Source organism: Monodon monoceros, unplaced genomic scaffold (assembly GCF_005190385.1).
Source record: "Monodon monoceros isolate NGI ecotype Baffin Bay Population unplaced genomic scaffold, NGI_Narwhal_1 Super_Scaffold_15, whole genome shotgun sequence".
Lineage (NCBI taxonomy): Eukaryota > Metazoa > Chordata > Mammalia > Artiodactyla > Monodontidae > Monodon > Monodon monoceros.
In genome coordinates this window covers 21,814,435-22,062,530 of record NW_021703771.1, presented here as the reverse complement: position 1 = coordinate 22,062,530, position 248,096 = coordinate 21,814,435, and the positions used below count along the sequence as shown (strand labels likewise).

Here is a 248,096-nt window from a genome sequence, read left to right as displayed (position 1 = left end):
TTCGGCGCCCGCCCCGCCGCGCCCCGCCCCGCCCCGCCGCGCCCGCGCTCCTAGGCTGGGGCCGCAGCGCCCCGCAGCGGCCGGTCAGGGCACGGCAGCGGCCCGAGGGGAGGTGGGGCCCCCAGGGCTCTCGGGCTGGCCGTGGCCTGCGGCCAGCTCCCTGCTGGGCCGCTGCCGCTTCCGCGCCCCCCTGAGAGCCATCCTTATAAAGAGGGAGAGAAGCGGCGGATGCAGTTGGGTGAGGTTTTCCAGGCAGGGGTTGCCAGGAGGTTTGTAGGAGGGAGAGGGGATTCGGGTGGAGAAACCATCCCTCAACCTGTGGCCAAGTGTGCATTTCAATATGTTTGTAGTTCACTTTACCAGGATGTCTCAGAAGCTGAACAACAATGATGAATGATCCAGGCTCATTAGAAAGCTGGAGAAAAGAAAGGAAGCCTTTATTCCAAAAAGCTTGTCTGCTAATAGCTTGTCGGAAGCATCCCATACGAAACGGGCAAAAGCATTGAACGTTCCTGCCTCCTATATTCAAATCACACTTTACATACCATTAACTCGGTCTGGTTTTGTCTGTTTTTCACAGTCACTACATCAGTATCTAGAAGAGTTCCCTGAACATAGCGAACACTCAGAAAGTTATTGTTGAATGAATGTATGAATGAGTAGGACCTCATTCAACCTTTTGAAGAAACGCGACAGGTATCTGCTCTCTGAACACAGAGAGCTGGAGAGGGAGGTGGGGAAACCTAGAATGGAGTTTCGGTCTTCCCTGAGCTTATTTTGAACCGAATTTTTCTTATCCCCTCTGAAATAGGCCTGGTTTCCAGGGAGAAAGGAACATGATGATCTCCTACTTTTTCTTAAGATATTTGTCTCCCTCTCTCCTTCAGGGAACATTAGGCAGGAGAAATCCAAACAGCCCTATGCATACCAGGAAAGGGTAAGTGCTTGATTTTCCTCCACTACTTCTGAACTTCCCCCAACCCCAAAGGCATAGCTAGGGTTTTACATGGTAGATTGTGAAACCTCTCTTCCGAGTATCCTTTGGCTTTCTTCAGATTTGCCCCCATCCCTGTCGCTCCCCATCTAAAGCTGTTAGAACACATTTTCTTTCCGTGCTCATCAGCTCTGGATTTCTCTCCAGGCAGGTCACTGCTGAGTTCTAGGTGAACCCCCAAGGTCAAGGTAAGCACCCATTACCTTTCAACCTGATCATTTCCTTCTTATACTTTTCCAGATTAAAGACTTTTCCTAGCTATAGTCCCTTGAATAAACAACCAAAGCTAGAGTGCTGCATTCCTCCGGGAGGCTTTTATGACATCACCACAAGGTCGAGATGAGATGGAGTTTGAAGTTACATTCATGGGCAGTCAGAGCAATTGCACATTAATCCTGCTGAAAGGAACAGAAGCCAGCCTGTATGACATGTGAATGCTCCTGGGAACTGACTGGTCTGCAGTTGTTCCCGGACCTTAGTTAATGGCAATTCCTGGCAAAGGGCCTCATGAGAGCCAAAGCAGTCAGTGGGTGAGCTGCTTGGAGATCACGCTTGCTTGTCTCCAAGTGGGCACACAGTGTTTGGACACCTAATGAAAGGAGAATCCTAAAGCTCCCTGTATATGAGGGAGGCTCCCAGCCTTCAGTTCCGTTCTGCCTCTCTGTCCAGCTCCATCACAGCCAGCCTCATACATCCACCCCACTACTTTCTCCTTCTGCCTCATGAGAAAAAAGTTCTACTCTACCAATGACAGCTTTCACTGTTCTATGAGAATATAATCTGCTCTTATTTCCAGCAACATTTCTTTAACGAGTTGACTGCGCTAGCTGTCTTTTGCGACATTAGCGGCAGTTGGTCCTTCAGCCCACCATTCTGACTTCCATCCCTTGCTAAGTCTTCCACTCACGAAACCTTACATGTGCCCCTCCATGATCATACCCTCCTTGTCCTCCAGAGGAAACCACAGTCTGTAATTTTATGTTAATAATTCTCCTATTGAGGGCTTCCCTGGTGGCGCAGTGGTGAAGAATCCGCCTGCCAGTGCAGGAGACACGGGTTCGAGCCCTGGTCTGATTAGATCCCACATGCTGTGGAGCAACTAAGCCTGTGCACCACAACTACTGAGCCTGCACTCTAGAGCCCACGAGCCACAACTACTGAAATCCGCATGCCTAGAGGCCGTGCTCCGCAACAAGAGAAGCCACCACAATGAGAAGCCCGTGCACCATAAGGAAGAGTAGACCCTGCTCGCCACAACCAGAGAAAAAGCCCGCACGCAGCAATGAAGACCCAACGCAGCCAAAAATAAAATAAATAAATAAAATAATTTAAAAAATAATAATTCTCATCACAAACATATGTAGCCCTAAATACTATATTGTTCAGTTTTGCCTGGTTTTGAACTTTTCTGTAAGTGGAATCATTCTGCATGATTCCTATGCAACTTGCTTTTTTCACTTAGCATCCTGTTTCTGAGATTCGACTATTCAGTTCCTCTGTCTTTTTTTTTTTTTTTTTTTTTCTGCGGTACACGGGCCTCTCACTGTTGTGGCCTCTCCCGTTGCGGAGCACAGGCTCCGGACGCGCAGGCTCAGCGGCCATGGCTCACGGGCCCAGCCACTGCGCGGCACGTGGGATCTTCCCGGACCGTGGCACGAACCCGTGTCCCCTGCATCGGCAGGCGGACTCTCAACCACTGCGCCACCAGGGAAGCCCTGTCTTTTTTCCTATCTTATTATGCAATCAAAGACTAACAGTACACTGTGGAATAGGAGTGATGGTAGTGGGCCGCCTTCTCAGTTCCTGATCTTAAGCTACTGATTATCTGATCTGTCTCCCTCACTCACTTTCAGTTATAAAGATAAAGGGGCCATGTTTATCAGTTAAAATGTGTTTGGCTGCTGGAAAGAGTGTGCTTGACTAGAGTGGTTTAAACACATAAAAAATTATGTAATAAAAATATCTGGGTCTAGGCTCTATTATTCTACTGTACCACCTCAGTACTGGCTTTTGTCTTTGGCTTGACATCTAGGCAGGAGAAAGGGGCAGGCCTTCTCACTGTGTTTATTTTAATTTGAGAACAAATTCTTCACAGCTGCCCCTTAAATCTATTTTTCCTTTCATGTCATTGATCACAACTGGGTCACAAAGGTGAGGGGCTGGTTATCATACCCAGTGTAAACCAATCATGATTCAACCCCACTGAGCCTGGGCTTCCTTCCTCGAGTATGTTGATACTCAAGAACAGTTAAGGATATCAAACTAAGGACAAAGTGGGGGGGGGATTATGACACCAGCAATCTCTGCCTGACTTTGTTTGACTTTGTATTCCCCGTGCCTGGCCACATGAGGCACATGGTAGATATATTTGGAAGTTTCTATTCAGCTTTTCCCCCTTTTGTTCAGAGCTGTCTCCCCACTCATGAGGATAGACCTTTGCAGCCACAAGCTGCACCCCCAGCCATAGTGGACTGGGCCATTAATTCAGCATACTTATTGGCACTGGACCACCGTCAAGCTGCCATATTGCACATAAAATACAACGTAAATGGTGCACCCTAGAATTGTGCTTCATAGAGGCTCTGACCACCGTGTTAGGCACTGAGAACAAAACAATGAGCGCAAGCAATGGTCCTAGAGTCTAGTGGTGAAAACAGTCCTCAGTCAAATACTAAATAATAGCTGAGGTACATGTGCTAAAGGAGTAGCAGTATATGGTCTTATGTAAAATATGATTGGGGCATTAGGAATGGATTACTGGCCTAAACTCAACTAATCAGATTTTCTTGCCTAGGAATCAAAAATAATAATAGCTAAAACTTATATTGTGCTCACCTTGAAAAATGATTTTACATAGTTTAATGGATTTAATTCTTTCTACAACCCTATTGAGGTATATAACATTATAAACAGTTGAGAGATGAGGAAATCAAGGCACAGAGAGGTTAAGTTTCTTTGTCTAGGTCACACAGCTAGTTAGGCTACCCAGGTAGCCTAGTTCCGGAAACTGAGCCCACTATCACTGGGCCTGGAAAGGTGGAGCAGCCATCTCCTGCCATCTGGTGGGGGAAGCACAGAAAGCCAGTTTTCATGCAGAGAGAGAAGAAGGAAGTGAGAAGCACAGAGAGAAGCAAAACCAAGTTCCCTTTCTAATGAAGCTGTGATTATCTCCTGATATATCCTGAGACACATTTCCTAGGACCCTCTGAATATGACATAACTTCTGAATTCACTGATAGGTATATGATCACATTTCATCCATCTATCCCTCCTTCCCTCCCTCCACTTATAAAGGTTATATGTTGTATCAGTTAGGATATGTTTTACTGCAAAGTTCAGAAAACCCCACCTTCAGTGGTTTATGTAGAACTTCCCAACTGGTTTGCCACCACTACTTGTGTGCCATAAATGGGTTACTGATATGGCCAAGTTATTGATCCCCCTCAGCCTTTGGGACAGCTGGGCAGGGCCTGAGGCGGCCAAAGTCTCTGGGCCAGTCACCTCTGGCTGCAAGCAGCCTGTCCGTTTAGGTCAGTGTGCCATATAAATATGTGTGCCATGACTGGTCAAGGTAGGGAAGCACTGACTTAAGGAATGGACTTTTAATTTTCTCATGAAATAAGAAGTTTGGGGGGTAGGCTTTTACAGGTTTGAGTACAATAATTCAGCAAGGTCATCCAGGGTCTTCCTTCTTTCTATTCTGCCATTTCCAGGACAGGCTTTTAGTCTTAAGGCCTGTTACCTCAAGGCTGCAAGATGGCTTTCCTAACTCCAAGTACCATGTTCTCACACAACTGTGTTCAGAGCAGGAAAGGGTGAGGGAGTGGGGTCAGGGGGCTCTTCTGATACCCTGACATCTTTTATTAGGAAGCAAACCCTTTCCTAGAAGTTCCCCAGCAGGATTCCCCCTATCTTCTTACTGACAAGACGTGAAGGAGTCTCAGAGTTTGAGTACTATCTGACTTTCCCCATTGCTAGTTTGGGAAACAGGAGAAGAGAAGGGGTTTGGGGATGGATGGTAAGTAGCTGACTGACAGCACCTGCCATGTTTTTAGGTAACATTAAGTGGTATGTACAAGTGACAGTTCCTAGATTTCATTCTTGTAGATTTTTCTTATGGTTTTAAGTATTCTTTATTGAGGTATAGCTGATTTATAATATTATATTAGTTTCAGGCATACAACATAGTGATTCAAAATTTTTATAGATCATACTCCATTTAAAGTTATTATAAAATATTGGCTATGTTCCCTGTGCCATACAGTATATCCTTGTAGCTTATTTATTTTATACATAGTAGTTTGTACCTCTTAATCCCCTACCTCTACTTGCCCCTCCCCCCTTTCCTTTCCCCACTGGTAACCACTAGTTTGTTCTCTATATCTGTGAGTCTTTTTCTGTTTTGTTATATTCATTTGTTTTATTTGTTTACTTGTTTCATTTGTTTTATTTGTTTGCTTGTTTTATTTTTTCAGATTCCACATATAAATGATATATAGTATTTGTCTCTGGGTTGATCCTGTTTGGGACTCTCTGTTATTCCTGGACTTGGATGTCTATCTCCCTTCCCAGGTTAGGGAAGTTTTTAGCTCTTTGTATTCAAATATGTTCTCCCTCCTTTCTCTCTCTCGCCTCCTTCTGGGACCCCTGTAATGCGAATGTTAGTACACTTGATATTGTCCCAGAAGTCTCTTAAATTGTCCTCATTTCTTTTTATTCTTTTTTCTTTTTTCTGTTCGGCTTCAATGATTTCCATTACTCTATCTTCCAGCTCACTGATCTGTTCCTCTGTATCATCTAAACTACTGTTGATTCCTTCTAATGTATTTTTCATTTCAGTTATTGTATATTTTGTCTCTGTTTGGTTCTTCTTTATATTTTCTAACTCTTTGTTAAGAAATTTCTAACTTCTCACTCCGTTCATCCATTCTCCTCCCAAGTTCTTTGATCATCTTTATCATCATTACCTTGAACTCTTTCTCAGGTAGATTGCCCATCTCCACTTCACTTAGTTCTTCTCCTGGGGTTTTAGCTTATTCCTTCATTTGGAACACATTCCTCTGTTACCTCATTTTGCCTAGTTTGCTCTTTTTATTTCTATGTATCTGCTAGGTTGATTTTATTTCCTGACCTTGGAGAATTGGCCTTTTGAGGAGGTGTCCCATGCGCCCTGGCAGTGCACTCCCCTCTGGCCACCAGAGCTATATGCTCTAGGGATGCCCCCATGTGGGCAACATGCGTCCTTCTGTTGTGGTAAGCTGGTTACTATGGGCAGCCTGGTAGGCGTGGCTGGGCCTCAGTCTGCTTGGTTGCCAGACCCTGCCTTGTGCAGAGGCTGCCGGCCACTGGTTGGTGGGGCTGGGTCATGAGGTGGCTGGTGGCGCAACCCTAGTGGGTCTTGGGTCTAGTGCTGGCTCATTGGTGGGTTCTGGGGTGGGTGCTTGTGGAGCTGAAATTTCTGAATTTAGTGTTGGCCTTCTGGTGGGTAGGGCCCGTTCCTGACACAGCTGGCTGCAGGTGCTGGGCTTTCCCAAAGTTGGTACTGGCCCACCAGTAAGTGGGCCTGGATCCTGGAGTAGCTGGCTAAGGAGTCCAAGGTATCTCAGAGCCGGTATTGGCCTGATGGTGGGTGAGCCCAGGGCCCTGGGGGCCCCAGGGCTAGTGCAAGCTCACTGTTGGGCGGAACCAGTTCCCAGGTATTCTGGCTGCAGAGCCCTGGGGGTCCCAAAGCTGGTGTCAGCCCACTGGTGGGTGGTGCTAGATCCCAGGGCCACTGGCTGAGGGCCCCAAGGTGAGCGAGAGTTGGAGTTGGGCTGGTGGTGTGCAAGGCTTGAGCCTTGGTATCCTGGAGCTGGTGCTGGCCTGCTGGTGTGTTGGTTGAGTCCTGACAAGGCAGGCTGTGGGACTGTGGGACTGGGGCTGATGTCCACACATTAGTGGATGGGTTTGGGGTCCAGGAGATCCCAGGGCTGGTTCCCACCTACTGGTGGGTGAAGCTGGGTCCTGGGACTAGTGCCAGCCCACTGGTGGGCAGAGCCAGGTCCTGGGGTCTCTACCTGCAGGGTTCAGGGGTCCCAGAGCTGGTGTCAGACTGCTGGTAGGCTGAGCTGGGGCCTAACAGGTCCTAGGGCTGGTGCTCTCCTGCTGGTGGGTTGGCTGGGTCCTGCCATGGCAAGTTACAGGGCTCTGGTGGTCCTGGGGCTTGTGTCTGTCCACCAGTGGGGGAAGCTGGGTCTCGGAATCTCTGGCTGCAGGGCCCTGAGAGTCCCAGGCCTAGTGCCTGTGCCCTGGTGGGTAGGGCCAAGTCCTGGGTCCTCTGTTGGACACGGCCATGTCCAAGGGCAGCTGTGGGCTCAGGGGCTCTTAAGGAAGCCTGCCTGCTGGTAGGTGGGGCTGTATCCCAGGTAGTTGCTGGGCCTAAGGCATCCCAATACTGATGCCTACGGTCTAGTGGATGGGGGTAGGGCTGGGTCCCAAGGCTAATAAACTAGAGGGAGGATTCTAAAATTTTTTGCTAGCACCAGCATCCATGTGGTAGAATGAGCTCCTAAAAATGGCTGCCGCCAGTGTGTGTTTCCAGGGTGAGCTCCAATTGCCTCCTGCCTCTCTGGGAGACTCTCCAAGATCAGCAGGTGGGTCTGACCCAAGCTCCTTTCAGATTACTGCTTCTGCCCTGGGTCCCAGAGCAGGTGAGATTTTATGTGCGCCCTTTGAGAGTGGAGTCTCTATTTCCCACAGCCCTCTGGGTCTCCCGAAAGTAAGCACCACTGGGGACTTCCCTGGCAGTTCAGTGGTTAAGACTCTGCACTTCCAATGCAGGGGGCACGGGTTCAATCCCTGGTCGGGGAACTAAGATCCCACATAGCATGTTGTGCAGCCAAAAAAAAAATTTTTTTAAAGTAAGCACCCCTAGCCTTCAAAGCCAAACTTTCTGGGGGCTCAACTTCCCTGTGCAGGACTCTCGGGCTGGGGAGCCTGATGTGGGGTTCATACCCCTCACTCCTTGAGGAGAACCTCTGCAATTGTAATGATTCTTCCGTTTGTGGGTTGCCCACCCAGGGATATGGGTCCTGACTGTGCTGCAACTCCTCTCCTCCTACCTGTCTTGTTGTGGTTCCTTCTTTATATCTTTAGTTATAGAAGGTCTTTTCTGGTAGGTTCTGGTCTTTCTCAGCAACAGTATCTCTGTGAATAGTTGTAATTTTGGTGTGCCCGTGAGAGCAGGTGAGCTCAGGGCCTTCCTACTCTACCATCTTGGGAACTATCTCATTCTTGTGGATTTTTTTTTTTTTTTTTTTGCGGTACGTGGGCCTTTTACTGCTGTGGCCTCTCCCGTTGCGGAGCACAGGCTCCGGACGAGCAGGCTCAGCGGCCATGGCTCACGGGCCTAGCTCCTTCGCGGCATGTGGGATCTTCCCGGACCGGAGCACGAACCCGTGTCCCCTGCATCGGCAGGTGGACTCTCAACCACTGCGCCACCAGGGAAGCCCTTGTGGATTTTTAATAAGGTCATTTGTCTTGGAGAATCTGCTTTTTTGTATCACTGAAGTTAGTATAACCCTCCCAGCCAAGGCAGGGGTTGCCAAGTCCAAACTGATCTACAGATGTGGAGCTGTTAGTACCTCTGTTTGGCCGACTCTACAGTCAAGACATTTCTGCTCTCATGTTACGGCACCATTTATGTCAGAAGCTTGTCTTTAAAAATCCATGTGAATAAAAAGTTAACTTTTTATGGAAGTCCATATGTAGCAATTCCATCTCACTAGTTTGGAACTTTTACAAGTGTCATCTTCAGCTCATTCATGACTTGTAGTTGGAAAAATTCATTATTTATACCAAAGACAACATGATAGACATCTAAGAAACAGCCAAAATCACAGGATTAAGGTAGCTTGCCTTGTGGCCATATACAGTAAGTAGAATGTTAGAAATCAAGGACCTTGATTCACCTCCCATCCCCCAATCCTGTTCCTATCTGGGTCTTAACTTACTTTAATAAATGGCATTACCATACGTCTAGTTGCTCAAATCAACTGTCTGGTATGAGTCCTTTCCCTGACCATCCATGTTAATTAAGCTATCAATAAATCTGATCTAGTCTACCTCCAAAATTTATATCACATCTATCCACTTCTCTCAGTTTCCACTGCCTCCATTCATTTCACTTATGGACTACTAAAGTGATCTCCTGTTCTTCCAACCTGAAATCTACAATCCATTTTCCCCACATCAGCCAGAATATGTTCATCAGCTACCAGCTGCTATGTAACAAACCACCCCATATCTTAATGGTTTAAAAAAAACAGCTATTTTATTTGTTCATGATTCTGTGGGTTGGCTGGCAGGGCTCAGCTGTAACAGCAAGTCTGTGTTTCATGCAGAGTGGGCTGGACTTGCTCATGTGGTTGCAATTTGGGCTGGAGGATCCAAGTTGTTGTCACTCTCATGCCTGGCCCCTCAGATGGATGGCTGGAATTCTGGGGCCTCTATGTTCCTGTGCTCTGGAACATATCAGGGCCTCTGTATCCATGGGGCCTCTCCAGTAAGCTAGCCCAGACTTCTTTTCATGGTGGCTAAAGGCACCAAGAAAGTGAAAAAGGAAGTAGCAAGGTCTTTTATGACCCTATCTCAGACTTTGCACAGTGTCACTGTCACTTCTGCTGCATTTTGTTAGTTAAAGCAAGTCACAGAGCCTGCCCACATTTAAGAGGAGGAAAAATAAGAGGAGGGAGTGGCAAAGTCACATTTGCAGAGGGGCACGTGGGATGGCATGATTGTTGAGGCCATCTTTGGAAACAATGTAGCAGCGTAAGCTTTTAGAAATGTAAACCACACATTTCACCTCCCTTTTTAAAACTCTTCAGTGCCTCAGTGGCACTTGGAATAAAATCCAAACTTTTTATACTGGTGGAGAAGACTACCTGTTTCTCATTACTACCACCGTCCCCCTCTCCCATCACACTGATATATTGTTCCTCCAACACCAAGTCCTTTCACTTCTCCTTGATTTTTCCAACTGTGGAGATACCTTCCAGGGGAACATGCTCCACCCTGACTCACTTTGCTGTCTGTCTCTGTCTCACGGTCAACTCAAATGTCACCTTCTTTGAAAGGTCTTCTCTGGTGACCCCATCTAAATCAGGCTCCTTCTCTCATCCCTGGTTTCTCTCTCGTCTCTATTTCCTTCAAAGTAGAGCCCTAAAAATCTAATTGTCTTCACGTTCATTAAAAAAAAAATTTGTAGGCTATTAAAGAGATAAAGTTATCAAATATATCTATATATCTATATCTATAAAGGCTATATATATATTATATATATATATATATAAAGGCTACAAATATGTTTGCACATTTAAAGCAGAATATTTCCCTCTGTGGAGGGAAACCAGGAGACTGTAGGGCCGGTGAGGGGGGCAGGTTGGGGGAAGACACTAACATTTCATTGGATATTCTTTTATGCTGTTTGACTATTTACCACATGCATGTTCTTAAAATATCAAAACATTATTTTAATAAAATATATTTAATGATGGTTTGTCTCAGTGGAAATGATTTAATGATTTCATCAGGGCATCAACTGTCTTAGGAGAACCGGAGACTGAGCTGCCCTCTTGAAAAATTTGGCTTTCCTGGATTAGCAGGAGTGCGGCAAGATTCTGTAGAAGGCTCTTTCTTTTGTTTGCTTCATCAAGAGAGAATTAATGGCTTTAAATACATATTTAAAAAGAAAGCCTTAAAGGCTTTCAACATGTGAATCGCAGGAACCAGGTGCAATGCCATCAGATGCCTCAAAATACCCCAAGATGCAGGGCTGCAGTCTGTATTTAATTGCCTGTCCTATTCAGGACAGCAATTATTCTGCCTGTACAGGTCTCTTTTTTTTTTTTTTTTTTTTGCGGTACACGGGCCTCTCACTGTTGTGGCCTCTCCCGTTACGGAGCACAGGCTCCGGATGCGCAGGCTCAGCGGCCATGGCTCGCGGGCCCAACCGCTCCACGGCATGTGGGATCTTCCCGGACCGGGGCACGTACCCGTGTCCCCTGCATTGGCAGGTGGACTCTCAACCACTGCGCCACCAGGGAAGCCCTACAGGTCTCTTTTAAATAGCTCTCATGTTCCTTGTCACAAAGCATCTAATTGGTAACAACAAAATATTCACTAAAATAAGGGCACAAACTTTTGGCCTTTAAAATTCAAATTTTAAACAAAAATACACTTAGATGTTATAGTTTAGCTAAGCATGTAGTACAATAGAGCCATGTTAGTCAGAAAGGGAACTAAATCACATGCTTTTTTTAATGATCAGGTTTACTTTTTAAAAAATTTTTTTGGCTGCGTTGGGTCTTTGTTGCTGCGTGGGCTTTCTCTAGTTGTGGCGAGCGGGGGCTACTCTCCGTTGTGGAGTGCGGGCTCCTCATTGTGGGGGCTTCTCTTGTTGTAGAGCGCGGTCTCTAGGCATGCTGGCTTCAGTAGTTACAGCACGTGGGCTCAGTATTTGCGGTGTGTGGGCTCAGTAGCTGTGGTGCATGGGCTTAGTTGCTCCGTGGCATGTGGGATCTTCCTGGACCAGGGCTCGAACCCGTGTCCCCTGCATTGGCAGGTGGATTCTTAACCACTGTGCCATCAGGGAAGTCCCTCACTTGCTATTTGTGTTCCTAATAAAAGGAGTGATGGTGATCAACAATTTTATTATGACAAGTAGTTTTCTAACTTCTGTTCATTAGGAAGCTTTTCAATCTTCCTTCTTTTCCCTCCTTTCAGTGAATCCTGTAAATTAGTGGCCTGAGACAACAGACCCATTTTTTAGTGTCTATGTATGTTTTGGTTCTTTACCTAGGAGATTGGGAGCCAGCTTTTCCCTTCCCCTTCTCCCTTTTCAGTTTCAGGCCATAATGTAATTGACTTTAGCTTTAATGCCATTAAATAGGAATAGGTCTAGTGTCCAGCCGAGTTCCAAAGTAGTTTCACCATCTGGTACCTTCCATGTGGTACCTTGGGTGAATATTTCTTATCTGTAAATTAAGGACAATAATATTACTTAATGGGAATATTTTGAAGGTCATATTATTTGGGAAGAGCTCCTTCCTTATTCATGTCTTTTTTACCCAATATTAGTTGGAAAATTTTGGCAAAAGACAAATCTCATATTTCATGATGCTACAAAATATCTCTGAACGTTAAGAGTCTTTTTAGAAAGGAAGGTTTAGCAAAAATAGAATAAGCATTCCATAGTCATTATACTGTAATTCCTTCCAGTCTTCAGGCAGTCCTGAAGGGAGGAAGGCCTGAGAGTCATCATCTCTTGCACGTCAACTCATTCTGGTTGCACTCTTGTACAGCATAGTTCATATTTACGTCACTGTGGCATTTCCCAGGGTTTAGAGTCAGTAGAAAATTTGGCTTCCGTTATTTTTTTGTTTTTTTTTTTTGCGGTACGCGGGCCTCTCACTGCTGTGGCCTCTCCCGCTGCGGAGCACAGGCTCCAGATGCGCAGGCCCAGCAGCCATGGCTCACGGGCCCAGCCGCTCCGCGGCACGCGGGATTCTCCCGGACCGGGGCACAAACCCGCGTCGCCTGGATCGGCAGGCGGACTCCCAACCACTGCGCCACCAGGGAAGCCCCTGGCTTCTGTTTTTTCCTGAAATTTCTCTCAAAAATATGCCTGGCCATGTACTGTATAACTTCCTCCCTTTTTTCTTTCATTCATTTCATAAACTTCAGCACCTATCATGTATGTGGCAACCTGCCATGGTTACATACAACAGCAAAAACCAAGAGTAGCCCAGAGACAAATCCTCACATTCTTGAGAACGCCCTCCTAGGGAGAAGTCACAGAGCCTGAGCTCCAGGCCAGAGTGATCAAGGCGGTAGCTAATTCACCGAGTAGATCCTATACCGAGTGTCTCAAAGGCTTTCAGTGTTTAGTGTCTTTCTATTTTTATTTAATTTCTGAAAGGATCCACACACACGACTTTCAATTTTTATTTATTTTTTTTTTTTGCGGTACGCAGGCCTCTCACTGTTGTGGTCCCTCCCGTTGTGGAGCACAGGCTCCAGACGCGCAGGCTCAGCGGCCATGGCTCACGGGCCCAGCCGCTCCGCGGCATGTGGGATCTTCCCGGACCAGGGCACGAACCCATGTCACCTGCATCGGCAGGTGGACTCTCAACCACTGCGCCACCAGGGAAGCCCACGACTTTTAAAATTTAAAAATTTCTAAGATATTTTTCAACATATTCTTTATTTGAAAGCTGACAGTATTGAAATGATAACAGAAAAAAAGAGAAGCAATAAAGATTTTTCCTGTTCTGTTCAATCAAACTTTATCAATACTGTACATTTCTGAAATGACAGTGAATTTGAATCTCTTAAACCTGTACATGACTCTTATCTACCTTGGGGTGGAGCATAATTGAGGATTTGGCTTTCATTGATTTTGTGTGTGTGTGGATTTGTTCCTTTTTTTCTCAAGAATGGTCAAATTCTCAAATATCCTAGGGTATGCTCCAATCTCCTGCTGGTGTTCCCCCCCTCAGGATCTCTCTTTTGCGGGGGGAAGGCAGAGAACCATCAGGTATCTCCGTTTTTTCTTGATCTCAGGCACAGAGGGGCCTTTGGCTTAGCGACGGTACTGCCTGAACCCCTGGATCCCCAAGGCATACACAGTCAGCAGACAGCCCAAAGGATGTCCTGATGGTCTGGGCTGACCTTGGGACTGGCTTCTAGGGCCCCATATATAGCCCTCTGCACTTTGAATCAGGCCAGCTCAACACTTCCCCAGGCTGGTGGTTTGTTCTGGGATAACTGAAAGTCTGAAAACCACTCTAAAAGAGCCTACCTCCCAGGTACTTCTTTCCTTAAACAGAATGGATGAAGATGGACTAGGAAAATTACTCCTAGAAAAATTTCCTCTGATAAGAGCGAGTAGAGCCTGCTTGTGTTGGATATACTGTTTGCCCCTACCCCTGCCCCTGGAACCCACTGCCCTCCCTACCCAGTATCTGAGTCCTGGACTAGGTTGCAGTCTCCCTAGCCCTTTGGCGTCCAGTTGGATTTGGCCAAGGGGAACCTCTTTCAGGAGAAAGAAGGGACTTCCCTGGCGGTCTAGTGGTTAGGACTCTGTGCTTCCACTGCAGGGGGCCTGGGTTCAATCCCTGGTGGGGGAACTAAGATCCTGGAAGCCAGGAAGCACGGCCAAAAAGAGAAGAATGGAGGGTGGGAGGCAAGAGAGGTCAGTGTGTTCCTTCCCACTGCTGTCTCCTGGACAGGAGGTGGCCCTGGCAGTGGCTGTCACCAGCTATAGCTCCTGTTTTGAGCCCCCTGTCCAGGACTCTATTTCCCTTCCTTTACACCAACTAGTTTAGGGGAGATAACCTCTTCCCACTGTTGTTAATCCCTGTGTCGATCCCCAAACTCTGCCCACATCCTAGTAAATTGTCCCTTTTACTTTATAAAGCCTTTTGAATTAAAATCTTTGCATGTGCCATCTATTTTTCTCCTGGGAAGGACCTTGACTGATACAGCCATACATGTTGTACTGCCTCCACCTGGAAAATCCCAAAACCTTTCCGAGATTAGAAGCAGCCACCTCCTAGGATGTGTCCGCATCCACCTTCAACACCTACAGCTACTACAAAATCCAGGACCGGAGTCATGATTTGCTAGGCTGGGATTTCTTCCAGGGCATGAACACTGTTCTGAGCCTACGTGGAGGCCCGCACCCTCACCCCCTTAGCCCAGCTCCCTGGCATAGGGTAGGTTCTCCATCCAAATTCCCTATCTAGGCAGCACCCTGGGGCCCCAAGAGCCTCCAGCCTGAGCTGCTTTCCTCCCCTTCTCCTCCCCCATACCACCTGCGGAGCTGCTGGCACCTGTAGAATCTGGATTATCCTGCTGGCCAGCTGGTTTATTTCTCATTGTGCTTGACAGAAGGAAGTTCATCCACGTGATTTTTTGCAGTATCCAGAAAGGGCGGGTACGGTATGTCCTGTGGTGAAAAGCTTGTGGAGGAATGCCGGTTTTAATCTCACCCTCACACTGCCGCTAGCCCTGTCTCCCCGTCCACCGCCCCTCTCTCCCCCCCAAGAGCCTTGAAACGTTTTATTTTGAGATGTGGGATTTGGGATTACAGTCTGTTCAACAGTGAGACAGGAGGAGGTGGCTATGAATAGCCCCTTGGTGTGTTACACACCTGAGACCTTTGCCCAAACGCCGCAGAGGAATTATTATTCAGGCTAGGCAGCCACGAGGCATGTTATTTTTTCAGGAACATTTACAGCTGGGTAGGCCTGATTAGCGAATGCGTCTGTTTTCTTGGTGGGAAGCACTTTGAACCACAAACGCGCACTAAAAGGCAATTGCTATGGAGACTGCGCTGCCTCTGCGGCGCATTTCTCTAGAGTTTTCTTCTCGGGGCGCTTCAGCATCCACGGGGTGTTCTAGGCACGCCGCTCGGAGAGGGGGCCTGGGCGCAGCAGTGTCCGGGGCGGGGGCAGCCCACTTGGGACTGGAACCCTCGGCCGGGACCGAAAGCTGGAGAAGGCCGCCCTAGGTAGTGTGTGTGTGTCGTGGGAGGGCGGGGAGAGGTTTTCCGGGTGCGCGGTACCGCAGCTCGCCCGCCTGTGCGGGGACCACGTGCAGGAGGGGTGCTTGGGGGCCCAGGGCGAGCAGCCGCGGTGGGTGAGTGCGCCGCGTCCCGGGTCCCCGGGTACCGGGCGAGTGTCTGTGTGCGCTTCTGGGTGGATGGAGGGGCCCGCGCCGGCCTGCTCCCGGTTGAGTGTGTGTGCGCGGCCGCGGCCCAGCGCCCCAGCGCCCCAGCGAGCGGTGCTCCCGGGAAAGCGCGCGCGCGCCCGTGCGGTGTGTGTGTGTGTGTGTGTGTGTGTGTGTGTGTGTGAGAGAGAGAGAGAGAGAGTGTATGACAGTGTGTGTCAGGTGACTTGGGTCACGCAGTCTCTCTCTCCCTCCTCTGGGGAGGAACTGCCGCGCTCTGGCTGACTCCTCCGCCGGCGGGCGGGCGGGCGGGCGGGCGGGGCTGAGGGGGCTCCGGGCGCGCTGCGAACGGCGGGACCCAGACCTGGACGCCGACCGCTGAGAGGGACGCGCGGCCCCCGCCTCAGCCCGCGAACCTCGGGACAAAACCCCAATTCAGAAATAGGTTGCGAGCGGCAGGCCGGGAGGTTTGGCGCCCCCCACCAGAGACCCCCGTCGCCCCGGGGACGGCCGGCCGTGGGAGCGATGAGCCAGGTGCTGGGGAAGCCTCAGCCGGAGGAGGAGGACGACGACGAGGAGGATGAGCTGGTGGGGCTAGCGGGCTACGGGGACGGGCCCGACTCCTCGGACGCCGAGCCGGACAGCGGGACGGAGGAGGGAGGTGAGCACCGGCTCCCCCGCTCGGCCCCGCGCCCCGAGCGTCCTCGGCCCGCACCCCCGCCGGGCCCGGGGCCCGGCGCGCGGGCAGCTGACTTGGAGGGGATCCAGGCAAGCGGAGTTGGGGGGTGGGAGTGGGGAGGGGCGCCAGAGGAGCCGCGGCGAGATGCAAAATGGGGGAGCCCGGGTGCAGGCAGCGCTGAGCTGGGGCCGGGATCGGTGGAGAGGGCGGAGAGGAAGCGTCTGGGCAGGAGGAACGCGCGCTCTCTGCCAGTTCCAGGGCCAGTACCTCCCCCACGCCTCACCCCGAGCTCTCCGCAGGGTCCGGGGGTTTGGGAGGGGAGGGGACCGCCCGGCGCGCCCTGGGATCTCTCCCTGCATGCTGCTGTCGGATCCGGGGTCAGATGTCGTGGCTAAAAAAGGCAGCCGGCGGCAGCGTGACTGGCAGGGTCGTCGGCAGCTGCGGGTGTCAGTCTTGCCCCGTGTCGCCGCGGGAGGGGTCCCGGGGCCGCCCAGGTCGGCGGAGGGATGCACCCAGGTGATAAAGGAGTCGCCGTGTGGCCGCGGGTATCCAGAGATCCAGGCAAATAAGGTTGTTAGGACACCTTATCTCTGCTCAGCGTCACCACCTGGGCATGGCAGCGCCTGCCCTGGAGTGAGCGCGGGGCGGGGGAATACGGAGCCACTCAGAAGCAAACTCTGTTTCCTGTTCAAGAAGCAGGATTTAGCAATTGTTCAGCCAGCGGGGGCTTCCTGCGTTTAATTCTTAAGGACTAAAGGAGTTGAGAGCTTTTTAGGATTCCAGAAAGGTTCATCTTTTTTGTTTCCCTCCAAATCGAGGAAAAAGTCCTTTATTGTAAGGTCTTTTGGAAAGGTCAAGTAGAATGAGGCTGGTAAACATAACATCTAGGTGGAACTGTCAGCATCCTAAAGAAGGAACTAACTTTTAAAATGTTCACTTGGCAGAAATTGCATGAGGGATAAAAAGTACTTTCGTGACTGTTGATTTTGAAGAACTTTTATTGAAAATTCACTGGACTTGTTTTAAATTCTCCATACAAACAAAGCCTTTTTCGGGGGGGGGTGAGTTTTCATTATTTTACGTATGGTGAATGCTACTTTCAATTAATCAGAAGGGGAAGATTGTTAACTAAACCTTGAGCCTGATAGATGAGAAAGGAGCTTTCCAAGTCGCCCTTTTTCATAGTGTCTGGTCCCCAGGGAGCATTTGTACTAATTCCCTATTTGCTTAAACTCGTGTGTGCATCTGTGCGCCTCTCTCTTCTGCACTCCCCATAACTGGTCCCACAGTCGAGCAGGTGGCCACATTTTTGTAGATGAAGGCTTTCAACCCTTTTGTTGGAGTCTCTAGGGCTACCTTTGGTGGTTAAATTGTTCAGTCGCTTCATTATTATTCAAATTGCGTTTGTTAGCCCCTCCTAGATTCTTCGGAGGCTCCGGAGAGATTCAGAATGGGGATGTATTTGCAAGGTATTTGAAACGGAAGACACACAACAGGGTGCAATTGTGATCCTCTTTGAAAAAAAGGAAAAGAAATAAGAGACCATACATGGGAAGAAAAACCCTGTAATTTGATATTGTCCTGGGGGCCAGAGACTGGGTTCCAGGAAAAGCACGGGACCTGTTTGTTTATTCTGCAGTTCTTTAAGGGGGCACTTTAAAATTTTGATTTGGGGCCTTGAAGTGAAATTAACGCTTTGGCTGAGGGGCGGGGATTTCCTGAACAAAGGGCTTCCCCAGATCTGGGTGTAGGATGCTCCCCAGTGCTCCTAACCCTGGGCAAACCCGCCTGTAACTGATGCTTATGATTACTTTAGTAATAAAACCCTCCCTCGTGAGTTCTTGTTATCAAACTGAAATCTTGCTATAAAAGCCCTGCGTATATTTGTGTGGTAAGAAGAGCAAACATTACTGAAGCCTGGCGTTTCTCCACCTGGGCCTGCTGTGGATACGGCCTATTCTCTGAAGATTTCCTCCATTATCTTGGGCTGCTGTTCTTTCCATGTGTTGCTGGCTTTGATTTTGGGGTTTAGGCCTGAATGTAGAATCTCTATAAGAACATTCGCTTTCTAGAGTAGCAGATAGGCCCCTCAGTCAGCAGTTCTAGCAAGGACTGTCCCTGACACCTGTCATGCCAGCTGATATGGTCCTGGGGAGTCAGGATGGGGGTGGAGGCTGGGAGTTGTGACTTCTGTTCCTGTGGCCTTCTGTTCCTGAGACAGCAAGGTGCCACCAAATGGTCATCCCGATTTCTAATGGGCCCTGGGCATGTGTTGCCTTATAACCCTGTGTTATTTGGGGTAAATTTTACATTTACCTACTCTCAAACTCAAGACGTGGAAAGTAGCGGGTGGGGAGGACTTATTTCCTCTGAGAAGAGATGTATATGGTGCACTTTGAACCATGAGCAAAGCATTTCTCTAATGAATTCCAAACCATCCTAATGGACTTGGTTTAGTGCCTGAGCTTCTCGGAGACCTGGGGCTTTTTCCATGAGGTTCAGAAATCTACCCTGGTGGGTGGGATGCAGGCCTGACCAGCATTGCTGTGCAAAAGAATGCGATTGAAGGTGGGTAGTGTGATTTTTACTTCCCATAGTCTTACAAGGATCCTCTGATCTTATTTTTAAACCGAGTGCCTTGTACCTTTTACCACATTGTGTTAAGGTTGAAAATGTAGTGCAGCTAAGGTGAGCCTTAAACTGCACTTCTTTGGCTTACGTTCCAAATTTTATTCATGAATAGCAGGCGTGTTCTTGAGCACTTTAGTTCTGTTAAGGACAGATTTGGGCACTTCTCAACCCCCCCTTTCAGGGTCGTTAATCAGAGATAAGATGAATCTCATCTTCAACCCCCATGGTCCAGATAAAACTCCAGAGAGAGGAGACAATAATTAAACCATTAAAAACAATTGCACCGAAAATATTGATTATTTTTAGACACATGGACTTTTAAGTCTTTATTAAATTACAGTTCTTTAAAAACTGTAATAACAAGGAAACCAATGAAAAGATCATATTTAGTCAGAAAGTGAAATTATTTTTTCCTGAAGTCCCTCCCAATTTTTAAAAAGTTTTTAAATTAATTAATTAATTAATTTTGGGCTGCATTGGGTCTTTGTTGCTGCACGCGGACTTTCTCTAGTTGCCACGAGCGGGGACTACTCTTCCTTGTGGTGCACGGGCTTCTCATTGTGGTGGCTTCTCCTGTTGCGGAGCACGAGCTCTAGGCGCGCGGGCTTCAGTAGTTGTGGCACGTGGGCTCTAGAGAGCAGACTCTGTAGTTGTGGTGCACGGGCTTAGTTGCTCCGCAGCATGTGGGATCTTCCCGGACCAGGGCTCAAACCCATGTCCCCTGCATTGGCAGGCAGATGCTTAAGCACTGCGCCACCAGGGAAGCCCCCCCACCCCACTCCCTGCCAATTTTTAAGGGAAATTTGGCTAAGACAGCTGCTCTGCCACAGTCCAGCTAAGTGCGGTCTTGTTTGCGTAGCAGCCTGTGCACTCTCTCAGGGTCTGAGGAAGTGACAGTTAGGTGGTCCCTGGAGGCACAGAAAATCCAGGGTCAGCAGGTGATCCTTCCCTGGTGGCTGTAAAGGCAGTGAATCTGGCGATTCACTTCTAATCATTAGTGTCAGCTTTTTTTTCTTAAAATAATTTTTAAAATTATTAGTGAAGTTACCTTCTCATTGTTTCTTGAGGGTAAGTAGAGAGAATTGTTCTTCTGATATCGAATCTGTGGCTCAGAGATGCCAGGGGATTTTCCTGCAGCCACAACATGGGCTAGAACTGAGCAAGGTTTAGGAGAGGGTCAAGTACATGGAAATGTAAGCTCCTTCCCTTGTAACTGTGCCTTGTCCAAAAGGAGTTGGGTTGACTGCAACCCTAGCTATAGCCAATCTCTTGGGTTTCCTTCTGGTCCTGAAAATACAGAGATATATGTGTTGGAATAGATGGAAACACAGAATAGTTAAAAATGATGTGACCAAGGTCACGCCTGAGGCCCAAAGCTTATTCAGATACATATGGTTAGAGAGCATATTTTTATATCAGATGTTTGTAAACATGTTTCAGTGATTCCTGCTATCATAGAATCTTGATTCTCTACTTCTATAAGAAATATCTCCCATTTTAATATTAGAACAGACCTGGGGTAGTCTAATGGAACAAAGAGGCAGAATCAGCAGGTTCTGGTGTTCTGGATAAGGTGCTGTGCCTGAGAGTTCACCTGCTTTGTTCAGTCCCCCCAGCTCGCATCACTGTTGGTGGTATGATTTTACTTCCTATCACAATCACTTCTGTCCTGCTCATTTTTCTTACTTCTCTACTTCCTTTATTCTTGTATTCCTTACCTTTTTTTAAAGGCAACTTTTCAATTCTCTTTTAAAGAGGGCTTTAAAGCTGTCCTGCGACAGTGGCTTTCCCTGGTTCTGCTGTAATGTGCAAGACAGATGGGTTTTTCACTCCTGGCCTAACACGCCCGGAGAGCTGGTGAACTTTCTTCTCTTGAGGATCTCTGGGGAAGACTCCAGCTCTGTTTCTCAGTGTGTAAAATCAAGGGCGACATAGAACCAACCTTGATCACACTCAGAGTGATCGTTTGGAGGAAAAAAAAAAAAGCTCACAAGAACACTTTTCCCTTCTTGCAGAAACAAATCAGAACACATTAGAAACGTGGTTTTTTTTTTTTTTTTTTTTTGGCTGTGCCACACGTCTTATGGGATCTTAGTTCCCAGACCAGGGATTGAACCTGGGCCACAGCAGTGACAGTGCTGGGTCCTAACCACTGGACTGCCGGGGAATTCCCAGAAATGTTATTGGATGCTTATGTAAAGGAAATATTCACATATAGAATCATGGTTTTTAGTTACCTGCCAGTGTGATGTGAGAGGAGTTCATAGAAAAAGATTAGGTCTTCACATATAAATAAAAATCATCTTCAAAAACCTTTGTGCCGGGCTTCTCTGGTGGCTAATTGGTTGAGAGTCCGCCTGCCTATGCAGGCGACGTGGGTTCGTGCCCCGGTCCGGGAAGATCCCACGTGCCGTGGAGCGGCTGGGCCCGTGAGCCATGGCCGCTGAGCCTGCGCGTCCGGAGCCTGTGCTCCGCAACGGTAGAGGCCACAACAGTGAGAGGCCCGCGTACCACACACACACGAAAACCCTTTGTGCCTTTGAAAATACACGTTCTGATTGCATTAAATTTTCCTTTCTAAGTAGTTCGTTAATCAAACGGACAGTGAATCTTCATGATTTTTGCATATTCTCTTATTAACAGTATTAGTATTCATATATTTAATTGCCACTTGGGTTGGAATTTCTTACTGGACTCCTGGCTCTTGAATGTGTAAGTAGTTCCATTGATCAGAAATGTAAAGGGCTACAGATAATGATGCAAATAGAACCAAACCAGGGGCCTCTTCCTGAAACCGTAAGTATGTAGAACCTTATGCCTTTGTGGACCCCACAGAATACTAATAGCAAAGACATTCTAACTTTCCCTTAAGGCTGAGTGAGCCTCTCACTGTGGTCACATTCCAAAAAAGACCTTCTCGTTACCTAGGCTTGGGCTGGGGAAAAAAAGAAAAAAAGAAGCAGGGTGTGTGTGTGTGTGTGTGTGTGTGTGTGTGTGTGTGTGTGTGTGTGTGTGTGTACACGCTGGGCATTTACACAGCTGGTAAGTGGCCAAGCTGGGATTTGAACCCCAGCCTGGCACTAACACAGTACTTTTTCAACCATTCCATTTGCTACCACATTATCCTAATTCTTTTGTTAAATCTTTGTTTTATTTTCCAGTTTGGGATCTGTTCAAAGGCGTCTCATCTCTTGGAGAACTTTCCTAAATTATAATAGCTCTCAATTGTCTGATACATCAGAATTGATGAAATGCATTTCATACAATACCTTGCTCTCCCCAGGAAGCCAGGGCCAAGCCTGTCAGAACTGCAATTCCCCTTTTCCTGATTTCTGTTTCCTTCTTTGTTGTGAACATTCCCAGCCCACAGATCAGTCAGGTGTGGCCCCCAGGCAGCCCTGTCCCCAAGTCACGGATCCATCTCTCTCCCTTCCTTCTGTCGTTTTTGACAGGGCTCTGCCATTTCTGGGTTAAGTCATTAGCCTGCAGGTGTTAAAGGCTGACAACAGTGGCTCAGTTAAGTAACCCCTCCCCATGATCCTGCTCCTTGGGTGACTGAGTTTCCCTGGGCTTCCTGGCAGTCTAGTTACAAAACTGAGCTATCTGGGAAATTTGGGTACGAACAGGATCCAGTGGAAGATATAGGTAAGGTGTGTTCAGTGCCCTGACCACAGTGGATAAGCTTCACCTGGGCATAAAGCTTATCCTCTTGATACCTAAATGCTGGGCTGGGCCAAAGTCAGGTGTGGAGTTTCTTTTTTAAATCTTCAGCTAATGTAACTTCACATTCTGCTCAATCACTTTCATTTAATCATCCCAACCAGCGAACATCTATTGAGTGTTTATCGTGGTAAACACCGAGGCCTCAGTTTTCACATCTGTGCAGGATAAATGTTATCAATTTGGGGATTAGAGATGACACTGTGTGCTATGCAGGTGCTTAGTAAATGGTAACGGCTGGTGATAAGCGGTTGGAGCGGGTTGGTTTGAGCCATTTCTTGGTGGCCGAGGCCAAAACATCTCCAGCGTGCCCTCACCCTCAGCCAACAAGATCAGGGGGAAAAAGGACCAATGGGGCACGGACTGCCTCAGCAAACTGCATTGCCGCTTCGTATTCATATTGCCCTCTGAGGCCCCAGATCTTTTCCTCACCTGAGCCAAGGCCGACAGGCACCCCAGACTCAACAGCTTCAAATCTGTGTTCAGCCTTTTTACCTTTGTGAACTTCACGAACAGGTCCTTATTCACTTGATCTTCCAGGTCAGGAACTTGGGGTTTCTTTCTCCTTTGTCCCCTATGTTCAGAGGATCACCAAGTACTACTGAGTGGATTTGAGCTTCTCGTGAATCCATTCCATCTGCCCATTTCCACATGCTTCTCATATGTGTTTCTAGAACAACCTAATTATTGTCAGGGAGGAAGAACTCTTAGGTTCTGAGTTGGAGTCCTGCAAATTAAACTGACAAATGACATGAACAAGGGAAAAGTAGGTTTAATTAAGTACTAATGCATGAGAGTTCACAAAAAATTCGACTTAAGGAGGCAGTTAGAATTTGGGGCTTATATACCATTTTAACAGAGGATGAGGAGGGGTAGAGGGGCACTTCTGGGAGAAAAAAATGACTTCAAAGGGAATGCGGGAAGGGGCACTTATGGAAAAACAAATCACTGGAAAGATAAATGGGCCCATAGGAGAAAAGGTGGGAGATAACGATAGTTTGATGACAGTGTCTGTTTGGGTGTAGGGCTGACTTCTCTGTCTCCAAGAAGAGAATACGAGAGTTGCTCCTGGGGAGAACATTTTTGACAACTGAGTTCTTTCGCGAGGGTCTGCTCTAGGCAAATAAGGGACTTCAGGAACTCCAGTGCCTTTAGCTCAAAAAAATTTTTATTCCATAGTGGCTTATTGGTGTCTGTACACTGACCCCCTCTAAGGAAGTCTGTTTCTGGAGTGAGCTTCCTGATCATGTTAGTCTCCCCTTAAAATCCTTAGTGATTTCCTCATGGCTTGCAGAGTAAAATCCAAACTTGCATCTCATTCATGAGCTAGCCTGTTATCTATCAATTAATTTATTCAATGATATTTATTGGGTTCACACCACATGCTACAATGTATTTTGTTTTTGTTTTTGTTTTTTTTGCGGTACGCGGGCCTCTCACTGTTGTGGCCTCTCCCGTTGCAGAGCACAGGCTCCGGTCGTGCAGGCTCAGCGCCCATGGCTCACGGGCCCAGCCGCTCCGCGGCATGTGGGGTCTTCCCGGTCCAGGGCACGAATCTGTGTCCCCTGCATCAGCAGGTGGACTCTCAACCACTGCGCCACCAGGGAAGCCCGCTACAATGTATTTTGCCTGTGTATATGTGAGAGACAATAAACAAGTAAACAAGATAAACAATATAAAGTAAAAAGATAATTTTGTATAGTGAAGTACTATGAAGAAGACACAGGGATATTAGGAAGTGACGGGACCCCAATGAGGTGAGAGGAGGTAAAATTGCCCCTGGGCTGAGTGGGAGGAGGAGCCAGGGGAGGCCTGGGAAAAGCTTGCTGGACAGAGGGAGGAGCGAGTCGCAGGGAGGAGCGAGTCGCAGGGAGGAGGGAGGAGCGAGTTGAGGCCCTAAGGTGAGGAGGCAAAAGGCTAGTGTGGCTGCGGGGTAGGGAAGTGGTGGGGAGGGTGAACCAGGCATGGGATGAGAGGGTAGCCCACTTAGGGCCTTTTGGGCTAAGAAGGTATTTGGATTTTATTCAAAATGCTGTGGGAAGCCGCTGGAGAGTGTGCAGGCTTTTCTTGTCTTTAAACTATGTTCCCTAAACTCCAGGAAGGCCACATCTCTTCCTGGCACGACCTTTCCCTCATCTCTTTTATGCCTCCTCTCCTTTAAGACTCAGATGCTATTTCTCCCGGGAACCTTCTCGCTGAACCCATAACACCTAGATAGCAGTGCATTGTAGTTGTCAGTTCCTCTTGTCTGTTTTCCCCCCTAATCGCTAAGGAATGAAGCTTTTCTTTGTGTCTGCAGCCTCTGGCGCAGCCCTGTCGAACAGAACGAACACTTGGCAGACGTTCAGGGAACCTTTATGAAACAGGAACAAACTGCCCTCTTGTAAATTTCACCTCTCTCTGGCAACTTCCTCCAAACCCCCGCGGACACTTTTAAAGAGCCCTCTTTGGGGTCCCATGTCTAGTCCCAGATTCTCCTGTAGTTCCTTTCTGACTTGCCTTTAAAAAAAAAGTACTAGCCCTTTTATTGCCCCTTTCAAAGCAGCTCTCATCCTTCATCCTCTTTAACGCTTTCATTTTTCTCAGGTGGTTCTTACCAAGCTTGAGCAAGCGCAGTGATACTCAGGGAAATGTCATGGCGGGGTGGGATGAGGCAGCCCTCTGCAGGAGGTTCGGAGGCTGGGATGTTTCCTTTTCTGATAGAAGCTCCTTGCTACCACTCCTCCAGTGGAAGGAGATCCTCTGAGAAACCCCACGAGGTTTCAGAAGTAGAGATATTTGAGAGAGTGAGAGAGAATTAGAAGGAAGATTTTTGCCAGTAGGCTTATCTGATGTAAGAAACCTCCCCTATTCAACAGCAGTGGCCTACAAACATTTTTGGCTGTGAGTCCACAATAAAAAATACGTTTATATTGGGAACCAGCACCCACCTACATATAAGTTAATGTAAAAGAGTTTCACTAGCAGTATTTACTCTTCTTATGCAGAAGGCACTCTCATATTTCTGGTCTCTTCTTTTGTCCTTGTTGCAGTTTTAGTACAGTGCCAGCTGATTGGTGGCTAAGGCCCTGGGTAAGGGCTCTAGCACATACCTGTCCTGCATCCTTGGGCAGGTTCCTTCTCCCAAGTTCCTCAGGTGTAAAGCAGACTTGTACCTCCTCATTGCGTGGGTAAACTTTGTAGAGATGTCTATGTCTAGCGAGGTCCCTGGCACACAGTATATTTCTGTACATGCTAGTTAAATATGACAAAATACATCTGCATGGGTGGAAGGGATCTCTACAGAGTTGATGGTACTCTTGCTGATCTGACTCACTATTTCCCAGCTGTTTACATTTGGTGGCTCATGCCTCCAGCTGTGTGTATATATTATAGCTGTATGTGTATTTCACTTCCCAGCCACTCAGTGTATGTAAACACACAGACACACTCCCTCCCCTTTCCACAGTGGTCTCCATCACCTCCCCACTCTCCCAGGAGGAGGAGATCCAACCTCCAGGGCACCAGTGTCAATGATCATGCCACATAGAGACTTGCAGACCCTGCTGAAGAGAAGTTACAGTCTGCATCCACATCCAACAGTATAAATTGGGAAGAAATAAAGACATTTTTATGCACTTAAATATTTTTGTAGTTGTACACAATTAAATGTGGTACACCTATTTTATATTTTCTACTAGTTTGAGATACTTATCCTTATATTTTAAAAAATTGATACATACCTGGGCTTTTCTAACAAGGACCGTAGCATTCTCTTACTTACCTTTTGCCTACCTCTCCCTCACCAGTCTCCCATGTCTACATTGTCTGGAATTTTAGTTTCTGATTTTTATTCCAAAATTTAAAATCAGGGACTTGCTGGGTGGCTCAGTGGTTAAGAATCCACCTGCCAATACAGGGGACATGGGTTCGATCCCTGGTCTGGGAAGATTCCGCATGCTGCGGAGCAGCTAAGCCTGTGCACCACAACTACTGAGCCTGTGCTCTAGAGCCCGCGAGCCACAACTACTGAGCCCGTGTGCCACAACTGCTGAAGCCCACACGCCTAGAGCCTGTGCTTCACAACAAGAGAAGCCACTGCAATGAGAAGTCCACATGCCGCAATGAAGAGTAGCCCCTGCTCGCTGCAACTAGAGAAAGCCTGCGTGCAGCAATGAAGACCCAATGCAGCAAAAATAAATAAATAAATAAAATCAATACTTATTTCAATTCAATAGGTTTCAGTAAAATTTGTCTTCTATTGCTTGTTGCATTCCACTATATTTGAGTGTATTTTCTTCCAGGAGTGCATCCTTTTTTAAAAAAATAAATTTATTTATTTTCATATTGATGATAAAATTTATTTTATCATCTGTGTTTATTCTGCTTTTCAATCCATATATCCTCCCCGCCCAACAGTTGTGTTTTTATTTCTAAGATCCATAAGGCCCTTTTTCATAACTGCTCTTATTCTGAAACTGTCTATTCTTGTTTCATGAATGCCATATTTTCTCTGATCTCTGAGTATTTTAATTATACCTGAAAGTTTACTCTGACTCCTGTATAACTCTGCTTCTTCAGGTATACATTCTTCCGTTTGTTGAGTCTGTATTCTCTTCTATAATCTTGTCTTTCCTCAAATATTTGGCATTTGAGGAAATGTCTAGAGGGAGGATGGTGCTGCTTCCACCTCTTGAACTCCACGCATATTGCAGTGAGGAAGGTCAGAGTACTTGGAGGGGGTACTGTGGGTGCTTCCTGTTCCTTCTGGGCATCAGTGCCTCTAGGGCACTGCCCCCCCTCTCATACCTACATTCCTACATTCAGTGCTTCCACTTGGAGGATAGTCTAGTGTGTAGTCTAGTGTGTATGTAGGTGCAGAGTTTATCTGCTTGGCTCTTCTCACTATGATTCTCCAAATAACAACCCTGTTGGTTGTTTTCATGTCCTTTGCTGTTTGAGCTTCCAGTTCTACCTTTTCCAGCAGAACCCTCCCATTCATAATCAAGGGTTGCAGGTTCCCCCTTCCATCTGATCTTTGTGTTTCTTAGGGATTTCTCAGTCATTTGTCAATGTTGAGTTCTCTCTTTGGTCTCAAGCTCAGCTATCCGTGTTTATTTGTTCATCTATTTATTTATGGTTCATACCTTTTCTAGTGTGCTTAGGGATTCAGTAGGGGAAGGGGAGACTGTGACATGTTCTTAGTCTGATATTTTTGCAACTGGAAGTCCTGTTTTCTTTTTCAGTTCATGTCCTGCTTTTGCTAAGATTGACTTATAATGACAGTACTGCAAGTATAGCATATAATCCCTGATGAAGAAGAAGAAAGCTGGTGATCTTTTGGGTGGTTTAATTCCACATCACTCTGTCTAGGGCATAGCATCTGCAATTTGTTGAATTGGGTTAAGCTGAATGGGGAAGTGTGTGTGGGTAGGATGGGGGTAAAATATTGCTTAGAGTGGAATAGTGTCTGTGTACATCTACAGCTACTTACTTTTTCTTTATTCATTTACTGCTTTACCTGAAATTTATGTATTTCCCTGCACCTATTGCAAAGTGAAACATCAAAATATTATATATAGTAAATGAAATTTCCTAAGATTCTATCAGGTAGTAACCTGTGTTTTAGATAATTGTAGAACTTCAGGAAAAATTCTTAGTTGCAATAGGGAAATAAAGGATTACTTTCCAGTCTGTATTGGATTATGCTTAGATCAGGACCAGGGTCTGAGAAAGACATAACGAGGTGTAGCTCAGAAGGAAACAAAAAAGGAATGTAGAAAAATAATATACGTATATTTATTTTCCTATATGCTGCCTTTTTTCTTAAAATGTTGGTTTCTTTTCTTGATCTTTTTCCAAGTTTCATACTGGGTCTTTTATTTTTCTTTACTTATATTTTTGGGTCAGTCATGAAGCCTTAATTCCAGAACATTTTTATCACCCCAAAGAAAACACATACCCATTAAGAGTCACTTCCAATTTCCCCCTCCCTCTAGCCCCTGGCAGCCACTAAGTACTTTCTGTCTTTATGAACTTGTCTATTGTGAACATTTCATGTAAATGGAATCAAACAATATGTGACCTTTTGTGTCTGTCTGCTTTCATTTAGCATAACATTTTTGATGTTCATCCATGTTGTGGCATGAATCAGTACTTCATTCCTTTTCAATGGCTGAATAATATTCCATTATATGAATATACAACATTTTGTTAATCCATTTATCAGTTGATGGCCATTGGACTGTATCTACTTTTTGGCTATTATGAATTGTGCTGCTGTGAACATTCATGTACAAGTTTTTGCTTGGACATATGTTATTTCTTTATTCCTAGGAATAGAATTGCTGGGTCATGTGGTGACTCAAATGTTCAACCTTTTGAGGACCTGCCAAACTGTTTTCAAAGCACACCATTTTACATTATCACCAACAGTTTAAGAGGGTTCCCATTTCTCTACATCCTCACTGACACTTGTTATTGTCTGTCTTTTTTATTTTAGCCATCCTAGTGGGTATGAAGTGGCATCTCATTGTGGTTTTCATATGCATTTCCTTATGGACTAATGATGCCGAGCATCTTTTCATGTGGTTATTGGCCATTTGTGTATCTTTGGAGAAATGTCTATTTAAATCCTTTACACATTTTTTATTGGCTTATCTTTTTATTGTTGAATTGTAAGAGTTCTTTATATATTCTGGATACTAGACCGTTATCACGTATATTATTTGCAAATGTTTTCTCCCATTCTTTGGGTTGTCTTCACTTTTTTGATAAGTGTCCTTTGAAGCACAAAAGTTTTAAATTTTGATGAAGTCCAAAATTGTTTCTTTGAGGCGTAACTCAAACAAGCATCTCTTTAGTGCAGAGACTGATGATCTGGGCAAAGAAGGACCTTGCTCTGGAATGCTAAGACTGGATTCTCTCCCCCCATAGTCTGCTCCAGGAAACCTCTGCGCTTCACACTCCAGAGTCCCTGCTCGTGATGGGGAATATCCCAGGTTTTCTGGCCCTCAGAAATTGTGTGAGAGGTGGTGATACAGCATTTTTCAGGGTTTTGCACTTTCTAAAAGCTGGCCCCTCCATGAGCAGGGTGATGGAGTTAGTGCTCTCTGTATCTGGAAACGTAGCATTGTCTGTGGATCATAAATCTCATCTGAGGCGGAAGTGAAACTCATCTCATTAACCGCTGTGACAGCATCTCACCCTCATTCTTGTTTTGTGGTTTCTCCAGTTCTGGACTTTAGCGACCCCTTCAGCACGGAGGTGAAGCCGAGGATCCTGCTCATGGGCCTGAGAAGGAGTGGCAAGTCATCCATCCAGAAAGTTGTCTTTCATAAAATGTCTCCCAACGAAACCCTGTTCTTGGAAAGTACGAACAAGATCTGCCGGGAAGACGTTTCCAACAGCTCCTTTGTTAATTTTCAGATTTGGGACTTCCCAGGGCAGATTGACTTTTTTGACCCTACCTTTGACTATGAGATGATCTTCCGGGGGACAGGAGCACTGATATTTGTCATAGACTCCCAGGTAAGGCTCAGTCTCGGGGTATGGTGGGACTGTAGCCCCCTGCCCCAGGCAGCCCCTTCTTGCAAACAAGTTCCTTTGCAATCATTTTGGTTTGGTTTTTAGAGTCAGGAATAGGACTTTTTACCTGACTGGCATTTCTGAGTTGGGGCTCTCAGGCTTTGCAAAGGGGAAAAGGCTCCCTTCATGCAGCCCTGACCAACATGCGATGTTCGGGAACTGTGTGCTCTCAGCAAACCCTAGAGGAAACCTCACAGACGGGGAGCAGCGGGGACCACCGTGCAGGCCAGTGACACCAACGATGTGTCGCCCCCCCTCTGGTACTCTTGGCAGACATCTATAAAAGATCACAAGTTCTCTATAACAAAAATACATATATATCTACATTTCAAAATGTTTACTATTTCCTTTGAAGATAAAGTTCTAAGTGTGAACATTTTTCTTCTGAATCATTATTGTAATTACTACTAGTACACAATTACAGCAGCATGACTAGTATGTATTTTATAGGTAACTAAATATAAAATGTAAAATTTGAGATACATATATATTTTTTTCCACTTAATTCATGTATCTGTGCTTGACTAAGACAGGATTTGGCATCAATTCTTTTTTTGTTTGTATAGCTGTAAGTACTGAGAAACCTTGTTCACATAAGGTGGGTATGGGGTGAGTTTTGTTCTAGCATTTGCTCAATTGTTTAACTCCTTCTAAGTTATATCCCCTAAATTACCCAATTTTCTATCACAAAAAAATTATTTTTTCATAGTTTATCAGTAGACATCCTGATTGTGTCCTCCTTTAACTTTGCTGAAAGCAAAGAATTGGGAGCCCCTTGACTGGTGAAGAACCTTATCACCCAGGCATTGCTCACTTTATTGGTATTCAGATCAGCCTTCTGAATGGTCTCTTCCGCACCCTGGGTTTTTAAGACCCTGGGCCTTTCTCCTGTGAAGTATGGGCAGAGCTGGTGGTTTAAGGGGAGGAGGGGAAGGGAAGCAGCAGGACCACAGATGCCTCTCCGGCAGGTCAGTCTTAGCAAAGAGCACAGGTAGCAGGACTGGGACATTGACATTGACGTTCTTCAAACTCTCCATGTGCAGGGACTCTTAGAAAGTGTCCCCAGTGGGTGGCCCAGCCCGAAGGCCCTCCTGAGGGCTCTCTTTTGTAGCTGTGGGGGGATAAAAGGCAACAAGTCCTGCAGGAATGCCCTAAGCCAACTCTAAGCTCAGGTCTCAACGTTTCCCTGCAACTGTGGACCTACAATCAGACAGGTAGGGCCAAGCACTCCCAGCCCTTCAGGAGCCCAGTGGTGTTAGGGAGGAAGGGCTGTGAAGACCCTTAGTAATAATGGTTCTGAGCCCACTCTTAGAAAACCATTCTCGGACAAGACTACCTGAGAGTATCATAAATTCATTCACGGAACGAGGTGGCTGTTTAATATAAAAATGAAATTTTCAACTCAGCCTTTTAGTTCCAAGCGACTGCATGGTGAACTTGTGGAGCTGTAGTAGCCCTACCCGTGGGTAAGTAGATTCCAACCCTGACTCATCACTTAAAGACAATGGCTTAGGAAGTACTTCCTTCAATACAATATTGTGCGTACATAGCAATTTACATTTATGGAATTTGAATTTCCAGTGCACCTCTGTCTCAGGTGTTTGTAATATGGCTAAAATAGGCATACTTGCCTGTTTATTTTTCATTGTTTGGGGTAATTTTATTGCTTCAAAGTGATCCCCTTTTTATGGTTGGTTTGTTTTATTGAAGTATAGTTGATTTACAATATCGTGTTAGTTTCAGGTGTACAGCACAGTGATTCAGTTATATATATACATATATTATATATATATATATATATATTTATATTCTTTTTCGGATTCTTTTCCCTTATAGGTTATTACCAAATATTGAGTGTAGTTCCTTGTGCTATACAGTAGGTCCTCGTTGGTCATCTATTTTATACATAGAAGTGTGTATATGTTAATCCCAAACTCCTAATTTATCCCTCCCCCTCCCACTTGCCTATTTTTATTTTTTATTTATTTATTTAGCCTATTTTTAAATTGGAACTGTAATTTGGTTTTAATTTTACCTGAGCTTGAAAAGTGGACCTTCGATTGTGATTGGTAAATGTGTTCTTTGTTTTAGTTTGTTTCTCGGTTTGCTGGGTTTTGTTTTGGCCGTAGGGCGGACAAAGGTATAAGAATGAGAAATACATCTTTTTAAATGACACTTTTTAAAAGGTAGAAAAAAACATTGTTGAGAGTTGTCATTTACTAAAAATAAGGAATCGTTAAATAAGCCGTTTCCAGTGTTTGCCTAATAGGCTTTTCTACTGGAAGCAGCGATAACAATCACATTTGGGGGAATCTTTACTTGATGCGACTGCAAGCACTAAACAAAACCAAACTTGAGGGAAGTGTCTCGGCAACTCTTGAATGTCACTGCCTTCATTTCTAAGCAGTGCTACGTTCGTCTGACACCTCATATTTTTTTATTTTTTGCTTGCGAATTCCTCACAATCACAGGATTGCCAGATAAATATATCACCAAGGAGAAAGTGTGTCCTCACAGAATGTTGTAAAATAAAAGAGAATGAAAGCATCAAGAGTAATTTCCCGTGAGCTCCCCGTGTGACACTGCCAGCCCCCTGGCATGGCCCACAGAAAGGACCTCATCTCCAGGGCCACCCTCGGCCCCCGGGAGCCATTTCACATGTGCCTGGGATCCAAACTAGAGTGTCGCCTTGACCCACGTTGGTGATTGTGACCTGCCTCTAATTCCTAGATCTAATTTTGGAATAGAAACCAGGCAGCGTATTTTTCCTTGTAGAATATAATAACAAACACAGTAGAAAAAAAATCATTCACAATCCCTCTGCTCTAATAAATCAAGTCTTTTGTTTCTTTTCATGTAATTTTTAGCCCTTATAGATCTGTACCACTTCATCAGTTTGTTGGTAATCAGACCATTTTATATGCTTGGCAGGGAGGTTAGAGGAGTGATTTCTACTCTTTTGAGACTGTGATAACACTCTTGACTTTGGCTAGTGTTCTCACAGACATGTGCCCTGAACTCCTCTCTTCAGTTAAAGACATAAGGAATAACATTTTTTGAAGTGTAATTTACATGCAATAAATTGCACTCATTTTAAATACACAGTTCAGCAATTTTGACAAATACGCCTCTAACCACCTCACGATCAAGATACAGAATGTTTCCCCCACCCTGAAATCTTCTTTGTGTCCTTTCTCAGATGGCCCCCAAGACCCCAGCCCCAGGCAACTGCTGATATGTGCTTCTTTTCTCTATAGACTAGTTTGCCTTTTCTAGAATTTCTGTATGTGGAATTGTACAGTATGTGGACTTTAGTTTTTATTTGAGATATTGTAAGGTATTAAAAAAGTGCTGCAAATTATTAATCTAGAATTTTTCCAAGATGCTTAATCTGCTATCCCAGTGTCCAATATTTGTTTTTCATTTTAAACAACTCTTTAAGAGTACAAAGGATGAGGACTCCGCTTGATCTTTGTCTCTCTTCATAGTTTCCTATTAGTATCTTTAATATTTTGATTTATCTAAAAACTAGGGATACATTTTTATTAATTTAATTTGGGGAATACAAGAATGCCTAAAAACATCCCCTGTTTTATTGGCTTTTCTGTATTTGTCCAGGTTTGGAGTCAAAATTGGCAGGGGGCGGTGAAAAGTCCTTTAAATTCTGTCCTGAAGATCCCTTTCTTCAGGATCTTAGTTCCCCCCCAGGGATTGAACCCGGGCCCATGGCAGTGAAAGCGCCCCCATGGCAGTGAAAGCGCCCCCAGGGTCCTAACCACTGGACGGCCAGGCAATACCCCCCTTTCCTTTTTTTGCTGGAAAAACAAGACCTATTCACATCCTTCAAGTTGGCAATAATGAAGAGACCTGACAACACTGGGTGTTGTTGAGAGTCTGGAGCATCAGGGGCTCTTACACATTATCTAGTCAAGTTCAAGGTGCTCATTCCTATGAGCCAACAAGCCTCCTTTCAGGGTAAGCCCTAAGAAACTTGCAAACAGGCACAGAGATGTGTGCGTGATCACATGTGCGAGATCGTGCACATTATCGTCATCATCTGAACTAGCACATAACTGGAAACATTCTGAATGTTCATCAGCTGGCAAGTGAGTGATAAATTTTAGACCATCCATACGATGGAATTTTATAGAGCTGTTAACAGGAATCATGCACTAGAGTGTGTGCTTCAACAAAGGTGACTCTCACTGACATAATGTGAGTGGAGAAGGCAAACTGTAATCCACATGCAAGTTGATATTTCTGTAAAGTTTTAAACAATGTAAATGAATTCTGTATGTTGTTCAGTGATACGTATGTAGCAGTCATGTATAAAGACATAAGTGATGATACAGGCAGAAGTCAGGATAGTGGTTACCTCTGGAGGGTGTGGGTAGAGTGATGGGATGGGCTGGGAGGATGGGGAGAAACATACAAGGCTTCAGTGTCTAATGTTTGATTTCTTAAACAGAGAGATGCATACACAGGCATTCATTACATTATTACATAGGTATTATCTGTAGGAAGGAGAAAAAAATAGTGTTGTGTTATTTGGGGCAATAACTCTAGACCAGGGGTCAGCAGACTTTTTCTGAAAAGGGCCAGATGGTAATTTTAGGCTTTGCAGGCTGTGCTGTCTCTGAGGAGTTCCCACAGAGGAAAACCATTCAGCTCTGCCACTGTACCCTCAAAGCAGCCATAGACAGTGTGTAAACAAATGAGTGTGACTGTGGTCCAATAAAACTTTACTTACAAACAATAGGTGGGCCCAGTTTGGCCCCAGGGCTATAGTTTGCTGACCTCTGCTCTAGATCAGTGGTTCTTAAATTTTTTCCTCCTGGCTCTTTCCCCATCTTCCCAGTGATCCCTATCATGTTTTCATCCCTGCTTGTTCATTACATTTCACCAAGAGACTCAGAATCCTGGAGGGACAGTATTCTAGGGAAGGTCCTGGATGGTGTGTGGTCATTTTCAATACATAAAACTGCAACTCTGACCTTTGTGACTCTCATCAAGCTAAATCATAACTGTATTTTTCTGGCCTTTCTTTTTCATTTCTTTGTTAACAAAACTTAAGTTTTCAGTCTTGAATTCTATGAAACAGCTTTTATTTGGGCATTTGCAAAATATTTTGGGAGGGGATAGTAAGATTAACAGTGTACGTGGAAGAGAAAAAATGGTACCTGTAAGGTGATGGATTGGTTCATTAGCTTGACTGGGGGGATCCTTTCACAATGGGTACAGATGGGTACACAGTGGTACCAAAACATTAAGTCGTCACCTTAATACATGCAATCTTTGTCAGTCATACCTCAGTAAAGCTGGGAGGGAAGACTGTATGTGGAAGGGAAGCAAAGCAGCCTCCCTGACAGGAGTGTGCTTTGTTCTCAGGACGATTACATGGAGGCCCTGGCCAGGCTCCACCTCACGGTGACCAGGGCCTACAAAGTGAACACTGACATCAACTTCGAGGTGTTTATTCACAAAGTGGATGGTCTGTCAGATGACCACAAAATTGAAACCCAGAGAGATATTCACCAGAGGGCAAATGATGACCTTGCAGATGCTGGATTAGAAAAAATTCACCTCAGGTGAGAACAGAAACCCATCAGGGATCATTGGGGTCCAGAGCCATCAGGAGTGGCTTGGCCCGGACTGTCATTTAGAGTCACAGAGCCCTGTGTACCCTGTTTTGTGCTGTAGACATTGGGGTAGTATTTGGGAAAAGCAAGCTTTGCATGTGCCAACTCTAATCTTTGGGAAAAGCGGTGGGGTTTTAGAACAATTTTTTGGACCAAAGGTCAAAGCTAAGGTTCTTTCCCCCCTATGAAAAACACATAGGAGAAAACCCATGAACTGCATCCAGGAAGTTAATCGATGCTGAAGTTTACTGTTACAGATAGTATCTATAATCATAAGTAAAGGAGTACTCTGAAAATCATTCAAATAGAAATATTCACAGAGGAAAGCCATTTCTCTAATTTTTGTGGGGTAGTATGTATATGCATCATTCATTTTGCAAATTGGAAAAATGGAAAGATTAGATGCTTCAGTATCAATAACATAACTGTTATTAACATGAGAGGTGTGTATAAAGATGATCTGGTGTGGATTCTCTTGCAGAATGTAAGGATGCTGATACAGGCATATACGGCTGCATTTTTAGTATATGTGCTGCCGAAGCAAGCATGTGGGCTGCATTTTTAAGCCTCCTATAGTCCAGCCAGTCAGCAGATCAGAATGGGCACAGTTCTTGCTTTGGGGAGTTGGGCAGGAATGTCTTGTTAAGACATGTTCATTTTTTTACTGAGGTTGTTTTGAATTCTGAAAGGGGCTAGAATGTGTGTGTAGTAAATACAGAAGGCATGATTCTGGTGTTACGACATAGCCTGAACAGTCTATTCCTCAGTCAAAGGTAAAAAGTGATGAAATATTGTTTCATCTTTCAGCTTTTATCTGACAAGCATATATGATCATTCAATATTTGAAGCTTTTAGCAAAGTGGTTCAGAAGCTGATTCCACAACTCCCCACCCTGGAGAATTTGCTAAACATCTTTATCTCAGTAAGTAAATAATACTGTCCTGTTAGAGTCATTTGCGGAATTTAAGAATAACATTGCAAGAGTGAAAATGATCTTATTTCTACTTGCTCTTACAGCACTTCAAGTTCACTGAAATATTTTTGAAGATTGTGCCTATGTACTGTTTTAGGGCCTTTAAAATTTAACTGCCAAAACGATTCCTGTACTTCACTTGTATAATCGGAATGTTTATTCAAGTTGTAGGCAATTCAATGTTAATGGAATCCTACCAGAGTTTGGGAGCATAAAAGTTGGTTTTGGCTATAAGATATATACTGTTGAATTTTTAAAAATATGTTTAACACTGTGAATGATGTGCTGTCTGGCTGAGTCCTAAAAACCACCACGTCAAGTCAAACTTCACAAAATAGAATTAAGGCAGACCTTTGGTTGTATTCACATTGATTCTCACTGCACAATTTTGAGTTTGTTTGTCTAGATTTTTTAAATCTATTTTTAAATTTAAAGTTTTTAAAATGCTTTTTTTTTTACTTGGCCTTTTTCCTAACTGCACGTACATTTCTAAGAGTCAGGAAACACTACTTAATTTGTTTACCTAAAGTAAATAATTCGTGATAATTCCAGTTTTCATTTCTTGTGCAAATCCATTATAAAGAAGCTTATGACAATGAGGTTTAAATTGTAATAAAATGGAACAACCTAAATTTTTGCTGGTTCATATTTGAGACTGAGGATGGCATATCATTTTATGTAACCATGACATGCTCTGCAATCAGCTGTCCCTTTAAGGCCGCATCTCCTTTTCTGTTTCAGAATTCTGGAATTGAAAAGGCGTTTCTGTTTGATGTGGTCAGTAAGATTTACATTGCAACTGATAGTACCCCCGTGGATATGCAAACCTATGAGCTCTGCTGTGACATGATCGATGTGGTTATCGACATTTCTTGTATTTATGGGTAAGTAGAACATTCTGAAAGGCTACAATTGAGCCATACTTTTCTTTCATAACCTTTGAGAATTTTGCATTTACTTATTTGATCTTAATACTTTTGTTTGAAATGACTGAGATCTATAAATACACCATTTCGTATGTAATAATAATAACAAAACATTATTGAGTAAATGCCTGGCATTATGCTAATAATTTCATTGCCCACATTGTTATCATTGAATTCTCCACTATTCCTCGAGGCAGGAATTACTATCACCATCTTATAGATGGGGCACTGAGGTCCAGAGTGGTTAAGTTTCTAACCCCTGCTCACACTGTCAATAAGGGACAGAATTAGTATTGTATTTGAGTTCAAGTCTGATACGTTCTTCCTCTACTGAAAAATCTGTTGTCATATCATAACGTATTTACTTGAGGGAGACCACTAGGATCCTTGGATTCTACATAAATATCTCATGTTTACCACAGTTCTATTATTTTCTTCTTTACATGAAATAACTGCTGAGTTGTTTGTTTTTCCAATATAGTTTTGATTGTCTTCTATGGTGGATAGCAGAGAATTATTAAAGTAAGCAAACAACATTACCTGCTTATTATTATTATCTTATATTCTTAGAAAACAGAACTTCTTGTACATTTAAAATAATATAAAATAAACAGGCGTGGGGAAAATTGATTCTGTTACCAGACATAGAAATAATTCCACATAATTGTGAATTTACTGAATTCAGGGTGTTTTACAGAGTGAGTGGGTGTGACCTTGTATGTCTATCTTATTAAGGCAATGCATTGTTGCTGCCTTGTATTCATACTGAATCTCACATCCTCACACACCCATCGATGAGATAAAGCTGTCCTTCATTTTCCTCTTTACTCACTGGCTGTGACTCGCTTTACACAGCCTCCTCTGCCAGCTTCTGGGCGAGCCTCAGTCTTACCATTTCTCTCTTCCATTCAGTTTAGACTCTTTCTGTCAACTGTTATACACACATGAACACCCACAGTCCCTTCCCTTATGAAACAGGGAAAGTGATTCTTACCTCACAGGACTGTAGTGAGGATGCAGTATCATTAGGCTTCCCCTGGTGGACCCTGGATAAATGTAGCTGCCATTATAATTATTATTAATTATTGTTATTCTTACTAAACACTGCCACCGGCTTTAGAAATAGACCTTATTTTCCACGATCGCTGCCCTGCAGTATTCTCTTGTTTTGAAACTCTAAGTGGATGACCTTGAAATAGTCATGGAAGCTGAAACTACCCTGATTACAGTCTAGATGGCTGTCGTGATCAAATACAATGAACAACACAATTAATCTGACACATGTTTAATGATATGCATAATCATTATTTTGCTATATGGTAATTAGACATAAGTGGTAAGTTGTTCATATAAATGATGTTAATCAGAGTTACTTTTATCCAGCTAAGACAAACACGGGGAGGGAGGGGTTGGGCGGAGGAGGGAGCAGGGCCTTGCTGGTAGATTGCTTTTCTGTTGCCGAGTGCAGTGTTCCTGGGAGCCCGCCCGGTTCAGTAAGAACCGGTCGGGGTATGGGTCATAAATGGGGCGTGAGTTCTGGGGTTTCTTGAGACTGTTTGCTGGAGCAGCCATGAGCCAGCCCATGTGACCTGCAGGGGGTGGCCGGGGATGCATGCCACAGCCCGGGAAGCAGGCAGCCCTGTAATTGGAGACCTTAGAAGCAGGTGACCTGGTCTGCTCAAGAATCTCAGCTGGGATTCTGAAAACGTATACACAGTTTCAGATAAGGGAAAAGGTACAGGACGTGCTCCTTTGCCTATAAAGAAAGGATACATAACTGGTTACATCAGTGGCTTCAGAGGGCTCAATTTAGATCATTAAGGCCATATTAATAATGATAATAGAATTAGCATTTATTGTGCATTTTATATGCTCTCAGCACTATGCTTAGCACTATATATGTATTATTTCATTGCATTAGGAAACTTTGAGGTAATTATTGTTCATGTACAGTTGAGGAAATTGAGGCTCAAAGAAGTTACTCAATTTGCCCAAACTTATACGATAAATAAGAGAGCTGGGATTCAAACCCAAGTCATTTGTGTTTGCAGGCCACACCTTTTCGTAAATAGACCAATTTATTTATTTAACTTTTTATTTTGAAAAAATTTCCAATCTATGGAAAATGTGCAAGAATAGTACAGTGAACTCCTATGTACCCTTCACTGGGATTCACCAATTTTTATCAGTTTGCCATATTTGCTCTTTCTTTCTTTTTCTAATACAGTTGACCCTCCATGTGGCTTCCATATCCGCAGATTCAACCAACCAGCGGATTGAAAATATTCAGAAAAAAAAAACCCAGAAAATGCCAAAAAGCAAAACTTGAATTGGCCGCATGCTGGCAACTATTTACATAGCATTTACATTGTATAATCTAAGGATACTTAAAAGTGTATGGGAGGGAATTAATTGATATTTATAGGACATTCTATCCAAGAACAACAGAATACACTTTCTTCTCAAGTGCTTATGGAACATTCCCCAGGATAGATCATATCTTGGGTCACAAATCAAGCCTTGGTAAATTTAAGAAAATTGAAATTGTATCACATATCTCTTCCAACTACAATGCTGTGAGAATAGATATCAGTTACAGGAAAAAATCTGTAAAAAATACAAACACATGGAGGTTAAACAATACACTACTTAATAACCAAGAGATCACTGAAGAAATCAAAGAGGAAATCAAAAAATACCTAGAAACAAATGACAATGAAAACACGACAACCCAAAACCTATGGGATGCAGCAAAAGGAGTTTTAAGAGGGAAGTTTATAGCAATACAATCCTACCTCAAGAAACACGGAACATCTCAAATAAACAACCTAACCTTACACCTAAAGCAATTAGAAAATGAGAAAAAAAGCCCCCAATGTTAGCAGAAGGAAAGAAATCAAAGATCAGATAAGAAATAAATGAAAAAGAAATGAAGGAAACGATAGCAAAGATCAATAAAACTAAAAGCTGGTTCTTTGAGAAGATAAACAAAATTGATAAACCATTAGCCAGACTCATCAAGAAAAAAAAGGGAGAAGACTCAAATCAATAGAATTAGAAATGAAAAAGGAGAAATAACAACTGACACTGCAGAAATACAAAGGATCATGAGAGATTACTACAAGCACCCATATGCCAATAAAATGGACAACCTGGAAGAAATGGACAAATTCTTAGAAAAGCACAACCTTCCGAGACTGAACCAAGAAGAAATAGAAAATATAAAGAGACCAATCACAAGCACTGAAATTGAGACTGTGATTAAAAATCTTCCAACAAACAAAAGCCCAGGACCAGATGGCTTCACAGGCGAACTCTATCAAACATTTAGAGAAGAGCTAACACCTATCCTTCTCAAACTCTTCCAAAATATAGCACAGGGAGGAACACTCCCAAACTCATTCTACGAGGCCACCATAACCCTGATACCAAAACCAGACAAATATGTCACAAAGAAAGAAAACTACAGGCTAATATCACTGATGAACATAGATGCAAAAATCCTCAACAAAATACTAGCAAACAGAATCCAACAGCACATTAAAAGGATCGTATATCATGATCAAGTGGGGTTTATCCCAGGAAAGCAAGGATTCTTCAATATACGCAAATCAATCAATGTGATAAACCATATTAACAAATTGAAGGAGAAAAAGCATATGATCATCTCAATAGATGCAGAGAAAGCTTTCGACAAAATTCAACACCCATTTATGATAAAAACCCTCCAGAAAGTAGGCATAGAGGGAACTTACTCAACATAATAAAGGCCATATATGACAAACCCACAGCCAACATCGTTCTCAATGGTGAAAAACTGAAACCATTTCCTCTAAGATCAGGAACAAGACAAGGTTGCCCACTCTCACTATTATTCAACATAGTTTTGGAAGTTTTAGCCGCAGTAATCAGAGAAGAAAAAAAAATAAAAGGAATCCAAATTGGAAAAGAAGAAGTAAAGCTGTCACTGTTTTCAGATGACATGATACTATACATAGAGAATCCTAAAGATGCTACCGGAAAACTACTAGAGCTAATCAATGAATTTGGTAAAGTTTCAGAATACAAAATTAATGCACAGAAATCTCTGGCATTCCTATACACTAATGGTGAAAAATCTGAAAGAGAAATTAAGGAAACACTCCCATTTACCATTGCAACAAAAAGAATAAAATATCTAGGAATAAACCTACCTAAGGAGACAAAAGACCTGTATGCATAAAACTATAAGACACTGATGAAAGAAATTAAAGATGATACAAACAGATGGAGAGATATACCATGTTCTTGGATTGGAAGCATCAACATTGTGAAAATGACTATACTACCCAAAGCAATCTACAGATTCCATGCAATCCCTATTAAACCACCAATGGCATTTTTCACAGAACTAGAACAAGAAATTTCACAATTTGTATGGAAACACAAAAGACCCCGAATAGCCAAAGCAATCTTGAGAAAGAAAAACAGAGCTGGAGGAATCAGGCTTCCAGACTTCAGACTATACTACAAAGCTACAGTAACCAAGACAGTATGGTACTGGCACAAAAACAGAAATAGAGATTAATGGGACAGGATAGAAAGCCCAGAGATAAACCCACACACATATGGTCATTTTATTTTTGATAAAGGATGCAAGAATATACAATGGAGAAAAGACAGCCTCTTCAATAAGTGGTGCTGGGGAAACTGGACAGCTACATGTAAAAGAATGAAATTAGAACGCTCCCTAACACCATACACAAAAATAAACTCAAAATGGATTAAAGACCTAAATGTAAGACCAGACACTATTAAACTCTTAGGGGAAAACATAGGCAGAACACTCTATGACATAAATCACAGCAGGATCCTTTTTGACCCACCTCCTAGAGAAATGGAAATAAAAACAATAATAAACAAATGGCACCTAATGAAACTTCAAAGCTTTTGCACAGCAAAGGAAACCATAAACAACACCAAAAGACAACCCTCAGAATGGGAGAAAATATTTGCAAATGAAGCAACTGACAAAGGCTTAATCTCCAAAATTTACAAGCAGCTCATGCAGCTCAATATCAAAAAAAGAAACAACCCAATCCAAAAATGGGCAGAAGACCTAAATAGACATCTCTCCAAAGAAGATATACAGATTGCCATCAAACACATGAAAGGATGCTCAACATCACTCATCACTAGAGAAATGCAAATCAAAATTACAATGAGGTATCACTTCACACCTGTCAGAATGGCCATCATCAAAAAATCTACGAACAATAAATGCTGGAGAGGGTGTGGAGAAAAGGGAATCCTCTAGCACTGTTGGTGGGAATGTAAATTGATACAGCCACTATGGAGAAGAGTATGGAGGTTCCTTAAAAAACTAAAGATAGAACTACCATATGACCCAGCAATCCCACTACTGGGCATATACCCTGGGAAAACCATAATTTAAAAAGAGTCACGTACCACAATGTTCATTGCAGCTCTACTTAGAATAGCCAGGACATGGAAGCAACCTAAATGTGCATTGACAGATGAATGGATAAAGAAGATGTGGCACATATATACAATGGAATATTAGCCAGCTATAAAAAGAAACGAAATTGAGTTATTTGTAGTGAGGTGGATGGACCTAGAGACTGTCATACAGAGTGAAGTAAGTCAGAAAGAGAAAAATAAATATTGTATGCTAACACATATATATGGAATCTAAAAAAAAAAAAAAAAAAGGTTCTGAAGAACCTAGGGGCAAGACAGGAATAAAGACGCAGACGTAGAGAATGGACTTGAGGACACGGGGAGGGGGAAGGGTAAGCTGGGACGAAGTGAGAGAGTGGCATGGACTTATATACACTACCAAGTGTAAAATAGATAGCTAGTGGGAAGCAGCCGCATAGCACAGGGAGATTAGCTCTGTGCTTTGTGACCACCTAGAGGGGTGGGATAGGGAGGGTGGGAGGGAGATGCAAGAGGGAGGAGATATGGGTGTATATGTGTAGCTGATTCACTTTGTTGTAAAGCAGAAACTAACACACCATTGTAGCAATTATACTCCAATAAAGATGTTAAAAAAAAAGAAGTATATGGAAGGATGTGTGTAGGTTATATGCGAATACTGTGTCTTTTTTGTTTTTTTGCGGGACGCGGGCCTCTCACTGTTGTGGCCTCTCCCGTTGCGGAGCACAGGAGGCTCCGGCCATGGCTCACGGGCCTAGCCGCTCCGCGGCATGTGGGATCTTCCCGGACCGGGGCACAAACCTGTGTCCCCTGCATCAGCAGGCGGACTCTCAACCACTGCGCCACCAGGGAAGCCCATACTGTGTCGTTTTATATAAGAGACTTGAGCATCTGCAGATTTTGGTATCTGCTGGGGGAAATCCTGGAACCAAGCCCCTCCCCCCGCCCCCATAGTGAGGGATGACTGAACGTGTTTGTTTTTGCTGAACTAATTGGGAGGAATTTGTAACATGATTCTATAGGAATAATGTCCTATAACAAGGATGTTTTCTTGTAGGATCACAGTTTTAACTTTCAAATTAAACTTATTTAACATATCTGCATTACTCTTATCTAATATAGAGTCCATTTTCAAATTTTACCAAAGGTCCCAATTCTATGTTTCATAGCAGTTTTTTTGCTGGATCTAGCCCAGCATTTTGCTGCCGTTTCTCTTCAGGCTGCTTTATTTTGGATCAGTTCTTCACCCCTTCTTGGTCTTTCATCAGGCTGTGCTTTGGGCAGCCTGGTTATTCTGTCACAAGAGAAAACTGGAAGCCCTTGTGGGCTACAGAGGGGAGAAGAACTAACCTCCATCCCTCACCTGTGTTCCTCAGGTGCCTGGAGAGTTGCCCAGCTGACACACCACACTCAGTGTGTCAGTAGGAAAGTGACTGTCATACGCTGTGTACATTCTTGTTATTGGGGGTTTCTGAGATCTTTAGCCGAAAGGCACTGTAAGTGTAAACTCCCTGTCATTATGATTATCATTCTCTTTGTGAAAGCTGGTCTCCGTCTCTGGGTTACAAACTGAAGTTCTTTCTCAATTGTCAAATATGTTTTGGTTTCTGTCCCCATTTAGTCTCAAAGAAGATGGAGCAGGAACCCCTTATGACAAGGAATCAACAGCCATTATAAAGCTGAATAATACAACAGTTCTTTATTTAAAAGAGGTGACCAAGTTCCTGGCTCTCGTTTGCTTTGTCAGAGAGGAAAGCTTTGAAAGAAAAGGTAATTTTTTGTGTGATTTAAATGAAGCATTTCCATTCAGACGTTGAATGCAGGTAGACAGCAGTGTGCCTTGGGAAGCTTCCAGACTTTAGTCACAGGCCCCTTTGGCTCCTCCCGACATCCTGGGGTTTTGGGATCTGTGAGCCAGCCTGCTCTCTAGTGATGCAGCTGCCGTGAGGTGGTAGTGGAACCACACCATCCTCCCAGGGAGGGGCTTGAGCTTTTCTGGGAGCAGAGCCAGCTGGGGCGTTGTTGCCAGGCTGTAGATCTCTTACCCCGGGGAGGTCCCCTAGCCTACAGGGGGTGCCAAGGCCTCCCTCTTGGTCCACACCCATAGAAGGTATTAGGGACCTTGTGACCACTTGTCCTCCCCGTGTAAAGGATGAAACTCATACAACATTAAAGCTAGATGTTATTTAACTTCTGTTCAGCCCTTGTCCATTCTTTAGTCCTAAAACACAGGGACAGCATCGTGATTTCAAAACAGGGAGATATGAATATATTTAATAACGTCACCAAATATCTTTTTAGGACCAAATTTAGTTTTATTTGGAAACAAAAGCAATTAACCCTCATAAAGATACTCATATTCCCCCGCCCTGCCGGGCACCACTATGTAAACTGGGAAATATCAGTTTACTGATGTAGCTAGGGATTTTTGCTAGTAATTAGGGGATGATTTACCCTAAATTCCCAACAAAGTGGCAATAGTAACATTTTCTGAAATAGCCTTTCTTCTTATATGCAATACATGTTCATTATAAAAATACTTTGAAAACTTAGGAAAGTATAAAAAAGTCAGTTTTACCATCTAGAGCTAAACTCCATGTTAAATTTCTGGGATTTTTTTTCTCCTTCCTTTTCTCCCTCCCTTTCATCTTTCATCCCTTCTTTCCTTCCTTTCTTCCAACAAAAGTGGTGCCATATTGCCTATATAATTTTCTATCCTGTTGTTTTCACTTATTTATATCATGAAAATCTTAATTCATTGAGCCTGAAAACATGATTTAGATTTTTATTTTTTTAATTAATTTATTTTTTTTGCAGTACGCGGGCCTCTCACTGTTGTGGCCTCTCCCGTTGCGGAGCACAGGCTCCGGACGCGCAGGCTCAGCGGCCATGGCTCACGGGCCCAGCCGCTCTGCGGCATGTGGGATCTTCCCAGACCGGGGCACGAACCCGTGTCCCCTGCATCGGCAGGCGGACTCTCAACCACTGCGCCACCAGGGAAGCCCATGATTTAGATTTTTATTACTTCTTTTTGTTACAGAGTAATAGATTCATTTAGAAAATTTAGATATAATAAATAAGCAAAAAGGAAATAATTATTAATAAGCTTCTCACTCACATAATCACTCTTGATATTTTTTTGTATAACTTTCCAGTTTTTTCATAGATATCTCTATATATGGGATTATATAATAAATACTACTTTATAACCTTCACTTAAATTATTACAGACATCTTTCCAATTCATTAAATCTTTTTTTAACCACATCATTTTAATGATTAGTTTCTTCTATTGTTAGAAATGTGTGTTGTTTCTAGATTTTGATGTTATAAATAATCCATAATGACCTTCTTTCCACTAAATATTTGTGTACATCTTTGGTTATTTCCTCAGGAAATACTTCAACAAATGGAATTACTTAGATCAATACATTTTGGTAGCTTCTAATGCATATTACCAAAATGTCCTTCAGAAAGTTTTTACAGGTTTATGCTACTAAGAGAATATGAGTGTGTCCATTTTGCTTTATTCTCATTAATATTGGGTATTAGCATTAAACATTGATAATTGAAAACAAATTTACATTTTTTCTGCTTCTTAGTGAAGTTGTGTATTTTTTCATGTATTTACTATTACCAGCCAAATTGCCTGTTATGTCCTTGGCCCTCAAAACTTTTAATTAAATGCTGGTAATCTTTTACTTTTTATTTTCATCTTGCTGAAACTAAGAACAGATTATATAATGGATTCGTGGAATTTTGAAGATAGACAGGACCATCCTGTGTTTCACTCTCTCAGTTACTGATGATTTTACCCAGACCCAGGAAATAGAAGTGACTTTCTCCTATGGTCATACCACCAGTGTATAGCAGTCTGGGCTAAAGATTTCTAGGCTTCTCCCTGTATGGAATCAGTTCTGTGTATTGTGTTTTAAACCATTATACATATATTCCCTTGGTTAAAGATATTTCTAGAATTTATATTTGGTGATTAATATTTTGTGTTGATTTTGGAAACTAAGGAAAGTAAAAGTAATGCAAATAGTACAACTATAGACCCCAAACCATCTAGGGTGATGACAGGTCCTAAAATTTAGGTTACAATAACATCAACCTTGAGAGCTTGTTTATTTTGAACTGATTTTACACTTAACAGAAAAGTCGCAAAAATAGTACGTAGTTTATATATACTCATCCAGCTTCCCGAAATGTTAACATGTTACGTACTGTAGTACAGTTTTCAAAGCTAGGGAATTAACATCAGTATAATACTATCAATATTAATAAAACTTACAGACCTTATTCAAATTTCACCAGTTTTTCCAAAAATACCTTTTTTTTCTGTTCCAGGATCCCAAGTTGATTTAGTTATTATTTCTCCTAGTCCCCTCCAATCTGTGATGGTCTTTCTGACACTTTTGAAGAGTACTCATCAATTATTTTTTACAAGGTTCCTCAAATTGGGTTTGTCTGATATTTTCACACAATTGGAGTGAGATTATGCAATTTGGCCAGAATACCACACAGAAATGATATTGTGTCCTTAGCGTATCATATGTTTACGATGTTAGTTCGGCTTATTACTGGCGATGCTGACCTTGATTTAGTTAAGATAGGGTCTACCAGGTCTTTCCCCTGGAGAGTTCCTACTTGTCACTTTGTAGTGAATAAATACTTTCAAACTATGCAAATCCTCTTTCTCCTCACGCTTTTGCCCCCTAATTTTAATGTCCATCTCTGGTCTTGTGAGTTAATTTAAGCCCAAATTTCTCATGTGGGTCTTGGGCAACTTATTGTTAAACCGCCTAGGGAGGATCATCTCTGAAGATAGGCAGATTTTGTAAAATTTAGTAAACTAGAGTCCTGCTGGTGCTGATAATCAACACTTGTTAGTTGACTTGTCCTGATGTTGGTCTCTGTCTGTGTTTTCGTGGATGATTTCTGACGGCTTTGGCAGAAAGAGGAGGATAGAAAGCGGAAGTGGGATTCTTGGTCTTAGCTGCACATCGTAGGCACCTTGGGAAGGGAGGTGGTTAAAAAATATGGCCATCGAGGCCTGCCACAGAACAATTAGAACAGAATTCCTGGGAGAGGAACCTGGGGTTTGTTAATCTTTAAAAAGTTCTCTGGATGCTTTTAATATGCAGCTGTGATTGAGAATCACTGAACCAAGAGAAGGAGGTAGGACCATCCCATAGCTGCGTATGGTGCTGAACATACTGCTTGTTCTGTTCGTGTCTCTGTTCCTGTATTTTCTTTTTTTTTAATAAATTAATTTATTTATTTTTGGGCTGTGTTGGGTCTTCGTTGCCTCATGTGGGCTTTTCTCTAGTTGGGGCGAGCGGGGGCTACTCTTCATTGCGGTGCGCGGGCTTCTCATTGCGGTGGCTTCTCTTGTTGCAGAGCATGGGCTCTAGGCACACGGGCTTCAGCTGTTGTGGCACGTGGGCTCAGTAGTTGTGGCTCACGGGCTTAGTTGCTCCACGGTATGTGGGTTCTTCCCGGACCAGGGCTTGAACCCGTGTCTCCTGCATTGGCAGACGGATTCTTAACCACTGTGCTTCCAGGGAAGCCTGTATTTTCAACTGCGTTTTATGAAAGAGTTGAAATAAACAGCAAACTCTTTGTAGGCACTTCCTTTAAAAACCTCAGTTGTGAATTTTCACTTTTAAAGCTCCAAATGCAGCAAGATTACTGTTACATTTAATTTTATTTATATTTTTTTATAAATTTATTTATTTAGTTTATTTTTGGCTGTGTTGGGTCTTTGTTGTGGTGTGCGGGCTTCTCATTGCAGTGGCTTCTCTTGTTGCAGAGCACGAGCCCTAGGTGCACAGGCTTCAGTAGTTGTGGCTCGCGGGCTCTAGAGCACAGGCTCAGTAGTTGTGGCGCACGGGCTTAGCTGCTCCGCGGCATGTGGGATCCTCCCGGAGCAGGGCTCGAACCCGTGTCCCCTGCATTGGCAGGCGGATTCCCAACCACTGTGCCACCAGGGAAGCCCCTACTGTTACATTTTAAATGTGCACCATGAATAAATTGAGATTTGTCAGGAATCATCAGTAGGCTGGATCTGAAATTTCCCAAGTTGAATTCTAATTGAGCCAAAGTCCTCTAGCTAAGCTTTCTGCCTAAGGCAGTTGGTTGCACACATAGGCAGAGAATTTTGAGGTCGTTCTCACATCTCTTATCCAAACTCCCACTAAATAAAATCATTTCTATGCTCCATGTTTCTTTCTGTTTTTGAAGTTCATGCTTTGTTTGGAAGATGGTTCCAAGAAATAAAAGTGAGGAAGTGGGGAAATAGACAAGGGAGGTAGAAAAGCCATCCACAGTGGGAGCTGTATGCTCATTCATGCTGGGGGAATCTCGGAGAAGCTGTGTGCAAGAAATTCGGAATCACCCCCATTGGGCATGCAAGACTTGCACATTTGTCCACCAACTCCCATGTCTCTTTGTGTGAGGGATACCCTCAGAAACGTTTATTTCCATAGCCCTGGTACCTGTCTGTGTACCAAAGAAAGCTTCAGGCAGAGAAGAGATGCCCATACCTGGGCTTGCTTATTTCTTATTACTTTCTCCCTCCTGCCTCACTGGTCTTTTCTTGAGGAAATTGTCTCGTAGTTTTATTGCACTGTGGTCACTATCACTGCAGAAGCAGCAGAGGGCGCCACTCAGAGAGTTTCCTGCTCCTGGAAGCTGAGATGGTGTTTCTTCCAGCATACCTGTGGTTGGTTACATGACTGCTTTGAAGCATTTCTCTTCTCGTCTGGAAAACAATTCTTTTTTTCGGGGGGGTGGGGGGGTACTCTGGAAGCATCACCTGAGTGGATGCAAATAATTTTGGGACTAGTTATTTTAATAAATTTAAAGGTAGTAAATGGAACCCACTGCCTTATCCTAATTGGTATAAACGTAATGCTGCTCTCAACACTTTACAGGTTAGTGGTGATGATGGGAAATATGCTCAAGACAGATTATATTTTATTCTATTTTGTATCAATTCTACAAAATTCTATTAATTTCTGAAAATACAAGAAGATTCTCCACTATTATTCTCCATTTAAAATTTACTTCATATTGAAAAACTGAGAGTGTCATAGGTTGTTGAATTCCTGGGCTCGGAGTTCACCTGAGGTGATGATAACCACTCTAAAATTAGGGACTGGGCTTCCCTGGTGGCGCAGTGGTTGAGAGTCCGCCTGCCGATGCAGGGGACACGGGTTCGTGCCCCGGTCCGCGAAGATCCCACATGCCGCGGAGCGGCTGGGCCCGTGAGCCATGGCCGCTGAGCCTGCGCATCCGGAGCCTGTGCTCCGCAACGGGAGAGGCCACAACAGTGAGAGGCCCGCGTACCGCAAAATAAATAAATAAATAAAATAAAATCAGGGACTTTTGTTTTCCCCAGGGCTTATGACAACGGCTCTGTGACCTTGAGATCTCAGCTACACTCCAAGTCAGGGTCTGCCTCCACTCAGAGTCAATTTAATAATACCTTTTGGGGAAAAAATACTAATAAGTATTTCACTGAAGATATATCTTAATTGTTCTTACAATCTTTAATTCTGAAAGATTTTTTAAAAAGGCAGTTCAATTGGTTCTTCAAACTTTTTGGGTCATAGACACCTTTGAAAATGTGGTATATACTCTGGAACCTTTCGTTAGTAAAAATATATATAGTCACAAGACTTTGCCTGCAATTCCTGAAGCCCAGTTGCGCACCTCCTAGAGAAATCCATAGATCTTATGTTACGCCTGCTCCTCTACCGCCCCCTACTGGCTTGTCTTCGCCATAGCTGCCATGAAAAGAGATGATTTCTAGGCGGCACCTCTATAAATATTTTTGTTTTCTTCTCCAGGGCTGATTGACTATAATTTTCATTGCTTCCGGAAGGCCATCCATGAAGTTTTTGAGGTGAGAATGAAAGTGGTGAAATCACGAAAGGTTCAGAATAGGCTGCAGAAGAAAAAAGGAGCCACCCCTAACGGGACGCCTAGGGTGCTGCTGTAGGTGAGGTTTCAGGAACATCTTTTGAAATCAGACCTTTCAATGAGGCTGCTGCTCTGTGTTGCACTAAAGGAAGAGGAAGAAGGAGATGGGGACACATGACATATATTTGCTGTAAAAAAAAAATTCCTGCCACCCACTTGATCTTCTCTTTTTTTTAAATAAAGTAAGCACTTTGAAGCAAAAACGTATATTAACAATGAAGTGAAATCTACTGTAACTTCATTACACAAATGTAAACTTTTATGGTCTGTAGTCAGAAAAAATCCTGTGTGAGAACTGCCAGGAACTGTATATATTTTGCACTTTTTCATGTTTATTTTTTTTTCCTCATTGAACTAAACTTTGATAAAACAACTTTTCTAGGCTCTTTTCTGTCCTTGGTGTCTAGGACATGCATACCGAGTCCATATCTATAGGGCAGTCAGAAAGTAATCAAAAAGTGATGCGTTGGCAATGACTTTTTATAAATTTGGGAATCTTTGCTACCAATTGTTGAGAAAAAACATTTTTCAGTGGAGGAACAGATTGGGGCAGCAAGCTCCAGGAGCAATAAGAACTGTCCCCTGTTTATAACTGACATAAATAGAAGTTTTATAGAATAATATTAGCACCAAACTTATCTAAAAATTTCTATAGCCGTGACAGTGCTTCCCTAGTCGACCCTTTTTACAAAAATCTTTACCTCAACACACATCTCTATAATCATTTTATACAGAGAGGTTATTTCTTTTTGCTGCATTACTGTTCTTTAGAACCTTTGGGACCAGATTTCCAAAATGGTGCCGATCAGTGGAGAGAAATCAGAATGTCACTAAATTGCAGGGTTTCTGGAGGCTTTTCTGTACCTGCCACTCAGGCTAAAGTAATAACATCAGAGGCCACATGGTTTCCCAAATGTAGGTGATTGGCAACTGCAGATTTTAAAATACGTCCTATACAATGTTTGGCCCCTGTGGAATGAGCCTCTTACTGTGCAACATTGCAAATGTTTATTTAGGACCAGTTTTTTTGTTGTTGTTGTTTTTGCATTGCTCCACGACCACAGGTAATATCTCAGTTCTCTGCCACAGAGCTGAATCCTCATGGGCACATTTGTCCCCTCTGAGTCTCCCTCTCACCTGTGACAGTGTGCCTTGTGGACTCTGCCTGTTTCCACCTTATGATTGAACTAGAGCTCGACTCTCCAGCAGCGTGTTCTGCATGGCTAAAGAGCCATCCTGAAAACCTCTAAAGGTCAGTGGAAAAGGATGGCCAGGGGAGGCATTACAGTTAGCTTTGTGTCTGTTTCTATGAAATTCTTCCACTTACGTTTACTTTAGGCCAACAGCAAGTTAATAGATTCTAAATCTACCCCCATCCCAAACCATTCCAAGTAGCTTATTCTAGATCCGTCCCAAGGGTCAGTGCCCTAAGGAAAGCATGTTGGCAGGTATTAGAAAATGTTTTTAGCAGAGCCTCATAGGGATAGCAATGCTGATCCTAGCAAAAATGGATCAGGTTCCTAAAGCAACTTGTTCTTGAAGCTATCCCACTACTATCTACAGCTTCTTTCCATCCTCTCGCCTTCCATCCTTTTCCCAAGTCCTATTCCTTTGAGGCTGGTAACTGTAATTTAAGATGGTAGCTGATTGGGGTTTAAGGTTTGAGCCCTCCCAAGGGTCTGTGCATTTGGGAAGGAAATTTCTAAAAATCATGAAGGTGCCCTAACTCCCTTCCTCATGATTCCTACTCAGAAACACAGGTGGGTAGGAAGCCAGGGTTCCAGGGAAGTCTTTTTCCTAATTTTCAGACCTATAACCTGTTAGACCTTTGCCAACATGGTACATGGAAGTTATTCTTATAAATCTATTCTTTAATATTTTTACACAGTGTTTCTTTTTGGATAAGCAAATAAAGAATCACTTCTCTAAAGTGACTTTATCCTCAAGATAGAGACATTTACCTATCTGGTAAATCACACATTACTTAGGTATATATGTTATTATAACCAGGTGGAGCTTCCATTTTTAAGCTGGGTATATGATGGGTTTTTGTTAAAATGTGCCTTAAAAGCCTATTACTTCAAGAGCAAATGATTCTTTGGGGGAAAGGCAAAGTTAATGCTATGACATCAGACTCAAGTTCATGGTAGTAAGTGCACTCTTTGATTAATGACACACTGATACATAGACTACTGCCTCAAAGCCGTAAGCATGGCAATGACCTCTTAGTTAAAGAGAAATGTAGGAGTTATATGTAAACATTCAGTTTCTGAAGTCTGTGCTATTGGAATTACAAAATCTCTTCAATTCCTTTTTCATTTTATTTTTGATATGGGACTTAGCTTACTTGTGTGTGGCCACCTTTAGGTCTCAAATGTAGTGCTATAAATATGTATAAATATACAAAATAATGTATAAATACAAAGCCCAAATACATGACTACAGTGACTGCTCTGGAACATTTTTGCTCGTTTTCAAAGGTTGAGAACTTGACCTACAGGTTTCCAGGGCAATTAGAACTTCTATGTAGGGATGAGACTCTGCTTGTGAAATACCCTCTTTGGTTATTTTCAGTGATATAGATTAGTGTGTATGACTAGGATAGCGTGTTTCTGAAGGAATACATATCAAAAACTGGTTGACATTCACAGACGGTAATGTTTTGTGAACATGATATATTTTGGGCCCTTAAATGTAAAAATGCCTAAAAACACAACAATATTGTTATATACGGGTTCTATGAAACACACTCGAGAAAAACAGCGGGATTGTCTTGATTATTAAAGTATGGTATGCATTCAACTTATGTGGACTGGATGTAATTTGTAATCAAGTATAGTATTTAGTATTATGTTTTACTTTAAGCAGTACATCATTTATAACTATTGTTAAAGCATTCCTTTCAAGAACGTTAGCTGCCCATTTAAAAGCGTGTGTCATACGCTCATGATTTGGTAACACTCTCATTTTATTTCAGGCATATTCGTAACTAATCTTTCTGCAAGCGGAATGGTCTCTTTGGTGAAAAGAAAGCATGGTCTTTCATGTTTGTGAGGTTGTTTACTGTATACATGCATATCACTGCTGGGTTCCTTTAGATAAATGTGTTTGTCCTAATTAACCAGCTATCGCTTTATGAAAATGAGGATAAATTGATCTATTTAAGCTGGATTTACATTTTTATTTATTTTTTTAAACACTCGTATCTCTCCATATTTTTGATGGGGACATGCCTGTTTTGGCTGTAGAACTTATTTCAGTAAACTTCAGATGTTCTTGCTGCTCTGGCCCTAATCCCTAGCCATCTGAAAATTCTTTTCCTAACAGTCCACCTTTTGATTTTTACTTGCTTAGTAAGATTCCACCGTATAATGACTTTTACAGACCCCCTCAGAGTTCTCAGAGAAGGCTAGCATTAGATGTTATATATGAAATCCTGTTTCTCATGGGAAAACCTGAACTGAAATAATTATTTCCAGACCTCCCTGGTGGTGCAGTGGTTAAAACCCGCCTGCCAATGCAGGGGACATGGGTTCAATCCCTGGTCCGGGAAGATCCCACATGCCACGGAGCAACTAACAACTGCTGAGCCTGTGCTCTAGAACCCGCGAGCCACAACTACTGAGTCCGCGTGCCATAGCTACTGAAGCCTGCACGCCTAGAGCCCGTGCTCCACAACAAGAGGAGCCACTGCAGTGAGAAACCTGAGCACTGCAAGGAAGAGTAGCCCCCCGCTCTCTGCAACTAGAGAAAGCCCGCACGCAGCAATGAAGGTCCAGTGCAACCAAAAAAAAAAATTATTTCCAAGTTTTTTTTCTTTTTTTGGCTGCATTGTATGGCATGTGGGATCTTAGTTCCCCGATCAGAGATCGAACCCATGCCTTCTGCAGTGGAAGTTCAGAGTCCTAACCACTGGACCGCCAGGGAATTCCCCAAGATTTTTAATCAGTGGTGATGTTGAGTTTAGGGGAAAGAAAATGTCATTAAAAGCATTATTTAATACTAACAGATATCGAGTGCACACGATATGCCATGCACTGCTCTTAAATGCTTTACATAATTATCCTCATAAACCCAAGAGGTAGGTACAATTTTTTTTTTTTTTTTTTTTTTTTTTTTTTTGCGGTACGCGAGCCTCTCACTGTTGTGGCCTCTCCCGTTGCGGAGCACAGGCTCCCGACGCGCAGGCTCAGCGGCCATGGTTTACGGGCCCAGCCGCTCCGCGGCATGTGGGATCTTCCCCGGACCGGGGCACGAACCCGCCTCCCCTGCATCGGCAGGCGGACTCTCAACCACTGCGCCACCAGGGAAGCCCGAGGTAGGTATTGTTATCACTCTTATTTTACAGAGGAGGCAGCTATAAAAGATAAAATGAAAATAACTTGAGATCATATTACTAGCAAGATACGAGGCCCGGAGTTGGACCTAAGAGTCCACCCTGTCAATTACTGCTCTAAGTAACCTCACCAAATGTCCCTTAAAATTCCCTCCTTTCATGACTAGGAAGAGGGAGACTTGAAGTTCAGAGTTTCTGCTGCATGGGCTTATGAAGGCTGACATGCTGAGGTGTTTAAAATACCTTTTCTTACATAAGAATCAGTAGGAGCAGTCTGCTAATGTGCTTCACTTGGAGGAGAAACTCAACAAAGATTATGCTGTTTTTCTTCCTAATCCATTAAATAACTCTAGTGCCCAAAATAATATTAACAGCATTTAAATATCAGAAAATTTAAATACCTTTTATAGCCATTTGATTTCCTTTTTTTTTTTTTTTTTTTTTTTCCTTCTTTGGCTCCGCTGCGCGGTTTGCGGGATCCCCAACCAGGGATTGAACCTGGGCCCTGGCAGTGAAAGCACAGAGTCCTAACCACTGGACCGCCAGGGAATTCCCCAAGCCATCTGATTTTCTGAGAAGCAATAGTATATCAAACTGTAAGAAAATCAAGAGAGAATAGGCCTTTGATGTTAGCTATATTCAACCTTTACCTTGATTTTTTAGTATATGTAACAATAACTTAAAACACTGATCTGGATTAAAATTCTAAAAGATACATTTCAATCCTAATCCTTCAAACGTATATTTAAAATTGCCGCTAGCATACCTTTGTTGGACTCTCCTATAAGAGGGGCCTCAGATCTAACACGTCCCACATGGAACTGGCTTCTTCTTGCTAAATCTTCTCTCCCTGTGATGGCGTGACCACCCTCCCTAGGGTCCCTGCCAGAAACTTGGGTCTCTTTTTTTTTCTTTTCTGCAGAAAGTTATTGTTTCCATTTTGGCCCAAGGCTTGAGAGAGGGCTCCAGGGTGATTAAAAAGCTGCCTAGGGCTTCCCTGGTGGCGCAGTGGTTAAGAATCCGCCTGCCAATGCAGAGGACACAGGTTCGAGCCCTGGTCTGGGAAGATCCCACATACCTCAGAGCAGCTAAGCCCACGCACCGCAACAACTGAGCCTGCGCTCTAGACCCTGCGAGCCACAACTACTGAGCCTGCGAGCCTAGAGCCCGTGCTCCGCAACAGGAGAAGCCACCGCAGTGAGAAGCCCGCGCACCGCAACGAAGAGTAGCCCCCGCTTGCCGCAACTAGAGAAAGCCCACAAGCAGCGATGAAGACCCAATGCAGCCAAAAATAAATTAAAAAAAAAAAAAAAAAAAGCTGCCTAGTGGATGCAGAGACGGACTTCAGGCAGAAGCCCTGACACCAGAGGGGCTTCTCAAAGGCTGCTGGGCTCCGGAGGCTCCTAGTCATGCTGGAGGGTGAGCCTTTCGAAGAGAGACTCGCCCAGCCCAGCCTGGGGACCAGCCAGCCTGCGGAGATCGGGCAGGTGGTCACCCATCTTCTTGATGAGTTTCACCTGCTCATCCAGGAAGTGGCTCTCCAGGAAGTCACAGAGGTGGGGGTCTGCATGGGCAGAACCCAGGGCATGCAGATCCAAAAGTGCCTGGGTCTGGTTCTTTTCCAGAGAATGGTGACTTCCATAGTGTCCTGGGTTTTGGCCCCCTCATCTTGGTGAGTATTCTACAAGTCCTGGAAGAGGGTGCGACCATCGCACTGGTTTTGCATTTTTAAGAGATGCTCTGCACCCTCGCGCTCCTCCTCGGCCAGTTCGTGGAAACAGTGGCCCACGCCCTCCAGAGCCACATCGTCGCCGTGGAAATAGAAGCCCAGGGAGAGGTAGGTGCGGGAGTCCCACAGATGCATGTTAACCGGGCCGTTGCTGATGGCCTCCACCTTGGTAGAACAGTTCTGTTTTTATTGTTTTTTTTTTTAGGGTATAGTTGTTTTACAATGTTGTGTTAGTTTCTACTGTACAGTGAAGTGGAGTTCCCTGTGCTCTACAGCACATCGGTAGAACAATTCTGACGAATCTGGGAGCTCATGGTTGATCGGTAATAAGGAGCTAAGCTCAGAAAATGGTGTTGGCTCGTCCCAGAGGCCAATAATAGCTGAGTGGCTGATTCCAAAGGCTGCGACTGGAAAATAAAGGTTGGAGGCTGGTGGGAGGCTGGAGCAAGGAGTGTCCCTGGGTCTGTCCCATCCAAACACTGTCAAAGCAAGAGACAGATCTGCGGGACAGCGGAGCGCACTGCCTGGATCTCATTCTTTTTTAAAAAATTTATTTTATTTATTTTTATTTTTGGCTGCTTTGGGTCTTCGTTGCGGTGCGCGGGCTTCTCATTGTAGTGACTTCTCCTATCGTGGAGCACGGCGCGCGGGCTTCAGTAGTTGTGACGCACGGGCCCAGCTGCTCTGCGGCACGTGGGATCCTCCTGGACCAGGGCTCGAACCCGTGTCCCCTGCACTGGCAGGAGGATTCTTAACCACTGCGCCACCAGGGAAGCCCTGGATCTCATTCTTGACTCTCCCTTCCTGCACACCTCCTCCAAGCAATCATCCAGTTCCTTCAGCTCAGCTTTACAAAGGCCTACTGAATCTCTTCTCTCCACCTCCCCTCCACTCTCCTGGTCTAAGCCACCTTCTCCTCGAATCTGAATCTCAGTGGCCTGTTAACTAGTATCCCTCTGCCTCGGCCATCCATCCGTTCCATTCTGCACACAAGACTCAGAGTGACCATCTAAACCTCACTTCTGACCACATCACTTGCTTGCTTGACACCTTCGTAGGTTTCCACTACAGGTATCAGTCATACTCCTCAAAAAAGTTTGCAAAACCCTGTCTGCTCAGTCCCGACCCCCTTCTCCAGCCTTGGTTCATTCTCCCTCAACAGCGCTGGACCAGTAGCACAGTCCTTTCTTTATCAGCCATTTTCTGAGTTAAATTATAATTTTCTTTCATTCAACAGTTATTGATAGGGTATCTATTATATGCCAGACCTTGTGCTAGTAAAATAGCACAAAGACAGGCACTGAAGATGGAAGGATTTTAATATCTAAAAATAATAGAAAAAAAGCTAGTTTTAGATAGATCCTGTAGATGTTAGGTTTTGTAACCACAGCTGTATAGGATCTTACCACTCTCCGGCAAAGACCATGGAGAGTCATAACAAGCATCTGAAAAGTTGAGTTGTTCTACCAAGAGCAGATCAATAGCTATATTTAATGTATTATTAATTTACTGTGACTAAATACAAGAGGTAGGCTGTGAAAGTAGAAATGTTTATTGAAGTAGTAGTGCCTTTCCCTGTAATTAAGAGAAGAGGTGAGTTATCTTAAAAATGTGTTTTAAGTGTTACTTTAATTTTCAGACTTTTCTAACTTAATCCATATATGAAGTCAATATCATTTCCAAAATTAGATTTAATAAAAAGTTTATTTAAAAATTTTAACATCTTTATTGGAGTATAATTGCTTTACAATGGTGTGTTAGTTTCTGCTTTATAACAAAGTGAATCAGCTATACATATACATATATCCCCATATCTCTTCCCTCTTGTGTCTCCCTCCCACCCTCACCATCCCACCCCTCTAGGTGGTCACAAAGCACCGAGCTGATCTCCCTATGCAATGCAGCTGCTTCCCACTAGCTATCTATTTTACATTTGGTAGTGTATATATGTCCATGCCACTCTCTCACTTTGTCCCAGCTTACCCTTCCCCCTCCCCGTGTCCTCAAGTCCATTCTCTATGTCTGCGTCTTTATTCCTGTCCTGTCCCTAGGTTCTTCAGAACCATTTTTTAAAAGTTTATTTTACTGTTACTCCTCTTTTCCATCTGTTTGTACCAGGAACTCTGAGTGCTGTCCAAGGTAGATGTTTATATTCTCTTACTAAATTGATATGAAGAAGATGTGAAGAGAATCTGATGGTAAGAAATAGGGCTAATGCAGAGCTTTTTAAGAAGTCATTTAGAATTTTGAAAGGTTGGATGATTTTTTTTAGTGAGGTGTTTTTTGTTTTGTTTTTTTCTGGCTTCACCATGTGGCATGTGGAACTTCCCTGACCCGGGATTGAACCTGTGCCCCCTGCAGTGAAAGTATGGAGTCCTAACCACTGGACCACCAGGGAAGTCCGGATGATATATATATATTTTTTGGGGGGGGGTACCAAATTACTTTATTTGAAGGAATAGTACTAAGGCAAGGACTTGGTGACCAGGGAAGTCACCCCTGTGGCTACGGGAAACCAGCCTAAGGCTTAGCTCTCATTATCACTATTTCCCAGGGTGTGCTTGTCAAAGAGATACTGTGCCATGCCAGATTCGGGTGCCCCCATCGTGTGCAAGTTGGTTACGTGGTCACCCAATTCTTTAATGGATTTCACCTGCTCATTCAGATAATGAGTCTGAATGAAGTCACACAAATGGGGGTCATTTTTCTCTGTGGCCAGTTGGTGCAGTTCCAGTAGTGACTGATTCACACTTTTCCAAGTGTAGCGCACATCCCATTGCATTCAGCCCATTCTCCCAGTCATCACGGTCTGGTTTCTTGATATCCTGAAGGATGATTCGGCCACCCCGTTGGTTCTGTAGCTTCATCAGTTTCTCAGCATGTTCCCTCTCCTCACGAGATTGGTGAAGAAAGTATTTGGCAAAGTTCTTCAAAGCCACATCATTCGCGGTCAAAAGAGTACGACATGGACAGGTGGACGTAGGAGGCGTAGAGCTCCAGGTTGATCTGGCGGCTGATGGCGGCCTCCGAGCCCTGGTGGTAGTTCTGGCGCACCTGCGAGGGGGACTCTGTCGTCATGGCGGGCGGCTGAGGTGAAACGGTGGCGGTGGCTGCGCGGTTGTAACGGCGGCGGGGACCTTGGGGTGGTCAGAGGGCGCTGTGAGGTGGTGGCGAGGGCTGGCTCTGAGCGGGAGGCCGGAGCTGGGGAAGAGCTCCGGGTTCCGTCCAAGCACTGTTGAAGCAAGAAACCGCAGCGACTCTCCGCGAGGACTGTCCAGATGATATATATATATATATATATATATATATTTTTAAAATTTGTTTATTTTTTATTTATGGCTGCATTTGGTCTTCATTGCTGCATGCGGGCTTCCTCTAGTTGTGGCGAGCGGGGGCTACTCTTCGTTGTGGTGCGCGGGCTTCTCGTTGCAGTGGCTTCTCTTGTGGTGCGCAGGCTCTAGGCACGCGGGCTTCAGTGGTTGTGGCATGCAGGCTCAGTAGTTGTGGCTTGCGAGCTCTAGAGCACAGGCTCAGTAGTTGTGGCGCGTGGGCTTAGTTGCTCTGTGGCATATGGGATCTTCCCGGACCAGGGCTCGAACCCGTGTCCCCTGCATTGGCAGGCGGATTCTCAACCACTGCGCCACCAGGGAAGCCCCGGATGATATTTTTAAAGGTGTCAAATTTGGCCTGGCAGGTCCTCCAGAAGATCTACCTTTATCAAAAATTCAAGTTCAGTTCAGGCAGGGATTATATTTCAGTTGTACTGTCAGTATCTTTGCAGTTTTTTATAATTGTTAGGGTAAAGTGAAAATATAGGCTTTAATGGTCCCTGTTATCCTTTAAAAAATACTTCAGATTGTATCATGTTATTCCAAGGAACAATTCAATTTCATGAAAACAAATAAATTTAGGGAATTCCCTGGCGTCCAGTGGTTGGGACTCCGAGTTCTCACTACAGAGGGCCCAGGTTTGATCCCTGGTCTGGGAACTAAGATCCCACAAACCATGTGGGATGGCCAAAATAAATAAATAAATTTAAATTATATTATATATAAAATAAGTAAAATGATTAAAATTAAGTGAACAAATAAAACAAGTAAGTAAAAAAGAAAATCTGAAACAAGATCTTTAATCCAGTAAATACCAGTCAATAGTCTTCCTTTATAGAATGTTACATTTTTTAGCTTCAATAAATGATTTACACTTAAAGCTGAGATGGAGTCTGGTCCTCGGTATTCAATATTGAAAAGGCAAACAATCTTAAAAAGCAGAATGGGGGGCGGTGGGATGAATTTGGGAGATTGGGATTGACATACATACACTATTTTTTTTCTCTCAAAAATTTCAATTTATTTTTAGATAACACTTATGGAAAAATAGATAGACAAGAATATTCACTTTTTATGGCCAGTGTTTTGTTTTGTTTTGTCTTGTTTTAAATTCGGGTATAGTTGTTTTACAATGTTGTGTTAGTTTCTACTGTATAACGAAGTAGAGTTCCCTGTGCTATACAGCAGGTTCTTATTAGTTATCTATTTTATACATATTAGTGTACATACAGGGATTGACATATATACACTACTGATACTATGTATAAAATAGATAACTAATGAGAACCTACTGTATAGCACAGGGAACTCTACTCAATACTCTGTGGTGACCTAAATGGGAAGGAAATCTTAAAAAGAGGGGGTAATGTATATGTATTGCTGATTCACTTTGCTGTACAGCAGAAACTAATACAACATTATAAAGGAACTATACTCCAATAAAAATTAAAAAAACAAAACAAAACAGAATGACCATGTGAACTCATACCCAAAGCAATGTTTGAATGGATGCTTAAAACTGCCCTGGGACAGAATTGCAGGAGTCAACCCTTTACGAAGTCCATTTTTAACTTTTTGTTGTGAGCCACAATAAACACAATTCACAATGTAAACTATTATACCCTCATGCTTACAAATATTACTTTAAAAAAAAATCTCATGAAGTACTATTCTTTCTACATGCAATGCATTCTAGTATTTTTCTCTTTCATTTCCTTTATAAAAAAATATCTCACAATCCACTAATGGGTCATGACCTGCAATTTGTAAGCACTGCTAGAGGGAACCCACTGGCCAGATCAGAGATATCTGAGGATTTTCTTTCTAACCTAAAAGATTTTCCTTCTCTCTGTGTTAATTTTAAGATCTTACCAAACAGGGAAATTCCGAGAAAGTTCTTGAATTTTTCTTTCATTTGATCAGGGCTTTCTGCTGTGTTGACCAGAGCAGTTTCACTTTTCACTGCCATCCCTTGGATGTTTTTGTATGTTGGGTTGTCGTCCGGGGGCTGCAGTCTCTAGAGGATCATCTTTTACTATAAACTCTATCCTTGACTATAATAAATAATTAACTTGGAGTTTAGTGATTCATGAGTTCATATTTAACTTCTAAGGGGTCCTTTTTTGATTCAGATGACATCGGTCTTATCCAGCATCAAGAATCCATGAGTTTTGTTGTGCTCTTTGGACACTCCCAAGAACCAGGTGGACAAGGCCCTTTCCCATGAAAGGGGGCTGATCTAGCTCCCTCCACTCAGGATGGGGGTGGGGGGAAGGGGGACATTAACTAGTGTCCAGCTGCCTAAGGCCTTGACCTCCCTGCTTTATTAATCTGTACTAATAAGCTGCTGGGGCAAGGGGGATCTTTCTAGTCCCCCAGAACTGAGAGTCAGAATACTAAGGCCCTTTCCCTGAATGGCCAAGTACAGTAGAGCAGTTAAGACCTAGGCTCTCCCATGCTAACCCTCTCCATCACTGCGAAGAATTCCATTCCTATAAGCTATTTCTGTTTGCTTCCGGTTTCCATGATTGCCTAAGTCCCGTTGTCTGCTGCCAATTCTCTGCCTCTGGCCGATGGATAGCTCACCCCTGCAGTGTTCCACCTTCACCAGCTAGATAGTAACCAGGAACTAACTCCAGACTCTACCAGACCCCTATAAGGCGGTCTTGGTAACAGGCTTTCACTGCCCCTACGTGGGAAGCAAACAGTAAAGGCGCTGACAGGGAGAGACCAGGCCTGGATGTCTTTCCATATTGGTGGAAGAGGAAGGAAATCAGGTTTATAATGTGCAAGAAATACTGCCACCAATTCACGTTATACTGTTTCATTTAATGCTCCAGGCCAGTGTTTCTCAAAGTTACTTGATCTTAAGCACCATCTAGGGTGCTTAAAGATGCAAATTCCCATCTCTACCCCAGTGTTCTGCAATGGGAATCTCTGGGCAGAGGTCTGTCTGGGAATCTGTATTTTAAAACAAGCACCTAGGCAATTCTTACAATTTGGGAGACATTGGCCTGTAGTTGTTGGCAATGAATCTTTATTGTGGTTATAGTTATGTGGAGCTACACATGTGATATAATTGTATAGAACTACAAACACACAAACACAAATCAGTACTTGTATAACTGGTGAAGTCTGAGTAAGTTCTATGCATTGTACCAATGTCAATTTCCTGATTTTGACATTGTATTATATATATGTAAGATCTTAACACGGGGGAGGCTTCACGAAGGATGTTTGGGACCTCCCTGTATATTCTTTTGTTGTTTCCTGTGCATTTATAATAGTTCCAAAATTTTTAAAAAAATTTAAGTCAAAAAAAAAAAAAGGTATAGGAAGAGAAATGGTGAAGCACTGGATTGGAATCACCTAGAAGAGCTTTTGTCACTCCTCCATAAACGTACACACACACGGACACATATGTACACACACATATATGTCTCAAGCATTGGTGTCCTTTTCCAACTTGATTTATTTCAAAGTCTACATTAGTTAATCTGCAATTTGAATGTAGAACTGTTATGGATGTAAATGAAACAATTTAAAACTTTATTTAAACCATCTATTCATTTAGATATTTAAATACTTGCATTTAATATCAAAAATTATACAAAATGGTATTAATTTAGAAAAGTTACTTTTTCTTCACTCAAATAATTTTAGTCAAATTCTTCACAGGGATCTGCTACAGCAGGGTCTCTCTCATCACTGGAACAACATTTTGAGTCATCTAACAGTTCCCTTCTAGTTATTTAAGATAGAACAGGTTTTGAATTGAGTAGGATGCTGTCAGTGGAGATTTTACTGCATCTCAGGAACCATTTGTTAAACATTGGGACACGTGTTTTTTTTCTCTTGCATATTCACAATCTCCGCAAATAGGTCTTGTATTCCTTTTTCTAATACCTTTGTAAGAAGCTTACTAATTATGATCTCCAATGCTTGTTCTCCGTGGTCATAACCTCAGGAATAATTAATACATATGTTTTCACCGTTTCCCCCGATTTTGCTAGCTGACCTTTATAAGATAGAAAACTGCCATCCCTTGAGGTCCTTTCAAGAGATGGTGTCTTCCTGAAGAGTACTTTGTTCAAAAAGGACAAAGTAAAGAAAAAAATATAAGGCAACTCTCTTTTCTGAAGAACAATATTTTGGGGAAAAATTTGCTTTCTATCCTGGCATGTATGGTGTATACTTCCATTCAAGAACATCTGCACCTAAAGCCCAGTTCAACTTCTGGGGAAGTCAGACTGGCCCAGCTATTTTTTCACAAGATGCTATAAGGCAGACGGAGTATGGCATACCTGCAATTTTTTGGTTATTTTGTGCTAAAAGAATACATTGTGGGGAAGTCCAGGACCACTTTTTAGAAGTGGATGATTTGGTTATTTTTCAAAATTTGCCTATAATTGTAACGTGAATTTTAATGGGAAGCAGGTAGGGTTGTTTGTTCTAAAGACGTTAATAATATTGTCTAAATGCTCTGTGGCTGCAGAATTACTCTGAGTCCCATAATTCCTGTGCGCCCTGAGCATCGTGTGTGCTTTGCACATCTATGAACTATTATTTTTTGAAAGTTTGTGGATGCTATAGTGGTAAATAAAATACAAGTTTGCTTAAAAGTATTGAACTCATAGTATTTTTTGTCGTTTTGCAATTTCCCAATAAATAGAAACCAAAACTTCTGTGAAGGTAGGGAGCAGAGTTCTAAGCTATTCTGGCTGATTTGTAGCTGACCGAGTGTCATCCATCAGCAAGTGGCTACAAGGGGTCCAGAGAGTGACGAATCGGGGTGTCAGGATATGGGGACACAAGAAAAAAAGGCACAGACAGAGTGGCAGAGGGACAGTGCCTGAAGAGCTATTAGGAGAGGACTCGGTGCGAGGGAGAAGACGCAGCTGTGTAGGGCTCTCTGCTGACCCATCATGAAGTACCTTTCTTTCACCCGTGAACACCAGTTTTATCTTAGTTGCAGGTGTTTCCTTTAGAGCTAAGTTTAGCAAATGAAAGATCTCGTGTCAAACTCATTGGTTCATCAGAACTAAGGAGTAAGGAATATAATATGAGTATTGTCATTTTTGTTGCTAATTTTAAAAGTACCTTTATTTTGAAAAAAAAAAAAAAACCAAAGAAATGCAATCCATGCAAATAAAGCAAAAGCACAATACTAACCAGGTTTCCTTTTCCTCATCCCTACTACCAAGAGCTGTAATTTGGGAGATGTCAGATAATTCAAAGCTATGGTAGCAAATTAGGTTTCCAAGAAAAGACATCATTTTTAAGAAAGCCACAATAAAAATCATTTTAATAATGTTGCAAACAACTATTAAGTACTGTGTTTAGAAAATGCTTCTCTGCTTATTAATGGGGAAAATCTTTTAAAATGAGGTACGGGGTCATCTGGTGGAAGAAATCTACTGCACTAATATTGTAAGCACTCCACTGGTTTCAAGTATACTCACTTGATGTCTCTCCATAATATTTTCTTCTGGAATATAGTATTAGAAAATTGTTCAGATAGAATGAGCAGGGAAGACATTATCTCGACTATAGCAGAAACTGAGAAAGAAAAAATGAAGAGGCAGTTTCTCTCCTGGATCTCTCAGCTGGCCACCAGATGGTAGACAAAAGCAAAGCTATTAGACCTGCAATGCAGCAAGGCGAGGCATGAAAAAAACAAAGAACTCCTTCCTGGCGGACATTTTTGTTTAGGTAACCAGAGTTTAAACTTGTGCCCTTGATAATAACCAACATTTCCTAACATTAATACCAGCCAGCAAATTAGTACCATTTTTCTTATTAACCATTACAAAGGGGAAATCTTGGGGGGGAAAAAAAACAGTAGGAAAAACTATGGCAGCATTATTTTCGTTTTTTTTTTTAATGAAAAATCAAAACCTCATGAAATATTCTAAGTAATTAATAAAATGTTTACAATAAAGTCAATACATGGCTTTCCGAGGTGTTTTTTATTTTGAATTATACTCTAGGAAGACACTGATATAAAATTTATCAATTCAAACTGTTAAAAAAACAGAATTCAACTGAGTTAAAGATCTAATTGACTTTATTGAAGGATTCATGAACCAGGCAGCATCCCATCTAACAAATAAAAAGGAGTTCCAAGGAGTTGTACAAGATGGAAGGCTTTTATAGGCAGAAAGGGGAAAAGAGTGGGTTATTTCAGTTTTAGATAACCTACCTACTGGGATGTCAGGGGGCTATGTGGAAGATTACCTCATTGGTGCTGACCAGAAAATTCGACTGACCAGTGCAGAATGCATTCCTGGAAGAGGTCGTAACTACAGTTAGATTGGGTATTGAGTCTTGATTTGCTGTCATGTGGCTTAACACAAGTGACTCCATTTTGGGCCTGTCATTTCCTTTTTAACAACGTAAGTCAGGAACTTCCCTGGTGATCCAGTGGTTAAGATTCTGTGCTTCTACTGCAGGCAGCATGGGTTTGATCCCTGGTCAGGGAACTAAGATCCCACGTCTTGTGGTGTGGCAAAACAAACAAACAAAAAACAAGTCATTAATAGCTCTGTGGCTTCCAAAACAAGTAATCCAGTTAGCTTATGGCAGATATTTTTAGTATAAAAAAAGTATAAACAATAGAATTTCAACCCTAATAACATACCTATGCTTTCTAAACAAAGGCTAAAGGTAAATACACTAAAATGTTAACCATGGCCATTTCTGAGCAGTAGAACTATAGGAGATTTGTATTTTGTTCATATTCTAAATATTAAACAACAATCATGTATTACTTTTGTGCTCAAGAAAAAAAACCATTAAAAAAAATAAAAACACTTTTAAATGTGGAAGAATAAATATTTTAAAGCAGGACCCTGTGGAGCCCTCCCAGGCACAAAAGCCTTCCTGTGTCTCCAGTTTCTCGTTTGGAGGAAAGAGGCTTCAGCCCCCTAGACTTTCTACGGATTCCAAAGGGCAGATTCAAACAGTTACTGATCAGGGAAGTGATGGAATGCAGAAACAAAGGGAAAGCACTCAAGAAACAATAGTACAGCAAGAAAGCAGAGTCCTAGTTCCTCCTCAAGGGATATAAGTAGAGTCCTTCTATAGGAACTAAGGCCCCCATCCAGGTGGCGGATGGTAACTTCAGGCTGAGCACAAGGTCCCTGGAGCACCACCCTGTCACCTCCCCACCAACCAATCAGAAGAAAGTCACACACCCTACAGCCCTCACCCCAAATGTTGCCTTTAAAAACTCCCTGAAAGCCATAAGGGAGTTTGGGTCTTTTGAGCACGAGCCGCCCATTCTCCTTGCTTGGCCCTGCCATAAACATTTCTCTGCTCCAAACTCCAATGTTTTGGCTTGTTTGGCCTCACTGTGCATCCAGCACACGAACTTGTGATCAGTAACAATAGTACCAGCTTCATAAGCCTCTCCATTGTGAGGCCTATTGCACGAATGCTGGCTTTTGCAGAGCTGTGGTACAGAGAGCGTGTCAAGCATTAGACAATTTGAAGATTCAACACAAAGAATGAGTGAATGAAGCAGCACACTGGGGTTCCATTTTGGATGCACATATGTGCCAATCAGTTTACCAGTTTACTTTTCAGAAAACGTCACGGAATGTTTTAAAAGATACTATCTAGTTTTATTTTTGATATCCTCCACCTCCTACCCACACCTCCTCCAAATTTCACTCTTTACAAAGGGTTGCTGATACAATCAGATATCAAGAACTCAATTCACTTTACTTTTTTAAAATAAATAAATTTATTTATTTATTTATTTGGCTGCGTTGGGTCTTCATTGCTGTGCGTGGGTTTTCTCTAGTTGCAGCGAGCGGGGGCTACTTGTTGCGGTGCGTGGGCTGCTCATTGCGGTGGCTTCTCTTGTGGCGGTGCGTGGGCTTCTCATTGCCGTGGCTTCTCATTGCGGAGCATGGGCTCTAGGCACGTGGGCTTCAGTAGTTGTGGCTCACAGGCTCTAGAGCGCAGGCTCAGTAGTTGTGGCTCACGGGCTTCATTGCTCTGTGGCATATGGGATTTTCCTGGATCAGGGCTTGAATCCATGTCCCCTGCATTGACAGGTGGATTCTTAACCACTGTACCACCAGGGAAGCCCTCAATTCACTTTAGATTCTTAATTTTAACAATAGAAAATATAGGGAGGAAAATAATTTCCCTCTACCCTTATGAGTTCTTGGCTGAAACCCCTTGTAATACACAGATGAACAAAAGAAAAACAAGCCAAGTAACTCCCTGATTTGGCCCAAGTCACCACCTTAAATACTATCTTCAACTAAAGACAAAAGAAAGCTGTAGGGGGATTGGAGGAAGGCCAGTTATGGGAGGTCATAGGAAAAGCACTTAAACAAGGGTAAAGATTATTTTGCAGATTTGTCAGTGCCTTCTCCATTGAGACTCTCTTGTGATTTAGAGTCAACCTTCCTTCTCTTTAGAGAACGTAAATTTCGCCTAGAAAAGGGTAATTTCTACTCTGTTTTCAGAGATTCTCTTGAGCCTGCTCTTTCTCAAAAATAATCAGCTCAAAATAATCCTTATGCCAAAGAGGCATATTTTGAGGTGGCATATTCTGCTGCCTTTCAAAAAGAAAGTTTTCTACTTTTACATAAAAAATGAAACTTGCCCAACCTGATTAACCCTCTTCATCCCACCTAGACGTCTTTCCTTCCCTCTTCATCCTCCTCACCATCCCAATCTCCCCTCTTTTCCTAAGTCTTTGCTCCTCTTTTAAGTCTTCAAAAGCCCCAGTCCTGTCCTCTTTTTCTCAATCCCACTCTTTCCGCAATGAAGCCTGAAGTGTGCTCTTTAAGGATATACCTTTCATATTTGTATGCTTTCCCCGATTCAATTCCTTTTTTTTAATCTCCCCAAATGCTTAAGTGCCTTGCACCTAAACACATCTGTCTGAAAAAGAATCCTTATAAAACCCTACTCAATCCCTTATCACTGGATTTTATCTTCCCGATTTAACTGTTTCCACCCCAAAACAACTATTGAGCTAAAAACAAAGCACTTGGCAGGCGCCGGTGCACGCGCGCGCCGGGCCGGGGCGGCTCTGAACCCGGTGTCGAGGGCCCGGGCCCGGACCCAGCCCGCCGCGAGCAGGGCCGGGGCGCTTCCTGCCGCGCCGCTCCGCGAGCGCCTGGGAACGTCGGATGCGCCCGGCGGAAGGTCGGCCTCCGGGCGGCCCTGGGTGAGAGGAAGACGACCTGGGCGCTGCTCGCTCTTTCAGATCCCGGAGCGGGCTTCCCGGGGCCGGCGAAGTGGCCCGCGGCCGCGCCGCCCTCCCGCCACGAAGCGACTGCCACGTCAGGACAACTTCACAAAACCGGGGAGAGGGCGGGTGACGCAGGCCGGGCGGCCGCGGCAGCGTTGGGCCCACGGCCAGACGAGGACGCTGACCTCCAGCCCGGGGCCCCGCTTCAGCGACACGCGGGCCGGCGCCGGCGCCTGCCCAGCCCTCAGGGAGGCGGGGGAGCAGCGGAGGAGGCGGCGCTACCGCGGATCCCGCGCCACTGCGGAGCTCGCGCCTCGCCCGTGCCCTCCCGCCCCGCCTGCGGTCCTGGCCAGGGCTGGGCGGCGTCCCCGGAGGTTCCTGGGTCAGGTCCGGTCGGTCCGAGCCGCGCTGAGACCCGGGCGGCAGCGGCGCGGAGAGGTGGCGGCATCGGCGGCGGCGAGCCGGGAGGCCGGAGCCGGGACAGCGACCCGCCATGGAGACCCGCTACAATCTGAAGAGTCCGGGTGAGCGGGGCTGCGGGCTGGGCGCGGTGCCGCACTGTGGGCGGGAGGGAGGAGTGACCCCGTACTCCAGGGCCCCGCGCCGTCGTCCCCTCGCGTCGGCCGCCGCTCGCGGCCCCGCTCCCGGTTTCGCGCTCTACGCGAGCCCGCCGCCTGCCGGGCTGGTGCAGGCCGCGCAGCAGGGTTGCCGAGCGGGCACCAAACCTGGGGACTCCCCTCGGCACCGCGTCTGCCCTGCCCTCATTTTCGCCGCGTAGAGCTGGGTTATCAACTCATCCCCGAGCACAGGTGTAAAGGTGATGGCTCTGGGTAATAGTGATCAGCCCCTCGCCCTACCTACGCCTTGAACACCGTCGTTAGCCCTTCTCCGTCACCGCCACCTGACTTTTATTAGCTGCTTGACCCACTCGCATTTGAGGATTTAGTTTAAACGTTCTGTTTGCAGCATTTGGGGCGAATAGAATTACAGACATAAAGGAAATGTTCTGGACCATACCAGTTAACCAAAAAGCTACGAAAACTAGTTGAGCCGTGTACTTTAGAGCTAACCATGATTTTTGCCATACTGACTAGTATGATGTATGTCTATGTTCAGTCATAGAAACTTCTCTTTCTGTATTTAATGCCCGTGCTTCATTCACAGAAGCAGCCAAACGATCCTAGCCTCAAATTCTTTTCTGATGTACCATAAAGATGCACGAAAAGTAAGCGGCTCTCTCAAATTAAGACAGGCTCGAAACGAATCTTTGTGTTCTATAAATGGTATTCGATCTGTACCTTGATAAATTTGTTAGGAGGGAGAAGCTCCACACTTTAACTCTAAATGATAATCCTAGGATGTTAGTGACGGTTTGACCAACGCTTGCTAGTTCTTTTTTTCCTTCCAAAGAAGCAATTTCTCAGTAAGAATCAGCAAGACTAGCATGCTCGTGGAAAGAGCTAATTGTGGATCCTTGATTTTTTAAAATAACTTAAAAACGTACAAAGAATCCAGAAAAGCCTGAGGATACTGATTGAACAGAGCTTTGTTAACCAGAGTGCTGTCAGGCTAAGACACGTTCTTAGGTAACTAAGTTTACAGAATTGGTCATAACATTTGGGGAGGCAAAGACTTTAAAAAAAATCTGGCAAAGGCCATGGGCTCTCCAAGAAATACATTTATAGGATTCAATTTCAGTGGATTCACAATCCCTGCCCCCAGCCCATCTCCTAAGAACACCAGGAAAAAAAAAAAAAAGGAGATCAAAGAGAAAGAGGGAAAGAAAAGCTTAGTTTTAAGATTAGATGGTAGAATGACTAGATTGTTAAGATTGTGCTAGATTTTAATAAACTATGTGGGTAAAATGTAGGATGACTCCTTGGTCACATGGTATCAAGTTCCTTGAGACAGCTGAGGTACTTAGTGGGATGTCCAGAGAATAATGAAAATGTACAATTGTACAATAGTGCAATTTGTAATGGAGGATTGGTGGGTCCCAAGAGATTGTTGTCAGAGGACCTTGCTCAATTTTGTTAGGTTATCATACCTGAGATTGTGGTAAGCATTTAAAATTCTCCAGAATGTTGTATGTTTCTATACTATATGACCTACTTGTCATCTGGCTGAACTTGGGTAGACATGTTTCTACTGTGTAATAAATTGCTTCCTCTTTTTGGTTTCATTTCCTCAAAGGTAGTGCTGCTGTTCTAAAAATGAAAAAAATTTTTAAAACCTTTTTTGGTCATTGTACAGATTATTTAGAGTTCATGGAAAAGGTAAATTAGATGAGATATGGGACTTATTGAATAAGTGCAGGAGGCATAGTGAAAATGTTTCCTTCCTTTGTTTTATTGTCTTGTAACATTTCGTAGGGTAATGCATGTGTGAAAGGAAGTGTTTAAAAACACTGCACAATGTAAGAGATATAACACTTTTTCTCTCTATCTGATGTGGAGTTGTCTTAGAGGTATGGATGGGACAATTAAGTTAAGACAGTACAAATAACTGGTTAAAGTGTGTTAGCATATGGATAGTAAATTTGTTCATTTTATAGATGGGAAAACATTTTTTTTAACATCTTTATTGGAGTATAATTGCTTTTCAATGGAAAACATATTTTTTTACAATCTTTCTGGAATGGACCTCTGGCTGTGTGCAGAGCTCTGTGTGGAACCACTTCATAAGCCTCTGGCTAGCGTATCAGTACTTGCCTCTGCATCAGACTCCCTGATCTCTTTTTGGGTCCATTCTGGCCAAAGTCGCAGGATATCAGAGTACGAAGTAGGGAGACGTATGTGTAATGAACCTCCTGTGGCAGATTTCTTTGGAAGGGCCCTATGGGTTGCGTTCAGCAGGTGATTGGCAGGCATATAAGGTGTAAAGGCACCTACTACCTCCATCAGAAACCTAGCAGTTATTCTATCCATGCCCAGATGTCTACTGCCCCTTCACACTAATCATTCTCAAGCTTTAATGTCCAATTTAAACCCTTCTCCTAGGCTGTAGATACATAGAACTTACTGGTGATTTAACATCTTTACCCAAATTTCCCACAGACCAAAAAAATCTCTCCTAGGTATAGAAACCCAAAACCAAACTAATCAGTTTTCTCTCCTCCCCCAAACTTGCCCCTCACCCTAATATTCCTAACCCAGGGTTTGACAGCCACCCAGGAATCCACTGGCGTCGTCTTTGATCTCTTGGTCTACTCCTTTACTCCACGCTCTACCCTGAAACACACACAAATGCATGCATTTTCACGCAGGTGCCAATACACACAGTCACATGTATCTAATCCTTCGCTGTTGTCACCAGATCAATTAAAACAAAACAAAAACTGATCAGGTCACTCCTCAAATTGAAAACATTTCAGTAGCTTCCTGATAGCTGTGGATTAAGTTCAAAGTAAACTGTTTAGCTTGCCCTCCTCACCAGCCTCGTCTCCTATCACTCCTGTGCTCCTTTGCATTTTTACCATCTACCCATTTTGCCCGAGTGATTCTCCAGATGGAGCAGCTCTTCTCACCTATATGCCTTGGTCCCTGTTGGAACCTCTGCTTGGAATGCCTTCCCTTTTATCCATTTGAACTTCCTATTAATTCTTCAAGCTTCTTTAAGGTTCTGCCTTGTCCAGCTCCCATAGGCAGACTAAGGTAGTCCCTATATTTGTGCATACTTGGTCAATATTTGTGTTGTAATTGTTTTCATGTCTTTCTCTCTCACTACAAGCTTTTTGAAGACAAGAAGCAGGTCTTAGTCATTCTTCTATCTCCATGGCTCAGATATTCTTTAAATTGAATGGATACCTTTGCAGGGTCTTTGTGGGCAGAAACATGAGTCCTTAAGTATTTGCTTAAGTGCCTTCACTATGGGAGCAGGAAGATGTGGTTGGGGAGCATGATGTTGGATTCACATCCTCGATAACCTGGAGATGGATGATATCAAGATATTCATTGATACTTTCCAAGAGAGACAGATGCATGAGAGACAGTGACCTGTAAAAGACCCCTTTAGCTGGAGCTTTGTCTCAAAGCCCAGTGAGCTACCTGGGCATGTGAAGAACGCTAATGGGAGGCCCTTAGAGCCTAGAGTTTGGATCCACAGTGATCATGTGGCCTCCATGAAAAGGAAGAATGAGGGCAGGCATGCAGGTGCTCCCCACCCTCCTTCTCTTTCCTGGCACATCTTGTCTTACCATGGTTGGAGAGTTCCACTGATAACCTTGCAAAGAGATAAGAGAGGAGCTGGAATGGAAGAAGTTTCCTCACTATCCATATGGTAGCAAGAGATGGAGTATCAGGAGAGGCAGACTATGCTCTAGCCCTAGTTTCCAGGTGGTACTTTGAATCTTGACTATTCCATAGCAGTGATATTTCTTTTGGGGAGCTAGGGAGCCATGCCATGTGGCCAACTACATATGCTTATGGCCTGGATTTGAACCAGGGAGAATCATTGAGAGGGCCTTAAATCTCAATCCATTTCTGACCTGGGGAAGAGGAAGGGGTGAAAAGGAAAGAATTATGTGACAAAATTATTGACTTTCATTTGACAGATATGAACATTGAGGCAGAATAAGATTATAAGTGACTTGTTCAAGGATTTAGAGCTACAAAATATCAGAGCCATGTTTTTTAAATTTTATTTATTTATTTTTGGCTGCATTGGGTCTTCTTTGCTACATGTGGGCTTTCTCTAGTTGCAGCACGCAGGCTTCTCATTGTCGTGGCTTCTCTTGTTGCGGAGCACGGGCTCTAGGTGTGCAGGCTTCAGTAGTTGTGGCTTGCAGGCTCTAGAGTGTGGGCTCAGTAGTTGTGGCTTGCGGACTCTACAGCGCAGGCTCAGTAGTTGTGGCGCACGGGCTTAGTTGCACTGCGGCATGTGGGATCTTCCCAGACCAGGGATTGAACCTGTGTCCCCTGCTTTGGCAGGTGGATTCTTAACCACTGTGCCACCAGGGAAGTCCCCAGAGCCAGAATTTTAATGCAGCTGTAATTCCAGAGTCCACGTTCTTTTTCACAAAGGTGTTCATAGTATATGTTGTTTCAGAAAAAATAGATTATAAAAACACTAGAATAATCTTACCTTCTGTTTGGCTTTGTACTTTGTCTCTCACATGGTATGTGCCTGTGTGGCCCGTGAACTAATAAAATCAACTTGTTTAGTGGTTGAACCAATGATTGTTCCTTTAAGTTCTTTCCTGTAGCAATTCTGACCCTTTCATACATCTCTCATAATATCCGTTGGGTGTTTATTTTCCTCTATTGAACTGAGCTGAGTGACGAAGAGGCAGAGAAGATGTGGTAATGTTACGGAATGGCATAAAATCTGACCTCTTCTGCTTAATCATTTTACAGCCTGCTGATGAGGGATAAAGGAAAAACAGTCTTCCTGGCATCTTTGATTGCTGACAGCAGTAATCAAGTTAAACTAATTAACTTCATAACAACTTCCATGATTTTATTTATATCTAATTATATTAACTTGGTGATATTTTTACACGGCTCTAAAACAGGGGCTTTCAATTCTTTTTCCGTGGGCCCCTTAGGTAGAATGGACAGATGGGGATAAATAGCCTGAAGGCCCTTCCATGCTGGCCCTGCTGTTATGTTTTACATATTGAGGTTCTCCTTAAACCTTTCTTTGAACGAAGGATTTTACCTCATTATCAAATAAATTTGAGAACCACTGCTTTTTTTTTTTTTTGCGGTACGCGGGCCTCTCACTCCTGTGGCCTCTCCCGTTGCGGAGCGCAGGCTCAGTGGCCATGGCTCACGGGCCCAGCTGCTCCACGGCATGTGGGATCTTCCTGGACCGGGGCACGAACCCGTGTCCCCTGCATCGGCAGGCGGACTCAACCACTGTGCCACCAGGGAAGCCCCCTGCTTTTTTTTTTTTGACCATGCTGTGTGGCTTGCAGGATCTTAGCTCCCTGACTAGGGATCGAAGCCGTGCCCCCTGCAGTGGAAGCACGGAGTCCTAACCACTGGATCTCCAGGGAAGTCCCCAAAACCATTGCATTTTAATCAGATCCTTGGAAAGAGTTTTGTTGGGGGGAAGATAGTAAAATTCATTTCAGCTAATATTTGAGCGCTTACTGTGTACTAAGCCTTGAGGAGACTGCAGTGAAGTAAATGTTGAGCAGGAAGGACAGGTGTTAATCACAAGTGAGCTGAACTTTATGAAAGAAAAATTATAGGGTGTTAAGAGGACTTAGAGCAAGGAGACTCAAGCCAGTATCCAGGGCAGTGGTTTCCAAACGAAATAACTTAGAGAGCATTCCTGCTCTCCACTCTCCTGCCAGGACTCCTCAAGGATTTTTATCTGTCCAAATGGAAATCTCTAGTCACTCCTCTGAGAGTGGACAAAGGAAGGTGTCAGGGAGACCTTCCTGAGTAAATTTCATAAAGGTCTGGTGGGAGCCAGGCTCAATGATGAAGTGGGGGAAGGGAGGAGGAACAGCAATGCAAGCTGAGGAATTGCTATGTAGGAAGGAAGGTCTGAAGTAGAGAGAAGGTGAACTGTGTGCAAAGAATTGAACAAAGCCTAGTTAGTGTCTGGAACTTGGGGGGAGATCGTGTCTCAATATATATGTGCGTGTTTCTAATATAGCATTCATTTATCATGCTGATTTGTATTGACTCCTCCCCCCAGCCTATAAGCTCCTTGATAACAGAAGCTATATTTTATTTTGTTTGTAGCTATAGCATCTAGTATGAACTTAATGAATATTTGCTGATCAGGTGAACAAATTCTCTGCCTATAGGGCTTAGTTCAGATTCGGAGATGGAAAAGAATATTAATAGTTATGGAATAGGATAGTGACTTTAGAGTTTTTTTCCAGCTTAGGAACCCTTGATTAAAATGAAATTTTATGCAAAAAGTCCTGACACATACCGAACTGTTTGGTTGTAGTGTGTGAGAGTTGCTTCTCAGTGAACCTCTCCCCGTAACGTTCCAACCTGTGCCACCACAAATTTACTTTTATTGTTTCCTCTGCTTATTCATACCGAGCTGGGTAATTCCTACTGTCTTTCTTTCGGATGTCAGTACCTGACCCCTTTTCTCTTCTGTCTGCTCTCAGGTTAGGTGCCCACCTGGTGCACACCTCTCTCATAGCATGTATTGAACTGTGTCTGTTGGTTCTCAAGCAGAGTTTTGGAGAGCCTTGGGCCATCTGGTGTTTCCCTGGCTTTGCTCTCCTGTATCCTACACCAGTATCCTGACATTTTTTTAGCACCTAAAGCTTGAGGGTGAGGGGGCTGGAATCAAAGGATTGACCTTTGTGAACCAATAGGGGAGGAAAGAGGGTACAGATACACATAGGATTGTAAACTGTCATAAGCTGTTAATAGTCATTGATCACGGGGCTAAAAGTCTGTGCCATTAACTGAAAGAGGCGGAAGAGAATTGAGAGTAAATAGGTGTGAGATAGTCTTGGAGTGCTTGTTGGAGGGGGTTTGGTGGAGGCTTCCTGGAGAAATGTAGGAACACAGGGTGGCATTGTGTCCCAGTGGAGGTTGTTGTTAATAACTCTATAATGGCATCAATGTGCCTGTCTCTGACTTTTTAAACCCCCTTCAGTAATGCTCAGCTGTTTGGGTATAGACTCCAGATAAAAAGATGGTTGGGGGACTTCCCTGGTAGCGCAGTGGTAAAGAATCCTCCTTCCAGTTCAGGGGACACGGGTTCGATCCCTGGTTGGGCAACTAAGATACCACAGGCAGTGGGGCAGCTAAGCCCGTGGGCCACAACTACTGAGCTCCGTCTCAACGAGAGCCCGCGCGTGGCAAACTACAGAGCCCACATGCCCTGGAGCCTGTGCGCCACAACGAAGAGCCTGTGTGTAGCCACTAAGACCCAACACAGACAAAAAAACAAACAAACAAACGTAAATAAAATAAATATTAAAAAGAAAAAGAAGATGGTTGAGTTGGCTCAGTTAGAATTAAATTTTGTCAGGGGAACATGAAAGAGGAACTCCTAAGAGCCAAAAGTGTGGATGAAGAGGGAAGTGCATATAGGTATAGGTGGGGTGAAGAATGTTAAGGCATCAGTGGATTGGAGGTTTTAATTAAGCCGAAGAATCATTTCAAAAAGGAATTCAGCTAGGGCTATAGAGATTCATTGACCTCTGGGGACAGTGCCATTAAGTTAATGGAAGATAGTGGGTAGATAGTCTCTCGAGGCTGAGGATATAGGGGGTTTACTGTTCATGAGCATGAGTTCCAGTGGCCACGTTTTTGTTAAATATTTTAACAAGGTAGAGTTGGACTGCCTGTGTTGGAATCCTGGCTCTGTCATTTATCAGCTTTGTGACCTTGGACGTGTTATATAATTTCTCCATGTCTCAGTTTCTTCATCTGTAAAATGGGGTTAAAAATCGCACCTATCTCATAGAGTTGTTTTGAGGATTACATGAGTTAATGTTTGAGTGCTACCATATAGGAAGTATATGTAAGTACTTACTAAATAAAAATAGTGACTTTATGAGACTTCCCTATATATTTAATTTAACGTGTAATTCTTCTAGTGCCTAGCTACCATTTCCTCCCCACCATTATTACTATTATCCCATAATTAAATGATATGCTCTGTTGAACAAGTCCTCTACACATTTTTTGTTGAAGTAGGAACTTTTTCATTAGGTTTGTAAATCTGTGCTAATCACTTAGAAAAGTACATTTTAAATGTCTCTATCTTGTGAATTTTATTTTAGCCGTTAAACGTTTAATGAAAGAAGCAGCAGAATTGAAAGATCCAACAGATCATTATCATGCACAGCCTTTAGAGGTTAGTTTCTATCTCTGTCTTCTACATATGTATTTTAATACTTTAGTATTTTAAACAAGTTTCTTAAAATTGTTTTTTCATTGCTTTGAGTCATTACAAATGTGTTTGATATGCTTTATTGATATATTTTATTCCCTATAGTTCCTGAGTTTTTTACTTTTTTTTTTAACCATTAAAAAAATTGAAGTATAGTTAATTTACAATGTGTTAGTTTCAGGTGTACACTGAGTATTTCTATTAGCCATTCAGGGTCAGACATTTTAGAAGAAGCAGATTTCTGGTCTCTATAAAGTGGGCCTCAGATACTAAATTAATTTTAGGTCTTCCCTCAGGAGGGAAAGTGGAAAGAACTCCAGACTCTACAGGTGGAAGACTTAGCCCCTTAAGGGGTCTCTACAGCTAGTTTGGGCTTTTTGTACGAACATCTCTACCTCTCTTCAGTCTTCCCATCTGTGAAAGGAGGGTATTTAAATGTGCCCAATCTGGTTTTCATGGTAATAGTGAGAATAAGATGTGATAATATGTGCAAGCATTTTGCAAACTATGAAGTACGTGGTTAACTGTAAGATGATGTTAACAGCCTATGTGTTAATATTACTGACCACTTACTAAAGAGCTTTTAGGCATCTATGAGGGATAATTTTTAAAGGTTTGCTAAAACAATCTAAATTTATAGTAAATTATTTGATTATATAAATAATAATTATCACTAATTAGGATATAAGGATTAATTTACAGTTTAATTAAGTCTATAATCTTTTTTTAGATCAAATGATTTTTTAATTAATTAATTAATTAAATCTCCATCCAGAAAACAATCAAGCATGAACTCAAAATAAATATATTTTCAGACATACCAGAACACAAATTTTCTTCCTTGTATTCCTTTCAGAGGCACATAGTTGACAATAAACCACATCAAAATAATGCAAAAACAAAAAAAACAACAACAACAAATAAATACAGAGGAAGATTGAGATTCCAGTAAACCTAGAAGACACTCAAGTGACGAATTTTGGAATGTGTCAAGAAAGCAATTAGTCCAGATTAAAACTTCAGGGCTCCAGAAGAGATTTTCAGAGAAAATAAATGGAGCTAAAGTAATAGGAAATATGTAAATCTATAATCTTATTTATGAATATATAACAATGCTCAGATGTTTTAAAATGCATTTGTTTAAAAACATTTTAGCTCTTATGGGACATGAAAACTAGATTTAATAGCTTTTATTTATAACTTTTATACTTGAGACATTGTGTGCATTAGAAACTGTTCTAGCAGTATTATAAAACGTTAATTTTTCGCACCCATGTTTCTAATACTCACTGATAAAAAATGTTTTAATGTTCTTGATTCCTTGTTGGTTATTGTTTTTGTTCAGGATAACCTTTTTGAATGGCACTTCACAGTTAGAGGGCCCCCAGATTCAGATTTTGATGGAGGAGTTTATCATGGACGAATAGTACTGCCACCAGAGTATCCCATGAAACCACCAAGCATTATTCTCCTAACGGTAAGAATTCTTGACTTTTTGGAATGCTTCTGGTGTAACTCTTCCTGGTGGCTGTAAAGTGTGCATGCATACTCATTTTCATTAAGAAATAAAGTGGACCATTATTATTATAACTTTGCTTTTGGAGACCAGACCTCGGACTGTATTTTTTTCTGGAAAAAAATTCCTAGGAAGTTGAAGCATCTGAGAAGTACTCATGATACTAATTGCCATAGTGTGGTTGTTAGGATTCAGTGAATTAATGTATGCAAAGTGCTAGGCTGGCACATGGTAAGTACTCAATAAAGGGTAGTTACTGTTATTGTACCTCTTAATCACGTTATCTCCTTCAGTTTCTCACGTTTCTTTTGCTTTGTTCTTGAGTTTCCTCATCTTTACGTGCAGCTCTTAGAATAAGAACGGACACAGTCCTCAATAAATGTTAGCTATGTTATTACTATTTATTCATATCTTAGAATTTCTCTCCATCTTCACATATTTTATCTCCATGTAAAGGAAAGCTGTTGATCCAGTTTTCTCTTTTATTTCCTGGGACAGTATTCCATCAGTAAATTCCTCTCTTAAGTGTTAAGCTTTTCTTCCTTCATTTCCTTTCATCTATGTGTGTTTAATTATCCCTTAACCTTGAAAGAAGCAAAAATAAAACACAAAATCCTTCCCATATCTCTGCTACCACTTTAAGCTGCAGTCTTATTTTTCTCTTCTGATAACCTTCAAGACATGCTAACTCTAGTTTAGCCTGTTGTGCTCTGGTTCCCACACATAGCACCCTGTTTAAACAGGCTTAAGACACCAGCCTCAGAGACCAGTCTGAGAAATCTCACCACCTCTTCTCAATCTTCATCCTGTTCCATCTAAGTTTAAGTTAAACATCTGATACACATGGGGTTAGCAAATGGTAAAAGAAAAGATATTCATCATCACCAAGTTAATGTTGCTTTTACCTATAGTGTTTGGTGTAGTGGAAAGAGCATTAGTTTTAGAGCCAATAGCCCTGGATTCTGGCCAGTGCGGTTTCCATTACACCACGGGCAGGTTACATAATCTTTTTGAAATTCAGTTTTCTCATTTGTCAAAAGGGATGTGTATGGTAAATATAATCACACTATAAAGTTCCTGGCATATAGAAGCTGCTTACTAAACACTAGGTGTTGTTGAGAATTGTTAATGCTGGCAGTAGGGCTGGAGCAGGAGGCCCTGGAGGGGCCCTTCCCTTCTTCTAGTTGCTAGATCGTGGGGAGAGCCAGGTGTTCTGAAGGGAGGGCTGGTGCGTGGGGAAACTGGTGGGGGCCAGTGGGGCAGCAGCTGTTCACCGATGGTATTGTCATGTGTACTGGTTTTCAGTACTTACTCTTTCTGATTCACTTCCTCTCTTTGAAAAGTCTTCTCCAGCCTTCATTCAACAAATATTTATTAAACACGTGTCATGCACCCTGTGGGTGTGGCAGAGAATAAGTCAAATTCTCTGCCCACGTGGAACTTATATTCTAACTTCATGCCTCTTTTTCCTATCCTTCCCCTCAGTATGGATAGTCTACGAGTTCAGACTACAGCTGTTTTCTCTTATTCCTATGAAATGGTTTCAACGATCACCTCTGTGAAAGTCAGGTACCAGAAATGTATTCTCTTCTTCTGATGCCAGCATGTCTGTATTTCTGCCTGCCTGCCGGACATCATCAGTAGCTCTTCTGCCAAGACAGAACTGACATCATTCTCTCTCATCTTTCACTTCTGTGTTCCTGTATGAAATTGCATCATCCTTCTGAGAATCACTCCCATCTCAGAGCCTTCCTCCCCAGTATCTAGTTTCTTCTCTTTTAGATCCTTCCCAGAGTCTGGCACCATACTAGGCACAGAGAAGGATATCAGGACATCTTTATATGTCAGTTATTTAGATGTCACTTGTGCAACTCAGTTTCACAAAGCTGCTACAACTTCTAAAAACAGCTTTTATTATTCATTCAGAATCCAGCAAATATTTGTGGAGTATCTGTAAGAGGACAAAAATCTGTATCCCCTTGGAGGTTCCATCCTTTTAAAATTCTCTAAAAAATTATCTTTAAAAGTTCTTTATATATAAAATATATTTATACTTTAAAGTATAAAACATTAAACACACACATGTATAACTTTTAAAATACCTTATTTATTCCTAAGGCTAATGGACGATTTGAAGTAGGCAAGAAAATCTGTTTGAGCATCTCGGGACATCATCCTGAAACTTGGCAGCCTTCATGGAGTAGTGAGTATTTAAAGCGAATATAAATCTTATATAACTTTAGTCAATTCATAATAATAATGTATAATACTCTCTTGAGGTTGAAGCTGTTTTGGATAAATAATTTGATATTATTGAATAAATAATAAAATTCTTTTCCTTGTCTAGATTTTTGCATCATTTTAATACAATCCCCTACTTGTACCTCTTCAGTGAAACCCTATGAGTCTTTTCTTTTTCTCTTTCCAGAGTAAACCCAGTTCCTTTTACAGAGCAACTTAGATTGATGTTTACTTTTTATTTCAGTAAGAACAGCATTATTAGCCATCATTGGGTTTATGCCAACAAAAGGAGAGGGAGCCATAGGTTCTCTAGATTACACACCTGAGGAAAGAAGAACCCTTGCGAAAAAGTAAGTTTTGCATTTCCTTATTTGTTACGATCTGAATACTGTTCTGGATAATGGCTACTAGGAGATAGGCTCTGTCTCTTTGTGACTCACCTTGGTTCTACAGGATCTAGTCTTAGTTTTGCTATTTCAGAAATTCAGTTGTATCAATCTCCCCAGGGGCGACCAGACTCTAAAGAATTTGTTTCATGCTATCTAGTTTTAAAAAGTAGTTGATAATATCAACCTACAATGAGCGATACCTTCTAAAAGATAGTACTGGTCATTTATCTCCACTTGGGCAGTTTTACAGATGGAAAAGAGCCAGAGTAATGATATGTATGTAGCTTTCCACAAAAGTTTAAAAACTCCTTGAAGGCAGGGAGGGAATCCATTTTATCATCTTTGTATCTGTAGCATCTGCCCCATAGCAAGTGCTCAATAAATGATCTGGAATAAAGCAAAGATTTTCTTTATCAAGTTGTAGTTTCCCAGTGGTATTGCCTTCTTGGTTTTTTTCAAGTACATTCTGTCTGTATAACCCAGATTAGTCATTAGATTCAGAGTAGCCTCTCCTTTGAGTAGTGCTAAAACTAATTCTTGATTTTTTTTTTTTTTTTTTTTGCGGTACGCAGGCCTCTCACTGTTGTGGCCTCTCCCATTGTGGAGCACAGGCTCCAGATGCGCAGGCTCAGTGGCCATGGCGCACGGGCCCAGCCGCTCCGCGGCATGTGGGATCCTCCGCGGCATGTGGGATCCTCCCGGACCGGGGCACGAACCCGCGTCCCCTGCATTGGCAGGTGGACTCCCAACCACTGCGCCACCAGGGAAGCCCTAATTCTTGATTTTGATCATTGTCCTGTTCTGGACTTTGCTGCCTACCACCTTTCAGACCTATTATGTTAATTAAATTATAGTATATCTTACCCTAGCACAGCCCAGAATTGGCCCTCCATAGATGTTTGTTAAATCAGATAGACTTTAGCCTCAGGAAGATTTGATAGACTCCCTGTTTTATCAGCAACTTTTCTTTTTAAACCTTATTCCCAAGTTTGGTATATACCTTGCAGCTACTATTCACAAACTATAATATGTACTTGGAGTACATAGCATTTGTTTTGATTTCCTATGTCGACTTTCTATCTTGATACTTCCATCCAGTTAATTTCATGTACAAGGTGAAAAAAAAAAAACCAAAAAACTTTTTGTTTAGACTTCTCACTCTATATATTCTAGGTTCTTAGTCTGTGATACAGGCTTTCTAAAACATGATTTTGCATTCAACCATGGTAGCATACTGTCCTTGTGGATAAACTAATACTAATATATTAAAAATAAACTTTCTCCTTTAAACTTCGTCTGACTTCTCAGTTAAAAGTGAACACATTTTAAGGTAAATAATTTGGATACAACTGATTCTCAAAGGATATGGACAGCAATGCTACTTCTATTGAAACAAAAAACATTCATCAATAAACACTAAATTAGGGCTTCCCTGGTGGCGCAGTGGTTGAGAGTCTGCCTGCTGATGCAGGGGACACGGGTTCGTGCCCCGGTCCAGGAAGTTCCCACATGCCGCGCAGCGGCTGGGCCCGTGAGCCATGGCCGCTGAGCCTGCGCGTCCGGAGCCTGTGCTCCGCAACGGGAGAGGCCACAACAGTGAGAGGCCTGCGTACCGCAAAAAAAACACTAAATTAACACAACTTTTACATATATTTTGTCTACATGAAGTTATAAATAGTATATTCTTCAAGATCTAAGACTCTTATTTTGTTGAACTAGAAGTAGGACAAAATAGTTTTTTTAAAAGTTCAGCAATGTAACAATATATATTTCTGCATATTATACACATTTACTTCCAGTCATACAAAGAAGAAAATAAAAACATACAGAAACAAATTAATATTAGGAAATAGTCTAGTTAGCAGGCTTATTTTGAGCCTCTACTTATTATAATGAATGATGAATTTCGTTGTCTGGGTTTTCCACAAGTTCTCTGATCTTTCAAGTTGTACTACTATTTTGATGAGTAGGGTTTGTGAGTTTTTCCTTGGAAATGTCTGTAAATTCTATTTTATTTTATTTAAAAAAATTTGTTTTTATTTGGTTGCACCGCACGGCTTGTGGGATCTTAGTTCCCCTACCAGGGATCAAACCCGGGCCCACAGCAGTGAAAGTGCCAAGTCTTAACCACTGGACTGCCAGGGAATTCCCGATTTGAGCTTTAAAATGGACTTTTTAAATAGACTTAACATAGGCTTGTTATGTGTGATCTTGAGGACAGTGTAGTTAAACAATTTGTATGTTTTGTCTTACAGATCTAAAGCTTACTTTATTTAGGCAGTATGTTAGGAAAAAATGAAATCTAAGCCCTAGTTTTTGTTTTTTTTAAATTTCAGATTGTTAAAATTGAGCTATAATTGACATGGATTGTTTTAAAAAACAGTTTAACTTGTGTATTTGTCTCAGAACTATAATTATTGCCAAAATTGTCTCATTTGCATATAGATGAGTGTGACACGGAATTGTTGAGTGATCTTTTAAATTTAATCATTCAGTATTTGACTGTCTTGGATTAACTTTCAAGTATTTGATTTATACCCATCAAAAAATTACTTCTTACCAGATCACAAGATTTCTGTTGTGAGGGATGTGGCTTTGCCATGAAGGATGTCCTGTTGCCTTTAAAATCTGGAAGCGATTCAAGTCAGGCTGACCAAGAAGCCAAGGAACTGGCTAGACAAATCAGTTTCAAGGTACTCTAAATTTGTAAATAAATTCTAATTCTGTAGCCCTTTTGTTTATTGCCAACTTTTGGACAGAAAGTAAAGCAATGTAGTTCTGTCTCACTGAGGTTTTTACAAATAATTTTTTCTTATTATAAAACTAATAATATATATTCACAGAAGCAGCATTATTATTATAGCATAGTAATGGTTAAAACTTAGACTCTGGTATACTGTGCCAGGGTTCAAATCTCAGCTTTGCTGCTTATTGGTAGTAGGACATCAGGCATATTACTTACCTTGTACCTTTTTCTCATCTGTGAATAATAATGGTACTTGTAGGATTCTTACGAGAATTGAGTTAATGCTCATTTAAATGTATTGCATTTAGAACTGTCTCTGGTGCTTAATACATTTTAACTATTATTATAGAAAATATAGATAAACAATAAGAAGAAAGTAACAATCATGCATAATCCCATCCCCAAGAAATAGCTGTTATTAATATTTTGACATGTCTCTCATCCTTTTGCTCTGCATATAATTACTTCTGGAATTTAATTTTTAGCTCCATCAATAAAAGTCAACCTGCCTTAAGCAACATGCTGCCTCCTCCCTTTTCTCCCCTCTCTACATCTTGTATATCCTCCCATGTCCAGTTCTTGGGAGAAATTTTCTCTTCTATTTTACTGCGGTGCCTGGAAGAGGAGGTGCTTAATAAATGTTGGTTATTTTCTTCCTTCTGAAAGTACAGAAGTACAATTCCTTCCTATTGTACTTAACATTACTTCTCTGAAAATCTTAGGGCCAGATGTCTTTTGTACATCAGAATTTCAGATTTTAGAAATATTAAACCTATACTAACATCCATAGTGGGATCTAGGGCAGCACCCCATAATCAAATCTATTAATATCTCATCAGCAAACCTGGGAATATTTACAGTAATGTGCGATCAAGACTGTTAATAGCCTCACATGTCAGACTTTGCCTGAAAACTACAAAAAACTTTAGTTTTTAGAGCTTTTTGGAGTGGATCGTGAACCAGAAGTGTTAGTTTTGTTCCTCACCAAGTAACGGCTCCTTGAGAATAGGTATTGTCTACTCTTCCTAAAATATCTAGCACAGTATTGGACACGAATGAATGCTCAGTGCTTAACTGACTAGTTGATATTAAAGTACTAATTAAAATAAATCCAGGAGAGGACTTAGTAGGTTGTGGGTTATTCTGTACATCTCCTCTTGTGACACTGCTCTTGGGTGTATCTTTTTTTTATAGGCAGAAGTCAATTCATCTGGAAAGACTATCACTGAGTCGGACTTAAACCACTCTTTTTCACTAAACGATTTACAGGATGATATACCTACAACATTCCAGGGTGCTACAGCAAGTACATCGGTATGGCTCTTGTCTTTTATATCTATATCTATATCTATATCTATACCACTGTCATTATTTGCAGTAGAAGAGGCGATATCTAGATGAAATATCTGAATATTTTGGTCCTCCTAACAGTTGGGTTCTAGCCTAGCTCTCCCTCTAGTGAATTATAGTATCTTTTTTTTTGTTGTTGTTTTTTGCGGTACGCGGGCCTCTCACTGTTGTGGCCTCTCCCGTTGCGGAACACAGGCTCCGGACGCACAGGCTCAGCGGCCATGGCTCACGGGCCCAGCCGCTCCGCGGCATGTGGGATCTTCTCGAACCCGTGTCCCCTGCATCGGCAGGCGGACTCTCAACCACTGCACCACCAGGAAAGCCCGAATTATAGTATCTTAAGCAAGTTATTCATATCTTCTGAGCCTTCTTTTTTGTTAAATGGGGCTGGACTAAACAAATTTTAGGTCCTATTGTCCTTCCAGAATTCTATGACTTTTCTGAAAAGTTCGTTTCAATATAGTGCTAGACTCTGGATGAAACAAAATATACATACATTAGCTGCTTTCTAAATAGGCACTCTATCTCTGGAAGGTTTGTTAAGCTGCATTAAGGCACTGACTTAAAGGCATTAAGGCACTGACTTAAAGGCCTGGAGTCAAAGATTTGCCTTAGACCATCTCTGTCCAGTACAGTAGCCACTAGCCACATGTGACTATCTAAATTTGTATTTACCTTATTCAGAATGAAACTAAATTAAAAATTCAGTTCCTTAGTCACACTGGCTACATTTCAAGTATTCAAGAGCCACACGTGGCTAGTGGCTACTGCATTAGACAGCATAGATATGGAACATTATTATCTCAAAAAGTTCTGTTGGACGGTGCTCCCTTGTACATAGTAAGTGTCTAATAAATAATTATTGAATGAAAGATTACACGGATGCTATGGGTCTTATTAGTTGTGCCCTGACCTGTTGTCTAAACATTAGCGGGCTTTGGTCATTGGAGAGACTGATTAAGAAACTCTGACTGGATTGTTGCTAAATAATTAAGATTATGGGGGAAAACACTGACTTTCTTTTTTTAAATTTTTTAATAAATTTATTTGTTTATTTTTGGCTGCATTGGGTCTTCATTGCTGTGCATGGGCTTTCTCTAGTTGTAGTGAGCAGGCACTACTCTTCCTTGCGGTGTACGGGTTTCTCTTGTTGTGGAGCACGGGCTCTAGGCATGTGGGCTTCAGTAGTTGTGGCACACGGGCTCAGTAGTTGTGGCTCATGGGCTCTAGAGCGCAGGCTTAGTAGTTGTGGCGCATGGGCTTAGTTGCTCTGCAGCATGTGGGATCTTCCTGGAGCAGGGCTCAAACCCGTGTCCCCTGCGTTGGCAGGCGGATTCTTAACTACTGCACCACCAGGGAAGTCCCTCCTTCCTATATATAAGAGAGGAACTGTCTTTTTCGTAACAGATTGTTTGGTTGAGTAGCCACATCTTTCCCCCCTGTCCAGTTTATAGAGGATTTTAAAGGGTCAGGAAAATTGAAATAGAAGCTGGGCAAATACAGATTTTCCTTTTACTCAGGAATACTTATTATAAAGTGGGACTGAATGGTCTTCTCCCATTCAGAGAGTGAGATGGGCAGAAAGAAGTGGATTGGAGAAAGCAGGGGAGAGGGTGCTCTAAAGGAAGTTTTTGGGGGACTGGAGATGGAAGTATAAGAAAAAAGTGCATGCTAAGAGTTAAATCATTTTTATGTGTTGCCTATGTAATTTCATGAATTACAGAGAGATATAGTGAATTAATTTTAGTCAGTAAATGTTTTAGCTTGCAGTATTTAAAAAAAATTCAGGGCTTCCCTGGTGGCGCAGTGGTTGAGAGTCTGCCTGCCGATGCAGGGGGTGCGGGTTCGTGCCCTGGTCTGGGAGGATCCCACATGCCGCGGAGCGGCTGGGCCCGTGAGCCATGGCCGCTGAGCCTGCGTGTCCGGAGCCTGTGCTCTGCGACGGGAGAGGCCACAACAGTGAGAGGCCCGCGTACCGCAAAAAAAAAAAAAAAAAAAAAATTCAGATTACTTTTCACCTTTAGAATTCTAATCGTTATTTATTTATTTATTTATTGGCTGCGTTGGGTCTTCTGTTGCTGTGCGCGGGCTTTCTCTAGTTGTGGCGAGCGGGGCCTACTCTTTGTTGCGGCAAGCGGGAGCTACTCGTCGTTGCAGTGTGAGGGCTTCTCATTGCAGTGGCTTCTCTTGCTGTGGAGCACAGGCTCTAGGCATGCAGGCTTCAGTAGTTGTGGCACGTAGGCTTAGTAGTTGTGGCTCGCAGGCTCTAGAGCGCAGGCTTAGTAGTTGTGGCACACGGGCTTAGTTGCTCTGCGGCATGTGGGATCTTCCTGGACCAGGGCTCGAACCCGTGTCCTCTGCATTGGCAGGCGGATTCTTAACCACTGTGCCACCAGGGAAGCCCTCTAATTTTTTTTTATATCATAAATAGTTTTTTTTTAAATAGAACCATCCTATTACAGAGAGGAGGAGGGTAGTAATCATTTTTCACCTATAAGGACAGTCTCCTAATACTTGTGATGTATTTAAATCTGTCTTTAGTCTATTTTAAATCTATGTCAAGTCTCCTGTTGCATATTCCAGTTATACTTATTCCAGTTGTAATTTATTTTATAATTAGTTATTTATTGTCTATCTCCCTTCCCAGAATGTAGGCTCCTTGAGGATCAGGGCTGTCTTTCTACTGCACGATATCCCTAGTGCTTGGCATAGTGCCTTGTATATAGTAGATGGTCAATCGGTATTTGTTGGTTGAATAAATGAATCTTAGGATTGGCACTTTAAAAAAAATACTAGGAATACAGATAAAGAAGTCAAGTAGTTCAGTAAATTAGATTGCACAAACAGTAGTTTTGTTATTACAGTAGTCTTTTCCATTTTGATTTTTTTTCTCATTTTTTCTTCCAGTTTTATTGCAATATAATTGACATACAGCACTGTGTAAGTTTAAAGGTGTACAGCATAGTGATCTGACTTACATACACCATGAAATGATTACCACAATAAGTTTAGTGAACATCCAGTATCTCAGAGATACAAAATAAATGAAAAAAGAAAAAAATATTTCTTCCTTGTGATGAGAACTCTTAGGATTTCCTCTCTTAACAACTTTCATGCATAACAAAGAGCAGTGCTCATTCTATTAATCGTATTGTACATGACACCCCTAGTACTTATTTATCTTTTAACTGGGAATTTGTACCTTCATCCATTTCCCCTACCCCCAGGCCCCTGTCTCTGGTAACCTCAAGTCGGATCTCTTTTTCTATGAGTTTGTTTGTTTGTTTTGGAAGTTTAACTTACCTACAACACTACGTTAGTTTGGTGCACAGCATAGTGATTTGATATTTCTATACATTACAAAATGATCACCACCCATTTAGATTTTAAAGTACATAAAGCAGAACTCTTTTTCGTAGGTATAGGTAATTGATACCAATTCTGGTTAAAACAATAAAATTGCATACAGTTGCAAATTTAGCTCTTAACTACATTTACGTACAGATTATCTCAGACTGTGATTATATAATTTGATCACTGTGGAAGTAACTGAAACCTCGTTTTGGCTGGGGGTAGCTGCTTTACATGCAAGCGTAATATAAATTCACTGAGATGTTATACATCAAATCCTAGATAAGGTATGTTTTTTTAGCCTTGAGGGGGCGAGAGATTGCCCAAAGTCTAAATACAGCAGATAACATCAGGCCATCTGTTTATTTGGTGCAGATTTTTTAGTTATGTAGAAATGGGAACAATACTGATGGTCGATTTTTGTTTTTCCAGTCTATCAGACTGTTTTCTTCTTCCCAGGGTTTGAGGTTCTGAATAAGCCATTTCATTTTGTGTTAAAAAGCAAACACAAAACTCCCTCCCAGATGCTATTCTAGGTTACTATAGAAAAGCTTTTATATATATATATATAACAAGGGACTTATCTGTGACTGTGATTTTTTTATATATATTTAAATGTAATTTAATTAAATATAAACGTCACATACTTTTACGTTCCCAGAAATATCACTTCATCTTAATGAAGGAAATGGAAACTATTATGACTTAAGTCTTCATTCTGTGATATGTGTGTTTGAACAAGTTTAGGCAAACAGTAGAGATTTAAAAGTCCTACCACCAAACCTATGGCATTTTGAAAATGCTAAGGCCAACTTGATTCTCCATCTGCAGTTCAATATGAACCACCAAAATTTAGTCCAATTAGTCCTTCAACTCCAAATAATCATACTAATAAAGTTCTGAAAAGCAGTCCTAAATAAAGTCATGACTTTTTTTGTTACCTAAATCTGGAGTCTTCAAAGGGATATATCGATAGTAATATTAATAATGACTAACATTTAATAAGCAGTTGTGTATCCTAAGCACTTTATATCATTATCCTCTTTAATTACCCTTCGCAACTACTGAACTGGATAGTATCCTTGTACAGGAGAGGGCGCTGAGTCTTTGGTTAAATGACTTGCTTAGGGTCACACATCTATGAAGTGGTGAAGCCAGCCTAGTAATGATAAGACTCCCTGTTTCAGTCAGGTATATGGGCAGGATAGTGTTCTCCCCTCAAACTAATGAACAAAACAACATGTCTAAAATCAAAGCTTTAAGATGAGTCGGTCTCTTATGCTAGTTTCTGAATTGATACTACCAGCTTGTTTTTTATTTTCCTTAAGAACCCATTTCCCTGTAAGCCCTGAGTACTTTTGCTCTATCAGACACTTTTATCTGCTTGGCTGAATGGCTGGAAGAATGGGAGATTTCCAGCGGAATGTTGTAATAAGTCATTACGTGACACAGTGTGGCAACATTAGACATCATAAAATGTAACAGCTTTGTGTATCTGCTCTTCAGTGAGCACCTTGCTCCTGAGCCCTGGAGTATGGAAGTCCAAGTTCATGCACCTCTAACTCAGCACCAGCACTTTTATTTTTAACTCAGAGTGGGTAGTTCCTTTCTACCTCTGGGTTATGGGTCACTACATTTGAGTGCTTCCAAAGGATAGTTTTTAGAAACTCAGATTATTTAAATCTTTTAATGTTGGGGTGCTGTCAGAATTAAAATGTAATTTCTTCTGCAGGTAACTTAGATCAGCAGTTTTTCCCTGTGTTTACAGTTGTTGCCAGGACAAAGCTCATTCTCTTACCTTTAAAAAAAAAAGGTATTTGAATTACATTATTAGATTCCTTTTTTTTCTAAATATTGAAAATTTCTATAATGAAAAGTATTTTCGTTCAATACTTTTTTTGTAATTACTCAATTTAAAAAGTTATTCTGAATAAAACATACATTCTTATTTTTTATTTGAAAGAATGTGTCTTGACACTATTATAATCAGCATAAAGTTGTTTTCAATATAAGAAAGACTGTTGGGTTATTAGAGGTAGAGTTAAGGTATCTATATAAATAAAGTGGAATTCATATTTTGTAGAGCTTTCTTGTCTATAGAACACATTTACGATTTTGAATCACTTGGTACCGCATTGTGTTTATGCTTTGACCAAGCATTCATTGAAACGATGGAAAGCAGTTGACATCCACTGCTTTTCAGGGGGATACACTGAGTCTCCCCTAACCACCTCCACGTGTTTCTCAGCACATACCCAGGGCACTCTTTTTTTTTTTTTTTTTTTTTTGCGGTACGCGGGCCTCTCACCATTGTGGCCTCTCCCGTTGTGGAGCACAGGCTCCGGACGTGCACGCTCAGCGGCCACGGCTCACGGGCCCAGCCACTCCGCAGCATGTGGGATCTTCCCGGACCGGGGCACGAACCCGTGTCCCCTGCATCGGCAGGAGGGCTCTCAACCACTGCGCCACCAGGGAAGCCCTACCCAGGGCACTCTTGACAAGAGTTCATGCTTTACATTCATAGAATAACACAGTTCAAACACACAGTAAACAGTTCTTCTAGACTTGTGTTCAATTCAGTTGACAGGGATTGTGAGAAATGATAAGCCTGGTTTGAAAACCACATCTGTTTTTTATAACAATATTATTATGAAGAACATATGGTTTGAAATTATTTCCTATGTTCTATGATTGTTGATGTAATAAGATAACACTGGGGGAAGAACACTGTTGCGAGTTGCCCTTTTTTGCCATTTAGAATATGGCAAATTTTTATGTAGAAGTGGGAATCAAATTGCTTCCCTCCTTGACTCTCCTGAAAGAAGGGAGGTACCCAGATGCCTAGCAGATACTGTTAGAATTGCTGCTGGAGGAGAGTATAAAGCGATCTATGGAGAATATGGGCAAACTCTGTCCTTGTTTTATTTGTTGCTGGTAAATCCCTCCTCTACCTGGTGAGCACTCAGAATAAATTGTGTTGCTGGCTTATTCCGGGGGGTGAAGTATTAATCTCAGCATTCAGAGAATTCTTGATAGTTTTGCCCTTAGTCATATTTAGCGCTCGGAGATTCCTTGTGCTGTTGAAGAGCCTGTATGTACGTATACAAGTGTTATTTGCCAGTTTCAAACAAAATGTATTAAAATTTCATAGTGTGGAGTCCAGAACACCTTAACAGCGTCCCTTCAACAGCCTGCCCAACCTGTAGCTGAGGATACCTCCATGAGCCCTCGACAGCGCCGGGCCCGGCAGCAGGGTCAGAGAAGGTCATCTACTTCACCAGCTGTGACCCAGGGCCGGCCGCCAAGAGACCACCACACTGATCATGGCGGATCCGCTGTGCTGATTGTCATCTTGACTTTGGCATTGGCAGCTCTTATATTCCGACGGATATATCTGGCCAATGAGTACATATTTGACTTTGAGTTATAATATTGTTTCGTGTCTTAAGAGCTGTGACTCAGCTACTTCATTAAACATTCTGCATTGGGTATAATCTAAGAATTGTTTACAAAAAGATTATTTTGTATTTACCCTTCATTCCTTTTTGATCCTTATAATTCAGTATAAATAGAGCTAGACATTCAGACTGTGTCCTGCTTAGTATAAGGGACTGGAAGTCAAAGTCCCTTGTCTCTCTGTATGACCTGCTTTATAGGGAAATAACTTATTGTTGTTTCTCATGCCTCAGCTTCTCTTTATGTAAATTTGTGATACTTTTCTGTATAGCCCTTTAAACTTTTTGGATAAAAAATGGTATTTTAAGTTCCAATGAGTATTACTAGTTACTCAATACCATTTATTGAGTACTCTGTTTCTACTTAATGTAGAATGATATAGGGATAAGAGTTGAAAAAAAAGGGAAAATAAAACTCCTCAAATAGCTTGCTTAAAATGTATTCACATGAGACATACTGGAATTGCCCATTCTGTGACTGACTTTGTGTCCTAAACATTCTTCGGTGAAAGTAAACTATTTTGGTCAAACATTTCTGAGGAAATGAGATTACATCATTATTATTGGATGTTACTTGAAGAGGGAATAATGCTTTGTAACCACTTTGATATGCTGTTATCCCCTTCTCTCCAGTTCACACACAAGATTTTAAAAGAAAGAAGGAAAACAACCCTCCATAGAGCTTTGATTTAAGGAAGGAAGGATCCAAGCCAGGAAACTGCTTGATTTTCTTCCACAAGTTAAATGGGAGGATCTTAAGATTGGAATGTTTGCTGTACTTTGAATTGTATATCTTTTGAGTTGTATTATATGCCTAGCTTTATAATCACTATAAATTTAATTATTCCAGGAATATCATAATATTGAAATATTTCATGTACCATTTTAATATAAAAGCTCAGGGCCCATGTAACAGTGATAGAAATTAGAACTGCCCACCTAATCAAAGCCCAAGAGATAATTTTCAGTGCAAAATCAATATATCAATATATATCAATATATTTATTGATATATTGATCAATAAATCAGTATATAACTTAGTGCTAGCTAGCTCCACAGACTCTAGTAGATAATTTTATCATCATAAATAATGCCTGGTGAGAACATATAATCACAGAAAAATGTTACCTTCAGCATGTTCAAGAGCAGCGTTGAGGGCACTCTTGAGGGTATTGTTAATGAAGATTTAATTTTTAAATACAGGCAGTCCCCAGCTTTCAAATAGGTTATGCTCTAAAAGTGCATTTGTAAGTTAATTTTTTTTTTTTTTTTTACGACTCAGTGTTGTAAATCATGTTTGGGTTCTAGACAAGGCCACATTAGACAAAATCCATTAGTCCATAATGTATCTTGAATACTTAGGGGAATGGTATTTATAAAGTCCTTATGTAGCTTTAACTAACTGAAATTATGGACAAGATAGAAACAATTTGTAAAATGATTTTAAAGGCAAATTTAATTTTTACTCCTGCTCTGATAGGATTTTGGTTCTATGAACTATCAGACACAATTTGTTTTCATCTTATAGCCAGTTATGTCTGCATCTAAAATAAGAACGTATTGTATACTATTATATAATACACAGTTTTCTTAAATTTTAATAAATTGGCATTTTTAAAGTGTTTACAGATTGTTTCTCTTATATCTACAGCTGAAGTTGGTAAAGTCTAAAAGGCCCAAGGACTTTATGAAGACCTCGTATGTCAGGAAAATTATAGGTTACCATTTTATAACTTTATTGCCATGAGAAAGTACATTCTGAAGTCTTGGTTTGGAATGTAAAATATTAGAAATATTGGTTCAGTGGTCAGTGGTCTCCTAGCAAGAGGTCACTGACTCACGGGGGAAGACCAGATAATGTTATCACCTGAGAAGAAGGAAATCCGCATTCTCTCACCCTATCCTGAGGTTAATCGTGTGCTAGGAACAATCTTCCCTCCATTTCCTCTCCATCACACTGAGCCAGCCTCGATCTATGTGATCTCGTTGCATGTTTCCGTGGTGTGTCTATACTTTAAAACTGATTAAGCCAAGAAGATTTCACGTTCTACAGATCTTCCTCTATCTGAGTTGCCTCTCTTCTTTGACCCATCAACAGCCAGGCCATCTCCTTCTTTGTGCTGTGTTTTTTTTTGTTTTTTTTTTTTTAAGCACCTGATACACGTATCTGAAAGTGGCATATCTTTTGCTTCTTCCCTTTCAGCTCATATTGCTACCTAAAACTCCTTAAGTTGTTGATCTGGCCCCCATTGTGGGGTTAATGAACAAAACTGGCCTTTGGAGCCATTCTTACATCCCGATAAAGGGCCTCTTCAGAAAACTATTATTTTTAAAGCCCCAATTTATCCCCTTATTGACAGCATAAGGCCAAAACCGGATGTGTGATCTGGTAGGTAAAGGCTTAGGACTCCTTCCTCCAATCCTCAGGTTTAGGTAACTCATGGCTTTTCCTTTGACCGACATAGCACATATCAAGGTAGTTAAAATAGCATGCTTGAAAAAATAAATAATGTCTGTTTCACCTGTAACTGTTTAAACCAGTGAAACCTTTCAAATTTTATGTATTGTGGGGCTTTTATGTAGCACTTTATATTTTCATGCTGCTTATAGTTTTATTCTACTGAAATAAATAAATTTCATCAAAATTCTCAACTACGTTTTTTAAAAAACCTTCAAAAATTGTTTATTATTTTGACTATGAAAACATAAAATTTCCTATTTCAGGAGAGTAAGAAATCGTTTTGTTCTTTTTGGCTGTGAATAAACTTTCTGGTACTTCGAGACCTCGTATTTTTATAGAGCAGAATCAGTAAACAGGCAGACCTCACACAATTGGACTTAGTTGTTCAGAAACCTAGGCTGAAGTACTGAAAAGCTTATATTGTTTTATTACTTGCAAAGAAGTATATGAAAGGTGAATGCATTTAGTGAACCTGAGTTTTAACAAAGAAAAATGTGTACATTAACATGTGTACTCTGGGAATTCCCTGGAGGTTCAGTGGTTAGGACTCTGCGCTTTCACTGCCCAGGGCCTGGGTTCAATCCCTGGTCAGGGAACTAAGATCCTGCAAGCCGTGCGGTGCAGCCAAAAAAAAAAGTGTACTCTTAACAGGCATTGTGGGAGGCTATAATTGCTCCAAAGCTATTTGCAATGCCTCTTTAAAAGTTGCCTTCAGGACTAGTTTGAGCTGCTCAATAAAACCAGTGACTTTATTCATACCTGCTTTTGAGTTCTTTATGTCATTTGGTCTTATCTCCTGTTCATTGTACCTCCTTGAATATTCTCTTGCATTTTTCCACTTCTCTTCATGCTCACTGCCACTGCCCTAATTAGCCACCATCTCCTCTCAACTAGTGCAGTTATCTCTAACAAGTCTCCATTCCTGCCCCACTCTGCACACTGCAGCTGGAATCTTCTCCAGTGCGTGGTACAGATCTGATCCCGTCTCTCCCATTGCTCTTAAAATAGGCCTGAACCCTTGATGTAGGACACAGACTGTGTGTGACCAGAGTCCCACCTATAGCTCTGGCCTAATCTGGCTGCAGATGCTTACCGGGGCCTTTCCACAGCTCTTAACTTGAGCCAATGGGGCCGATCCTCTGTCCTGAGAAATAAACAAATGTTAAAGGTATGCACCCACTGCCTCATACCACATGCAAAATTAACCCAAAATGGATCTGAAACCTTAATGTCAGGGCAAAAACTCTTAGAAGAAAACATTGTCAATTTTTGTGGCCATGGGTTCAGCAGTGGTTTCTTAGATACGAGATCAAAAGCACAAGCAACCAAAGAAAAAGTACATACATTATATTTCATCAAAATGAAAAACCTTTTGTGTTTCAAGGAACATCGTTAATAAAGTGAAAACACAGAATGGGAGAAAACATTTGCAGATCATATATCTGATAAGAGACTTGTATCGAGACTAAAGAACTCATAACTCAATAATAAAAAAGATAAATGACCTGGTTAAGAAGGGGCAAAGGATTTGAATAGACATTTGTACAAAGAAATACGTGAATTGGACTTCCCTGGTGGCGCAGTGGTTGAGAGTCAGCCCGCAGATGCAGGGGACATGGGTTCGTTCCCTGGTCCGGGAGGATCCCATATGCCGCGGAGCGGCTGGGCCCGTGAGCCATGGCCGCTGAGCCTGCGCGTCCGGAGCCTGTGCTCCGCAACTGGAGAGGCCACAACAGTGAGAGGCCCGCGTACCACAAAATAAATAAATAAATAAGACTTAAAGTAAAAATTGGTAGGATCTAAAGTTACATCTGGAGTGCAACAAAACAAATATTTCTTTAAAACCAACAACATCTGTGCAAAATTCTAGAGTTCCAGTCAGTCAGCCCTTGATAGGCCTGGTCCAAATGGAAGAGAGCAAAAGAGATCTTTTGAACAAAGTTTATGGAGAAGAACTTCCATAAGTCTCATGTCTTCCTCACTAAATCTTTGGCAGGAATGAGACTTTTAAACAAATTACCTGGATAATTCTGAGGAGTGGCCAGATTTGGGAACCACTGACCCAGTCCCCGTACTAAATTACTCCATTTCCCAGATTCCTATTTAATTCATTGCAATTTGGCTTCTTCCACATCGCACAACTGAAACTACAGTTTATTGAAGTTAGGAGCAATGTTCTGGTTCTCAGGTCCAGGAACATTTTTTGTTCACTTACTTCTTCCCAGCACTGACTGTTAATTATCCCCCTCCTGAAACTCCTTTGGTTTTCGTAGTCAACATCTCTGCTAGTTTTTCTATGCCTGTGTTCTGGCTGCCCACCCAGCCTTTAAGAGTACAGAGTCTCTAGGATTCTGCACTTGGACTCCGACTTCTTCTGTTCCGGGGAAGATCTCATCTTTTCCTGTGATTAAACTACCACCATTACACTGATGGTTCTGCATCTATTTCTTCAATCCAGACCTTTCTCCTGCATTCCAGGCTCATACTCCAGCTGCCTACTGGGCATCCGGAGGTCCCATGATACCTCAAACTCCATAAGTCAAAATTTATCTCATCCTCCCCCGCGTACCCCACCAAACTTGTCCACCTCTCAGGTTCATCAGATAATGGTGGTACCAACCCACCAGACCTGCCTCCAAACCAGGGTCCTAGCTTTCATTGTGTTCTCTCACCTCCTACTCTATTCAATCACCATGTATATTCTCCTTTGGTGATAACTTGACTGTCACATTCTCCTGTCTTCCCTCTTCTTCTCCTTCCCTCTTCCCATCCCTTAGGGCAGGACCTCATCCTCTTTTTTTTTTTTTTTTTTTTTTTGCGGTACGCGGGCCTCTCACTGTTGTGGTCCCTCCCGTTGTGGAGCGCAGGCTCAGCGGCCATGGCTTACGGGCCCAGCCGCTCCGCGGCATGTGGGATCTTCCCGGACCAGGGCACGAACCCGTGTCCCCGGCATCGGCAGGCGGACTCTCAACTACTGCGCCACCATCCTCTTTGGTGGATGGGGAAGCCCCATCCTCTTTTAACATAGTCAAAAGAGATCAATCAGTTGGGTCTTCTCTGACCCAACTGATCCCACTTAGGAATTCCTGAAAAAATAAAGTGGATCATATCATTCTACTTTGCTTAAAGGGATCAAAAGAGCTTCTCTTGATTCTTTTTTACATAAGAAAACCCTAATTCTGTTTCAGTTTTAGCTATTGCTCCTTCTGACCTCCATCCTCATCTCCCTATGTCTCTACCACACTCAACATCTCCATTCCCAGGACACAGCAAGCAAGCAATAGGTAGTTTTTAAACATTTTCTTCTGCAGAGTATATGAAACATAACCACATGTATCTTTTCACTTCTAGTGTTCATAATTCCATATCCCAGAATAGGAATCAAGCCTCATTTATGATGACATTATACATTTTTTTTACATCTTTATCGGAGTATAATTGCTTTACAGTGGTGTGTTAGTTTCTGCTTTATAACAAAGTGAATCAGTGATGACCTTATACATTTTAGGATGAAAGACCAACATTAATCTAGTGCTCGTGCTAGGAAGAAGAGCTTACATAATCACAAATTCTCCTTTGGTTTATGCTTTCCTTCAAAATCAAAATATGTTTTATGTTTTGATAAGATGTGTTTTCATTGAAAAAAAAAATGTGTATTTGGGGGAAAAGCAAGCACCCTTGGCCATAGGTGAAGCACAGGCTCTTTGGTCAAGAAATAAAGCAACTCTGTGGAAACAGGTCATTTGCGTGTTTACTCAGCATTTCCGGGGCACATTCAGGTGCTCATCTCCATGTGCACAAGTCTTCCCTGCAAATCCACTCAGAATCCAACTCACTCCCTGGCGGATGTGACAGACTGGTTTTATGTCGCCAGAGAGATGGATTAATGATCTCAGCAAAAAGCTGGCATGTCCAAGAGATTTAATTTTTTTTTATTTTTTATATAACAGTTTTAGCCAAAGCTGTTCTAGGACTCAGCGGAAGCTGACCTTCACAGGAGAACCAACTTACTAATAGCCAATCACTAAGTAGCAGGGAAGGCAAAGCCTTGGTGTTTGTGTCATGGCCCGAGGGGGTGGGAAGTAGGGTGGCACAAGCATCAGTATCAATATTAAATTGGGAAACTCAGCCTGGCCAGCCATGCCCTCCTTGCTGCCCTGGCTCGAGGCAGAAGACCGAGTCAATGGTTAAGCCTGGGGGGATCTGCCCCGCTGCAGGTTACTGGAAAGCAGCTTGCAGCATCACAGACATTCACAGGATGCCTTATTTTTCAAGACTCATTTTGCTCTTGTTTTGCCTGATGGTTCTTGTGGAGAGCAGAAAGCCCAAGAAGAGGAGATGGACAGGGCAGCTGGAAACGTCCAAGCCAAGGTAAAGCTGTGGGCGGGAGGGGAGGGAGGTGACTCGTGGTGGCAGTGACACACAGTGGGACAGCTCCCGGGAGGGCTAGGGGTTAGATCGCCCGTCCTATTGGAATCTGTTTTCCAGCCGAGGGTAGATAGGACCTCGCCCTCACTCAACACAGCCTCTCCCTGGGCACAAATACACTATTGTGTCACCAGCAGCGAGAGAGGGAAGCTAGACTAGGCTGAGCCTTTCATTCTGATGTCTGTGTTCAGCCAAAGCATTTTGTTGTTTTTTTGTTTGTTTGTTTGTTTTTGTATTTTTTAGAGGTACGCGGGCCTCTCACTGTTGTGGCCTCTCCCGTTGCGGAGCCAAGAGGCTCCGGACGCGCAGGCTCAGCGGCCATGGCTCACGCGCAGCCGCTCCGCGGCATGTGGGATCTTCCCGGACCGGGGCACGAACCCGTGTCCCCTGCATCGACAGGCGGACTCTCAACCACTGCGCCACCAGGGAAGCCCCAGCCAAAGCATTTTGATTTAAGTCAGGCAGTTGAAGACTTAGTGGGTAAAGCATCGTTGTACTTCTCAGATTGTGCTGCTTAGTTTCTTGGGATTACATCCTGTAGGGACCATAAATGACCTGCTGAGGAATTACACTCGAGAATTTTTTTTTTTAAACTACCCACCCCATATTTCAGGGCTGCTCTCACTTTCCGAGACTACCCCGTGCCCACTCTTGCCTTCTGAGACGGCTCACGTTCTGTCTACGGAGTGTGTATCTCTCTAAATAAACCTGCTTTCACTTTAAAAAAAAAAAAAGAATTTTTTTTTTGAGGGGAACTGTATATAGGAATGTAGTTTGACTTATTAAGAAAAAAATGTAACTGGGAGTTGTCTTCTTTAAATTATTTGATTGGGAACAATTTTATAATGCTATCAGGTTTCATTGTACTGTTTTGAATCTTAGAGAAGATGTTTGAAATTTGCTAGGTTATTAAAAATATACATGTGGACAACAGTGAAGGCTATTTCATGATGTAATGGAAACACTTCCAAGAAATAACTGGTTAGGCCCAGAATTTGCACTTAACATAATTACATCACAAATCGAAGTTCCTTAATACGTTTGTTTTGAACTGACGCACGAAGCACGATATTCTAGGCCTGTTCAGCATGAAGAAAAGAGCAAGCAGCTAAGATATCCACGCCATGTGTAACACGCCACGTTACATGTCTGTTTTTCCATTCTACTAAGCACTGCGTGATTATGACTATTAACTAATACCTTGAGGCACATTTTCTAGGTCAGTGGTCTCCCTTTTTGATCACGTACCGCTATCAGTGACAGTTTTTTGAAACCATACCCCGTGATGTGTATACATATATATACACAAATTACATACCTGTACTATTATAAATATGTATATTAAAGCTGAAAAGTTTCCTTATTTTTATTTTTTTATTTTTAATTTTTTAAACATTTGTTTCTCACAGTTTTTTTTTTATGTAAATTTTTAAATTTTATTTATTTATTTTTGGCTGCATTGGGTCTTCGTTGCTGCGCTCGGGCTTTCTCTAGTTGCATTGAGCAGGGGCTACTCTTCGTTGCGGTGCGCGGGCTTCTCACTGCGGTGGCTTCTCTTGTTGCGGAGCACAGTCTCTAGGCACGTGGGCTTCAGTAGTTGTGGCGCACGGGCTCAGTAGTTGTGGCTTGTGGGCTCTAGAGCACAGGCTCAGTAGTTGTGGCACAGGGGCTTCATTGCTCCGCGGCATGTGGGATCTTCCCGGACCAGGGCTCAAACCTGTGTCCCCTGCATTGGCAGGTGGATTCTTAACCACTGTGCCACCAGGGAAGCCCCAAAGCATCCTTATTTTTAGATAAAAACTAACTATAAATGAGAGTTACAATTTCTACTTCTTGCATCCCAGTGGAGCATCCTGAGCCCTCCAGGTGTGCCCCTACTTTGGAGACTGCTGCTCTGGGAGATGTAAATACTCTGTGAAGTCTAATTCTACTCAGTCAGAAAGCAAACAGGTACAAATTGTCCAGGATATTAGGAAAGAGGCACCACTCTCGAAGACTCATCCTGGTTATGTAGCCAGAATCCTAGGCTGTTGAAGTGGCAGGAACTTCAGAGGTCACGGGGTCCAGCAATTCCCCTGAGTTCTAATTCTGTGAAATGTGAATAGGTGTTGTATGAAGAGGGGGTTCCAGGGTCAAAGAAGGTTGGGAAATCCTGGTTTAGACCATTTTAGACAGATATCTTTATAGCAGAACTTACAGAACATTTATTATGCCAACAGAGTTGTGAATCTTGAAGAGGAGGATAAATTATGCGGTTTTTCTTTAAAAAAAAAAAAGAAAAAGAACAACTTTTTTTTTTTGGACTATCTTGTGGGATTCACACAGAGCACACATGGGGAAACACTGTCTTATTTTACAGATGCTAAAACGTCGGCATGAGTAATTCATACAGCTCGGTAGTAGCTTGACAGGACCAGAACCTAGGATCCTGATTTACTAGGTCTGAAGGGAAGTCGTTGTCTGAACCTGTCTCTTTTCTTATAATGGTGCTGGGGTTCAGCACGAGCCCCTCAGGGACCCTCAGGGATCACACTTGGCAGCCTGGGCAGTTACAGCATCTCTGTTACTCTCAGAAGACCCACAGTCTCATTCCCAGACACCTGCATGAGCTTGTGGACAGACTGAATTTATTAAAAATTTTTTTTAATTGCAGTACAGTTGGTTTACAGTATTGTATTAGCTTCAGGTGTGCAGCATAGTGATTCTAAATTTTTATACATTATACTCCATTTATAGTTATTATAAAATATTGGCTATATTCCCTGTGTTGTACAATGTATCCTTGTAGCTTATTTATTTTATACATTGTAGTTTGTACCTCTTAATCTCCTAAGCCCTATTTTGCCCCTCCCCGTTCCCTCTCCCCACTGGTAACCAGTAGTTTGTTCTCTATACCTGTGAGTCTGTTTTTTTAAATATTCACTAGTTTGTTTTGCTTCTTAGTTCCACATATAAGTAATACCATACAGTATTTGTCTTTCTCTGTCTGACTTATTTCACTTAGCATAATACCCTCCAAGTCCATCCATGTTGCAAATGGCAAATTTTCTTTCTTTTTTATGGCTGAGTAGTATTCCATTGTATATATAGACCACACTTTCTTTATCCATTCATCCGTTGATGGACACTTAGGTTGCTTCCACATTTTGGCCATTGTAAACAATGCTGCTATGGACATTGAGGTGCACATATCTTTTCAAATTAGTGTTTTCATTTTCTTCAGATATATACCTGGGAGTAGAATTGTTGGATCATATGGTAGTTCTATGTTTAGTTTTTTGAGGAAACTTTATACTGTTTATGTATGGATTGAATTTGACCCTTAGGGGTGAAGATAACTTTTTGAAATCTATCCCATGAGGTGTTAAAGTGGATGAAAAGATGAACATACACATTCAAAGAATATAAAATAATTATTGAACAGAAGCTGGGAAAAAGGATAGAGAAAATGTATCAGGGAACATGCTTCTAGGCCTTTCTGTAATCCACCAGGGCGTGTACACGCTCAGACAATCATAGAGCTACGTCTGTCTGTGAAAAATTTCAGCCAAACATCTGACTAAAAGGTACTTTCATTATTGACACAAGAGTTAAGCTATGCTAATAAATAGGAATAAAATGACCTGAACCTTTCTCATTACAGTCTTAGAGCAGTTCAGCTCTGTGGAGTAGCTCCTTCTCTTAGAAGTCCTGTTCACACACACACACACACCGAGAGGACTTCTTCTAACCTGTCAACCTTCCCTGTGTCACCCTGGCCAACACACCCTCACAAAACAATTATTCTGTCCAGCAACTGCTTTTTCAAAACTGCTTCCGGTTTTCTGATCCTTTGTGTCCCTTTACTGAATTGCTGCCAAGTGAGCCTGTTTGCTCTTAGCTGTTTGTTTCGTTCTGTTCTTCCTGCCTCTCAGCCTCCCAGGTTTATTCCCCACCCTGCTGCGTAAGGCGGCCTCCTGACCACATGACTGCTTTCCTGCAAAGAGACGCCCTTCTCCCTTGAGATCTGAAAATACACCAAGATCTGGGAGTCTGGGCTCTGCCCTGATCACACTGTGTGGCCCCTCCTGGTCCCGAAGCCTGAGGTCCCCTTTCATCTTTCCTTCCCATTTGCTGCCCCTTTGGTTCCACCTGCCCTTGGCCATCCTTCTCTCCTTTGGCATCATGGTTCCAGTGCTGGACCCAGGAGCCGCTTTCCTCTCCTGCTACCCGGTGACCCTCACCCTCCCTAGGGATCTGGGGAAGGAATTGGGGGTGGGAAGACAGGAGAAACCAGGTTCAGGCAGGTTCAGGCCCTGCTTCTGCTGCTCTCTGGCTGTGTGGCCTCCTGATCTTTCTGAACCTGATTTCTCCAATTGAAACCCACTGATGATGTGTTGATTGCAGCTCACCAGCCCTGCTTCTCAAAGGCATAGTGAACGCTTTTTCTTCTCTCCTCGCTCCACACCCCGACAAGGCTGGGTTTGAGGTTCCGTGAAAGTTCTGGCAGCCCCACCGCGGGGCTGGGGCTCGGCATATGGCCCCTGGAGTCTGGGGTGGGAGAGCCGAGCCCCTGGAGTCTGGGATGGGGCAATGGCCGGCATCTCCTGTGGAGGATGGATGCAGGGCATCCAGCTTACACCAATAGCCCAAGGATCAGGATATCAGCAGCCTGTGTTATCAAATAACTGGACCCGTAAGAAAAATTCTGGGTCCTTATTAATGGCACTGGGATTTCAATCTCCTCCCTCTCTCCAGGGTGCTGGCATGCTGGAACTTCCCTTCCCCTAATCCTCCCCCCTCAACTGAGAAACTGTGCTGACCGGGAGGGATTTGCTCCCCGCGAGCCAGGGCTGCCCTCACAATTTAATGTCTGTGATCGGCTAAGCCCTCAGACTGAGCTCTGCTTCCACGTTCCCCGGGTGTCTCTGCTGGGGCTCCTGTATACGGCCCCCCAGCAGTAGCTGCGCGGGGAGCCGGGCCTGGTCTGGCTCCACTTCTTGCGGAAGAGACCCGGGAGGGCAGAAGCTCCTTGGAAGGGCCCCTCCATGACCACACGTGTTTCTAGGGAACTTAGGTCCCACCTTCCAGCTATAGGAAGAAGCCATCGGCCTCTCGTCCTCGGAGTGTGCAGCTGCAACGGGCTTGTCCAAAAGCGTATCTCATCATAGCTTCTTTCTCCAAGTGCCCAACACCCTTCCTCTTTTTCCTTGGCTTTTGGATAAAAATAAATTTTTTTTTTTCTTTTTTTGGCCACGCAGCACACGGGATCTTAGTTCCCTGACCAGGGATTGAACCGCACCCCCTGCAATGGAAGCGGGGAGTCTTAACCACTGGACCGCCAGGGAAGTCCCATGGGTAAAGATAAAAAACCTTAACAGGATTTTTAAGGCTCTCCCTGGCTGAGCCCCTGCAGCTGCAGTCTGTCCATTTCAGCCTCACCTCTCTTACCCTTCTGACAGTTTCATATAACGCCCACCTGTCCTTCAGCTGGGTCACCTCCCACTCAGCGGGTCCCAAACTATGGACGTGTTGAGTTTAAATGCCTATAGGATACCCAACTGGGGATAATCTGTTAGACAGTAGGATGTAAAGGTGTAGAGCAAGGGACATAGATTTAGGGATCATCAGTAAGTGAAAGACAGTTGAAGCCACTGCCAAAGGGAGTGTCACAAGGGAAGAGAAGGCAGCTGAGACAGGGTCCTGGGGATGCTGACATCTAGGGACAGGCTGAGGAGGAAGGCAAGGCTGCAGTGGAGGTGGGAGGAGGACCAAGCACCCTGTCCTGGAAGACGGGGTTTCCAGCAGAGGCTGGTCCTCCCTGACCCTTGGCAAGTGCACCTTCAAGGCCTCGGCTCAGGCACAAGTGGGGCAAGAAGTGCTCAGGAGTGAGGAATGGCAGCAGCTCTTTGGGAAAGTTATTGATTTATTGAGAGGTGGGGAGAGATGTTTTTTTTAAAAAAGGAAATGTTCAAAGAAGAGTATAACTACTACCACTGTCCTGCCATCACTTTTCAATTAATTTTGCGTGAAGAGACGTGGGGTCCGGACAGATTTTCTGCTTCATTTTGGTTCGAGGTGAGAGAGGCTCGAATCCATCTGAGTGCTGATAAGAATGAGCAGTGAGAAGGGGACAAGCTGAGGAAGCCAGGCCAGGGTGTTGAGGGCAGAGTCAAAGGGCTCTGGGAGAAGGAGGGTCAGGCACATCTGCTGAGCCCCCAGGGACCCCCAGAACCTACAAGGCCGAAGGAAGTGAAAACACTGCTACTGCTACTGTCTTCTGAGTTGCACCCACCCTATTTGCACTTCCTACCTGGTGTCTCACAGGCGTCTGGACATCAAGACGGCTTCTAAGAATTTGATGCACTGTCATCCCCACAAATGTGCCACTCCTCCAGTTTTTACCATCTCAGCGAATACCCCACCGTTCACCAAGGCGCTCGTCGTAAACCTGGGCTATCCCTGCCTCTTTGTTTCCCCCATACCCCACACCCAATCCATCAGCAAAGCCTTTCTGATCACTTCTCTACAGCTCCACCCCTTACCACCCTAACCCAGGCACCATGTTCTCTCAGCAGAAGTCTCCTAACGGTTTCCCATTTCTTCTCTGCCCTCCCACGGTCTCCTCTACCTGAGTGATCTTCCCAGGTGTTAAACCAGACCTTTTGACATTCCTGCTCAGAATTCCCATGGGTTTCCCCACCCAGTATATACCCCTGGGGACCTTGGGATCTAGTCCCTGGCCTTGTCTCCCACCTCCTTTCTTACTGCTTTCCTCCTCCTCATTCTCTGCCCACTGGTTTTCTTACTGTTCCACACACAAGCCACACTCACCTCAGGGCCCTTGCACTTGCTCTTCCCTCTCTCAGAATGCACTTTCTTCAGCTCCTCTCATGACTCACCCTTTCCAGGGCTCAGAGGGCTTCTCTGATCACCCTCTACCCCACCCCATCTCCCTCTTCTTCTTTACCCTGCTCTATATTTATGGCACTTTCCATTTATTTGCTTATTTTGGCTGTGCTGGGTCTAAGTTGCAGCATATGGGATATTTTAGTTGCAGCATACGGGCTCTTAGTTGTGGCATGCGTGCGGGATCTAGTTCCCCGACCAGGGATTGAACCCAGTCCCCCTGCATTTGGAGCGCAGAGTCTTATCTGTGCCCAGCTGTGGCCTTGATGGCCGCTGGCTGTGAACTGTCTGTTCTCCCGAGGGTTGAGGCTTTCTCCGCCAGGGTGGATTCTTCAGACAGCTGCCAACTGGATAGATGTAAAGAGCATCAGGTCTGCCTAGGATAACACCAGCCTTTTAAAACTTTAACTACATTTGTCTCAGAATTTTATTTTATTTTTTAAAATATGCCACTTTGGTATATTGATTTTAAAAACTATTTATTTATTATTTATTTATATTGGCTGTGCCGGGTCTTAGTTGCGGCGTGCAGGATCTAGTTCCCTGACCAGGGAACGAACCCGGGCCCCCTGCATTGGGAGCGTGGAGTCTTACCCACTGGACCACCAGGGAAGTCCCTAAGAATTTTCCTTATCTCAAAACCAATATTATAACAACACTGAAGAGATATTTTAACAGAAAAAAAAGACCCATCATAATTCTCCACCATTAGACCCAACCATTGGTCATCCAATCATGACTTTGGGCAAGACAGTTAGGAGCTTGCCAAGGTAGGATGGTGTCCTGCCTCGGGGGGATCTACTTTAGGAAGCCTCTGGAAGGGCCAGGTCCTCGGGCCAGCCCACCTGTGAAGGCCCGGGGTGGTGGAGGTAAGGGGTGGGGGGGACCCTTTATCTCTCGACCTCCCTTCAGTGGAGAAAGAGATGGTAGGATGGGCGAAAAGGTGAGTAACACGTAGACCCTGCAGGAAGTCATCTCCCCAAATCTTCTCACACGATGTCTTGGTGGGCTGACGGAAAAGAGTTTCTTGCTTGCCTTTGCAGTCACCTATATAAGAAGAACCTTGATGTGACCAAAATCCGAAAGGGAAAACCTCAGCCACTTCTCAGAGTGGATGACCATGATTTCACCATGAGGCCCGCCTTTGGAGGTAAGACTGCGTCCTCCCCTCGGCCCTCTGGGGACTGATCCCAGGGCTGCTTCCTGCTGCTCCTGCACTGGGTTCCCTCAGACACAGCCCTCCCCCCGGGGTCCCTCATTTTCCCCCTCACACTCAGAGAAGCCCAGCTGGCTCCCAGTCACTAATTATCCCCAGGAGAAAAGAGCTGGAAGGAAGTGAGTGGAGAGGGCTGTTGAGAAAAGGACCTGAGGGTGATTAAGCTGTTTACATTCACGGAGGCCCAGCACTGCTGCTGCCAACTTTCCTTTATGAAAAAAATAAGAGCTGCATGGGCAGGGGGCAGGGGGAGGGTGGGTGGCAGGGCTGGAGCGTCCACACAGAAAAGGACCCCCTGGCTCTGCTATCCCGTGCCTGGCTGGGAATTTGGGGTTCTAGGGGGGGCCCCCTGCTTGCCAATGCAGCGATAGTTTAACGCCTGGCAAAGCTCCCTTGCAGAATTGCCCCAAAGGAGCTTCCCTGCTTCGGCGGGGTGGGGAGGAGTGGTGGCCGGAACAGGAGGAATGCCACAGAGGGGAAGGGGCTGGGAAAGGAGCCAGCCATCTACACCCACCAGGCAGGGAGAGGGATGAGAACTGCAGAATGCATGAGACACGGGGCCCACGTCCCCCCTGTGCAGGTGGGGAAACTGAGGCCCGGAGCATGGCCGCTGATGGGCCTCCGGCCAGAGAGACCCAGGCAGGCGGGTTTCCATTTCCCCTTTATCTCGCTCTTGAGCTCCTCTAAGGTGCAAACGTTCTCCTGGGGCAGCAGGAAGAAGTAGAGGTGACTTGTGGGCAAGTCACCGACCCTCTCTGAGCTTCTGCTTGCTGGTTTGTGAAATGGGGATAGTAATCCGTCCATCTGGGGTTGCTGTCAGGATTAAACGAGATAATGTATGTAAAGCCCTGGCACATACAGGCTCACAGCCCCTTAGAAAAACCCAGCTGTCACGCCTCCCTCGTGTGACTGTTAGGGGATTAGGACATTAATTTATCCCAGAGGCCGTTGCATTTTACAAGGACTCAAAGCCTCCCACTCAGTTCCCTGAGGCCTGACACCTGCCGAGCAGGAGAAGAGAGCAGGTGACAGATGACAAGCCCCTGCCTCTTCCTCCTGCCCCGATGGAATGCTGCACAGCTAGGGGTTCTGGTGCCCTCGAGGGCTTGTTTTGGGTAATGCCACCAAAGAGTTTTTTCTAAAATTCAATAACATTTCCGTGAATAAGCAGCTCTAAAATTAGCTGTATGCGCTCCAGGAAGTCCAAGCGAGACATCCTTGCTCCCCTTGCCATTCTTCTAGAGGGTCGGGTAAGATGCAGACGGCGACTGGAACAAGGTTGACAAACAACAGCATTAATGACAACGAACAACTTCTAGTGACTTCTGTTTCAGGCACCATTCTACTCAGGGTACTTACAGACACGATCTGACCTCATGCCTCACAACTCCGTGAAGTAGGTACTATTATTATGCCCAGATGGGGAAACTGAGGCACGGAGAGGTGAGGTGACTGGTCCAGGTCACACAGCTACTGAGGCAGGCCCACTCTCCTAGCTGGGTCTCTTTCTTACCCCCTCAATCCGCATGTCCCCCAGTGCTGGGCCACTAGGCAGAGCAGGCGTGTTTAGGGCTCACAAGGAATACTCCTAGGGGCCCCTGATAAGATGTTATTTTAAAGTCAGAAGAAAAAAATAAAATTTTAGGTAGAAGAAAATGTTAATATATAATATTAATATATTCATCTTTATACCACCACAGTTGTATGCTTTTTACATGTTTTTTCTGGTGGAAGGGCCCACGAAGGCAAAAGTACCCAGCACCCTCAAAAGTCACAACGTGACCCTGCCTCGGCGCACAGTGTTGTAGGGCAGCCGTGTGTGTCTGGGTGTGGGTGATCTTCTGAATAACACATTGTAACCTTCTGACGGAGGCTGATGTTGCGGCAGGAGCCTGAGCCATCACCTGGTTAGGACTTTCAGTTCACAGAAGAAGAGCCTGGGGTCCAGGGGGTTAAGTGATGGCCACAGAACAACTGGGGGCAGAACTTGGGTTTCCTCTGTGATGTCACATGCAAAAGTGAAAGCCTCATTAAAACGCCCTCCTCCTCTGGGAGAAAGCCAGGAAAGCCAGGAGCTGGCTCTCAGGACCGGCAGGTGAAATCCTGCCACGTTTCCAGAAAACCCAGCTCTGAGTAGAATCATCCAACAGGCTGCAGCCTCAGTCAGGGTGCTCCTTCTTCAAGCCACGTTTGAGGAGCAAATTGGACTTCCTGTATCCTGATCCCTGCAACTTCTGGTGTCGCCCAGAGTGTGGAGGATGAGGACAGTCCCTTGCCCCTGCCTGAGTGAGCCTCTGAGGCTGGGAAAGACCCTGACTTTAGGGAAAGCCGCTGGGGAAGGAGGTGTCACCTCCAGCAGGTGCAGTAAAACCTGAGGCTCTTACACATCAGCTGTCAAGATCTCGGTCACCAAAGCCGGGGGGGGGGGGGCTACTCCTCCTTCCCAAGCCCTCCCCCCAGAGCAGCTGGTCTTCTGGGCACCTTTTCTCCCCTGCAGGGCTTTCCTGGATGTCTAGATGTCACTTGGATGAAATAGGACCAGGGGAGCACATGGTGAGGTACACACACATGAACTCATAAATAAGAATCTTTGCAACCCATGGAGTCCTGGCTGTTGCCAATCTGGCTCCCTGTGCACCGATGCCGAATAAAAATACGGAGACAGAGAACTGGAAGATAAGAAATAGAGAGGCTTTTGATTCTCCTTGCCAGGCAAAGGGAAGACACAGGAGGCTAACGCCTCAAGAACTGTGCCCGCCTCCTTGGGGAATCGGAGATTTGACATGTGGGGCTCGGGGGCTCGGCTCGCAGGGGTATATGATAAGGATCAAAAGTAGTGAAGGTCTTACATTTCTTTTCTTCTGCAAATTCATGGCCAAAGCTGGCATCAGGCAGCTCAGCACCCGGGTCTGGTGTCCCTGAAGTTATCAGCCCGTGAACTCCTTTCTGAGATGAAGAGTGCTACAAGGGAGGGTAGGGGGAGAAGAAAGGCCAGGTGCAATGGGTAATTTGTATGGAGTCAAAGAGTAATCAACTTTGTGAAGGACAAGTCTAGCTACAAGTGTTTGTTAGTAGTAACAGCTAAACAGTAACCAAGATTGCTTAACTCTTTCAGACCTGTTTATGTTGTTTCCCCAGGCTGTTCATTGTTTCCTTATTTTCCTTGTTTATCAGAAAGGTCTCATTTCTATTTTTGCTGCAACATGGCCAAGCAGGCTGGGTGGGGCCATCAGAGGAGGGAGCTTCCCACCGCCTGGGGTTCCAATGATTGCTATAATCCATAATCCCTGGAGCATCTGCAGATGGTTTAGAGCCAAGAAGCCTTCCTTGCAGGTCCTCCTGAGGGTCTCCATTCCATTCAGCCCCTTACTCCTGCGCAGAGGCACTGGCCAGGGGGTGGGTGTGTCTCTGAGGAAGGAGGCTTGCAGACAGCACATAGATGGCTCTGTGTGAGTAAGAGAAAGCCCGCCTTCCTTGGGGGCAGCCCTGTGCCAGATACCTGGTCCAAAGCAGAGCCTGGGCTCAACCGGCCCTAATGCTGGCCCAGCCCAACACGCCCCTCTAAAGAGCAGCCATGCACGCTCAGCAGGCCGTGCCAACAAGATGCCCGTCAACAATTGTGGGGTATGTGTTGCATCTCTGTCTTCTCTTCCTAACTTGTTTTTCGAAGAGGGGCTTCCTTGTGGACTGACATTTAAAAATAATTGCTAGAGAGGAATTTGCCTAAGACTAGATACCCCTCGGATGACCTTTTCAGTCTGGAAAAAGAAAAGATTAAAAATCTAGCAGCTTCCTAATAATCCCAGGGATCAGTTGAAACAAAAATATCTGGTCTAAGCTCCCAGCTGCCTGGTTCGCTGGTGTGTCCTGGTTAGGAGAACCTCCAGAGGCCTGGGGTTTCCCCTCCATTTGTTAGGAGAAAGAGTGCAATGCTGATTTTTTAAAATTAAAATTAAAAAGATTGGGCTAAAACATACATAGCATAAAATGGACCATTTTAACCATATAGTTCAGTGGTGAAAGAATATTCACGTTGTGCAATCGTCACCAGCATACATCTCCAGAACTTTTTCATCTTCCTAAATTGTCAATGAAACAATAACTTTTTTTTTTAATAAATTTATTTATTTATTTTTGGCTGCGCACGGGCTTTCTCTAGTTGCAGTGAGCAGGGGCTGCTCTTCGTTGCGGTGTGCGGGCTTCTCATTGCGGTGGCTTCTCGTTGTGGAGCACGGGCTCTAGGCATGTGGGCTTCAGTAGTTGTGGCTTGCGGGCTCTAGAGCACAGGCTCAGTAGTTGTGGCACACGGGCTTAGTTGCTCAGCGGTATGTGGGATCCTCCTGGACCAGGGATCGAACCCGTGTCCCCTGCATTGGCAGGCAGATCCTTAACCACTTCACCACCAGGGAAGTCCCGAAACAATAACTCTTTACTCCTGCTTTCCCCTGCCCCTGGCAACCACCATTCCACTTTCTGCCTCTATGAATTTGACCGCTCTAGGTTTCTCATGTTAGTGGAATCATACAGTATTTGTCTTTTTGTGACTGGCTTATTCACTTAGCATTATGCCTTCAAGGTTCATCCATGTTGCAGCGTGTAAGGCCAAATAATATTCCATTGTATGAATATATCACATCTTGTTTAATTGCCATTCATCTGTCAATGGACATTTGGGTTGTTTTTGCCTTTTGGCTCCCGGGAATAATGCTGCCATGAACATGTGTGTGCAAACATCTATTCAAGACCCTGTTTTCAATTCTTTGGGGTATATACCCAGAAGTGGAATTGCTGGGTCACATGGTAGTTCTATGTCTAGTTTTTTCAGGAACTCCCACACTTTCTTCTACAGCAGCTGCATCAGTTTACATCCTCACCAGCATGATACTGATTTTTAATTCAAACTGTAGAGATGGAAGGTAAAGGAGGGGTGTAATGTCATCACGGATTCTTTTGAACTACATCCAAGGAGTTTGTTAGGATGGTCAGGAAGTGACCACAAAGTAGGTTAGGTTCTCCAACCAAAATACTTTCACTTTCATTCATAAGACAAGTACGGTGTGTTTTGGAGCTGTTATGTGTGAAGCAGGGTCCTTGGCATTCGGGGACCCGGCAGTGAGCAAGACAGCCACAGTCCTTGGAGTGTCAGTGCTCTGCTCGGGGAGACCAGTGTTAATGAAATCCTCACATCAAGTTGTTAAATTATGGAGAGCTGCTGGAAGGACAGGGGAGCCGTGGGGTGCAAGCAGCAGGGTCTGGCCATGGGCACCAGGGAAGGGTGGCCCCGAGGAGCCTGGGAGGACGAAGGCCAAGGAGCCACCCTTGCCGGGAAGGGTGTGCATTCGGTCACTCCGCCTGACACGACAGAGTGTTCCCAGGAAGCTAACAGTCTACAAGGGAAACAGAGAAATGACTAAGTGCAGTCAAGTATCACAGAAGCAATGTAGGGCATCTCTGCTGACGGGGGGGGGGGGGAATTGAGTGGTCAGTTCCATCCAGAGAGAGGAAACCAGCAAGCTGGCAGTGACGCCTTCATTCAGGAGGCGATGCTCGCAATGAGTCGGGAAAGATGCGCAGGGGGTGAGCACAGCGGGTGGGAGGGAAGGAGGGATCAGGGAGGAGGGTGCTCACGGATAACAGGAGGGCAGCGGAATGCGAGCAGCGTGTGTGTGTGTGTGTGTGTGTGTGTGTGTGTGTGTGTGTGTGTGTGTGCATATGTGTGTAGAGGGGGCAGTGCAGCCCAGACTGCGGAAGGGCAAGATGATACCTGTGCTTTAGAAAGCTCCCTGAGGGTCTGCTAGGAGGAGGCTGGAGCAGCTAAGAATGGATGCGGGACGCTAGCTGGCCACTTCAGCCATGGTCCAGGTCTGAGTTGATGGGGGTTAAGCTAAGGCCTAGAAAGAATGGATAAAGAAGATGTGTGGCTTCCCCAGTGGCGTAGTGGTTAAGAATCCGCCTGCCAATGCAGGGGACTCAGGTTCGAGCCCTGGTCTGGAAAGATCCCACATGCCGCAGAGCAACTAAGCCCGTGCACCACAGCTACTGAGCCTGCGCACCTAGAGCCCGTGCTCTGCAACAAGAGAAACCACCGCAATGAGAACCCCTCACAACGCAACGAAGAGTAGCCCCCGCTCGCTGCAACTAGAGAAAGCCCACGTGCAGCAACGAAGACCCAACGCAGACAAAAATAAATAACTAAACTAAAAAAAATAAAAAAGATGTGGTACATATATACAATGTAATATTAGCCATAAAAAAATGAAAAAATGCCATTTGCAGCAACATGGATGAACCTAGAGATTTTCATACTGAGTGAAGTAAGTCAGAGAGAGAAAGACAAATATCATATGATATCACTCATATGTGGAATCTAATTTTAAAAAATGATACAAATGAACTTATTTACAAAACAGAAACAGACTCACAGATTTCAGAAACAAACTTATGGTTACCAAAGGGAAAATGTTAGGGGGACGGATAAATCAGGAGTTTGGGATTAACATACACACAGTACTATACATAAGATAGATAACAAACAAGGGCCTACTGTATAGCACAGGGAACCCTACTCAATATTCTGTGATAACCTATATCAGAAGAGAATCTGAAAAAGAATGGATATGTGTATATGTATAACTGAGTCACTTTGCTGTACACCTAAAACTAACACAACATTGTAAATCAACTATACTCCAATTAAAAAAAAAAAAGTGGAGGGATCGTGAGAAGTGAAGGAGGGAGACAGCCACCGATGGAACTAGAGGAAGCTGGGACACCTGAGTGTCTGCCTGGGGGCGGCCATCCGCCCAGACGGAGCCCAGGGGAGAGGCATTGGGAAGAGCTACAGTAACAGTGGGGGAACAGTGGAGAGTTTAATGAAGGTCTGTTCACAAACGGGTGGGCAGGGTTAAAGGAAACCAGCAAGCTGGCAGTGAAGCCTTGAGGGCTGGAAGAGTGTGGAGCCTTCAGCAGGTTAGGGGTGGAGGGCAAGAGGAGGGAGCAGTTCCCAGAATCTGGAAAAAGAGCCAGAGCCCTGGGAAGGGGGTGCCCTGGCGTCCAGGAGAGGACAGGCCCATGAAGCCTGCAGGGAGGGCTGGGGGAGAGAATCAGTTCCTCTCCGTCTCCTCCAGCCTTCTGAGACCTGCTGGCACCTTCATTGGCTGAAGCAACCCTCAGGCAGAAGACGAGGGCCCGCTGTGAGCAGTGGCCATAGGCCAAGGCAGGGGGTCCTGTGTGCGATCAGTCACCTGCACTCAGGGCGTGGTCTGTGGGCCAAGAGGACGTGCCCACCTGAGATTTCCCTTCTAGGCCACACTTGGGTACTGGGACCCAGAATCATGTCCACACAGCCCGGAGCCCACCTCAGGACCTGCCCGGGCCTCCTCCCTAGGTGAGCCCCGGGGGTGGGGGGTGGGGGCTGTACTGCGCGTGCGGGGTCCCCCCTCCCCTCCCTTTCCCCTCCCCTCCCCGCCCCCCCACGCCCCCCGGTGCTGAGAGGGGGCTGAGGGCTGCCTTTCAGACGGCTTTGGATAGAGCTCAGATAGTGGGCAGAGGTGTCCACCGGCACACGCCAGGCTCTTCTCTGTGCCGGCTGCTGCTGTGGGTGGGAAAAGGGCAGCTCCGGAGCTGGGCCCGCTCTCCCTGCCCTGCCATGTCCCGGCTGGAGCTCCCAGGAGTCAGAGTTCTGAGGCTGGGCTTGGCCTTCCGGGTTGATATGAACGTGTATTTGTCAAAGCAGTAGGCGAGGCTATATATCGTTCTGCAGTTTCTTAGCTTGATTTATAACCTTTAGACATTCAAGCATGTGGCATATGGGCCCCCACTTGTGCTCCTGCCTGGGGGTGGGTTTGTAAATGTGGACGCTGCCCTTAGTGGTCAGCTGCCCAGCACAGAGCAGGGCGGAGTGTGGGTCTGCTTTCCCAGAGGGGCAACGGCTGGACCGGCCGAGATTGAGTGAGCAGGGAAGGTGGGACCAGGGGCAGGTTGGGGCAGTGGCTGGGCCTGCAGTACTCTCCCCATGTCAGCTTCTAGAGCACAGGAGAACCCTTCCTGCGCCACATGCAACCACCAAAGGGCTGATTTAGGAGACAAAATATTGGCTCCTGTGCTTCCTTGAGATAATTGCAAAACCCATACTTCCGGCCATCACTTAGGGAACCTGCTGATCTTCTATCAGCTTTTTCTTAGGTGACTCAGGCAGGGAGCTGTGGAGACCTTGCTGATTTTGCCCCCCTCCCTCCTGCCCTTTCCCCTCCTAGATCAACCAAGTTGAATCAATTCATGCATCACAGTGTCTCTCAGATCTGCCCCCTCACACCACACACTCTCAATGCCTTCTTGGGGGGTGAAAAAAATCTTACACATTACCATGGTTGTGGCCCGCCAAAGCTCCACCTTCCCTTCCCATCTTATTCCTTAGTATTTAATTTAAATTTAACTGAATTCATACTTAAATAAATTAAATTTTCTCTTTCGTGGATGATAATGATAAGAAGGTTGGAAGCACTACTGACACCAACACCATGGCCCCCAAACCACACCTCATAGCCAAATTCACGTTCTGGAAACACCTCTTCCCTGTGCTGCTCCCTCAGAAACTTCAGGGCTTCCCATATTCTATGGGATGAAATGCAGACCCGCCTCTCCCCTCTGTGTCCCGAAAGTTCCACGGTCTGGCCCAGCTGCCTCCCCAGCTTACCTCCCCCTGACAGGACTCTTCTGTCGTAGAAGGCTCTCTCTTGCTGCACGTCCGTGCTCGAGTCTGCTATGAACATCTGTCCATGGTGGCCCCCCTGTGCTGTCCTGCTTCATCTGACAGCCTGTTAGATGAAAGAGAAATTAAGGAAAGAATCCCATTCACCATTGCAACAAAAAGAATAAAATACCTAGGAATAAATCTACCTAGGGAGACAAAAGACCTGTATGCAGTAAACTATAAGACACTGATGAAAGAAATTAAAGATGATACAAACAGATGGAGAGATATACCATGTTCTTGGATTGGAAGAATCAATATTGTGAAAATGACTATACTACCCAAAGCAATCTACCAATTCAGTGCAATCTTTATCAAATTACCAATGGCTTTTTTTTACAGAACTAGAACAAAAAAATCTTAAAATTTGTATGGAGACACAAAATATCCCGAATAGCCAAAGCAATCTTGAGGGGAAAAAAAATGGAGCTGGAGGAATCAGACTCCCTGACTTCAGACTATACTACAAAGCTACAGTGATGAAGATAATATGGTACTGGCACAAAAACAGAAATATAGATCAATGGAACAGGATAGAAAGCCCAGAGATAAACCCACGCTCCTATGGTCAACTAATTTATGACAAAGGAGGCAAGGATATACAATGGAGAAAAGACAGTCTCTTCAATAAGTGGTGCTGGGAAAACTGGACAGCTACATGTAAAAGAATGAAATTAGAACACTCCCTAACATCATACACAAAAATAAACTCAAAATGGATTAAAGACCTAAATGTAAGACCGGACATTATAAAACTCTTAGAGGAAAACATAGGAAGAACAGTCTTTGACATAAATCACAGCAAGATGGTTTTTGACCCACCTCCTAGAGAAATGGAAATAAAAACAAGAATAAACAAATGGGACCTAATGAAACGTAAAAGCTTTTGCACAGCAAAGGAAACCATAAACAAGACCAAAAGACAGCCCTCAGAATGGGAGAAAATATTTGCAAACGAAGCAACAGGCAAATCTCCAAAATACATAAACAGCTCATGTAGCTCAATATCAGAAAAACAAACAACCCAATCCAAAAATGGGCAGAAGACCTAAACAGACATCTCTAAAGAAGACATACAGATGGCTAAGAGGCACATGAAAAGCTGCTTGAAATCACTAATTATTAGAGAAATGCCAATCAAATCTACAATGAGGTATCACCTCACACCAGTTAGAATGGGCATCATCAGAAAATCTACAAACAACAAATGCTGGAGAGGGTGTGGAGAGAAGGGAACCCTCTTGCACTGTTGGTGGGAATGTAAATTGATACAGCCACTATGGAGAACAGTATGGAGGTTCCTTAAAAAACCAAAAATAGAACTACCATATGACCCAGCAATCCCACTAGTGGGCATATACCCAGAGAAAACCATAATTCAAAAAGACACATGCACCCCAATGTTCACTGCAGCACTATTTACAATAGCCAGGACATGGAAGCAACCTAAATGCCCATCGACAGACGAATGGATAAGGAAGATGTGGTACATATATTACTCAGCCATAAAAAGGAACGAAATTGGGTCATTTGTAGAGACGTGGATGGACCTAGAGACTGTCATACAGAATAAAGTAAGTCAGAAAGAGAAAAACAAATATTGTATATTAACACATATATGTGGAATCTAGAAAAATGGAACAGATGAACCGGTTTGCAAGGCAGAAATAGAGACACAGATGTAGAGAACAAACGTATGGACACCAAGGGGGGAAAGCGGGGAGTGGGGGTGAGGGGGTGGGAGGGTGGGAGGGGGTGGGATGAACTGGGAGATTGGGATTGACATGTATACACTAATATGTATAAAATAGATAACTAATAAGAACCTGCTGTATAAAAAAAGTTTTTTTTAATAAAATTAAAAAAAAAAAAAGGAAAGCTCTGGTCAGCATAATGCATTCGTTAGAGCAGGGGCTCTGGAGGTGGACCCCTGGGATCAGCTTGTGGTGTGCCTCTCTCTGATGGGGACCTCTGTCGCTTCTCTAGTCCTCAGATTCTCACCTGTAGAATGGAGGTAATATCAGTACCTTCCTCACCAGATTGTCATGAAGATGGACTCAAGTGTCCCACAGGAAGCACTGAGCACAGCAGAGACCGTGTGTGTGTGTGTGTGTGTGTGTGTGTGTGTGTGTGTGTGGTGTGTTGGGGGGGAAGGGGATGGTGGAGGCAGTGCATCAAAGCACTGGTTGCTGACGTGATAAAGACATGGCTACGGCCCCAGGGAGCTCATGGCCTCCTAGACTCACAGCATACGCTCCCTTAGGGCCTCTCCTGGGATAAAGGCTTGTACGGTTACTACTACTATGATCTGTTCTGCTCACAACGCTTCTGACTCACATGTGTGGGTTTTCCGCACCAAGCAATTCCCCTGTTGTCTGTGGACAGCAGCTGGGTGTCCTACAATTTAATTCAGCTCTAACACTACCTGGGGTTAGTGCAGACACCACAGGTTAAGGGCTCAGGCCCAGAAGACTGCCCCTCAGTTCAGATACCAATCACAAGTAGTGGGTCCCCGAGTTACCTGCACTTCTCTCCAACTTGGCTGCAAAATTGAGGGTTCCCACAACCCCCTTCTCAGGTGTGATAATTTGCTATAATGGCTCATAGAATCAGGGAAACACTTTACTTATGGTTCCCAGCTTATTATAAAGAACATTGTATAAGACACAGATGGATAGCAGATGAAGAGGGGCATAGGGTGAGAACAGGAAGGGTGCTGAGCTCAGGGGTTTCTGTCCCACGGAGTTGGGGGCACTACCTTCCTGGCATGTGGATGTGTTCACCAACCAGAAAGCTCACCGAACCCTGTTGTTCAGGGGTTTTCTGGATGTTCCACTGTGTAGACACGATTGATGAAATCATTGGCCACTGGTGATTAACTCAACCTCCAGCCCCTCCCCCCTCCCCCTCCTTGGGAGTTGGGAGGTGGGGCTGAAAGTTCCAACCCTCTAATCACATGGCTGTTCCTTGGCAACCAGCCCCATCTTGAAACTATCCAGGAGCCCAGGAGAGCCACCACACTAGCATAAACTCAGGTGTGGTTGATAAGGGGTTGTTATAAATAACAAAATACACTCCTCTCACCCCTCTCACTCAGGAAGTTACAAGGGTTTTAGGAGCTCTGTGCCAGGAACTGGGGCTGAGGACCAAATACATATTTCTCATTATATCACAATATCACATCACGATATCACAACTGCTGTGTCACTTTGCAAGGTTAATGCCTAGTTACGTCTCCAGCTGGACTGTCTCCAATGTGATGCCTTCCTAGGGAATTTTCTAGGAACACATGTGTTTCACCCAGTATACTTTAGCTCCACCCCCATTTAAGGTGCCCTCTGTGTTTGGGGCACCCAGACTGTGAGGGGAGACCCTCCCGAATGCTCCCATGCTCTACTCCGTAGCCTTCAACCCCTGAACTTCCAAGCCACTGGAGTCTGGCCACCAAGGCCCCAAATGCCACTCAGCTGGCCCAGCTGAGGCCCATGGAGCCAGTTCAAGGCAGGGTCATGCCTCATTTTGGAGCTGGGGTCTCTTCCCTGAATGCTTCTCGGGCCTCCCTGGCTCTGCCTCCCCTGTTCCCCATGCTGGGTAAGGTCTAGTGCTTCCTTGTTACAGTGAACGGGTTAGAGAGCCAAAGCTAGGGAGAAAGCCAGCCTTCTGAGTCTCCGGCAGCCTTCTTCCCAGGATCTGCTGTCCTCAGAGGAGACCCCTCTGATTCCTCCTCACTGCCCTTGGCCCTTCCCTTCTGGAGCACAAACCCTCACTCACACTCACACCCTGTTCCCATTACCAAATTGAACTTGGGTCCACTTGGCCACCTCATAGCAAAATCAATCTACTGTCCCTGGGTTGTGGTGACGGGCAGCTTGTGCTCCAAAGACCTGACCACCCTGATTCCTTTCAGGGAAGGGTTTCTAAAGGCAGCATTTGGAGTAAGTGTTGCAACTTGTGGACTCCCTTCTGTTTGGGTGGTGGTGGGGTGCCAGGGAGAGGCTTGGGGGATCGTAATCATCCTTTCGGCTCCAACCAGTCTGCATGTGACCACCATCCTCCACTTGGGGGGGGGTCTCAGTTTCTGCAGAACAGCTCAAAGATATGGGTCAGATCATTATGTATGCCCGTTGAAGAGGAACTAGGACTCTGTTTTATGGCTGAACTATTGTTTAAGCTGTCATTACCTTTCTTGTCTGACTGCTCTTCCTTTGCTTCTGCATTCCCTCACTTCCCTGATTAGTAACTGCTGGAGACTGGCACTCAGGGAAGGCCTAGGAGAATAAAGCCTTTTTCTACAAAAAAGAAATGGGGCACATGGTAGGGGGTATTGTACCCAAGAGGGCCTCACAAGGTCCTGTTCAGGTTCAACTGCCACATTTCTTTGGTACTCCTCAATCATCAGGGGAACAAGGGCAGGACAAGAAAGGGAACAAAGTTTTGGACAGAGGCGTTAATGATAAACTCGGCAGAGGAACTCAGTTTCAGTGGGACTCAGTTTCACAACTACTGGCTCCTTCCCCTAAAATTAAACTCCTCTTCCTGGCCTCTTCCTCCTCTGCAATCCCCTCCAGGCAATCTCACTCCTTCCCTCCCTGACCCCATTTAACCCCGGTGACCAAGCAGGTCACCATGCACCTGAAGGACGGGGTGCTGGGCAGTGGGGCACGGCTGGGCCCCGAATAGACAAGTCTGTTTGGGATGTTAAATTTAAGAACTTGGTTAGATATCCAGGGGGGACCTCTGTTAGACTTCAACAACAACAGGGTCAGAGTCCGGGTCAGAGATCGAGCCCAGGAGGGGCCCAAGGACCTCAGAGAAGGAGCCAGGGAAGAGGTGTGTCACAGAGATGGAAGAGGGAGGGGGTTTCAGCTAAGGAGGTTGGTCATGGGAGGGAGGTCAGGCTTGGGAAAAGACTGCTCGACTCAGCAAGTATTATGGGGGAAGGAAGGCATGGATAGGTAAGAAGTGGAGCCAGCTGGTGGAGATGGGATCGTGAAAAAGTTTGAAAACAAGAGAAAAATGGTAACCAGGACATGGGACGTTGTAAAATCTCACTCCTGGGGGTTCCTTAAAGATCAGTTGTCCAGGGCTTCCCTGGTGGTGCAGTGGTTGAGAGCCCGCCTGCCGATGCAGGGGACACGGGTTCGTGCCCTGGTCTGAGAAGATTCCACGTGCCGCGGAGTGGCTGGGCCCGTGAGCCATGGCCGCTGAGCCTGCATGTCCGGAGCCTGTGCTCCGCAATGGGAGAGGCTGCAACAGTGAGAGGCCCGCGTACAGGAAAAAAAAAAAAAAAAAGATCAGTTGTCCAGTGCCCTCAGACTTGACTGTGGATCAGCATCACTGCAGGACTTGTGATGTCTCCGGTGCAGGAGGCTCAAGGTGGGGTCCAAGAATTGCATCTCTAACAAATGCCTGGTGATGCTGATGCTGCTTGTGGAAGGGAGAGCCCCTGACTGAGTCCAGCCTCGCCCACCCCACCCCAGGTGGATGGTTAAATGCCTGCCACATGGCACTCACTGCCTGCTCAGGAAGCAGTGCTCACCATGAGAAGAGTCAGGCCTCTTTTAAAACTGAAATGTTTGATTACACCCAACAATAAGGGAAAGTGTCTCAACCAATATTTCAAATTAACTCAGACTTTGCAAGAAGTCCTCAAGGAAAGGGAAGGGCCATGGAGGAAAGCCAAGCCATGCAACCTGCAGTGATGAAAATTTTATAGTGTTGTTGCGTGTAACTATACATTCCATTGTATGAATATACCACAATGTATTTAACCTATTCTGTAGATAGACTGCGTCATGAGGTTTATATAGCTTCCATTTTGCTGGATAATGCCTTCTAAGGTAGTTGTACCAATTTACACCCACCACTGGCAGAGTATGAGCGTTCCTGTTGCTCCATATCCTTATCAACACTTGGTGTAGCTACTCTCATATGAGCCAAGTTTGTTAGTATATAGTAGTAATATCTCATTGTGGTTCTAAGGGAGTTGTTAATGCAGTTGAGAACTTTCTCATTTGTCTATTGTTTACTTCTTCTTTTGCAAAATGCCTATTCAAATCTCTTGCCCCTTTTTGTATTGGATTGTCTGATTTTTTCTTAATGGAGCTCTTAGGAGTTTTTTATTTTATTTTATTTTTTAATTTTTTTGCGGTACGCGGGCCTCTCACTGCTGTGGCCTCTCCCGTTGTGGAGCACAGGCTCCGGACACGCAGGCTCAGTGGCCATGGCTCACGGGCCCAACTGCTCCACGGCATGTGGGATCTTCCCGGACCGGGGCACGAACCCGCGTCCCCTGCATCGGCAGGCGGACTCTCAACCACTGCACCACCAGGGAAGCCCCCTATCATATCCTTTTTATTGTCCAACCTATTCTTTATGTTTGCTCTTTTTTTTCTCCTTCCTTTCATTTAGACTGATTATTTTTGGTTATACCTATTTTTATACCTATTTTGGCTTTTTTTTTGGGTTATACCTATTTTTGGCTTTTTTGGTTATACCTATTTTGGCTTTTTTTTACCTATTTCAGTTTTGAAAATATATACCCTTACTACTTTTTTTTTGTGGTTCCCTAGAAAACAACATGAATCTTTGGCTTATAGTACTAGTATGTTAAGTAACTATTTTTACTGTCCTCCAGACAATGCAAAGACCTCAGAACACTTTCACTCCATTTATACCTCTCCCTTCTTAAATGTTGTATATTTTTATTTAGTTTTTTCAATCCTACAACACATGGTTAATATTGTTTTATATAGTCAGTGTTCCCTTAGAATCATACATATATTTACTGTTTTTGTTGGTCTTTCATTCTTGCACCTCCAGCTTTCTTTCTGGATCATGCTCCTTCTGCTTGAAAAACACCTTCATTTAGGGCAGGATGCCTGTTGGCAGATTCTGTTTTGTCTTAAAATTCTACTTCACATTTATTCTTGTAGTCAGTGGAGAAGAAATGACATATAGCTTTATTTCAAAAATGGATAAATCCCTAACGTGTGCTTTCCAGGACCATGTGAGGAGAAACAATTGCAGAAAGGCTAGGAACCAAGAATAGCTCTTGGCTAAACATGTATTTCCCTTCTGAATTTGTTGCCTCACTGGCTATACTGCCTGAAATTCCACCAATGACTTCCATTTGGCTCACCAGATCCCTCTCTGAAAGTAGAAAAACCCACGTCAGTGTTCAGGGGCCAAGGCACAAATGCCTAGTTAGCTTATTTTCTTTCTAACACCTTATAGGACTCAATCATACTCTAAACATAAAACTGCTCACAGAAAAAGGAGAAAGACCAAATTACCAAAATAGGTAATTTGGAAGAATTTCTCGAAAATCAGGTTGGGAAGGGCCACAAAATGAAGAGCTCGGGAGATCCTGGGGGTGGAGCGTTAGTCTTGGGCTGTGGGGCAAGTCAGAGGCAAAGGTCACCTCCATTGCACTTGGACCAAGGAGGGCAGAGCTGTTGGTCCCGTTCAAGCTTGGGGTGTGAGTCCCCAAGTGCAGCTCTGGAGCCTCCTGAGCACACAGATGTTTTCCAACAACCCAGGATCCTTGGAGCCTGACCTGCAGTCCCATGTGGGCAATACCTCCAGAGGCTGAACGCCACCCTCACAGCCGTTATCAAATTTCTCTCCAAAGGACGGCTGGAACTGCGAAGAGCAAGGCAGGCCCCAGGGGACAGAGAGACACAGTGGCAGGCACCAAGCAAGCTGTTGTACTTTATCTGGAAAATGTCCTTTGCCAAAACCAGCTGCTGGTCAAACACTGTGCCCATTATCTGAAAACCAGGCCACAGGGAAGTGGGTCCAAAGAGGGTGATGGCTATACTGTTTCTGCCCTTTGGCTCTTGGGACGACTGGATGTGGCACTTTAGAGAAAGGGAACAAGGGGGAAAGGTGATGAGGGTTAAGAGCTCCAGCCCTGGGCTGTTTTAATGTCTCAAGTGAAGGAAGGTCCGTCCAGGGGACGGGGAATTAACCAGCCCTGCTTCCCATGGTGATGTTGGGAACACACGGTCCTGCACAGGGGCTCAGGGGTCTGGGTCCTGGGAGGGGGCCCCAGCCAGGCTGCTGGAAGACCCTCCCTCGTGTTGCAGGCCCCTGGGGGGAGGAAGGCAGGCCAGTCAGCCCTGAGGAGGGTGCTTCAGCCTCACACTGGCCATTCCACTCTGCCCCTTCAGTGCCCTCCTGGAGCCTTGAGTGAGAGAAGGCTCCGGCTGTTAGAGCAGTCATCTCTCATGGGGCCTGACCTGAGCCCTCGGTTGAGAGCACAGGAAAATAAAAAGATCAGCTTATGACCCAATTTATCTGGGAGGGGAAAAGTAAAAATAAAAAATAAAATGTTGTGGGAATTCCCTGGCGGTCCAGTGGTTAGGACTCGGTGCTTTCACTGCTGTGGGCCCGGGTTCGATCCCTGGTTTAAAAAAAAAAAAAAAGGTTGTGCTCATTTGCTTTCACGTTTAAGAACACAGAAAATAGCCACTAAATCCCACCAGTAATAAATAAAATGCTCCCATTCTATCGGGCTCAGCCACAAGCCCCAAATCTTTCATGGTGGGATTGCAAGTCTTAGCAAACCTACCAGGGGGGAGGTTTGGGGAGAGACGGCGAGCCCATTCGATGCCCTGGCCCACCAGATCCTGTCGGGATCTCTGATCCTCCTCCCCTGCCTTCAGCCAAAGTCCCCGGCCCTTCCAGTCCTCATTCCTTAAGACCCAGACTCCCCCTGCCACCCTAAGCTTCTCCCCGCTCAGACCACGGTGGGTCGGCACGCCCTGGTCCTGCCCTCCCTGGCCAGGGCCCAGAGGACCCAGGCGCAGTGGGCTGGTCTCTCAGGAGGCCCCGCCCAGATGCCGCCTGACGCTCTCAGAGACATTTTTTTGCCTGTGAATGGAATAGCATTCATTAATATGCTTGACAGACACAGGTTTTTTTGTTTTCCCCATTTAAGGCTTTTTTTTAATATTAAAATCTAAAAACACATTTTGTGGAAGCATAAACATACATAATCCAGCTCATCCACTCATGCAACAAGCATGGGTTAAACACCCATGTTGGCCCAGGAAAGGCACTTAAGGTAGACACAGTCCCCGCCCTCATGGAGAAAGCTCAGGCACCCAACCTGCCAGGAAGTAGCAAGAAAACCCTCATGGAATCTGAACCACTGCCTCACCCCTGCTCCGCTCAGGCTCCCCTGGGAAGGAGGTAGGGGCTGTCTGCTTGCCCAGTGCTAGAGAGGAAGGCGCCTTAACCAGCCGTCTTTGCCTCTCTGCAGGCCCTGCCATCCCGGTGGGCGTGGACGTACAGGTGGAGAGCCTGGACAGCATCTCGGAGGTGGATATGGTACGAGGCGCGCAAGGCGGGCAGCGCCGGGGCGGGCTGCTGTGGCCAAGGTCCCTTGGGGGCCTGCGGTGGGTGGGGCCACGCTGGGGCAGGCTGCGTCTGGGGGCGGGGCCAGAGCTGGAGGGGATAAAGCCGGGATTTGGAGGTTGGCCTAGGTTTAGTAAAATCCAGAGCCTGGCTTCTGCAGCTTCGTGGGTAAAAATAACTTGGGGGCGGGGTGTGTGTGTGGGGGGGGGGGGGGGGGGTGTGTGTGGGGGGGGGGGGGGTGGGTGTGTGGGGGGGGGTGTGCCCGCTACGTCCTGAACACGCCCCTTTAGCGGTGTGAGAGGCTGGACCCGCCACACTTGGAGGAGCGCCGGAGGTGGATGTTGTTCACCTTCAAATTCTGTAGGTCTCTGCGCGCCAACGCCCGCCGGGAGCACAGCTTCCCGGCTCACTCCTTGGCAGCGCCCAGCAGGCTCAGGCGGGTACCGGAGCGTCTTTGAAGAAGCCTCGTTTCAGCTGAGACCTGACAGCTGTAGGGAGGGCCAAGCAAGAGCGCATACGAGGTCTCTGAGGCAGAAGAACAGGGAGTTTGCAAACTGAAAGAGTGGCGGACAAAACGGGGAAGAGAGGGGCTGCAGAGGTGGGCCAGTGGGGCGGTGCCCCCCTCCACGGGCGGGCCTCCGGGACAGGCAGGAGGAGCCTGGGTGTGGTTGGCAGAGCAGACGTGGGCCACCGCATGCGTCCTTCCAGCCTTCCTTCACCTGCTCCTGGAACAGGCTCTTTTGGGTAGTTATTTATTCATTGGCGTTCATGTATTAGCTCTGGCTACGGTGTAAGGGCTACACTCTTGGTTTCAGGCATCGGCTGTGCAGACGAGGAGACACTTTTTAACAGGATAAGCCTTCAGGCTGAAATTATACTAGACATGCAGCTGCCCATCTCCTCATTCATTCATTTCCCCCCATTTTTCCATTCTGCAGAAGATATTTATTGAGCATCCACTATTGTGCCTTGCCAGGCACTAAACCAGGGTCTGGAGATTCAGGGGTGGGCAGGAAACAATTCTGCCTTTAAAGATATGACAAGCCTAATGGTAGAAACCCTCCAAAATTGGACACTTAGGACTTCCCTGGCGGTCCAGTGGTTAAGACTCCATGCTTCCGCTGCAGGGGGGCACAGGTTTGAGCCCTGGTCAGGGAACTAAGATCCCGCATGCCACACAGTGTGGCCACACACACACACACAAAAAGGCAAAATGGGACACTTGACTGTTCAGGTTTCTAGAAGTGTTTGCTAAGTTGAATTGAATGGTTAGCCAATAGGTAAGGAGCCATGTATGCAAAGGTCTAGGTGAGAGTGCAGGGCTTTGTGGGAATCCAGCCCTGCTGGCCCCAGGGCAGGCGGTGGGCATCACAGCTGCCATTTTCCTTTGCAAAGCCTGAAGGAGGGGCTGTGCTGTCTCTTGGGCTCCAACCTCATGAGGCACAAACATGAGCCATTCTCTTTCCTGTGGCAGCAGTGCCACTGCCTTGGCCATCGTCCCGCGGGGCTGCAGAACTGTTTCCTTCAACTCGGGAGGCTGAGGCTGAGGTGTCCGTCACAGCGGTGGACGGAGGGTCGGCTGTCAGGAAGAGAGCTTTGTAAGCCATCTCTGTCTGGTCTCCCCCCCACTCCCACAGGACTTCACCATGACCCTCTACCTGCGGCATTACTGGAAGGATGAGCGGCTGGTCTTCCCCAGCACCAGCAACAAGAGCATGACCTTCGACGGCCGGCTGGTGAAGAAGATCTGGGTCCCCGACGTCTTCTTTGTTCACTCCAAAAGGTCATTCATCCACGACACCACCACGGACAACATCATGCTGAGGGTGTTCCCAGATGGGCAGGTGCTGTACAGCCTGAGGTAACTGTCCACGGGGTCATGGCATCCTAATATGTGTGGACAATGCCAGGGATCGTTTGACTGATTTACCACTGTATCGTCAGAGCTGAACTGTGCTTTTCACAGTAGGTGAGAAAACAGTATTTGTGGAATGAATTAGCTAGTCAACTCTTGGTTTAAAAACCACCACAAAAAAAACCCTCTATTAAAAAAAAAAAATGTATATGTGTGGTCTGTCCCTTTGGCCCCGAAGAGTTTGTCACTGTGTTTGGATCTGCGGCTTACATGGGAGGGTCTGAACCTTCTGGTGATAGTTAGAACTCTCTAAAGACGAAATGAGCACCGTAGTAGGTGCTGACTTCCCTGTCATCGGGGGTGTTAAGGTTAGGTTAGGAGACTAATTGAACCTGAATGATCTGAGGGAGACGGTGACCTTCTATGTACCCTCCACCCCTGAGAGCTATGATTCTAGTTTATTGGTAATAAACAAAAATAGGTAATTATTGGTAATAAACAAAAATTAGGAAAATAACCATAGCTACTCTTTATTAGGTGCTACTGCAGATTGGCTTCTGGGCTGACTTGAGTGATTACACAGTTTCATCCCACACCTTGTACAGTTCGCCAGAATTCAGTGCTAATAGCTTTGAGCCGGGGCTAGGGAGGCAGGGCATAACCTCCGGGCATCTCTGGGGAAGACGAGTCTCTGGATGTGGGCAATGCCCAGAGAAGGGTCCAGGTGTGGGCCATGCACAGCCAGCAGCCTCAGGAGCTGGGATCCGGGCAGAGCAAATACCACCATCTACAGAAGACAAAACTCTAAAAGTTAACTTAGAGGGACTTCCCTGGCAGTCCAGTGGTTAAGACTCAGTGCTCCCAATGCTGGCGGCACGGGTTCGATCCCTGGTCAGGGTGCTAAGATCCCACATGCTGTACCGTGCGGCAAAAAAAAAAAAAAAAAAAAAAAAGTTAGAGTCCTGGGTTTCCGAGCTTCTGACGTAGACGTGCAGAGGCAGCTGCCCTTGATCGTGTCTTTGTCCTCCTTACTCTGGGCAGGTATATGAGCCAGTAACTCACTGCACGAGCCAACATGTTTGTTTGGGTTCTAGGATTACAGTCACCGCCATGTGCAACATGGATTTCAGCCACTTTCCCCTGGACTCCCAGACCTGTTCTTTGGAGCTGGAAAGCTGTAAGTGTCTGTATTCGTAATGACAAATCTTTGCCTTATTCCCTCTCTGTGCCATTTTAGTAACTATGAGACTGAGTACTGCCGGCCAGGGATAAGACCTATTTAATCCCTGGCTGAGGTAGGATGGCCCTGTTGCTCCTGCCTCAGAAGAAAAGGAGTGAAATTAACTTATTTTCCTCTTCCCAAAGATGCATATACAGATGAAGATCTGATGCTGTACTGGAAGAATGGGGATGAATCCCTGAAAACAGATGAGAAGATCTCCCTGTCTCAGTTTCTGATTCAGAAATTCCACACCACTTCCAGACTGGCCTTCTATAGCAGCACTGGTAGCTAACTTCTGCCATGGTCGGATTCAAATGTGGAAGAAAACACATGAGAATTCTTTTTCAGTGTTAACTTTTTCCACTTCCAATGAAAATAACTTTTCATTATTCTAATAATGCCCAGTCCGACGAGACATAAACAACACTTAAAAGCAGAGGCTTTAAAAGTTGCTGCCCTCTGAAACTCCATGGTCAGAGGTAGTCATTCTGAACAATTCAGCAAACACCCTTGCAGACATCCTGCTTTAATTATGTAATTTTACAAAAGTAGGGTCAGAGTGTACACGCTATTCTGCAACCTGATTCGTCTGACTTAACGATGTGGGGAAATGTATTTATTACCTATTTATTTATGTATTTATTACTGGATTTACCTATGTATTTATTTCCTATATTCAGAGCTATAGATTCACTTCTTATGCGTAGTGTGACCTCTTCTTGGACCTTGGGGCCATGGTTGAAGTTTTGAGAGGATCCATTTGTCCGCTTTTCTTGAATCTCACTGTCAGCCCTTGTGTTAGTTTCCTAGAGCCGTCCTAACAGAGTACCACAAACTGGGTGCTTGAAACGATAGAAATGTGTTCACTCACAGTGCTGGAGGCCAGAAGCCTGAGCGCCATGCTCCTTCTGAAGGCTCTGGGGAGGACTCCTTCCTTGCCTCTTACTGGTCCTGGTGGTTATGGCATCACTCCAACCTCTGCCTCTGTTGTCACGTGGCATTCTCCCTGTGACTCTGGTCTTCCCATGGTGTGTCTCTGTGCATCTATGTGCAAACATCCCTCTTCTTTAAGGACACTGGTCACTGGATTATGGGCCACCCTAACTCGATATGACCTCGTCTTACTTTGATTACATGTACAGAGACCCGATTTCTCAATAAAGTCACATTCACAGGTGGTGGGATTTAGGACTTCAACATACCTTTATATGCTACACAGCTCTGCAGTATAGAGCTGCTCTGCAGCAGCCACGGGACCCTGGAGGACTTCTCACTTCCTTACCCTTTGTCCCAGTGCTGAGAAGCCTAGGCCTGGCTGTGAGAAGCTTTTGGGCTACCGTCTGCCCCTGCATGGCCACGATCTCCCCGTTCGCCTGCCCCCAGCCCCACCCTTCTGTTCGCAACATCAAACACTGGAGAAGAGCGGGCCCCAGCCAAGGTTGCCTTGGTGTCAGGACAGCCCACACCTACTTTCCCTTTATGCCCATACTGCTCACCCCCATCCCTTTCTTCTCTCTCTCTCTTTTTTTTTTTTTTTTTTTTTTTTTTTTTTGCGGTACGTGGGCCTCTCACTGTTGTGGCCTCTCCCGTTGAGGGGCACAGGCTCCGGACGCGCAGGCTGAGCAGCCATGGCTCACGGGCCCAGCTGCTCCGCGGCATGTGGGATCTTCCCGGACCGGGGCATGAACCCGTGTCCCCTGCATCGGCAGGCGGACTCTCAACCACTGCGCCACCAGGGAAGCCCCCTTTCTTCTCTTTTGCTCTGATGTGCATTGCCACACAATTTTCTTTTCTCATCTGTTCTTGGCAAGTTCAAATCAACTCTCTTTCTAAAACCATTTTTAAGAGTTCCCGGTATAACTTTTACTATGTGCCACTGTTTTGAGTGCTTTGTATGAATTAACTAATTTCTACCCAACAAATCTATGGTGTAGATCGTAGTATCCCCAGTTTACAGATGAGAAAACTGAGACTTAGAGAGATTAGATTTTAGAAAGGAAATGTATTCTACTAAGCCAACCAATCATTAACTTTTTTTTTTTGGCCGCACTGTGAGGCTTGTAGGATCTTAGTTCCCCGATCAGGGTTTGACCCCAGGCCCCAGCAGTGAGAGCAAGGGGTCCTAACCACGGGACCGCCAGGGAATTCCCTTTTTTTCTTTTTTTGGATCATTAACTCTTTTTTAATTTACTTTTGGCTGTGCCAGATCTTAGTGGTGGTACACGGGATATTTTTGCTGCAGTGTGAGGGCTCTTTGTTGTGGTGTGCAGGCTTCTCTCTGGTTGTGGTGCTGGGGCTCCAGAGCATGCAGGCTCAGTAGTTGTGGTGCATGGGCTTTCTAGTTGTGTTGTGTGAGCTCAGTAGTTGCGGCACGCAGGCTTAGTTGCCCCGCAGCATGTGGGATCTTAGTTCCCTGACCAGGGATCAAACCCACGTCCCCTGCATTGGAAGGCAGATTCTTAACCACTGCGCCACCAGGGAAGCCCCTTGAATCATTAACTTTTAACTTTCTGCTGAAGATGAGTGTGGTGACAGGGGAGGAAGGGCCCCCAGGGAAGGAGTTTGTTTTTGCCTCTGCGATGGAACCTCACTGGCTTCTTCCTGTGTCCCCCAGGCTGGTACAACCGTCTCTACATTAACTTCACGTTGCGTCGCCACATCTTCTTCTTCTTGCTGCAAACCTACTTTCCCGCCACCCTGATGGTCATGCTGTCCTGGGTGTCCTTCTGGATCGACCGCAGAGCTGTGCCCGCCAGAGTTTCACTGGGTAAAAGCATTTGATAAGGTGTGATAGGGTGGTTATTTTTTTTTTTCAATCAATCACTATGTAAAGAAGAAGTAAAATCATCATTCAGGGTCCTTAACCGATGGGCTGTCAGAGTCAGAAGGAGCGAACTTTCCTCCTGCTTCTTGCTTTCCATTCACATACTGCCCTCAGTTTCCCAGACTACACTGTGAAAACCACAGGGCGCTCAAACCGCATCAGCTCTGCTCAAATCGTTTCAGAAAGATAACACCTACCTGGGGTGTAGACTTCCACCACTGGCCGTATCAGAGCTCAGTACTTTGATAAATAAGACAATTCGACAAATGCCCAAACTTACCATGCAAATACAAAAACTTCGTTGGCCTTATTTAGACAGACTGAGAGTTTGGGAACAGGGCCCATATTTCATGATTTCTGGGAAGGAGAGGGCTGTACTCCCTGGAGCTGTGGTTTAGTCCTTCACAGACCCTAAATGCCAGAGTAAACATTTGCAACTCATCATCGAGATTTGGACAAAATCAGGTTGGGCACTGAGACATGTGAGGGTTGGACCAGCAAGGCACAGTGAAGAAGAAACCTGTATGACAGGAAATTCCAGGAATTTCCACAGTCTTCCTGGACTCAGGTGAGGGAGGATGTGTTCTTTCCTTGAAGTTTGGGAAGGTTCCTTGAGAGGGGTCCTGGAGCCCCTGCTTTTTAATTTTTATTTTTTATTGAAGTAGAGTTGATTTTCATAGCCACTGTTTTAAAGTCCACATCTGAGCAGATCCTTTGGGAAGCTCTGCTGATCTTAGCAACCACATCACAGAAACCCAGGCTCCCAAGTGGCTCAGAGTGAAAGTGGACAGGCAGTTGGCTGGGAGGAGAATGGGTTGGCTGCTCGGGAGCAGATCCTTGCAGATCCTCACACCTCGATGAGGTGGAAACGTGCCCTGGCCACTTCCTATCAGATGTAAGAGAGAGCAAATGGGGCTTCCCTGGTGGTGCAGTGGTTGAGAGTCCGCCTGCCAATGCAGGGGACACGGGTTCGTGCCCAGGTCCGGGAAGATCCCACATGCCGCGGAGCGGCTGGGCCCGTGAGCCATGGCCTCTGGGCCTGCGCGTCCGGAGCCTGTGCTCTGCGGCGGGAGAGGCCACAACGGTGAGAGGCCCGTGTACCGCAAAAAAAAATTTAAAAAAAATTTAAAAAAAAAAGAGAGAGAGCAAATGTAAAATGGGACTTAGTGAACTTATTTACAAAACAGAAATAGAGTTACAGATGTAGAAAACAACCTGATGGTTACCAGAGGGGGAGGGATAAATTGGGAGATTGGGATGGACGTATACACACTACTATACATAAAATCCCTTTAAGCATCATAAGACCTTGGAAGAAACATACTACAAAAATCTATATAAAATGGTTAATAGTGAAAAAAAAGGGACTTAGTGAAATGTGAGGGCAGCTGTGTACCCTTGTCAGTGGCTGAACTAAAGCTGGATGCTGCAGGGATCACCACGGTGCTGACCATGTCCACCATCATCACGGGTGTGAACGCCTCCATGCCCCGCGTGTCCTACATCAAGGCCGTGGACATCTACCTCTGGGTCAGCTTCGTGTTCGTGTTCCTCTCGGTGCTGGAGTACGCGGCCGTCAACTACCTGACCACCGTGCAGGAGAGGAAAGAGCGGAAGCCGCAGGAGAAGGTGAGAGAAGTTTCATTCATTTCCTTGTTGGAGCCCATGCTGCTGGTTGGATGAGAATAGCGGGAGGGAGCTTTCATGGAGAAAAGGGAGATGTTTGTGCAAAAGGAGGAGGATCCGTTTTAGAATATTCTAGCTTCCATCACAAAGGATCCCAGAAAGTAGAAAGCCTTTGGACAAAGACTAGGAAGACTTGGGTTCTTGGGCCCAACTCTGCCATTTATGTTGGGCCTCAGTTTCCTCATCTGTTAAAAAAAAGTATAACAGAACCCTCACCCCACCTTCCTCCCAGGGTTATTGTAAGGGTCACAATACCCTTACAAAAATGTATGAGAGTTGTTTTGAAACTGTGTGGTTCTAGATGCACATAAATTAGCACTATCATTACTGAACCTGTCTAGGGAGAATGTCTTTACGTCCTGTGAACAGACAAGAGGAAAGTTCTAGGATAAAAAACTCCTGTATTTATCAGTGCTCTGGCCCAGTGAAAATTCAGCCACGCACAACCTTAGCCTTTAGACTCATTGGAAATACTATGCTATCTATATGATACTGCACTATAGTAAAGTCTACTATGGGATGGAACGCAAAGGGGGAATTCAGGGCAATGCACCTGGGCAGAGAGGGAAAATCTATCCTCTTCATATGCGGACTCTTATTAATCACATTAAGAAATAAAATGCCAACTTGTTACCAAATCCTTGCTAGTCATTGTACTGATCAAAATGGGTGTTTACCTAAAAGTTGTAGAGATCAGGGGACGTGAAAATTCCACATTTATGTGTGTCTAGCTGGCTGGGAGCTCCTTAGCAAAGGGAGCTTTAAATTTTAGGAAAGAGGACCTGTTGCCTTTTTAAAAAATAGTCTTTTAATGCCCACATTATACCTGTTAAATATTTCCAATTGTCTTCAAATATGCTAGATTGTTTAAGAGTTTATATTTTAAATTGTCTTCAAAATACTTTTGCCTCAGCATTTGAGGATTTGTTCAATTTTTTTTTTCCCAGCTGGTGGGATCTTAGTTCCCCAACCAGGGATCGAACCCAGGCCCTTGGCAATGAAAGTGCCGAGTCCTAACCCCTGGACCACCAGGGAATTCCCTCAAATTTTGATAATCTGTGCATTGATCATTATCAAATGCCTTTGGAATATACTTAAACACTTTTGATTTGTAATCTGTTAGGCTTTCCTTGTGTAGAGCTGTTCAAAAAATAGCAAAGCCTTCATCCGACAGATATGCGCCCGTGAACCATTAACAGCACATAACTTGTACTCAGGCAGATCATTATTAACCTGTTACCATATGATGGGCCCGGTGTTTGCCAGTGATGATACGATGCTGGCTAAAGAGCAATGAGGAAATCATACGTGGACAGCCCTTTGGGCTCCGCGTCTAGCTCCATGTCTATGGGAACAGACAGCCGGGGAGTGAGGGCTTGTTCTCCATTGTTGTCAAGCACGCAGTTGAAAGGCTGAGAAGCTGTGGTTGCTGGGGAGGCAGACCGGTGGGAGGACGCGAAATCTCTCTCCCGCTGCCCCACAGAGAAGCCACTGTTCACAACGTTAACATGGCCCCCAGTGGAGCTGAGGTTCCCAAAGTGGGAGCCCAGGAGCACCTGGCCTGGATTCACCTTCTCAGCCTATTAAAGATGAAGATTAAGGGCTGTACCCCAGACCTACGGGCTCAGAATCTCCAGAGATGGCACCCTGGAATTGGCCTTGCTGACAAGCTCCCAGGCAATTCTGATGCTCACTGAGGTTTGACTTCTGCTCTGCAGAGGGCAAAGTTGACTGGAGCCTGCTAGGTTCACCATGGTTCAAAAGGGGACCCACGCTGCTTTGGGTTGAAGCCGGCAGGCAGAGTATAGCTCTGCTTCCCTATATGTGCTTGAATGCTTTGGCTGATCATCCAGACCTGTCCAATACACCAGGTGCCACTTAATTTTTCTTAGAAATGAGCTGATGTGGGAAAAAGAGATTTTCCATAATTTGGGGCATTTCCTGATTTTAACTCAAAACCTTAAATGTCTCTTTTTATTTTAGCAGAAAGAATTTCAGTTTAGAGCAAGGAAAAAGAAGACCCATGTCTTACAAAAAAAGAAGTCCCCAGTGATATAACAATATCTCACAATTTTACCAAAGTTTGGGTGTGATTTTATCTAAATGCAAAGAATTGAATAGATGACCTCTCCCTGACCTTCTATCCTTAAAATCTATGAGTTAATTATTCTAGGAATGTATTAATGTGCTACTTAATTATTGTTGCTGATGGGATAAGACATAGAAATAGTAATGAAACAATCATGCCTGATTAAAAAAATAGCTCTCCAAACCACAGATTTCTTCAAGTGTAAAAGTACTTCAAGTCATTCTGATTTGACATAAAATCATTCATCTATTTTTGCGTTCTAAAGCTTCCTGGTATCCATCTGCGTGCGTATTTCAAGATCCATGACAATAGGAGGAAATGTGTGAAATGTCATTATTTCACTTTCCCAGATGGAAAAACAGAGGCACCACAGGGCTGAGAGCCAGGTTAGAAACATATTAAAGCCAACAGGTTGAGAATAAACCCAAGGTCAGTTGGCTGGATCAGGCAGGCGTCATACCTCTGGCCAGCAACAGCCAAACACAAACCTTTTTTACTTGGGTATGTGAATCCTTGTTTAAATTTTCAATAATCTGTACATTGATTATTATCAAATACCTTTGGATTATATTTAAATACTTTTGATTTATAATGCATTGGACTTTCCTGTATAGAGTCATTCAAAACATGCCAAAGCCTCAGGGCTTCCCTGGTGGCGCAGTGGTTAAGAATCCGCCTGCCAATGCAGAGGACACAGGTTCGAGCCCTGGTCCGGGAAGATCCCACATGCCATGGAGCAACTAAGCCCATGCGCCACAACTACTGAGCCCATGTGCCACAACTACTGAAGCCTGTGCACCTAGAGCCCGTGCTCAGCAACAAGAGAAGCCACTGCAATGAGAAGCCCGAGCACTGCAATGAAGAGTAGCCCTCGCGCGCCACAACTAGAGAAAGCCCGTGCCGCAGCAATGAAGACCCAAAGCAGCCAAAAATAAATAAATAAAATTAAAAAAGAAAAAAACATAGCAAAGCCTTCATCCAACAAATATGGGTTCATGAACCAGCTGTTAACCGGAGTCAGCTTTGCTGACTCTAACGGTGGGGAGGAGTTAGACAAGACCATTCCCTTCCCTCCACCTTATAATTTCTTATAAACATTTTCATACTCACGGAAATGGTTGAAAAAAATAGGATAATATACATTCATACACCCTGCCCCTCCATCCAACATTGTTGACATTTTGCCATTTTTGTGTGAGCTTTTTCTCATATAAACATACTTTTGTTGGTGCAGCTGAACCATTAAAAAATACATGACAGGGGAAAGTGGGGAGGGGGATAAATTAGGAGTTTGGGTTAACGGATACACACTGCTATATATAAAAGAGACAAACAACAAGGTCCTATTGTATAGTGCAGGGAACTATCTTGTTATAACCTATAATGGAGAAGAATCTGAAAAAACGTTTTATATATATGTGTATGTATCTATCTCTATATATATCTGAATCACTTTGTTGTACACCTGAAATTATGCAACACTGTAAATCACTTATACATCAATTTAAAAAAAAACTTGGAGGATTATCTAAGAAAAAATATATAAATAAAAAAATAAAAATAAAAATACATGATAGGTACCATGACCCTTTACCCTTAAGTGGAACTCTTTATTAGAATAAGGACACTCTCCTACCTAATCATCTTTTGATTCATGCACATAGTGGTGGAGGTCCACGGCTGGAACCAGAAGATGTGTGTTTAAAGTCCTGAATCTGACACTAACTGTCTGATCCCAGGAGAATTGTATAGCCTCTCTTGGTCTTAGTTTTTCCTTCTGCAATTGAGGGCATTTGAACTAAATCAGTGGTTCTGGACCCTGGCTACATAGCAGAATCACCTGGGAGCCTTAAATTAATTAGTCTAGAGTGGAGCCTGGGCATGGCCAGTTTAAAGAGCTCCCAAGGTGACTCCAATACACAGCCAGGATAGAGAATGGTTGGACAAAGTGATCTCTGGAGATGCTTCTAGTTCTGCCTTTTCTGTGGTTCTGAGAAGCCATGGGCTTTACTCTCAGCCCAGGCAGCCTCCCCTGGGCCTCTCACAGGCCGAAACATGCCTGACATCTCCCCTTGTGTTTGCTGCCCACAGTTCCCATGCATGTGTGGAATGCACCACTCAAGAACCATGATGTTGGGTGGAAGCTACAGTGAGTCTGAGGCCAACAGCCTGGCCGGGTACCCGAGAAGCCATATTCTGACAGAAGAAGAAAGGCAAGACAAAATAGTGGTCCACCTGGCCCTGAGCAGTGAATCCAACTCCTCCAGGAGGAAGGGGCTTCTGAAGGGCCAGGTGGGTCTTCGCATCTTCCAGAACACCCACGCCATCGACAAATACTCCCGGTTGATATTCCCAGCTTCCTACATATTTTTCAACTTAATTTATTGGTCAGTGTTAGCCTAGGAGCTCTGAGGCTATGCCTGGGGAAGGGCACGGACATCTCTGGTGTCTGGCCGGCCGCCCACACGTGGACCTGCTGAGCGTGACCCCTCACAGACAGAGCAGCAGCCCCTGGACCACCTCAAGCAGCATCCTGGCTCCCGGAGGAGCCCAGGGGCCCTCCAGCTGCCCTCCCCCAGGCCTCGTGGGCTTGCTCATTGTTCATGCTGTGTTGTGTCCCACTTCTTGCCGCTCTGGGACTGTCTTCTTCTGTTCTTGTGTGTGAACAGGTTCATGAGAGCCTCCCTCCAATAAAAAAAGACTCAAATGCCTCCCAGATGAATGTTCTGAGACCCTTATGAAGCCTAGGATTCAGCTATAAAGGGAAGGGAAAAATGAAGGACAAGCTTAGGGGCATTCTGGATAGGAGACAGGAAATTAAGATTCAAAATAGGAATAAAAAAATCTGTAAACCCTACACTGGATTAAGTGCCCATCTAGGAAAGAAAAAGAAAACTCAGATCTCAGATGAAATGATTTGACCTGGGTGAGTCTGGCAACTCGCATGATTTTGCAATATTAAGGGACATCATTCATTCATACATCCATTCAACCATTCATTAAATATTGAATAGCTGCCCTGTGCCAGTGCTTATTTTTCTCAGCAATGTGTGACGACATGCACTGAGTATTGCCAACCAGGGAAACATCACCCAAACCCATCAAAGTGTAGAGTTTTTACTGGGGGCTGGCCATCTGAATACAGCTGACCGCCTGTGTGGCTGACCTTAGTCTCCAGTTCCTTCAGAGGCTGAGCTGATAAATCTCAGCCTGAGACCCCATCATAAATCACATTGTTAGCTTAGACCATCTGGCATGGCCGTAGGCCCCCAGGTGAACAAAGACCCTCCAATCAGGCAGGACAGTCCAGGGGTTTAGAAGTTACCTCCCAGGAGCTAGAGGCCAAGGCCCAAACCTTTCTTTTGTCAAGGTTAATCCTTTACTGCACAGCAATCATTGTCAATTCCTCATTGTTAATGTGAATTACTCTGCTTCTAGTATAGATTCATGCAGCAAACATTAAAAAATCCCTGCACTAGATATAGTAGGGTCCACATTAAGAGTAAGAGATCATCTTATTCTTGTATAGCTCTCAGAAAAAGGACTGGTCAAGGATATCGTATACGATTACGTGTAAGTTTAAAAAGTATTAAGCACAACAAAAATGGTTCATCATGTAATGGGCATTCTAAGGAAGGAAAGAATGATTTCCAGTGGAAGACTGGATCTCGTGGAGAAAACAGCTTCTGAGCTGCTCCTTGAAGGTTGGGGATTTGGAGAAGAAATGTTCATGCTAGGTGCACATGTAGAAAGTACATGCTAGATATGTGCGGTCTGATATGGTAGCCACTGGCTATATATTTATTTAAATTTAAGTTAATTAAAGTTAAATAAAATTAAAAACTCAGTTCTTGCCATGTTGTGCTAGGCACATTTCAAGTGCTCTATCAACAGCCACATGTGGCCAGCGATTACTGTATTTAATAGTGCAGACCTCGAGAACATTTCCACAGTCACAGAAAGTCCTGTTACACAGTGCTACTGCAGATGGAAGGACTGGCCTGAGCAAAGGCATGAGAGAGGCAGGAAAGTTTGGGATTGCAGAGTATAGTTTGCGGGGCAAGTCGTCTGTTTTGGCTGGATCCTAGGTTGTAGGAAGAGGTGAGAGACCAGCTTTTTCTGCAACTCTAGGGGTCACAGCAGCTCCCCCATCCCTCCCAGTGTTTATCAGGACAGCTTCCCCTCCATGGAGTTGCCTGGCCCAAGACCAGCGGCTCTCCCAGCTTCAGAGACAAATGAAGAATGAAGGTACATAAACAAGGAAATTGGATGGTACAGGGCACCTGGACATGTTTAGAAACTTTTACCCTCCAGAGACTCTCCTAGGCCACAGTGCTACTCAAAGAATGATAATTATTGATACATTGTCGTTAAATATATCCTATTGCTTTGGTTGTCTTATGTAATTCCAATACTGCTCTGCTGCTGACTACGTTGTCTTCATAAATTGAGGCTCATATAACATGGTGGCCTGATCACACTTAAAAAAAAAATAAAGATGTATTTTAACTAGCTTATACAGTGAAACTGGAGTTCGTTCTGTAGCAAACATGTAGAATTGTAAATAGCATTTTATCATGTGGGACCATGAACCAATGACACCATCAGATTTAGCACAGCTTTATTGCAGTGTGATAATCTGACTCTACTTGAGAAAAGTAGAAAATTAAGTGAGGTAAAAAGGACACAACAGTAGGAGTAGAGAACAGGAACTAAGGAAATTTTGAGAACGGAACGATTCACCTTAGAGACAGGAAGATAGACGAGTAAACAGAATTGTTATCAGGGATGCTTGAATGATACTTTATTTCACTGAATCTAAGACCCTATCAAGTGTAAGATGCACCCATAGTTTATGTACCACCAAGAAAGAAAAAATGCTGCTAATTAAATTATTGCAGCCAGTGATTATAAGATGAAGCCTGACTTCACCCATATTAAATTGTGAAAAATGTGCATGTAAGAATAAAAGAAATAGGTGTTATACAAAAACTGATGATCAGACATACCTCTTTGACAATGAGGAACCAACATGTATTGTGCACTTGTCTTCAAGGCCTTGTGCCTGGGTGAGGGGAGGGGGCGGTGACAGATAAAGAAATGCATGGGAAACAGCTTTCAGTCATTAAGAAGCTTACAGTAGCAGCGGGCATGGTTCAAAGGAGGGGGAGATTACAGCATTCGAAGAGTAGTGCTATTTATGGTAAATTCTGAGCAATGGATAGGTATAATTTCAACTGGGGAGGGAATATTAACATGGAGAAGGAAAGCTTGGGTGTGTCTAGGGAACAGCGAGCAGACACTCCACCAAATGCACAAAAGTCTTGGGTTCTCATCCTTCTAGTTCCATGACCCTGGTGTCAAGAGTCCTTCCAGGTTCATTCCGCTTAGAATAAACCTGGGGAAGAAACTGGACGGGTCTGGTCTGGGCCATGTATGTCAAGGATAATCAGTGTTCTGGGCTGTGAGTAAGTTGAGACAGAACTCTTTGAAACCACTTTGATTTGGTTCAATCTTTTTGTAAACCTCAGCAGAAGGGAGAGCATGAATTTGGAAAATGGAGAGCTGCTGAGTTTCAGGGAACCAATGAGGCAGGAAAATAATGATAATAATGTTAAGCTCAGTGATGTTTGAGAACCTCCGCCTGTGTGCTGACATTGACGGAGACCAGGAAGCCAGGCGAAGGCGCTATTCCAGTGGAAGGTGAGGAGTTTGGTCTGGCAAGCAAGTGGAGATGTCAAGTAAAAAGTTATAAACACTGGTCTGCGGCTGGAGGCAGGTAAAGATTTGGGACTACCCTCCCTAATGTGCTCAATGAATGAAGCTATCAAGGTGGACAAAACTCCTAAGGAGAGAAGCAGAAGAGAGAAGCCCTGCAAACGAGAGCTTGGGAGTGTTTATTTAGGTGGGAAGAGAAGGGTTGATCAGAGAAATGGAAGGAGAACCAGAAGAGTGTGTCACAGGTGCAGGAAGAAGGCATACTCTCAAGTGGAGGAGGGTAGGGCTGGGGGCAAATAATAACCACAAAACTTGAGAAGGGTAAGGACTATGAACAGACGTGGCAAGATGGAGTCCAGAGGCTAGGTGGGATAAATCATGCAGGTAGATGGCCTTCCGTGGCAAAGAGGAGAGACCGTTCTCTCCAGTATAAGAGGTTTATGTCGGTAGAAGGAAAAGCGTTCAGAGAACTGCTATTTACAATGGAACACTGGACTTCCCTGGTGGTCCGGTGGTTAAGACTCCACGCTTCCAGTGCAAGGGGTGTGGGTTCCATCCCTGGTCAGGGAGCTAAGATCCCATAAGCTGCGTGGAGAAGCCAAAAAAATAATAATACCATGGAAGACTATTTTAGACTCTTGTTTACTTGGAGGACTTAAAAATAACACTGTGGCATACCTTGTGTGGGTGAAGGTTGTGGTCTCAATGGTGCGTTCCCCAAACTCTTCAGTTGCAACTGGGGGGCGTGGTCCAAGAACAGAGTCTATAACCCAGCTACCAGGTCTGTGGACAGAGCTTGGGGAGCAGCAGTCTCGAGGACTCGTGCCGTCCTCCGTCTCCATACACGTGGGGTGGGCGCTGCCGGGCGGGAGCGCGGCACCTGCCTCAGCCACCACAGAAGACGGGAGGACAGACATTAAAGCAACTGCACCGGGACTTCCCTGGCGGTCCAGTGGTTAACACTCTGAGCTGCTACTGCAGGGGGCGAGGGTTCGATCTGTGGCTGGGGAACTAGGATCTCACATGCCGCACAGTGTGGGCAGCTGCGTTGTGTAAAGGATGGCATATCGAGTGCCTTCTCTGTGCCTGGGTGAGAGCGGGACGTAGGGTTCCTAATTCAGTTCTCACATAAACCCTGCCAAGGTTGGAAGGATTTCCCCTAGTACATACCCACAGAAGAGTGCTGCCTTCCATAAGTGTGTGAACACATCAGGTATGTGGACTTTGCATGAAACAATTCATTTCTCACGGTATTTTCAGGGAAAAGTGATTTATTTCCTTACTTAGATGGACAGAGAAGGGGCTGAATAAAACCCAAATTGGCCTGGGTTGTGCTGAAACATGTCGGCCTGGAGTTATCCCTACACCCAGTTGGAACCTGGAATTAAACTAGAACACGGGGTTGGCTCCTTGAGGCTGGAAGCTGGCCTGTGGGACGTGCAGCCATTCAGAGGGGCCTACCCACCCCCAACTCCCCACCAATCCCTAAGAAATGTGACACAAGTTAAAATGGTACCCACAAGGAAGGCTGTGTGCCCAACATGTGTCTGAAGGCGAGTACACTGGTCTATCTGCACTGAGAGCTAAATCTGGTGCGAGAAAGGCCCTACATCCCAGCCTGTCCAACCTCCAGAGCCATCGAAGAGTGTCCACACCTGTAGTATAAATACATTCCCCACTAGCGGATTGACTAAAACACTCAGTCCTCAACTTCAGACCTGCAGATGTCATCATGGAATGGCATTCGGGTCAACCCTTGAGAACATTACGTTTGGGGTTTAAAAGATAAATAGAAAAACCAACCTCAGGTGTAGGAAACCATTGATGAATCTAAACTGGCCAGGTTTATGATGGCAAATGCACTTCACCTTGTGCATTTAGCCCAAGGCATCTCACACTTTAACGTGCCTATTAGTAACCTGGAGACCTTGTTAATAAACTTTATTTATTTTTTAAACTTTTTAAATTATTTATTTTGGCTGTGCCGGGTCTCAGTTGTGGCCCATGGGAACCTTACTTACGGCATGCGGACTCTTAGTTGTGGCATGCATGCAGGATCTAGTTCTCCAACCAGGGATCGAACCCGGGCCCCCTGCATTAGGAGCGCGGAATCTTACCCCCTGGACCACCAGAGAAGTCCCTGTAGACCTTGTTAAAATGCAGATTATCATTCAGTAGGTTTGGGAGGGGACCTAGGATTATGCGTTTCTAACAAGCGTCCTGGAGACATCAGTGCTGCTGGTCTGCAGACCATATCTCAAGTAGGGAGGCCCTAGAGACCACCTTCCCTCATTTAAAGTTGAGCTCAGATGTCACCTCCCCTTTGTGACTTTTCCTGACATCCTCTCCCTTGCCCAGGCTTAATTTATTTTTAACTCACCTGTGTTTCCAAAGCATCTTATGCATTTGTGCACTGACGCACTTCCTCTATGTTGTGATTATTCTCCTTAATCCATGCTTCCCAGCCCTGGTTTAGTCACCTGGGGAGCTGTTGAAAAAAATCTCAGTGCCTGAGCCCATCCCCAGATTTCCTGGTTTTCTTGTACTCACAACTCTTTTTTTGGTTTTTGTTGTTAATAACATTAACTCTTTTTTAAAGGCTGGTACTAAAGTCTGAAATAAATTTCTCTGGGAGAGTTTTGCATAGTTTGCAAACTGGGTTCCCTGGGATACAAGGGGCTCTCTGGGGGTGCTTCAGGGTCTGCTCTGGGGGAGGACCCTGGGAGATAGGAGAGCAGGAATGAGCAGAGTGTGTGGGGACTGGGCTGTGGACCCAGCCAGAAAGTGAGGGAGGGCACTGAGGAAAAGAAGCCCACCCTTCCTCTTCCCAGCGATCTGTTCATCCCAATCTTGGACAAACAAACCAGCCTAACAGGGATACATAACCTACTATGAGCAGGTGCTTTTACAGGAACCCAGTCCTTTAATCCTTCCAAGAATCCAGTGAAGTAGGGTTTAAAGGCGGTAAGAGGTAAAGATGGCAAGTTACAGGCCAGAAATGGAACTTCTGGCCCTAAAACCTTTTCACTTTTTACGTTTTCCTCCTATAAAGCTCTGGGGTCCGAGACATAAAGGGCCCAAGGGAAGTTTCCATCTTCTCCTATCAACGTTCCTCCCATCAGTCCAGAAGGTACCTAGCCTCCTGGCATGGGTGGAATGGAGGCCGGAGGTGGGAGGGACAGGCAGGCACCACCACCCGCAGAGCTTTGGTTTTCTGCTCTGACACCAGATTTGCCCAAACTGCTGGGAGGAAGATTCCAACCCCATGTCCCGGTCCTCCGGTTGCCAGACTCTTCTAGCCTCCAGCCTTTATCCAGGTCCTCCTCCCGTCACCTTTCCTTTTCCCCCAGAGAGCACCTCTTCTCCCCCATGTCTGCGCTGCCGTGGCATCGGAAGGGCTGCAGAGTGGAGCATGGCCACGAACCTCTCTCCTTCCTCCTGTGAGCAGAGAGAGTACACCTGGGTGAAAGCTGTAGCAGAGGATGTAATCACAGAGGTAACAAGCCCTAGAACATCAGCTCCAAGGAGAAGGGTTTTTGTCTCTTTTCTTAGCTGCTGTATCTCAGGGTACATAACGGTGTTTGGCACATGTTAGATGCTCAGTAAGTACTGACAGAAGGAATTAATGAAAGCTACTGGTTTTTTTTGTTGTCGTTCTTTTTTTTTCTTTAATTGAAGTATAGTTGATTTACAATGTTGTGTTAGTTTCTGCTATATAGCAAAGTGATTTTGTTATACATAAAAAATATGAACGGTTCACAAATTTGCTTGTCATCCTTGAGCAGGGGCCATGCTAATCTTCTCTGTATTGTTCTGATTTTAGTATATGTGCTGCTGAAGCGACACGAAAGCTACCGTTTGTAAGTACCCACTATGCTCTAGATGCTGTGCTACACACAGATTATGGTCATTTTTCTCTCCAAAAACCTTAGGCGCTTGCATTTGTTTAATTTTAATTTCACTGTTTTCCTTGATTATTTTCTTTTTTTAATTGAGATGTTGGAGAAGCAGGAGACAGCTGTGCCTCACCTATTGCAAAAATGTAACAATAAACTTCCTCAAACTAAGGTATTCTTCATAGTTACACTGTTTACACATAAGGACACAGGTATGTTTTTTACAGAACATTTTTTTTAACTCTCCTGTTTGTAGAGAAATTGTTTCAAAGATATTGCCTTATAGCTTTGCAATTAGAAAAAAAAGATGCTTTACTTACGTCATGTCATTTACTCTTACCTGTTGCAAATCTTATTCCTGTTCAATATGCAGGCAGGAAACTAGAGATTAAGTGAATGCATTTTGCCAGCTGTGTGCCCTTGAGTAATCTACTACTCTCTCTGAGTTTTAGTTTCTCCATCTGAAAAAATAGGAGGTGATAATTTTGGCCTCTTAGGATGGATGTGAGGACTGAGTTAAAGTGTCTGAAGTACTCAGCCCAGTGCTGGGCCCAGAAAAATAAGAACTAGACAAAGGAGAGGAGAAGGAAGAAGGAAGAGAAGGAAAGGAGAGGGAAGAAGGGGAGGAAGAGCGTTGCCAACTTTTAACTTTGCTAGATGAAAACATTTAAAACCACCCCATAGGGCTTCCCTGGTGGCGCAGTGGTTGAGAGTCCACCTGCCGATGCAGGGGACACGGGTTTGTGCCCCGGTCCGGGAAGATCCCACATGCCGCGGAGCGGCTGGGCCCGTGAGCCGTGGCCGCTGAGCCTGCGCGTCCGGAGCCTGTGCTCTGCAACAGGAGAGGCCACATGGAGCTTTTGGGGACCACCTTTCTAGGGGGATGTCTCACCCTTCATTTTGCAGATAAAAAGACCCAGAGAGGTTGAGTAACAGGCATCATGTGAGACAGCTAGTTTTTAAAGGAAAAGTGCCTGCCCAGATATCCTCTTCTGCTGGTTATAGAATTAAAATTAGTTAATATGCATCGAATTACATGAAGTTGGTGACAGCACGTGACCTGGGTTGAGACTTGTCACTTTGGCTACAGATTTCATCCTCTCAGTCCTCTGACCCACTGGGACACCTGTGAACACCCAGACTGCACAGGTTCTCTCTGAAGTTGGAATATGATGGCCCACCTCTCAGGATTCTTCACTGAATCATGCTTTTCTCTGAGCATCGTATATTTCTGGCCTCAGGAGAAGTCCTTTGAAAAAAGTTGCTTGACATCACTGAATACCATCCAGGTTGATGCATTTGCTTTCAGTGACTTGCTGAATGTCACCTGCCTCAGTTTCAGTTAGACTCAGCTACGAGCGACAGAACATGGGCTTAAGAAGAAAGAAGTCTGGAAGTGGCAGTCCAGCGTGGTATAGCAGCTCTGCTCTATGCAGTCCTCAGGGACTGAAAACTCAGGCTCCTCCCAGCTCACGGCGTGTGGCCCTAGAGTGTGACCCTTGACCTCATGATCTAAGATGGTGGCAGGAGCTTTAGCCATCATTTCTGCCACTGGAGAAGCAGGAACCTTAAGGGGATAAAGGAGAAAAAGGGCATGCTGGCTAGCTTTCAAGGAAAGTTCCAGGAGGCTGCCACACACTTTCCATTGGCCAGAACTTGGTCCCTTGGTCACATCCACCTGCAGAGAATGCTGGGAAATGTACTTATTCTGAATAGACATATACCTAGCCCCAAACAGGGAAGTCTGGAAGAAAGGGAAAGCATAGAGCGTAGGAAAGAGCAGTTCCTGCCATACTAGGCAAGAGCACACCCACCGGTTTCCATTAAGCACCAGCTGGGAATTGTGAGGAAGCTCATATCTGAGAACAAAATATTTAGCCTTTGCCTTCTCCCTCCCTGCCTGTCCCTCCCTTTCTGTTCTACCTCAAGTGTGAGGCGGAGAGAAATGGGGCTTTCTAAAGCACTGTGGTAATGCCAGGAGCTTCTGTTACAGCTGAGCTCAGAGAGACTTGGAATGTTTCTGTGCCTAGAAATAGGGCCTGGGCAGTGGGTCCCCACCGCTGTTTATTTTGGGAGAGGGTAGGGTTTCTCCCTTTCCCTCCAGCTCTGCCGATTTGAGGGGCAAGCAATGGGGTCGGTAAATCTGAGCAATTCTCCTTGGGGTAGTCTTCAGAGTCCCAAAGCCCCCAGTTCCACCGCTGCCCCCTGTCCTCCCCACACTCTAAGGGGAGATTGATCACCAGATTCAAGAGGGCAGCACACGGCCTCCAGGGTGATTCACTGCCTTAGTTGTCTTCCCAGGAGCGGTGGAGGGTTTGCCCAGAGTTACCCCCATCCTCATCGTCAACAATAGTACATTGTTTTGAGATGTCCTGCTGGCTGAAGGGATGTAAATGTGATCACAGAGGAGAGGAGAGGTTCTTCTGAGTTTGAATATTTTTAAGAAATCGAGTCAGTAAGCAAATATGATAGACATGTATTGAAAATAAGAAGAATACCGGAGTGAGATAAGTAGCTGGAGTTTATTGCTCTGGAGGTTCTTTCTTAATAAAAGAAAAAAGACTACATTTAAAAACAACATTGTGAATAACAATGTGTCACTAAACGAGTTACTAGTCTGGACAATTTGATTCAAGTTACTGCTTACCTTAAGGTCGTAGTGTCCAAGAACAAAGGTATCTGTTGTCTTCTACCAAATTATCCTGCTCTTGTCTATTGAATGTTAGTCAATAGTCCGCATGAATGTGGGCATCTAAATAGTTGGCATGTCTAGTCATATCTGTATTTCTGGAAAAGCTACCTTTTAATAAACAATTATTACATAACCTACAGCTGACAGTTTTTATTGGACATGATTTACATGCGCAGCCCTTAAGTGTACCGTGCAATGAATTTTAATGTATATAACCTTTAACCCACCTTCCCGTCGAAAGACAGACCATTTCTGACACCTCATAAAGCCTCCTCGCATCCCATTTCCAGTCAGTCCTCATGTTCACCTCCCCATGACCCGACAGCTAATGTTCTGTATCACCGTTAGATTTGCTCTGTCATTTCTAAAACTGCATATAAATGGTAGTATAAGGTAGGCACCCTTTCATGTTTTTTCACTCTACGTAACATTTTTGAGATGAATTCATGTAGTTACGTGTATCTGTAGTTCATTCCTGTTTGCTGCTCAGAAGTAGCCCATTGTTGGAATAAATTGTGATTTCTTTATCCATTCTCCTGTGATAGATATTTGGATTGTTTCCAGTTTGGAGAAGTAAAGCCTCTTATAATAATTAAAATAAATAAGTTAAATAAACAAATAATGACTTTATAACTCATAAACAAAGAAACTGGCAGGTGTGCAGGTGTGTGTGCCTGACTTAGCAGCACAGAAACATGCTCATCAAGAAGTCCCTGGACTACATCGACGGATGGATGGATAAAGAAGATGTGGCACATATATACAGTGGAATATTACTCAGCCATAAAAAGAAACGAAACCGAGTTATTTGTATGGAGGTGGATGGACCTAGAGTCTGTCATACAGAGTGAAGTAAGTCCGAAAGAGAAAAACAAATACTGTATGCTAACACGTATATATACAGAATCAAAAAAAAAATGGTTCTGAAGAACCTAGGGGCAGGACAGGAATAAAGAATTTGTAGAAGTTGGTAGGATGAAGCAAAATTCATGCAGTTTAAAAAAGTTGTTATCTATCAGTTGCAATCAAATGAAGAAAATAGGCTTGGTTTGAAAAGGCATGTCTACAATTCAGAGATGAGGCAATCCTGATGGGCTCTTAATTGTTCCATTTTACGGTGGAGAACATCCCTGGGCTCTTAGTTTCCTTAGCTGTAAAGCGGAGGCACTAATTCCTACCCAGCCGACCTCCTAGGGTTGGTGTGAGAAGCAAATGAGAGAATGTTAGCTTAAAGCTCTAAGGGCAAGGTGGTGGTGGGATCTATCACAGCTTCACAGTTTTCCCTTGAGAGACTACAGTGGAACATTTTACATGTCGCACACGTTTTGTTTATTAACTCATTTACCTCCCTAAGAAGTAAGTGCAGTTGATGTCTTTCCATTTTGCAGATGAAGAACTTGAAGCCTGGGCAGGTTTACACCCAGAAGCCACCCAGGTATACATGGCAGCACTGGGATTTGAACCCAGGTCAAACTAGCTCAAATCCGAGCTGTTACTATTGTGCCATCTGCCTTTCTAAGCACTTGTCATCATACCTCCTCCTAGCCGCCCACTGTACAGTAAATGTCTTCATCCACAGCCTTTCTTTCCTCGTGGGAGGGTTGCTATATTCAAATTCTTTGGCATGTTATCTACTAGATGTAACAGAAGGAAGCTGAAAGTTTGCCTAAAATCTTAATGATTTCCCTTTTTGGTCTTCCTGGAGGTTTGCAGTGAGACGGTTGAGTCAGCCGTATTCTTGGGGTAAACTTTGTATTTGCAAAACAATCAAAACCTCTAACCAGCTGGAACAAAATCCAGTGAGCTCCTACATGTGGCTGCCTTTCTAAGGACACACAGCGTGGTGTCCCACGGAGGTGGGAAATGCCCCATGGCATTGACTGCTAAGAAGAGAGCCTCTCCACACCCAAGGCATTTGGTCATTTACTCAATGTCTCTGTCCTCAGTGCCTGGACGGTCTGGACTTGCTTCTTATAGAATCCTAACGTACTTCAGGGCCCACCTCCTTCTGTCTGAGAGGTCGTGAATAACCGAGTTGGGGAAGCCGTTTGCAAGACTGGGTGCGGACAGGCGGGGATGGGCAGCCCAGCTTTCCTTTTTCCTTTCCATTTAAAAATTACTAGGTGGCAGGGGGGAGGGATAAATCCAGAATTTGGGATTAACAGATACACACTACTATATATAAAATAGGTAAACAACAAGGACCTACTGTATAGCACAGGGAACTATATTCAGTATCTTGTAATAACCTATAATGGAAACGAATCTGAAAAAGTTATACATATATATACACACATATGTATATGTATAACTGAATCACTTTGCCGTACACCTGAAACATTGTAAATCAACTATACTTCAATTAAAAAAACAATTACTAGGGACAACCAATTAACGCCTGTAAATGGACCTGAAAGTAAAATGTGGTTTTTAAGCAAACGAACCATGTCTAAAAATTATATGCCCCTAACAATGAGGTTTCAGAGCGTGAACTGTGAAAATTCTAAAGTTAGATGAAACTTCATTCAGCAACTCCTGAAACGACTGACTATACGCTTCAAGAATCAACCAAGAAAACCACCGGCATTGCTCTCTTTTGCATTTTCTACAGAACAATTAGAAGCAGGAGTCACGGCTCCAATCCCACAGTCACCAGGGATTGGCTGGCTCTATCTCCAGCACTGACTAAAACCAGGAAATACTAGTTGTAACTAAATGGAACCAATAAAACAAGAACCTCCTTTGACTTTATAGCCACTTGGAAAAAGCAACTAAAACCCAATAACCCATCTGGATCCATCTTCTGGTGGTAAGTGAGGTAGGTTAACCTGGGGGAGTCCCAACACCTATGCCAGCTGGAAGAGTCATGATTCTGTACACTTGGGCCACCAACGGTCAAGGGCTGCAATCCTCCACACACCTGCGATGTTCACCCCTGAGCTGTCCTGGGTGGTCTCCCGGTGGGGTGGCAGGGTGATTGCAGAAGCCCCCAGAGAAATCCTAACCCTAACCCTCAGAGGGCAGAAGGTGGACACAAATCTACAAAAATCCTTTGTGTCACTGACTCTTAAAGATCTCCAGTGGTTTCTCTCTCCTTAAAGCAAAGAACCAAATCATTTGGAAACATGGCAACAAATGAATACACTCTGAAGCTTGCTATTTAAAAAATTTTTTCAACAGATTCAAAGAAAAAATGGAATTTATGTTAAATTACTTTAAGAAATTATATGCAACCAAAGTTAATCTGTGAGCCAAGATAGTGACATGCTGGGACTTCCCTGGTGGTCCAGTGCTTAAGACTTCTTGCTTCCCCTGCAGGGGGCACGGGTTTGACCCCTGGTCAGGGAACTAAGATCCCACATGATGCATGACCGAAAAAAAAAAATGGAAAAAAAGGAGATAGTGACATGCTGAAAAAAGTTAAATAGTGAGGGGGAGCAGAATAGGTCACCCCCAAATAGTCCAATTTGACACGTGGATTATTTTGAGCTGAAGGTAATCAAGACCCAGCAGACTAAGGGAAAACTTTTACCTTTCCCTTAACTGCCTAAAAGAATTTAGATAACAGGCCTGGTCCTGAAAGAGAGATACTACCAGAGATAACGTTTTATCTGAATGACCTATCTTCATGGCAGGGTGAACATCTAATACGTCAAACACCTGCTCTTCTTATCTTCTTGTGAATTATCCTCCTCCCCTTTGAAGACCCCGGGCCCCTATCCCAATCCTTGACTCAGGACAGCATATAATAAGCCTCAGTTGCCCAACTTACCTTTAGGTCTCAAATTTTTGTGGGACTCTTGTCAAAATTAAATTTGGTTTTCTCTTGTTAATCTGTCTTATGTCAATTTACTTATTAGACCAGCCAAAGAACCTAGAATGGAAATTTTTGCTACCCCTAGAATAGTCATATATTAAATTGCCCAACTGTCCTTTTCTGTTGTACATTTACCCATGAGTTCAGTTTAAGCCTCTTGTTTATTTTGTCATACAATTAAATTACATTCTTTTCTTCAACAGTTGAATAGTTCCAAATGTGACTTTTCATTCAAAGAATTCATTCTTACCATCGCCAAAAACCCTCTATTTCATTCAAATGAATCAGCTCCTCTAATTAGCAGGAAATAATCTGGAAATAATTAACTAAAAGATCTGAGTTGTGGGAACCCTCTTGCACTGTTGGTGGGAAAGTAAATTGATACAGCCACTATGGAGAACACTATGGAGGGTCCTTAAAAAACTAAAAATAGAATTACCATATGACCCAGCAATCCCACTACTGGGCATATACCCAGAGAAAACCATAATTCAAAAAGACACATGCACCCCAATGTTCATTGCAGCTCTATTTACAATAGCCAGGTCATGGAAGCAACCTAAATGCCCATCGACAGACGAACGGATAAAGAAGATGTGGTACATATATACAGTGGAATATTGCTCAGCCATAAAAAGGAATGAAATTGGGTCATTTGTAGAGACGTGGATGGACCTAGAGACTGTCATACAGAGTGAAGTAAGTCAGAAAGAGGAAAACAAATATCGTATATTAACACATATATGTGGAATCTAGAAAAATGTTACAGATGTTACAGATGAAACAGTTTGCAAGGCAGAAATAGAGACACAGATGTAGAGAACAAACGTATGGACACCAAAGGGGGAAAGCAGGGTGAGGGGTGTGGTGGTGATGGTGGTGGGATAAATTGGGAGATTGGGACTGACATCTATACACTAATATGTATAAAATAGGTAACTAATAAGAACCTGCTGTATAAAAAATAAATGAAATTTTAAAAGATCTGAGTTGTTATCAAAATGCCTTGGGGAACATGTTAAGTAAGATAATAAAATCACTTTACAGAACAGCCAGGAAGGGAGAAGAGGGTATAGAGTCAATGGAAAAGCACAGGCCCTGGGATTGAAAGCACAAATTTTCCTATTTATTAACCACGTGTCCTGGGGAAAATAACTTAATGTCTTGGGGCCTCAGGTTCCTCACTGATGAAGTGAAGGTAGTAACCTGCTATGCCTGCTTCCAGAGCTCATTCTTGGGACCAAATGAATCATGTAAAAATGTTTCGTAAATGCCAAAGGACCATTCAATTGCAAACTACAATTATTCAGTAGTTGGGTTGCTTTGGAGACAGCAGAAAAAGTCCTTGTGTTTTACATTCAGCCCTCAGACCACGTAATGCTGCTGAGGGAAACCCACATTTGCATGCCCTCTTCTAACCCAGCAGACCCCCTAAGGGGTTCCTCATGGTTTCTGTGGCTTTAGGCCTGGATTGATCTCATAGAATTTCCTCTTTTCTCCACAACGATTCCCCTGGAGCCATGACAAGCATATCACAGTCTATCAACAAGAAACTAGGCAACTTTTTGCGAAGTTAGACTTGAACCTAGAAGCCTATGCATTTCGGTTAAAAACAGACTTGGAAACAAAAAGTTCAACAATTTTGCTATGATTCCAGTAGAGGGCGACAGTGCCGCAGTGACTCTCCCACAGGAACTGCAATGTAATTCAAAGGTTAACAACACACAGAGCCTGCCTTCCTTCTTTCCTTTCTAATCAGATGGTTATAGTCATAATTTTAATACCTCTTTGTAGAGAAAAGACATGGCTGAAGGCCATTATGCATTCAGCTGCACTTCCCAAACACTTCCAGAATGGGTCTGCATTTTTTAAATCACAGGAGCCACTAGGGCATTTGGAAACAGCAACAAAGGCATATAATGTGTTCAGTCTCCGGATGCTTCACACCTGTGGGCACCACTGGTGGCAGAGCCAGCATTCACCCTGTTTTCTTTCTTCCTGAATCAGAACCTGGGGGTTGTTCAAGCATCTGTCCCATTTCCAGTCCAGAAGAAGGTCCTGATTAGTCTAAGCCAATCAGAGCATGTTTTAACCTGGTAAATGTAACTGGTCCAGGGATGGACTTAGGGCTTTACTTGGCCCAGTCAGACTGAAGTGTAGGGCTTATCTTCTATGATCTGGGAAAAAGTTTTCCCTCTTTCTCTCCCACTGGATATGAATGAGGAAACTTGTTGCTATTGGCAGCCATATTGTAAGGGTGGGTAAGATGGCCAGAGGAAAAATAAGGAGGGAAGGAAATAACCCAGGTTTTTGGTGACGCCACTAAATCCAACAACCCTGTCACCTAGACTTCTTGTCTTGTGAGATAATACATTTCAGTTTAAACCTGCTTTGGTCACGCCTTTATTTTTTGCAGATACCATACGTATATGGATTAATGAGCTCCCTTCACTTTTCCCAAGGCCACCCACTGGGTGGGCTGAAATAGTGGTTGAGAGCAACTACTTTGGACTATTTTTTATCTTAAACTATCTATTGGTTTTCCGTGGGTCACTTGCTGAGGATGTTGTTGCGTATTATTTCTGTGATATTATCCTTTTCATTAACCCAGTGCTTTAGAGATACTTGTTATTTATTCCTAGTCCTAGATGGATCTATAACTTAGAGGGGTTATCTCTAAGTGAGAGATTGCAGTACAGTAAGTCAAAACATGTACAAAGTCACCCAATATGTCCATGACTGTGCTGAAAATACTGTGTACTTCGTAAGTGCTCTTCTCATTTGTAGTGCTAGCCTGAAGACCCATACAGTATATATGGGAAATAAGTAGCCAAATATTTTAGGCAGCAGAAAATGAAATGCTCAAGTTAAGAGGTATAGAATAAGTGTTATCAGTACACAGCGAAAAGGGCTTAGAATGAGCTATTGTGATCAGGAGAGTTTTTTTATGGAGGAAAAGAGCTAAACAGGATGGTTTGGATGTGGATGAACTTTCAAGGTGAGAAAATTGGGGCAATTATGGTATGGTGTTTAAAAAATTAAATCAATACTAGTCATAAATAATTTTTGTTTCAAACATTGTTGTTAAAGATGTTCCCAAGATGTATTAATACATGAGGATCTGAAATTGTTTATAATATTTTAGAATATTTTGAAATTAAACTTAGACAAAAATGTAAACAAATTTATACATTATCTTCCTTAGGAAATAAAAGCATTGGGCATTTAGTAGGTTCATTTATTCATTTACTAAATATTTATTGAGCACCTACTGTTTACCAGCTAATGTTCTAAGTGATGAGCAAAACAGATATGCCTCACTGATGATTAAAATCTTAGTCAGGGATATCAACAAGGTCTGTTCAGATCACAAGATTTACACTGTTAAAAAAAGTCAACTCTAGGTAACTAGAAGCTTCTTGTTAATTTAGACTTCCCACCAATCATGCAAATTTCAGTATAGATGGTGGGTAGTCTCCAGATAGCCTATTGTCATTGCTATATTAAATAACTTGAATTAAATAATCTAAGTGCTTTTAGTGGGATTGGTGGTTCAACAGGGAAGGGGCCACAGGGAAATGACAAAGAGAGTGCACATTACAGATGGGCTTTAAAAGACCTAGGGATCAAGGACTCTGACCTGAATTGAAATAGCGATGCAGAAGGGGGTGGATGCTCGCCATAAATACCACAGCCTTCTCAACATGCCTCAGATTAATGGTCTGACTGACATTTTGTCCCCTCTCTCTTTAGTCTGGATGCTCTGACCGATCTGGAATGTTTAGCTCTACATATAAAGTGGGCCAAGGAGGAAAGGGGCCCAGTAAACCCCAGCAAAAGGGGTTTATAGGAATAGAAGTTGCGATTCAGGTCACTGCTACCTGATTCCTAAGATGGAAAGCAAAACAGGGGAGTTTGGCAGACTGTTGAGTGTTCCCCCCAGTTTATTCTCCTTTTTTCCCATAGCGATGGAGTTTTAGCTAGACAGAAGGTGACTCAGCTAGAGGCTGCATTTCTCAGACTCCTCACAGCTAGGAGTGGCTACGTGGCCAAGTTCTTGCCAATGGAATGTGAATAAAAGTGATGAGTACAGCTCTTGTGTCACTAGTGAAATTGCTTGCCTTTCATTTCTTCTCTTTGCCTCTCCCGGTGGCCTGGGCCACAATCTTAGAGGCAACCCAATTTTAACCATGCGTCTAAGGACCACACGCTAAGAAGAAGCAACAAGACAGAAAGGCCATCATATGGAGCACATACCCCCATCAGCCTGGACTATTTGCCTCTGAACTTTTACTTATTTCTTATTTGTTGATCTTTAAGTGTCTTGATTACAGCAGCAGCTGAATTTGTAGGCTAGGCAATACAGTGCGTAATACACTGTTGTACCAGGGATGCTTCTTGTCATTGTTTCAACAGATTCCTTTCCTTTGTTCTTTCACTTATGCCTAATTCCTTACCTGGCAAGTTCCAGTCCAATCCATGCTGGGAAACCACATTTAGGCACTGAACTCAGAGCCAGAGAATTATTGGTGGGCATGTAGCTAGAGAATGTTCTAGAGGGAGCAACTCGAAAACAGTTAATGTGGGCCTGGGGTCATCGTCCGGGAGCAGTTGGGAGCATGGTGTCTGAAGCTGACCCTCTCAGTCAGTGAGTGCCTATGGTGTGGAGTGTTGGCTGGTTCTGAGGGCGGCAGCCAAGGGGACACTTGCAGAGCCTAGAAGAGGCAATGAGAAAGTAAGCGAGCCCCAACTGCCTGGTCCTTTCTCCGTGGAAGGAGTTACTACCCTGGCTGCCTTACATTGATGTAGGGAAGGGCATGATGATTGAGGAATAAAAAGGGGAGTGGGAAAAAGAGGAGACTGGTATACTGAGTAAAGGGAAAGGAGGGTTTGGTAAAACAAAACAAAACCAAAGAAAGAAAGAAAGAAACCAAAAAACACAGTGGTTTTTAAAATTGGTCTGGAAATCCAATACTTGGGTAAGTCAGTCTGGATCCCCAGCAAGGCTTGATTCTGCTTCCTAACTCCTCTGCCTTCCTGAATCTGGGGGCTGGCCCCAGCTGGTTCTCTCAGGCCCATGTCCTCTTGACAACTCCTCCCGTGTCTGTGTCCTGCAGAGAGGGCACAGATACTCTGCAGCAGAGCCATGTGGTGTTAATGGGAAAAACATTTTTTTATTAAGAGCACTTACAAGCAGGGAAGTAGCAAAATGCACATGGCTTTCTTAGCCGTCATGATCCCCCTGAGTTGGGTTGGGCATGGTTGGCCAGGGCCCTCCCAAGACAGGGCCCTTGCCCTCTGGTTCTGCCATGGGAACTTCCTGGTAGAGGAAGAAGTGGCCTTGTTGGGAAGGCTCAGCAGCTGGTATCAGCCTGTTCTCCCACAGAGCTAACCCAGACCTACTGAGCCAGCTCTCTGCTAAGCTACAGAGAAAAGGTTAAGAAGTGCATGTGTGAGGCCATCCGGATTTGCTCTTTGGATGTCCAGGCTCCTGGCCCCTGGAGCTAGTCCAGGGTCCTCCAAATAAGAAAGAAAGACATTTTCTAATCTGAGCATCAAAAAGCCATTTAGGGACTTGCCTGGCGGTCCAGTGGTTAAGACTCTGAGCTTCCACTGCAGGGGGCACGGGTTTGATCCCTGGTTGGGGAATTAAGATCCCGCAGGCCACACAGTGCGGCCAAAAAAAAAAAAAAAAAAAAGCCATCGAAAGTCTCCCTCAGTGCCTTCGTGGCCTGAGGTTTTTAATGTACTCAACTCCAGAATGTTCCCTATTTGCTACTTGGGCTCTTCAGATCAGCAAGTCACTATCAGTTAAGTATCTAATCGTGCTTAGCTTATATTGACCTCTGGAGACATCACGTATTCTGCCTTTATTTCTGTATGTTGAACTGTTTCCAACATGCGTTTATTTAAAGTGCTTTAGGCTGATTTATATAAGAGGATTGAATCATGACTCATATAACTATAAAATGAACATGTGTCAAAGATTTTGTTTAACTCATTAATTAGTGAGGGGACCAGTAGGATGTTATAACTGGTTCAAATGAAGATTTGATTTACAGAAATTTATATTTCCCAGCTGACGAAAGGAATAATTTGCATAGCTATGGACAGGAAAGATATGCATTACTATCAGTTTTCTACATGTTAATATCTACCTTTCACAGAGTTGTAAAATAGCCTGGTCAAAGACAATCAACCCTCCTACACTGTTGGTGGGAATGTAAATTGGTATAGCCACTATGGAGAACAGTATGGAGGTTCCTTAAAAAACTAAAAATAGAGCTACTATATGATCTAGTAATCCCACTCCTGGGGATATATCTGGAGAAAACCATACTTCTAAAATATACATGCACCCCAATGTTCATTGCAGCACTATTTACAATAGCCAAGACATGGAAGCAACCTAAATGCCTATTGACAGACGAATGGATAAAGAAGATGTGGTACCTATATACAATGGAATATCACTCACCCATAAAAAAAAGAATGAAATAATGCCATTTGCAGCAACATGGATGGACCTAGAGAATTCTACGTGAAGCCAGACAGAGAAGGACAAATATCATATGATATCACTTATATGTGGAACCTAAAAAAATGGTAAATGAACTTATTTGCAAAACAGAAATTAGACTAACAGACTTAGAAAACAAACTTATGGTTATCAAAGTGGAAAGGCAAGGTGGGGAGGGATAAATTAGGAGTTTGGGATTAACATATACACACTACTACACATAAAATAGATAATCAACAAGGACCTACTGTATAGCACAGGGAACTCTTACTCAATACTCTGTAATAACTTATATGGGAAAAGAATATGAAAAAGAATAGATATATGTATATGTATAGCTAAGTCACTTTGCTGTACCCCTGAAACTAACACAACATTGTAAATCAAATATACTCCAATATAAAAAATAAAGAAAAAATGAAAAAATACAATAAAAGAACATATTTACCACTCTCCACATCAAAACAAAACAAAACAAAAACAAAGATAATCCAAACCACATCCCTAGAGGATCAGAAAATCCCTGGAGGGTTCACTGGACAAGACTTAGCCTTCTGTTGAAAGGACCCCCAGTAATCTCTTTTGCCCATTTCAAAGTTTGACAGCTTTTCCTGACAGTCTTCCTTCCCCTGTGATCATACATAATTTCAAAGAAAGATTATTCTTGATCAACAAGATTATTCTTTTTTTTTTTTTTTTTTTGCGGTACGCGGGCGTCTCACTGCCGTGGCCTCTCCCGTTGTGGAGCACAGGCTCCGGACGCGCAGGCTCAGCGGCCATGGCTCACGGGCCCAGCCGCTCCGCGGCATGTGGGATGTTCCCGGACCGGGGCACGAACCCGTGTCCCCTGCATCGGCAGGCGGACTCTCAACCACTGCACCACCAGGGAAGCCCAAGGTTATTCTTGATTACCGAACTAGGTGCGTCAAGAGTGTTAATTCACCAAAGAGGCCTCCTTCAGCCTGCTTTGCAAAAATCTAGAGCCATAGAGTATTGAATGATTCCAAATAAACTTCGGCCTGGAAATTATAAGGAATCTTAGATTGAACTTTTTTTTTTTTTTTTAGATTGAACTTTTAAAAGCAACTTTTATTTGCTATTATAGGGGAGCAAAACTTGCCACCCCAAAATGTCTCTCTTTGGCATGCGGATTATTTTGAGCTGAAAACCATCAAGGCCTGAAGGACTCAGGAAGAACTCTTGACCTTCCCCCTAACTGCCTAAAAGAATGAAGATAGAGGACCTGTTCTGGGAAGGGAGATATCACCGTAGATCACTGTAGTAGGAATTAGGTGTATGGACAGGAAGGATCCTAGCAAAATCTGTTTGTTAAAATTCCTCTCTGTGTCCCGTTGTCTCTATAGGACCCAGCAAACATTTGTTTACCAAACATTTGCTTTTTCATCTCCAAGTGTCCCCTGTCTCCCCTTTGAGGTCCCAAATGAGCTGCCTGCAACATCGTCTTTCATCTTTAGCTGAAGATGGTATTTAAGGTGAGGTTTTAAGTCATTTTGGTGAGTTACTCAATTTTCCTGGGTCTCTCCCATGTATACATGTTATTAAACTTTTGTTTGATTTTTTCCTGTTGATGTGTCTCATGCCAATTTAATTCTTAAACAATTCTAGGTTCTTCTGGCTGGTTTAAGGTAGGTACCTGCAAGTACCTATATATTTGGGTGAATTTCTCTTCCTGAAGTTTCAAAAACTACCCCAAAGACCTGCCTGGAAGTGACCTTCCTTGCTACCTGTGATGCTGGATCCTATAAACTAGTCCCAGGCCAGTTTTCCTGGGAGGACTTTGTAGCCATTGGCTTCATAAGTACAGCCAAACTTTGTTCTTTAAAATGGCTTGTCACCCCTAGTTAACGGAACATCATTCTCAACTACACCATTCCAGGCAAGGCCTTGATTGTAGAATTGATTTTTCCAATTATATTCTGGTAAAAAAGAAGACATAGTCTTTTTTTAAAAAAATGTTTTTTAATTTTGAATTAAAAAATTTTAATACAATTTTAAAGGTTATATTCCATTTACAGTTATTACATAATATTGGCTATATTCCCCATGTTGTACAATACATACTTGAGCCTGTCTTATACCCAATAGTTTGTACCTACCAGTCCTCCCCATTTTTGCCCCTCTCCCCGCCACCGGTAACCTCTCGATTGTTCTCTATATCTGTGAAGGGAAGATACACGTGTGTGTGTGTGTGTGTGTGTGTGTGTGTGTTTGCATATATATATATATATATATATATATACTTTTTGTTTTTTGGCCGTGCTCTGTGGCTTGCAGGATCTCAGTTTCCTGACCAGGGACTGAACCTAGGGAACAGCAGTGAAAGCCCGTAATTCTAACCACTAGGCCACCAGGGAGCTCCCTGGGAAGGCATATTGTTAGTGAACCTATGCCACTATATTGCCATGGGAAGTAAGGATATTGTGTAAGAGTTTCTGAATTCGGAGGAGGGGAATTGTGTCAGTAAGACTTATATATCTTTTTTTTTTTTTTTTTTTTCTGCGGTACGCGGGCCTCTCACTGTCGTGGCCTCTCCCGTTGCGGAGCACAGGCTCCCGACGCGCAGGATCAGCAGCCATGGCTCACGGGCCCAGCCGCTCCGAGGCACGTGGGATCTTCCCGGACCGGGGCACGAACCCGTGTCCCCTACATCAGCAGGCACACTCTCAACCACTGGGCCACCAGGGGAGCCCCATATATCATTTTTAAGTGTCTCATTTTGGTTTACAACAGCAGAATTTACAAAATTATTGTGAATTACAGATAGCATAAGAAGAAGAAGAAAGGGCTTCCTTACATATCCAGGAAATAGAACATTAAAACAAATCAACAATATTCCAAATAACTTCAATAACATTTCCCCCATCAATTCGTTCCATTCTGTGTAATGAATTCTTGTTCTGTTAGATCTTGGTTTAGTATTTTGATGAAAACTTTTTGCTTTTCAACTATAAAGAATCCTAGAAATCCTGACTCCATCTACCAATATGCTCTGAAAGTTGCTGTCCTTTTCCACGAGGCTCTGTGACTGTCCCTCCTGGTTGAAGACACAAACTCTGGCCTGTAGATTATAGCAGAGTCTTTTTTTTTTTTTTTTTTTTTTTTTTTTTTTTTGCGGTACGCGGGCCTCTCACTGTTGTGGCCTCTCCCGTTGCGGAGCATAGGCTCCGGACGCGCAGGCTCAGCGGCCATGGCTCACGGGCCTAGCCGCAGCATGTGGGATCTTCCCGGACCGGGTTACGAACCCGTGTCCCCTGCATCTGCAGGCAGATGCTCAACCACTGTGCCACCAGGGAAGCCCCCATAGCAGAGTCTTTGATCAAGCATCAAAGGAAAAGAAAAACTATCTACAGTGTTAAAAAAACAAAATTCAAATAAGTAAATTTTGAAGCTCTTATTGACTTTATTCAATTCATGAATCAGGCAGCGTTCAGTCTAGCAAGGAGCTAGAAAGGAGCTCCGAGGAGTGGTACAAAATAAAAGACTGTTACAGGCAGAAGGGAGTGGGAACACTAGGTAAAAAAGCAGGTTGGTTATTGCAAGATTACTTTCCTTTAGGGGACAGCAGGGGCCAACCAGGCAGATTAGCTAGCTAGCGCTTATCAAATGACACCTCATTGACTGGTTTAAGATTCCATTTCAACTTCCGGGAAGATGGCGGAAGAGTAAGAGGCAGAGATCACCTTCCTCCCGACAGATACACCAGAAATACATCTACATGTGGAACAACTCCTACAGAACACCTACTGAACGCTGGCAGAAGAACTCAGACCTCCCAAAAGGCAAGAAACCCCCCCACGTACCTGGGTAGGGAAAAAGAAAAAAGAATAAACAGAGGCAAAAGGATAGGGACGGGACCTGCACCAGTGGGAGGGAGCCGTGAAGGAGGAAAGGTTTTCACACACTAGGAAGCCCCTTCGCGGGCAGAGACTGCGGGTGGCGGAGGCGGAAAGCTTTGGAGCTGCGGCGGAGAGCTCAGCCAGAGGGGTGCGGAGGGCAAAGCGGAGAGATTCCCGCACAGAGGATCAGGGCCGACCGGCACTCACCAGCCCGAGAGGCTTGTCTCCTCCCCCACCGGGGCGGGCGGGGCTGGGAGCTGAGGCTCGGGCTTCGGTCGGAGCGCAGGGAGAGGACTGGGGTTGGCGGCGTGAACACAGCCTGCAGTGGGTTAGTGCGCCACGGCTAGACGGGAGGTAGTCCAGGGAAAAGTCTGGACCTGCCGAAGAGGCAAGAGACTTTCTCTTCCCTCTTTGTTTTCTGGTGCACGAGGAGAGGAGATTAAGGGCACCGCTTAAAAGAGCTCCAGAGACGGGCGCGAGCCGCGGCTATCAGCGCGGACCCCAGAAACAGGCATGAGACGCTAAGGCTGCTGCTGCCACCAAGAAGCCTGTGTGCGAGCACAGGTCACTATCCACACCCCTCCCGGGAGCCTGTGCAGCCCGCCACTGCCAGGGTCCCGTGATCCAGGGACAACTTCCCCGGAAGAACGCACGGCGGCCTCAGGCTGGTGCAACATCACGGTGGCCTCTGCCGCAGCAGGCCCGCCCCGCACTCCGTGCCCCTCCATACCCCCGGCCTGAGTGAGTCAGAGCCCCGGAAGCAGCGGCTCCTTTAACCCCGTCTTGTCTGAGCGAAGAACAGACGCCCTCCCGCGACCTACACGCAGAGGCGGGGCCAAATCCAAAGCTGAACCCTGAAGCTGTGAGAACAAAGAAGAGAAAGGGAAATCGCTCCCAGCAGCCTCAGGAGCAACGGATTAAAGCTCCACAATCAACTTGATGTACCCTGCATCTGTGGAATACCTGAATAGACAACGAATCATCCCAAATTAAGGAGGTGGAATTTGAGAGCAAGAGTTATGATTTTTTCCCCTTTTCCTCTTTTTGTGAGTGTGTATCTGTATGCTTCTGTGTGAGATTTTGTCTGTATAGCTTTGCTTCCACCATTTGTCCTAGGGTTCTATCCGTCCGTTTTTTTCTCTTAATAATTATTTTTTTATTTTAATAACTTTATTATATTTTATCTTACTTTATTTTATTTTACTTTATCTTCTTTCTTTCTTTTTTTCCTTCCTTCCCTCCTTCCTTCATTCCTTCCTCCCTCCCTCCCTCCCTCCTTTCTTTCTACTTCTACTAATTCTTTCTTTCTACTTTTTCTCCCTTTTATTCTGAGCCGTGTGGATGAAAGGCTCTTGGTGCTGCAGCCAGGAGTCAGTGCTTTGCCTCTGAGGTGTGAGAGCCAACTTCAGGACACTGGTCCACAAGAGACCTCCCAGCTCCACATAACATCAAATGGCAAAAATCTCCCAGAGATCTCCATCTTAACACCAGCACCCAGCTTCACTCAACGACCAGCAAGCTACAGTGCTGGACATCCTATGCCAAACAACTAGCAAGACAGGAACACAACCCCACCCATTAGCAGAGAGGCTGCCTAAAATCATAATAAGTCCACAGACACCCCAAAACACACCACCAGGCGTGGACCTGCCCACCAGGAAGACAAGATCCAACCTCATCCACCAGAACACAGGCACTAGTCCCCTCCACCAGGAAGCCTACACAACCCACTGAACCAACCTTAGCCACTGGGGACAGACACCAAAAACAACGGGAACTACGAACCTGCAGCCTGCAAAAAGGAGACCCCAAACAGTAAGATAAGCAAAATGAGAAGACAGAAAAACACACAGCAGATGAAGGAGCAAGATAAAAACCCACCAGACCTAACAAAGAGGAAATAGGCAGTCTACCTGAAAAAGAATTCAGAATAATGATAGTAAAGATGATCCAAAATCTTGGAAATAGAATAGACAAAATGCAAGAAACATTTAACAAGGACCTAGAAGAACTAAAGATGAAACAAACAATGATGAACAACACAATAAATGAAATTAAAAATACTCTAGATGGGATCAATAGCAGAATAACTGAGGCAGAAGAACGGATAAGTGACCTGGAAGATAAAATAGTGGAAATAACTACTGCAGAGCAGAATAAAGAAAAAAGAATGAAAAGAACTGAGGACAGTCTCAGAGACCTCTGGGACAATATTAGACGCACCAACATTCGAATTATAGGGGTTCCAGAAGAAGAAGAGTAAAAGAAAGAAACTGAGAAAATATTTGAAGAGATTATAGTTGAAAACTTCCCCAGTATGGGAAAGGAAATAGTTAATCAAGTCCAGGAAGCACAGAGAGTCCTATACAGGATAAATCCAAGGAGAAATACACCAAGACACATATTAATCAAACTGTCAAAAATTAAATACAAAGAAAACATATTAAAAGCAGCAAGGGAAAAACAACAAATAACACACAAGGGAATCCCCATAAGGTTAACAGCTAATCATTCAGCAGAAACTCTGCAAGCCAGAAGGGACTGGCAGGACATATTTAAAGTGATGAAGGAGAAAAACCTGCAACCAAGATTACTCTACCCAGCAACGATCTCATTCAGATTTGATGGAGAAATTAAAACCTTTACAGACAAGCAAAAGCTGAGAGTTCAGCACCACCAGATCAGCTCTACAACAACTACTAAAGGAATTTCTCTAGGCAAGAAACACAAGAGAAGGAAAAGACCTACAATAACGAACCCAAAACAATTAAGAAAATGGGAATAGGAACGTACATATCAATAATTACCTTAAATGTGAATGGACTAAATGCTCCCACCAAAAGACACAGATTGGCTGAATGGATACAAAAACAAGACCCATATATTTGCTGTCTACAAGAGACCCACTTCAGACCTAGAGACACATACAGACTGAAAGTAAGGGGATGGAAAAAGATATTTCATGCAAATGGAAAACAAAAGAATGCTGGAGTAGCAATTCTCATATCAGACAAAATGGACTTTAAAATAAAGACTATTAGAAGAGACAAAGAAGGACACTACATAATGATCAAGGGATCGATCCAAGAAGAAGATATAACAATTGTAAATATTTATGCACCCAACACAGGAGCACCTCAATACATAAGGCAAATACTAACAGCCATAAAAGGGGAAATCGACAGTAACACATTCATAGTAGGGGACTTTAACACCACACTCTCACCAATGGACAGATCATCCAAAATGAAAATAAATAAGGAAACACAAGCTTTAAATGATACATTAAACAAGATGGACTTAATTGATATTTATAGGACATTCCATCCAAAAACAACAGAATACACATTTTTCTCTAGTGCTCATGGAACATTTTCCAGGATAGATCATATCTTGGGTCACACAAATCAAGCCTTGGTAAATTTAAGAAAATTGAAATTGTATCAAGTATCTTTTCCGACCACAACGCTATGAGACTAGATATCAATTACAGGAAAAGATCTGTAAAAAATACAAATGCATGGAGGCTAAACAATACACTACTTAATAACGAAGTGATCACTGAAGAAATCAAAGAAGAAATTAAAAATACCTAGAAACAAATGACAATGGAGACACGACGACCCAAAATCTATGGGATGCAGCAAAAGCAGTTCTAAGAGGGAAGTTTATAGCAATACAATCCTACCTTATGAAACAGGAAACATCTCTAATAAATAACCTAACCTTGCACCTAAAGCAATTAGAGAAAGAAGAACAAAAAAACCCCAAAGTTAGCAGAAGGAAAGAAATCATAAAAATCAGATCAGAAATAAATGAAAAAGAAATGAAGGAAATGATAGCAAAGATCAATAAAACTAAAAGCTGGTTCTTTGAGAAGATAAACAAAATTGATAAACCATTAGCCAGACTCATCAAGAAAAAAAAGAAGACTCAAATCAATAGAATTAGAAATGAAAAAGGAGAAGTAACAACTGACACTGCAGAAATACAAAAGATCATGAGAGATTACTACAAGCAACTCTATGCCAATAAAATGGACAACCTGGAAGAAATGGACCAATTCTTTGAAATGTACAACCTGCCAAGACTGAATCAGGAAGAAATAGAAACTATGAACAGGCCAATCACAAGCACTGAAATTGAAACTGTGATTAAAAATCTTCCAACAAACAAAAGCCCAGGACCAGATGGCTTCACAGGCGAATTCTATCAAACATTTAGAGAAGAGCTAACACCTATCCTTCTCAAACTCTTCCAAAATATAGCAGAGGGAAGAACACTCCCAAACTCATTCTACGAGGCCACCATAACCCTGATACCAAAACCAGACAAATATGTCACAAAGAAAGAAAACTACAGGCCAATATCACTGATGAACATAGATGCAAAAATCCTCAACAAAATAGTAGCAAACAGAATCCAACAGCACATTAAAAGGATCATACACCATGATCAAGTGGGGTTCATTCCAGGAATGCAAGGATTCTTCAATATATGCAAATCAACGTGATACACCATATTAACAAATTGAAGGAGAAAAACCATATGATCATGTCAAGAGAAAGCTTTCGACAAAATTCAACACCCATTTATGATAAAAACCCTGCAGAAAGTAGGCATAGAGGGAACTTTCCTCAACATAATAAAGGCCATATATGACAAACCCACAGCCAACATCGTCCTCAATGGTGAAAAACTGAAAGCATTTCCACTAAGATCAGGAACAAGCCAAGGTTGCCCACTCTCACCACTCTTATTTAACATAGTTTGGGAAGTTTTAGCCTCAGCAATCAGAGAAGAAAAGGAAATAAAAGGAATCCAAATCGGAAAAGAAGAAGTAAAGCTGTCACTGTTTGCAGATGACATGATACCATGCATAGAGAATCCTAAAGATACTACCAGAAAACTACTAGAGCTAATCAATGAATTTGGTAAAGTAGCAGGATACAAAATTAATGCACAGAAATCTCTGGCATTCCTATACACTGATGATGAAAAATCTGAAAGTGAAATCAAGAAAATACTCCCATTTACCATTGCAACAAAAAGAATAAAATATCTAGGAACAAACCTACCTAAGGAGACAAAAGACCTGTATGCAGAAAATTATAAGACACTGATGAAAGAAATTAAAGATGATACAAATAGATGGAGAGATATACCATGTTTTTGGATTGGAAGAATCAACATTGTGAAAATGACTCTACTACCCAAAGCAATCTACAGATTCCATGCAATCCCTATCAAACTACCACTGGCATTTTTCACAGAACTAGAACAAAAAATTTCACAATTTGTATGGAAACACAAAAGACCCTGAATCGCCAAAGCAATCTTGAGAACGAAAAACGGAGCTGGAGGAATCAGGCTCCCTGACTTCATACTATACTACAAAGCTACAGTAATCAAGACAGTACGGTACTGGCACAAAAACAGAAAGATAGATCAATGGAACAGGATAGAAAGCCCAGAGATAAACCCACGCACCTATGGTCACCTTATCTTTGATAAAAGAGGCAGAAATGTACAGTGGAGAAAGGACAGCCTCTTCAATAAGTGGTGCTGGGAAAACTGGACAAGTACACGTAAAAGTATGAGATTAGATCACTCTGTAACACCATACACAAAAATAAACTCAAAATGGATTAAAGACCTAAATGTAAGGCCAGAAACTATCAAACTCTTAGAGGAAAACATAGGCAGAACACTCTATGACATAAATCACAGCAAGATCCTTTTTGACCCACCTCCTAGAGAAATGGAAATAAAAACAAAAATAAACAAATGGGACCTAATGAAACTTCAAAGCTTTTGCACAGCAAAGGAAACCATAAACAAGACGGAACGACAACCCTCAGAATGGGAGAAAATATTTGCAAATGAAGCAACTGACAAAGGATTAATCTCCAAAATTTATGAGCAGCTCGTGCAGCTTAATAACAAAAAAACAAACAACCCAATCCAAAAATGGGCAGAAGACCTAAATAGACATTTCTCCAAAGAAGGTATACAGACTGCCAACAAACACATGAAAGAATGCTCAACATCATTAATCAGTAGAGAAATGCAAATCAAAACTACAATGAGATATCATCTCACACCAGTCAGAATGGCCATCATCAAAAAAATCTAGAAACAATAAATGCTGGAGTGGGTGTGGAGAAAAGGCAACACTCTTGCACTGCTGGTGGGAATGTGAATTGGTACAGCCACTATGGAGAACAGTATGGAGGTTCCTTTAAAAATTAAAAATAGAACTACCATATGAACCAGCAATCCCACTACTGGGCATATACCCTGAGAAAACCATAATTCTAAAAGAGTCATGTACCAAAATGTTCATTGCAGCTGTATTTACAATAGCCCGGAGATGGAAACAACCTAAGTGTCCATCATCGGATGAATGGATAAAGAAGATGTGGCACATATATACAATGGAATATTACTCAGCCATAAAAAGAAACGAAATTGAGCTATTTGTAATGAGGTGGATAGACCTAGAGTCTGTCATACAGAGTGAAGTAAGTCAGAAAGAGAGAGACAAATGCTGTATGCTAACACATATATATGGAATTAAAAAAAAAAAAAAGTCATGAAGAACCTGGGGTAAAACAGGAATAAAGACACAGACCTACTGGAGAATGGACTTGAGGACACGGGGAGGAGGAAGGGTAAGCTGTGACAAAGCGAGAGAGTGGCATGGACATATATACACTACCAAATGTAAAATAGACAGCTAGTGGGAAGCAGCCGCATAGCACAGGGAGATCAGCTTGGTGCTTTGTGACCGCCTAGAGGGGTGGGATAGGGAGGGTGGGAGGGAGGGAGACGCAACAGGGAAGAGATATGGGAACATATGTATGTGTATAACGGATTCATTTTGTTGTAAAGCGGAAACTAACACACCATTGTAAAGCAATTATACTCCAATAAAGATGTTAAAAAAAAAAAGATTCCATTTCTGGGAGAGCTAAAACAAATGAAGTTGTCTCCTTTTGGTGATGTGGAGCTTAGCATAAGCAACTCCATTTTGGTCCTCTGTCTTGTTTTTAACAATAGATAACTCAGACTTAATTGCTATTGTTAATTTATTACTGATATTTTCCAAGTGTGAAAAGTCTGATGAGGTTCACAGTATGAATAGTACTACTGATAAGAGAATTTCACTCTTACTGTGCAAAAAACAAAGACCAAAAAAAAAAGCCTCCTTCCCCCTAGCCCTCCCAACCGCAGCCAGATAGATAAGGGCATAGGTATAGAGCCCTGAGTTTCCACAGATTCAACCACAGGAAGGAGTGAGGGTGGGGAACCATCCAAATCCAGCCCTCAGCTAAAGCATATAATAATGGCGAAAAGCTTTAAATAGATCCAGGGAGGAGCTCATTTTCGGGGCATAAGAAGCAGTGCAGCACCTCAGGTATGTCTTGTTTCAGAAATTGCTTTGGTTTGTTTTTACTTCCTTCTATTCTGTTGGAACAGAAAATACAGACCTTTTACGAACGTATTCACCACGTCTGACGATGAACTCATTTAGACCAGCCAAAATAATTGTCCGACAGAGACACAGGACTTCAACCTCAGTTCAGAAAATCCCTGACATCTGACGTAGGAGGATTTATAGGTTTAGTGGAAATTGCTTTTTCTCCTGCCCTCCAGATTACAGACTGTGGGTTGATTTTTTTTTTTTTTTTGCATGAGTAAACATCTTTCTAATAATGAACAGAACAATAATGTGTTAAGAGAGAAAAAGAACATCCTTTTCCTTTTTTGCTGTTTCTTGAGAGAACTGTTTGGATTTGGAAACGCATGCTGGCTGTCCAGAACATGAAAGTTGGCCTTTTCCTTTTGTGGTGGCCATGGGCTTTGGCTACTGAAAGCAGAGTGCACTGGCGAAAAAGAGATGTACAGGAGATGTCGAAGAAAGGCAGGTGAGTGGACTTCTCCTGATAGAGAATTTAGGGGAAGAGGGTATGTAAAGCAAGCTTCTGGTTTTGTTGTGGAATCGTTTACAATCGTTTACACGGTGTTTCCCGTGGATGCCTTTTGCCTTTTTACTCCTTTTCCCTTTGTTTTCCTGCTTCTGCCTACTCCCCCCTTTTAGGAAGTTAGAATTATGTTTTCTTTTTAAATGATGCTAGATTTGATACAGTGCTATCATTGCATATTCTTCAATCTCTTAGGAATTGTCCTGGGTAAAAGTAGATACTGGATAAAAGAATATATGCACATTAAAACAAAATAAGGGCAATTATTTGATGTGTGCATCCTAGGTTGGAGCAAATCTGGGAATTCTCAAATAACCCATGGGACCTCTAATTAGTGAGAATGATTCTGTGAGTCCTAATTATTTCTGCTAGATGTGTAAGTCCCTTTTAAAAGAGAAGAAAGCAGCTGTCTTCAAGCTGTGTGGCTAGGAGGATCATTAGGTTGTCCCCACCAGTAGTAAATCGGGAGGATGCAGGGATGGACCTGCCTGAGGACCAGCCGCTGCTGGTTACCAGCATGGTACATGTCACCCTGGCCATACCAGCCTGCGGAGGGAGCTTAGACAGAGCCAGACCTATCCTTCAGCATCGGTCTCACCTGGGCAGCTCTGTGACAGAGCTGGTAATGGAATACCTGCATACCTGCTTGTCCGATATGCATCAATAAAATAGTACATTTGGAGATCCCCCAATCCAACTCTCTCTCTTTCACTGAGGAAGAGATGGAGGCAGGAAGGGCACTGATTCTTGGCTCTTTATCAGCCTGAGTCCAAATTGAGCTTCAGCTTTCTTCATCTCTGAACGTAACATGAATAGAGGTCATAAAAAAGCAATTAGCATGGAAGGAGGTCCAGCTTTCTGGAGTTTGGGGCTAGTGGTTGGGCTGGGTGTCTTGTTCCTCAGTGCCCAGCTCTGTGTTTGAGAGAGCCCTCCACACATGGGATCCGGAACAGCCAGCTCTGGCTCACAGCGCTTGTTTCAAGCTGTTTTAGCAACATCACAAAGCTAGGAGCTGAAATATCCAGTGGTCATGGTGAGCCCGGGACACAGACAGAGACCGCTGTGCACAAGCCATATGTCCTGTTACAGTCAAGAGTCAGAAGCTGCTGGGCAAACGGTGGAATCAGTGGAGCGGTGCTGCCATAGAGATGATCTGAACCAAATGTGCTCTCGAGGATTAAAAACAACGACAGCAACAAATCCTATGGGTTGTCGCCAAAAACTTCTCAGCCTCTCTCCCAAGCCAGAGCTGGAGGGGCGACCTATTAGTAAATACCACTGAGGAAGAGAAGTCTAGAGAGTGAAATAGATTTTCTTTTAAAAATTACTTAAAAGAACTTTCACTTTTTTTAAATTATGAAAGCCATATATGACCATTATTTTAAAAACCATAGGAACAAAAATTTTTTCAACACACAGAAATCACCCATAATCCCCAAACCTAGAAGTAACCTTGTTAACATTTTTGTGTATTTTCTTCCAGTCTTTTTTTTCTCTAAGCATATATTGAGTATTTACTAGCCTGGGATTATTCTATGCATATAATTTTGTAATCTCATTGTATTTAATACAATGATTTTGTTTACTTATTTGAAGTCTATAGAATTATCGTTTGAATGCCCACACTATAATGCATAATAGTGTATAATTACCACCATTTAAGCATCTTCCTCTATTTGTGGACATTTAATTGCTTCCTCTTTGTTATTATAAACATTCTGTATGAATATCTTTGTACATAAGGGTAGTTGTCTACATGCACGATTATTTAATTAGGATCGACTCCTGGAAGTGTACTGGGTCAAACAGCAGAAGAACATTTAAAGCTCCAATATAACTGGCAGAATTGCTTTCCAGAATGGTGAACCCAGCCAGGTTTTTGTTTTTATGTAGCCTCAACTTTTAAAGGCTCACTTAATTTCAGCCAGACTCTAAACTCATAAGCTGCTGGTAATTTGTATCCAGGCTTCGTTTCATGGGTCATAATAATAACATAGGAAGCAAGGTGAACTCATGCACACAATGGGGGTGAGGCAAGTAAGGTTGCTACGATGCAAAATTTAAGGAGGCCCTTGCACGACCTGAGAGGAAGTGCCTCCTTACATTTTGTGCCTTACTTGACTCTCGGTAAAGATCAGAATGCCAGGGCAATGTTTCTAGAATGAATCAATACTTATGGTCTTTCCTTCCTCCCTGGAAGAATGAAGATCTAGGGACTTCCCTGGCGGTCTAGTGGTTAAGACTCCGTGCTCCCAATGTAGGGGGAAATGGGTTTGATCCCTGGTTGGGGAACTAAGATCCTGCAGGCCACACTGTGTGGCCAGAAAAAGAAAAAGAATAAAGATCTAGCCTGTCTATACCACAGGCCCCTGGACAAATGCTGGCTTAAGCTCTAGGAGGGTAAACTGATCCCATCAGAAACAAAGTACCATTATCATATTGCTTTGTCTTGCTAAAGAATTCAAATTTACTCTGAAGGTAGAGAGGATCTAATAGTTTCAGCTGATTTCCATTTTGGAGAGATGACACTGGTGGCAGGATGGCAGGAGGATGGGAAAAGTGCTACAGGGGGGACAGAGAAAGTCATCCAGTGTGTCTGCTTTAGACCAGATGAGAGATGGTGAGAGCCAGAACCAGGATATGAGTAGGATGAAATGAACAGGGATGGGGAAGATGGATGAGAGCTTTAAGGAGGTAGAATTGTCAGAATTAGACTGGGTGAAAGTCTAGCAGGTATTTGGATGGTATAACTGGGTAGAGGGTGGTACCAGGGAAGGGAGAGCAGGAAGAGAACCACGTTTGGGGGAAAAGATGATGATTTTAGTATGAGCATGTGGACCTGGATGTGCCTGCAAGATACCAGGAGATGGTTGTCCAGTTGACAGGAAGGCCTACAGATCCGCAGCTCGGGAGGGAATTTGGGCCTGGAGATGTAAAGAGAGTCCTCCTAGGTGGTGGTGGGTGAGGTGACCCAAAGACAGTGTGTAGCATAAAATAAGAGCAGGACAAAGGACGGAGCCTTGGGGATGAACGACATTTAAGGAGAGGTTGGAGGAAAAGGACTCGGTGAAGGAAGCTGAGAACGAGGGACCAGAGAAATAGACGTAGCACTGGAAACGAGAGGTATCAAGGAGGCGAAGGGAGCATCTTTGGGACAGTTATCAGTTGCTCGTTACAGGGAAGACACTGCCCTGGGCAACGGGTGCCTTGCCAGTGACTGAATCAGATACAGGCTCTGCCTGCAAGAGGCTTACAGACCAGAGAGGTGTTCCAGTGCTGTGTCAAGGGTTTCCAGAAAGAGGGAGCGATCAACAGGGTCAGATCCCACCAGAGTCAAAATCAGTTAGGTAGAGGGCCAAGATGTGAGCGGGCCAAGAGATACGGTACGAAGAGCCATGAAAAACCTCAGCGAGAAGAGACGGGTGGTGGTGTGTTGAGAAGAGAAAACAGTGAATGTGGTTCACTCTTAACAAGAAACCTGGCTGTGAATTGGGAGACTGAGACTAGAGAAGGTGAGAGGGAGAGACAGGCAAGAGCTTCCAGGCAAGGGGAGACGAGCGGGTTCAGGTGATGAAGGGCAGAGGCCGGGAGGGAGGCAGTGATCACGCACGAGGCACTGCTGTCACATCCTGTCCTGACAAAGCGCAAGCCTCTGGCTTATGGACAGCATCTCTCTGATTGCCCTAAACACCGTGGAATGTGATTTCCTCTTAAGTTACTAGTGTTCTTTCTTCATCTCATCCCTTCATTCTCCGGAGAGTTTGCTGGAACTTTGAGTCTCCACTTTGTGCTTCTCTCTCATCTGGTATGAGCTGCCCCTCATACTGATGGCTTCCTGTGCCTCTGCTGGGCTGCTCCCATGCTTATGACACCCGTCTCTTCCCGCTTCCTCTGGCTCAAGTCTTTTCCTCCTCTAATATTTAGCACAGATGTCACCTTCTCTGAGGAGCCTTCCTTGGCCCTCCCCTACCCCTGCCTCAAGTCTCAGGTAACTTTCTTCCGAAATTCCACGGCCCCTGATCGGTCCTATCTCAGAGGACTAATCATTCAGCATTATCATTTTTCTTCATCTGTCTCAGCTTCTAGACTGTGAGCCCCTTGCGGGCTGTCTGCTCAGGTAGCCATAACAAAACACCACAGCCTGGGTGGCTTAAACAACAGACATTCATTTTCTCATAGTCCTGGAGGCTAGAAGGCCATGACCAAGGTGCTGGCAAATTCGATTTCTGGTAGGGATTCTCTTCCTGCCTTGTAGATGCCACCTTCTCACATGGCCTTTCCTCTGTGCTCGTCATTGCGGAGTTGGGTAGTGGGGGAGGATCCAGGTGTCTTTTCCTCTCCTTATGAGGACACCAGTCCTACTGGGTCTGGGGCCTACCCTCATGATCTCATTTAACCTTAAGTACCTCCCTAAAGGCCCTATCTCCAAATACAGTCACACAAAGAGTTAGGGGACTATATGAATTGGGGAGGGGCACAATTCAGTTCAGAACAAGGGCTCAACCAGCACATTTATTCTTGTCTCCCCAGGTTCAAGTACAATATCTGGTAGATAGTAGATGCTCAAGAAATGTTGGGCATGAATAAATGAGTGACTCCTAACCCTTGCTATTCCTGTACTTCACTCACTCATTCCTTCCGTCATTCATTCGTTCAACAAATATGTGTTGACCACACTGCCCCAGGCACTGGAGGCAATGGAGAGGAACGTGGACCTCACTCCTTCCCGTGACGTGCTGACAGTTTAGTGGGGGTGACAGACCTTAATCCAATAATTTTTACAGAATGTCAGAATATCAAAGACTTTAGAAATCCCCTCCTTTTAAAGATGAGGAGAGAAAGGCCCAGAAAGGTATGGAACTCATGCCACCCCGCGTACCCTCAGAGTTCCGCGTCCCCTGTTTCTCTACTTCCTGTGCCCTCCTCTGACCACCATAAAATGAGACCAGGAAGTTCTATTCATGGATGTGAAAGTCGGGTTGAACCATATGAGAATGTTTTGATACTTCAAAAACAGTGGAATATCAGCCATTTCCCGTGGTTCTAGCTAACATTTTCTTGTTTAATCCTTACAGTGACCCCCTAAGGTTAGTATTATTCCCCCATTTTATGGGAAACTGGGAAACAGAAAGATCAAGTAACCCACCCAAGGTTAACAGCTAGTTGGTGGCCACCCTAGGATTCAAACTGAAGTCTGAATGGTGCCAAATCAGTGACCCTTCCAATACCACGAGCAGCCTCGTTAAAGAAATCTAACTTCCAACAAGTGATTGTAACTTGTGATTTTTGTGACATTGGGATCTGTGACCCCCGGTTCTAGGCCTGGTCTCCTCCCCATTCCTTGGGTGAGAGGGCGGGAGGTCACTAGGCTGAGAAGTCACCCAGCAACTTCTCATTCCCAAACGCATCACAGGCTCCTTGATGTACATACGCTTTGTTTTGTTTTGTTTAACAGCTGGTGTATTTAATTAGTGATGGGAATTCCACTCATAAGACATTTATTGCAAGTCTAAAATGTTCAAAGCCATATAGGTACATTGTGAATAGGATATGATCACTAAACAAAGGTTGCTCATAAAGCAGGTGGTGTTGGTATTAGGGACAGATATTGATCTACAAGTTAGAAAGTAGAATGTTCTATAACATATGGGAAAAATACAACCTGAGAATTGTGATAAAGAGAATAGGTGGGGAAAATTCAGAGCTTTAAACTAAAAAAAAAAAAAGTAATGCAGTTTCTTCGAATGGGAAGGCATAGAGAATTTATGTTCAGACATATGAACAAGGAAAAAGGGATGATCTAGGTCGAGATTTTACCTGAAAAGCAGGTGGACAAACATGCTCCTACTGTGCCCTCTTGTCTCCCTGGGAGGGCCATAGCAGGCCGGGTCTGCGAGTTGAGGACCCATCAGCTTGATGGGAACCTGGGTCTGTCATGGTGGCGAGAAGAAGGCTTGATCAGAGGAACCCAAGATAACACAGAAGCCACATCCAAGCTGGGCTGGTCCCACCCACACCAGACACAGCCTTCTGGGTCCAGGTGACTCAGGTCTGCCACGGGTATGCAGACTTCAGGTGTCAAGGAATATTCACATTCTGGATTAGTCAGGGTTCTCCAGAGAAGTAGAACCAATAGGATATATATATATAATACCTATTTATCTCTCTCTCTCTCTATCTATCTTACCCACACATATGTGTATTGTGTAACATATATATAGTGTAATATGTGTGTGTGTGTGTGTGTGTGTGTGTGTTTGTGGGCGTGGGTGTACATGGAGAGACGGGGAGGAGGATTTATTTAAAGAATTGGTTCACATGATTGTGCGGGCCACCAAGTCTGAAATTTATGGGGCAGGCAGGCTGGAAATTCCAGAGGGAATTGATGTTACAGCTCTAATCTGAAGGTAGTCTGGGCTTCCCTGGTGGCGCAGTGGTTGAGAGTCCGCCTGCCACTGCAGGGGACACGGGTTCGTGCCCCGGTCCGGGAAGATCCCACATGCCGCGGAGCGGCTGGGCCTATGAGCCATGGCCGCTGAGCCTGCGCGTCCGGAGCCTGTGCTCCGCACCGGGAGAGGCCACAGCAGTGAGAGGCCCGCGTACCGCAAAAAAAAAAAAAAAAAATTAAGGTAGTCTGCAGGGAGAATTCCCTCTTCCTCAGAGGACCTTAGGAGAAAAGACTGAGTTGATTAGGTGAGACCTACCCACATTATGAAGGGTAGTCTGCTTTATTTAAAGGCTACTGATTTAAATGTTAATTACATCTTAAGAATAGCGTCACAGCAACATCTAGGCTGGCATTTAACTGAAAACTGGTACCATAGCCTAACCAAGTTGACACCAAAAATTACCTATCACACCTTCTTAGAGGCAGTGGTTTGAAAAAGAGATTGTTGGTTACCCCAAAATCCACTTAGTGAGGAATCAAAGGAAATAAACTATTTATACTTGAGGGAAAATACACAATACTGACTCATGATGTGGACGAATGCACAGCCTCTATAGCAATTCAAGAAGTGCAATGTAAATAACATTATGATAACATAAATAAATACAATAAATACAGATTAAATGCACACACACACACCCCATGCTGGCGGGTCCAGGGGAACACAAAACCGTCTTTGTGGGGCCCTGACAGTGGACTGACCCTTTTCACATCACTGTCTGCCAATAGGACTAGAGCTGTAAAGTACCTCTAAAGTCTGAGGGATGATGCTTCTGGAACAGACTTGAAAGGTCTCAAAGCTGCCCTGTGGCCCAATCCCTTATTTCATGGCAGAGGAAACAGACTTAGAGAGAGGAGGAACGTGCCGTGTTCTCTCATCAGTCAGAAAAGCCGGGGCTCCCAGCAGTGTGCCAGCCCCCTAACTGCCCAGTGCCCTCCGTGCCACGACAGGTCATTGCCTCAAAGACCTGTGCAGAAGAGCAGGGTGTGCAAACATCACAGCAGCATCACTTGGGTGGAAAACCAAGACACTAGCCCATGTTCAACCCTAGCTCAGCGGCAGAGGGAGCGCAGCTGGTCTGGCATGGGTCTCCTCTCCCTTCTGCTGTCCAACCAGCTTGGCCACACCGAGCAAGTCCCATCTCATGGCCTTTGTCCCTGCTGTGCCTCTGCCTGGACCACTCTTTTCCAGAATCGGCAAGTCATTCTCTCACCTCCCTCAGGCCTCTGCTAGGTAGTCACTCTCTCAGGGATGTGTTCCCTGGCCACCGATATAAAACAACCCCCCCAGCGGCCCATTCCCTAACCCCTAACCCTGCTTACCATCACAGCCCCGAATTTTGTTCCCATAAGGTAAGATGGAGCCCTGGATGTGTGTCCGTGAGGATTTCCTTTGAAGTTTTGGCGTGGGCACGAACAGTTACGGGCAACCCCAAGAATCCATCACCAAAGCTCCCAAGCCAGAGGGACCATGGTGGGAAGTCAGGCTCAAACTGTAAGAGTGCCTGGCTTTGGGACCTGCCACTGCCACATTCTCACACCGTGACTTTGGACAAGTCACTGGATATCTTCAAGTCTGCCCCTTCCATAGAGCGGAGTCAATTATGTCTATCACCTCAGGGTTATTGTAAGGATCGTGTGGGCCAATGCATGTCAAAGAACTTTGACTGTAAAGCTCGAAAACCCATAAAGATGCTGGTCCTCATTTATGCCGTCCTATGGCGGACACAGATCAGAAAGGCCAGTGCAGACCCTCATCCACCAGGAGCCCCGTAGAGCTGCCTTTGCTTTGAGGACAGTTGTACTCTACACATCACCCAGTGATACTCCCTGATTTGCCAACATGGGGGTCCTGCCCGGGGGAAGGAGACCACTTCAGGGTGTCTTGCCCTGTCTGAACTCACACTGAACTCACATGCTATTGACACGATGGGACCCAATAATGTTCCTAAGTCGTCTTTGTAATCAAAGTTCTAGAACATGGCCAGGAATCAACCTGGAGCTTAACCTCAGCAGTTTCCACGATACTCTTTTTTTCTTCTTTGTGAACCTCAAGAAAGCGTCTTTCCACCTCCAGTTTTCTGGCTTCTCTCCTAGTCTCCAGGTTTTCTCTGCTGCAGGATCCTTAAGTTTCTTGAGCTGTAATTCATCTGGGTCTGTAGGCTTGAGTTCCATTTAAAAAGGTAGAGCAGTTGTTCTCTATGTTGGCTGAGGAGGTCTGAAAGCTGTTGATGGCTGGGCCCCACCCTTGGTCTGGGGTGTGGCCTGGGAGTTTTTAAGTCTCTCAAGTGAACCCAATGTGTGATCAAGGCTGAGAAACACTGAGTGAGATTATCTCAGGTTATCATTTTCACCACGCTGGTCAGCCGCTAATTCTTTTCACTCTTCCCTTCCCAATTTGAAGACCATTCTCTTTGATGGAGAGTATCAAAGTAAAATTGGATTCTGTTAGCAGAATTACTGTCTTATTGTAATTGTTCACATTGCTCCATCTTTTCCAAGCAGTACTTCCTTCTACTGACTGTCCTGGTTCAGAATCCAACTTTAAAGAATTCTGCTTGTCTTTAGCACCTTTTTTGAGCCTTGCCTCGTTTGCACCTTGGTCTTCTTGCCACATTGCTTACGGACCCATTCATCTCTGTGGGTTTGTGTTTCTCCTTCCATGTTTTGTATATATCTTTGTAAAGTCTGAGCTGTGCAAACTGTTAGGAGCTGGGGCCACAGAGATGTCTGAGATAGGGTCCCTCCGACACAGAGTGCATAGGAAAGTGGGTGACCTGATCAGAAAGCCCCCGCTGTGCAGGATGGAGCACATTCTAATGAAGGTATTGACTTCAGTGGGAAGGAGGGAAGCCCAGGAATTCTTCCCGGAGGAGGTGATATTGATCTGGGTGTGCAAGGCATCGTCTGGGTAAGAAAGTGTACGAAGACTAGTGGAAAGGACCTTCCAGATAGATGGGACAGCAGGAGCAAAGGCATGGGGGGTATAACTGGCAGCTGCAAGAAGAGGGGGGCAGAGAGGGAGCTGCGGCTGGGGAGGTGGGCAGGAGGCTTATTATAGGCCTTGTATGCCCAAGTTGTATAGATTTCACTTTGAGGGTGAAGGGTTTTAAGAGGGGAAGTGGCATGATTGTGATTCCCATACCATGCTGTTGGTGTGATGGTTGGATTAGAGTAGGGTGAGACCAGAGGCGAGGAAGTCTTCTGCCTCCCATGGGAGAGATGATGGGCAGAGGGGGTGGGAATGGAGAGGCCAGGATATGGAGAGAGGCTGTGGGGGGGGGAGGCTCATCCAGGACTGGCTGAGCGCCTGGGGTGGGCGAGGCTGGCCGAGCCAGGAGGGCAGCCCTATGAACAGATACACCTCCAAGCAGTGCGGCTAGGGCTGCACATGCCCCACTGCTCTCCATGGCCCTGGATGGGGGTGTGAAGGAGGATGACATCCAGGTGATTTGGACCCCACATTCAGGGTTTCTCTCCTTGGCTATTCATATGCCAAGAAAGCAAGAACATTTCATTAGCAAGTTCTTTCTTTCTTCTTTTTTTTTGTTTGGATTTTTTTAAAAAATGAAGTGTAGTTGAGGTACAATATTAAATAAGTTACAGGTGTACAGTATAGTGGTTCACAATTTTTAAAGGTTATACCCAATTTATAGTTATTATAAAATATTGGCTATAGTCCCTGTGTTATACAATATATCCTTGTAGCTTATTTATTTTATACATAGTAGTTTGTACCTCTTAATCCCCTAGCCCTATCTTGCCCCTCCTCCCTTCCCTCTCCCCTCTGGTAACCACTAGTTTGTTCTCTATATCTGTGAGTCTGTTTCTTTTTTGTTATATTTAGTAGTTTGTTTCATTTTTTAGATTCCACATATAAGTGATATACAGTATTTTTCTTTCTCTGTCTGACTTATTTTACTAAGTATAATGCCCTCCAAGTCCATCCATGTCACTGCAAATGACCTTATTTCATTCTTTTTTATGGCTGAGTAATATTCTGTTGTGTATATAGACCACATCTTCTTTATCCATTCATCTGTTGATAGACATTTAGATTGCTTCCGTATCTTGGCAATTGTAAATAATGCTGCTATGAACAATGGGGTGCATGTTATCTTTTTGAATTAATTTTTTTTTGTTTTTTTGGATATATGGCCAGGGGTGGAATTGCTGGGTCATATGGTTCATTAGCTAGTTCTTGCTTTCTTGTCAAAATTAAGTTCTCTACCTTCTCAGAGGTGAAATAATGAGCAAAGTGAAGTATAACTTATCAAGTGCTCTGCTATTGGCTGAAGGAGACTTCCGGCAGATCACTTGTTTCTCACACTCCCCCATCCCTGTTTTATCTAACCTCTGGGAGATGTTCTGAGAAAACATCATCCACACACAAACTGATGAGGAGCTACAGCAAGGAAACATCAAGAAGAACCATAGGTCAGAACTTCTCCTTCCCTCCAAGAGGATAGAAAAAAGATATCAATAGATGTTCAAAAAACGTGCACCCGCTGTTCATTCTAAAAAGCTGTCTCAAATGTCATCCTGTATCATTATAACTTGGGACATGTCAATTCCTTCTTCATAACTTTCCAGGGACTCATTCAATAAATGCACTCGTTTAATCAGTGAGTGGCCACCAGTTTTCTGCAAGGTCCATGCTGGCTTCTCTGTGAGGGGAAAGGTAAGCTTGGATGTTCCGCATGTAACCCACGTTCCAGGCAATGGGAGCCAGGTCTTCCATCCAGACACTGTGGCCAACCTAGCCTCTCACCCTCGGAACCAGAGCCTCTGGATTTGACTCCTGGCTCCTTCACTTTTACAAGTTATTCAAACCCTCTGTGTCTTAGTTTCCTCGTGTATAAAATGGGGACAGTGGCAAAGCATACCTCACAGGGTTGTTCTGAACACTAACCCAAGCTAATACGTGTAATATAGTTAGCATGATAACTGGCAGAGCGCTCAGGCAGTGTTAGTTATTCCTATTATCTGATGTGTGTCACACTTCATTTCAAGGTTAATAATCATACCTCGGCTGGTAAAAAGATGCTGATGACAGGAAAAATATTTGAAGATGTACTGTAACTTGAGTTAAAAGCAAGTTACAGTATCTCTCTCTCAGGAGTGTAAGGATATACTCAGGATGGTACAGGTTATTTCTTAGTGGTTTTCAGCCTCTCCTTTATGCTTAAATCTGTTTTTCAAAAAGTTTTAACATGGGCATGTAAACAGAAAAAAAGTTATTTTAAAATATTAAACTGGGCTTCCCTGGTGGCGCAGTGGTTGAGAGTCCGCCTGCCGATGCAGGGGACACGGGTTCGTGCCCCGGTCCGGGAAGATCCCACATGCCGCGGAGCGCCTGGGCCCGTGAGCCATGGCCGCTGAGCCTGTGCGTCTGGAGCCTGTGCTCCACAACGGGAGAGGCCACAACAGTGAGAGGCCTGTGTACCACTAAAAAATAAATAAATAAATAAATAAAATAAAATAAAATAAAATATTAAACAACAACAATAAAAAAAAAAGACTTTAAGGGAGTTCCCTGGAGGTCAAGTGGTTAGGACTTGGGACTTTCACTGCCGTGGCCCGGGGTTCAATCCCTGGTCCGGGAACTAAGATCCTGCAAGCCGTGTGGTGAGGCCAAAAAAAAAAAAGACTTTAAGCATCCTATTTATCAGTTTTTTCTAAGCTAGAATCTAAGCTTCATGACGGCAAAGGCAGTGACATCTCAGAATTTGACAAACCTCCCTTTAGTCAGTGCCCAGTTCTGTTTCAGCCTGGCCCAAAGCCACAGTAAGACCAGGGCCAAACCTGATTTTCATTCCTGCCCCCTTTTTTGGTCCCTCCTGGCTCTCTTTCCTGGTGCCTGTCCAAGGCGCTGATCCCTTCCTTCATTCACGAACATGTGCTGGGAGTCCACGGGGGCCCAGCACTGTGCAAAGTGCTGACGATGGAGAGGACTCTGCCCTCGGTGGCCTGTGATCTCATCCTGCCCCTCCTGACCACCTGCCTGTTGCCCAACAGGCCGCCCTCCCTGTAATCTTAGCCCTTCCCACCCCCTGGGACCTGCCCCCGCACACCTGTCCCTGCTCCACTTTGCCGCGGATGACATAATCCCCATGCATCAGCCCTGACGTGTCCCTGGGCATCAGTCTGGTCCTGACCGAAAACAGCGCCGCACTCAGAAGGGCTTAACCAATAATTGAACAAAGGGACTGCTCGCAGAGCTGTGCAAAGGGCTCAGGGAAGCACCCAGGCAGGTGGATGCCCCCCAAGCACTAGGAACAGAAGGAAGCCATGATGACCCACAGGCCTGAAGGGTAAATTGTGTTATTGGAGCTTATCGATGATACTGTGATTACCTGTAATCACAGAGCAACACAGACATTGCTAGTCCCTGGCATCAAAGCAGAGAGAGAAGGAGGAATAAACACTCTGTGTTTCATCTCCTGCCAGTGCCCATTTGGCTGAATCCCTAAGCCCGGGGGCAAGGACGCCCAAGTGATACAGTCCACCTGGCAATGTGTTCCTCTCCGTACTGACAGCTTCATGGTAGATCCAGGTTAAGAATGCCATCAATTTCAGTGGGGGAGATAGTTTAGGTCAGACCTTTTCAAATCAGGCCTACTGAGTAATTAATCCTCCAATTCCTCTTCCTGTGGGTCCTGCGAAAATGCTCATCAAAAAGCTAAATTAGGGCTTCCCTGGTGGCGCAGTGGTTGAGAGTCCGCCTGCTGATGCAGGGGACACGGGTTTGTGCCCCGGTCCGGGAGGATCCCACATGCCGCGGAGCGCCTGGGCCCGTGAGCCATGGCCGCTGAGCCTGCGCGTCCGGAGCCCGTGCTCCGCAACGGGAGAGGCCACAACAGTGAGAGGCCTGCGTACCACAAAAAAAAAAAAAAAAAGCTGAATTAATGCATTGCAGCTTCATAGTTGTTTTTTTTTTTTTCTTTCACATTTTATTCTGGTTAGATTTGAAGCAAATCTGGAGGGTGAGGGATGCTTTGTTGATTTGAGTACCTAGACTCTCTAGAACACCTTTATTTTTATTTTTCATGGTAAGCCTCAAAGACAGAGACCAGGAGCACACAAAGATGCCCTCAAGTAAGGCAGACACTGGCCAGAGGTACACACACACCATCCTAAGGGGGTCTCTTCCCCACACCTCGGCTGCAGTGATTTTCAGCAGCACCCCAACCCCTGGCCAAGGGGCGGGAAGCAGAGGGTGGGACAAGAGGAAGGGGGAGCTGGAAAGGAGGAGAAGGGAGGTGGCTCCCGGCTCCAGTGGGAGAGAGAGAGGAGGTGGGCGGCCATGGGGACCCCAGCTTCCTCCATTCCATCCACCAGCAGTGTAGCTCTGCCTGCTTCACTAGTCCCAGTTCTTCCCCTGGGCCACTGCCTTTGCTGCCAGCACAATGATTTCCTTCCCTTAGGAGGAATCTTCCTTATTGGCTCAGAAACAACAATGGCTCCTCCCATTTGCGTTTCCACCTTAGAGTTTGAAAAGCACACGCACGATCTCATTGGCCCCTCACACCCCTGGTCAGGTCACAGAGCTTCACCTTTAATCAGGCGAGAAAACCGAGTCTCAGGGACATAAGATGCCCATAGGCACAGAGTAGGCAGGTCAGTGGAGGGCAGAGCTCTGTTTTTCGGTCTCCCAGACATATATCCCCCCCCACCCCAAAGGATAAGGAATTTCTTCAGGAAAGCAGATAGCAAAGGACTTTAAAGGTGGATGGAGCCAGTTATAAGGAAGGAAACTGTGTGTTGAGGATGAAGGCATCAGGGCCGTGGTTCTCAAAGTACTGTCTGCTGACCACCGGTAGAAGCAGCAACTGGGAACTCTTTAGAGAGGCAGATTCTTAGACCTCAGCACAGACCTACTAAATCAGAAGCTATGGGGCAAAGAGAGGTTCAGGAACCTAGGTTTGAACCAGCCCTCTAGGAGATGCTGATGCAGGCCAAAGTGTGGGAAATGTGCACTGAAAGGAAGAAGTGTGTGTGTGTGTTACCCGGGAGAGCACACACACTGGTGTTGGAACAAGGAGGAACTAGGAGAGCAGTTCATTGTTTCTGTGGGTTTTAGAGATGGTGATGATGGGTAAATGAAGGCCGTGCACTGATTGAAACAGCAAAAGACTGGCAGCAACTCACATGTCCACCAATAGAGGACTGAGTGTGTGAGCGATGGTGCATCCGTGCAATGGGACACTGTGCAGTGCGAAACAGAATATGAGGCTTAGGACATTTTGCTATGGGAAACAAATCCAAGTCATATAGAAAGAAAGAAAGAAAGAAAAAGTATAAGAGTTTATATAATATGTAAACTTTGTGTATAAAAATAGGAGACCCTTTGTGACAACGTGGATGACAAATACTGTGTGATCTCACTTCTGTGTGGGATCTGAAAAAACGAACTTGTAGACACAAGAGAACAGATAGGTGGTTGCCACAGGTGGGGATAGGGTGTGGGTGAAATGGGTGAAGGGGATCAAAAGGTACGAGCTTCCAGTTATAAGATAGATAAGTCCTGAGGAGGTAATGTACAGCATGGTGACATAGTCAGCAATACTGTATTGTATATTTGAAAGCTGCTAAGAGAGTAGCTCAAAGTTTCTCATCACAAGGAAAAAACAAACCTGTGGCTATGTAAGGTGATGATGTTAACTAGATTTATCGCAGTGATAATTTTACCACAAAATATGCATGTATCAAATCATCATGTTGTACACCTAAAACTAAGACAATGTTATGTGTTAATTATATTTCAGTGAAACTGGAAAAAAGTAGGAGATCTAAGAATATATATTTGTATTTACTTGTACCTCCAAGATACTCTGGACACATAGACCAGAGACCAATAAAAGAGGTACCAGAGGATGGGGGAATGGGATGGGTGGAGGCACAGGTAAGAGGCCAACTTTTGACTGTATTTCCGTTTTAAAAAATTGTCAAACCCTGCAAATATAATGCCTATTTAGAAAAAGTGAAAATAAATTAAAATGGCCCTAGATGCGATTCAGAAGCAGAAGCATAAGAAACTTCCTCCCAGGGAGCCAGGATGATTGGCATTTGACCCAAGGGCAAGTCCATGCTCCCTCCACAGGATGGGCCAGCAGAGGCCAAGGGAGCTGGGCTCAGCCCACACCCGCCGCCTCTCTCCTCTAGCTCCAACCTGCCCAAAATGGCGGAGGAACTTTGGGTGAGTTAGACTTATTAGTAAGCCCAGGACCAGCAGTTCTCAGCCTTGGTTACACATTAAAATCATCTGGGAAGCTTTTAAAAACACCAATGTCCAGGCCCCATTCCCAGACCACCCAAATCAGCACCTCTAAGATGGGGCCTGGATGTTGGTATTTTTAAAGTCCCTCATTCACACTCCTAAACCCCTGTCTTGGACCTTCTGGGTCAGTTCATTTATCCAGAAAGCTGGAGGAAGAGAGGATTTCCATCAGCTTTAAAGAAGAAATAACACATCCCATCAAACTTGTCAAGATCAAGTCTGAATGCAAATGGGTTTTATCTGGCTTAATTAGGTTATGTGATCAACCTGTTTTCTCCCCTCTGCAGCCCAGTTCTTAAACGCAGCCCTGATATTACCAAATCGCCACTGACAAAGTCAGAACAGCTCCTGAGGATAGATGACCACGATTTCAGCATGAGGCCTGGCTTTGGAGGTATGAAACACGCACTGTGGGGGCTTGTCTTCTTTCTACAGGTCCTTCTGTCTGTCTGTGGGCAGAAATCAAGCCAAGGGTCCACTCAGCGTTGCTCCCTGCATTCAAGTCTGCCTTGGTTGTGCTTGGGGAACAAGGCCCCTGAGCCCCCAGCGTCATCTGAGTACCTCCCCTGGCCGGCCTGCCCTGGGCTCTGCTGGACGCATTCTTGGGAGGCGGCTGCTGGTTGGTGGCCAGGCCAGCCCAGCCGAGCTGTCCTCGGGCCACTGCTGACAGGGATGGCTCAGCATCGGGGAGCCCAGCCGCTGGCTGTGAGGACGGCAATGGGAAGACAGGGCAGCTGCATCCCAAAGCTGCCTCCTGAAAATGCTCGGAAAGAACGATCTTGGACTAAATTGGTTCTCGCCTGGGAGCTGGCAGACAGAACTCTGGGTCCACATCCAAGGGCAGAGTGTGGTCTACTGGGTTTAATTAAATGAAAATAGTTAGAGAAAATAATGATTTAGTGCTGAGGGATGCCAAAGCCCTCTGAAGCTTAGCCTGCAGCTGCCAGGTTTCAGCTTTCTTAGTGTCAAATAGGGTTTTCATCCTTACGGGTTTTTTCCCTGGGAAAAAAAAAATATTTATTTCAGAAATCATTCTCACGCCTTTTATTTCTTCCAGTCACCTTTGCCTAAAGAATAAACAGGTTCTGGAAGGGAGTGTCCGGCCCATATTCAGCTGCTGTTGCCTCCAAAGCCGCCTTTTCACTCTGTGATGACCTAAGCGTGTTCCGTGCCTGCCCTCCACGCCTGAAGGCAGGGAGGGAAAGAGGCAACAATCTACTGCCCTTATAATACTTTCTTTCTCTTTATGAATATGGTGTTTATGGCCTAGAAACACCCCCCCCCAAATCTAATGTTTTCATATCCATCCCAGTGTATCACATCCCCCATGGAAGCTACTCCATCATGTAGCAAAGACGCAGATCTGTGGACTTGGCTAATGTTTTGAATATGACTTTGGGCACTCATTTACCAAGCAATGCCTTTCTTATGGCCAGAGACATTGGCTTCCAAGATGAAAGAGGGTACAAAACCAGGAGGTAAATATAAAAGTATAAAATGTGTGACCTCATGCTGAGGAGTAACTCCTTAGATGGGACCTGACTTTGATCTAGGTCTTCATCGTCCCCTTAGATGAGCATGTGTAACCAAAGACAGATGCTTTATATTAATCTAATTGTTTCAGAATCACCTGGATGATTCAGACCAAAAACATTTCTTTTCACCTTAGTTGGAATATTCCAGGGAGCCAGCCCATGACTCCACCCTTTTATCTCTGGTTATCCTGGCATGTGGGACACCAAACCTTCAAATCTGACAAGACACGGAGGTTCCAGGGGAAATGCTCCTTACACCTGTCTCATTCACAGTCAGAGTTCAAGTGAAAAGAATAAATGCTCTTGCCGTGCCCTGTCCCCAGGCCCGGCCATTCCTGTTGGCGTGGATGTGCAGGTGGAGAGCTTGGACAGCATCTCAGAGGTCGACATGGTAAGTGCTTCTCTAACCAGAGCTGCAGACAGGGAGATTCCCACAGGGCCTATGCTGGGCCAGGAGCTCCACACACCAGAATTCACCAGGCTCATAACTCCCCAGGTGGTGGGAATTCCCACACTCGTTTTACAGTTCAGGGAGGTTGAGACACTTGCTCAAAGCTACCCAATTGGTATGAAACAGAGCCAGATGACAAACATGATCTTCCCTGCCCCAGTGTCCAGGGTCTTGCCACTGGGATTGTTCTCTGGGCAAAGGCTCTCCAACACAAACAGCAGGGTCCAAGGATCCAGATATATGCTACTGCTGTGGATTCTGTGTCTGGCTGTGAAAATGCAGAAAAAGCAAAAGTTTCCTCTGTTTTTCCTTTTTAGTGGACTTAGATAAAAGGTAGAACATTCCACAGCTCCTTGACTTACAGGACTTTGTAGGGCCTTATCTTAGTTTGGGTTCCCCAAGAAGCAGACCTGAGACAAGCATTCCAGCACAAGCAGTTTATTGCAGGTGATCCCGGGAAACACAAGAAGAGGCTGGGGACAGGGGAAGGGAAGGAAGCAGAAAGGGCCATGCCATCCAACCAGATCTATGGGAGACTCGGTCCCTCGGGGGTACTCCGAGTCAGCAAAGAACTCACCTCAGCGTTGTCGCAGCTGAGGGGCCAGGAGCTGGGTTACTTGTCCATCTCCCAGCGCTTCCCCCAGCTCCACTGCCTGGCTGAGGGCTGCTTCCAGAGGCTTGAACTGTCTGGCATTTGGGGCTGGCCCTGTGCGTGGGCTGGGAGCTCTCAGGCTGGGGGTCTCATTGCCAGCGGTAGCAGCCTTTGCCCAGCGGAGGCGAGTGTCAGAGGATGGAGTGGGGCTCAGGTCCCCCCTCTGTAGAGCCTCTTGCTGAGTCCCCCCCGCCCCAAGCAGGGTTCGAGAGCCTCCTGCGGCAGCAAACCCCAGGGACTAGAAGCAAGGACTTCCCGGGCTCAGTTCCCTCCCCAGCCTGGGATACAGAGGGTCCTGCCATCACCCAGCTGTTCAGTGGGTGGGGTCTCCCTCTCTGCCCTCGCCCCCCAGGACTTCACGATGACCCTCTACCTGCGGCACTACTGGAAGGACGAGAGGCTGTCCTTCCCGAGCACCAAAAACCTCAGCATGACGTTTGACGGCCGGCTGGTGAAGAAGATCTGGGTCCCCGACATGTTTTTCGTGCACTCCAAGCGCTCCTTCATCCACGACACCACCACGGACAACGTGATGCTGCGGGTCCAGCCCGACGGCAAAGTGCTCTACAGCCTCAGGTGAGCCCTTCCTGGCCTCCCTCTTTCCCTCTGAGTCCTCTTACTCCCGAAGCTGGGAGGAAGGGAAAACTTTTGTCAACCAAGAACATCACTGGTCCCACCACAGCAGTTTTGCTTTTACCTTTTTTTGTGGCTTGTGGGATTTTAGTTCCCGAGCAGGGATGGAACTGGTGCCCCCTGCAGTCGAAGCGGAGTCCTAACCATGGACTGCCAGGGAATTCTGCTTTTTGGCTTTGAACAGCTTAGCTTCTAACTTTCCAGGAGCTGCCGACTTTTCAACATCAAGAAAACCTAACTCTACACACGAGTAAACATTTATTTATTTATTTATTTATTTATCTATCTATCTATCTATCTTTGGCTGCGTTGGGTCTTCGTTGCTGCACGTGAGCTCTCTCTAGCTGTGGCGAAGGGGGGCTACTCTTCATTGGGCTCAGTAGTTGTAGCACGCAGGCTCAGTAATCGTGGCGCACGGGCTTAGTTGCTCTGCGGCATGTGGGATCTTCCTGGACCAGGGCGCGAACCCGTGTCCCCTGCATTGGCAGGCGGATTCTTAACCACTGTGCCACCAGGGAAGCTCCAGAGTAAACATTTTAAAGAATTATTTCGTCTTGCAAATACACTTGGGGAAATTTCTCAGGCTGGTGCTTATGATTTATGCCCTATTCAAGTTCAATTTCAAACGTTTAATGAAAGTTTTATTTCTCTAGTAGGGGTCAGAGAAGTAGCTGACGTATTCTTCTCAAAGACCTGCCTCCTTCAACTCCTCCGATTCCCAATTTCCGATTTGAAATTTTGGTTTAGAAAAAAATTTGTTTACCTCGCCTGGGCAGCTCAGGCTTGTTTTTTGTCCCTTCTCCCTGGTGTTCTCCTTGAGAAACTATGGGGACCCTGGGCCGCTTGATATTGGTATTTTGAGCATCACTTTGAAAACATAAAGAATAAAATCTTCTCACAAGCTTAGATACCTTAGAAATGTTTCTTTCATTCATTTATTTATTTATTAAAGTATAGCTGATTTACAATATTACATTAGTTTCAGGTGTACAACATAGTGGTTCAATATTTTTATAGTCTATACTCCATTTACAGTTATTAGAAAATATTGGCTCTATTCCCTGTGCTGTGCAGTAGCCTTAGAAATGTTTAATTGCTCATCAAGCACTGACGTGGGGAAGCTTTTCTTAAGCACAGGCATGCAGTGGGGCTTTCCCTGTACGCCCAGTTTAGAAACTTGTGGTGCCCGCCTCCCCCTGGGAGGGCATGTGGAGATGAGCTCAGGCCTTCACAGAGAAGCGACTCAGCTGCTGGCTGAGATTTACTCCTTCTGTGCTGTGCTGATGGTACATTTCAGTTTTACAGACTTGGTTTTGGTAAAGCTGAATCCACACACCAGTGTCTACGTAGGGGGTGTCTGCGTGGATGCAGTGTATCTTTAGAGTCAGAGATGGCAGTGTCGAAGCTGAATTTCCGCCCCCATCTCCCAAAGGAATATTTATAATAATCCTTCATTACTCATGCTGGCTTGGAATCTAAGCAGTTAGATACCAGACTCAGAGCAGGGTCATGGAGTATTCCTCTGCAGGGCCTGAAATACCTCCTCTCACAGGAGTACCCAGGTGGCTCAAGGGTGTGCAACCCCTTCCCCAAGCCATGTGGGGTTGATTCTCCCAGGAGTCCTCACATTTGAGGCAGCTGCCAAGACATCTTCAGCTCAACAACCACCAACAAAATAACACGATCGAATAACACCAGGGATTCAGAGGACTAGACCAAAACACTAGGTAGCTTGAAAAACCAATTCCATGGCTCTTGAATTCCCAGTCAGCTTCAAGATATGAGAGTCAGTGATTGTGGGAGGAAGAGATGTTTTGGGGGAGAGCTGGGGGCACTGCATGAGCGGGCCTGCAGTGGGACCACGGGGACCACTTGGAGAGCTTGGAGCATGTGTGCCTACAGTTGGGGGACACTGCAGTTAGTGGGCGAGAGAAGAGCTACCTAACCACCTAGGGGCAGAGCCAGGTGGGCTCAGTCTGCACTACCAGGGTTGTTGGGAGTAGTTCAGTGTGTGTGGGATGGACAGTGGGTGAGCCAAGAGCTGGCATGGGAGATGCGGCTGAAGGATGCAGGTGTCCAGCGGTGGGAATGAAGGACACAGGAAAGAAAGTCTCCGCTTCAACTACATAGCAGGCCCAGAGAGCTTGAAGCCACCCTCACCAGAGAACTGTCCTGCCCTCCCCCCGCCCCCACTTCCACCCACGTAGGTAGGAGGCGACCAGAGATGGGCAGACACTGACCACTCAAATGCCGGCTCTGCCTTAGCTGGGGATGGGGAGAAGAAGTCTCAATGTGAATGAAATTTGAAGTGTTGATTAATATCTCGGCCCAGAGTTCTTTTAATTTCGGAAGCGAGATGTGTTTTGTTACTTCTGAGGGTTTTGACTGCCTGTCACATGAGAGTAAGCAGGAAAATCCCAGGACCTGGCAAGTTTTCATCCAGGACAGGGGACGATCCTCCCACTGGAACAGTTTAAAGGGACTTGTGGGAAGCATAATAATAAACACGGGTGAGATCACACCACACACTGTGCTTGTTCAGTGTGTGGGCTACAAGTGGAAATCATCAAGTCAGGGTGCCAAGAACCAGTCTGATGATGTCTGTGGTTCTAAAAACATCTGTTCCTGTACCTACTGATACAGAGAGTAGAGCTTTTTAATCCTTTTGTTCACAGCAAAAACTGCCTGCATTTGACATTTCATGTCCCCAAAGTGTGCCACAAGCGTCTCCAAGCTTAGTTCCTAGTTTCTTTCTTGCTGGTGATGCTATCAGGTGTGGTTATCTGGTGATGTGCCCAGAGAAATGGGAGGCTGGCTACCCACTAGGTGTCCAAGTCAGGGGCCAGCCTGACAACCCCCCAAAAACATCCTGTATATCAGTATTTCTAGGGGCGATAAGATGACCCAGCTGTTAACAATACAGAAACCCTCCCAGAACACAACCATTCCAACACTCAAATGGAACGAGGTAAATAAGGTGAATATATGGATAATTAATTTCTTCAAGAAAGCTCTTTTCCTTGAAATTTCCATTTACAAGTGAATTTTTTTTCCTTTTTGGCCGTGAATTATCCAGATAAGTTTTACAACTTATACATAACCAATTTTCTGTGGTTGAAGGAAAAATAGTATGTTCACTAGCCAATGACTGTTAATCGTAACCTGCCATGGGATTCCACACTGGGCGGGAGGTCTTTCCTCCATGACTGACAATCTGTATTTGCTTCTTCTCTGATGCAGAATCTTACTTTCCTGTGTAAACTCTGAAGCAAAACCGTTAGATGCCAACAAGTGCTTGCATGTTGATACCGTAAGATCTTCCAGTGTTTTTCCATTACTGTGATCTCCATGGAATTACCCATTAAAAACACCTGCGTCCACTAGTAGATGTTATTATCAATATAGAAATATCAACACTGTAAAAAAAAAAAGTGCCGATTTGGCAACTGGCATAAATACTTCATGAATATTATCTCTAAGACACTGGACACAAATATTGAATATCAATAAAATCAGTAAAAGAAGAATTTGAATGATCTGAAACAGGAGAGCCGTAAATGCTCCTATGGTTTAAGGAACCATATCAGATGAGTTGTGATTTCACATTGTTTTATCGAATGAGACCATTGCTTCACTACAATGCTTGCATGTGATGGGAGTTTAGTGCAGTCATTGTTTTCCCCACACTGACCCTGGGGTTAAACATAAACACCCAAGAGTACTCCAATCTGGGTATCACACATAAGATGCTTGGTTCTCTAAATCCTGGCACACTGCTTATGAATTACAAGAAGGAGGCAGTTGTATTGGGAGGAAGCAGAGGGCTTTCTGCTTGTTTTATCATTTTGCACTTGTACTTTGCAGCCTCTGCACACTTGGATTTTGTGTTTTTGTTTCTAGGGTTACAGTGACTGCCATGTGCAACATGGACTTCAGCCGGTTTCCCCTGGACACACAAACGTGCTCGCTCGAAATTGAGAGCTGTGAGTAGGCTTGTGCCCAGATATCCACACACACATCTGAAGTTACTCTAAACACCTCTGACCCTCAACAGGAGCAGGACGTGTTCCTAATCTGTGCGTGTGCTTTTAAAATGACTTTTTAGATAGAAGCGAAGTCTGGGGTAAGTTTGAAAATCGGAAACAAATTTGGGACTCAAACCTTCTATTCCCATAACTGACCCTTTTAATGCCCATGGCAATGGCTTTGAACTTTGGTGCTGTGGAACCTAGATGTTTCCCAGTTCGCCAGGGCAAGAGCTCGGGGAGGGGGAGCAGAGGGCTCAGCAAACGTGGGTCTCCTTTCAAGCCCCCCAGCCCAGCACTCACACACACAGCCCACCAGAAAGTTCCTTTTGGATCTGTTTTATTGCTCTTCTGAATAAGATTTCCACTGAGGAAAGACTTTCCTGGCAAAAACAAGTTTGGCAACAATTGCCCCAGGGGACAGCCATTGTGAGTGCAGGTGGTGGTTGAGATGCTCAGGTACAACTAAGGGACCTCGGGAAACTACACACACACACACACACACACACACACACACACACACCCTGGAAAGTTAAACACCAGCCCCAGGAAGAGCAAGGCTGCGGCAGCATCCAGGACTAGCCGCTGGCATCTCTAGCTCTCTGCGAACCTGCCCCCGTGCCCCAATCTCTGCCAGAACGTTTCCTCTGATGGGCACAGTCTGGACCCTCCCATGACTCCCATTCCTATACTTCTCCCGAACCAGCACACACCCACTGCCGCGTCTCAGCCTGTGTCAAAGTCCCGTAAGGAGTCATGTTGGCCCAGGGCACCTTGGTAAGTCTCCCCGGGAGGTGGTGGTGCAGCAGGGGTCCCCTGGCTCCAGTCATCCAGGGCCGAGGAGTGCAGGGACGTGGACCCGCAGGTAGCAGGGGCCGCATGGACAGCTCTGCAGGGCGCTTAGTGTGGGATCAGGGGGAATAAACCCCAGGACCAAGGGGGTGACTGCTTCCTGCACCGCGGCTTTCCACCTGCTCTGTCCTTTAATCCTTCCAAGCTCCCTGTGATCTCCATTACACAGAGGAGGGGCGTAACAGAGCGAAGGACTAATTGTTGGCTCCAGACCTTGCTTTCCGCACAATACCCAGGCAGCAGCATCTGTCAGGGTTCCACCAGAGAAGCAGAACCATAGCAGATACACAGGGAGAGAGCTAGTACAGGGGACCGGAGCGTAGGGCTCGGTGATCACCTGCAAGGCAGGCCGTGGGGAAGGGCAGCCCGGGGACTCTCGGGCAGGAGCCCACCCTGTTGCCCACAGGTGGAATGTCTTCTTCCTCTGGGAAACCTCAGGTCCACTCTTAAGGCCTTTCAACTGATTGGATCAGGCCCACCCAGATTAATCTGGGTCATGGCCTTTACTTCACATGAACTGGTTGTGGATGTCACAACTACAAAGCATCTTCCCAGCAGCACCTGGATTGGTGTCGGATTGAATCACTGGGTTCTTACTATAGCCTGGCCAAGGGGACACGTGAAAGCAGCCATCACACAGGTCAAGGGTTAGAGGCAGAATAAAAGAGGAATAAAATAGAGCCTCAGGGAGCCCCCAGAAAGAACTGTTTACACACGAGCAGACTGGACCAGCAACCCCTGCGGGTTTTATCCCAGTTCTGCCCACGCAGCAGGTAGGTCTGCTTGGCTGGGGTAGACGGTGTGCTCAGCCAGGTGGGCAGGGTGGGGAAGTGTAGCGCCAGAGGGGAAGCAGTCCTCAGGGGAATCGCTTTGAGTCTACCCTGGGCAGGAGCAACTGGAAGCCTGCAGAGAAGGGACTTGTTCTGCTGCATCTCTTTATGGGTCCTTTCTTGCTGGAATGCAGCCCTTATTACCTGAGAGAGTGTTTAAAGGTATTTGGCGGGCTTCCCTGGTGGCGCAGTGGCTGAGAGTCCGCCTGCCGATGCAGGGGACGCGGGTTCGTGCCCTGGTCCGGGAAGATCCCACATGCTGCTAAAAACAAGAAAAGAACAACAAAGGTATTTGCCATCAATAATGCATCGTCACCCTTTGAAAGAAGAAAGGTGTAAATCACCCATGGTTTAGAAAGCTGAACCATATGAAATGTTGCCGCTATTTAACCTGCAAACAAATTTTTTAAAAGAGCAAATTGTAGTTTCTGGTCTACAAGTATAGCAATTTCATCTGGTTTAAGGCTGAATTGAGGGGTGAGCACTTTTGCAGCAATGATGATCATTTAGGCCTGAGGGCTTTGCCCTGATGACTTTTGGAAGGCCGAGGAGAATTAGATTTGTCTTTTTGGATTTACTTTTGCTTCATTTAGACTGCAGTTTGTTTATTCAGACCATCTTATCCCAATCCCCACAGAGCCTCACAGACAGGCTCGTCGTCTTTCCTGGCGTCTGACGCTGTCTCTGTCCTTCCAGATGCCTACACGGAAGACGACCTCATGCTATACTGGAAGAAAGGCAATGACTCTTTAAAGACAGATGAGCGGATCTCACTCTCCCAGTTCCTCATCCAGGAGTTCCACACCACCACCAAACTGGCCTTCTACAGCAGCACAGGTGGGGGCGGGGCTAAGAGAGGGGCGGGGCATCCTCCATCTCAGAAAGCCTGTGAATTTGTGGTCAAGTGAGCAGAGCCTGTGCCACTTGGATTTGAAACCAAGGATCTGGACTTCTAGATCAGGTCTAGAGGGTGGTGAGCATTGGGTGGGGGTGATTTTTTGATACTTCCAAAGCATCAGAAGTGATAACCTAGAAAATGCTGGTAAGGGCTCCAACATAAACCCCATGGGGAGGTCTGTTTGAGACGACAGCATCGCCAGTTTAGCAGCAGGAATCTCACCCTGATATAACTCCCAGAGTGCCCTCTCCTATGGGCAAGAAATAGTCCAATTTCAGGTTTATTGTTTTCCGTTCATGTTCTCTTGGCTTCAGCCCCTTTGAGTGCTTCTCTCTTAACCAATCCCCTCCTACCATACTGCTTGCACGACCCTCTTGGTGAGCCACGGTGCAGGAACTACTGGTCATTGGTCATTCTCTGTGGGCAGTATTGTTGCTTTCTGAACCAAGGGTCCTGCTTGGGCCCTTGCCAATCCTCCCCCCCCCCCCCCCCCCCCCCCCGCGCCGACGTTGCCTGAGGGCAGGCGCTGTGGTATTCCTCTTGGCAGCTGAGGTTACAGCTGAGCTTCACTCTCTCCAACCCTTGCCTCTTTCTTGACCAATTACCTTTCAGGCTGATTTTGCTCTAATCTTTATGCAGTTTCTGTTGCTAAAACATCGCATGGTTGACTACCCAGAGAAGTGCCACCGTTTGAGTCTCTCTGATCTGTAACAGAGGGCACTGCTCCCTTCCAACATGTGGCGATCCCGCGTCTCTTATCTTTTGCATACATAACCCACCAGTCTTGGTCCTTTGGGGGATCCCCCATTCCTTTGACTCTTAGCATTTTGACCTTCCTCCTTGCGTGAGTCCATTTCAGGCTGCTATAACAAAGTACTATAGACTGGGTAGCTTCCAAACAACAGAAATTTATTTCGCACAGTTCTGGAGACTGGGAAGTCCAAAATCAAGGTCCCAGCAGATTCAGTGTCTATGAGAGCCCGCTCCCTAGTTCAGAGACTCACTGTGTCCTCACATGGGGGAAGAGGCGACGGAGCTCTCTGAGACACATGTTATAAGGGCAGCAATCCCGTTCATGATGTAATCACCTCCCAAAGGCCCCACCTCCAAACACCATCACATAGAGGATTAGGTTTCAACACACGAATGTGAGAAGGACACAGGCAGTCCGTAAGCACCTCCACAGTCACTTTTTGGAGCTGTTATAATTATAACCGTTGCACTAAAATTGTCCTGGATGCGAAGTTTTCTAGTTAATGTTGCCAAGTCCCCATTTTATTTTCAGCCCTCATCATGTCAAATTTATCCTGCCTTTTCCTCTCCTTCCACCATTCTCCTGTTCCTTTCAACTCCTCCCTGTAAGTTTTCCTTGTAAAGAACAACAGGGTGGAGCTAAAGCATAGCCTAAATGCATTGTTGTAGTTAGCTTGGTATTTTAACTTCAAACATATTTTCCCCCATAAGAAATCCAACGGGCGTTGTTAAATCCATACATCTCAAGCTTTAACGTGTACAGGAATCATGTGGGGAGGAGTGTTAAAAGGAGGTTCTGAGTCAGTAGGATCTGGGGCGGGGCCCGAGAGTCTGCATTTCCAACAAGCAACCAAGTGATGGCGGTACTGCTGGGCCCTGTACTGTAGTTTGAGTAACAAGAGTCTTCAATGGCCTGGTTCCCTTTACGTACAGAATGGGGGCCAAAATTCCTTGAGATGGACTCACCCATGCGGTATGAGTTATTGTATAATCACTCTGTTCCATGGTTTTTCTCACTTCCCCTTTATAAAGGTAGGGTAAGTTTCCAGGGAAGCATCTAAGGCATTTATGATTCTCTGAATAAAGTTTGTCCTATGACGGAGCTGAGTGGCTCTGCTGTGTGTTCTCTTTTCTTCCTGTGTCCCCCAGGCTGGTACAACCGTCTCTACATTAACTTCACGTTGCGTCGCCACATCTTCTTCTTCTTGCTGCAAACCTACTTTCCCGCCACCCTGATGGTCATGCTGTCCTGGGTGTCCTTCTGGATCGACCGCAGAGCTGTGCCCGCCAGAGTCCCTTTAGGTAAGAAACCTCTCAAGTGCACATTCCAGATATCTGAAAATACAAGTAATTCCTTCCAGATAAAACCATCCTTTCCAAATTGGCCCTGAACCCCTGTTGGTATTATAACTTGGAAAAACTTTGTTATTCATTCACAGGTAAAATGCCACTATTAAGAATCTATGTAGCAGGAATTCCCTGGTGGTCCAATGGCTAGGACTCTGTGCTTTCATGGCTGAGGGCCCAGCTTCCATCCCTGGTCTGGGAACTAAGATCCCAAAAGCATTGAGGCCAAAAAAGAAAAAAAAACAAAACAAAACTATGCAGCAAAGCTGTTTCTAGGTCCCCATAGGTTCCCATGTAAACAACTCATCTTTAATCTTGTTAGAGCTGAGTTCTGGGGTGGGTGGTCCTGGTCTGTGGTGCTTTCTCTGCCCACCTGCCTAAGAAAGTCACATTCTGTAATGGGGTTTCTCCAAAGGTGGCCCAAGGGATCTTTGTGACAGTCTTTGGGGGAAATTGTTTAAAATGAAGAATCCGGGGTCCCATCTACATGTATAGGATCAGAAGCTCTGAGAGAGGACCAGGAATTTGCATTTTGAACAAGCTCCCCCAGTAATTTTTTTTTCTGTAAATGTTTTATATTTTGATTTGTATGGTAGTTATAGAAACATATATTCATTGAGCTCAATATTTAGGATTTATGCACTTTATTGTAAGCAAATTATTCTTCAATTTATCTCTCCGTTTTTAAAAATTTATTTTCTTTTGGCTGCATTGAGTCTTCATTGCTGCACGCGGCTTTCTCTAGTTGCGGCGAGCGGGGGCTGCTCTTCGTTATGGTGCGCGGGCTTCCCATCGCGGTGGCTTCTCTTGTGGAGCTTGGACTCTAGGCGCGCGGGCTTCAGTAGTTGTGGCACGTGGGCTCAGTAGTTGTGGCTCGCAGGCTCCAGAGCGCAGGCTCAGTAGTTGTGGCGCATGGGCTTAGTTGCTCTGCGACATGTGGGATCTTCCCGGACCAGGGCTCGAATCCATGTCCCCTGGATTGGCAGGCGGTTTCTTAACCACTGCGCCACCAGGGAAGTCCCACATTCTTCAAGTTAAAGTCAGAAAACTAACCAGATTTTAGGAAGTCTCGCTTTTTTAAATTGCTTGTCCAAATTTCTTTTTTTATTGTTATTTTTCCACTTTCTTGCGCATCTATTACCTTTTCCTGTCTTGACTGGTTTCTTCTTCTTACTCATTGATCTGTTGATCAAGTCTTCGTGATCTTTTGCCTTGGTTCACAAAGATAAAAACACCTTATCATTGGTGTCTGTCACTGCTTTCAATCCATAAGGTAACATAGTAACAGCTAATACTAATTGTGAAGTGTTGGGCTGTTTTACATACATTATCCCACTTAATTCGCATAAAAAAAGCTCACGAACTAGCTATTATTATCATTGTTTCACTGACCACCCCCCTACCCTGCCCCCCGTAATTCCTATCCATACTCAAGTCTGAGAATCCCTACTCTACAAGCCTTCCATCAACAGCTATTTGCTATCAACTCTCTTCCCCGCTTTAAATATCGCGCCCACTCCGCACACGGCACCATTGCTAATACGTCCAGGAGCTTCAAGGGAGAGATGACCCACCAGGTTTTAGTGAAATAGGATTGGCGCTGGCCCTTAAGATGACCCCAATCTGCTGTGATTTGGTGTTTGCCAAGCAAATGTTCTGAGCTTAATTTGAAATCTTGGGGAAATTTCCACTGACAGATGCCCTGGCCTTTAACGGTTGTTCTGTAGCTTGAACAGTTACTGTGCTCAATAAATAAACATTCTAGTTTGAAAAATCTGTTTCCCATAAATGAGGTTAACATCATTCTTGGTAAAAATTGACTGAGTCCTCAAGTCAACATGGCAGAATGCGCAGCCAGGTGCAGCATAGTGGGATGGGGCTCTGCCAGAGGTGCCCTGACAGCTGGTAATAGAGGCCCAGGACTGCAAGATTCTACACCAGCAACGAGGGCACAAAGATTAAAATAAAACTTGTGTACCTTTTTCCCCTTTTTTGGAGAAGGAGTTACAAGAAATATACATACCTGCTCATATATGCAATCTTTGTTTTTTTATTCATTTATTTTATTTACTTTTTATTTTATTTACTTTTTATTTATTTACTTGTGGGATCTCAGTTCCCCGACCAGGGATTGAATCCGGGTCAGGGCAGTGATAGCCCAGAATCCTTACCGTTAGGCCACCAGGGAAGTCCCCTGCAATCTTTGTTTTGAGCAATTGAATGGGAAGACCCTGCCAACCTGTCAGGGGCTCTCTGCAGAAGAACAGAGTGATGCAAAGGCTGTGATGAAGATGCAGGGACACAGAGCCGGGAGAGGGTGAGCACGGGGGATGGAGAAACAGGAGAAGCTTCATAAAAGCTAAAACTGGAAAGGTGAGCAGGTGTTTGCTAGACAGAGGGGGCAGGGATGGAGACATTCTAGGCTAGAGGAGCAGCTGGGAGAAAGAACAGAGGCACGAAGCCATCCAGTGGGTTTGGTGAAAGACAAACCCATGCTTCTTTCTCACTGTGTCTGCAGGGATCACCACGGTGCTGACCATGTCCACCATCATCACGGGTGTGAACGCCTCCATGCCCCGCGTGTCCTACATCAAGGCCGTGGACATCTACCTCTGGGTCAGCTTCGTGTTCGTGTTCCTCTCGGTGCTGGAGTATGCGGCCGTCAACTACCTGACCACCGTGCAGGAGAGGAAAGAGCGGAAGCCGCAGGAGAAGGTGACTTTACCATGAGCTGGAGTGTCTGCCCTGGAATGGGCACCTGGACTAGCTCTGGACCCTGGCCAGGCCCAACCTCCTCTGTAAAATGGGACAATGACACCCCCTCCTCCACCTACTTCATGGGTTGGTGTGAAGAGCAAACAAAAACGGTGTGAAATTTACTCTGGGCTTCTTTCATTCATTCAAATATTTATTTGGCACCTACCATATACCAGGAGCTGTTAAGCCAAGCTAACTAAGACGTGGTCCCTTTAATCTTGGTGGTGTTGGTAGTTTACTGATAAAAATAAATGGCAGTTCAACACAGTGGAACAAATGATTTATGAACGTAGAGGTATCATAAAAGAAACTTCCAGGAATTTCTTTTTCCAAGACATTCTTTTTAATAGTGGTATAATAAATGGCTTGGATGTAACATGATTTATTCCCCTATTAATGGGCAGTATAGTTTCCATTTTTTGCCACTATAATAAATGCTTCAATAAACATTACATATATAAACATATATAATATATATTATACATATATATTTATATATATATAAAAGCTTCCAGGGAAACATATCCTCCATTCTAGGAAATTTTCCTCCATATATGACCTCATACATCTCCCATCACTTCCCAGATCATCTTCCCTCCTACCTGGTTTCCCTTTCATCCTCCTGTCTGCAATTCAATGGTTATCTCCTCCAGAAAACTCTAGCTACATAGGAGGAACTATCCCCACAATGCCACACCTTTCAAATTCCCCCCCCCCCCCCCCCCCCCCCCCCCCCGCGCTCTCTCTCTCTCTCTCTCTCTCTCTCTCTCTCTCTCTCTCTCACACACACACACACACACACACATGCAATAATTGTAAACATTTTTATCAGGGCTCATATCAGTTTATGATCTCATGGAGAACATGCCGATTATCTGATCATGAACCTTCTTGTGCATCTCTGATATGACGTGATGTTTCCTAACAGTTGATGGGTTACCTGCTGTTTTAGAATGTTTACTGTGCCACCACCATTATTCCCCCAACCCCATAATAAAAACTAGAAAAAGGCAATGCTCTCCACTAGGCAGCTTCTTTGGAAAGGCTTCTGAGAGGATGCTGAGCTCACATCCCAACGTGCGTCTGCTGTGTCCGCAGCTTCCCTGCACCTGCGGGTTGCCTCAGCCACACGCGGTCCTGCTGGACGGCAGCTACAGTGATGGGGAGGTGAATGACCTGGGCAACTACACGCCCGAGAATGGAGACAAGCCAGACAGGATGATGGTGCAGCTGACGCTGGCCTCGGAGAGGAGCTCCCCACAGAGGAAAAGCCAGAGGAGCAGCTACGTGAGCATGAAGATTGACACTCATGCCATTGATAAATACTCCAGAATCATTTTTCCAGCTGCATACATCTTATTCAATTTAATATACTGGTCAATTTTCTCATAAATGCCTGTAATTCTATAAATTTCACATTCTTCTATATGTACTACAGAAATACCTGAATGATGAAAAATAACTTGTTATGATGAAAAGAAAGTTCACAGTACCCACCCTTCTCCACCTTTCCAAAACTACTGACAAGATACCTACGGTTTAACTTGCACTTACTGACCACCTATTGTGTACACAGCATTATACTCAGTGCTGCAGGTATAAACACCCATAGCAAATGATGACAGGTGTTACTGAGATCCCCTAGAAAAGCACGCTGCCAGTGAGGTGGGCACACTGTGGTTCAACCTCTTTTAGACCCTAAATGCTTATTCATATGAACCATGTCCCTTACGTGAGTGTCATTCTATTCTCTGGACCAAGTGGAACTGGGAAGCACCTAAAGTTCATTTACATGGAACATACATGCACCTAAACCCCACTTTGATCAAAATTCATACTTGTTTATAGCCTCTTACCTATTTTATATGCATCTCCTCATGTTGATTTCAATACAAGGCAATACTAATATTCCTCCTTTCATTTACCTCTTGTGGTTCCTGAGGTTTTACCTCTTCACCAGAAAAGCTCTTTTGATTGGGTGCAATGGCTTCTGACTTGGGTAGGAAATTTCCCTGGCAGGGCAACTTTGAAGAAGAGGGTATATGCATGCATTTTGTCAGTTTTGTCATAGAGGTAACTAGCCTAGAAAACTTGTGTGTAAGTGTTCCCTGTTTAATAGTTACTGCTTCATGGATCTCCACCTTGGAGCATGTCCAAGTTCAAAGTGAAGTCAGTAATGTGATATCTTCACTGAGGAACTTGGGAATAGACTGATTTTTTTCTGCATAAACTTTTCAAGGAAATGCATAATTTGGGACTACCTGTAACTCTTTAGGATGAGAAATACACGGTTTCTGAATTTTGAAAAAAGAAACAGGAGCACATCACTGGTCATCTCCATTTATACTCAGTGAATACCAGCATTTTCTGTGAACCAGAAAACAATGGCCACTGATGTAAGAGCATGGGATAAAGGAGAGTGTTCTATTATTTAAAAAACAAATAGCTATTCATACCATATATCTACAGGATTAACCCCTACCAAACTTATCCCAACAGCATTTGTTTGAAACTCAACTAAATTCTGTACACAGTAATGCCATTTTTATTCCAAAGTTAATTTGACTGATCCCTATACTAAATAATATCATGTTATTTCTTAATGAGGGCTATACTTTAATCTTTAAAAAGACCCAAATTTGCAGAAAGCCTAATTACAAGGCAATCTCCCATTTCTTCCAATAAAAGCTCATCAAAAAAAAAAAAAAGATTTTTTAGCAAACTCTAGTAGAAAAACATAAAGGAATATAGATGAAATAGCTGAACGTCAACTTTTAATATTAAAAAATATTTTTAGAACATTACCTTTTTCATGCTTATTTTATGAAACAATTTCAATCAAACTTCACAAACATCTTTGCCACTTGCTTTGTCCTCATGAGCAAGGCCACTTTAAACCATCTGGCAGGTTCCTGGGGCACGTAATCTGAACTTCCATCTACGCCATTTGGGAAACTCCACCATTCGAATCAACATATAGGATGCTGTATTAGTCTGCTCAGGCTGCCAGAGCAAAGTACCGTTGACTGGGCAGCTTAAACAACAGAAATTTATTTTCTTTCAGTTCTGGAGGCTGGAAGTCCGAGATCAAGGTGTCAGCAGGTTTGGTTTCTCCTGAGGCCTCTTACCTTGGCTGGCAGACGGCCGCCTTCTTGCTGTGTCTTCACATGGCTTTTTTCTCTGAATACATGCATCCCTGGTGTCGCTTCCTTTTCTTTTAGGGACAGTAGTCATGCTGGATTAGAGCCCAGCCCTTATGATCTCATTTAACCTAAATTACCTCTTTAAAGGCCCTATCTTTTAATAAGTTGCACTGGGGGGTGAGGGCTTCAACATACGAATTTGGGGAGGACACAATTCAGCCCATAACAGATGCCCATGGGAATTATTCAGCTGCATAATAGTGATATCCAGTGCATCTTATAGGTATTTACTCTTGATCTTTGCAACATAATCATATACAGTATTGTTTTTTAAACTTATCTTTAAAAGGCTGGTTTACATTGATATCTATACTAGTGATTATGAAGAATAAGTTATTAAATTCATGTTGTTTCTTTGCTATCTTTTCTAGCAATTCTCTCAGGTGACCTCTACAAGCATTTAAAAGTAGCATCGACTGAGGTGATTTCCATGGTAATGTTTCCCCAAGACAGTACTTTGCTCTCAAAGCTATGTAACTGAGAAAGAACTCTGTAATTTGACTTTGTAAAGACCCAAATACAAAGCAACTCCCTTTTCTGATAATTTTGGAGAAAACCTCGCCTTATATGTGGGCATCTATAGTACTTAATCAACTTTTGCTGGCATGACTCGAGAGTAGGAAGATTTGGTTAATAATACTGTCTGGTTAATATGCAGGTACCATATGGCCATATTGAATAATTAATTTTTAAAGAGTTAAAATACTGTAAAATACACTTGACTAAAACTATATCAAAAATAAGTTATTCTCTGTTGGATAGTTCAAAAGGCACTGCAGGAGTCTGAGGGTTTCTTATTATTGTTGTGATACAATGTGGACATCACAAAGACGTGCAGAGTGTTAGCCAAGAGAGCACTGGGGCTCGTCAGACCAGCTTTTATTTCACGGCAATATTCTCTTCCTGTGTTTTATGTTCCTAACCAATATTCTTTAGTTTTTTCATAATTCATATTTCATAGAGAAGTGTAGTGATCCTAGGTTTTAGAGAATAAAAAATGGAAACTACCTAAGTGTCCATTGACAGATGAATGGATAAAGATGTGGTATATGTATTACACAGTGGAATACTACTCAGCCATAAAAAATAACAAAGTCTTGCCATTTGCAACAACATGGGTGGGCCTAGAGGGAATTACGCTAAGCAAAATAAGTCAGACAGGGAAAGACAAATACCGTATGATCTCACATATATGTGGAATCTAAAAACAAGACAAAAACACACAAAAAATGAACAAGCAAAATAAAACAGAACCAAACGGATAGATACAGAGATCAGATTAGTGGTTACCAGAGGGGAAGGGGTTGGGAGGGTGGGAGAAATGGGTGAAGGGGCTCAACCATACGGTGATGGATGGTAACTAGACTTGTGGCGGTGATCACTTTACAGTGTATACTGATGTTGAATTATAATGCTGTACACCTGAAACTTACACTTAAAGAAAAAAAAGGTTAATAACAATGAAACCTCACATTTGTAAAACCCAGTTTTATTAAAAAAAGGAAAAAGTGCTTTCACATTCGCTGTTTCATTTGAAGCTGAATGAGGAAATTTTAAAGGCAGAGAAAGACTGACTGGCATGTATTGATAACATGGCTAACAGGTAGAAGACTCCTAACCCAGTTCTCATTCACCTTATTACAGATAATGGATGAATACTGAACAAGTAAACAAACTGTCACGCACAATACATAAACATTAGTATGAGGGGGCTTCCCTGGTGGTGCAGTGGTTGAGAATCTGCCTGCTAATGCAGGGGACACGGGTTCGAGCCCTGGTCTGGGAGGATCCCACATGCCGTGGAGCAACTAGGCCCGTGAGCCACAACTACTGAGCCTGCGTGTCTGGAGCCTGTGCTCTGCAACAAGAGAGGCAGCGATAGTGAGAGGCCCGCACACTGCGATGAAGAGTGGCCCCCGCTCACCACAACTAGAGAAAGCCCTCACACAGAAATGAAGACCCAACACAGTCAGCCATTAAATAAATAAATAATAAATAAATAAATAAAAATAATAAATAAATAATAAATATAAATAAATAAAAATAAATAAATAGCCAAGCATTTGAAGCCCTTTTTAAAACAACAACAAAAACAAAACATTAGTATGAGGAAATTTTGTTTTACCAGTGGCACCTTTTTATCTATTCCTTCATTCAGCAAGTAATTCTGAGCACCTACTATGTAGCACGCAATGTTCAAGACCAGTGCTTCTTAAACCATCTGTGGTGAAGGACCAGTTTGTTTAATTATTTTATATTTCCAATCCAGTGGAGAATTCCTCACAATCCCAGGTCTGAGCCTGCATTCCACCCTTTAGGAACACGGACTTGTGGGTTTGACCATGGTGCTCAAAACCGTGTGTGGATGTGAGTCACAACGATCACAATAAAGTATGTGGAGAAAGAACAATTTCATTTTGATGTTATTAAGAACAACTGTTACAACTGAGTTTCTGTGTATGGGAAATTCCCATATCTGCAGTAATAAGGAAGCACATTATCCAGTGAGCACACCAATAACGTTAGAATAACACCATTTAGTTAGGTTCAGTATTATCACAATTCTCAAAATAATGGGACGCTTTAACTTTTCAATTTCATATTCTGAATTTAATTTTAATCTATTTTCTTTCAATCATTTTTTAGTATTAGTTCCTTTGTGTGGAAGGAGACATCTTTGATTTTTCTTGACATCAGAGTATTTTATAAACTCTGTTTATTTCAAAAACAATTTACCTATTGGTGAGTTTAGTGGGTTTCAAGTAGCTCTTTTTTAAAAAAATAAATTTATTTACTTACTCATTTATTTTTGGTTGCATTGGGTCTTTGCTGCTGCACAAGGGCTTTCTCTAGTCGCGGGGAGCAGGGGCTAACTCTTCATTGCGGTGCGCGGGCTTCTCATTATGGTGGCTTCTCTTGTGGCAGAGCATGGGCTTCAGTAGCTGCAGCAAGTGGGCTCAGTAGTTGCAGCATGCAGGCCCCAGGGTGCGTGGGTTTCAGTAGTTGCGATGCATGGGCTCAGTAGTTGCAGCGCACAGGCTCTAGAGTGCAGGCTCAGTAGTTGCGGTGCATGGGCTTAGTTGCTCCACGGCATGTGGGATCTTCCCGGACCAGGGCCTGAACCCGTGTCCCCTGCACTGGCAGGCGGATTCTTAACCACTGTGCCACCAGGGGAGTCTCCAAGTGAGGGTTAAACACAACCCTAGTGACTGTGAGATAAAATTCAATGCCTTTTGGGTCTATACGATCAATGTCTGACAGTTTGACTAGTCTGATCAATTGAACAGTAGCTTTGGCATTTTGTAGACTGAACCCTCCTTACTTATCTAAATTTTGATTCTCCAATTTATAAACTTTGTGATTCCCTGGTGGCTGGGGAAAAGCCATTGGAGCAAGAAAACTGGTGTTGGCAACAAATAAAATGTGAATTTTTTGTTGTTGTTGCAATGTAGAACCTAGATAAATATAAGTCCAGAACGTTGTCCCTAAAAATGATGGATTCCAAGGAAAAAGAAATTTTTGCAGAGGTCAACGTAATTGTTTGATAAGGATTAAATAAAGAGTCACGGAAGTTGCTTTAGGAATATTTCCTGGCTACTACAGCAAGATTTCCTTTGAGCAAAGGCCAAGTTTTAAATCTCACTCAGGCATGTTTTAACAGGATTCCACTTGTAATTTTCCAGTAGGTTTCTTTCTTAGAGCTATTGGAGAGCAACCAACTTTAGTATTGCCCAGCTTAATGATACACCCAGAAAAACAGTTCAAGTATGAAAAAATGATAACTTAAAAAATTATCTGAAAATGATAATCTGAAAATTTCTCAGTCTTCACCCCAAATTGGCACCGTTTTCTCATGTTGTGCATCTGAATATAACTATCCTTATTTAAAAATCAATTTCAATATTCTGGCTTTTCCCAAATATACCATGACTACAGCTTAATATGAACTTAGTTAACATAGTTACTGGCTTTGCCGTTACAAATAGTTAACAATCTTTGCACAATGTTATTTAGTTATGAAATACGGCATGACTGTACTCCAATATATCTGGGAGCTAAAATCCAAGGATTTAAGCTACAGTATTACAACTATTTTCCCATTTTGTAATACTGTTCCATAATAAGATTTAATTACCATGGAATTCCTCAAGTTGGAGTTCCATTTTGGGGTAATCACTGCACCTCTTTTTAATTGGGACAAATGCAATTCCCAGAACAGTGCTGGCATTACCTAGGAACATGTTAGGAAAGCAGAATCTCAAGCTCCACCCCACACCCAGTTAGAACTTTTATTTTAACAAGTTCCCTAGGTGAGTCTTATGTGCATTCAAGTGAGCAAAGCACTGAACTAGGTTCGCCTAACCATATGCCTTTGAGTATCATTCACAAAAAGGGATATGAGAGCTGCATTTATACATTAATCAACTCAATATTGTGGACTTACTATATGTGATAAGCACTGTGTTCAGAGCTGTAGCTGAGTTGTTGATCTCATTCAGGTTGGTAAAGAACCCTCCTAAAGTCTACAGCCCTCAAGCACCAAACCCATGTTAAAGAAACACAAATGCCTCTACAAAATAGGAAGAAATGTTTTTCCAGGAATATTTTAAAAATATTCCTCTACCACAAAGCTCAATTGAGTTAAAAATTTTTTTTAATTCGAAGGGAGTATGAATCTGAGTTACCAGAAATTTAAGTACAGATTTCGGAGGTGTATTTCCTTTCTTTTCCACCTTTATTTTGGTGGGGCAGGGGTAATTTGTAAAGTTCAAGTTATAAAAAGCAGAAAAAAACCCATTCATAATCCTATCAGCCATGGGCAAGTATTACTTCTCATCTTTTTTTCTATATAGTTTTATATAGTTGCCATCATATTTTAGATACAAATTGATATAGGTTCTTTTCCATGACATAGTATGACCATTTTTCCTACTAAAAACTCCCTGTATTTTGCAGCCAATAAAATCACTCCATACTATGGATGTACAAGGCAATCTTTTCTTTAACGTGGGATAAAAAATAATACTGTGATGAATATTCTTAAGCATATATTCTTGTCACACTCTAGATACTTCCTCATATTAACAATGAATGTATAGAATGGATGCTGATTTGAGACCAATACTCTTTGTTATGTTGAACAAACTGTGTAGTATAGTTTCAGGTCCTTAGCTTTTTAAGACTTTAAAAATCACAAAAGGTATTAAACTATACCTTAGTGGTATCTGATTCTGTGGAATAGTAACCCACTCAAACTAGCTTAAGAAGAAAAACACAGGAATTGCACAGACATGAAGTAAATAGAGGCAGAGCTGTGCCTGATGAGAACTGCAAAGATTTTAGACAGCTTCTCTTTCTAGGCAGTTACCTTTACAGTTTTCTGGTTGATTGCTTTATTTGCTATGAACAATGTCCTCTGCCCACACATGACATTCAGCTCCAGATTTGTTGACCTTAAAATTCCAGGGCTCATCATCACCTAAATGGCCTCACTTCAATTCTAAATTTCCAGGAGAGCTAATTCAAGAGTCTCTCCACCCTTATCAGAATTCCATTTCAGTTTGTACAGGCCTTCTAGAGAGCTGAAAGAGGGTGAGCTGGCCCTTCAGGAGATGTGAAAGGAATTAGTAACCAGAGCTGGAATTAGATTTTTTTCTACTCAAACTACCCTGAGCTCAATGATGGCTGTCTGCAAATGAGGCCAGAATAAGGATCCTTCACACCGTTAAAAACAAATAAACAAACCCTCCAAATAACCAAAACATCAACAACTGGTTCAACATGAAGAACATGCTTCTGAATATGCAGAAAATATATTTCTTTGGCAGTGGGAATGGATAGATCAGGCCATATATTAATAGGTAATAAGTGTGGTTATGCCATATTGGAGTGAGGACAGAAAACAAGTTTTATTAGTCAAATTATCTGTTATCATCTTAGAATAAGAAATTTGTGCTTTGTGCGTTAATTTCTAAGCCTTTGTAGCTTCTTCCCCTTGATTTTCTAAATTCATTTTTGTCCAACCTTGGATCAATGGAATAAATATTTAGGCCAGAACTTAAAAAGTGGCAGAGAGTGGGTGGGGTAATAGCAACATCAGAAGCTGGGGAACATGGGCTAAAATCTGATTGGAGACACCTACTTTATCTATTGGAGAGATAAAAATCCAAAATAACCGTGGTTGCAATCTCTTTCTGGCTGGGATTTTCTATCACAAACTCTTCTTATATACGTATTTTTTTACAAGGAAGCTTCTCTTAAGAAACACACAACCCACCTAAGTGGGTTTTGTGACTTGGGATAAATGGGCAGAAGCTAAAAGCTTTCTAAAGACAACGGGAGGACTTCCCTGGTGGCGCAGTGGTTAAGAATCCGCCTGTCAACACAGGGTACACGGGTTCAAGCCCCGGTCCGGGAGGATCCCACATGCCATGGAGCAACTAAGCCCGTGTGCCACAACTACTGAGCCTGCACTCTAGAGCCCGTGAGCCCCAACTACTGAGCCCACATGCTGCAACTACTGAAGCCCGTGTGCCTAGAGCCCATGCTCCACAACAAGAGAAGCCACTGCAACAAGAAGCCGGTGCACCACAACGAAGAGTAGCCCCCGCTCGCCACAACCAGAGAAAGCCCATGCGCAGCAACAAAGACCCAACGCAGCCAAAATAAATAAATAAATAAATTTATAAAAAAATAAAACTAAAGACAATGGGAGGTATACCAAACAGTTGCTATGGGTAACCGCTCCATCTCTAAAGAAACATTAGGCTGAACGATAACTTAGTATCCATCACCACTTTCAGAGATTAATGGGGCTTGGACAATAGTTTAAAACTTCAGGCTTCAACTGCATCTAAGTCTACTTCTTCAAAGGTGGCATCCTACCCCTCTATCAAGCTATAAGCAAACTTGAACTCTTTACTCACAATCAAGGGGTACTTAGGTTCACATCAAACTCTTTAAGGTCCTCATACACAACACATGATCCTCCTGCAGGGAATGACTCAGATCAGATGACAAGGCATGAAGTGGTCGTGAATCCTGAATCCGTATCATTTACAGGCAGCAACAATGCTTGGACCTAGAAGGCTTGGTATTCCTTGAATAAATTAAGCTCAAGTGGGAAAACATGAAGTTTTTGAACTGCTTTCCATCCTCTTGAGCCAAACAAAATATTGTCAGGCATTAGTGACACAACAAACAGATAAAAGTTCAAACTCTCTCAAATGCAATTTATTGTTTACCCACTGGGGCAATGTCTACTTAGTCTTTGACCTAAACGAGATTCTTGTCTATTTAAGACCTTGACCTGATATTCTTTTGTGTTTTGTATTTCTGAGGTTTATATTTTAAGGTGATTGGACGCTTTTATCCACTGAACCAACCAAAGCTAATCTTACATTTTAATCACTGGAAAAAAAGAACAGACTTGGACTCTATTTTGAAAGAAAGTTGCAACCAAAAAACACAGACACCTGTAATTTTTCTTACGTGAGGCACTTATTCTTTAGCCATTGTTAAGAATCTAAAAACCTGCTCTACTGCATTTGAGTTATTACATGAAATTACTTTGTATTGAAGTTGAAAAATAATTTTTAAAGAAAATTCAATACTGTAATTATGTACCTACCTCTTACCATGTAAAACTTGCATTGGCATTTTTCAGCATCCGAGACTAGTAAAACATTTATTTTTAAACAAAAGAACTTAATTGTTCTTTTAAAATTCTCATATAAATAATACGTTTAAAGTTTAAAAGCAAATCAACATCTGTAATACTGATGCATGAGGGAATATAATATATCACACTGTATTTGGGTAACTGTGCTTTATCTTCATATATTTTTAAAACTCCTTAATTATGTTGAAAAAAACCCCAAGACCATTGCTATTTGATAAACATTTATTAACATTTTAGATTTTTTCATACATACTTTAATATGTATGTATTAAAATATTTTAAAAATGACTATGATCTGATGGTAGTAGAGACTGCTTACTTGAAAAAATTATTTTATACATGTCAAAATGCATTATCCTCAACTATTTAATTGGTTTGTAAAATGCCTGAAGTATGTAAAAAAAATAAAGATGTAATTTTTCATACCTTACAGACTTATAAAGAGTTGCTAGCTGGCACAAAGACAATTAATTTATTTTACAATGAAAATTTACTTCGATAGTTTGAAGGCTAGCACTATGTAGGACATTTTCCAGAAGACCAGAGATGCTTCAGATAAAAAGAAATGTATAAAACACAGCTATCAGAAATGTTTTTTTAAAAAGAATATACTATAAAATAAGACAATCATTTTTTAAGAAAAGACTTTTCATATCGATTTCTTCTATTCAAACAGACTGACATGACTCAGGTATTTTTAAGTGTTTTAGAAACACTTCCTCAAAAATTTCCAAGACAGCAGCCTTCAGATGTTCCCTCAATCCCAGTGTGCTCAGATGAAGCAAATCTTATGAGAACTTACCACCAACCACAAGTTTTTTGGGGGCATGGACCATATCTTACTCTTTGTCTTCCCCCCAGTGCTTAGAAGTAGGCTCTCCTTGACAAACGTTCACTGAACTCCATTGCTGAAATTGTAACAGCAAAAATATCAACACAACTCATCAATAAATAAACAGTCCTTTGGAGGATTGTGGGAAATCAAAACACTTTCAGTTTATACAAGTATTCATAAAACACATGAAAATGTTCTAGTTTATCCTCAATGTCCCAGCCCTTATGAGTACTACACGAAGAAGCAATTAAAAGGGAAAATCTTCCTGAGTAGTTCATAAACTATGGGTAGTTTTTAAAACTGAATAGCAGTCTGAGAATTTTAAGAGGCAAGCTAAATATTAGCTATACTCAGTCTAATATAATTGTTCAGTATAATTGTTTTATACAGGCCCCATATTCAGTCAGGCCTGCTTTTAAAATTAAGTCACAAAAGAGAAAACATTTTCAATCTATAATTAAATTTAAACCATTAATTTGAATTATACCTTTAAAGTCTATTAATTTAACAAAGATAGCCAAACGTTGCTATTTGAGGAAAAGGCCTTTCGTTCAGCCTGTGAACAGTGAAAGTTTAAAAAAAAAAAAAAAAAAAAAAAAGGCATGTAATAAAAGCATTTTCCATAAAAACAAAGATACCTCAAGCAGGTCCACCTATATCTCTAGTTTAGGTCAGAAACTAATTCAATATTTAAAAAATTATATTATTTTAAACTTTACATGAACTCAGCTTGGCCTGTTTTTTTCCAGATGAGTCAGGTTTTAGTGTACTTGAAGGAAATTAAGCATATTGAGAAGACAATGGCTTCAAAGAACATACAATCTAGTGGAGGAATAACACACAATCACTGAATCCAAGTGACAGTAAAGTGTCATCATTCAAATTAATTCTGGGAGAAAAACTTAGTTGCCCCCTTCCTCAAAATCAAGACACAAAATTTTGAAAAAGTCCTATTCATGTGTCAACCTCCTAAAAATAAATATTCATCTTTTAAATATAAAGAGCTATATATAACCCTTTTTATCTAGAAGTGACACTGTTCTCCTGTAATCGAGTGCTTCCCCATTTATCTTCCAAAATCTTTGGAGACTTAATCCAAAATATGAGGACTAATCAATAATGATAATTTAAGTATAAATGTTTATGAAAATTTAGCACATTCCAAACATGCCATTGAAGTATGAGGATAAAGAACGAACTTAGTTCCAAAAGGAAAAACTACCATTACAAATGAAGTAGTCTCCCAAATTCAAATGGCAGAGTGAAGATTAGCTACAATTGTTCCTCTGGACAGATTTTTTGACTCAGCATTTATTTATGTTATTTATTTACACTTTTCAGTGTAATATGGCTCAGTTAATTCATTGATATATAAAAAGGGATTTAAAAAGTCTGAATTATATTAAATAACTTAAAGTAAAATAATGTAAAATGTCAAGGTGAGATCTGGGGAAAAAAAATACATACTTCTAGATAGACTCTGGAGCATCTCAACCTCTTTTCTGACATGATAAATCCAGGACATATTTCAATGGGTAATCCCATATTTTGACCAAGTTTTTTAAATGTTGAAAGGAAAACAAAATCTTACAGAAACTCCGAAGGGACAGAAATCTTAGCGGTATTGTCAACATTACCTCCTCTGACTGGGTTGTGGCGGATAGCACTGGTACAGACTGTACCTCTCCCCTGCACATCAGCAGCAACTCGACACCTTGCTCTCTCATGCAGGATGCTTATCAGAACACAAGTGAATCGGCAACAACAGAAAGCTAACCTGACATTTTCTCTAATTCGGTTTTAAAAAGTAAATTCATCACAAATACTTTGTATGAGTAACAATAAACTTGTGACAGTTCACAAGAGACAGGAGAATATCAGTGTGTCAGGACACCGGTTAACAATCACTGTTCTAGAATTTTAGCGAGGCTTTAGAAAATAAAACCACATTCCTTAGAGTGCAGGATTTATATAAGGAATTTGAAGCTTGTAGTTGAGAAATGTATTAAATTGATAATTAGGAAACTAATTCTGTTTTTATAAACCAGAGGTCTTGGACATATCCAATTCTCAGCGTGAAGCCTTTGTTGATCCCTCTTCTGTTTGTAAAGTACATACCAACCATGCCTGTTTGAGGTTATAAATAATCAGAGTGTCATGGAGGATCATGTTCTAAAAGCTGATGTGAAGGGTTAGAAGAGCAGCTTGCACAGAGGACAGCCTTAAGGCAGCAGGGTAGCTGTATCCCAGAACAAAGTAAATGCTAAAAGAAAGCAAACTTTGAAAGAGCCAGAACCCTCAATGAGGAGAAACCACTGATGCATTATAATGGTCAACACAGAGCACTGCTGTCTAAATCCCTTTCTTAATGTTTTCAGTTCAGAGGCTTCAAGTTTTCTTCTAGGAGAAGATCTGATTATATGATGTAGTCAAAGAGAAACAGTTTTTATTTTACTGTTACATAGGATGGGCTGGCAAACTTTATCTTACAAAGGGCCAGATTGTAAATATTTTAGGTTTCGCAGGTCAAACGATCTGGTCTCTGATGCTTTATTTTTTTCTACAACCCTTTAAAAATGTACAGACCATTTCCAGAATGCTAGCCATACAGAATCAGGCTGCTTGCCAAATCAGGCCGCAGTCTGCAGACCTCTGATGCAGAAGAAAAGCAACTCTCAACTACTAACTCTCCACTCAAATTCCCTTCTCCTTGTTTCAACTTTAAATAATTTCAGATAGAATAGGAACTAGAGGTTTAAAGGACTGTAAGGATGAGGGATCTAATCTAACTTTCCAAATGAGGAGCTGAAGGCACAGAGCACCCAAGTGACTTGCTTACAGCAGAGGCCAAATGCTCACTTTTCCCTCCTTCCCCTTCCATTTCTGGAATGCTTACACTCAACCTTGAGGACTCCCTTTAAAATAAAGTCTACTGGACCTTTACTATATTCACAGCGTAAAATATTTGTTTTACCGGATACTTGTTTCACATTCTTTTATCATGTTCAAGAAAGTCACACCAGGAAAAACTTACAATACTTTTTAGTTTATATTGAGCTAGCACGGGGCTTAAGGAGGCTTAGAATTCTGTCCCCTAAATTTAATAAACTACTGAGTTTACTCAAGCTGGACAGGCTAGCTTCTGAAAAGAAACCTGAAGAGGGCTGCTAGGTGGAGGGGATCAGTTATATGGCATTAACATTCAAGATAAGCAGACATCACTCCTCTAATTAAATTCCTCTGGAACACATGGGGCTACCAAGCAAACACCTTACAGGAAGAGTCTAATCCTATCCATTTACCATTTTTTCTATTACTGAAATATGGAATGAGGAATAGCACTTTAATGCCACCTCTCAGAGTAAATTATATATAAAAAAGAACATTTTCCTTCAAATGGTAAAACTAAAGCTTATTCTTTGTACCTGAGTTTCTAGTTGTTTCCCCACAGCATTTCTGATAAAAAGCATACTTTTATTGTCAATGAAGAAATTCTCTAAACCAAAACAGATATAGTCAGATATTCCAAATGAACCTTCCCTAAATTTAGAACTTGAATTTTAAAGCAACTTTATAGAACAATGTTACCACCCTATATCAAAAAAAATCTTTCATGTGGCAATTCTGGATAAAAGGCTTGAAATCTCTTGGATCTTTCAAAATACACTCACACAACATATGGATTTCTAAAATGTTATCACTGATAAACCATGTGTCATCCAGGTTGTTTATGAAATGCCATTACATACCAGCCCTGAAATGTCACAATTCCATCATATACAGATTTGTGAAATTTCCACTCTAGATATGAGGTAATATGTTTTCTCCACATCGTGTCCTCACTTTTCAGGTAAGGGGAATATGACTCCCTTAAGACTGAAAAACAAGCCATGCCCTCCTCCCTCATTAAAAAAGATTAAAGAAGAAAATCATCACTTCTTCATGATCCGTGAGTGGCTCCTAAATCTTCCTTTTATTCTACTGTATTTAAAAACTCTTCTTCTTGAAGTTTCAATTTAAAGTCCTCTCTGATTCTTTCTAGCAGCTCTGGTTTAAAAATAACATCCAATGCAGTCATTGCCAGAGCTTTGGCCGTTCGCAAAGTGTAGAACTGAGCTTCTTGTGATCCTAAAAGGTAGATAAAATGAATAAAGATAACCTCATATGTACTACAATTACTCTATTAGTTTTCTGGTTAGCTCTCAATATCTAAATTGCCTCTCCAACTGCCCACCACAATATAGTATTTCCTGAGGTGTTGTTAGGTAAAGAAGTAATAACAGGCTAACCTAAACAGTTAGAAAGGCAACTACTACTACGAAAAGAGTATATGCGAAAACATTCACTTGTAATAACACTTACCTGCAGCTTCAGTATATTGTTCTGTATGATTCAAGGCATTAGAGCCAATGTAAAAATATGGATGAATCCCAGGAACCACAAAAGTAACATTTCCAAAATCAGTAGATCCTTGGAAAGGTAAGACAAACCATGAATTTCTAATTGCTAGTCCAATGGGCACTAAAGCACACTTATCTTAATCTCTATAGCACCTGACATGATTTACTGCTCCTTCCTTTCTAGAAACTCTCTACTCTTTTGGTTTCCATGACTCCACTCTCCTGACTGTCTGGCTTCCTCTGTCTCCCTCTCTAGTCACTTTCCTTCACCTGTCACCTGAGTACTGGTGATCCCTAGGGTTTCATCTCTGGGCTCCTCCTCCTCCTGTGTACTTGGGCAACCTCATCCACATTGAAACCTATGTTTTCAATCACCTCTCATGTATTGACAACCCCTAAGTCTCCTCCCAAACAACTTTTGGAACAGGCTACTGGACAGCTTTCCTTAGAAGTCCTGTGAACACCTCAAATTTAACAAACTAATAATTAATACCAACCTACCATACTCCAGCCTGCTCTTTCTCTTGAACTCTTATCTCACTGAATGACATCAACACCCTGTTTTTATCTCCAAGTCCCTCTGAGTCTATTTCATCAACATTTATTATTATATTTTAAGAGAGGCTTTTCTAACATGCAAACATAATAATGCTCTTAAAAGGAAAAAAACCTAAAATAACCTGATATGCTTATGATTATTTAAATTCTAATAACTGTTTGTTACTCCTCAGAAACTGAAAATGCCCCCATATAACTAAGTCCTTAGTAACCTGCTTACTGATGACTGGAGATGAATTAAAGTTCTATTTCCCCTTTAAGTAGCTTACTTAAAAATTAGAACTAAGCAAATTTAAACCCTAGAAATATTTAGAATATAAAGCAAAGAGTATGTTGGCTATTTCTAAAAACAAATCTGTTCACTTGACATTCTACATTCACTGAGGAGTGCATTAGTGTCTTTCCCCTACCCATTAAGTTTGTGAAAAAACTCATTAAAAATCACGAGCAATACCTCCCCCAACCCCGAAAGCTGTTAAACAAAACCATTTAACCATGGATGGTACTTCCCTTCCTCAAATAGCATATAATATGTTTGAAAGAACTTAATCACCTGAAGGGCCATTCAACATTGCATCTTCTGAAATGAAGTCTATTCCCAGCTTTTTTCCATTTTCAATATAAGCTTTCCACAGGCTCTTATTGGGAAGAACATTGTAATAATCATGTGCTCCACCTTTAATTTCTACCTAATAAAAAAATTATAAAACAAATTTTGAATTAAGAAACTCAAATTCACTATCTAATTTTCAAACTAGCAATAGTTCTCTAACAGAAAGAGGTTTAAGAGGAGGCACCTCCCCTTCAGGATATAAACTCTCTCAAATCTTTTACCTTAAAAAAGTATGTTTTTCTATAACGGGAGTTCCTAGGACCCTCTCTCCTTTACATTATATATATGCACCAAAGCACACGAGGTCACCTAGTCAGTGAGTCTCAACTTCAGTCCCTAAACAGGGTGTGGGAGAGGCCAGGAGTCTCCATTTTAGCCAGCACCCCCAAGTAATTTTGATGCATGTGGTCCCAAAATCCCATGCTTAAGAAATACTGCCGTAGGCTATAGCCTCTAAAAGAAAGAAATCAAGATTTACCAATTTTCAATATACAAACTGACACTGACACCACTGCCTGGTCTGAAAGGCATAACATATCCTGAGCAAGACAGAAGATTCACAATGCGGAAAGGTTGACTGTGGTCCTCATTTATTAATTTCAGTGCATGAAGATACAGAAGCAGTTTGTATGTGCCCAGTTAAGAGGATTTACAGATTTAGATTTGACTAAATCAAAAATGGGCAATACTCCCACAAACTAAAGATAATCCCAATAGCATTAGCAAAAACCAATTATAAAATGGCAGAGATAATATTCTACTTTTAGCAACATCTAAGTTAGAAACAATGACAACCTAAGTAGATACAAGTCAGCCAAAACATAAAAAATTATTAAAAGACTATTTAAAATATAGGAGAAGAGGAGATAAGCAATCTATCTGATAAGATGTTTAAGGTAACAATCATAAAGATGCTCAAAAAACTCAGAAGAATGGATGAACAGAATGAGGAGTCAGAAGTTTTTAACAAAGAGTTAGAAAACATAAAAAAGATTGAGAGCTAAAGAATACAATAACTGAAATAAGAAATACACTAGAAGGAATCAATAGTAGATTAGACGATACAGACGAATGGACCAGCAAACTGGAAGACAGAGTAGTGAAAATCACTCAAACTGAAGAGAAAAAAGAAAAATGAATTTTTAAAAATGAAGACAGTTTAAAAGTCCTCTGGGACAACATCAAGAGTACTAACATTCATATTATCAGGGTCCCAGAAGGAGAAGAGAGAGAAAAAGGAGCAGAGAACATATTTGAAGACATAATAACTGAAAACATCCCTAACCTGGGAAAGGAAACAGACATCTAGTCCAGAAAACACAGAGAATCCCAAATAGGATCAACCCAAAGAGGATCATGCCGTCCTTAAATGGCAAAAATTAAAGATAAAGAGAGAGGGGCTTCCCTGGTGGCAGTGGTTAAGAATCCACCTGCCAAGGCAGGGGACATGGGTTCGAACCCTGGTCTGGGAAGATCCCACATGCCGCAGAACAACTAAGCCCGTGCGCCACAACTACTGAGCCTGCGCTCTAGAGCCTGCGAGCCACAACTACTGAGCCTTTGCACCACAACTACTGAAGCCCACATGCCTAGAGCCAGTGCTCTGCAACAAGAGAAGCCACCGCAATGAGAAGCCTGCGCACCTCAACGAAGAGTAGCCCCCGCTCGCTACAACTAGAGAAAGCCCGTGCACAGCAACAAAGACCCAACACAGCCAAAAATAAATAAATAAAATAAATAAATTTTTTAAAAATTTAAAAGATGAAGAGAGAATATAAAAAGCAGAAAGAAGAAAGCAACAAGTTCCGTACAAAGGAGTTCCCATAAGGCCATCAGCTGACTTTTCAGCAGAAGCTCTGCAGGCCAGAAGGGAATAGCACAATATATCAATCCATAAAGTGATGGAAGGGAAAAACCTACAACCAAGAATACTCTACCTGACAACGCTTTCATTCATTTGAAGGAGAGAGCAAAAGTTTTACAGACAAGCAAAAGTTAAGAGTTCAGCATCACAAAACCAGTTTTACGAGAAACGTTAAAAGGACTTCTCGCCACACAACTAGAAATATGAAAATTACAAAAGGAAAAACCACACTGCTAAAGGTGAATACACAGTAAAGGTAGTATCAATAGATCAACCACTTATAAAGCTAGTAGGAAGGATACAGATATATATCTTATCTATAATAAGGAGTTTAGGGATGCACAGAAGAAAAGGGTGTGTAAAATATGATATCAAAAACAGTAAAGGTGAGGGGAAGGAATAAAAACACAGGGTTGTTAAAATGCATTCAAACTTAAGAGATCAGTAACTTAAAATAACCACAAATGTATATAGATTGCTATTTATAAACCTCATGGAAACCAAAAGTCTATAATAGATACATATACAAAAAAAGAGAGAAAAATCCAAATATGGGGAATTCCCTGGTGGTCCAGTGGTTAGGACTCATTGCTTTCACTGCCGGGACCCAGGTTCAATCCCTGGTCAGGGAACTAAGATCCTGCAAGCCACATGGCATGGCTGGAAAAAAAAAAAAAAAAAAGGACATAGAGTGGTTGAATGGATACAAAAACAAGACCCATATATATGCTGCCTACAAGAGACTCATTTCAGATCTAAAGACATAGACAGACTGAAAGTGAAGGGATGGAAAAAGGCATTTCCATGCAAATGGAAATGAAAAGAAAGCCAGGATAGCAATACTGGCAATACAGGATAGCAATACTGAGCAATACTCAGACAAAACAGACTTTAAAACAAGACTGTAACAAGAGACAAAGAAGGACATTACATAATGATCAAGAGGTCAATCCAACAAGAAGATATAACATTTATAAATATACATGCACCCAACATATGGAACACCAAAACACATAAAGCAAATATTAGCTAACATATAGGGAGAAACTGACTGCAACATACTAACACCCTACTTACATCAAGGAATAGATCATCCAAACAGAAAACCAATAAGGAAACACTGGCCTTAGATGACACATTAAGGCCAAATGGACTTAACAGATATATATAGAACATTCCATCCAAAAGCAGCAGAATACACATTCTTTTCAAGGATACATACAACATTCTCCAGGACAGGTAACATGCTAGACCACATAACAAGTCTCAGTAAATTTAAGAAGACTGAAATCATATGAAGCATCTTTTCTGACCACATATATGAGACTAGAAATCAACTACAAGAAAAAAACTGCAAAAATCACAAATGTGTGGAAGCTAAACAATGCTCCTAAACAACCAATGGGTCACTAAATAAGTCAAAGAGGAAATAAAAATACCTGGAGACAAATGAAAATGGAAACACAACAATGCAAAATCCATGAGATGCAGCAAAAGCTGTTCTGAGAGAGAAGTTTATAGCAATACAAGCTTAGCTCAGGAAACAAGAAAAATCTCAAATAAACAATCTAACCTTACACCTAAAGGAGCTAGAAAAGGACAAACAAAACCTGAAGTTAGTAGAAGGAAAGAAATCATAAAGATCAGAGCAGAAATAAACAAAATAGAGCCTAAAAAAACAACAGAAAATATAGAAACTAAGAGCTGGTTCTTTGAAAAGATAAATAAAATTGACAAATCTTTAGCCAGACTCATCAAGAAAAAAAGAGAGGGCCCAAATCACTAAAATCAGAAATGAAAAAGGGAAAGTTACAAATGACACCACAGAAAAACGAAAGGATCCCAAGAGATTACTATGAACAATTATATGCCAGTAAAGTGGACAACCTAGAAGAAATAATCAGATTCCTAAAAATGTACCATCTCCCAAGACTGAAACAGGAAGAAACAGAAAATATGAACAGTCCAATTACCAGTAATGAAATTCATGAAATGAATCACTAATAAAAAGAAACTTCTAATAAACAGAAGTCCAGGATCATGTGACTTCACAAGTGAATTCTACCAAACAATTTAGAAAAGAGTCAATACCTATCCTCAAACTATTCCAAAAAGTTGCAGGGAAGGAACACTTCCAAACTCATTCTATAAAGCCAGTATCGCTTTGACACCAAAACAAGACAAAGATGTCACAAAAAATGAAATTACGGGACAGTATCACTGATAACATAGATGCAAAAATCCTCAGCAAAATATCAGCAAACTGAATTCAACAATACATTAAAAGGATTATATACTACGATCAAGTGCAATTTATCCCAAGGATGCAACAAGAATGGTTCAATATCCACAAATTAATCAACGTGATACACCACATTAATAAATTGAAGAATAAAAATCATATGATCATTTCAGTAGATGCAGAAAAAGCTTTTGACAAAATTCAACATCCCTTTATGATAAAAACTCTCAGGGACTTTCCTGGTGGCGCAGTGGTTAGGAATCCACCTGCCAATGCAGAGGACACGGGTTCAAGCCCTGGTCCGGGAAGATACCACCTGCCGCGGAGCAACTAAGCCCGTGCACCACAACTACCGAGCCTGTGCTCTAGAGCCCGCGAGCCACAACTACTGAGCCCATGTGCCACAAATACTGAGCCCGCGTGCCTAGAGCCCGTGCTCCGCAATGACAGAAGCCACTGCAATGAGAAGCCCACACACCATGGCAAAGAGTGGCTCCCGCTCACCGCAACTGGAGAAAGCCTGCACGCAGTAACGAAGAATCAACGCAGCCAAGAATAAAATAAATAAATTAAAACAAACAAAAACCTCTCCACAAAGGAGGTGTAGAGGGAACATACCTCAATAACAAAAGTCAAACAGAAATATAGATCAATGAACAGGATACAGAGCCCAGAGATAAACCCACGCACCTAATTATGGTCACCTAATCTATGAGAGAGGAAGCAAAAATATACAATGGAGAAAAGACAGTCTTTCAATAAATGGTGCTGGGAAACTGAACAGCTACATGTAAAAGAATAAATAAACTCAAAATGGATTAAAGACCTAAATGTAAGTAAGGCCAGACACTCTTAGAGGAAAACACAGGCAGAACACTCTTCGACATAAATTGCAGCAAAGTCTTTTTTGACCTAACTCCTACAGTAACGAAAATAAAACCAAAAATAAACAAATGGGACCTAATTAAACTTAAAAGCTTTTGCAAAGCAAAGGAAACCATAAACAAAACGAAAAGACAACACTCAGACTGGGAGAAAATATTTGCAAATGAAACAACCGACAAGAGATTAATCTCCAAAATATACAAACAGTTCATGCAGTTCAATATCAAAAAAAAAATCAAAACATGGGTGGAAGACCTAAATAGACATTTCTCCAAAGAAGACATATAGATGGCCAACAAATACATGAAAACATGCTCAACATCACTAATTATTAGAGAAATGCATATCAAAACTACAATGAGGTATCACCTCACACCAGTCAGAATGGCCATCATCAAAAAATCTACAAACAATAAATGCTGGAAAGGGTGTGGAGAGAAGGGAACCCTCCTACACTGTTGGTGGGAATGTAAACTGGTACAGCCACTGTGGAGAACAGTACGGAGGTCCCTCAAAATACTAAAAACAGAACTACCATATGACCCAGTAACCCCACTCCTGGGCATATACCTAGAGAAAACTGTAACTCAAAAATACACCTGCACCCCAATGTTCACTGAAGCACAATTTACAGCAGCCAGGATGTGGAAGCCACCTAAATGTCCATCAACAGAGGAACGGATAAAGATGTGGCACATATATAAAATGGAATATTACTCAGCCATAAAAAGAAATGAAATTGTGCCATTTGCAGAGACACAGATGGACCTAGAGACTGTCATACAGAGTGAAGTAAGTCAGAAAGAGAAAAACAAATATCGTGTAATATTGCTTATATGTGGAATCTAGAAAAATGATACAGATGAAATTATTTGCCAAGCAGAAATAGAGACACACAAGTAGAGAATAAACGTATGGATACCAAGCGGGGAAGGGGGGGGTGGGATGAACTGGGAGATTGGGATTGACTTACATACACTACTATATATAAAATAGATAACTAATGAGAACCTACTGTATAGCACAAGGAACTCTACTCAATGCTCTGTCGTGACCTAAATGGGAAGGAACTCTAAAAAAGAGGGGATATATGTATACGTATAACTGATTCACTTTGCTGTACAGCAGAAACTAACATAACACTGTAAAGCAACTATACTCCAATAAAAATTAATAATTAAAAAAAAGTCATATACGACAAGCCCACAGCCAACATCTTAATCAACAGTAAAAAGCTGAAAGCGTTTCCTCTAAGATCAGGAACAAGACAGGGATGCCCGCTCTGCCCACTTCTATTCAACTTAGTATTGGAAGTCCTAGCCACAGCAATCAGATAAAAAATAGAAATAAAAGGCATCCAAATTGGAAAGGAAGAAGTAAAACTGTCAACTGTGTGCAGATGACATGATGCTATACATAGAAAACCCTAAAGATACCACCAAAAAAACTACTAGAGCTCATCAGTGAATATCGTAAAGTTGCAGGATACAAAATTAATATAGAGAAATCTGTTGCATTTCTATACACTAGCAATGAACTATCAGAAAGAGAAATTAAGAAAACAATCCCATTCATGATCTCATCAAAAAGAGTAAGATACCTAGGAATAAATCTAACTAATGAAGTAAAAGACCTGTACTTGGAAAACTATAAGACACTGATGAAAGCAAATGAAGATGAGACAAACAGATGAAAAGATATACCATGTTCAAGGTTTGGAAGAATTAATATTGTTAAAATGACCATACTACCCAAGGAAATCTACAGATTCACTGCAATCCCTATAAAAATACCAATGGCATTTTTCACAGAACTAGAACAAATAATTCTAAAACCTGTAAAGAAACACAAAAGACCCTGAATAGCCAAAACAATCTTAAGAAAGAAAAACAAAAGGAGGTATCATGCTCCCTGATTTCAAACTATACTACAAAGCTATGGTAATCAAAACAGTATGGTACTGGCACAAAAACAGATACATAGAGCAATGGAACAGAACAGACAGCCCAGAAATAAACCCATGCACCTTTGCTCAATTAATCTACAAAAAAGGAAGCAAGAATATACAATGAAAAAAAGACAGTCTTTCCATAAGTGGTGTTTGGAAAACTGAACAGCCACATGCAAAAGAGTTAAACTGGACTACTTTCTCACACCATATACAAAAATAAACTCAAAATGGATTAAAGATTTAAATGTAAGACCCAAAACCATAAAACTCCTAGAAGAAAACATAGGCAGTTCGCTCTTTGACATCAGACTTAGCAATTTTTTTTTTTTGGATATGTCTCTTCAGGCAAGGGAAAAAAAAGTAAAAATAAATGAATGGGACTACATCAAACTAAAAGTCTTTTGAACAGTGAAGGTTACCATCAATAAAATAAGAAGGCCACAACTGAACGGGAGAAGATGTTTGCAAACAATAGATCCAACAAGGGGTTAATATCCAATATATACAAAGAACTCATACAACTCAATAGCAGAAAACCAAACAGCTTCATTAAAAAATGGGCAGAGAACCTGAATAGACATTTTTCTACAGAAGACATACAGACAGGAACAGGCACATGAAAAGATGCTCGACATCACTAATCATTAGGGAAATGCAAGTCAAAACCACAATGAAATAGCACCTCACATCTGTCAGAATGGCTATTATCAAAAAAGACAACAAATATGTGTTGGTGAGGATGTGGAGAGAAGGGAACCCTTGTGCACCACTGGTGGGAATCTACATTGGTACAACCACTATGGAAAACAGTATGGAGATTCCTCAAAAAATTAAAAATAGAACTACCATCCTCTCCAGCAATTCCACTTCTGGGTGTGTGAAGAAAATAAAAACGCTAATTCAAAAAGATATATGCACCCCTATGTTCACTACAGCGTTATCTACAATAGCCAAGATATGGAAGCAGTCTACGTGTCCATCAACAGATGGAACGTAAAAACAATAGCTAAAGGTATACATATATACAATGGAATATTAATCAGCTGTATAAAAAGAATGAAACATTGCCATTTGCAACAACATGGATGGACCTAGAGGGTATTATGTTAAGTGAAATAAGTCAAAGAAAGACAAATACTGTATGATTTCACTTACATGTGGAATCTAAAAAACAAAACAAATGGACAACTATAACTAAACAGAAACAGGGTCATAAGGAGAACAAACAGGTTGTTGCCAGAGGGAAGGGGGTTTGGGAGAAAAGAGTAGTAGGTGAGGGAGATTACAAACATTCAGTACAAAATAAATGAGTCACAGGTATGAAATGTACAGTGTGGGGAATACAGTCAATAATTCTGTAATATCTTTGTATGGTGACAGATGACAACTAGACTTATCATGGTGGTCATTTTGAAATGAATAGAACTATGAAATCATTATGTTGTATACCAGGAGCTAACATAGTGTTGTAGGTCAATTATACTTCAAAAACAAGCAAACTCACAGAAAAATAGATCAGATTTACGGCTTCCAGAGTCACGTGCTGGCAGGAGGGGGAATTAGGCAAAAGTAGGCAAAAGGTACAAGCTGCCAGTTATAAGGTTAGTAAGTACAACATGATAAAGATAATTAACACTGCTGTACATTATCCATGAAAGTTAGGGTAAGTTCTAAGAGTTCTCATCATAAAGGAAAAAAATTTCTTTTCCATTTCTTTAATGTTGTACCTATGTGACATGATGGATGTTCACTAAACTTATTGTGATAATCTATTTCATGATGTATGTAAGTCAGATCATTATGTTGTATACCTTAAACCTATACAGTGCTGTATGTCAATTTTATCTCAGTAAAACTGAGGAAAAAAAGACTTAAATATAGACTCAAATCTAATAACAATGAACCTTATTATAAGGCAATATTATACCTTGGGATATTAGCTAGTGATAATAGTTCATGTTTTATGTTATAAATATTTTAAATATCTATAATTATGAATAAATAAGGGATGAATGCTTAAATTTTTACTCTTTGGCCACTTAACATATACTGTCTTAGAATCACTCTTACTATCTGAATAAATCATATCTCCAGTCTACTGAGGGCAGAAAAAAATAAGGTATGAGGTGTTGGCCCTAACTCTTCACAAACATTATGCCATTTAATTCTCATAAGAACCCTAAGATAGATTACATCATTATCTCCATTTTTCAAGAAAAAATGGAGGCCCAGAGATACTAAATAACATTTCCAAAAGTTACAGAATCAGTGAGGCTGAGAGGCACAAATCCAGATCTTATCTCTCTCCAACCAGACTACAGGCTTGCCCCAGGGCAAGATTTATGCAATTCTGGAGCTTCTCATCCCACTGTATGCCCTATATTATTAGTACATAAATGTTGCCGACTTTATGAGTCAAATAAACAAAACCTCTTGACTACTGTGTCTATTTTAACTTTCATTCCAGCAAGCCATAAGTATTTATATCACTATTACACACACCTGTGACTTCACCAAAAATAGGTTTGGCTGATTTTGCCATAAAGTTCCCTTTACAGGAACTATATACAGCATTTCCAAAAGCATAACTGCCAATAAGGAAAAATATAACTTGCAAAAAGGCAGGGAGTCTAGCTCAGCAATATCAGTTATTCTAAGTCCTGTGTAATAAGATGACTGCAGTCTTCCCTATGCAGACACTGAGTAAAATAAATAAGAATGAAAGATTTTCACATCAACTATTCAGTCAACTGGTTTTGCATTTTCAAGGCATCGATTGCCAAATAAAAGGGAGACAAATTAGGTTCTAAATGTAACTTAATATAAACAACCCCAGCCCACATATATACTTCTGATTATAACTTAGATTAACTCTTAAAAGTTCTTACTGTGCACCCAGTAGCCAAAGCTGCAGCTCTGAAGCAATCTTCTGCCTTTTTGGTCAAAACTGGAAGTTCTTTCATTGAGGGTGCACGGAAGTAATAGATTAGTTCAGAATAAGAGGGAATGATATTGGGTTTTACACCACCATTTTTTATTATACCTATAAAAAGAACCAAATGACTGGAATTGAGCTTGGAGCTTGGAGATCATTTCTTTAAGCTTAAATACACCCATAAAGTTTTTCAGCCAATATATACATAAAGAAAAATAATTTAAACTTATTAGCGTCACATATATGCCAACCAAAGATTCTGATGTTATACAACAAGTTTCTATGCACAGTGTGACACTTTCTCGCTAATAGGAAAAAAAATAACTGTCTATATGTACTTTAGTCTGAGGAATTTATACGATGTTAAGAAATTATGATTCCTGACTATAAAGAAACTGCTACAAATTTTTACAACTATCTTAAGCCTTCTGGGAGAGACTTTTATTTCAGTGCGTTTTATTACAGTTGTACATTTTGATAAACTTTTGACATAAGGAAAAAAACCAATGGTATGAGCCTCTGTAATTACCCTCATACCTCAGGAATCTCATTTTAAATAGCATTTGGCTCTGGGAGAATAATTTTCATGCCAACAAGAAACAAATGCAAGTCAAAGATGACAAAATATACTACCACTGTCAAAACAAATGCATTTATTTGGAACTAGACTGAGAAGGAAGATGTATCCATTCAAAATAATAATGAAAATAAGTATGCAAAACCTATTTTATATGACCTGTTTTAAAAAATATATTTTTTACATATTCCTGTTTATTCTTTTTAAAGAAACTAACGTAGAAAATTGGTAAAAGTGCAGTTACAAACTAATCTCAGACTACAGCAAAATCAGGCAAAGAACAGATCTTAAAGTATAATAATTTCTTAAATCATAAGGAAATAAACTAAAAAATAAATCTGTACCTTCAAGACAATACTTTATTACTGCATATATATTAAGGTGATACACATAATTTAAAAAGATGTCACTTAGGGTTAACATAACATGTTATGTTATGTTATGGTTGAGTACATAAAACCAGTAACCACCACTTTTTTTTTTAAATGAGAAAATGATGAAATTTTGTTATTAAGAGACAGTGAAGATAACTGAAAAAATCAAGTTCTAACTTTCAAATACCCACAGAATATTAAGAGACAGTGAAGATAACTGAAAAATCAAGTTCTAACTTTCAAATATCCACAGAAAGAACATAGATCCTTACATAAAAACATTATTTCTAATACTCAAAATGACCATTCTATTTATGTACAAATAATCTTAACTATCTTCTTGCCCACATATAAATGAACATCTAGTATCCTGTCCCAGGAATTTCTGAAAATGTTAAAAATTTTTGGAATATTCATAAAGTACGTAAAATGTTCCCAAATGTTTTTTTAATCAAATATTAAGGAATTATATTGCACTGAAATATATTAAGTGCCATCTATTACCCAAAGTATTTGACATTCGTACCATGAACTCTCCAGGTAGGTTTCATTTGTTGTCTTAACACAGACAGATTGTTGTAGGCGAGGACAGCAGCATCTAATGCATTTAGTCCTTCCCAGGGATAAGCAGCAGCATGAGACGCTTTTCCATAGTACTTCACAGTCACACTAGGAAATAAAACATCATTCGGAATTACTTTTTTCAATATCACCAAAGTAAGAAAATCCAAGTAATTAGAACTACCCAACTATTATTCAAAATTGATTCACACTGCTGAATTAATTTGTAGCAATAATGTAGCAATTTACATACCTTAGTTCTAGTTTATTATTATGTAATACAGTGACTAACACAAAGAAGGCATTCCAAAAAAACAGAGAAAAAGAACTTTGCTCAATCGAGCTCCTGCACAAATTAAATCTGTACACAATTCAATTTAAACGAACAATGCAATACTGTATTAAGTGCTAGAATTACAGAAGAGATGGCTCCTGTCTCCTTCTACACTGTACTGTGATAGTTCTATATCAAAGGTCTACAAAAGCTCAAATAATTCTTCCTGTCTTAAAGGTGGGGAAAGGTCAAGGAAAGACAGAAAGAAGGTGACATTTGAAATGGGTTAAGACAACCTCTAAAAATCAGATTATATTCACAGTATTATAAAATATTCTAGCGTTAAGTCAGTTGTTCCTGACCAATATTTTATTAATGGTCCAGAATACCTGTATCACTAATACCTTAAAAGTTTTTTAAAAAGTAATTAATTAATTTTATTTCTGTCTGGGTTGGGTCTTCATTGCTGCACGCGTGCTTCTCTAGTTGCGGTGAGCGGGCTTCTCATTGTGGTGGTTTCTCTTGTTGCGGAGCATGGGCTCTAGGCGTGCGGGCTTCAGTAGTTGTGGCACTCAGGTTCAGTAGTTGTGGCTCATGGGCTCTAGAGTGCAGGCTCAGTAGTTGTGGCACACGGGCTTAGTTGCTCCGTGGCATGTGGGATCTTCCCAGACCAGGGCTCGAACCCATGTCCCCTGCACTGGCAGGAGGATTCTTAACCACTGCGCCACCAGGGACATCCCCCTTAAAATTTTATAAATTGTTTTTCCACTTCCCAATAGTTCTCATACCAGTCTACTCAGATACAATAAAAAACAATAAGGTTTAGAGAAAGGATTGTATATTAAATAGTTATTTATAAAGATGACTTGCCTCCATTTGTTTTTTTAACTCTTTAAACACATGACTCATGGCCTTGTCTGATAATTCCAAAAGAAAAAAAATTAATAATGGTGACTTGTTTGGATAACACTTTTTAAGCCTGATTAATAGTACCCACATTTAAATTATTAAAAAGTCACTCTAGGGCTTCCCTGGTGGCGCAGTGGTTGAGAGTCCACCTGCCGATGTAGGGGGACACAGGTTCGTGCCCCGGTCCGGGTAGATCCCACGTGCCATGGAGCGGCTAGGCCCGTGAGCCACGGCCGCTGAGCCTGCGCATCTGGAGCCTGTGCTCCGCAACGGGAGAGGCCACAACAGTGAGAGGCCCGAGTACTGCAAAAAAAAAAAAAAAAAAAAAAAAAAAAAAAGTCACTCTAGACTTTTTTTTTTTTTTTTTAATGAGCTAGATTCAGGAGGCTCATGGCATTTCTTTACTGATTCCAAACATTCTATTTAAAAAACAAAATCCAAATATATATTTTAAATTTTAGGATACTTGTTATTTCCTCGATCTATATCTTATCACCATCACTCAGAAACTGGAATTTTAACAAAACTGGTGATAAATATTATAAAGTGGAAAAAGATGTCCTTTATGAAAATGGCTCTAGCACCATTTCTTCTAGGGTTCAAATCTATGTACAATTAAAGCACAATAAACTACAGGAAAAGAAATGTTAATGCCTGTTTTATATCAGCATTAGTATTTTAGGCTTAAAAAGCACATTTAAGGGCTTCCCTGGTGGTGCAGTGGTTGAGAATCAGCCTGCCAATGCAGGGGACACAGGTTCGAGCCCTGATCTGGGAAGATCCCACATACCGCGGAGCAACCGGGCCCGTGAGCCACAACTGCGGAGCCTGCGCATCTGGACCCTGTGCTCCACAACAAGAGAGGCTGCGATAGTGAGAGGCCTGCGATGAAGAGGGGCCCCTGCTCGCCACAACTAGAGAAAGCCCTCGCACAGAAACGAAGACCCAACACAGCCAAAAATAAATAAATAAATTTATTTTTTAAAAAAAGAACATTTAAAAAAAACTAATATGGAATGATATTCAAGACACATTGTTTAATTTTAAAAAGCAAGAGCCAGATCAACAATATATTTAGCAGACTATTTCAGAGGGGGGAAAATCCTCCTTTAAGATTTAATTTATACATGTACCTATGTTATGTCTATAAATATACCCCCAAAGTCCTGGGAGAACATATATCTCTAGAAAAGGGACTGGATGTGAAAAAAGGTGATTAATAGGGACATAGTGCTTTATCTTATTTATTGTTACAGATTTTTAGCATGAATAGATTTGTAATTTTTTAAATTAAATTTTTGTTCTTGCTCTCCTTTCCATCTTAAAAGTTGGCAAATGAAAAATCTAAGAAGCCAGATATTAAGAAAAGGCCTGAGGCCCAATGGACTGACTTCAGAATCAAGGCCAAGAAGCCTACCTAAACCTAAATCCTAGAAGGCTAATGGACTGGGAAGCCTGCCTGCAGCCACTGGTCCCTTCTAGCCAGAGGCATTGGCAGAGATTTCTAACCTCTAAGGTTTTCCAGAGGTGTACTACTGTACAGCATCCCTGAAACGGAAGTTGAAAGATTCTTCCTACTGTCACAATACCAATTCCTGGTGATAAGACCAAAAATACCAGAACAGTTAAAATAGTCACCCTCTGAAAACAAGGGATGCAGAGAAATGCAGGATAACTGAACACACAATCTAGAAGCACTGCTGGGGTGGTTCTGCGATTACTCCCAGGCTACTGCAGAGGAGAACATGGGGTTTTCCTCAAGCAGCTGAGCCATGGCTCCTTGGGACCAGACCCCTAACTGGACCATTAACTATTATGGTTGAAATTTCTGATGTAAAAAATTTAAACCACTTAAATGATGCATGTTCCTAGGTACCAAAAAAAGTGAGCTTTTCAACAGAGGGAAAGATAAAAAAGAAAAAAACAGTTTCAGCACCAGACAAATCAGAAAAGGATATACTGGCAAATTCCAATCAAATCCACAGCTAGTCAGTTTCTGTATTTTTTCGTCAGGAACATAATTTATCCTTTTTGCAAAGAGCTCAAAATAAGTAAACTAGAGAAGTGTGTTTTCTTCCCAAGTCTAACAAAGCTGTCTCTTGCAGATCTATTCAGCTGCAAATGCAACTCCATATCAAAGGATAGACATTGTCCAGAAACCAGATTCCTCTCAATTCAAAATAGAACATACGTGTCAACATACTGTTTGTTATTCTTACGCTTTTTAGGCAGTATTTTAACAGTTCAATTATGAACACCATATTAAATCTCAATTAGAAGGGGCCTACCAAATGTCGTTCAATGGAAATCAAATATCAATCACATCATTATCTTTCAATTTACTGTTTTCTTTCAATTTACTGTTTTTTTTCAATTTACTTTTTAAATGCAGAAGTACGGAGTTTTAGCCTACAGTTAAGTCACTAAAGTATTCTAATAGCCTGTTTTCCACTACGAAGTTTATTTCAACTTGATTACTCACTCATGTTCAGCCACATCAGGTAGATAAGCAGCATTCTCTTGAGATGGATGGGCCATAAAAACAACATCAAGATTTTTAAAAGCCCCTGCTTCGATTAAATCAATTTTGCCACCACCATCTTCTTCTGCAGGGGTTCCCAGAACAATTACCTAGAAAGAAATACCTGTGTCAGAGCAACAAAAAATCCTAGCAGGCAATATCAGTCAGGTTCCCTTGCATATGTATTCACAGTCTAAATCAAACTATGAAGAGAGGTTTTGTTCTCTGACTCAAATAAGGCAGTGGGCATAAGTCTACGGTGCTAAATTCACCACAAACTTGCAATTGACATTATTATACCAATTTGGCTCAAAGTATGTACTAAAGCCTCTATAGGAAACTTTTCCCAATCTTATAACACAATTTTACAGAACTAATGTCAAAGATGAAAAGAGATAAGTACTATATACTAAGTTCCTCAAAATTATTTAGGACTTACTTTTAAAGCTTATTTTTGACTGTCTTTTAGTATATGTGTATATAATTATTCATAAGCCTTTTACTGGTAAGGAACTTTCTAGTTACTTATTAGTTATCCTCACAACAACCCTGTGAGGTAGGTGAGCGATCTGTATCTTCATTTTAGGAAGGGTGGTTTTGAGGCATGGAGCGAAATGTCTTGCCCCAGATCACAGAGCAAGGCTTAAAGCAGAGCTGGGATTAGATACCCTGACCTTCAGGCCTGAACTCTGTTTCCTTACCAAACTACCTCTTTAGAAGGTCTTAACGCATTCATCCTTTATGAAAAGCATTGAATAAATCTTAACACCACGGTTAGAAACGGCCAACTATTACACAAACTTACTAATTCGATTCCACCAGCTCAACCAGGCAGATTTATTGGTCACCAAACACCTAATTAAACAAAAGAGAACTTTACAGAATAAACATTTTACTTTGATATTTACACTTAACTTCTTCAAACAATTTTTAAAAGCAAAGAAAAATTATAAACAACTAATATACTTTCAAGGTCACGTATAAGAACACAATGAAACAAGTTGGAAAAGTTCTTGGCTTGCAAAGAGAATCAACATAAATTCCATTTTCAGATAAGACAGATAACCTTACTAAAACTGAGTATTACCATTCAAAATCAGAAGTGTGTGTATTTCCCAAAGTCTTGCTTTAGTCAGAAGTTATAAAGCACCCAAACTCTTAAATTGCTTTTTATTCTTAACCCTTGACTCATGAAATCTGATGACTTTTCAGGTTAAATCTTGTTGACTTCTCTGAACCTTTCATAAACCTGGTTAAAGCTAAATCTCTCCAGTGCTTCATGCAATGGCAAAGGACACCTCCTCCCCCAAACAAAACAAAAACCAGCCAGATGAAAAACAAGGCCCAGAGGCAGAAAAGAGAAGGCAGCTAAAGAGAAAAAGCCACAAAAGATGGAACTGTAAGGATAAAAGAGAAAGGTTACTGACACTGGAAAAAATGGGCTAAAGAATTTTAAAATATAACATTAGTCTTCCCCTTAACCTGAGCAGTGGTGATTCAATCTTAGCCCACAGAAAGAATATACCACCTGGAAAAACAGAGTAACACAAGGTTAAACTTGCCCTGTGGCTAACATAAACACTTCCCCGTTTAAAGGATCGAGCTATATCTTAAAACCGCGAAATAAACTTTAAGACTTAAGGATCATGTAGTTAATGTTCACTCTCTTCCCATTTTTTGTATACTTCTAGAGGTTTTGTAGTTCTAACGACTGAACATTTCCTATCCAAATTCCAATGATTCTAATCACAACAGCTCCTAGGACTGCCACAAACAAAAGATTTTTTGGAGGCTAACGAAGAGGGTCTGCAGGTTTCCCTATAATAACTACCTCCTCCCAGAGATTGCACAACCTTGTCAGCAAATTGCGATTGCCCCTGTTACCAAAAATAAGCCATCACGAAAACCAGGCTTGGTTCTAAGTTCTTTCCTAAGGGAGAGAGTTCACTCAATTGTTTACAACTACGCAGGAGAGAAAAAGCAAAAATCTGCAAAATGTCGCTAGGTCGGCAACTCATGAACTACTGACTTTGATCCAGGGGTTCTGCCTACTAGAAAAAGCCAGGACGTCGAGTGCTGTCCCCTACACCTGCCCCGGGGTGGGAAGGGACGGAGGCACACGGGAAGCGCCGGCTCCCGCCCTTCTCGGGTCGGTCCCGGCCTGGGCTGGCGATGGGAATCCCAAGCCCGGGCCCCACCTCACCTTCACTGGCAAAGGCGGCCCAGGGAGGCTCTCCAGGGCCCCCTTGACGCCCAGCGCGGCCGCCGCCCCGACCTCGGCGATCAGGTTGTGGCCGCAGGCGTGCCCGATGCCTGGCAGCGCGTCATACTCGCAGAGGAAGCCCAGGTGCAGCGGGCGCGGCGCCGCCCAGCCCCGCGGCGGCCCCCACTCAGCACGGAAGGCCGTGACCAGCTGGTAGTGCGGCTGCACCGCCCACGACGCGGCCGGGCGCTCGCTCTGGAAGAACCGCGTCAGCACGTCGTGGGCATGGTGCTCCTCGTAGGCCAGCTCGGGCTCGCTCCAGATCGCGCGGCTCAGGGCCCCCAGGCGCTCGGCCGCCTCGTCGATGCACTCCGCCGCGCGCAGCTTCAGCAGCTCCACCTCGAAGACGGCGGCGCAGGCGCCCCCCTCCACCGGCCTCTCCTCTCCGGGTCTCATCGTGCTCACAACCGGTGACCGGTCAGCGCTCTTCTCGACCGCCCGCTAGGTCGCTCCCTCCAGGCGGCCGACTGAGTCTGCGCACACCCCCGGCGTTCCCTGCGCAGGTTGTCCCCGCAGCTCCCGGGAGACCCACCCCAGAGCCTCCGCGCCCCGCCTCCAGCGCCTCGCCGGAAACGTGCTCCGCCCCTTCTGCCGCCGGTCGCTGGGAGGAACCCGAGTCCTGGCGCTAATCGTCTCTCCTTCGTCCCCTTGGCTGTCCTGACAACTTATTTATGGTCTAAGGTCATTACTCCTTTTCGTTGTTGCTTATGTCCCAGAGCAGCAGAATAGAACGGTTTTATTGGTTAATAGGCCTCAGAGACAGACCAAGTGGAATATAGTCCCCTGAAAAACGGCACTCTCCTTTCTAGAATAATAATACAAATTTTTTTTTTTTAGAATAGTAATACAAATTTATACAAGGGTTTTAGTTCCTAAAACTGGGTGTCGATATAAATGTTTTACAAAGAACACTGGTCTATAGACTACGTAGTTAAGTTTTCGGAACGCCCTCACTTTCTTCTCCCTGAGGTTAACTGTGTTACATAAAAGCTGAAACTGCTGTATATGGCTTTCTTATTAGAATCAGAACTTACTAGTAACTCGAACAGCAGCTGGAATGTAAATAGTAAGCACTAGATATGTATTCGCTATTATAGTCTACTTGAGTAGAGTAGAATTAGAATTAAGTATTTAAAATGAGGTTTTTTAAAAAGCCCAAAATAGTTAATAAAAACATATATGGTCATATATATTCATACTATTTTGTTGATTTGAATGTGTTTTGTTAAATAGTAACAGCTTTGAGAGAGAGCATATTTACTATTTTCGTTTACAACTTTGATGCTGAACTCAAGTAACATGTGCAGTTGGTGTCCACATTATAACTCGGTTTTAAATTACCCAGTGAAGAAATTCAAGATGCCGTACTCTTTTCTCCAGAGTGAAGCACAAAGTCTGAAAAAATGTTGTTGATGATATAACTATTAATAGCACTGTAGAAATTTATATTCTAAGGTGTTCCACATAGTAAAAGCTTCCATCAACATTTCATACTCTATCACCTCTTTCCTTCATTTGTTACAATTTGGTTAAATGGGACACAATATATTCATATAATAAAACAAATGTATTTTTTCAAAATAAGTCTAAAGGAAGCTAAAATACATGAAGACTCTCTACTACTATTTTTAACTACTACACATATTAACAATATCAGAGTAAATGTCACATTCTAAATCAGAAAATACTGTCATTCTCAGGCAACACCCTAACTGAAACGCAGCTCTAAAGACAACAAATGTGGTATTAAATTCCTGACCCCCTTGTCTATGCTTAATAAACCTTACTGAGATACACTTCCACAAAAATCCCCTCTGCGACTATGAGATTCAGTATTATTGTGTTCAGATAGTTGGCTAAAAAATGGCCTTGTTTGAGCAAATACAGTAGGTGACATTTGTAGAGCACTTACTCTGTGGCAGGAGCTTAACATGTGCTAAGTGCTTTACGAGTATTAACTCATTTAATTCTCATAATAACCAATGAGGTTGTTAATGTGATTATTTATCTTCACTTTACAGATGCACTGTCTGAGATTACACAGCTATTAAGTAGTGGATCCAGTATGGAACAGAGGCCAGTCTGGCTCCAGTGGGCTACTTTCAGCCACCATGCTCTATTGTTTATGTAAGTAGACATACAAATTCTTAAATGCATCTACAGCTTGTCTATTTACATGAAAACCCATAAATATCACTCAGTTTGAATAAATTTACTGCAGCAACCCTGCCTGTTGCCACCAGTAGTACCCATGTTTGCTTGCTCTTATCAGGCAGCTATAAACAACAACAGAAAAGGGGTACATATAAATTCTATATAGAAGCTGCTATTTATATTGCGTGTTATGAATTAATAAAGCTGTCACTTGAGGTAGAGAAAAGATAGATTCATTTCAAGCTCTGTTCTGTGTGTATGCACATGCATGCATGTATGTGTTGGTTTTCCATTGTTGGCAGCCTATATTTCTTACTTATTGTATCCTTAAATTAATTTATTTAATAAATTGTGATAATTTGTTCAATATGTATCTTCCCCTCCAGTCTTTAAACTCCTTTGCTTTCTCATTGTATTCCCCAACACCTAACATGGTGCGGTGGTGATACAGCCCTTCCTCGTCAATAAATGTTTGTTGATTGATTATTCTTGAATCTAATAAGCTAATTGAGTAATGGTAGCAATTAACCACTCAACTATGCTGACTGCCTGCAGATACTGTGTGTATCAATGTGATGCTTCTCCCCAGACTTCTCAGTCCTTTACCTCTGGGAGTTGAGAGGCAGGAAGAATGGCTTCTGGAAGTTGATAGAGTAGGACATATGGCCTTCTTGAATCTGATCAACTCAGTAATTCTTACTATCACTTTCATTTATATCCATAATGTTCATACAACTGTCTACCTCTATGTGCTGCTACTAAGGAGCCTGTAATTCTTTTTACCAGAAACATTAAAAAAATGGAGAATACTTCTCTTCCTTTAGTAGGTGCTATATCTGAAAAAAATAATACAATACCCAGAGTTCAGTATTAAGGTGTTAATTTTGACCTTTGCTTTGGAGGGAAGGTGGGTAGAAAGAGTTCTCATCAAAGAACTGGTTTTGAAAGTAGAAAGATACCTCTTCTCTCACTGCTCGGGAAACCAGCCGCCATGACACCCAACTCCATAACTTTAAGGACAGCAAATTCATGACAAATGAGTGCTTTGGTGGGGATAGTAGATCAAATATTTCCTGTACCTTGGGAAAGCAACGTTGTCCATGGCTGAAATACTAGCCAAATTGTACAAGACTAGACTGGATATTATTCTGGACTTCAGATTCAGAACCCTTTCTGGCAAGACAACAGACTTGGATATGGTTGATATTATTTTAATTAGAATAAAATAAAATCCTCAACATAGTCTTGCAAAGCATGACCTAAATGAGAAGACAAAAATATGTTGAGAACCCAGAAAAAGAAATGGAATGAAAAACTAGATAGCACATTAAGAAACCACTTCTGGGACTTCCTTGGTGGCACAGTGCTAAGAATCTGCCTGCCAGTGCAGGGGACACAGGTTCGGGCCCTGGTCCGGGAAGATCCCACATGCTGCAGAGCAGCTAAGCCCATGCGCTACAACTACAGAGCCTATGCTGTGGAGCCCGCGAGCCACAACTACTGAAGCCCACACGCCTAGAGCCCGTGTTCCGCAACAAGAGAAGCCACCGCAATGAGAAGCCCTCGCACCGCAACGAAGAGTAGTCCCTGCTCGCCGCAACTAGAGAAAGCCCACGCGCAGCAATGAAGACCCAACGCAGCCATAAATAAATAAATAAATAAAATTTATTTAAAAAAAGAAACCACTTCTGGGGATTTCCCTGGTGGTCCAGTGGTTAAGACTCCATGTTCCCAATGCAGGGTACCCAGGTTCAATCCCTAGTCAGGGAACTAGATCCCGCATGCCGCAACTAAAAGATCCCACGTGCCGCAAGGAAGATCCCATGTGCTCCAACTGAGATCCGATGCAGCCAAATAAATAAATATTTAAAAAAGAAAAAAATAGAAACCACTTCTGGGCTAAGGTGTTGGGAAAGCTGGCTGTCATTTAGCAGAAAGCAGTGAACCAAGAGAACAGGTAGGGAGAAAGGTGAATTTTGCTGGGGTGGGGAAGGGACATAGAGGAATTGCGTATACATTGTTAAAGAGATAAAACTCTATCCAGACAGTGGATAACTATCGGATGTTATTAAGCAGGAGAAAAGTAAAACCAGATTTTTGTTCTGGAAGAATAATTGATGACAATGAGGAAGATAAATGGAAACAGAGAGACTTTGAGCTGAGACAAGCTAAAAGCTTCCTGCAAAGTCCCTGGAATCCAGAAACATTCCACAGACAGAAGTGGCCAAACCTGATGTCTGATGGAATGTGTTTGGAGGAAGGGGACGTGATGGAGAAAAGGAGGCAGGATGACTGAGTTTTCTAGTGTGAACGGCTAGGTGGATGGTAAAATCATTCAACCACATAGGGGCAATGGGAGTGTAAGGGGCCAGTGGATGGATGTGTGTTAGAGGAGGTGGATGCCACCATCCAAAAGACTAGCAGTGGCGCTGAGGAAAGTGGGGGAGCTAAGGAAAGTGCATGTCCCTGTATCTACTGTGCATAATGGTTATACCCAGAAGAGAATTAAACCATCCGGGGAGTGAGTGAGTAGGCAGGAAAAAATTTAAGGTGAGGAAGAAACTCTGGAAAATAAAAGCAAAGGAAATGAGCAAAAATGTCTGGCAGGACCTTGCTTCTGTTGGGTAAGGTTCTATTACAGCTTGTTTTCAAATTCTATATAGATTTCTTCAAATGGCCCATGAGGTAAAGGCAGCTATTTTAAAGCCTGGAATGTCCTGGTACTAAGTTACTTGAGGCTCCCTTTGACTTCCCTCCCTCTCGGCAATGAGATTAGCTGCTCTGCTGAACATAACCGTTACTGAAATGAGGACAGTGAGGTTCTCTCAGAGGAAAGGCTTCTTCTCCGCCTGATTCCCTGAGGGGGAACACTGTGAAGACACAGCCCGGCTTGTGCTGGATGAGAACATTTCTCTCCTAAGGTTATGGTTTGGGAAAATGGAGAGAACTTTTTTGGCTCCCCTGCCCTTCTTGATACAACATTTAGAACTTGGACCCAATGCAGTGCTTATGGGTCCTTCAAGTGATTCCTCTCTTAAGCAATGTGTACACTTTCACCATGTGCGTATCTACTAAGGATTCACCTCTCAAACTTCTCAGTTATTTTGGCGTTACTTATTTTAAGTTACTAGCAGGAATGGATTACGTGGATGGTCACAGGGTGCTTAAAATACTCAAGATGTTTTATAAAAGATGTGGTAATGAAGAGCCATACGTAAAGTTTAAAATGTGTGGTCTAAAAATTAGGAAACATCTAACAATTAGAGGTATGATGGAACACGAAATAGGAAGCAAACTGGAAATATCCAATAAAACTGATGAGGAAAAATGCAATTACAGTGTTCCCAAAGGTCTTCTACATAAAGTGCTTCCTCTTCTGTTTTGCTACAAAGTGTGAGACCAAAATAAGGAAAGAGGAGACACTGGTGGAAACTTGTAGCAGACCAGAAAAGATCCAAAATCCAAGTTAAGTCTTTTTACTGGATAACATTTAAAATATTTACCATTTGTTAATATGACACAAAATAAGTTTCTGGCACTTGGTTAAATTGAAACCGGAGCAAAGCTAGAGGGTTCAGTGGCTGGAGAGAAGTGGTCAAAGGGTACAAAGTTTCAGTTATGCAAGATGAAAAAGTCCTTTTCTATTGAACGCATAGTGCCTGTGTTGACAATATTAAGAATTGGCTAAGAGAGTAGATCTTATGTTAAGTGTCATTATCACAAAAATTAATAATAATAAAGAAGGCAGGAGGAAACTTTTGAAGGTGACGGATATGTTTATGGCATAGATTGTGGTGATGGTCTCATTGGTATATACTTATATCCAAAATCATCAAGTCATATACGTGAAATATGTATAGCTCTTTGTATGTCATTCATACCTCAGTAAAGTGGCTTATTGAAAAAGAATTGCCTGCGAGAACCTCAAAGCCTTTTCAAGTGCTGTAGATATTTCTCCCATAGCATGGTGATTTCCAAGTTAAAAGGTTTCAGGGGACTCTGCTCAACTCTAGGGATAGTTCCTAGCTTAGCTTAAGAAGTAGCTGAGAACATTTGAATATTAGTGGTTATGGTAACATTATAGTTGAGTTTGCATTTTTAAATTTATTTATTTTTTGGCTGTGTTGGGTCTTCGTTTCTGTGCGAGGACTTTCTCCAGTTGCGGCGAGCGGGGCCCACTCTTCATCGCGGTGCGCAGGCCTCTCACTGTCGCGGCCTCTCCTGTTGCGGAGCACAGGCTCCAGATGCGCAGGCTTAGTAGTTGTGGCTCACGGGCCTAGTTGCTCCGCAGCATGTGGGATCTTCCCAGACCAGGGCTCGAACCCGTGTCCCCTGCATTGGCAGGCAGATTCTTAACCACTGCACCACCAGGGAAGCCCGAGTTCACATTTTAAAAACATGCCTGTGAATTGTGTAGCCTCTGTTTATGTAGCAACAAGAGATGGATCTCATCCAGGTCCTTGACACTTTACCCGTGTCTCCTTGGGTCCTTCAGGTTCTCACCTGTAAAATGAGGAGATTAGACTCAGTTATGGGTAAGACCCATTCTAGGGTAAAGATACTCCCCTAGGATCCCATTCTTTAATCATGCTGCTTATCTGCTTCAATAAAATATTTTCTTTTTTAAAGCACAATTTACTAGTAAGACATGCTTTTCACTGTGATTTAGTTGATCATGGGTGGGGAGAAAAAAGGACCTAGCACAACCTAGATTCTGATTGTTTTCTCCCATCCCCACTCTCCCTTTTGCTCTCTTAATTTCTTTTTAAATATCATTTTCCTTATTTCTGATTTTTATTTATTATTATTTTAAAAAATTTTTGGCTGTGTTGGGTCTTCGTTGCTGCGAGCAGGCTTTCTCCCTAGTTGTGGCGAGCGGGGGCTATTCTTCATTGTAGTGCGTGGGCTTCTCATTGTGGTGGCTTCTCTTGTTGCAGAGCACAGGCTCTAGGCATGCGGGGTTCAGTAGTTGCAGCATGTAGGCTGAGTAGTTGTGGCACGCAGGCCCTAGATTATGTGGGCTTCAGTAGTTGTGGCACACAGGCACACAGTTGCTCTGTGGCATGTGGGATCTTCCCGGACCAGGGATCGAACCCATGTCCCCTGCATTGGCAGGCGGCTTCTTTACCACTGCACCACTAGGGAAGTCCCTCTGATCTTTAAATGTAATACATCGTAAACATTTCCTCATTTGTAAAATGGAAGTAATGGTCCCTATATAGCAATCTCACAGGTAGGTTGTTATCTGAATTAAACAAAGTCAGTTTATGTAAACACTTGGAACAGGGCCTGGCATGTATAATCATGTAAGCACTCAAAAATGTTAATTATAAGAGTATCAAGTCCTTGCCTTGCATCTCTCCATTTGCAAAAGTCCAGGCATCCAAAGTGCTTTGAAAGAAAATAATAGAATTTCTACAATAATCGAAATATCAACAATAATAGAAATTGCACGTCCCCAGTCTCTTCTGCAGTTCTTGAAATACTGTTAGCATCTGTAATTTAGTGACCAGCTGAATGAAGTCGATGCATCACCACCATCAAATTACTTATGTTGTAATGTTTTAACTGGAAATATCGCCTCTGTTCAAAAGTGGTATTTTGGGGCTTCCCTGGTGGCGCAGTGGTTGAGAGTCCGCCTGCCGATGCAGGGGACACGGGTTCGTGCCCCGGTCTGGGAAGATCCCACATGACACGGAGCGGCTGCGCCCGTGAGCCATGGCCGCTGAGCCTGCGAGTCTGGAGCCTGTGCTCCGCAATGGGAGAGGCCACAACAGTGAGAGGCCCGCGTACCGCAAAAAAAAAAAAAAAAAGTGGTATTTTGATGCTTTCCAGGGTGAATCTGGTGCTGCCATCTCCACACTGTGCATCACATCAGACCTTGCCAATCTGCAGATTCAGAATTTTATAAAATGTACAGCCCTTTTATGTCTGTACTGTGCCTTTATCTACTATATTAGTCTGCCCAGGCTGCCATAACAAAATACCAGAGCCTAGGTAGCTTGAACAACAGAAGTTTATTTACTCACCACTCTGGAGGCTAGAAGTCCAAGCTCAAGTTACTGTCAGGATTGGTATTTGGTGAGGCCTCTCTTCCTGGCTTGCAGACAGCCATTTTCTCACTTTGTCCTCAAATGACCTTCCATCTCTGGTGGGGAGGAAGAGAGGGAGTAGGGTGGAGAAAGAGAAAAAGAGAGGTATCTGGTGTCTTTTCCTCTACTTATAAGGACACCAATCCTATTAGATAAGGAGTCCATCCTTATGACCTCATTTAACCTTTATTACTTCCCTAAAGGTCCTATCTCCAAAGACAATCACACTGGGGGTCAGGGCTTAAACCTGTGAATTTGGGGGAACACAGTTCAGTCCATAACACACACCAAACAGCAGCAGAGTCCAAGCTACTACATATCAGTAAAGCAGATGATTTATTCTGATATTCCATTATAGGCTATAATAATAAGTATTTCTAAAAAGAGACGCGTATGGTAAACACCTAACAGAATTAGATAAATTTTTCATAAGGGCTTCCTGAGTATTTTTCTTGAGAAATTAAAAATTCTTAATATACATTTATGATAACATTAGAATTGAAAATGTTCATTTCCTTTCAAGAGATCATTCCTTGAAATTTCATGTTTTTTCATAGTGATAAATATGAATCAGATTAAAGTGTTCCTCAAAAGCTGCATTTCACAGTCCTATTTGCTCTAATACGTTTTATGTCAACTAACAAAATTTAATTATTGTTATTATTATAAGCTACTCAGCATCACTAAAACTAGCTTCATTTGTTATAAATTAATATGGCTTAGGAGAAAATTTTAGTCAAGCTGAATTATGAGAGAAGAGATATTTCATTCAATATTTTAATTTTTTCAGGCAAATATGATAGCTGGCCAATTTTTTAAAATCTAGAATGTCACTTCTATTATCATTTCACAAAAACAAATATTTTATCATTGTCTAACTCATACCAAATGGTAGCAATTGATGCTCTTGTTTTTTTTCTTGTCCAAAATTAGTTTATAATTTTACCCAAGAGTTGTTGTTGCCAAGAGGTCAGCTTCTTTCTCCAGGAACACTTGACCATGCCGAGATCTGCAATCATGAGGACATGTAATATGGATCTATCATGTTGCTTTGAAAGCTTTGAAGCCCAGATTTGAACATAACATTTAGTACCAGAGTTCAGCACAGAACAAAGTTAATCGTGGAACAGTGTATACCACTGAATGGAAGTGAACCAAAATTATATTTGAAGTGGGAATAAAAGGCCTGAAGTCAAAGTTGCTACACTGAAATGTCCAAGGTTTATATTCATCATTAAAAGAGACAGACCTTATGCCACATAATTTTAGAATACTAGAGAAACTATTAAGAGAAACAATGCAATGTGTATGAAGGGGAGACAGAGAAAAAGAGGGGGAATAAGGAGACATTTTGCAGCTGTGAAATGTTACTACTGCTGTAGTCTTATTTAAATAGCTTTATTTTTTTAATTAAAATGTATTGCATTTAAAATTAAATGCAATAAATACAATTAAACACACAAACAAATATGCATTTTTTTAACCCAGGAATGCACAATGAAGGTGAAGTTGAAGAAAACAAACTAGGCTAAATTAAATAAGTAAAAAGGCCAAAATTGCCAATCCATGACCAGCCTATTTGTCTATTTTCAATTAATGGCTAAATGAGTTTTATGTGAGATCATATTAAACCTGAGTTTCTACATTGCACAATAGGATGATCCATCACAGCTGCTAAGCCAAGAGAATTTGATCTTCACATACTAACACTGTGAAATAAACAAACTCCTCAAACGTTAACCTAGAATCTAGTTTCAAATTCCTAAATTCTTTCTATAAAGTGCTTCTTATGTCCCTTTTGGACAGTACTAATATTTCCATTAGCTTTATTGTATATTTTTAAATCAATATAGAATCTCAGCAAGTGTTTGTTAGTTAACTTTGGTTGACTTGTTTTCTGAAACAGCAATTATCAGCAGTTATTCTCTACAGAGAATCAGCTAAACCAACCCACGATTCTGATAGTACAGCAAGCCTGTGGAGGTTGAAAAACCTAAAAAGCTGGCAGAACAATCCAGAGGAAAAATCTTATGAAAAATATCGACTGCTCTGTAAGGTGAAAGTACTGTAGTAATGGTTCTACTTTTAGCCTCTGCTACTCATACCAGAGAAATCATCCACCATCCCATTGCTACACTGCCATTTTCTTTAACTTATAATGAAGTGTAGAATTGATCAAAAGAAGAATATATTCTGAGGAAATTTATAAAATTAATAAGTATATAAAACATGGAACTTTTCTGAGTATAAAATTTTGCATGATATATCTGGATAGAAGTTATATAAAGGATTAAAGCATCATGTGGATATATGTGTTTGAAAACTACTTTGTGTATTAATAAGTTAGAAATAAATTGTACTGAATTAGCAGGTTTAGGTAAACATGACTCATTTGCTAAGAATGTGTCTTGGTCAGCAAGATACTTGGAAATAGGTCCAACAAAGAGGATGAGACCTCACAGTTTGAAGTTCCTGCAACCACAAAAAAAAAAAGAAGGAGAAACAGAAGTGAAATTTGGGAGGAATTTATGCAGAAGCCAGTGATTAAGACCACAGAGAAGTGTTGGGTTTGTGAATAAAAGGATGTCCCCAAGTCCCATTCAACACAAGAAATTTTGGGCATAGTGACTGTTGTTTCTCCTGGTACTGTGGTTGCAACAGCATAAATAAACTAAGTGTTCCTGTTTGTTAAATGTTATTCCACCTGTCCTACCCAAGGCAAATATACTGTGAAGCTAATGGAGCTTAAGCTTCAGGGTCCCTCACTTACACGGACTCCTTCCAAGCCCATTAAGGGCCTAGAAATGATCTCATGTGGTCATATGTTTGAGTAAAATTCGCCGAAGATATTTCCATCACGATCAATTAAGACCTCTATTTCCTTCCATTCTGATGTTCCTTCTGATAGACTTCCCTTAGTCATGTCACATTGGAATGGCCACAGTGTGGCCAGTTAATGGGATCCAGTTAATGGGAAGTTGAACTGAGCATACATTGGTTTGGGTTTCGTGGAATGTGATTATGTGTGGTGCAGTATTTCTGTGTAGAGGTAAGTATTGCTAGCCATCCAGGAATAGAAATGGCTCCCAGGAATATTCCTACTGCCCTCTGTGCCAACTCACCTGGGATCCTGTCATGTAAAGGTGCAGCGCCAGAGGTTACATTGCAATATGACTTTATACTGCAGTGGATGGCACCATATATACAAAGATTAAAAGGAAAGGAGGTATGAGTCAGTCTATTGGAAATTCTTCCAATCACTAGATATGTAAAATTGTTAGGGAGAGAGAAGTCTATTTTTATCCTCCTGGTCAAAAAGAAGTTCTGTCCTGTCGGCAACATACTCAGTAATGCAATGTACACAATTATCAATGTATCATAGTCTTTCCCCCTCTTTTGAAGGAAATTGTACATGATAGAATTTATCAGAATTACTGTTAGTATAAAAGAAGTCTGCTGTTAGTCTGGGGTAACTCCACAGCCACCAGGGACCAAGGCTCCTATATTTCTGCTCTGTCATCCTCAGTATGTGGCTTCCTTCCTCAAGGTTCCCTCATGAGTTCAGGATAATTGCTGGCATTCTAGCTATCATGTCCACATTCCAGGCAGTAGGAAGAAGGGAGAAGAGAAGGATAAAAGGATGTGCTCCACAGCCGAATCAAATCCCGTTAAGGGGCCATTCCTGATGTTTCTCATAGCATTTCCCCTTTGGCCAGAACTA

The 248,096-nt window shown here is 43.2% G+C and overlaps 4 protein-coding genes, 2 non-coding genes and 2 pseudogenes across 7 annotated transcripts; 3 read left to right on the top strand and 5 right to left on the bottom strand.

Moving 5' to 3' along the window:
* The first annotated feature begins 15,904 nt into the window (after nt 1-15,904).
* RRAGD (Ras related GTP binding D) lies at nt 15,905-51,478 on the top strand. The gene is made up of 7 exons (XM_029223315.1): nt 15,905-16,364; nt 29,947-30,242; nt 35,688-35,887; nt 36,746-36,860; nt 37,653-37,795; nt 44,898-45,046; nt 51,133-51,478. Exons 1-7 carry the CDS (start codon nt 16,229-16,231, stop codon nt 51,282-51,284), a joined length of 1,191 nt encoding a protein of 396 aa, XP_029079148.1. The 5' UTR covers nt 15,905-16,228; the 3' UTR covers nt 51,285-51,478.
* TRNAD-GUC lies at nt 21,109-21,180 on the bottom strand. The gene has a single exon. It is a non-coding gene; the product is annotated as a tRNA-Asp (tRNA).
* A 5,451-nt stretch (nt 51,479-56,929) lies between the features above and the next one.
* Nucleotides 56,930-57,644, bottom strand: LOC114896220 (annotated as a pseudogene).
* A 2,213-nt stretch (nt 57,645-59,857) lies between these two features.
* On the bottom strand, nt 59,858-60,408 carry LOC114896120 (annotated as a pseudogene).
* A 9,444-nt stretch (nt 60,409-69,852) lies between these two features.
* On the top strand, nt 69,853-139,465 carry LOC114896062 (ubiquitin-conjugating enzyme E2 J1). Of its 2 annotated transcripts, XM_029223915.1 has the most exons (16): nt 69,853-70,400; nt 78,593-78,666; nt 80,048-80,179; nt 82,337-82,421; nt 82,704-82,809; nt 85,412-85,541; nt 86,789-86,908; nt 100,527-100,582; nt 108,571-108,677; nt 126,764-126,831; nt 128,496-128,719; nt 129,808-129,890; nt 130,079-130,219; nt 132,550-132,702; nt 134,192-134,388; nt 138,626-139,465. In XM_029223915.1, exons 1-16 carry the CDS (start codon nt 70,370-70,372, stop codon nt 138,935-138,937), a joined length of 2,019 nt encoding a protein of 672 aa, XP_029079748.1. In that variant the 5' UTR covers nt 69,853-70,369; the 3' UTR covers nt 138,938-139,465. The 2 variants fall into 2 exon arrangements, with proteins under 2 accessions (XP_029079748.1, XP_029079749.1); XM_029223916.1 differs by lacking the exons at nt 100,527-100,582; nt 108,571-108,677; nt 126,764-126,831; ... (4 more) ...; nt 134,192-134,388; nt 138,626-139,465 and adding an exon at nt 93,447-94,065.
* Nucleotides 139,466-145,992: 6,527 nt separating this feature from the next.
* LOC114896392 lies at nt 145,993-146,098 on the bottom strand. The gene has a single exon (XR_003793773.1). It is a non-coding gene; the product is annotated as a U6 spliceosomal RNA (small nuclear RNA).
* A 24,704-nt stretch (nt 146,099-170,802) lies between these two features.
* GABRR1 (gamma-aminobutyric acid type A receptor rho1 subunit) lies at nt 170,803-203,745 on the top strand. Its single transcript, XM_029223976.1, has 9 exons — nt 170,803-170,965; nt 187,038-187,144; nt 188,609-188,676; nt 189,741-189,964; nt 193,922-194,004; nt 196,425-196,565; nt 198,529-198,681; nt 201,245-201,441; nt 202,582-203,745. The coding sequence occupies exons 1-9, from the start codon at nt 170,844-170,846 to the stop codon at nt 202,873-202,875; spliced, it is 1,389 nt and encodes a 462-aa protein (XP_029079809.1). The 5' UTR covers nt 170,803-170,843; the 3' UTR covers nt 202,876-203,745.
* An 8,832-nt stretch (nt 203,746-212,577) lies between these two features.
* Nucleotides 212,578-237,047, bottom strand: PM20D2 (peptidase M20 domain containing 2). Its single transcript, XM_029223999.1, has 7 exons — nt 236,070-237,047; nt 233,828-233,976; nt 230,128-230,270; nt 228,604-228,758; nt 218,714-218,849; nt 217,565-217,672; nt 212,578-217,330 (listed from the first exon to the last, which is right to left on the bottom strand). Exons 1-7 carry the CDS (start codon nt 236,523-236,525, stop codon nt 217,176-217,178), a joined length of 1,302 nt encoding a protein of 433 aa, XP_029079832.1. The 5' UTR covers nt 236,526-237,047; the 3' UTR covers nt 212,578-217,175.
* Nucleotides 237,048-248,096: the final 11,049 nt, after the last annotated feature.

Coding starts and splice junctions, on each gene's coding strand:
- GABRR1 (XM_029223976.1), top strand. CDS start 170,844: ATGCTGGCTGTCCAGAACATGAAAGTTGGCCTTTTCCTTTTGTGGTGG. Junction 188,677..189,740: donor GCATCTCAGAGGTCGACATG/GTAAGTGCTTCT, acceptor CTCGCCCCCCAG/GACTTCACGATGACCCTCTA. Junction 198,682..201,244: donor GCCCGCCAGAGTCCCTTTAG/GTAAGAAACCTC, acceptor CTGTGTCTGCAG/GGATCACCACGGTGCTGACC.
- LOC114896062 (XM_029223915.1), top strand. CDS start 70,370: ATGGAGACCCGCTACAATCTGAAGAGTCCGG. Junction 70,401..78,592: donor CTACAATCTGAAGAGTCCGG/GTGAGCGGGGCT, acceptor ATTTTATTTTAG/CCGTTAAACGTTTAATGAAA. Junction 82,422..82,703: donor TTGGCAGCCTTCATGGAGTA/GTGAGTATTTAA, acceptor TTTTTATTTCAG/TAAGAACAGCATTATTAGCC.
- PM20D2 (XM_029223999.1), bottom strand. CDS start 236,525: ATGAGACCCGGAGAGGAGAGGCCGGTGGAGGGGGGCGCCTGCGCCGCC. Junction 233,977..236,069: donor GGCCGCCTTTGCCAGTGAAG/GTGAGGTGGGGC, acceptor ATTTCTTTCTAG/GTAATTGTTCTGGGAACCCC. Junction 217,673..218,713: donor AATGTTGAATGGCCCTTCAG/GTGATTAAGTTC, acceptor TACCTTTCCAAG/GATCTACTGATTTTGGAAAT.
- RRAGD (XM_029223315.1), top strand. CDS start 16,229: ATGAGCCAGGTGCTGGGGAAGCCTCAGCCGGAGGAGGAGGACGACGAC. Junction 35,888..36,745: donor TTAGAAAAAATTCACCTCAG/GTGAGAACAGAA, acceptor TTCATCTTTCAG/CTTTTATCTGACAAGCATAT. Junction 37,796..44,897: donor GACATTTCTTGTATTTATGG/GTAAGTAGAACA, acceptor GTCCCCATTTAG/TCTCAAAGAAGATGGAGCAG.